At 40.2% G+C, this 288,358-nt stretch overlaps 8 protein-coding genes and 1 pseudogene across 19 annotated transcripts; 4 read left to right on the top strand and 5 right to left on the bottom strand.

Moving 5' to 3' along the window:
• Nucleotides 1-37,061: 37,061 nt before the first annotated feature.
• On the bottom strand, nucleotides 37,062-119,340 carry LOC121528350 (serine-rich coiled-coil domain-containing protein 2-like). Of its 5 annotated transcripts, XM_041815777.1 has the most exons (16): nucleotides 118,926-119,340; nucleotides 86,268-87,507; nucleotides 85,982-86,149; nucleotides 85,682-85,858; nucleotides 85,212-85,285; nucleotides 82,828-83,001; nucleotides 73,310-73,400; nucleotides 70,413-70,497; nucleotides 69,498-69,593; nucleotides 68,876-68,990; nucleotides 67,312-67,392; nucleotides 67,090-67,176; nucleotides 66,582-66,710; nucleotides 65,667-65,772; nucleotides 60,337-60,376; nucleotides 43,474-43,665 (listed from the first exon to the last, which is right to left on the bottom strand). In XM_041815777.1, exons 2-16 carry the CDS (start codon nucleotides 87,463-87,465, stop codon nucleotides 43,620-43,622), a joined length of 2,667 nt encoding a protein of 888 aa, XP_041671711.1. In that variant the 5' UTR covers nucleotides 87,466-87,507; nucleotides 118,926-119,340; the 3' UTR covers nucleotides 43,474-43,619. The 5 variants fall into 5 exon arrangements, with proteins under 5 accessions (XP_041671709.1, XP_041671706.1, XP_041671707.1 ...); XM_041815776.1 differs by lacking the exon at nucleotides 60,337-60,376 and having other exon boundaries at nucleotides 43,425-43,665; XM_041815775.1 differs by lacking the exons at nucleotides 60,337-60,376; nucleotides 65,667-65,772 and having other exon boundaries at nucleotides 37,062-43,665; nucleotides 66,582-66,707.
• On the top strand, nucleotides 56,999-60,021 carry LOC121528127 (annotated as a pseudogene).
• A 10,175-nt stretch (nucleotides 119,341-129,515) lies between the features above and the next one.
• LOC121528037 (microfibril-associated glycoprotein 4-like) lies at nucleotides 129,516-132,426 on the top strand (the record flags this gene model as incomplete). Its single annotated transcript, XM_041815143.1, has 6 exons — nucleotides 129,516-129,548; nucleotides 129,953-130,102; nucleotides 131,148-131,186; nucleotides 131,434-131,530; nucleotides 131,660-131,827; nucleotides 131,995-132,426. Coding segments are annotated over 6 exons (741 nt in total), but the record flags the coding sequence as incomplete, so codon positions are not given.
• A 20,806-nt stretch (nucleotides 132,427-153,232) lies between these two features.
• On the bottom strand, nucleotides 153,233-158,225 carry LOC121528227 (arf-GAP domain and FG repeat-containing protein 2-like). 7 transcript variants are annotated; one of them, XM_041815550.1, is made up of 6 exons: nucleotides 158,101-158,225; nucleotides 157,971-158,032; nucleotides 157,792-157,890; nucleotides 157,575-157,659; nucleotides 156,787-157,433; nucleotides 153,233-153,368 (listed from the first exon to the last, which is right to left on the bottom strand). In XM_041815550.1, the coding sequence occupies exons 1-5, from the start codon at nucleotides 158,115-158,117 to the stop codon at nucleotides 156,791-156,793; spliced, it is 906 nt and encodes a 301-aa protein (XP_041671484.1). In that variant the 5' UTR covers nucleotides 158,118-158,225; the 3' UTR covers nucleotides 153,233-153,368; nucleotides 156,787-156,790. The 7 variants fall into 7 exon arrangements, with proteins under 7 accessions (XP_041671484.1, XP_041671479.1, XP_041671478.1 ...); XM_041815549.1 differs by lacking the exon at nucleotides 153,233-153,368 and adding an exon at nucleotides 156,648-156,711 and having other exon boundaries at nucleotides 158,101-158,224; XM_041815545.1 differs by lacking the exon at nucleotides 156,787-157,433 and having other exon boundaries at nucleotides 153,233-154,070; nucleotides 157,489-157,659; nucleotides 157,974-158,032.
• On the bottom strand, nucleotides 156,648-175,596 carry LOC121528229. 2 transcript variants are annotated; one of them, XM_041815554.1, is made up of 4 exons: nucleotides 175,439-175,596; nucleotides 175,307-175,368; nucleotides 174,237-175,106; nucleotides 156,648-156,786 (listed from the first exon to the last, which is right to left on the bottom strand). In XM_041815554.1, exons 1-3 carry the CDS (start codon nucleotides 175,453-175,455, stop codon nucleotides 174,241-174,243), a joined length of 945 nt encoding a protein of 314 aa, XP_041671488.1. In that variant the 5' UTR covers nucleotides 175,456-175,596; the 3' UTR covers nucleotides 156,648-156,786; nucleotides 174,237-174,240. The 2 variants fall into 2 exon arrangements, with proteins under 2 accessions (XP_041671488.1, XP_041671487.1); XM_041815553.1 differs by lacking the exon at nucleotides 156,648-156,786 and adding an exon at nucleotides 174,102-174,163.
• On the top strand, nucleotides 162,095-163,584 carry LOC121528228 (protein transport protein SEC31-like). Its single transcript, XM_041815552.1, has 4 exons — nucleotides 162,095-162,251; nucleotides 162,325-162,386; nucleotides 162,577-163,449; nucleotides 163,518-163,584. Exons 1-3 carry the CDS (start codon nucleotides 162,229-162,231, stop codon nucleotides 163,443-163,445), a joined length of 954 nt encoding a protein of 317 aa, XP_041671486.1. The 5' UTR covers nucleotides 162,095-162,228; the 3' UTR covers nucleotides 163,446-163,449; nucleotides 163,518-163,584.
• A 4,348-nt stretch (nucleotides 175,597-179,944) lies between the features above and the next one.
• On the bottom strand, nucleotides 179,945-190,715 carry LOC121528038 (stonustoxin subunit beta-like). Its single transcript, XM_041815144.1, has 4 exons — nucleotides 190,694-190,715; nucleotides 190,146-190,238; nucleotides 184,721-186,166; nucleotides 179,945-180,489 (listed from the first exon to the last, which is right to left on the bottom strand). The coding sequence occupies exons 1-4, from the start codon at nucleotides 190,713-190,715 to the stop codon at nucleotides 179,945-179,947; spliced, it is 2,106 nt and encodes a 701-aa protein (XP_041671078.1).
• A 360-nt stretch (nucleotides 190,716-191,075) lies between these two features.
• LOC121528039 (neoverrucotoxin subunit beta-like) lies at nucleotides 191,076-213,041 on the bottom strand. Its single transcript, XM_041815145.1, has 6 exons — nucleotides 213,004-213,041; nucleotides 208,630-208,729; nucleotides 203,566-205,020; nucleotides 203,071-203,343; nucleotides 192,234-193,117; nucleotides 191,076-191,186 (listed from the first exon to the last, which is right to left on the bottom strand). The coding sequence occupies exons 2-6, from the start codon at nucleotides 208,718-208,720 to the stop codon at nucleotides 191,076-191,078; spliced, it is 2,814 nt and encodes a 937-aa protein (XP_041671079.1). The 5' UTR covers nucleotides 208,721-208,729; nucleotides 213,004-213,041.
• A 50,551-nt stretch (nucleotides 213,042-263,592) lies between these two features.
• Nucleotides 263,593-267,372, top strand: LOC121528230 (microfibril-associated glycoprotein 4-like). Its single transcript, XM_041815555.1, has 6 exons — nucleotides 263,593-263,614; nucleotides 264,879-265,018; nucleotides 266,097-266,135; nucleotides 266,383-266,479; nucleotides 266,609-266,773; nucleotides 266,941-267,372. Exons 1-6 carry the CDS (start codon nucleotides 263,593-263,595, stop codon nucleotides 267,192-267,194), a joined length of 717 nt encoding a protein of 238 aa, XP_041671489.1. The 3' UTR covers nucleotides 267,195-267,372.
• The last annotated feature ends 20,986 nt before the right edge of the window (nucleotides 267,373-288,358 follow it).

A 288,358-nucleotide genomic window follows, 5' to 3' on the forward strand; every position in this document is an offset into this window, starting at 1 on the left:
CTTCAGGTGCTCCATCTGTTAGCAAACATGATTCAAAGCTGCAAAACTTTACTCTGCAAAGAATAAACAGCATGACCAACGTCAGACACAGCACAGAAACATGATTCAAAGCTGCAAAACTTTACTCTGCAAAGAATAAACAGCATGACCAACGTCAGACACAGCACAGAAACATGATTCAAAGCTGCAAAACTTTACTCTGCAAAGAATAAACAGCATGACCAACGTCAGACACAGCAGGGAAAATGAGATCTTATTCATTGGGTCAGTGGTAGTCAACATGAGGCTCCAGAGCCACATGAGGCTCTTTTATGACTTCATTTGAAACATTATTCACATTTTTGACACTTTTATCCTGCTTTTTGCAGTTTTTTCCCCTTCTTTATTCCTTTTTTACCACTTTTTGCCCATTTAAGCTTTTGCAGTTAAATGCCACTCTTTCCCATTTTGCCTATTTGATGCATTTTGCCCATTTTCCCACCTTTATGCTGAATTTTACTTTCTCCTCATTTTTGCCACTTTTCCCTCAGTGTTTTCCCTTTTTTGCCTATTTTTGCCTCTTCTCACCCATTTATGTTGCCTTTTGCAATTAAATGCCACTTTTTGCAGATTTTCCCACCTTTATCCTGAATTTTGCCCATTTTTTGCTACCTTTTTTTCCACTTTTAGCCCATTTTTGCCACCTGGAACTCATTTTTTACCAAATCTCACCTGCTTTTGCCATTTCTGCCCTTTTTGCCACTTTTTTGTCCCCATTTTTGCCTCTACCATTTGTCACTTTTCACCAATATTTGACAACTTTTATCCTGTTTTTTTTTTCCATTTTTTTGCACGTTTTTGCCTATTTTTGCCACTTTTCACCCATTTAAGCTGCCTGTTGCAGTTATATTCCATTTAATTCTCATTTTTTCCACCATTTTCTGATTTTTGCCCATTTTAGTCCCTTTAATTCATTTTTGCCATGTTTTTGCCACTTGTGGGCCATTTCTGCCACCTGTAACTCATTTTTTTGCCACTTCTTACCCATTTTTGCCACTTTTCCCTCAGTGTTTTCCCTTTTTTGCCTATTTTTGACACTTCTCACCCATTTATGCTGCCTTTTGCAATTAAATGCCACTCTTTGGTGATTTTCCCACCTTTATCCTGACTTTTGCCCATTTTTTGCTCCAGATTTCCACTTTTAGCCCATTTTTGTCAGCTGTAACTCATTTTTACCACATCTCACCCATTTTTGACTCTTTCTGCCCTTTTTGACACTTTTTTCTCCCCATTCTTGCCACTTCTTTTTGTCACTTTACGCCCATTTTTGACACTTTTATCATAGTTTTTTTATATATATTTTTTGCCCCTTTTTGCCTATTTTTGCCAGTTCTCACACATTTTTGTAACTATTTTTTGTTTTTACCACATCTGATTTTTCCCACCTTTTTCTTATTTTTGCCTATTTCTGACAACTTTTTGCCACCTATAACTTATTTTTGTTCACTTCCCACCCATTTTTGCCATACCCAGCCCTTTTTCGCCACCCTTCTCCCAGTGTCTGCTGCTTTTTGACCACTTTTGCCCCCTTTAACTTATTTTAATTGCCACTTTTCACCACTCAGATTGTGGCTCCTGCAAATGTATAGTTCAACCATTCGACTCTTTGGTTGAGCAGGGATGAGGTACACTGGTCTGGGTATTGCAGCCATGAAAGGATGAACACTGGGATTAAAAAACATGAAGCTGATTTTGTCTTGATTCTGCAGAGTCCAGATGTTTGAGTCTGACTGAGACCTACAGACTCAGAGCTGTGACTGCAGTCAGAGGTGAGAGGTGAAAGAAAAAGGAGCCTTGTTTATCAGCTTCAGCCATTTCTAACTTTTTTTTTTTTAGATAGCCTTGGAAAAATAAGTCTCAGAGCTCCAACCCTTTCATTTCTACCTTGAAACTGATATTTATGTTAAAGTAGAATCCTCTAAATCTCTGTTGAATCGGCGGAGAAGAAAAAGATCTCAGTGCACTTATTAAATCTTTTTGAACATGAAGTTATTCTACTTTTTTTCCAAATGTCTCCTACAGAGTCCTCTGAGACTCTGAGAGAAATTCAAAAGTGGATTCTTACAGACAGAGAGACCGTACTGATGAGTAAACCGTCCTCACTGCTCTGCTGGAAGTCCACCAAAGCTTCGGGGCCATTTGGGGCCGCTTCAGTCCCCCTGGATCTCCTCTGAACTGCGCTGGCATTGGTAAAAACTGGGCTCTTGAACAGAAAAGGCTGAATATTTCATCTCTAATGTTCTTGTTTTTGTTTTTTTCCAGGTCTCCTCACCTCCTGTGGTTCCTGGAAGAGGAGCAGATGAAGTCTTTGATGAAGATGATTGGCTCTAAAAGGGCTAAAGTATCCCATCAATGAGAGGGTGCAGGATCAGGACCGGCGGACTGCTTTTATGTCTCCTGGTTCAGGACGGGGAGAGAAGAAGGAGCTGGAGTGTTGTTCACCATCGATTACTCTCTGCCTTTAACAGTTGTGGGAATAAAAAAGCCTCCTGATGGGCTTGAGCTGGAGGAAAGGACAGAAATCTGTCAGAGCAGCTTCTGTTTGAGGGTCCTTTATCCCTCAGGCATCATTAGAGATATTTTTGTCCATTTAGGCAAATTTGTCCTCTTTCTCTGCTCACCATTTTGGCTGTGTTCGTGCATATGGTCCAACTTTTGTAACAAAGTTTTGTGAGTGCACTTTTTCATCCCTGGTAATACGCTGAGAGACTGTTGGCGGTTTTTGGGCCCATGGGGTACCCGAGGATGTGGCTGGTGGCCCCCTTACTCGGCCCCAAAGGTATTGCTATTTTTTCCACAGATTATTTCACACACCCCTGGTGATATGAAGGACATCCAGAGCATGCCCAGGATTGTGTCAATCTTCCTTCCCATCCCACAGTGCCGTCAGGTGGCCTACACATCCACGCCTTACTGCAGCCTCTATTAAAGGCCCTAACATGCTATAAAGTTCTGCACAGTACTGTGTATTTTTTATTTGGGTTTTCCACTTTTTTGTCTCGTGTTACTCCCTACAGCTTAAACCAACTATCACACAAAGATGGAACAAACTGCAAGCTTCACTACTGTCGGTCAAATGTGATAAATGAGAGAAACCTAGAGTCATGAATCCAGGACTTAATGTTCTCTTTTACAGACAAACTGAGCTTGCACCAAACCCTGACCTCTGTGAACCCTTACATCCCTGCTGCCTTGTGTTTCTATGCCTCCACAAGGAATAATCATCCAGACAGTGAAAGTACACAGTGGGTCAAGGAGAAGGACTGGGGTTTCTGACCTTTGACCTCCAAGGTATAACCAGTTTATCCCTGAGTCAAAGATACTTGTGCAAAGTTTGAAGAAATCTGTCACAGTTATCTTGAGATATCCTGTTACAGGAATGGTCCAAATGGAGAGAAAGAGCAAAAAAAATAATAATTATGCTAAAACAATCATGCAAATCTATGCAAAAAAAGAAAAACTAGATACACAGTGCCTTTAAAACATGTTTTACCCTTAATTAATTTTATAAATCAGTCACAGTTAATAAAATTTGAATTTTCTGACAAATAAAACAAAAAGCAATAAAATAAAAAATAAATGAGTCAAAATAATAAATAAAAATATTAAAATATAAAATGGAAAAAAATTAAATAAATATATGAAAATAAAAACAAATTAAAATATATATTATTTATCAAAATAAAAAAACAAGTAAAATATAATAATATATATTAATTTATGATAATATAAATTAAAAATGAAATTAAAAACTAAATTAAATTAATAAGGAAAAATAATAAATAAAAAATTATGATATAAAATGAAAAATAAATAAAATAAATAAAAATAAAATAAATATATAAATAAAAATAAATATATATTACTTTATTAAAATATAAAATAAAAATCAATTATCATAATATAAAATATAAAATAAATAAAATAAAAATAAACAAAGTAAAATAAAATAAAATAATATAAAATAAATAAAAAAACATGTAGTTACTGCATAAATATATTTAATCCCTTTAAGGACACTTGGGGTTACCTGAGTGATACCATTACACCCTTAAAGCAAAAAACACTCCATAAAACTTAGAGAAAACCTTCTTGAAAAGTCCAAGTCAGAGGATGAATACGAAAATATATCAAATTCTCTGAACATCCCCCAGAGTTCAGCTAAATCCATGATGAAGAAATGAAGGAATATGTCACATGTGTAAATCTGCCTAGATCAGACCGTCCTCACAAACTGAGCAGGCGTGCAAGAAGGAGACTAGTGAGAGAGGACACCAAGACACCTATGACTACTCTGAAGGAGCTCCAAGCTTCAGCAGCTGAGATGGAGAGACTCTGCAGACAACAACTGTTGGCCGGGTTCTTCACCAGTCAGAGCTTTAGAGAAAGACACTGTTGGAGAAAACTCAGATTCAATCTGGACTAGAGTTCACCAGAAGGACTGTGGGAGACTCCATGGTCAAGAGGAAGAAAGTTCTTTGAAAGGAACAAAGTTCAAACCCACCATCCCCACTGTGGAGCACGCTGGTGGCAGCATCATGCTGTGGGGATGCTTGAGAAGGGCTGAGCCCTGTGCAATCTGACAGAGCTTGAGGAGTTTTGCAAAGAGGAATAGAGTAAAATTGCAGTGCTTTGTTAATGCATTTGATTATTTTGGAATGACTGATGAATACCAGCAGGAATCACCTCAACATTCCTGCTAACTGCAGCTGTAGCAGATATGACTGATTTTTTATATCTGTGTAAATTGTTTCTCTTTATACGGCGTTGTTTGAATGACTTGTTCCATAATTACTGTGAGGGAATAAAACCCCTAGAATAAAGCCACTCTCAACATTTAAAGGCTGTAAACCCTCACCAGTCAGAACAAAGAATAAAGGATGAAGCAGACTCCTCTCCATCGCAGCTCTTTGAGGATTTGAAGCCAAAGCTGGAGTGAAAAACCAAGTTTGGATCCAAAGCTTTTTAAAGCGCTTTTCAGCTCATTACAGAGATTTTCCTCCCACATGCTCAGCGATGAAAACACCTGACGGATAAAACTGTGAGGGGGCCACCAAAGAGCTGTTCACTTCAGAGAGACCAGGAATATTCAAACGTGGGCCTTTTCACAATGTCACCGACGGGAGAGATATCACAGAGGGGGGCGGCGTGGAGAAACCTCGGGCCGGAGACGTTACACAAAGTTGCCTGTCTTCAAACAGCCAGTGACGGCGGCGAGTTTCCTCTAACAACACTCGACGGCTGCCTCTTATCTCATAATGAGAGAGGGAATAAAAGAAAGCAGACACTTCTATCCTCCAGGCGTCTCTATTATTTTGCATCGCAGCTCTTCAAGCTGTTCAGCAGGCATTTTGTCCACTCAGGGGACCCTTACTCATCGTTTTAGCCGTCTTAACACCTTGTTTATTTGTGTAGTTGAGGGTCAAACTTTTGATGAAGTAAATTTCAGTTTTTGCAGCCAAGACAAAAAAATTTTTGCAGAGCAAAGTGGCTGATAATTCCCAGAATCCCACATCCACTCTCGCCGCTTTCCCAGATAATTTAGAGAAGTTGGAGAGCGAGGCTGGCTGCACGCCATCACATCACCACACACGGAGCAGGCCTGAGGAGCCTGTTAGACTCCATGTGATAATTAGCCTTTAAAAGACACTCGTCTCTTCATCCAGCTTCACTGAAACAAGGGGCCTGAGGGGGACGCCTCAGTTATCGCTCTACAAAGACAGTCGTTCTGAAAGTTATAGGATGTCTACAGTCACATGATCCCAGTGAAGAAGGATGAGGGTAGAAGGAGGGCAGCTGTTAGGAATCAGTGGGAATGGAGGAAACTGGTGTGAAGGGGATCCATGTCACTAATGACTCAGTCGTGCAGACTCCTACTACAGATGAAAGGAGACCAGAGTCTAGCTAAGACGCTAGCTGAGCCACTTTAACAGCTTTTCTCCCTCGTTTTGGTATCCTTTCCCTTCTTCCATTGTTTTCTCATTTAATCCATATTTAAAAGCAAATTAAATTTTAAATTTAACATAGGGCGGGGCGATATATCGAGTATACTCGATGTAGCCCACTTCTGTCATGCATGATGTATAAAATGTCAATATCGCGAACATCGAGTATAAATTATGTGGAAGTTTTGACATGTAAGCGTGGATTTCTCGTTAGAGTTTCACTTCTCCCATTGTCCCTGAACGTATCTCTCACAGCAGAGCGCTCACTCTCTTCATTCCGCCCATCCAGAAAACTCCTCTGCACATGCAGGTTTTTGTATCAGTGGCGACAGAAGCAGGGAGAGGAAGGTAAACAGAGCAGTGTGGCGAGTTAGCGGGGAGTTAGCTGAGTTTTGAGCCAGACAACGAGAAACAGCGCTGGATCTGCAGCGTTGAGTAGTCGTTCAACTTTGAAAAGGAAGAGGTCGAACTCACTTCTGAATGATTTATGATCCAAATTCACGTAAAACCGAGCATAGACATAATATGCGACAGGAGATTGGCTGGCCGGACGCCGGCATCACCGTCATGTTGCCAGAGGCAAGTCACTACGTCATTCAATACAGCAGACAAGGACTGTGCATGTTTTCAGAATAAAAAGCTCAAACGACGAGCTTACATGGATCTTAATGAGTCATTTAATCAATGATCCATGTTAAAATAATAATAAATAGATAAATAAATAATAATATAAAATAATAACTGACAGTGAAATGTAAGTGTATATAAAGAAGTCGGAAATCATTTTCGTGCAGACGGTCCATTTTGGCAGAAGTGGTCCGGCACAATAAACACTGAACCGGGAGTACTTCGTATACGCGTGGAAAAGGCCTTGTTGGGCAAGTTATGGGGATAAAAAGCTCAAACAATCAGATTATATTGTATTATATTTAGTGTTAAATGATTAAAATTTTTAATCAGATTAATCACAGGGTTGCTGTGGATTAATTTAGATTAATCATGATTAAATGTCATTCATTTTTAATCTAAATTAATCGCGTTTTATTTTGCGTAAGCAAGCAGACTCAAGAAATAAGGGAGAACATATGCCAGGGCTATTCAAAGCAGTAAGCAGCTGGTAATGTCAAATTTAGAAACAATACAGATCAATTTGATGAAAAATATTCACTTTGATTCATGGTCTCTCTTTTAAATTTGGCGTTCTGTGAGGGTGGTTTGTCGCAAGCTTGGCGATGCGTTGCCTGCTAGCAGAATCCCAGATGGACGTATGCTGCACGTTAATGTGGTATTTTAAGCTGGAAGTGCTTCGTTGAAAAGAAAACTCCTTCCTGCAGAATGTGCAGAATGCTTTATGTCGGTCGACTGCTCCATCTTGGTTTGTTGTCCTCAGATTTCCCATCGAGAGGGCCAACGTCCTGTTTAGCATCTTCCATATGGAGTTGGTTGGTCACTACTGGATCAACGGCCCATTTGTGCGGCGGCATGCTGGACGGTAACCCTACTTGGACAAACTGCCAAAAATGCGTTGCCAAAGACGTCTCAGGGATTTTGGGTCATTCGTACTGTAGATGGGTTGTGTTAAAATTTTTAATCAGATTAATCATGATGATGGATTGATCTGCATCAACGCTTTAATTTTGACAGCCCTAATATAAATTGAAAAAAAATACCTATACATATATGAAACTGTATTAAATATAAATCATTTTATTTTAAATCATGGAGTACATATTTTCAGTTAACTGAGAAAATACAAGAAAGCGTATTCTGCTTTAATGTTTGACTGTCAGTTATTATTTTAGCATGGATCATTTATTATAAATGACTCATTAAAATCCATGCAATCTCGTCGTTTGAGCTTTTTATTCTGAAAACGTGCACAGTACTTGTCGACTGTACTGAATGAGGTTGCGACTTGCCTCTGGCAGCATGGCGGCAATGCTGGCGTCAGGCCAGCCAATCTCCCGTGACATATCACATCTGTGGTCAGTTATACGTGATTTTGGATCATAAATCAATTTAGTAAAATTAATTTAACGTTATCGCTGTGCTTGTTAGTCTGAAAACTCGCATGTTTTTCGTCTTGTTGTATTTCCTTACTTGGCGTGACTTCCAGTATTATTATCCGTGGCGATTTTCCTGCTTCCGGTGTGGAGTGGAGGTCCTCTGATGCATCCAGGTACTCTTGCTTTAATGGACAGAATGTGACAAAGACTCCTCAATGGCACAAGTCCGAGAGTGGACAAAATGCCTCAAGTTTTGTGGTATTACATTGATTTTCACTGGCATAAACCATTAGTCAGTTATAGTCAGCCCTCATCTTGTTTTCTTACAGTGGTTAGGAGGGATTCTAAGATTTTCAGTTTTATATAATACAGTTTTTGTGAGCTGGTGGCCCACCGTGTAGAGAAGGTGCCCTCTATTATATCTGCCCCTGCCCCTCAAACATCCTGGGTTCACCACTGTTCACATACTGTGCATTTACTTCTGAGCTGTTACACATTCTAAGTGTTTGATAAGGAGTAGTTTCAGGTCAAATAGTGGAGTCCCTCAGGTTCCTTTATGTCCACCTGAGGTTTCAGCTTCCCTTTCTCACCCTGCAGTTCAACTTTTCCTCTCTACAGCAGAAGCCTTCTGAAAAGTGAAGTTCAGAGTTAAATGTAGAAATAAATTCAGACTTCATTCTAGTATCAAACACTTTAGAAGGCATTTCATAAGAGCTACAGCTCCCTGTAGGTCTTCTGGGTACTTCAGTGTTGGTGTCATCATCGCAGTGTGAAGGAATTCCTTTGGCTGTGGTATCAAAAATAAAAAACACACAGCTGTCAGGGTGAAATCACAGACACAGCAGGTTTAAAAAAACCAACCACAGAGCCAGAGTGACCTCAAACACGGGGAGTCTGTCTCTGGTTTGGATGAAGAATGCTTCACATGTCAGAGTCCTTCACTGCTGAATAACTCAAACTCTTCATCGTGACTCGACCCGAACCGCTGCAATCAAGAAATCCTGACACCTCGACCTGAAGCTAGGCCCTCATCTCTGCCGGAGTCTCTCTGACCTCCACCTGCAGAGACTAAAAACATGCACACAAGCTCTCTTTCTCTCCTTCTCTACATCTCTTTACTGAGCGTGAATCACTGAAAGTCTCTCCACACACTGAGAAATGGACCCTGATAAACCCAGAGAATGGACCCTGATAAACCCAGAGAATGGACCCTGATAAACCCAGAGAATGGCCCCTGATAAACCCAGAGAATGGACCCTGATAAACCCAGAGAATGGACCCTGATAAACCCAGAGAATGACCCCTGATAAACCTAGAGAATGGACCCTGATAAACCCAGAGAATGGACCCTGATAAACCCAGAGAATGGACCCTGATAAACCCAGAGAATGACCCCTGATAAACCCAGAGAATGGACCCTGATAAACCCAGAGAATGGACCCTGATAAACCCAGAGAATGACCCCTGATAAACCCAGAGAATGGACCCTGATAAACCCAGAGAATGGACCCTGATAAACCCAGAGAATGGACCCTGATAAACCCAAAGAAAGGACCCTGATAAACCCAGAGAATGGACCCTGATAAACCCAGAGAATGACCCCTGATAAACCCAGAGAATGGACCCTGATAAACCCAGAGAATGACCCCTGATAAACCCAGAGAATGACCCCTGATAAACCCAGAGAATGACCCCTGATAAACCCAGAGAATGGACCCTGATAAACCCAGAGAATGGACCCTGATAAACCCAGAGAATGACCCCTGATAAACCCAGAGAATGGACCCTGATAAACCCAGAGAATGGACCCTGATAAACCCAGAGAATGACCCCTGATAAACCCAGAGAATGGACCCTGATAAACCCAGAGAATGACCCCTGATAAACCCAGAGAATGACCCCTGATAAACCCAGAGAATGGACCCTGATAAACCCAGAGAATGACCCCTGATAAACCCAGAGAATGGACCCTGATAAACCCAAAGAAAGGACCCTGATAAACCCAGAGAATGACCCCTGATAAACCCAGAGAATGACCCCTGATAAACCCAGAGAATGGACCCTGATAAACCCAGAGAATGGACCCTGATAAACCCAGAGAATGACCCCTGATAAACCCAGAGAATGGACCCTGATAAACCCAGAGAATGGACCCTGATAAACCCAGAGAATGGACCCTGATAAACCCAGAGAATGACCCCTGATAAACCCAGAGAATGACCCCTGATAAACCCAGAGAATGACCCCTGATAAACCCAGAGAATGGACCCTGATAAACCCAGAGACTGACCCCTGATAAACCCAGAGAATGACCCCTGATAAACCCAGAGAATGGACCCTGATAAACCCAGAGAATGACCCCTGATAAACCCAGAGAATGACCCCTGATAAACCCAGAGAATGGACCCTGATAAACCCAGAGACTGACCCCTGATAAACCCAGAGAATGACCCCTGATAAACCCAGAGAATGGACCCTGATAAACCCAGAGAATGACCCCTGATAAACCCAGAGAATGACCCCTGATAAACCCAGAGAATGACCCCTGATAAACCCAGAGAATGGACCCTGATAAACCCAGAGAATGGTTTTGTTTTGTTTTATTTGCATTTTTTTTACAAGTTTTTGCCCATATTTGTAATTTTTCCTTCTTTTAAACCATTTTTTCACATTTTTTCCACTTTAAACCCATTAATACTTCTTTGCATTCATTTTTAGGGATTTTTTGCTACTTCCTAAAAGGAACCCTGCATGATCAGACAAGTTCGTCTTGTTGGATAGATATTTGTGTGTCTCAAATGTATATTAAACTAAAAAACTCACTAAATATCCCACATATCTGCATTTTGAGTACATTTCAGCTCATAAACTCACCAGGAGACCGCCATGTTTTCATCCGCGTCATGGAGTATGACGTCACGGTTCCGCAGCGCTCCTCTCCATAGTAACTGTCTTTCAGACGGTTTTCTGCAGCTGTTGCTGCCATGAGTTTGCTGCGTGTTGGTTTTGTCTCCCTGCTGTCAAAGCTCTGTCATTCCTACAAAGTTTTACCTCAGTAAACCTCCGTCAAGTGACTGAATTCAGTGTATAGTGGAAGCGTGCCGGGAGCTTTTCAAAATAAAAGTATTATGTACATAGAACGGAGTCCCTCCAGAGAAATGCTAAAGTGGACTTTTACTCTGAAAGGCACAAACCAGAAGTGCTTTCATATTGTGTTTATATTTACCTGAACCGTGTGGACACAAAGAGCCTCATAAAGAAGAGAAGTTCAGGGAACAACTTTATTAAACAGACGCATTTTAGCTCGTGGCCTTCATCTGGTTCATCAAGAAACAGATTTCAAACATTTTCTACCCATGTGGGCGTACATATTTGCTACAACAAGGTAAATATGGCTCTGTATTGATCATTTTCCTGTGTAGATGGACAGATAACTGCTCATGGTGCAAATATAATATAGAAGAGACCTCTAATTTTAGAATTCTCCGTGCGTGAGACGTGCTGCGTTTCTGAGATGCAGCGCTAACACTGGCTGCCAGTCTGAAACAGAGTAGTGCAGAGCATCACTGCAGAACTGGGACGTCACGGCGCCAGGGCGGACCAAACGGGACCAAAACATGGCGGTTTCCTGGTGAGTTTATAAACTCTTATGACTCAAAATGCAGATATCTAGAGAGCTTTTAGTTTAATATACATTTGAGACATACAAATATCCATCCAACAAGATGAACTTGTCTGATCGTGCAGGGTTCCTTTTATATACCTTAACCCATCTCGCCATTTTTTGCAACTTTTACACCATTTTTGAAGCTTTCACTTCAATCTAAAATGAGCAGAACAGTAGCATCATCTCTGTTTCTCATGGTTGATAGAACATTTTCTCGTCAGTAGTGCTGTCAAAAGATTAACATTTTAAATCACAGTTAATCTCAGAATTTCTGTAGTTAAGTTAAATCATTTTTAATGGATCCGAGATCATGAATCTACTATTTGTGACTCTAATGTTGGTCTTTTTTTTCAGTACCTCTAGTCAACATACTGAAGACAGTGTGTGTTTTATTTTGAAGGGGATCAATCTTTCCTTTTTTTTGTTCAAAGCTGAAAAAGTTTTAAAAATGACTTCTATTTGCTATTCAAGCAGCAAACGTTGGTATCCTGAGAGTAAAACACCTGTGCTGATGTCTTTAGAGGTTTATGTTCACAAACAAAAAGCATAAAGGTGGTAATTTGTATAATTTAGAGCCCAGCTTCATGCAGGATTAATGAGGCTAAAAAGGACAACAGAAGTCTGAGCTCTCATCACAAAGGAGCAGAAATAGCCCTCAGCTTTCAAAGATAAAACTCTGCTCCTCTCAAAGGATGGAGACAAACTTTAAAACAAAAAGCCTCCTTATAGGAGCCGCTGTTCCCGTCATGTCCTATCAGTAAAACACAGATTCATGTCTGCTATCACTCATAGAGCAGCGAAGGATGATGAATCCTGCTCCACACAGAGGTGAGAGCACATCTGTTGTTGTTTTTTCACTGTAAATTCTCAGAGAAACCCTCGGAGGAGAGACGGGACACTTAAACATACACACATTTATCACCCGAGCTGTGGCTGCGACATGGACAAACAAGACGTCGGCTATAAATTGTGACAAGGCGCTGTAAGTGCAAAGACACATAAAGGACAGCAGAGAGAGGAGACGGGAACAGGGAGGCTGTTACAGGACTCATAAAGCCGGGGGAAAGTCAGAAACACGATAAAGAGAGGAGACAGAGGCTGGGGTTCCTATCAGATTCAGGATGTTCTCCTAGACCAATCTGCAGCAGCATGACGCCACTTTTATTCCAGTTTACTCAGAGAAAAAAGGTGTTCTAAAGCTACACAGGGCGGTAAGATGCACGCTCAAAAGTCCTGCTAGACTAAAGCGAATGCATCATTTATCTGCATGTCTTTATAACAACTAACACCAGAATACCTTGGCTGAAGGCTGTGGTTATTCTACTGGCAAGAATTTCAAACTACAACCCCAGTTCCAGAAAAGCTGGGACACAGTGTAGAATGTAAAGAAAAACAGAAGTCAGTCTGTTTCTGATGCTCCTGGTTCTACAGCTTGCTTTAACAGCTAAATCTGATGCTCCTTTACCACCACCAGGAAATGCACACACCATACACCATTGAACTTGACTTTTCAACATCTGGTTGATCATTATTGCACATTATATGGAATTGTCAGCAGTTTAAAAGAAGAAAAACACAAAAACAGATTTGTTTTTCATGGCTTTTATGAGTAGAAATGTTGTTATTGCTCATGAAGTTTTGATTTGACATTTGAAATGTGAACCTATACATGTTTAGAACAATCAGCAGTCATTTTTGGAGTCTAGGACTCTGGGTGTGCAAAAGATAACTATATACATAGGCCACAATTAGTGCAAATAAAGGTGGAAAAATGCATTCTCAACATTCTCAGAAACATGTTATTGCACATGACAGACACGCACAAATGCCACTATCTAACACTATTTTTGAAAACCAATCACCACTCTCACTCGCTCTCCTTTTACTCTCTTCCTTCACTCTCCTTTCTCACTCGTGTTCTGCCAAAGCTGCCCTTTTATCCGGTGCTGTTCGACATTACCGTAATATATAGTATACCACACATCATATATTGCCAGAAAGCACAGACTCTCAGCTCTCTGTCAGCGTTGGAAATTTTTAGATTGAGCAAACTTTCGAGGAGTTACAGTGTTGAGAATCCGTGTAGCGTTCTCACGATAATTCTGTTTTTTTTTTGCTATGAACGCCCACGTCATATGGTTGCGAGTACCGTAATGAACCATATATGTGCGCATGCCCACAATTCTCAGCCTTCCAATGCTGTTGGAATTTTTTTGATCGGACAAACTTTGACAGAGTTACAGTAATAATACTGCAGACATATAAAAGACAGCGCCGGCTCAGCAGGTAAAGGGTTAAATTTTGTAAAAAGGTGGTAAAAATTGGTTAGAAGTGATTAAAAAATGGGCAAATTGGGCAAACAAAGTGAGCTGGAATTAGCAAGAAGGTGGCAAAAATGGGTTGAAAGTGTCAAAAAGGTGACAAAAGAGGTTACAAGTGGCAGAAAAGTGGCAAAAAGTGGGGTTTCTTAGGTGCCCCGCAGGATCCCCAAGGCACACCTAGACTTACCTCAAGGCACCATTTGAGAACCTCTGCTCTACTGAAGCTTGGAGCTTCTTCAGAGTAGTCATAGGTGTCTTGGTGTCCTCTCTCACTAGTCTCCTTCTTGCACGCCCACTCAGTTTGTGAGGACGGTCTGATCTAGGCAGATTTACACTCGTGACATATTCCTTCATTTCTTCATGATGGATTTAGCTGAACTCTGGGGGATGTTCAGAGACCTGGAGATGTTTCTGACTCCATCGCCTGACTTGGACTTTTCAAGAAGCTTTTCTCTGAGTGTTCTTTTGTCTTCATGGTGTAATGGTAGCCATGAATACTGATAAAACTGAGTTGCGTTTCTCTTCAAACACTCAAAGTTGAAATCATCATGATGATTTAAGTGTTTGGTAAGTTTCATGACTCCTGATGTCCTTGACAGATGCAGAGGAGCTACCTTCTCACAGCGTCACAGAGTGGAGAGAAATCCCCAAATCTGAAGCTCTTTTCTTACCTGCAGCTGAAAAAACAAAGCGGCAGTTTAAAGTCTGACACACGAGACGAGTTAGAGACCAGCTCACCGATCAAGGCGTGAGACTCAAACACAGACTTTGTCTTCTGGAGGACGCCTGAAAGCAGCGGGGAGGAAACGAGGCGGCACTTTTGGAGACTCCCTGACGAATTAAAAATCACTCAACTCCTCAAACGGCGGAGAAGTTTGTCAAACACATTAAAGCCTCCTCGATTCACTCCTTCACTCAGGTGGAGAGAGTCTGAGCGAACATGGCGGGGAGTGAATTATGCCATAGCATCGGCATGCTGTACAGATTTATGAGGACGAGCGTTTCTCTCCAGGAGGCTGAGCAGCTGAATCACGCTCCCAGCTTTCATCCCTTTTGGATGTAAACGGAGCCGGCTGAAGGACGTGTAAAGCCTCAGGCGGAGCAGCACATGGGAGAAAGTTGGAGAAGGAGCGTGAGGAAGATGATAATGTCTATTGTGTAGGCGCCATAGTACTGGGAGTAAAGTCAGCGTAGAGCAGAGTTTCACAAAGTTTTCCTGCCTGTGGCGCTTCACTGAGGATAAATTCATATCAAATATGTTTGAAAGCTGCTTAATTTCTCCCTGGAGGCTCGGCAGAGCTGAGAATTTCAGATTTCTCCTAAACTCCGCTCTGTTTCAGGAGGAGAGCCTCGCTAACGAGGCATCAGTGAACAACTCCATTTCATATAAGAGAGCTGGAGAGCATGAGCTGACAGTTATACGACAGTGTTAATCAGACTCTGACAAAATGTGACTGGATGAAGACATTTCCAAAAAAGCTGGGACGTTTGGTGGCATGTCAATGAAAAAAAATTTTTTTTTTAATTTCACTGTTTCCACTTTACACAAATTTTGTCAAATTTGAACCCATTTTCATCATTTTTCTTACCATTTTAACAATTAAACACCTATTTTAGCCCATTTTTAACGCTTTTTTCTTCTGATTTTGCCACTTCAGCCTAATGTTGCCTCTGTTGACCAATTATTGCCACTTTTAACCCCATTTTACCACTTTATACGCCCAATTTTTCCCATTTTAACCACATTTCACTACCTGATATGCCCATTTTTGCCAGTTTAACCAATTTCTGCCTTTTTTCTTTCTCAGTTAACACTTTTTTGACAGTTTATATCAATTTTTCATCCCATTGCACTAAATTTCCACCCATTTTTGCCTATTTAAAGCATTTTCAGCCACTTCTTAAATCCCTTTTACTGCTATTTATGCCCATTATTGGCACTTTATACCAATTTTGCTCAATTTCAACACAGTTTTGCTGCTTACATCCCATTTTTGTCCATTTTAAACCCTTTCCACCACCTTTTTCTGCCTGTTTTTGCCACTGATCTGCAGCCACTTCTAAACCAGATCTCGCCACTTTCCACCTATTGTTGCCTCTTTTGATCTGATATTGACACTATGAACCACTTTTGACACCTATTTTTAGTCATTTCAATCATTTTTTAACCACATTTCATTATCTCATATGCATATTTTTGCCAGTTTAACCAATTTCTGCCAAAGTCTGCCTATTTTTCTGCCTTAGTTAACCCTTTTTTGCAAGTTTATATCAATTTTCATCCCATATTATCAAATTCCCACCAATTTTCACTTTAAAGCCATTGCAGACACTTCTTTATCCCTTTTTACCATTATTTATGTCCATTTTGCCTTTTTATGATTTTTGATTTTTTTTTTTTTTTTTTTTTTTTGCACTTTATTGCCACTTCCTACCAATTTTAACCAGTGTTCACACATTTTTAACCCATTGTAATTCTTTTTTTTCTAACAAAAGTGATTTAAATTTTTAAGAAGGCTCTTTACTACACCAATGGTTAAACAAGATATTTATGTCTTTGATTAGAGCGGTTATTTTTCAGCTTAAATGTAAAGTATAGATACTGCAGCTTAACTTTATAGTGGACCATGGTTTTGCTGACCTCCATGGTCCCCAGTTTTGCTGGGTCCCAGAAAGCTCTCCCCTTCATCCCCCCTCATGGACGGCCTTGTCTCCACATGACTATTCTAGAACATTCATGGCTGTGTTGATCCACCTTCAGGTCCAGGGGGGTCCTGGTCTCCAGCTTCTTTATTTTGGGGGTCGCAGGCTGAAAAGGTTGAGAACCGCTGAAATACAGCACCACGACCAGACGTCTGAAGTTAAAACTGAGAAACTTTCTAAAGTACACAACTCTCTTGTCTACAACATGCTCCAAAAATGTTGGGACAGGAGAATGTTTACCACCTTGTTAGAGACTCTAAATCAGGGGTGTCAAACTCAAGGCCCGGGGGCCAAATCTGGCCCGTGGCACAGTTATACCCGGCCCTCCAGGTCATATTATATTTTATTATAACTGGCCCACTGATCTGCAGATTTCCTCCAGTTTATAAACCTAACCCTGATGATTTAAAATATCCTTTCTCTATCAAAAAAAAGTAAAAAAAAAAAATAAAAATTAGTTAAAAAGTCAGAAACGTGGGAAAATAAATCTGTTTTAATTTCATATTCTTGATTTTGCATCTCACAGTTATCACACATGGTGATGGTTTTGACTTTTTATTTCATGTGTCGACCTTTTCAATTCACATTTTTGACTTTTCATCTTATTTTTTATCTTATTTTATCATATTTTTTATTTAAATCAGGTTTGAATTTTTAAGTCATATTTTGACCCCTAAACTCAAGAATTTGATTTACTTTTCTCACGTTTGACCTCTTAAGCTCCTTGAATATAAATATTAATAATGATAATATAAATTAACTCATTGAGGGCCATTGACGGATATGTACGTCAAAGTGTTTTTTCGGCAGCTGGCACAAGGGGGCACTCTCACGCTCCCTGTGAGTAATTTTGGGGCTTCTGGGATATGTAGTCTGAACACGGAAGAGACGGTAGATCAAAGCCACAGAGGTCAGAGGTGGAGACCCTGGGGTCAAAGAGCACAGTTTTTGCCACTTTATGCTTTTTTTTTTTTTGCCAATTTTATCAAAAATTTTTGTCACTTCTATCCCACCTTTCACCAATTTTAACCACATTTCATTATTTGATATGCTAATTTTTACCAGTTTACCCCATTTCTGCCCATTTTTCTGTCTTATTTAACCCTTTTCGCCCATTTATAGCAATTTTTCATCCCATTTCACCAAATTTTCCAACCATTTTTGCCAATTAAAGTCATTTCAGACACTTTTTGACTCCCCATACCACTGTCTATGCCAATTTTCGCCACTTTAACCATATTTTGCCACTTTTTGCTCTTTTTTTTGCCAATTTTTTATCACATTTTTGCCTCTTCTTACCAATTTCTGCTACTTTTAAAATCCACTTTACCACCTTTTCCATCGTTTTTTTGCCACTATTATGCTTCTCTAGCCATTTTTAACCCATTTTATTTCTGTTTTTAACAAAGGGTTTGAACCATTTATAAGAAGGCTATCGACCTCACTCATGAATAAAGAAATAAACTTGCGTCTTTGGTAAGAGTGGTTATTTTCAGGTTAAAGCTCTCCCCTTTATCCCCCCTTATAGACGGCCGTGATTCTAGATTGTTCCTGGCTGTTCATCCACCTTCAGGTACAGAGGGGTCCCCGGTCTCTGGCACCTTTATTGTGGGGGGGGGGTCACAGACTGAAAAGGTGCATGATAAAACACTTTCAGTGTGTCTGACACCCACTACTGTGAAAACAATCAAAAACAGGGTTAAAGGTCTGAATACACCTGAGATAAGAAGCCTTCATGCAAACAAATTAATATTTAATTTACAGCCAGAGGAGAAGCACACAACCACAACAAATAAAGCAGAGTCTAGTTTTCTATTAGAGCCGGTTCATGGTGATAAATCCAGCAGTTAATCTGCTTTCTCAGAGTAAATAATGTCACCCAGCGTTGGGTTAAATCTCTCTGCTTCCTGAAACCTTTCACTAACTGGAGAAAAATGGAGGCTGTTCTGTTGTTTATGTATCGTTGAGGAGTGTGGGGTCAGAGGACGGCGCTGATTTAACAACGTCTCAACATTATTTATGAAGCTGAGCTGAGAGTGGCCTTTTCTCTCTCCAACGGTGCTGCTGGGAGAAAAAATATCACCTCATAATTAGCTCAGAGTTTAGTCTCTTATTCTACTGCTGCTAAAAACACTGACAGGCATGTAAACCAGTCCTACCTGCACACAGACATGCAGACAGGTGTTCTTCACAGCGTCCTTCATTTATTTAACCCTTATTCAGCCAGGAGACCTGACCAAGAATGGCAGCAATCCATCGCTTTAACAACCAATCATAGTCTAGTCTAGTCAATAGATGTTAACAGCAGTTAAACAGGGGCAGTCAGAAAGTTCCGATTCAAGAGATTTCACCAAAAATGTCAAACTTTCAGAGACACCATCAGTCTGCAGACTGATGTTTCTGAACATGGCTATGTAAAAATGAGACGGCCTCAGGTTCCTTCTGTAGCATCCATCAGTCTTTCTGCTCTTCCATGCTAATAAAAATCAGTGCAGACTCATTTGCACCAGCATTTATACTCACTTTTAGTGGTGAACTGTAGGTTCACCACTAAATGGCGGCCATTTTTAATGGACACTGATGATTGTAAGTCATGTTTGTGACCACAAGGTGGCAGACAAAGTGACCACGATTGAGGCTAACAGGTCTAACCTCCAATTTCCATATACAGCGTGCGTCACAGAATGCCAGCGAATTGTACTGCGGAGCACTTCGCTCCCTCTCTAGTCTATCAGAGCATTTCTGTTGCCGGCGCTACAGACCGGCAGCGGCGCGTGCCTGGAGCACCACTTCGCTCCTCTTCGTTTCAGATACGCTGCAGGTCTATTTTCAGCGCCGGCCGCTGCCAAACCTCGTAAATTCACTGTCGTTCAGAAAGCACCAACCATGGAAGTCACAAGCGTTGAACATGCAGTACTTTCAAAATAAAAACACAAAGCACGGACTCCCGATCGTAAATCATCACTATATCAACATTACGCCAGAGGTCAGTGGGTCACAGAGCTACAACGACGCCATTGACAAGGAAAAGTTAACTTTTGGGGATATTTAGCCAAAGAATTTTACATAAAACCACAGATCCTTTAAGCAAACATGAACCTTTTAACTTCCTGATGCACTCACTCAATGGAGGAAGCAATAATATCATGGACTTATACTGGAAAGGATGATAAATTAACCCCAAAAGGTCAAATAGTCCACTGCTGACATGCTATTCCTGCATGAACTCGTAGTTCCCCTGTGATCTTTTCCTGCTGATCAAGTCTGGGCACCGCGGCGCTGCGCTCTAGACTCGCCTCCAGTGGGCGAGGTCACTCACCTATAGGTCGGCGCTTCGATGCGCAGCGCATTCGTTCTATGTGGAAATTGTGGGTAAGTGAAGCAAAATAAAGAGTAAAGGTGCAGGTTCACCAAAACTTAACATCCTCATATGGACACTGGGACGTAGGAGGCTAAGGTTTCCAGCATTTGATCACTTTTGATCCCACGTGTGTGGATGTTTTTCAACCCTAGCCTGATCTGAGTCTAAGGAGATTCCCTGCAGCCATTTAAAAACACACATAAACTCTCACAAACATCTTCAGCTGCTCTGAAACACAGATGGTCTTCAGCAGAGGTCTGCACAAACGGAGTAGAAACATGAAGGCCTTTTTGTATTTTCATTCAGAGGCTGCTCACGGCGTGTGCGTTTGACATCAGTATCAGCACTCAGGGCGCTCCATGGCTCGCCTCAGCTCTTCTGCAATGCTAAGCAGCATCAGTCAGGTACGTCTGCCGCCGTGCACAGAGACGCTTCACCTCTAGCACGCCGTGTGAGCGCCGTGCTAAGAGCCAGAACATGTCTGCCCTGCAGAAACACGCCATTAAAAATTCACTCCACATCATGAGAGAGAGCCTTTCCTCTCGTCTTTCATGTAGATGATTCTCTCTCTCTCTCTCCTCCGGGCCTGGCTTTCTCCACTGTTTTGGATGAAAACACTACTTGGCTCTCGTTTCATGATGCTGTGCTTTTGGATGCATAAAGGAAACACAAAATGGGCACTCAGCATGTTAATGACTGAATCTGGAGGGTTAGGTAACTTCTGGAGAGGCGGCATAATCTGCAGCACCCAAAGAGCACTGAAGTTTGAGCAAAAACTCCTCCACATGTGTCTCCGAGGGCTGGATCATACGCAACAATAGAAAACACAAGTAGAGCTGCAAAAAAGAGTAAATGGTACATTTTAGTGGAGCAACACAAGAGTCAAAGAGAGAGCAACACGTCCAAAAATGCTGGGATTCATCAAAAATTAATACGGCTGTCAAAACACAATCTTCAGAGAACAATGCGAGCCTCTTCAGCCAGTTAGAGGAGAAAAATCTGCACCACACAGACATGGCTGACTCTGTGTTTGACCACTGTGGAGATGAGTTGACTGCATCAATAGAAATTCTCCACAGTTAGGAGCCATCATGTCTGCAAACACTTCTACACAAATGTGAGCAAGTTGTGGAGCAAACACAAGATGATCCTTTTGAAAACAAAGACAGTACATGTCTGACAGGAGATGCAAATATAGACAACGATTCTGCAGGAAAACTCCCTCTGCTGTGACTGTGGGGAGGATTTTAAAAGAATATCCTGTTTAATTTGTCCTCCACAGCAGCAGGTGATGCTACAGTACATCTGAATACTTCATAATGATAAACATTATTTTTTAAAAATAAAAACCTCTAAATGCACTGTTCCACATTATTAAGCAGGCCACAGGTTTCAGCAATATGGGAAAGAAAAAGGATCTCTGCTGTCAAATAGTGTAATGCCTTGGACAAGGAATGAAAACATGAGATATTTCATGAAAAATTAATCGTGATCATCGTACTGTGAAGACATTAGTGGCTGATTCAGAGCACAGACGGGTTTGTGCAGATAAAGGAATAATGAGGAAGGTTTCTGACAGACAAATTCATCAGATTAAGAGAGCAGCTGCTAAAATGTCATTACAAAGCAGCAAACAGGTATTTGAAGCTGCTGGTGCCTCTGGAGTCCCACCAACCTCAAGGTGTAGGATCCTCCAGAGGCTTGCAATCGTGTATAAACCTACTATTCAGCCCCCACTATCCAATGCTCACAAGCAGAAACGGTTGCAGTGGGCCCAGAAATACATGAAGACTCATTTTCAAACAGTCTTGTTGACTGATGAGTGCCGTGCAACCCTGGATGGTCCAGATGGAGGAGCAGTGGATGGTTGGTGGATGGCCACCATGTCCCAACAAGACTGTGACATCAGCAAGGAGGGGGCAGAGTCATGTTCTGGGCTGGATTCATGAGGAGAGAGCTGGTAGGCCCCTTTAGGGTCCCTGAAGGTGTGAAAATGACCTCGGCAAAGTATCTAGAGTTTCTGACTGACCACTTTCTTCCATGGTACAAAAAGAAGAACCGTGCCTTCTGTAGCAAAATGATCTTCATGCATGACAATGCTCCATCTCATGCTGCAGAGAATCCCTCTGTGTCATTGGCTGCTATGGGCATAAAAGGAGAGAAACTCATGGTGTGGCCCCCATCCTCCCCTGACCTTTAACCCTGCTGAGAACCTTTGGAGCATCCTCAAACTAAAGATCTATGAGGGTGGGAGGCAGTTCACATCAAAACAGCAGCTCTGGGAGGATATTCTGACATCCTGCAAAGAAATTCAAGCAGAAACTCTCCAAAAACTCACAAGTTCAATGGATGAAGAATAGTGAAGGTGATATCAGAGAAGGGCTCCTATGTTAACATGAACTTGGCCTGTTCAGATGTTTTTGATTGAAATAGCTTTGATTTCAGTAAATATGACCTCCTAATGCTGCAAATTCAAAAAAAATGACCATTTTCAGTTCTTTACAACCTATAAAATCTTTGAAAACTCTGTTTTGCATAATAATGTGGAACAGTGAATTTTGAGGTTTTTATTTTTTTAAAATAACAGTTATCATTATAAGTTTGTTCAGAAACATTTGAATTCTGCTCTAACAGCTGATGACTGGAAAAATACTCTGACTGTCATTTACATTAATATTTAGGAAAATAAGAGAAAAATGTAATTTGCTTAATAATGTGGAAAACGGTGTACAGTTGCAGTCAAAACCATTCACTCCTGAGCTGAATCCCTGAACAGCTCAAATATGCAAAACCAGAGCTGTTTGGAGCTCACCTGGCACGTTTGACTGCATGTTAGAAATATGGCAACATTTAAAGCAGGGGTTCTCAACCTTGGGGTCTGAATCCCATTGGGGGTCGCGAGACACTGAGAGGGGGTCCCAGATTCCCTAAAAGAAACGAAGAATATTTTTTAAATTACACTGTTGCCACTTTACACCAATCTTAACCCATTTTTTGCACTTAAATCCCATTTTTGTCCATTTTAAACCCATTCCAGTACTTTTTCTGCCTGTTTTTGCCACTTCTAACCAACTCTTGCCACTTAAGATTAAAGCTGCCTCTGCTGATCCATTATTGCTACTATTAAATACCCCATTTCCCTATCTGATAGGCCCTTTTTTGCTAGTTTAACCAATTTCTGCAAATACAGTATCTGCCTATGTTCTCTTTCTTAGTTAACACTTTTTTTTGCCAGTTTATATCAATTTTTTTTTGATTCAATTGAATTTTTTCACCAAATTTACACACATTTTTGCCAATTTAAAGCCATTTCAGACATTTTTGAGCTCCCTTTTACCACAATTGTGGTAAAACAATTATGTCCATTTTTTTTCCATTTTAACTCATTTTTGCCATTTTAATGTAATTGTAGCCACTTCTAATCCATTTGTGCTACTTTTAAAATCCAATTTCACCACATTTCCACCTATTTTTTTGCTATTTTTAAAATATTTTAATTTTTTTTTTTTCCAACAAAAGGGATTTACATTCTTAAGAAGGCTATTTACCACACAAATGATTAAAATGATATTTATTTCCTGGATAAGAGTGGTTATTTTATCAGGTTAGATATAAACTATGGCTATCACAGCTTACCTTTATAATGGACCAGGATTTTACTGGCCCCCAGTTTGGCTGGTCCCCAGAAAGCTCTCCCATTTACCCCCCTTATTAGTGGCCTTGTCTGCAGATGACTATCTTAAAAGTGCATGGCCGTGTTGACCCACCCTCAGGTCCAGTGGGGGTCCCCGGTCTCTGGCACCTTTATTTTGGGGGTCGTGGGCTGAAAAGTTTGAGAACCGCTGGTTTAAAGGTCCAGAAGGTAAAGAGAAGAGATCATTGCCCTTCAGAAACAAGAAACAGGTTACAGAGAGATAGAAAAGGCCCTGAACTTTGTGGTTCATCATCATGAAAACTGGTCCTAAATGTCTCCTGGGGTGCAGATTGAATAAAAGACCACAGAGGAAGAAGGGTGGGGTTACTGAAGCCTGATTGGTTGGTCCTCAGGGAAAACTAGGAAGTAGTAAAGCCTCTAATTTCCTCATCCAGACTTTGAACCAGGTCATGAAGTTTTCTTTGAACTTTCCCTCCAGTTTCTGTTCATTAGAGTCCGGCAGTAAGAAACCTTCATGTGACTCATCCTGATCAGAACTACAGCGAACACACACTCCTCTCTGTGTGTACACACACACCTGCTGGTACCTAGAAATCCCAGCGAGCTCTGCAGACTGATGCATGCATCCTTTTTCCCAGAAAGTAAGGAGGATCCCAGAGAGCAGGCCGGGTTTAAACAGGCTTAACAGCAGCAGCTTCAGGAACATTTCAAACAGAGAGGATCTGATGTAACCGCCGCTCATCGACACATAATCCACAGCCGTGATCCAAACAAGACGGCGGCCTTGAAGACGCTTTCCTGCCTTACATAAAGGGCTTCTCCTCCGCTGTTTTATTGGGTAAGTATTTGCAGTGATTTGAGAGAGGATTGGTCAGAGGCGGAGGAGCGGCTCTGTGGTTGGATGATCAAAAACGAGGAGGCTTAGAGCAGGATGAAGGAGATCAGAGGTGATTTCTGCAGAAAGCAACGGCAAATAAAGCCGAGAGGTCGAGGAACAAAAAGACTGAGAGAGAAGGGGAGGAAAGATTCATAATGAGAGCAGAAATAAACACAAAGAAAGGTCAGCCAGAGGATTTCAGCGAGTTCAAACTGGAGATCCTAATGCAAAATATCATCAGACTGCATTTACCCCTTTACTTTTACACACCGCAGGGGCCGGATTCTGGACTTAGGTCTGACCTGAGAGCCTACCAGGGTCACACAACCTTGAACTGTCAACCTCATCTTCACCAGTAATAAAACATGAAAAACAACAGCACTGATGCCTAATCATTAGGACATCCAAAAAAGTCAAAACCAGAAGTTTAAAGGCTCAAGATCTGAGATAAAATGTCCAACTTAGTAAAAGGTCAGAACACGATATGAAAAATAAAAAAATCATGTTTTAAGTAGAAATTTAAATCACGAGTTTGAAGGTCAAAATTATTGTGAGTCTGATAGGTCAAAATAAGGGATAAAAAAGCCAAAGTTAGGGGTTGAAAATGTTGAAATATGAGCTAAAATTCAAAACAGTGAGTTAAAAAGATTAAAAATAGGACTTAGATTTAAAGTTGTGAGTCCGCAATGTCAAAATATGACATACAAAGTATAAATTATGGATTTAAAATGTCAAAATATGAGAAAAAAATAAAATATCAAGTTTAAAAATCAAATTATGGGATTAAAAGCCAAAGTTAGGGGTTGAAAATGTCAAAATGTGAGCTAAAATTCAAAATATGAGTTAAAAGATTTTTAAAAATGACTTAAATTTAAAATTGTGAGTCCAAAATGTCAAAATATGATATAAAAAGTATAAATTATCAAAATATGAGAAAAAAAAAGAATTCTTGTGATTAAAAATATAATCTGACCATTAATTCAGTTAAAACCCTGCATGCATAATAATGCCTTGCTTTCCTTGTTGATTCATTAATTTTTCATGTATTTCACTGCACTCTTATTAATGAACATGTTTAACCGTTGATGGGTTTGTTAGTCTGAAGGTTGGAGGAAGACTCTGAGGACGCTCTCACCTCCTGACAAACAAACCCAACTCTCCCACTTAAACACGGAGTGATAATCTGATCAACAGATGGAGGATTAACGCTCACAGTTTACCTCAGGATATCAGAGCGGTGTATGCGTGCGTGATCGTGTGTTTGTGTGTGAACCGGCAGTGGATTGACCTCCTAAATCCCATTATTTGCAGCAGCAGCAGATAAAGAACAGCGGATTATCCCTTTAGTGTAACAACAACACAAAGCAGCCAGCGATTAGCGCAGCGATAGCGCCTCATGTTAAACACCGTGTCACCGCCAGCCGAGGAGTGTCTCCGTCAGTTTCCATCATAGTTTACTCAGCAGGAGCCGCAGGTGTGTCAGGGCCCAGTTATACTAGACTACCTGGACCGCCCAGGCACCTTTGACCCCCAGAGTCCTTCAGAGTATCTAAAAATAATCACATATGGTCTTTGTCAGATTTTTGCTGTTCTGATGCTCCAAATGTTTTCTGTCGGTGAAAGTTCTGGACTGCAGGGAGACCAGTTCAGGACTCGGACTCTTCTCCTGTGAAGCCATGCTGTTGTGATGGATGTGGTCTGTGGTTTAGCAGAGAGATGTTGTCTGGATGGGAGCACATGTTGTTCTAAAAGCTCTCTCTACTTCTCAGCATTGATAGTTCCTTTCCAGATGTTAGAGCTGCCCACGCCATAGGCACTAATGCAACCCCATACCATCAGAGATGCAGGCTTTAGACCTGAGCCAGGAGAACAAGCTGGATGCTCCAAATCCTCTTTAGTCCACAGGACACGGCGTCTGTGGTTTCCTCTGACCACAGAACAGTTTTCCATGTTAAATGAGCTTTGGTCCAGAGAAGATGGCGGGGTTTCTGGATCCTGTTCACATACGGCTTCTTCTTTTTGCATGATTCAGTACACTATCATGCCTGTGGCCCCTGAGGGCTCCAAGAGCCCCTGTAACCAAAACTGACCTTCAGCCTTGTTCCAAAAAGCTGGGACAAGGGCACAGCGTCCCAACTTTTTTTTGAATTGTGGTTCTAATCATGAAACTGAGATTATTTCTCAACCATAATTAGGTTGTTAAAAATCCAAGTCAACATCGTGATACCTGATATTTTCTCCAATTTTGTTAGAAAAAAATCCAAATTCCTCACATCTCTGGCTGGAGGAGGAAATACCTTTTCAAACATTTTTGTATTAATGAAGCCCTGATGGCTGAAGGACTGAACAACCACGGGACGTCCCACCCCTCCTGGACAAAGGTTTCCTTTTTAAGCTGTGAGAGTGTCTGAAGTGCAGCAGGGCGGCAAAAACAAAGATGGCAGCCATAAAAATCAGCAGCAGAGCCTCTTAAATCTGTCACTCCGTTTTACAGCCATGGAGACTTTTATGATAGCGCTGATGGAAAGACAGGAGAAGAAGATTGGCTCCATGATTGACTGCAGCACCGTTACACTCACAATAACACACACAGGAGAGACTCTGGGCTCCAGCCTTCATCACGCCATCAGAGGTCGTTACAGGAAGGATCAAGAAAACCAGATTCAAGACGAGGCTCAGACTCAGTCCTGGACTCTGTCTGTGACCCAAGCTGGGAATCAATGTTTCAAATGGGATCTGACTGAGAAACCCTCTCTCTGACAGCAAGGCCGCCCATGAAGGGGGCTAAAGGGGGCTTTCTGGGGCCCAGGTTCACTGAGATGGCATCAAGAAAAATCAGGGTTTATCAGGGGCCATCCTCTGGGTTTATCAGGGGCCATCCTCTGGGTTTATCAGGGGCCATCCTCTGGGTTTATCAGGGTCCATCCTCTGGGTTTATCAGAGCCCATTCTCTGGGTTTATCAGGGTCCATTGTCTGGGTTTATCAGGGCCCATTCTCTGCATTTATCAGGGTCCATTGTCTGGGTTTATCAGGGGCCATCCTCTGGGTTTATCAGGGGCCATCCTCTGGGTTTATCAGGGCCCATTCTCTGCATTTATCAGGGTCCATCCTCTGGGTTTATCAGGGGCCATCCTCTGGGTTTATCAGGGGCCATCCTCTGGGTTTATCTGGGCCCATTCTCTGCATTTATCAGGGTCCATCCTCTGGGTTTACCAGGGCCCATTCTCTGCGTTTATCAGGGTCCATCCTCTGGGTTTATCAGGGGCCATCCTCTGGGTTTATCAGGGTCCATCCTCTGGGTTTATCAGAGCCCATTCTCTGGGTTTATCAGGGTCCATTGTCTGGGTTTATCAGGGCCCATTCTCTGCATTTATCAGGGTCCATCCTCTGGGTTTATCAGGGCCCATTCTCTGCATTTATCAGGGTCCATTGTCTGGGTTTATCAGGGCCCATTCTCTGCGTTTATCAGGGTCCATCCTCTGGGTTTACCAGGGCCCATTCTCTGCGTTTATCAGGGTCCATCCTCTGGGTTTACCAGGGCCCATTCTCTGCGTTTATCAGGGTCCATCCTCTGCATTTATCAGGGTCCATCCTCTGGGTTTATCAGGGCCCATTCTCTGCATTTATCAGGGTCCATTGTCTGGGTTTACCAGGGCCCATTCTCTGCGTTTATCAGGGTCCATCCTCTGGGTTTACCAGGGCCCATTCTCTGCGTTTATCAGGGCCCATTCTCTGCATTTATCAGGGTCCATCCTCTGGGTTTACCAGGGCCCATTCTCTGCGTTTATCAGGGGCCATACTAGGGCCCATTCTCTGCGTTTATCAGGGGCCATTCTCTGTGTTTTATCAGGGTCCATCCTATGGGTTTTTCAGGGGCCATGCTAGGGGCCATTCTCTGGGTTTATCAGGGGTCCAGACAATCCTTTGAGCAGCCCTGGTTGACAGGATGTTGATGTTTTGTCCTCACATCTCCACCATAAATTCAGAGTCTTTGACTTGTAATGGAACAACACTAATGTCCTATATCAGGGAGGTATACGGGGCAGTGATCTGGTTTCTCCCCAGTATACATCCTGATATTTGGACACACTTGACTCTCAGAAACATAAACCCTCTGATAGAGAACATCTTGTGAATCAGCGTGAGCTCCTGCAGCCAATCAGACTTTTTATTTCTGCGACCATCACCTCTGAGCAGCAAACAGCAGAAAATGAAAGTTTAACTCCTCCATCAGCAGCAGAAAATCAATCTGAAGCACACGGAGGGAAACGTGCGGCGTGTTCTCATCATCTGTGAACACACGCCGTTTTGATTCTCCAACAACAACAATAAGAGGAGCACAGAGCAGCGACCGCAGCCATCTAAATGTAAATCTCATGTAAATCATCGACGGTGTGCTCACGTTCTAAAGGACGTGTCGTCTCAGCAGAGCGTCACCAAAACACAAAAACACAATCATAAAAACACAGCAGAGAGAGAGACAGAGGAGAGGACGATCAAGGCTGAGATCACATGAAGAGGCTTCACTCACACATGATCAAAACAACATACATGTGGATTCAGTCCTCAATCTCTGAGTGAATTTGATCAAAACTATCAGGATATCTTTGTATACCAACGAGAGTTTCATCAGGGAATTTGTGATTTGGGGACTTCATTTATAATTTTTTGGGAATTTATTTTTTTGAATTTTTTGGAGAGGAATGTCTTAAATCTAGAATTTCTAGAAAATTTTTGGATGTTTGGGGAAATTTTCTGCCAATTTCTAGGGATTCTGGAGAAATCATCAGTCTGTGATGGGAAATCTTGGGGGAAATTGCTTTAAAAATTTGTATAAATTTCGTAAACAATGCCATGAGATGTTTATATGTTTTGGAGGGTTTCATTTTAGGTTTGTTTTTTTTTTTTGTTTTTTTTTTTTGGATATTAAGGATTTTTCTGTAAATATTCAGGAAAAGGGGAAATAATGTAAAAAGGGTTTCTCATTTTGGGGAATAAGATTTTTTTTGAATAACTTTTTGGGAGGAACTTTCCTCTTAAATTTTAGGAATTTTCATGGAAGTTTGGGAACAGTTTCTTCATTTTGCAGGAGCAGTGTTGTTTAATCTTCAAGAATTTCAATGGAATTTTCAGGAAATTTGTTTGGGGAATTTTCTGCCATTTTCATTGAAATTTGTTTGGATGTTTGGGGAACTTGGGGGGAAATTTTGAGGCATTTTGATAACAGTTTTTGAATGTGTATTATTAATTTAGGGGAATTTGATTTGTGATTTTTGGGCATCGTCATTAACATCTGAAAAAAAGTCTTTCTTGTTTTTAGAGAATTTGTTTGGAGGATGAGTGTCCTTGAATTTTCAAGAATTTTCCTGGAAATTTCAGGGAATTTGTTTGACTATTTGGAGGAATTCTCTGCCATTTTTATGGAATTTTAAGGAATTTAGACTGATTTTTTATTTTATTTTTTTTAATTGGCTTGTGAAGGCTTCAGGATAAAGTTTCACTGAAACATTTGAGGAATATTGTCCAATCAAAAGCACAGGTATCAGCTGACATCAGCTGATGCTGATCTCAGTCATAGGTGATCAGAGCGACCTTCATCATTTAAGCAGAAATGAGCATGATGAAGAGGAGGAGGAGACATGTAGAGAGGATGATGAGAGGCAGAAACCCTCCATGCAGCGCTGCAGAGCTGTTATTAGAGTGTTTCGTTCTGATTTAAAGGCAGCACAGACTCTCAGTAACAGAGCTGCTGAGCTCAGTTCATTAAAAGCACATTGAATGTTCATCATGGTCTGTTCTAGAAGGTTTATCTGACCTCTGATGGACAACAGCTGCTCGTCCTCATCATTAAAAACACATTTACCCATCAGGCAGCAGGAGCAGGCCGCCGTGATGATTGGTGAGCAGATTTCTGCTGGTTCTAGTAAAAACAGAGATTATTTTAATAGAATCATCTGGAAACAGCTGACCAGGCGGAGGATTTAAAGCAGTTTAAGCTGTTTGAGGAGAAGCAGGCCGAGGTAATAATGGGACAGGGTCTGTCCGCCCCATAAAATGGCGAAGGATTAGTCACAAACAAAAACTCTTTCTCCAAGAAGCCCTCGCCATCTCTGAGCGACGAAGGAGAGATCAGTCCATGTAGGAGGAAACCAATAAAAGAGATTTAAAGATGAGATGCAGATGTTTCAAACTTGAGCAGAAAGTTTCGTTTCTAAAACTTGACTCTTTGTGGAGGTATGTGAGGGGCGGAGCATCCCCCACGGACACACACATGGACCATTCAGCACACACACAGGTACCAGCTAGTCTGCAACGTCCAAACCCTCATTTAAACAAACAGCTGAGAGGATGTACACGACCACAGAGCACCACTGAGCCTGGGACACCTCAGCCTCAGAGACACGGGTCACATGACCTCCAGCCCAACAGAGCACCACTGAGCCTGGGACACCTCAGCCTCAGAGACACGGGTCACATGACCTCCAGCCCAACAGAGCACCACTGAGCCTGGGACACTTCAGCTTCAGAGACATGGGTCACATGACCTCCAGCCCAACAGAGCACCACTGAGCCTGGGACACTTCAGCCTCAGAGACATGGGTCACATGACCTCCAGCCCAACAGAGCACCACTGAGCCTGGGACACTTCAGCCTCAGAGACATGGGTCACATGACCTCCAGCCCAGCTTACAGCCTGAAACACCTACCTTCAGTTGTCTTCTTCTCTAATTCATCCTCCTGCTGCTCCGACTCATGGTGAAGGCCTCAGAGATGTCTTCTTGGTCCAGGTTCTGGTTCTGAGTTTAGTGACAGTAGTTCCAGGTTCCTGGTCTGAGAGCCGCCAGTTATGATCCTTAAAGGCTGCAGGTGTGAGATGTGTCACCCATGTGACAGGAAGTGGGTTAGTTTAGATGAAGTCCAGATTTTGCTCCCTGACTCCAGGATGACGGGCTGAGGACAGGACGGGCTTCTAGTTCAGAAACGAGGAGAGTTTGGGACTCCTTCTCAGAATAGTCCCATTAATGTAGACCAGAGCAGGGTTCAGGTCCTCCAGAGTCCTCTTTCTGAAGGACCTGCACTAACCTGGGCAGGTGATCATGGAAGTCTCAGTAATAGTGCTGAGAGTGATCTGGTCTTATGGTGGATCTGTCCTGCTCCTGGTGTCCTCTCCTCCAACTGACTCAGGGGGCCCAATCCCAATGTCCACACTCACTCACTGACTTTGAGGAGCACTCCCACTAAGTCCATGAGGGCTTAGGGCTGATTTATCTTAGTTTAAAGCTCTGCAAGATGCTGACTGTCAAAAAAAAAACAAAAACAAAAACAAAAGAAAAAAGAAAAAACAAAAACAAAGGGCTGTCCCATTCCTGTTTCTCTCACTTCAAGCCCTTGCAGCCTCATGCACTCAATCACTTTCCAGGTGCAGTCAGTTAGGTCAATGAGGGCTCAGCGCTCAGGGTTTAGGGAGGAGTTTGAGATTCAGCCAGGGTCTCAGATCCTCCAGACTGTTCTGAGTCTCTCTAGTCCAGAATCTTTAGTCCACACTGGAAACCTGTCTGTAAATTTTAGGTTTAAATTCTATGTTGGAGCCAGACCACATCCTGTTAGCTGACTGATGCTAGCTGTTAGCTGACATCATGGTGTGTTTAATGTCCAGTCAGTAAAATGACGCTCTGGTGAAGGTAAGGTCACATGATACGTTCAAATGTCATGTGAAAAATAGCAAAATTAAGTTATGATGAGAAATCAGTGTCTCAGCTCTGACAGCTGAGACACTGATGATAGGAAGGACATGACACGACACACTTGTATTTATAATAATAATAATAATAATGATAATAATAATGATGATAATAATAATAATAATAATAATAATAATGATAAAAAAAAATAAAAAAAAAAATAATAATAATAGTAAAAATAATACTACTACAACTAATAATAATAATAATAACAAACAACAGCAACAACAACAACAATAATAATAATAATAATAATAATAAAAATAATAATAATAATAATAATAATAATAGTAAAAAAAATACTACTACTACTACTACTACTAATAATAATAATAATAACAAACAACAGCAACAACAACAACAACAACAATAATAATAATAATAATAATAATAATAATAATGATAATAATAATAATAATAATAGTAAAAATAATACTACTACAACTACTACTACTAATAATAATAACAAACAACAGCAACAACAACAGCAACAACAATAATAATAATAATAATAATAATGATGATGATAATAACAATAATAATAATAATGATAAAAATAATAATAATAATAATAATAATAATAGTAAAAATAATACTACTACAACTACTACTAATAATAATAATAACAAACAACAGCAACAACAACAACAACAACCACAATAATAATAATAATAATAATAATAATAATAATAATAATTGTAAAATAATAATAATAATAATAAATAATAACAATAATTGTGAAAAACAGAGTTTAAACTATAAGCCTTAAATTTATTTTTATATTCCAAGTAAAAAAAAATAGTTATTATAATAATTAAGGGATAAAGGTGAATTCTAAAAGAAAGTCAAAAATATGAAATACAAATATGAGAAAAACTCAAATTAATATTGAAGGGTTGTAAGTATGAAAAACATGTAAATTTAAGCCAATTAATTCAAAAATTAGTTTAAAAGTTAATTTCTATGATAAACATAAAAATCAGAGAGAGTAGAAAGATAACTTTCAAAATGAGAAGTCAACTTTAAAAATTAGTTTAAATAATGTGATTTTTAAAAAAAACTTTCTTTGATATTTTAATCACCATTGCTTGGTTTTTAGATTTATACTTTTATTTTTCTTCATTGGCCAGCTTGGGCCTCTGTTTCAGTAGTTCAGCTGTAGTCTGGTCTTATAAACCTTTCAAATGTGTCTCTCCTGCTGTTTCCTCTTTCTGACTGAAGCTTCTGATTGGTTGACCTTTAGCCGTCACCTCCTCTGATGTGTGGAGACGTTTGCTCCTGTCACATCTGAGGCACCGTCTCAATCTTCATCGTCACCGTCATCATCGTCAGCTTGGCCTTCAGCGCCAAACGGAGCGGCATCTCTGCTGACGATCAGTCGTGATGAGTTCAGGGTGTCAGCGGGAAGATGGGGACATTTCTCAGGGTGATGGGGCCATCAGGAGCTGACATCAGACACCAGGAGAGGACGGAGAGCTCAAAGTAAACATTTTTATTTTCTCCCACTTATTTAGGATACGTAGGGTCTGAGAAGTTAAAACATCTGCCTTGTTGATGAACAGGAATGTCTTGGAAATTTTCCTTTCTAAAAACCCAAATAAATTCCATAAAATAAAAAAAAAATACTGAAAATTTATTTGAAAATTCTTTAACACAATTTTCCCCTGGAAAGTGCCCAAATATTTCTTTAGATAATCTTCAAATCTTTCAGTGAAACTTCCTCATAAATCCAAATATTCAAATAAAAATGTCTCCCAAAATTTTATGCAAATTCCTGAAAAACTTCAGGCAAATTTCAAAAGGGCAATCCTGGCCCCAAATTCCCAATCCAGTTCCCCAAAATATTATACTTACATGAAAATACAAAAAAAAAAAAAAAAAAAAAGGAAATTGAAATAAATTTAAAGCAATGAAACTCTAAAATATACGAACATATCCTCTAAATTTCCATAAAATTACTAAATAACTTCCAAGCAAATTCCCTAAAATATCCAAACAGCAAATTATCCCAGCATTTCAAGCAAATACCTTAAACTTAAATGAACATTTTGGACACTTAACTCGTCGATTTTAATACCAGAAATGATTACTGAATGTCAGAAAGCCAACGTGTAATGTCCTCATACGTGGACGCAGGGTCTTAGGAGATTTAAAGATTTAAAGAAGAATAACAAACATCAGTCAGACGCACAAATCCAGTCCTGTTGAAGTTTATCTTTAATTTCAGCTTCTCAGTGACATCTCAGCCAATGAGAGAAGAGGACAAGAATACCAACCAATCAGGCGAGGAGGGAGGGGCTGATGTTACACATGTGACAGATAAAATAAACACAGATATAAAGGTGTGATATTCTTACATGTATGCGCCACACAGACGTGTTTAAACATTGATTATCAGAGCGACAGAGCTAATATCAGACTGATAAGGATCTGTGCTAACCAATCAGATCAGGGCTTAAGTTCTTAACCAATCGCATCGAAGATTACACGCAAGACAGCAACGCTGCATTCACATCACAGGAGAGCAGGTTTAAAAGGAGTTAGCAGCATCAGAGGAGACTTTCAGGCAGATTTATCTCTTTAAAATAACAAAAACAACATTCTGAGTAGAACGAGAGCATCTGGCACTGATGCAGTCCAGCATTTCCATCATCCTGAGTGCAGCAACGACGCGCTGGCCTCAGCACCCGGAAGACGAAGAGACCACTTTGGAGCAACTGAACCAGCTAGTTTGGATGAAAATGACAATAAAATCACCTGAAAATTATTCATTTTTTGTCAATAAAGACAGAGGGATGCAGCAGAAACTTTAGGATAAAGTCAGTGCCCTTTAACCCTCAGGCATCACTTTAATTTAACTTCCAAAGTTAACCTTCCAAAAATCTGCTATAAAAACTTAACAGATTAATATCTTTTCTGCTTTTTTTGCATAAATCTCTTAAACAACTTCAGCGGTGCTCAAAACTACCAAACATTCAATCAGTCTGAGGACCTTTAGTGCATAAAAGGCCCCATTAAAACCCATTCTGACTGTCATTAAAGCATTATACATGTGTTTTATTGTTTCTGGGTGTCTGTCCGGCCTTTGACCTTAAAATGTATCATTTTCAGTACTCTCCACCCAGTGGCATCATTTTGACCATATTTGGCAGATGGAGAATAAACATGCTATTTCTCCTAGATGGCGCTGTCCCATTTGACCCCCTCCCTCTCCCTTTCCCTCAGTCATCACCAGGGACATTTTTGTGCATTTGGGCAAATGTTTCCTCTTCCTCTGCTCACCATTTGGGCTGTGTTCGTGCATGTGGTCTAATTTTTGCAACAGAGTTTCTTTTTTGGCATATTATTCAAATGTCAGTTGCTCTAACAGGTCAGGGGAACACTGTGATACACATTTACTCCCCTTTAAAGCCATTAAGGACAAAAATGTCCATTTCCAAAAATCTGCTATAAAAACTGAACAGATTCATATATTTTTCTGCTTTTTTTGCATAAATCTCTTAAACAACTGCAGCTGTGCTCAAAACTACCAAACATCCAATCATTTTGAGGATTTTAACCCTTTAAATGCTAGTTTGATTACTTAAAGTCAGTGTTTTTATGAAAAAAAGCGAAAAAAATGTGATATCTTCTTTAAACCAAATGTTGGATGGCATTATTTCTAAGTCCAGCTTGGACATGTCAAACATTAGCCAGAATATTTAGTTTGATGCTTTTTTGGTTTTTGTGTAGCATCTGATTTAGAATTTACCACCCTTTCAAGTCATTAAGGACCCCCCCCCCCGCCAAAAACAGCAATAAAATACTATAAATTAATATTTTTTCAGCTTTTTTTGGGTCAAATCTTTTCATCAATTTCAGTTCTAATCAAAACACAAATCGACTGAAAAATTTTACCCAAAAAAGCTGAAAAAATATTTATGTATCCTAATTTTATTGCTGTTTTTGGAAGAGGACATTTTTGTCCTTAATGGCTTGAAAGGGTACTAAATTCTAAAATCAGATGCTACACAAAAAAACAAGAATGCATCAAAGTCAATATTTTGGTTAATCACATACCCAAGCTGGATTTAGAAATAACCAGCCATCCAACATTTGGTTAAAGGAAGATTTCACATTTTTTCCACTTTTATGTCATAAAAACAACATTGACTTTAAGTAATCAAACTAGCATTTAAAGGGTTAAAATCCTCAAAATGATTGGATGTTTGGTAGTTTTGAGCACAGCTGAAGTTGTTTAAGAGATTTATGCAAAAAAAAAAAAAAAGCAGAAAAAACATAAATCTGTAAAGTTTCCATAGCAGATTTTTGGAAGTGGACATTTTTGTCCTTAATGGCTTTAAAGGGGAGTAAATTTGTTTCACAGTGTTCCCCTGACCTGTAAGAGCAATTGAAATTGTAATTCAAAAATTTGCCTTGAAAAGAAACTTTGCTACAAAAATTAAACTACATGCACTAACACAGCCCAAATGGTGAGCAGAGGAAGAGGAAACATTTGCCCAAATGGACAAAAATGTCCCTGGTGATGACTGAGGGAAAGGGAGAGGGAGGGGGTCAAATGGGACAGCGCCATCTAGGAGAAATAGCATGTTTTTTCTCCATCTGCCAAATATGGTCAAAATGATGCCACTGGTTGGAGAGTACTGAAAATGATACATTTTAAGGTCAAAGGCCAGACAGACACCCAGAAACAATAAAACACATGTATAATGCTTTAATGACAGTCAGAATGGGTTTTAATGGGGCCTTTTATGCACTAAAGGTCCTCAGAGGGAGTATTTGTCACTGCACAAAAAATATCAATGCTTGAAAATAAATGTTGCTGCTAATCAATGACACATCCCAGGCTGTAATAATCCAAAACCAAAAAAAATCTGAAACTTTTATAAACTCTTAAAAAAATTCAAGAATATTTTTTATCAATATTTAGGTCAGATTTAGCTGAAAAAATGAGCTCCATGAAAGCAGAAAAAATATAAATGTATCATTTTTGTTAATAGCGACAGTATGAGGTGTGCATGTTATGTGCTAAAGCTCCTCAATATTTGAACGGCCCCAGAGGGTTAAAGGATTTTATGCTTCATCGTCTCATTAAAGTACTGGTCAGTACTGATCCTAAAATGCTTTTATGCTCATTTTTTAGCTTTATTTTCTTTGATTTTATATTTTAGACAACATATTAGCTGATTTTTATGATCCCTCATTGTGGAGTCTGCTTCCACAGGTCCATGGATGTAAAGATGAGATAATTTCTCATAAAATCATCAATGACAATGATTGATCGGTTGTTTATTTAGTTGTAATGGAGCAGAGAGACACTGTTCTGCAAACAGATGAGTACATGCATGCTAATTCTTGTTTGCATCTAAACCCTGATGGATATTTAATTCTGCTCTGATTGCAACCGAACCAACCGATGGATGCAGATTTAACATCAGCGATGTGTTTGATTTATGTTCATTCTTCTCCTATCGGACATGAACGCAGCGTCACTGCAGCCGTTTGAAACAACCGAGAAAAAGCCTCCAAATTCATCAACAGAAAAACAAAAGTCACTTTTAAAGACAGGTAAAGTCTTTAACAGCCGAGCTGAAGCAGCTCTGCCTCTTTCTTCTTAAAGTGCATTTTTTAAAGACGCTTTACAAGCAACAGTTCAGATTAATACGGACATGAATATTCATAATTACAGCAGTTTATACAGTCTTCAACATAAATAAGAGTTAGCGCTGCAGCAAACACTGAGATCTTCAGAGTTATTGCACAAAAATAAATTCAATAAAACGGCAGGATGCTTTTAGATCATCTTCAAGTTTTCATCATAAAACAAAACAAAATAAATAGAAATATTCCCCACAGCAGCACAGGAACAGGATGGATATCAGTGTAGATATGAGTTTCAGCTGAAATATATCAGATATCTGTTTAAATAGGATACAGTGTTTGAAATATCGTCCACAACGAAGCAGCGTGAGGGGAAACTTTTAGAGTTCATCGATCTGAAGAGTCACAAAATCCTCCCGATACTGAAGAAAAAAAAAAGGCATGAAGATAAAAAATACTGACATTAAGGAGCGTCACACAGCTGCAGGAAGCAGAGCGGCTTCATGGATCGATAAGTTTAAAGTTTTTGTGTTTTGAGCAGCAGGAACAGCAGCAGCAGCTGCTTTTTAAAGATCATCCTCATAGCTGTGGTTTTTTCCTGCATGGACTGTTTCTTTGATAATGTCAGATTTGCCGTTATTGTCCTCAACAGTCCGCTTTATTCTGTAATGTCTTTTTTACATCTTATGGTATTAGCATTTCTATAAAAGAAATGTCTGCTAACCTCGAGCCTTTTGGAGTCCTAGTCTGAGTTTTCCCGCTACAGTCATCTACAGACAGGAAAAAGAATGTTTTCTATGTTTTTAAGGACTAACGTTTGTTTCCTTAGTCATCCTCAAACCTTAAAGTGTCCAAAAGGACTAAAATTTCTTGTCCGAAAAGCTAAAATTAATCTGTAAATATCGGCAAAAATCCAATACCGTGCATCCCTAGTAGATCCTGTGTGCCTTCTGTGTTTGCACACTGCCCTGCAGTCTCATGCCCTTATATGGGCATGAAAGAGGGCCAGTCTGTGTGCTAATTAGCCTCAGCTAAAGCCTGATTTATGCTTCTGTGTTGCGCCGATGGCGTAGCTACACATAGCCCTCTGTGTCGACGCAGACCCCTACGGCGTAGCCTGACGCGCACCTCCAAAAAATTCTAACTACGCGTCACTGCGCGGACCGCAAGGGCTGTGATTGGTCCGCTCAAAACGTCATGCAGTTGCTTTTTCTGGTCTTTCTTCCTGTTATTACGCACATATCGAAATGTTACATCATCGGTTACGTTTGCAGAGTTCACGTTAACTGAATATTCTCAGTCACTGAGGGATTTTTTTGAAGGATGACTGAGAATTTTGAAGGCTGTCCGTCATTTTGAAGGGCTGGAATGATGAGGATGAGCGTGCATTTCAGCGCACACACGCAGACAGATGCACCTTTTCCATTTAGCACACATGGACTATCAAGGAGGTTATTAAATCTATTAAAAATCTAGTAGCCAGTGGGCTCTCTCACTGACCTCGACATCATAGATTAATGAAAGTGCGTCGGTCTTGGTGCTGACAGCACTGAGAGGCTGCTGCAGCCTGCAGGTGTCTCAGTACACAGGTCGGCATGCAGAGAGTTAAGGCCTTTGCCCAATGAGCCTGTTTCATGTTGCTCTAATCATGTCTGCACACTGATGCCGATTCATTTCCAGTTTTTTTCATAAAAGGTTCGATTTTATGCGAAATTTCGTATGTGTCCAAGGCGATCGATGATTCAGAACAGTTCCCGCTGCTTCCACCTCGCTTGCTCACCACTGAACCCTCACTTTAAACACCAAAGTTTGCTCATTTATCATGTAGATTTCAACCATGGAAATATAACAGAGAGATGGGTGAACGATGATTCAGATCAGCGCATGTTGCTTTATTCTCTCTCGCTCGCTCATCCCCACCCAACCCTCCTCTCTCTCTCTCTGAAACCTCACTTTAACACCGTAGTTTCCATTTCAGTCATGGAAATCTAACAGATAAAGGCAAACGTTTGTAACCCTTGTTCTCCATCTCTCCAGCTTGTCTCAGCGCTGTGACGCATGAGTGTGTGCTGTATGAAGCTCTCTGTCAGGATGGATCCAGCGGGATTTTAAAGGAGTGACGGACAACAAAAAAGTCCAGCGCAACCTCCGGTTTGTGCTTATGTGCAAACAACATGTGATATCGACTACTGGTTGTAATCACACACCCAAGCATCCACTCTCATTAAAACAGACATCCAGTTCAGCGGAGAGCGACACAGCCGCTTGGATGTGACCCCTCTGAAACCACACACACACACAGCCACACCCCCCTAGCGTCATGGCGGTGAATTGCAGAGCGATGCGTTCCCTTGACACGTACGTACGCCGTGGACACAACGCAGAAGAATAAATCAAGCTTAATGAGGGCATGGCGTTCATCAGTTTGAGATTCCAGGAGAGAACAACTCAGTAGATCTTGAACATCTCATGCATCTGAGAGAGGGTTTTCTCAGGAACAAATACAATAAAATCTAAAAATAATATTAGGGAAGTACTAGCAGAGGCATTTTAACACATTTTTATCTACTAGTTTGGGACAAAGAGCCAACAGGAAGAGCGGAACATCTGCTGCTGCTGTTTGTAAAGTTTAGTGTCTTATTTGTTTGTGTGATTTTTGATAGCAGAACCTTTAAATGTCAGTTTCTTACACATTCTGTAGAACAAAAAGCCGTTAAAAGTGTGAACTATCAGATATATTAGGAGTATTTTGCATATATTCTCTGCACGGGGCTGAGACTGCGTGTCTGATTTAAAACCTACAGGATGGTGAGGATTATTTTTGCATATTTTCTTGCATACACAGTTACTGTTTTAAAAGCAGGCAGCTCTGCAGAGCCGAGGAGCTCCGATATATAAATGAGATAATGTTTCAGATGTCGGAGTGTTTTGTGCGATTGTAAATGTCAGAGGATTCGTTTTACCGTTTCAGCCGCTCTCTTCTCTGAGCCGCAGAACGAGGAAATGTTAATGTGGCGACGGAGCCTCCAGATCCTGAAAATATCACTCTAACGCTGGGATTCAGAATGTCTAAATCTTAAAAATGTCAGCGAGTAAAGAAAGGAAAACTCTCCCCCTGACGTTTTAAAGTGAGGAGATGATTCTTCTGTGCATACATCGACTGAAAACGGAGTGTTTTTAAGTTACAGGCCTCGTTATGCTTCAAACAGACAGACTGGGACAACGTGTCTCTAGTTTCTAAGTAAGTCTGGTATTTTTCTCTCTGCATGTTTCAGTCCTTTTCATCACTGTTTTCTGTCTTTTTAGTCACATCATGATAGCAAAAAGAGCATGATTGCAGACCAGTCTCTCTTTGAAAAAAAAAAAAAAATCTGCACAAAAACCAAACAGATGAGTCCTTATATGGACCAGATTCTCATGCCGTGCATAATCCTGTGACGTCAGGCTCAGATAGTGAGGATTTCATGTTCTTATCATGTCATGTTGTAAACTTTTTTTGGTTGTTTAACATATAAATGATGAGGTTCTGACTCCTGTTCTGAGATCAGACCATGTTTCATGTGTAAAAACGTGTAATAACCCATCAGCTACCATCAGAGCTAAGCTAATGTGCACGTTATGACTGCAGCACATCAGGGTTGTCCAGACTTTAGCTGATAAATGCAGTAAAAACTGCAACTTTTCCACCATAAATGCAGGAAAACTGATGTATAAAGAAGTTGGTTTGAAGCATACAGAGCCCTTAACTTTCATAAAGTCTGCAGACAAAACTTTGAGAAGCTTTTGGGAGCTCACAAAGTCACTGATGGAAAAAAACAACACAAAATCTTAGAAATTAAGACGCTTGTTTTGTCATATTCAAAGTCCACCGACGGTTAAGTGGCTTTAAAAGCTTGGATGGGGATTTAAAGGAAGAAGAGCGGCTGAATTCTGGTAAAACACACAGAAAAAAAAGGGGTCATAACAAAGATGGGAGGCTGGAGGAGAAGGCTGACCCTTCAATTGACACAACGGTCTGGGTTTATCTTGAAACGTTCCATCTTTAAAGGCAAAAAGAAATGTTTCTGGATGCGGCTGCAGCTTAATACGAGAAAAAGACACCAAAATGTGAGTAATAGATGGACAGTGCAAAGATTAAAAGTCATTTTTCCGACCTGGAGACCGGGTGTTTTTGCAGAGCAGCAGGTTTCAGACGAGGAAGGATTGATCCGGTGTTGGGGGGGTTTAGGGGTCATAGTTGGAAACAGTTCTCCCCTAGAGAGGAAGACTTGGGAAGGACGAAGGCTGGAAGAGTGGCATGAGTTTCCAAACGGTCACATTTCTCCAGGTGAGATGTTGTAAAGGAGGTGAGGCACACAGAAATCCTAACACAGTGAATGAGCTGAAACACGGTGATCTCACTGGAGGGAAGATTCCACACATCTGCAGAAAAACACACCAACCAGCAAGCTTCCAGAGCGATTTTTCTGCACATTTGCATTCCAGCTTTTAACTTTAACTGGACATAAATACATACAGCACTGACTGTACCATAACAGCAACCTTTAAAGGCATCGGGGGGATAGGGAAAGAAGATAGAGCCATCATTTTCAGGAAGGTACCACTCTCATTTCCACCAAGCAAACTCCTAAATTTGCACATTATTGATACTCAATTACTGAAATATTATTTGAAATGCAAATTTACTTTTGTGTTAACCTGCAGATTTTTTTGTAGCTGACAATTGAGCTGCTGGGGAGATTTCATGGAGTAAAAACGTGAAAGATGCAATTAACCTAAATTAACCTCAAAGAATATATTTTACCCTCTTCATGAGTGTTTGAATCAAACTTCGGAGAACATCAGCTTTTCAGGTGAGTTTAAAAACCCTAAAACTTGTTTTTAAAGATGTTAGAAACAATCACAGGGTCACCAAAGTTATTAGAAAGCAAAAAGGAGCTTAAAATACTAAATTTATGCTAGAAAATGTTAAATATCTATGCGAGATTACGAAGTGCAAAAACAGGACAAAACGAGGAGCAAAAAAGATGAAAAATTAGAGGCAAATTGTGCACAAAAACCTGGTTTTTACTCAATGATATCTCCCATAACTTGCCTTTTATAATCAGTACCAAATAAGTAAAAATCATCTTTTTTAATTACCGTTATTATGTACTCACGCTGATCTATCAGCGTGTTTGTGAAGTCGATTTTGAGGAGATTTTTGCAGCTGTAAAATAAAGTATCACTGAGATTTCATTGGAATTGTCAGTGCTGAAAATAAAACAATAAATAAGTTAGTTACGAGTCTTTAAACCTCTCTGATTTTCTCTCGTGTTTCCATCCTCCATGTTTCAGTGACTCTTCGGCTTCGGGAGGCGGGACAAGTTTAAGGCGGACGTTTTGACTTTAACTCCAGCTGTGCCGTTACTCTCTGAGTCGTTGCTGAGCTGCCTGACCGCCTTCGTCTTCGACGGCGGGGAGGCAGCAGAGCCAGAGCCTGAGGCGTGAGAGAAGAGGCGGAGCTTGGAGGGCTGGGGGAGCTGCAGGGATCGGTTGAAGGTTCCTTTTCTCTCCTTCGTATCGGATTTCTCCTCCTTTGTCGCCATCTTCTCGTCATCTCTTCCTTCCTTTGCGGCGGTAGAGGTGGTGCTGGGGTGGGTGGAGTTTGAGTTAGCTGGAGGCGGAGCTTGTGGGGGCGTTGGGGCTAAGCAGCGGTCTGTCAGTGGTTTCTGGTCGTCCTGGCTGGAGGAGTGAAGTATCTGTGGCTGGAACAGAAGAGGGATACAAAAACATGACTTAACCTAAAGTGACAACAGATTTCTACAAGGTCAATGAAATAAAAATATGTCAAATGAATAGTTTCATAAATATTCACCCCCTTTAAAGTGACTGACCTAACTCAGTTGGAGCTATTAGTCTCATTAAAGACACCTGTGTCTGGAAGGTCCAGTCACTGGTTAATCAGTATTCATGGCTACTATTACACCATGAAGACAAAGGAACACTTAGAGAAAAGGTTCTTGAAAAGTCTAAGTCAGGGGATAGAGACAGAAACATTTCCAAGTCTCTGAACATCCCCCAGAGTTCAGTTAAATCCATCATGAAGAAATGAAGGAATATGTGACATGCTCACAACACTGAGTGAGCGTGCAAAAAGGAGACTAGAGAGAGAGTCCACCAAGACACCTATGACTACTCTGAAGGAGTTCTAAGCTTCAGCAGCTGAGATGGAGAGACTCTGCAGACAACAACTGTTGGCCGGGTTCTTCAGCAGTCAGAGCTTTATGGGAGAGTGGCAAAGAGAAAGACACTGTTGAAGAAAACTCAGATTCAGTCTGGACTAGAGTTCACCAGAAGGACTGAGGGAGACTCCATGGTCAAGAGGAAGAAAGTTCTTTGAAAAGAGGGAAAGTTCCCCACTGTGGAGCACGGTGGTGGCAGCATCATGCTGTGGGGATGCTTCTCAGCAGCTGGCCCAAGTAAGCTTTTAAAGGTAGAGGGTAAAATCTTATTTGGTCTGTTGTTTTACGTTCCCCAGCTCTAGTACTGTTACAAACTCTAAATGTCGTTTCAGTCAGTAGACAGTTTCGGTTGTTCTCATTCCAGACTGTTTGAAAAATTTGACCCCAAGAGGTTCACTAAAAGATGAAGACAAAATGACATCCATGTTAGGAGAACAGAGAATCGTCTGCCATAGCCTGAGGGACAACCAGTCTCTTCCCAACAAACACACTGAATTTTATTTGTTTATTCTATTTAATTTATTTTTAATTTCTATTATTGTTTTTAAATTTAATTTTTATTTTTATTATTTTTTCTTTTTTTAATTTCTATATTTTTTATTATTTTTTCTTTTACTTTTTAAAATTAATTTGTATTTGTATCATTTTTTTTCTTTTTCTAAATTTATTTTTATGATTGTTTTTTCTTTTTTTTAATTTATCTTTATTTTTATTATTTTTTTCTTTTTTAAAATTTATTATTATTTCTATTATAATTTTTACTTTTTCTTTTTGTAAATTTATTTTTATTTTCATTATTTTTGTCTTATTGTTTTATCTAATAAAACACATTTATTTTATTATACATAGATTTTTTGTGGAATTATTCAATATGCAAATGTATATTATGTGTAAATATTTAATGCAATTTTACTTTTGTACACTGCTTTGGCAGTTACTGATCTGTTTATGCCAATAAAGTAAATTGAAAGTGAAGTGATTAAATAAGTCCAAGTCACAACAAGACTAAATAATAGGTGAAGTATACTGTAAGAATAAAAGTTCTTCCTATCAGGGGAACCCTTACATGTTTATAATTGACCATAGATTAATTTGATTTAATATATATCTATATTTCCAGGATTATTTGAAAGGGTTGCTTTAATGATGTCAGATCAGTCTATAATCATCATTAGCATGCTAATATATGATAATAACTGATAGTATTGTGATTGAGCAGCTCTGACTCTAACACAAAGATCATTTCCAGCTTTGTTTCTGCCTGAAAAGACTCCTATCTCCTTTGTTCCATATTTGATGAGCTGATGGAGGTGAGGAGACAAAGTTTCTCAGACAGAGATAAAAAATGTGATTTATTCTCTCTGATGACTGCTGGTCATTTTAGATACCGCCGCTTTGATCGACCTGGGTGTGTGTTTTAATCAGCGTGTGTTTTTGCTTTGATGCAAACATAAAAATAGCCTCAATTTTTCAAAGAGATTCTCCTTTCAACAAATGTCCTCACTCTTCAAAATGTCTTTAGTCTCCATCTTCTATGATTGAGTTTTTACCTGCTGAACACCTGGACTAAACCGTCCTCTAACACGTACAGGTCACCAAAACTTCTTTTTTTATTCTCCTTTCAACAAGTTCTTTGGACTTTTACTTTCTTAAGATTTTTAGGGGCGCCTGCCTTTATTTTTGATTGGACAGCTAAAGAGAGAAAAGACCGATTCAGAGAGACACAGCACCAAATGAGCTCCAGGACCAGGATTCAAACCTGCAACCAGTTCATCAATAACCTGTCTCTCTAAGTGAGCACCCACCGTTCTACCTGAGCGACACCTGTGCATTTACAGCTTTCATTTTCACAATAAACAGCACCAAAGTACGGATGTTAGAAAAAGACATACAGTCATATTTTCAACGTAAGGCTGCTGCAAGCCGACAAAGACAGACAGACAGACAGCATGTCATGCTATATCTATAAAGGATGGGAATCCAGCCACTTCCTGTGGGGAACCAAACGGTTTCTTCTTCTCTACAGAAAGTTGATTAAAAACATCCCAGAAAATCCTGATGGTGGTGGTCGGTCCAGGACTCTGGAACCACTTTGGCTCGAGGAATCTTAAGGAGACTTGTTGGTGTGGCACTCAGTCCAAAATCAAAAAATGCTCCGTCTAAAGCAGGGGTGTCAAACTCAGTCACAGAAGGGGCCAGATTCTGGACTTAGGTCTAACTGGAGAGCCTACCAGGGTCAACACAACCTTCAACTGTCAACCTTATTTTCACCTGTAATGCAACTGATGCTAAATCATTTGGAAATTCAAAAAAAGTAAAAACCATAAGTGTAAAGGCTCAAAATCTGAGATGAAAAGTCCAACTTATTAGTTCAAAAGGTCAGAAAGTTGAAATCCTGAGTTTAAAGGTCAAAATTTGACTTAAAATTTTAAATTGTGAGTCTAATGGTTCAAAATATGGGATTAAAAAGCCAAAGTCAGGGGTTGAAAATGTCAAATATGAGCTAAAATTTACAATAATTAGTTAAAAGGATTAAAAATATGACTTAAATTTAAAATTGTGAGTATAAAATGTCAAAATATGATATACAAAAAGTATAAATTATGGATTAAAAATGTCAAAATATAAGCAAAAAATTCAAAATAATGACTTAAAATGTTTTGAAATATTACTTAAATTAAAAATTGTTAGTCTCAAAACATGATATAAAAAGTAAAAATTATGAATTGAAAATATCAAAATATAAGCAAAAAATTTAAATCATGAGTTTTAAAGTCAAAATATGGGATTAAAAAGTCAAAGTTAGGGGTTGTAGATGTCTAAATATGATACAAAATTTAAAATAATGAGTGGAGAACGTAAGAATATGACTTGAAATTTAAAACCGTGAATCTCAAAAGATAAAATATGGTATATAAAGTACAAATTTTGAGTTGAAAAGGTCAAAGTATAAAATGAAAAGTCAAAATCATAAGTTGGAGTCTTAATCTTAAACTGCAAAATTGAAAATATGAAATAAAAACACAAATTAATTTCTTTACCCACATTCTTGACTTTTAATCTAATTTTTCTTAACCTTAACTTTTTCAGATTTTATGGTTTAACATAGAAATTTTAAATAACTGAGGTTAAGTTTACATTTTTATACTGGAGGAAATCTGCAGACCTCATACTGGTGGGCCAGGTAGAACACAAATATGATTCGATCTTGTGGGCCGGATATAACTGTTCCACGGGCCGGATTTGGCCCCCGGCCTTGAGTTTGACACCCCTGCTCTGAATCATTAAACTGATAAATAAAGCATCAAACACCTGACTGGAATTTCAGGTCTAAAATTTCTTCTCACTAATTAAATTGCATGAAAATCTAAAATCTAATAAAGGTGCCTCTGTCTTTCCTCATCTTTGATCTAGTCCAGATTTATATTTTCCATGAATATAAATCAGGAATCACAGAGTTCATCTGTAATTACTTTCTATCTCTGCCTGGAATTTTTACTGAATTCTGACTAACTCGGATGTGATTACTTTCATGACTTTTAGATGTCTTTGCTTGTTAAACTCAAATGTTCATGCTGTTGGTGGATTTCCTTCAATTCTTTGATAAAGTCTGACCATATTTGCTCTTCTTATTCTTTCATTTCCTCATGAGTTTTGATTAGATGGGACTTTTTTGCTCCATGCAGGCGAGGGTGGAGATCCATGCCTTTGCTCGTCCGTATCGGTGATTCTTGTGGCTGCAATGCTTTAGGGATTTCTGCAAAAGTACCCTCAGACTGGAGGTCAAAGGTCAGAGTAATAGAGCTTATGGCACTGTGAGCATGCTTCTAACATTTCTTCAAAACAGGGGTGTCAAATTCAATCACAGCAGGGGCCGGATTCTTGATTTAGGTCTAACCTGAGATCCTAACAGGGTCAAAATTTAGCCATAATCTATTAACCTCATTTTCACCAGTAATAAAATCTGAAAAAAAAAACAGCACTGATGATAAATAAAAAAAGGAAAAACAATACGTTTAAAGACTCAAATCTGAGATAAAAAGTCCAATTACTAGTTCAAAAGATCAGAACATGATATTAAAAATGGAAAAGTAATGTTTTTAAAGAGCAAATACATGAGGAGAAAGTTGAAATCATAAGTTTGAAAGGTCAAAGTATAAGATCAAATTTGAAATCATGAGTTTAAAGTCAAAATATTAGTTTCAATTTTTAATTTGTGAGTCTGATAGATCAAAACATGGGATTAACCCTCGGCCCCTTGTAATTTTTATCTCCATCTGTCCTTGTTTGTCCTGAAAACGGACATGCAGAAAGGTGATAATAAAATAATCATTTTTCAGCATTTTTTTTTTTTACTTTCACTGCTTCAAATCTCTTCAACAACTTCAACCCTGACCACTAAAAAAAGAAAAAAAAAATTAAAAATTCAATGATACACACTTTTTATGCCAGTTGTTGTACACCATGTCACTGCTATTTTTTATGGTAAAAAACACAAAAACACCATGATTCCCATAGAAAATGATCTAGAAAAAAAATCTTTTTTTCAATAAATAGTCTGGGCCATGCCAATGATGAATAGTAAAACTGATTTTGATGCACTGAAATTTTTTCTGTAGTGCTGAATGCCATATTTTAGCTACATCCACCCTTGTTTGTCTGAAAACGGACATGCAGATAGGTGATAATAAAATACTCATTTTTCAACTTTTTTTTAAAACTTTCACTGCTTCAGATCTCTTCAACAACTTCAACCCTGACTACTGAAAAAAAAAAAAATTAAAAATTCAATGTTACACCCTTTTTATGCCACTTATTGTACACTATGCCTATGACTTGGATTCGTCCATGCTAAACAGATGAGTCCATCAGTGCGTAAAACACGCCAGTTTTACCCTCCTTTTCTCGCGCCTCCTCCTCTACCAAATGAATCAGTTCATTTAGTTCTGATTATGTTTAGCGGGTGAAATAGCGCTCCAAACTCTCTGAGTGCATGGAAGGAAAACCATGTCTGCGCTGCTGAAAGGGTTAAAATGGTGCGCTGCACTATCCGCTGGATCACTGTTTTATGGTGAAATTTAGATCCCTGGTGATCGACTGACTGCAAAAAAATGGGTGCTATAAGTTGTTTTGGTGCCCTCGACACACAGTCAAAAAACATGTTTTTAATGGAAGTCTGTGTGTCCGATTTCAGACGAACAAGGATGGATGTAGCTATTTCGAGTCATGGACGTTCTATGGGTGACATGGTTTTCATTTTTTTATTTCTTTTTAATATGAAGAAAAATAATAACTTTGGCCAAATTTGATGCCTCAATCTATAAAAATGTGACTATTAACTAAAAAAAGATGATAAAAATGATGAATGTCCTCAAAACAGACATAGAAGGGAATGTCAAATGTCAAAATATGAGCTAGAATTCAAAATGATGACTTTAAAAGTTGAAAATATGACTCACATTTAAAATTGGGAGTCTAAAAGGTCAAAATATGATACAAAAATAATAAATCATTAATCTAAAATGTCAAAATGAGGAAAATTTTGAAATCAGGAATTTAAAAGTCAAACCATGGGATTAAAAAGCCAAAAATTAGGAGTTGAAAATGTCAAAATATGAGCTAGAATAGAAAATGATGACTTTAAAAGTTGAAAATATGACTTTAATTTAAAATTGGGAGTCTAAAAGGTCAAAATATGATACAAAAATAATAAATCATTAATCTAAAATGTCAAAATGTAAGACAAAAACTGAAATCAGGAGTTTAAAAGTGAAAACATGGGATTAAAAAACCAAAATAAGAAGTTGAGAAGTTCAAAATGTGACTTAAAGTTTAAAATTGGGAATCTAAAAGATAAAATTGTGGAATATTAAGTCCAAATTCTGAGTTGAAAAGGTCAAAATATGAAATGAAGTGTTAAAATCATAAGTTTGAGTTGTAATCTTGACATGCAAAATTGAAAATATGAAATAAAAACATAAATTAATTTCTTTCCCAACATTCTTGACTTTTTTAATGAAATCTTTCTTACACTTTACTCTTTCAGATTTTTATGGCTTAACAACTTTATACCGGAGGAAATCTGCAGACCTCATACTGGTGGGCCAGTTATAATACAAATATGATGTGCTCTAGCGGGCCGGATATAATCGTTCCGTGGGCTGGATTTGGCCCCCAGGCCTTGAGTTTGACTCCCCTGCATGTACCAAACACAAAAACAGAAACTTTTAGACCAGACAACTCTGGATTTTTGATGCTAAAGAGTGGAAGTTTGACACTGAGAGTTATTTTCCTCCTGCAGTCTCTGCTGGGGCAAACATGCATTTTTTAACCATAAACCTTCAAACTCTAGTTTCAGTTAAAGGAAACTACAGCATTAACAAAAACTAAACAGTGAAATAAATCTTTTTCTTCAGCTAAGAGCTGACGTGTTCGGATCAGAGAAACCAACCGCTGCTCGTCTTTTCCCGCTCAGAGCAAACAAAGGATTTTTAAACAGAAAGCAGATGTTCGGGGGGATCTGTCACTGTTTTATTGATCCTGTCAGCTTCTCCGCTCCTCTCCCACTGATGCTGAGTTTGTTTCATGAAACACAAAGCATCTCTGCAGCTCCAAAACTCTTTCATGCTTCTAAAGACAAAACAAAACAATCCCGACTCCTTCTGAAGACAGTTTGCTCTCATCCAAAGTCATCTGGATTAAATTTATTAAAGCAACAACGAATCAACAAACCTGCAGAAGCAAAGATTTTCTCCTCCGCTGGCTGAAAACCAAAACTAAAATTGAGTTTTTACTCCAAAAACAAGCCGTGATTTTCCTTCAAGGCTGAAATAAGAGATGTGTTTCTGCAGACTTGATGTCTCTGCAGGACTGTTGTGATGTTTTATACATGAATGAGTCTTTGCAGAGACTACGAATGCAGCATTCTGTCCACCAAATTTGAAATTGTTTTCTTACAGCGGCTCTTTTTATGCTGAGGTTCAGGTTCTGCTGTGGCCTTTCTGACTTTACCATCAATGCTTTCTTATTTCTAAGGCTTTTCTTAGTCTGTGTAGAACCGAGTCAACAGGATTTTTTCAAAAAATAAAGTACAAAAGTTTCTGGCTTTCCTTCTCTCCATAAAATCTGAGAAAATCAAGCAAAGATATGTCATTTAAAAAGCAGAAAGAGACCTATGAAATCTGTTTCCAGGTCCAGGCTTTTTGCTTTCTTTTAACCTAAGATTTTTATGATTTCTAACTATGGCAGAAAATATTTAAACTCCTGATAAATAAAAGATTAATCTTTCAGTCAAAGACAGAGCGGTGAAAACAGAGAAATCATGTGCATGCATAAACCTGAATATTATTCCAAATTAATCAGATTAAAACTGTGTGCTTCACATAGAAACAGGAAGCAGCAAAAAATATAATATTATCAAATTAAACATTTAACCTACAGCACACTGTAAAAACAGCAGCAACAATTGTGGACAACAAACAGCAGCACAGGGCATTAAACTGAAGGTTTAAAATAAAAGTCTAACACTGTAAAAAGTAAACAAATAGGAAAAATGTTGACAAAAAACTCTTCAAATAAGTAATAAAAAACACAAATTCAACTAAACAGGATATATCTAGGGCACTGGTCAACAACTGGCGGCCCGAGGGCCATATCAGGCCGCCCAAAGCTTCCTATCCGGCCCCAAGGAGGTCATTAAATTTAGAAAAGATGTTGAGATTTTCAGGGTATCTTTAGGCTGCGGCGAATAAATCCACCCAAAAAATGATTGAAATTGAAATTATTTGAGAAGGACTTGAAATCTGATCTGTTTTTACAAAAATTCAGACAGGTGGAAATGTTGCAAAAACAGCTAGATAAAGTGGTGAAAATGTCTGAAAACTCTCAAAATGGGTTGTAGAGTGGCACAAAGGGGCAAACATTGGCAGGAAAAGTGGTGAAAAGAGGTTAAAATGTAGTAAAAATGGGGTACAGGGCAAAAAAGGGGCAAAAAGTATCAAAAATGTGTTTGAAAGGAGCAATAACCGTGCAAAAAAAGTAATGAAAAACATTAAAATACAGAATAAAATGAGAAAAATAGATTAAAAGAGTTGAACAAAGGGGATAAAACATGGAGGAAAAGCGGTAAAAAGGGATTAAAGAATTGAAAATTTTGGTTTAAGAGGCAAAAAGTATAAAAAGTGAGTAAAAGAAGAGAAAATATAGCAAAGTGAAAAAAATCAGGGTTTAAAAATGGCACATTTTTAAATGGATTAATAGTGGCAACAAAGTGGCAGAAATGGCCAAATGAAGCAGTGAAAAAGGGCTCAAAAGTGTAAAAAATGAGTTAATACTGGTGCTAAATTACCATTGGGGAAGGCCCATTCCCTGAGGTTTAAAAGAAAACATTACAATAATATGTTTATTAGGCCAAAATATGAACTTTTTATTTTTGTTTATTTGAAAGTCTGGCCCACAGAGTCTCTGTCAAGACTAAATCTGGCCCTGGTGCAAATGTACTTGATGACCCTTGATCTAGGGGCTACTGCAGCAGGAAGCAACAAATGTGAAGTTTTCAAAATAAAAGTGGACATAAAAATGCAAAATCTACATTTCCTGATGTGCATTTTCACAATAAAGCACTCCACCAAAACAACTACAGACTTTTATTGTGAAGGATCTGTCAGATGTACCACGTTTATTTAACTGAGCTTTAGCAGCAGCCACCGTGTTTACAGCAAAGACTGTAGAAAGAATCTGACAAACCCTGTGTGATGTCAGCCGTCTGCTTACAATAGGCGGACTCAAACAGCTCCTGAAGCCGATCTGCGGAGGCTTCTGTACTGAAATCGCGGTCTCAACTCTGCATCAACCTAACGGCCCGCCCACTAACTTGACTTCCTGTCAGCTAGCTAGAATTCTGGTTGACAGAAACGTAGCTTCTGCCTGTCGAGCTATCTGTCAATCAAATGAGACGCACCAATCAGTGCCCAGTGAGGTTTTTCCGAAATTTAATCTAAACCATTGTGGTACAAAAAAATTCACCCCCCGTACAGTGAGAGCACATGAAGCCAACAGCTAATGAGACATGTTTGTTTTTTTTAACAAAGCTGTTTATTTCTAGTGTAGAAACGGCTTTGTGTTCCTGCAGCCAGCCTCAAGTGGACACTTGCTGTATTGCTACGTTTTGCACTTCCACATTGGCTTCATTTTTCAGGACCAGAGGTTCCCGCTTGTTTGCAGTCAGCCTCACTCTCTTCTCCCATCTTGGTTTACACCAGAACCCGCTTCCCTGAATCATCACGGACTTAAAACAAGCGAGTGATGAGATATAACACCTTTAAAACGTGGTATTCAAGCATAATACGAGTCGCTGCAGCTCGTACTAAAGCCACAGACAGGTCGACAGAGTACGCTCGCTTCGTGTTGCTGTTATTACAGACATTAACCTTAGAGAGGAGAGAGCTCACCTTTACCTCACTACTGAGCTCCACATTAATCACATGGACAAAAAATGTTTGGGAGTTGCTGAGCTAGCAGTGACATCATGTGTGCACGTGGTGCATTCATGGCTCAGAGAAAACACTGGAATCCGGATCGGTGCCATCATATAAACGTTACAGAACTACAGACCTGGATCAGATCTGGTCCATGTCTAATTTACATAGTTGACAGGTTGGGTTTAACGATCCCACATGGATGGGATGAGATTATATGCATGCCTTTGTATCCTTGTACCTTTCCTCCCAGTTTGCAAGTTCCTATTTGTGCTTGGGTCATGAGTTCTGAGTTCTGTTTGGTTAATAGGTCGTCATCAAAACACGGAAGCTGTTTGCAGTCTTTTCTAAATGCAGCAACACAGAAGAGAACATCTTAAAAGCCCAGTCTTTGAGCTTAAACCCCATTTAGACTTCAATATTGACCCATCAAATCCTGCAGTCTTATTAAACTATCAATGCCTCAGAAAGTCCACCAGGAGGTGACATTGGGTGATTTCTGTGTTTCTGATATGAAATCATCTGGAGTTTCTCTGTGGACCAGAACTGATTTTTCGCTGGTGAACACTGACATCTGGTGGTAGTTGGTGGTGTAACAGCCTGTCTGTGTCCTGCAGGGACTTTTCCAATGTTCCAGAGTGTGTCTGAATCCATGAATAATTCATGACAGGATGGACGGATTAAAACGAGAGAGAGAGACAGAGCGAGAGAGGGGGGAGGACAAGGAGAGATAACAAATAGAGTAAAGAGGGGAACGTGTCACAGAGGAAGGATAGAAGAAGAGTGTCCTCAGGTGTACTCCAGGAGGATTCACCGTCTTGGATGGAGGGGATCACTCGACTGCCAAATCTTTTCTTCTTCTCTGACAAAGACGTTCAGGACGTCCCGCAGTAAACACAAACTCCGTTAGCACACAAAGACCCCTTCTCCTGTTTACAGCCTCCCATTGGCTGCCTCTGGGGCTCATTAGTTCACTAATTACCCTCCACCTAAATATAACCTGATTAGTGATACACCCTAGAATCCAAACACTACAATTATAAAGGTCTCTGATTTGAGGCTGTGCAGATGTACATGTCATGTTGCCTGCATGTATCTTTAATTATTTGGGTGCTCTCTTTAAGCATAAAGCCACAGAAATATCATCACATTCAATTTAAGTGATGATAAACTTTAATATACACTTACATAACATCATATTTGTTCCTCTGGGCATTCTATATAAGACTGTGGCTGCATGATTTAGCCAAGATTATTCTGATCAGAACTTACATAATGATTAATCACAGGGGACTTCGTTTTTATTGCTTATTTCTTATTTTGAAAATCCTGCTATTGACCTTTTGCAAGGGCCACACCGGGGCAAACATTCAGGCCTACAGCGACCCCTACTGGCTGGTCAGATATGCCAGCTTTTGTGCATTATTTAGTTCATTTCGGTGACTGAAGTGAGAGATTTATTCTTTGCAGTGCTTTTACTTTTTCTTTTTGTGTGGTGCTTTACTTCCTGTTTGGAAAAGTAAACTTAAGTAAGCTGGTACTGACCTGAACTGAGCTAAAGCAGCCTTTTTAAACCATGAAACCCTCCTAGGGTAACCTGACACGCCAGATGGATTTGTTTCACGCAACCATCTGGGAAAGCTTCAATAGGAAACGTCTGAGAAAAGGCAGAGGATTTGAAAAAACTCAGAGTGTGATTGGATGAACGTTTTGTCTGTCACATCTCTACGGGCCAATCAGCGCAACAAAACACATAACGTAGCTGCTATCAAGCTACGCGTGTGCAGCTAGTGAGGAATAACGTGAAACATGGCGGCTCTAGACATGTAAGTACTCGACTTTTGTCATTTTTGAAAAGAAAACCACTCACTGCTGTTCTTTGTTCTTCTTTTAACAAAGAAATGTTGTCAAGTTCTGATAAAGCATGGATGCTTCAGCAGCATCCACGCTAATCTCTTCCTCCATAACTGCACCAGCGACCCAATACTGGGTCACGACTCTGCTGCGCCCGAAAGTACTGCCCCTTGTCGCTGATCGGTCCTGTCCCTTTCTAACTGGGCCCAAGCGGTTCACATGGGAGCTATGCAAGATGGATTCACCAGTGAAAAACAAGGAAACCACATATCCATCTGCTTTGCAAGACTCTGCCTCCGCCACCTCTCCCCTGTGATAATCCAAATCTTCCACCTCTAGGGCGCCGACTCTTGCCTGCTGCGTCCACTCGAATTATCCGGCCATCAATTCTCTTTTCGTTCATTCCTGACATGGCGTCTTTTGCGTCATCAGTTTTATCTTATTTACCAAAAACCACATCCCGGTCTCTTTGTCTCTGATCACATCCACTTTTTCAGTGGTTCCATATTTGCCGAAGGCTGTCGCCAGGGTGTCCTCGCTGGTCTCGAAATTCAGGCCTCCAATGAACAATTTACCTTCATATTTTTTGCTTCATAGATAGAGAACCAAATTGTCAAAACCTTGGTTTGCTATCAAAACAACTTTAAAACTCTCTTTATGCTGCTCACATCCTAACTGTAATAACTAAGCAGTACTTTCAGACAAACTAACTCTAAAAGAGAAAGATCTGTGAGTAACAAAGTATAAAAATATATTTCTGGTCAGGTACGTCCACATTTTACTTTCTTATTCCCTTCTTTCTAAATATTCTTACTATGCAAGGTCAGATTGTCCAGACCTGTTCCAGGACCATGCCCCATCTCTCCAGGTTTTCTCCCAGCTGACCCCTCCCCTGATGACTGGTCCAGCCTACCGGGTCCTGGGCATCCAGTGTGCTGTAAGCTGGATCAGGCTCTATCCAGCAGTCGACCCTTCTCATCCTCACTCACCTGAGCATGCCAGCATCAGACCCACCTCATCTTGTCAGCAATACCCAAAAATGTGCTGAAGAGAAATCATCACAAAGGAGTCCAGCCTGCACCTCAGTCAGCATCCAGGCCTCACAAGAGCACAGCAAGACTTGGAGCACCAAGGACTAAAAGACTTTGACTCACATCTAAATGCCCAGACACCGGAATCGCCACACAGCCGCAGTAACAGCAGTTGCTAACACAGCTGAAAGGGGGGGTCAGCATCCCTTGCCTCCAGATCCTCAGGGTTTGCACCCCAGCGCCTTGAAACTACATATAAACTAGGAATGATAGATCCATGTAGGGGGTGTACTCCGTTAGACGAGCTGTAGGTCATATGAAGGTGGCACAACCTCCGTCCCTGCACTTACTCTTACTCACTCAAGTGCCATGGAGGAACCGAGTAGTTGCAACCTGCTGCAACCTTCTCTTTTTAAGCTTTCTTCCCGTCTGATCATTCTGATCCCTGACCGGTTCCACTGACATTTTGAACTCTCTCTAACGAGCTCTGAAATCATGCAGTACATCAGCGGCATCAGCGGCGTAACCAATGGAGGGAAAACGACCCTCACCAACAGACTGATCAAAAACCTGCCCAACTGTTGTGTAGTCCATCAGGATGACTTCTTCAAGCCCTAAGATCAGATTAAAGTTGGTGAAGATGACTTTAAGCAGTATGATGTCATCAATGCTCTGGACATGGACGCCATGATGAATACAATCTACGGATGGTTGGATAACCCGGTGAAGTTTGAGGAATCTCATGGTGTTAATAACACCCTGTACACTGAGATCGCCCCAAAGTCTGACACTAAGGAGGAGGAGGCTCACATCCTTATTGTGGAAGGCTTTCTGCTTTACACCTACGAACCTTTGATCCACATGCTGAACCAACGTTACTTTATTTCCATCCCATATGAAGAATGCAAAAAGAGGAGGTGCTCTAGGAAGGCCACATCCACCCGGCCTGTTTGATCGCCACGTCTGGCCCATGTATTTGAAACACAAGAACAATCCTCATCCTCCTCACCCTCCTGAGGGCTTGCCTCAGGAGGGTGAGGAGGAAGTCCCTGCACAGCAAATGTTGATTGGTTGGGAGAATGTTGCCGGTGGTCGTCGACCGGTTCTCACCTGTTCTAGCTCTACCTGACTCAGCAAGCTCTTTCCAAAACTATGTTAACATCTCTGCTGCTTTAGCTCCATCCACACTCATCTCTTCACCAGCCACCACTCTTTACAGGTTTGCAGTCACTTCAACTAAACCACACCTGTAGCTACCACCTTTCTACATAAATGGTGCTGATTGGTCGGTCTGTTTCTGACCAGGAACAAGCGTATCTGCTTGAAGCTTTGCAAGATGGATCCACCTGATGACAGATGTGGAATCTGGACAGTCCACCGGCATTGCTGGGTTATAAAACTGCATTAAATCTTAAGATTTTATAATCTGATGACTATTTGGCTATTCAAAATCATGCCCCATCATCGGTTATTTTTTCACCATTGTCTTTTGGTTCTACAAGTTCCCTCCTAGATGTCATATTTGTCAAACCAGCAGTCAAAAACTGAACTAATTATTTTGACATTAATCTGTAAACTAAATAGAGCCTATGTGAAAGAGTTTGCCTGTAATATTTGATAAATTTTCCCCTCTGAACACACCTCATTTTAAATAAACGCTTCTTTAATTCCTGATACTATTTATAATTAAAATTTAAAAAAAAAAAACAAAAAAAAAAACAAAACAAAAAAAACCACCAGAGCCAGAAAAACCAGCTCTGAGTTGAGTTTTATTTCAGTACACCTTCATAAGCCTGGCTCCCATTTCCAAGAACATTCATAAAGATTTTATTTTACTTCTCAGATGTTTTTAGTCTCTAATCTGCAGCTGAAGATCCAGAAAACACCTGACGGTGAGTCCATCAAGGACGTCTTGTTAACAGATAACCCAAACTCCCACAATCCTTGGCGCTGTCTGGACATGACATGATTTCCCTGAAGACACTGCCGCTTCTCCTGGTCGTGTCCTGAGTGATGTCATCCCCATAGAGCGACACTGGAGCGAGGAGCAGCTCATCTAATTCAACATTTAAGAGCCATTTAGAGAGATAATTTTAGCTCTGCCTACTAGCCTCTGGACCTGACTTTACCCAGCTCACTTCTCTGTGAAGGAGACGGTGTGACCTGTTCTCCAGGGAGCAGTGAATCATGGGAAAAAGGCTATAGAGCTGCTCTGTAGGGGGAAGTTTGTTTAATCGCTCTACTTACCACTGCTTTATGTTTGGAAGTAAATGCTTTTTGTTGTGGGTTTATATCCTGCTACACATCAGCTCCTTGGAAGGGGTTAAATCTATCTGGTTTGTTATGAATTTTATAATTCAGGTGTTAAAAGCCTGGGCAGGAAGTAACCAAAGAGAAGGCAACATAAAGGTCAGCTGGTGTTTTTAAAGACCTCTACAGTAAGTACATTAAATCAGTGGTTCTCAACCTTTTCCATCAACCCCCCCCCCCCCAAAAAAAGGTGCTAAAGACCAGGGACCCCACTGTACCTGAAGGTGGCTGAGCACAGCCATGTACATTCAAGGATAGCCATGTGGAGACAAAGCTGTCCATAAGGAGGGATAAAGGGGGAGGAAGAACTGGGGGCCCATGGAGGTCAGCAAAATCATGGTCCATTGTGAAGTTAAGCTGTGATAACCACAGTTTATATTTGACCTGAGTAATAACCACTCTTATTAAAGACATTAATATCATGATTTATTCATTTGTGTCGTAAATAGCCTTCTTTAAAAAATTACTTCTGTTAAAAACATAACTAAAATGGGTTAAAATTGGTTAATAATGGCAAAAGATTTTGGAAAAGTGATGAAATTGGATATTTAAAGAGCTTAAATGATTTTAAAGTGGCAAAAATTAGACAAAACAGGCAAAAATAACCAAAAATGGGTTAAAGTGGCAAAAACAGGCACAAAAAGTGGTAAAAGAGGATTAAACAGTGGCTGAAATGGCTTTAAAGTGCAAAAAATGTGTTGGAAATTAGGTGGAATAGGATAAAAAAATGATATAAACTGGCAAAAATGGATTAACTGTGGTGAAAATGGGCAAAAAGGGGTGTAAAAAGTGGTTGATATAGACAATAATGGGTCAACAGAGGGAACAATAGGCAGAATGTGGCAGGAATTGGTTAAGAAGTGGCAAAAATAGGACAAAAAAGTGAGGGAAAGAGTTTAAAGTGGACAAACATGGGTTTTAAGAGGCAAAAATGTGCTAAAAATGGGCAAAATTGGTGTTAAAAAGTGATGTAAAAGGATTAACATTTGGTGAAACTGGTGTAAAAGCAAAAAGTGAAATAAAAAAAAAAAAAATTCTTAGATTTTTAAAATCATCTGGTGACCCCCTCGCAGAGAGTCGCCCAAGGGGGTCCTGACCCCAAGGTTGAGAACCACTGCATTAAATTACAAAATCTTCAAGAGATGGATTTAAAACTCAGAACAAAAACTGAGCGTCAAGTCAGAAAAAAGTCTGAAAGCTCAGATTAAAAAGGAAATTCTGACTTTTGATTTTCCTCTAAGAAGTCTGACTTTGTCACAATTTGCAAAAATCATCTCTAAAAGAAATAAAAGTTAGCATTATAATTTTAGTCTCAGAAGTCTGAATGCTGTGAAAACCAGAATATTTCTCAACTGAATCCATAAAAGGTGGCTCAAAAAGGAGTGAATATAAGACTTAGTCCAACCAACATAGCCGTGACGTTTCTTAAAGAGATAGATCAGCCAAAATAACCAAGCTTGCTGGAATGAAAACAGGAAAAAAGAGGAGTAGAAATGGAGGAAGATAGAAAGTGGGTACCGTACCACGCTGTGTCACTGAAGTAAAGCACGAGTTTTTCCACTCCTGGGCGAAAGCAGTGGGGGTAAAAACACACAGAGGACAGACGGAGCAGTGTTAGAGGGAAAATAAACAAAATTAGACACACTCACACACTCAGACGAGTGAACTAGGGAATCATAATATTTTTTAATACCATGTGATTTTAATAAAGGAGGCAACAGCTTTTAATTTAATGGCTGACACTAGGACAAAGAGCTGTAGCTTTGAAAAGCAACAGATTTTCAGACATTTTTAAACCAATAGCTCTGCTAAAAGACGGGGAGAACACTTGAAATTGCACATAAGCATCAGCAATCTTTCAATACCAAAGTTTTTGTACAATTTATACATTATGCAGGTGTTTTTCTGCAGTTTTTTGCTCATCATAAAAAAGAAATTACCCAATACTGGGTGTGTAGGACTTTTAAAATCAGTGCCATGGTATCAAAAAGGTATTGGTATCATTGGAGAAAAGATGCAAGGAGAGGATGCACAAGAGGATAAATGTTTAGCCAGAAATGCTCGAATATATCAACAAATAGGAAAACATTTTTTAGCAAACATTGAAAAAAGACTAAAGAAGACATCAGGAAGCAGAGATGGGAGCTAAAGAAGTCTCAGTGAACTCTGTGAACTCAAGCTTGTTTCTGAAGTTTCTCCACTAATGTTCACTCACATCAATAAGTTAGAATAACCTTCAACACGGCACAGAGACGTCTAATTCAAAGCTCCTGATTCAGAGCAGTTTTGTCTCTGCCGAGTATAATGATAATGATAATATTAATTTAGTTCATGTAGAGGCTCCAGGCTTCATTTAAAACAGCCCTGACCCAGGAAACCCTGCTGTTTTCTTGAAGTGTCTTTGAATATCTGGAAGAAATCACAGCTGCTTTTACCTCCTCTAACACACAGATATGTCTAAATATGAGTCTCACATTTTAATTTCCTTTTTAGCTAGAAACTGAAAAACTGAATCCTTACACTTATTGCACGTTGTAGAAATGTATTTTTGAGCACCAACGTTTAGGAAAACTACTTTTATACAAGGCTACTTAACATTTCCTTAACAGCTGCAGAAACTAAATCTTCTTGTCAGATAAAGTTCAAATAAAATCATCCTGAAGTTAGACTTTAAATATTGACGTTACAATACACTGCAATGCAATGCAATCAAAACTCACCACTCATATGGACAAATGACTAACTGCAACTGTTGTGTTGTGTCAATGCATGGTGGTGAAACTGTGACTTTGTTTACTACAACATGGTTCAAAGGTGTTTTTAGGTGTCTGCAAGATCGAATCGTATATTCACATCACAATGAAGCAGTATTTGTCATTGTGTTGCCCAAACCAAAAGGGTTTTTTTTTTTTTTTTGAAGATGACTTCAAGTCACAGCGGAGAACTACAGGTCGGGGCAGGAAGTGATTTCTGCATACAGGAGGGCATTCAGAATGCCACAGTTAGTCATTTTTGATAGCTGCTCTAACCATCTATATGGCCAACTATCCATCTATTTAGCCATCTATCTAGCCATCTCACTAGCCATCTATCTAGCCATCTCACTAGCCATCTATCTAGCATCTACAAAGCCATTAAACTAGCCATCTCACTAGTCATCTCACTAGCCATCTCTCCAGCCATCTATAAAGCCATCTAACTAGCCATCTCTCTAGCCATCTCACTAGCCATCTATCTGACCATCTAGCCATCTAACTACACACGTGGACAAAATTGTTGGTACCCCTCTGTTAATGAAAGAAAAACCCACAATGGTCACAGAAATAACTTGAATCTGACAAAAGAGATAATAAATAAAAATTTGATGAAAATCAACCAATGAAAATCAGACATTGCTTTTGAACTGTGGTTCAACAGAATTATTTTAAAAAACAAACTAATGTAACAGGCCTGGACAAAAATGATGGTACCCCTAGAAAAGACTGAAAATAATGTGACCATAGGGACATGTTCAACCAAGGTGTGTCCTCTAATTAGCATCACAGGTGTCTACAAACTTGTAATCAGTCAGTCGGCCTATTTAAAGGGTGATAAGTAGTCACTGTGCTGTTTGGTGACATGGTGTGTAACACACTAAACATGGACCAGAGGAAGCCAAGGAGAGAGTTGTCACAGGAGATTAGAAAGAAAATTATAGACAAGCATGTTAAAGGTAAAGGCTATACGACCATCTCCAAGCAGCTTGATGTTCCTGTGACTACAGTTGCACATATTCAGAAATTTAAGATCCATGGGACTGTAGCCAACCTCCCTGGACGTGGCCGCAGGAGGAAAACTGATGACACATGGAAGAAACGGATAATACGAATGGTAACAAAAGAGCCCAGAACAACCTCCAAAGACATTAAAGGTGGACTCCAAGGTCAAGGTACATCAGTGTCAGATCGCACCATCCGTCGTTGTTTGAGCCAAAGTGGACTTCATGGGAGACGACCAAGGAGGACACCACTGTTGAAAACAAATCATAAAAAAGCCAGACTGGAATTTGCCAAAATGCATGTTGACAAGCCACAAAGCTTCTGGGAGAATGTCCTATGGACAGACCAGACAAAACTGGAACTTTTTGGCAAGGCACATCAGCTCTATGTTCACAGACGCAAAAATGAAGCATACCAAGAACAGAACACTGTCCCTACTGTGAAACATGGAGGAGGCTCTGTTATGTTCTGGGGCTGCTTTGCTGCATCTGGCACAGGGTGTCTTGAATCTGTGCAGGGTACAATGAAATCTCAAGACTATCAAGGAATTCTAGAGAGAAATGTGCTGCCAAGTGTCAGAAAGCTTGGTCTCAGTCGCAGGTCATGGGTCTTGCAACAGAATAATGACCCAAAACAAATAGCTAAAAACACCCAAGAACAGCTAAGAGCAAAACACTGGACTATTCTGAAGTGGCCTTCTATGAGCCCTGATCTAAATCCTACTGAACATCTGTGGAAGGAGCTGAAACATGGCGTCTGGAGAAGGCACCCTTCAAACCTGAGACAACTGGAGCAGTTTGCTCATGAGGAGTGGGCCAGAATACCTGCTGAGAGGAGCAGAAGTCTCACTGAAAGTTACAGAAAACATTTGATTGCAGTGATTGCCTCAAAAGGTTGTGCAACAAAATATTAAGTCAAGGGTACCATCATTTTTGTCCAGGCCTGTTTCATGAGTTTGTCTTTTAAAATAAATCTGTTGAACCACAGTTCAAAAGCAATGTCTGATTTTCACTGGTTAATTTTCATTGAATTTTTATTTATTATCACTTTTGTCAGATTCAAGTTATTTCTGTGACCATTGTGGGTTTTTCTTTCATCAACAGAGGGGTACCAACAATTTTGCCAACATGTGTAGTCATCTATATAGCCATCTAGCCGTCTATCTAGCCATTTATCTAGCCATCTCTCTAGTCATCTATCTAGTCATCTCTCTAGTCATCTATCTAGTCATCTATATAGCCATCTCTCTAGTCATCTATCTAGTCATCTATATAGCCATCTCTCTAGTCATCTATCTAGTCATCTATATAGCCATCTCTCTAGTCATCTATCTAGCCATCTCTCTAGTCATCTATCTAGCCATCTCTCTAGTCATCTATCTAGTCATCTATATAGCCATCTCTCTAGTCATCTATCTAGTCATCTATATAGCCATCTCTCTAGTCATCTATATAGTCATCTATATAGCCATCTCTCTAGTCATCTATCTAGCCATCTCTCTAGTCATCTATCTAGTCATCTCTCTAGTCATCTATCTAGCCATCTCTCTAGTCATCTATCTAGCCATCTCTCTAGTCATCTATCTAGCCATCTCTCTAGTCATCTATCTAGCCATCTCTCTAGTCATCTATCTAGTCATCTATATAGCCATCTCTCTAGTCATCTATCTAGTCATCTATATAGCCATCTCTCTAGTCATCTATCTAGTCATCTATATAGCCATCTCTCTAGTCATCTATCTAGTCATCTATATAGCCATCTCTCTAGTCATCTATCTAGCCATCTCTCTAGTCATCTATCTAGCCATCTCTCTAGTCATCTATCTAGCCATCTCTCTAGTCATCTATCTAGCCATCTCTCTAGTCATCTATCTAGTCATCTATATAGCCATCTCTCTAGTCATCTATCTAGTCATCTATATAGCCATCTCTCTAGTCATCTATCTAGCCATCTCTCTAGTCATCTATCTAGCCATCTCTCTAGTCATCTATCTAGCCATCTCTCTAGTCATCTATCTAGCCATCTCTCTAGTCATCTATCTAGCCATCTCTCTAGTCATCTATCAAGCCATCTATCTAGCCATCTCATTAGCCATCTATCCAGACATTTATCTGGCCATCTGTCTAGCCATCTCTCTGGCCATTCATCTAGCCATTTCTCTTGCCATATATCTAGCCATCTCTTTAGCCATTTATCTAGTCGTCTATATAGCCATCTCTCTAGTCATATATCAAGCCATCTATCAAGCTATCTCATTAGCCATCTATTCAGACATTTATCTGGCCATCTATCTAGTCATCTATCTAGCCATCTATCTAGCCATCTATCTAGCCATCTCTCTGGCCATTCATCTAGCCATTTCTCGAGTCATTTATCTAGCCATCTCTCTAGTCATCTCTTTAGCCATCTAGCCATCAATCTAGCCATTTTTCTAGCATCTATCTAGCCATCTAGCCATCTCTCTAGTCATCTATCAAGCCATCTCACTGGCCATCTCTCTAGCCATCTCACTAGCCATCTCTCTAGCCATCCCACTAGACATCTATCTAACATTTCTCTAGCCATTAATCTAGCTATCCATCTAGTCATCTATCTAGGCATTTATCTAGCTATCAATCAGGCCATCTTTCTGGACAATCAGTCACCTACCTACCACCTATCAATAAAACATTTAATTCGGTACAAAAATGGCTTTAAAATTGAAAAAGGCTAAGGCACAAGACTGTGTGCATATTTCTCTATGAGACTGTAGGAACTCTGTGTCCCACAATCCATTGCAGTGTTCCATTGTTCATTGTTCAGGATAGGTTTTTTAAGCTAAGGAGTTACCTAATGGAAAAATTACTAATGCTATAATGCTAGGAACATTTGCACAATGTAGTGTTGATGCTGCTTTTCTGAAAAATAATCAAACTTCTAGTCTTCAGATTGATCAATGACAGAGGGTTGGTTTATGGTTTGGACATTTAAACATCGAATCCAACATAAAACTGACTGCGATGAGGATGATATGAAGACGGTCTGCAGAAATGGGTGTTAAATTAGAGGGTATGTTTGATGATAGGGCGATGGTTTTGGGAGGTTATATGACTCACTTTTTCTAGCGAGGTGGGAGGGGATGCTGGGCTTCGGCCTCGCCCTGTAAGGCCTGGAGCGCTGATACTGCCAGGGAGGAGAGAGGAAAGGAACGGGAGGAAAAGCCTGAGGAGGAAAAAAACGAAAGGACGGAGGGGTGAAAGGGAGGAGACAGAGGAGGATAGGAAGCTGATTCAAAACGTCTAGTCAGGAAAAGAAAGAGGTGGTGGTGATGAAGAAGTCTTCTTGGATGAGAAAAAAGAACAAAAGGGAAGCTAAAACTAAAATTACACACAAAAAGCAGTAAAGAAGAAGAAGCAACTCTGCAGAACTACATTTTCCAGAATCCCTTAGAGATAGAATTAGTAAACAGCCAGCAAATGAGCTCTATAAATAAGGCACTTCTGAATCGGTGCAGAAGAAGAATGAATATGGATAAAGAAGAGTTCAGAAGTAAGATGTTTAAAAAGAAAAACTTCATTTTTTTGTTCACAAAAAAGAGAGAAGTTATTATCAAAGGCGCTATTGGCATGGGACCTCTGATTATTTGTAAAGTACCCCTGACTTCATTTACAGACATTTCTAAGGGAAGACATGGAAGTGCTGCATGGCTGCCGCAATGAAAATGCACAGGGAATTTTTACAATTTTACAAGCTATCCATGACCAATAAACTAGTGAAGAATGTCCCCTAACTCTTCCATTCCTCATCGAGCTGGCATCTGCCACCTGTGCCAATCTGCAGCTGATCAGACAGAAGAGAAGAAGTCAAGCATCCCTCCTGCTGTTCGTACTGGTTAGGATTAATTTGTAAATATTGCTGCATCAGATATCAGCCTATATCCGATATCATGCATCCCTAGAATTGTTAAAAACAAAAAGATTCCCAACCCTAGAATCAAACATTATGTCCAGTGTGTTTTTGTGAGCTCTCACTGTTTGCTCTCTCCACGGCGTCTGAGAGGCCACGCTCTCCCTCTCCGTCACGCTCGTCTGCGTGTGTCGGTCCATCCTCCCTGAAGTCTCCTGACAGTGACACCTGGTGGTTGATTTGGGAACAGTCTGCTAACAGACACAGAAAATGCATCAATATAGATTAACAATTCTTAGGCAATTTAAAACAACAAAGAAAAAAGATCAACACTGTCTACATAATTTTTATTGTCATTTTTATTAGTGCATATCCATCCAAGGAATTGATCATAGGTGAAATAAGCTTTCTCAGAATTATATGTTTGCACAATTCAATGAATGCATGCAAGGAAAAATGGTTATCTTCTTTCATTCCTGCAGCAGTAAACCCGGGAAATAAAAATGTCCCCTTAATAGCAGCATTCATTAAAAACATATGTTTAGCTCTTGTGTATCGTATATATGCGTATATATCTTATATATCTTAATCCTATAATAATCCCACAGTTATCAAACAGAGACAGACACAGACCAGCTGCTTCGTGAGCTGTGCGATGGTTCGGTCTCTGCTCCTCAGCTCCTCTCTCAGCTGCTGCACCTCCTGCAGGAGCGTCTGCACCTACAAATATGCAAAGAGACAAGTTAGAATGGAAAAACAGGACTTGTAAATATATGTAAATGACAGTAGAAGAAGAGGGAGAGGAAAATAACATGTAGGTTGCTGATTTGTGAATAAAGGTGTAAAGGTGCTCACCTGAGTGTCTGAGCTGTGTGACGAGTCGTTCTCAGGACTCAGCGTTTCCGTGGTTAGAGTGTCATCGTCTGCGTCCTCCTCCTGAACGACACAGCACATGCGTTACATACTCATCGAGTATTCAGGTTTACTCAAACATTTCTACATTTATCAATCTACCAGCCTTTATCAATGCAGCATGTGATTAGATGTATTAACAATATCAACAAACAAGAGAAGTACACACTGGGAGTAACCAATTTCCACCCATTTTTGCTGCCTTTGCCTTTACATTTGCCCCTTCAAGTTTACTTTCCCATTTTTTGGCCAATTGTTGCCTAATTTTGCCATTTCTACTAGCCACTTTTAACCATTTCAGTTATGGACCCGATTCCTTTTTTTTTCAATCAACCAATTTTTGCTACTTTTCTCCCATTTTTGCCACTTCGTTTTAACTACTTTTAATCCATGTTTTCTGCTTTTTGTCTTTATTTTCTGCTTTTTAGGCACTTTAGCCCATTTTTGCTGCATTTGGAACTTTTTTGCCCCGATAAGCACACTTTGCGACTTTTTTTTGCTAATTATTGCCTTATTTTCTTTTTTCTTTTTGCATTTTCAAACATTATAGTTTTTTTAACCCTATATTTCCACTATTAACCAACTTATGCTGTTTTTCTCCCATTTTGCCACTTCTTTTTACTACTTTTAATCCATGTTTTGCTGCGTTTTGCCTCTGTTTTCTGCCTTTTTTTGCCACTTTTAACCCCTTTTTGCTGCTTTTCACTGATTTATGCCAATCTTTTGGTACTTTCCTGCCAAAATTAATCCTTTTTTGGAAATGTTTGTATTGTCATCGCCAAATGTGGTCATTTTTGTAAATTTTTTATGAGACTTTTAAGCCATTTATTTGGTTTAATGCCTGTTCGTGCCACTATAAACCCAATTTTGTCCTATTCTTTTGCCACTATTTATCTTATTTTGCCACTTTTTTGCCAATTCCCAGGCCAATTCTGACCATTTTTGCCCTTTTACATCATTTTTTGTAGTTCTTTGTCCTTTTCACCACTTAAATTCCATTTGTGTCACCTCAGCCATTTTTGCTAACTTTAACCTAATTCTGCCTCTTTTCGTCCATTCAAGCCCTTTTTTCCTTACTAATGTAACCCTATTTTGCAACTTTTAACTCTTTTTTGCTGCTTTTTGCCAATTTATGCCACTTAAATTTGCAACTTTTAACCCAGTTCTGCTTTTTGGTGCCCCTTTGTGCTATATTCTGCAATTTTTACCTTATTTCTCCAATTTTTATCTCATTAAGGCAACTTTTTTGCAACTTCTTTTTGCCATTTTAACCTAAATTTGACCCTTTTTGTAATTTCTGACATTTTATACATTTTTCTCCAGACATTTAAACATGGAGCTCTGTGGGGATTTCCTTCCTGCAGGCAGCTTCCAGTGGATGAAAGAAGAACTGCAGATTTCTTAACTTCTACATCTGCTTTATGCCACTTGGTGCTACTGGCCATAGTTTTACATGCAGCTAAATGAACACTTTTTTAAATCATTAGTATCTGCTTTCAGCATTTACCTGGAGCAGTAACCTCTGCAGGTACTCCAGCTGGGATCTGACGGCTGAGCAGTCCTCGGCCAGTTCCTCCACATCCAGACCAAAACCAGGAGAACCAGGAGACAGAGAGGGAGACCTGAAATGTAAATGTCGATATAAGTAAAGATCAACAAGATCAACACCTGATTCAGTACCACAGCAATACGCGTAGGAGTCGTAGGCATCAGCACTGTTTTAAATAATCATGAGTTTCATCAAACTCTTATTTTTAAAAATATATTCCAGTGTTCACATATTACCAAGCTTGAGTCACATAAAAAACAGTTATTGAAAATTTGTTCGCCATGAAACATGAAGTAGTTTTTTCAGTCGAAAAACACTAGTAGAGCCATGAATCCTAGCAGAGTGGATTAAAATGTGTCCTGTTTCATGGTGAACAAAAACTCACCATGGCTATATTGTCGATTTTGTCACCTTTTTAAAACTGCCAGTGCGTTCAAGTCAGCTTAAGCTCAAGTCACATAAGAAACATAGTACTTGAATTTTTTAGGCATGAAACAGGAAGTCGTTTTTTAAGTCTTAGAACACTGGTAGAGCCATGAACCCTGACTATTCTGTCGATACTGAAGGTATCTTAACTCACCTGGGAGGACAGAGCTCCAGTATCAGATCTCCATCCCTGGTCAAGTCCATCCTCTTGTTCCCGGGATCCTCGGTCAGCTTGTAGCACTGGAAGTCACTGAAGGAAACCACAGAAACATTCTGCTCAGGGTGGAAAGAGCTCAAAGAGCTCTTAAATCTCTGAAGCTGGACCTGAGATGTGTGTATTTATTGATTTGTATGCTGAATTGAGACCTAACCTTGGTTAGACAACTTTCTGCACCATATAAAGCTGCTAAAGAAATGGCAGCTTGGCCAGCTTGGAGTTCTTCCTGGGGCGTATTGTTTCACAAAGCTCTCACCAGCATTTAAAAGCCTGTTTAATATCTGCTGAAGTTCATCTCCCCTTTTCTCTTTTATTGTCCCTGTTCTCCTTCCTCTCTAGCCTCAGGCACTGAATCAAACAGCATTTACACCAGCTAACTGGCTTCTTTTGAGCTGTAGGATGTTGTGTGAACCACAGCCTGCCGCTAAAGTTACACAGTGCTGAAAGCAGGCAACCAGGGCACTCTGTGGAAACAGGACAGACACCATTCTCCAAAGTGATTACACTGTCAGACTGACTTTGAAGCTGTTGTTTTAAGGAGGAAAAGTTACTGTGGGCCCATTTTTGAACGTTCACCAACCCTTTATCAGCATCAGTCAATATTTGTGAATGAAGTCAAACTTCTTGTTTCTTGGATTACTTCTTAGACTTTTATGCCAACATAAATTAAAACTGTTGCTAACTCCACGACAGCACATTTGTGAAGATGAACGACAAACACAGAATCTGATCTTTTCTTACACTTATCTCATTTTCTTTACTTGTTGGAGTATCCTCAGCTCACCTGTGAACCTGACAGTGACTCTGCAGGTGAATCCAGGACAGACCTGGGGAAAAAAAGCCTTTACTCACGTTTCAGTGTCATTGTGGACGTCCTGAGTTCCCCAGCAGAGCTGTCTCCTCCTCCACTGAGCCATGTGGGAAATCCCATCTCCATCTGGAGAGATAAACATGGCGATCAGAAATGACAAAGAGCTCATTAAGAGAGGAAAAAGATCATTAAGACAGGAGGCTTCATCTGCTACACCAGCCAGACTTCATGAACTTAACATAAGGTCTTTAAAGTCCATAAAACAGACGTTAAGATCACATTAAAAAACCTGACTTTACTAAAATGTAACTATCATAGCTCTGAATAAGAAACAACACCTAACTGGAGCCAAACAAACTAACTACTGTACTAACTACCAGGGTCTAAATGATGACCCCCTTTAGAACCACCAGGATCTAAATGATGACCCCCCTTTAGAACCACCAGGGTCTAAATGATGACCCCCTTTAGAACCACCAGGGTCTAAATGATGACCCCACTTAGAACCACCAGGGTCTAAATGATGACCCCCTTTAGAACTACCAGGGTCTAAATGATGATCCCCTTTAGAACTAACTGGTCCTAATGATGACCCCCTTTAGAACTACCAGGGTCTAAATGATGACCCCCTTTAGAACCACCAGGGTCTAAATGATGACCCCCCTTAGAACCACCAGGGTCTAAATGATGACCCCCCTTAGAACTACCAGGGTCTAAATGATGACCCCCTTTAGAACTACCAGGGTCTAAATGATGACCCCCTTTAGAACTACCAGGATCGAAATGATGACCCCCTTTAGAACTACCAGGGTCTAAAGATGATCCCCTTTAGAACTAACCGGTCCTAATGATGACCCCTTTAGAACTACCAGGGTCTAAACAATGAACTCCTTTGGAACTACCAGGGTCTAAATGATGACCCTCTTTAGAATTTCCAGGGTCCTAATGATGACCCCCTTTAGAACTACCAGGGTCTAAATGATGATCCCCTTTAGAACCAACCGGTCCTAATGATGACCCCTTTAGAACTACCAGGGTCTAAATGATGACCCCCCTTTAGAACTACCAGGGTCTAAATGATGACCCCCTTTAGAACTACCAGGGTCTAAATGATGACCCCCTTTATAACTACCAGGGTCTAAATGATGATCCCCTTTAGAACCAACCGGTCCTAATGATGACCCCTTTAGAACTACCAGGGTCTAAATGATGACCCCCCTTTATAACTACCTGGGTCTAAATGATGACCCTCTTTAGAATTTCCAGGGTCCTAATGATGACCCCCTTTATAACTACCAGGGTCTAAATGATGATCCCCTTTAGAACCAACCGGTCCTAATGATGACCCCTTTAGAACTACCAGGGTCTAAATGATGACCCCCCTTTAGAACTACCAGGGTCTAAATGATGACCCCCTTTAGAACTACCAGGGTCTAAATGATGACCCCCTTTATAACTACCAGGGTCTAAATGATGATCCCCTTTAGAACCAACCGATCCTAATGATGACCCCTTTAGAACTACCAGGGTCTAAATGATGCCCCCCCTTTAGAACTACCAAGGTCTAAATGATGCCCCCCCTTTAGAACTACCAAGGTCTAAATGATGCCCCCCCTTTAGAACTACCAAGGTCTAAATGATGCCCCCCCTTTAGAACTACCAGGGTCTAAATGATGACCCCCCTTTAGAACTACCAGGGTCTAAATGATGATCCCCTTTAGAACTACCCGGTCCTAATGATGACCCCTTTAGATCTACCAGGGTCTCAATGATGACCCCTCTGATGCTAATAGTTGTGTCTCCTTGTTGCAGGATAACAGCCTGCAATAGTTTGTTGTAGTTTTGGTCTCTGAGCTGGGATTCTTCAGAAGACGAGTCGTTCTTCTTTTACCAATCTCCCAAGTTCCTCCAGATCTGATGGTCTTCTGGCATGGATTTGGTCTTCAGTTCAGATTTTTAAGGGGAGTCAAGTCAGGCCAGTCATTATGGTTTATGATGGCCTTCTGGAAGTAGCCATGGATGTTTTGGGTTGTTGTGGTGTGGAAGATAAAGTGATGACCCAGATCCAGGACAGCTGCTGACTGCTTGAGGTTTTCTTTCTAAATCTCCACGTCTACTTCTTTCTCCATGGTTCCTTCCACCTTTACCAGATTCAGAGTTCCAGACTCACTGAAGCATCCATACAGCATAATCCTCCCACCGCCGTGTTTCCCTGTGGGTACGGTGTTCTTTGGGTTATAATCCTCTCCCTTCTTTCTCCAAACATCACCAACGTCTCTATGGCCAAAGAGCTCCAGTTTGGTCTCATCTGACCAAAGGACACGCTTCCAGGATCAGGAGCTTTCTCCCAGTGGTCCTTAGCAGACTTCAGTCTGCTCTGAAAGGATTTGTTCTGCAGGAGTGGACTTATCTTGGTCCGTTCCTGTGTAGGGCTCTGGTGATGGTCTTCTTTGACTTGTCTAAGTCCTTCACCAGAGTCTCGGCAGTTGTTCTGGGCTCTTTAGACACCTCTCACTAGTTTTCTTTCCAGAGTCTCTGAAATCTTCCTCTTCCTCCCTCTGCCAGGCTTGTTCTGGATTGTGTGGCTCTCTTCATCATGGGTAATGGTTGTTAACGAACATGTCTGCTCATATTTTCTGTTAATTATCAGATTATTATCAGAGAAATACTTGGCTAAGTCAAAGTAAAGTTATCAACTGTCTCAATTCGTCGTTACATCCCTCCAGTGTAACTTGACTGTGCAAGATCTGCCCACTTTTCCTTGCAAAATTATTTCCTGTACTCTGCCATATCAACAATTATTCTTCTGACATAGAATTAGAAATAGACGCAAGCCCTCAAACATTAAGTCATACAAAGGCCTGCCACCTTCTGTAATTCTGGTAGATTTTGAGGATTTACAGTCATTCTGACACCCCTACAACGATAGCAAGCCTACCGCTGTGCAGAGAGCCATCTTCAGGGACGTCAGCATCCAGCATGAGGTCATCATCATCCAGATCACATGACTCCAGGTTATTTAAAATGTCCTGAAGAGACAGAAAGAGAAACATGCATGCTTTTACTTGTTTCATACGTAGTTCATATCCTTTCTGCATTCATTAACAGGTAAACATCCTTTATAGTTCAGTATTGAGTTTCTTTCAGTCCATTTAAAGGAGAATTTGGGTTTCAAGTGGAAGGCAGATTTTCAGCCACACAAAGGACAGAGAAGACTCAATAAAAAAGTGAAAGTACTGAATCTGAATAACTATGCACGCTATTTCTAATTTTCTACAAGGTGAGACGCAGAAAGTTTGGATTTTTTCGTCCGTACTGAAATAAAATAAAATCCCTGAACGTGCTCCAACAGAAAAGACCAAAAATCCAAACTAATTTATTTCTTCTGTTTGAGACACTGCAGCATGAAGGACGGCGATTAAAAACCCCATCATGTATGAGAGACTGCTCCGTCTGCTGATCAATGATGGAAGATTGAGTTTTTGTTCTCCGTGATGAAAAAGAAAGGTTTGACTAGGACGCAGAATTAAAACTGAGGAAGAATAGAGGAAAACAAAATTTTTATTATGTGTCTGTGTGGGTTATTAAAAATGTTATTTCAGGTAGAAATGTGAGGTTGCCTCTCTGAATGTCCCTCTGCTGAAGTTGTGTTTTATTTATGTTTTTCTTTATAATGTTTGTAGGTGAAAATACCTTTTACGTTAATATTTATTATTATTTTAAGTTTGTGCTCCAAAAATCAGATTCCTAGCAGCCCTGGAGACTAAGGATGTCCCATCATTCTGGGGATTGTTTTAAGTGTGGAAGAACAGAAATCTTTCCTGGGATGAAAAGGGTTTTTGTTTTAATGTCTTATAATCTAAGTGTTCATTAGGGCTGGGCAAGTAATTGCAATGAGATTAAATCGCAATATGGCATGCTGCAATTTACAAATTGCAGACATTGCAATATTGCTTTAACTTAAAATGTGTCAGAATACCAGTTTAATTCATTTCTTTTTTGCAGCAGAAGAGATTTCATGCACATTTTGTAAACATTCAAGCATCAGTGTTTGTTTTTCTTGATTAGAATGAGCAACATAAAAACAATAATCCCCATTCAATGAAGCAATTGATGTCAAAATTGCAATATGAGCAATAGTTATTGCAATTAGATTTTTTATTGCAGTTAGAATTGGTGTCAGCTGGCTTATAGCCAGCTGACACCAATTACTGCCTCCCAGTTCCCACAGCCAATCACAGCTCTTTCTCTCAACACAGCGAGCATTTAAAGATGACGTACTGCTCACTAATCCCTGCTTGCATCAATGCTGATGCATCATGCTGTTGACAAAGCTTCACCTCCTCCACCCCAGCCTCCTCCTTTATAGACTAAGGCTTCACTCCCTCCACCCCAGCCTCCTCCTTTATAGACTAAGGCTTCACTCCCTCCACCCCAGCCTCCTCCTTTATAGACTAAGGCTTCACTCCCTCCACCCCAGCCTCCTCCTTTATAGACTAAAGCTGCACCTCCTCCACCCCAGCCTCCTCCTTTATAGACTAAAGCATCACCTCCTCCACCCCAGCCTCCTCCTTTATAGACTAAAGCTTCACCTCCTCCACCCCAGCCTCCTCCTTTATAGACTAAAGCTTCACCTCCTCCACCCCAGCCTCCTCCTTTATAGACTAAGGCTTCACTCCCTCCACCCCAGCCTCCTCCTTTATAGACTAAGGCTTCACTCCCTCCACCCCAGCCTCCTCCTTTATAGACTAAAGCTGCACCTCCTCCACCCCAGCCTCCTCCTTTATAGACTAAAGCATCACCTCCTCCACCCCAGCCTCCTCCTTTATAGACTAAAGCTTCACCTCCTCCACCCCAGCCTCCTCCTTTATAGACTAAAGCATCACCTCCTCCACCCCAGCCTCCTCCTTTATAGACTAAAGCTTCACCTCCTCCACCCCAGCCTCCTCCTTTATAGACTAAAGCTTCACCTCCTCCACCCCAGCCTCCTCCTTTATAGACTAAAGCTTCACCTCTTCCACCCCAGCCTCCTCCTTTATAGACTAAAGCTTCACCTCCTCCACCCCAGCCTCCTCCTTTATAGACTAAAGCATCACCTCCTCCACCCCAGCCTCCTCCTTTATAGACTAAAGCATCACCTCCTCCACCCCAGCCTCCTCCTTTATAGACTAAAGCTTCACCTCCTCCACCCCAGCCTCCTCCTTTATAGACTAAATCTTCACCCCCTCCACCCCAGCCTCCTCCTTTATAGACTAAAGCTTCACCTGACTAACCCAGGAAGAATCTCTGGAGCAGAGCTTTCATTGACAAGTAAAATTGAAAATCCACTTTGCAATAAAATGGTGAAATGTATGATGAGAGTGTTCCTGGCTAAATGTACGTTGTAATGTTGAATGATTTATTGCTTGAATTTGTTAAAAAATACAAAAGATGAAGAACCTAAAAATAATCACATATCAAATTGCAATACTAGGGGGAAAAAACACAGTTCAATAATTTTTGCAAATCGTTCAGCCTTAGTGTTCATATACAGAAAATTACTGATGCCATTTCTTATTACAGTGACATACACTATATAGACAAAAGTATTTGGACAGACCTGTCAGTTGTTGAATTCAGGTGCTGCAAGGATCAGTATGGTCCCTGTCCCCTTAGACCACCTGAGGGATGGTTCACGTTTTTGGGACAATGGCATGTCTGGAGCCCTGGTCTACCTAGCTAAATGCTAAACCCAATCAGAGCACATGGCATAGAGGTCAATGCTAAATCTGATTTATGCTTCTGCATCAAAGCTACGTCCTAGCATACGCTGTAGATCCACGTAGCCCTGAACCCTCTGCAGAGGGTCAGCATCTACCATACAGCTCAGAGGATGACAGGGGCTCAGCACTTAAAGCCTGGTCTCCTGAGGCCAGCAGGTTTGAGCTTTTACTGATCAAAGGAGTCAGCATTAAAGCTTAAGTGTTCTCAGATCCAGGCCTGGGTGCATAATGTGAGACCCCTATAGCAGTGGTTCTAAAATGGTGTATCAAGGCACACTAGTGTGCCCTGAGGCAAGTCTAGGTCTGCCTTGGGGATCTGGATGGGCCCCTGAAAAACCCCAGAGATGGTACCCTCTCCAGATGTGATTTATTGATGATGTCACTTATGTGTGTTGGATCAGTAGCATTGGTGCTAGCATCCTGGCTAACAGTTACCTCATTTGGTAAACTATTATTGAGCTGAAATTGGTGTTGAAATTATTAATTCATGCTACTTTTAACCAAGTTAACCAATTTTTCTACCTATTATGCCAGTTATTTTGCTGCATTTTTTGTAATTTTGCAACTTTTTTAAATACTTTTTTCCACATTCAACCCATTTTTGCCACCTTTTTGCTGGTTTTGCCTACTTTTGCTGTTATTTGGACATGTATGTTACCTATTTTGCCACCTTTTTGCCACTTTCAACCCATTTTTGCTACCCTCTTGCCAATTTCTGCTCACTTTGTTTGGCCATGTTTTGCCCAATTTTGACCATTTTTTCAATCACTTTTAACCCATTTTAACCACCTTTTTAAAATATTTAACCCTTTTTGGCCACTTGTAAAACATTGTTTGCCACCTTTTTGACACTTTCAACATTTTTTTTCCATTTTCAACCCATTTTTTGTCCCCTTATGCCAATTGTTACCCATTTTTGACTCTGTCTTGTCACTTTTTGCCCCATTTTTGCCATGTTTTTTTAATCACTTTGAACCAAATTTTACCACCTTTTGCCCACTTTTGCCACCCCCAGTTGGCCCCTTCATCCCCCCTTTTGGGCCACATTGACTGATTTTGGCCTAATCTTAGGTGTGCCTTGGGCGAAAACAGTTCGAAAGCCATTGCCCTAGAGTTCACAGGCCATATAGCCTTGAAACAGAGTTAGAAATGGGACGTCCCTTCAACTTCAGGAAATGAAAATTTAAATAAACAGTTGTGATGACAAAACCAGACTGCAAGTGATTTTTTATTGGGGTGTTCAAAATTAAAGGACCACCATGGATTGGGGTCATAACTTTAAAATCTTGCCAATGATTTACAAGGCATTCTGGGAGATTTTCCATAAAACTTGACTTGCAATGCCTCTGGAAAATCTCTGTTTAATGATGGATGAAGCCTGAGAACTCCACCCTTCTGCTCTATTCCTACGAGTATCAGGACAGCCTCCCTATAGACGTGAACGAGCGAAGAATAAGAGCAGAGCTCCAAATAGAGTAAGGATGGACTGGAATTAAGCCTAAATGTGACAGGGACTGGTCTAGTTAGAGAAACAGCCCACTATTTGTATAAACAAACCCCCCCCCAAAAAAAAACATAGATCACTAACCAGAGCAAGACTTGGTTTTGTATGTGAGCAGACTGAAAACAAGTCAGAGAGATTTAGAAAATCTTTGGAAATTTAAATCGAACCACTTAAAAAAAACAGACAGATATTAGTCCCTGCACAGAAACCTGAGAGGAAACGAAATGTTCAACCTGAGTAGCTGCTGCATTTAAACACAAACGTGTAGAAACAGTCCCTGAAGGATGAAAGCAGCCATCCACAGCAGCACATCACCTCCTAATCTCTCTCTGCCTGCTCCCACCTCCTCTCTATTCCTAGTCCTATCTTAACTGCTTCTCCAGCACCTTCCTCCTTTTACTCCTTATTCTTACAGGACATATAACTAAAATAACATGCAATGATAAAACTCCTGATCTAACTTAGTCAGGCTAATACTGACCCCTGCTGGTCATTTACAAATCAAATTCAAGGGCCAACAGTTTAGTCTTCACACATCAGTTCAGAGCTCGTTAACGTCCTCGTTAACATCATTAAGGCTCAGAGCTCGTTAGAGCCCATCACTCTGCTCGTTAACACACAGGGCGCATTAAGAGAAGCAGGGAGCTCGTTAAAAACACAGAGGCGTCACTCACAGAGTGTCAAATGTCCTGAACAGCAGACTACAGGATTTATGTTCATAATGTAACACTGACAGCTAAATCCCCAAACCTCAGCTGAATTTTCTGCTATGTTGTCATGTTTAAAAAAGTAATTCAGCGGTTCTCAACCCTGGGGTCGGGACCCATCTGGGGTCGCGAGACACTGAGAGGGGGTCCCCAGATGCCTTTAAGAAACTACAAATATTTCTTAAATTACACTGTTGCCACTTTACACCAATTTTGCTAAGTTTTAACCTGTTTTAATCACTTTTTCCCACCAATGTTTGCCAATTTTAACACATTTTTGATACTTAAAACCCATTTTTCCAATTTCAAACCCTTTTCAACACTTTTTTTCTACCTGTTTTTGCCACTTCTAAACCAAGTCTTGCCACTTTACACCTTTTGTTGCCTCTGTTGACCCATTATTGCCTCTGTTAACCACTTATTACCACATTTTATGCCCATTTCAACCACATTTCACTATTTGCTCATTTTTACCAGTTCAACCCATTTCTGCCCATTTTTCTGTCTCAGTTAACCCTTTTTGCCATTTTATATTAATTTTTCATCCCATTTCACCAAATTTTCCACCCATTTTGCCCATTTAAAGTCAATTCAGCCTCTTATTTCCCCATACCACTATCTGTTAAAAATCTCAAATCCTCAGTCCTACTGAGACAATCATGGCAGAGCGGGGAGGAGGAGCCTCAAGAGGTTATTTAAGAGATGGGTGTGGTTATCGGCCTCCCTTTGTCCTTGAGCCTGCTCTGTCCATGCTGTCACAGCACTTAAGTAAGTTTGTTTGTTGAATTAATCCACTTTTTCCTTTGTTTACCAAATAAGTGCATCCTTTTAATTATGTTTGTCACTTTCACCAAAGGTAGAAGTTTGTTTGACCTCTGAAACCACAAAGAATACCTAGAGATTTAAAATTGTTTGTCTGCTTTAAAGGACACATATGAGTGAGTACATTTCCTACCTAAGTTTAAAGAGAATAATCTATTTTGACACAGTGCACTAATTTATGTTTGTTTAGCAGGAAGCTGAAGCAATTCCTCACTCCTTGTGTAACATATTGGATGCATAAATTAATATAAGTTGATCCCTGTTAGCTTTAATTTAATCGTGATATGTGCGTGGCAATGTTTTGATTTGATATATCTGTTTTGTACAGAAAATCATCCATCCAGCCATCCATCCATTCATCCATCCTTTCATCTTCAATAAATGGTTAATCTGATTTCTGGATCCATGTGTTTAAATGTGCACCCCACCTAGAGGTTCGGTGAGCTAGCATCAGTTGAAATTCAGTCGGCCTCCACTAATTCAATTTAGTGACAGTTTTTATACTATCTATGCCCATTTGTGCCACTTTAACCAATTCTGCCACTTTTTGCTTTTTTGCCAATTTTATCATATTTTTGCCACTTCTAGCCAATTTCTGCTACTTTTAAAATCCAATTTCACCACCATTTTTTGCCATAATTAACCCATTTTATTTCTGTTTTTAACAAAAAAGATTTGAACCCGTTTTTAAGAAGGATATCTACCACACAAATTAATAAAAAAATATACTTGCTTCTTTGATAAGAGTGGTTATTTTTCAGGTTAAAGCTCTCCCCTTTATCCCCCTTAATGGGCGGCCTCGTCTGCCCATGATTCTTGAATGTTCATGGCTGTGTTCAACCACCTTCAGGTACAGTGGGGGTCCCCGGTCTCTTGCTCCCTTATTTTTTGGGTCCTGGGCTGAAAAGGTTGCGAACCACTGCAGTAATTAAACAAGTGTTTCATAAAAATGATCCAAATGCAGCCCTGCTAGTTACCAAAGAAAATTAGCACATTAGAGATCTTGGTTTAAGTGGACTAGCTGTCTTATTAGTAATGTAGAGACTTTCTGGATAAATGTCATCGGATTAAAAATGTTTCATTTAAAAACATCTGAAAGGTTCTGATCTATAAAAATGCCTTTAAATTTCATTCTGTAGTCCATACAGGAGGGGTGGTTTATATTCATCAGTATTCTGAGAGGTGTTGTTCCAAACGTGTCCTCCTGGCCGTGCATAAACTCCTCTGCCGGCCTCTTTCCTTTAAATCCTGTGGCATCCGAGACCGTCACAGCACAGAACAAGGAAGACTTTCTGTCCTGCCAGGGAACGGGTCAACGAGTGTGACTACTGAGAACCTATTCCATCACATGGGCTCACTTTGACCTTCACTCTGCACCACCTGTCATCGAGCAGAGACACTGCAGCAGGCAGAGATGTAATTCACAGATCAGACACATGAGGGAGCCAGAGAGTTATATTCAGAATAAACAGGACTGAATCAGAGAGTGAAATGAGGATGAAGACATCAGAACCCTTAAACTTCCTCATGTTAAACATGCATGACAGAGACGTTGGTTTGATTAGTGATTATTTAGTCTCAGACCTTTAAGATCAGGGATCACAGCAGGGGATGGATTTGGACTTTAGGTCCAACCAGGAGGGCCTAACAAGGTCTGCCAACCTCATTTAATAATGGGGGAAAACTGATGATCAATTATTGTGAGATTCAGAAAGTCAAAATGGTGAGTTTAAAGGCTCAAATCTGAGCTAAAACATCAAACTTATAAGTTCAAAAGGTCAAATCATGATATCAAAAGTCAAAAAATCCATCCATCCATCTCTATACCACTTATCCCATTGGGGGTCGTGGGGGGCTGGAGCCTATCCCAGCTGTCACAGGGCGAGAGGCGGGGTACACCCTGGACTGGTCGCCAGTCAATCACAGGGCTGACGTATATAGACAGACAACCGGACACGCTCACACTCACACCTATGGGCAATTTAGAGTCCCCAATTAACCTAACGAGCATGTTTTTGGTGGTTGGAGGAAACTGGAATACCCAGAGAGAACCCATGCATGCATGAGGAGAACATGCAAACTCCACACAGAAAGGCGTTGACCGGGAAGCGAACCAGGGACCTTCTTGGTGTGAGGCAACAGCGCTAACCCCTGTGCCGCCATGCAACCAAAAAAAAAAAGGAACTCAAAAATCATGAGAGTAGAAAGTCAAAATATGAAATAAGATTTGAAATTATGGATGAAAAAAAAATCTAAATTTTAAATTAAATTTAAAAATCATGAGTTTTAGAGGTAAAAATATGACATGAGATTTGAAATTATGAGTGAAAAAAGGTCAAAATCTTAAATATGATTGAAAATCATGAGATAGAAGTGTCAACATTTTAAATTACATTTAAAAATCACGAGTTTTAAGATAAACATAAGAGATTGAATTTGAAATCATGAGTCTTAAAGGTTAAAATAAAAAAAAAATTAAAATCATGAATTTTAAAGGTCAAAATATGAGATAAAATTTGAAATTATCAGTCTGAAAGGTCAAAATCTTTTAAAAAAAAGTGAAAATCATGAGTTTTAAAGGTAAAAACATAAAATAAACTTTGTACTCAAGAATCTGAAAAGTAAAATAATGAAATCAAATTTGACATCTTGAGTTTAAGTCATTATTGTGAGATGCAAGATCAAAAATACGAAATGAAAAACAAATTATTTTCCTTAATTTTTATCTTTTTATCCTCTTACTTTTTATTGTACTTTACTTCTTTCATTATTAAGCATTAAGAAGGATATTTTGAATAATCAAGGTTAAATTTACATTGTTTATACTGGAGGGAATCTGCAGACCTCATACTGTGGGCTGGTTATAATAAAAATATATGATTTTATTGGACCAGTATAACTGTACCACGGGCCAGTTTTGGCCCCTGGGCCTCCAGTTTGACACCCCTGGTTTAGATGTTTCATTTAAAATAATATTTAATTTTAACATCTGATCAGAATCACAATAAGAGGAATGAAATATAAGTTTTATTTGTGGCTTAAATTGGAGGATTTCACCTGCCGTGGGATTCTATTGTGCCCTTTTTTTTTTTTTTTTTTTTAAATGTGGTTCAAGTCATGGAGGTGAGACTCAGACATCTTAACGTTTTAGTGTGTGAGATGGAGGTGCTTTTATTTTGGAGGATTAAGATTGTATCACCCCAGTTTTGATAATTACAGCTCTGCAGAGACACCTCGAGTTCAAACTGGTTTAAAAAATGCTCAACCAGTGCCAAATCCACTCTGACGTTTACCGTCCCTCTGTTCAACCTGTTTCTGCACGTTTGATGAGCGGTTAGTTCTTTTCAGGAAACAAACGTCAGCTCTCACATGACTGGATCTTTTCTGTGAGAAACAGGGTTTTTATTTACTGGAGAAAGGAGGACAGGAGTTAATATTCCAACAGCGTCCTCTCCGGCCTACTTCAGGAAAGTTCTTTGGCTTCAGACGGACAGAATCGGGTCGTGTGACAGCAGACGGTTTGTTTCCAGGCTCCAAAGCACAACAGGAGGGTTCGAACTCCACAGAGAGCCTCTAAGACTTACTTTATTAAACCCACACAATGAAATATAGGAGATCTGGTTTACTTTAACCGCCATCAGCCTCCCTGCTCAGAACTTACGATGCTGTTGAGGTCCGAGTCGAAGCTCCCGATGTGATGGGTGGTGTTGCTGTTGGAATTGATGGAGGCGGTCGTGACGGCGCCCCCCAGTGGCTCCAGGCCCTCCTCGTCCCACATGTAGGTTCCCCCTGACCCACAGCTGTCTGAGGGGGAGAGGTCGAGAGACGACCCACCCTACAGGAGGAGAGAGAGGACAGGGAAGATTTTAGATATGTTGTCATGGAAGTGTTCAGTGCCTGAGCACAGCATCGAGCACTCACACTGGTCAAAACCCTCAATTCTCGATCTCTATTAAACCGACAAACTGAAGCTCCTTTGGCTTCTTATGAATCTGAGAGGCTCTGATTTAAAACATTCATTAGTGAAACAGCTTTGTCAGGTTTTAATGGACGCTCAGAGTAAAGGCGTCCGTCCAGCTTCAGGATCGTTAAATCAGTTTGGTTAGAAACAGAGTCTAGACCGTGAGAATGGTGGGAATGATGTGTCCTTCGCTTCAACTCTCCAGGGTGGAGCTCAAATTTAAAAATGTGACACCTTTAAATCATGACTCAGCTACCATTACTGCTCAGAGATTTAATGATATAACATGCTGGCAAACTGAGAAGCCACGCTTGGGTGGAGCAAACCAAACACAAAAGAAGTTCCTCTAATGATAAATCATTGTTGTTAGGCTGAAAGTAGGAACTTTTCACATTGTTTTAAGTTATTTTGAATCTGGTATGAGGCCGTGGACAAGACGCTCTACTTTCTACAAAGTAAAATGACCAAATTTGAATCTGACATTACAGAAAGGAGCCGTACACAGATAAACATTTTTGTTAGCGAGCGAGATATAGATGATAATGTTGTTTTAAAAGCACTTTTAACCCTTAGGGAGAATTATAACAAGAGCCACACTCAAGCTGTTAAGCACAAAAAAATTCACTTTTTATACGGTAGCTATAAAAAATATTATACATTAATATTTTTAATGTTTTCATCAAGCTACTTTTCACCTACAACTGACCTGATTATTGATATCAATTATTCATTGATTTTTATAGATTTTAACACTTTGAATGCCAGTTTTCAGTCAAAATGCCAACATGTTTTTGATGATTAAACAGTAAAAAATTATTTTTTATTATTGATAATTTTTTCACACTATATGCAAAGTACATTCTTTTGTGTTGAATCATTACATCCTGGGATATGTCACCGATTAGCAGCAACAATGATTTTTCTGCATTATTATTTTTTGTGCAATGACACATACTCCCTCTCAAGCTGCTTAGTGCAATAAATGCACTTTTCATACGCAAGCAATAAAAAATATTACACATAAATATTCTGTTCTACTTTCACTAAGCTATTTTTATTTCAGCCACAACTGACCTGATTATTGATATCAAATATTTATTCATTTTTAAAGATTTAAGCCTTTGAATGCCAGTTTTCTGTCATGATGCCACCATATTTTGTTGATTATTAAACAGAAAAATAACTATTTCATCATGCAAGTATGCATGTTCTCCTCAAGCCTGGCCTGTCCTGTTCTCTGTATTTGCAGGCCAGAGCATGATTTAAACCTGACATTTTTAATAAATTAGCTGTTATACTTAAGTTTGAACCACGTTTAAAAGTTGATTTAATGAAAGAAATCAGATCATGTTTATGGCAATCAGAACAGTGAGGATGAGGAGCAAACAAACATTAGTGTGCACTGAGCAGCTTCACTCCCTCATTATGTCAGAAACTTACAGTCCATTTGAAGAAAACTGAAATAATTTTAAGTAAATATACTGCTTGGAGTCTAGATTTAAAAAGACTTGTTGATTCAGTTACTAGTGAATCAGGGCAGCAGATCTCGTACTCATACGGTCTGCACCGAAGGAAGACAAAAGAAGACAAAAACAGAGAAACATTCAAAAACTTAGACCATTTTAAATGTTGTTGTGATGTCTGACAGGATGTCTTTGACGCTTCTGGAGCCCAATCTGCCCCGGCTGGGGTGGGCATCCTGGCCTGAACTAGCTACAGGCCAAGATCCAATCAGGCCAGTCTGGGGCTTGGGCAGAGAGTCTAACTTTTAATGCGGAGCTCCAGCTGTGCCATGTTTCTTACTTTTCCTGCAGAGCTGAAATGCTCTTTATATCTGGTGGCTTAGCAGATTAAAAAAGTTAAACCTCTTCAGGGGTTCTTTCTGTAATGTCAGACACCAAGAAGGAAGATATGAGCGAGTCACAATAAAACTTCAGTGGACATAATTTGACTGTTTAAGGATCATATTGCAGACATTTTGAGCTGGTTTCTCTGCTGCAGGTTAAAAATCTACAGTAATTAAATATCTTTTCATATCTTACAGTATTTCTAATATATTTGAGTAGGAAAGGGAAAGATCCTACCTGTTCATGGTAGTCCGGCTGACTGGTCCTTCTCCGATGAGAAAGTCTGGTGAGTCGGTGTTCGCCTCGTTCACCTGGGAACCGAGAAAGAGTTAGTGTTTTATCTCTTGTTCATTTAAAGTCTCTTCTAACCTGTACATTAACCTAAAAATGGGTTCCTGGATCTAGATGGGAGCAGATGCTTATATCTAATTTTATTTTGTTTTTTTTCTTCCATTCTTCAACTGTGGTAAAGTTAGAGTTACAAATGCACCTTTAATGCACTCTTTGACAGAAGGATTACACTTTAAATACATTATTCAAATCAATAATAATGCTCCTTTTGTTTCACCATTCAAATAAAATGCCACATCATGTATGAACATCAGCAGCTCAAATTTTTTGTGAAATGTTTCATTTATTTCAACATTTTATCCTGTTTATCTCAAAGACTCTTCCTAACCACATCACTGATCTTAATCCAAACTCACCATTCAGTCTCATCCCTGTCCAGTCCTCACCGTCGTCCAGGAAGCACAGTCCCGTTGACTTGGCGACTCCATTCACCGCTGATTTGTCATCATCAAACCTGGCACACGATTGGTCAAGACCTGAGTCATCTTCATCATTTTTGGAGGAGAGAAGCAGGATGCCCACTCCTCCGTTTCCTACAAACATGAAGAGAGATGTATTTGGTTTGCAGCCATCATCAAGTTCACAGTTTTGACCCTCACAGCCTCCATAGCTGTCTAACAGTCTCGCATGCGTTTTTGTATTCTGTCTTTTCTTACCCAGGTTGTCAAAGTCGTCCATGTACTCCTGACTCGTGTCGTTTCGATCTAAAGAGGAGCTGGACGACAAGGACATGTCCTCCAACGTCTCCCCCACAATCGACACCTCTCCCTGGGACACCAGCTCTGAGGAGAAGCCTTTAGTCTCTGGAGCCTCTGGGGCACTTTCTGATAGGAGGCAAAGATTCAGACATCAACAAACACGAAGAGAGAGCATGGAAGACACGCACCAAACATGCCAAGATCAGGACTTCAGGCCTAAACAAAATATCTGATAGGAACTCACCTGGACTGGGTTCTGAAGTGGATGGTGATTGGATCTGGCTCTGGCTCAGTTCCTGGTCATCTCTTTGCTCATTGGCTGCCGTCACCCTGAGTGGGCGGGACTGCTTGATGAGTGACGGGCGTGATAGCTTATAGCTTATACCGCTGGGCTTGGAGGCGGGGCCATGGCTGAGTAGGAGAGGCTTCTTTAAGGCAGAGGGTGGCAGCAAGGAGGGCATTCTGACTCCAGCATTCACAGCAGAACCTTTGCCTTTGACTCCGCCTCCTCTGGCGCCCCCTGCCGATGGAGCCTGGTTGGTGAGGGGGGACTTAGCCGAGCTGTGGGAGAGGGAGGAGGAGGAGGAGGTGGAGGAGAGGGTGAGGTTAGGGGAGGGCTGGCGCCTAAACTGGGTGAGGCTACGCGAACGAAGGCGATCGCTCTCTGTGAGCTGGACAGGTGGCGCCGAGCCCAGGCTGTCGCTGGAGTGCGAGCGGTTGGCGGGAGTCTTCTTCTGGAGGGGGGAGCCAGAGCGAGAGCCGAGGCCTGATGCTGACCTGGTAGCAGCAGGGCGTGTAAAAGTCAGCGGCTGTCTCAGAGCGCCGTTCTGCGCCCCCTTACGTGGTTTAGAACCATTAAAACTGTACTGAGTCTGTTTGGTGCCATTCATCTGCCCCAGAGCAGCTCGGCTCGGTTTGGAACCAGCAGGTCCGGTTTTAGAGACCTGGGCTGGTGGTGATGCTGTCACAGGATGGACAGAGCCACGCCCCTTTCCTGCAGAAGTGGTGGTTAGCTTTTTAACGTCACTTTGAGATGAAACAGGTGATGTCTGCTGCCGTTGGGAATAATACTGATGGACATTATTAACGGAGCGATTCTGCCCGACGTTCCCGCCTTTTCCTCGTCTACCTTCGTGCTCGCCATTCTCCAGAGTCTCGTTCTCTTTCCTCCATTTCATGGAAAAGGACGAGGGCACCCTGAGGAAGCCGTTTTGCTTTAAAGAAGCAGGCGGTGCGGTCAAACCGCCGTTGACCCCCGCTGGGCCAGGGTGGTGGTAGAACCCGTTGGTGAGGCGGGTGCTGGTGAAGCTGTTCGCAGTCGGAGGCGGTCCTATCTGGGCGCCGTTAGAGGGGGAGTCCAATTTGGGCCGCGAGCCAAACTTTGGAAGGCGTGAAACCATGGTGGGCATGGTGGGAGGGTTGTCAAGAGGAGGGGCTGACATCAGACCCCGCCACCTTCACCATGGGTCACTCAGCAGGACTAGCTGGAGAAGTAGAGGAAAAACAGACCAGGATTTAGAGTTCTAGAGTTCTCAATCAACAACCTGGATGACCAAGTAGTCCAAAATTTAGATAAGTTCTTATTTTAGAGCAAATCTTCAGCAGAAACATGACAGCATTTTAGTCAAATGCAGTGTTTTATCCGTGAAAAGATAAAACAAAACAAGACTTGCGTACCAGAAATATTTATTATTCTGTTTACAATAATCCATCCTTAGTCTCTGTACAACGTCAGGCTACCATTGCATTTATATTCTCTAATTACAAGGAAGGAAGTCAATTTGAGTTTTTTTTTCTTCAAACCAAAAATGCATTTTACATTTTCCATTAAAGAATTCTCATTTTTTAATGGTCTGTCATTCAAAGCATACCAAAACTTCAAAAAAAAAAAAAAAAAAAAAAAAAAAAATTCTAAACAAGCTAATTCGTTGAAATGGGCCATAAGTGAGGTAGGAATCCAAGAAAAAAAATTTCAAGTAAACTTTTGTGCAATGTCTCTCGATTGTGCAAAAACACTGTAATCAATGAGATACCTTAACAGTTGATACAAGCAAAAAATTACAGCCAATAAAGCTGATATTAACAGTTGATATTGGCCAATATTTATAGCCAATAAAGCTGATATTAACAGTTCATATAGACCAATATTTACAGCCAATAAAGCTGATATTAACAGTTGATATTGGCCAATATTTACAGCCAATAAAGCTGATACTAACAGTTCATATAGACCAACATTTATAGCCCATAACGCTGATATTAACAGTTGATATTGGCAATATTCACAACCAATAAAGCTGATATTAACAGTTGATAAAGGCCAATATTTACAGCCAATAAAGCTGATATTAACAGTTCATATAGACCAATATTTACAGCCAATAAAGCTGATATTAACAGTTCACACAGGCCAATATTTACAGCCAATAAAGCTAATATGAACAGCTGATAAAGGCCAATATTTACAGCCAATAAAGCTGATATTAACAGCTGATAAAGGCCAATATTTCTAGCCAATAAAGCTGATATTAACAGTTGATTAAGGCCAACATTTACAGCCAATAAAGCTGATATTAACAGCTGATAAAGGCCAATATTCAGAGCCAATAAAGCTGATATTAACAGTTCACATAGGCCAATATTTACAGCCAATAAAGCTAATATGAACAGCTGATAAAGGCCAATATTTACAGCCAATAAAGCTGATATTAACAGCTGATAAAGGCCAATATTTCTAGCCAATAAAGCTGATATTAACAGTTGATTAAGGCCAACATTTACAGCCAATAAAGCTGATATTAACAGCTGATAAAGGCCAATATTCAGAGCCAATAAAGCTGATATTAACAGCTGATAAAGGCCAATATTCAGAGCCAATAAAGCTGATATTAACAGTTGATAAAGGCCAATATTCAGAGCCAATAAAGCTGATATTAACAGTTCACATAAGCCAATATTTACAGCTAATAAAGCTAATATGAACAGCTGATAAAGGCCAATATTTACAGCCAATAAAGCTGATATTAACAGTTCATATAGACCAATATTTACAGCCAATAAAGCTGATATTAATAGTTCACATAGGCCAATATTTACAGCTAATAAAGCTGATATTAACGGCTGATAAAGGCCAATATTTACAGCCAATAAAGCTGATGTTAACAGTTGACAAAGGCCAATATTCAGAGCCAATAAAGCTGATATATTAATAGTTCACATAGGCCAATATTTACAGCCAATAAAGTTGATATTAACAGTTCATATAGACCAATATTTACAGCCAATAAAGCTGATATTAATAGTTCACATAGGCCAATATTTACAGCTAATAAAGTTGATATTAACAGTTGATTTTGGCCAATATTCACAGCCAATAAAGCTGATATTAACAGCTGATAAAGGCCAATATTTACAGCCAATAAAGTTGATATTAACAGCTGATAAAGGCCAATATTTACAGCTAATAAAGCTGATATTAACGGTTGATAAAGGCCAATATTTACAGCCAATAAAGCTGATATTAACAGCTGATAAAGGCCAATATTTACAGCTAATAAAGCTGATATTACCAGATCATATAGACCAATATTTACAGCCAATAAAGCTGATATTAACAGTTGATAAAGGCCAATATTAACAGCCAATAAAGCTGATATAAACCGTTCATATAGGACAATATTAACAGCCAATAAAGCTGATATAAACCGTTCATATAGGCGAATATTAACAGCCAATAAAGCTGATATTAACAGCTGATACAGGCTTACATTTACAGATGATGTAAGATGATATTTACAGCCAATATATGATAGAGGCTGAAATTTACAGCTATTGTAGATTTTTATTTTCAGCCAATTAAGGATGATATTCACAACCATGGTTTCTTTTGTAAATATTGACAGAAATTCTTTTATCATGAGAAACAGAGATCACACAGATAATACTGTGTTTGACCCCAGTTTTTTAAAGACATTATTTTATGTTCTTATGTCAACATCTAAGAAGACTTTCTCATGTAATCAGTTACCTGATCTTTGTGCATTTCTCTCCGTGTTTCCACTGTTTTTCTGCCACCATAGCTGCTATGATATAAGCATGATGTCTACTTAAAACAGTCCGGTGATTTTTACTGTTCTGGTATGATAAAGCCTGGTCAAAGTTGTGTCATTCAAACCTTATGCAGAAATTACATAATATATCTCGGGGTAATTATTTCTGGTGACGTGTCCTGACAGCAAAGGAAAAAGTAAGACTCCACCCTAAACCAGGCTTCTAACTACCCGGCGCTCTCAGAGCCCTGCAAGCCTGAAACAAGCCAGCCTTGTTTCCACCTGCTGCAGGGTTTGAATCCTGCCTCACCTCTGATGGTGTGTGTGGGTGTGTGTGCGTGTGTGTGTGTGTGTAGCAGGTTTCACACTTGCAGGATGTGCTGGGTGTGTCTGCGTAACGTTTGATTGCTATCTTGTCTTTTTGTGAAGCAGCTGATTCTTTTATAAAGGGTGTGGCGAGTGTGTGTGTGTTTGTGTGTATTACTAACCACGCTGTGAACACACACGTGAACTGGTTAAACACCGGTGTGTCTCACTGTTTCTTTCAACGCCCCCAGCACGCCACCACTGATTATTTTATCACTCAGCACGCCATTGACTATAATTTGATCATCTTTGTAAGATTATATCAACAACCTTTGTCTGAGTTTATCTTTGAAGGCGACAGAGGAACTTTTCTTAATTTGAGGAGACTTTGGATAGACAAAGACCAACAAAGAAATGTGGATTAAAGGGTTAAAATCCCAGCCAGGGCATGATCAGAATCCAGTGTGTGCCCTAGGGCAAGGTAACGCCATGAACACCTGCCTGTTTATTCTAAATGCACAAATACTGAGTTTAAAAGTCAGCCATGTTTTAATGTTTCTCTGTTAGTCACTGCCTATAATATTGAACATTAAAGTCGGCACCACCAGGTGAGGAGGGTTTGGAGGTCTTCTCCCAAACATTTTCACCATGATAAAATAATGATTTAGTCATGAGTCTTCTGTATTTTTAGAGCCCGAGCACACCCTATGGGATTTTGTTTGTCCAAAGAATTCAGGCAATCTGAGGCCCGTTTTTGGGCCTCAATATATGTAAAAAGTCCAGTTTTTTGTCTCAAAAAATCATTTCAGGTTTGTTAAATCGCTTTGCGTGTGCTAAATTAATATATTTACATTTTCTCCTCCCAGCACACGCACAATTACGTGTAAATGCCCCATATTGCATATTCATTGCAGCAAACGTACTAACTGGATGCAGACGTGCTAATTTGCACCTTTGAAAGATGCAACCCTTAGTGCACACTATTAGTACATCAGTTTGTACATTTTTTTGTGTGTGCAATGAGTTTGCACACGTTTTAATACACTCAAACCCTTAAGGCCGGCTCAGACTACATGAACACAGCCAGATTTACGCCCGACTGGGACGTGGCAGCTCGTCGTCAAAACTCGGGCATGATTTTGAGAGTCGGGAACAACTAACGGTCTTGTAGTGTGACATAATTAACGACGCATCCAAGATGCCCCACATCCACGATTCTACAAGACTAGCATATCAGAATTTTTCGTACATCGTCGTCTAGTTTGACACCCTGACCTGACGGCAATGACGTGAATCCTGACGTCACACAACAGAACATTCGTTCCTTATCTTTGCATCATCATTTACAAGATTTACCACTTTTATCCCATTTTATTCCCTAAAACTGTGTAAATTTTATTTTATTTCATTTACGTTATCACATGCATACCTTAAGTTCTATCTGAAGGACAGTCAGTCCATATTGTCCTCCTCTAGATACATCCATACTTATCCATACTCCAGTGGATTATTGTTTCTTATTTTCCTTTTTATGAGCAGAAGACCGCTACAATCACACAGAGCGCTTCTGTTGCAGAGTGATTGACACTCTTTGGCCCGCCCCCCCGTCAACCTGTGAACTCGTACTCAGTCGCGGAGACAGGGGTGACGTCAGCATACGGTGAGCAGTCGGGATCACTCTTGTAGTGTGGCCAGGCTGTCAGCCAAGACGGGACAAGATTTTGGTCACGTTGTCTGACATGGTGCCGTCGTGAACGACCAAAAAATTGTGTAGTCTGAGCCGGCCTTTAGTAGATCCAGCCCCAAGTGTCCTATTCTCCCGCTCACTTACGTTTACATAAATGCTGTTGCGCCGTGAATGTCTGAAGCTGTCACCTCTCCCTCCCGCTTTCTGTTGTGAAGACAATACCCGCCTTACTTGACCTTTAACTGGCTCTATGTTTTAGGTGACTGATCCAACCAACAAAAGCTACACATATTAGTCAATCAGTTGCAGAGTAGGACGTGAGGGACAAAAATACGGAACAAATGGCATCTAGTATTGACTCAAAACGGGCCGCTGCATTTAAATGCAGCAGCAGCTGTCAAATTTCATGCATTCAGGGGAAACACTGATTTCATTTCAAAGGAAGGCAGTTGCACAATGAATATGGCATATATGAGAAGGCTTTTATTTTGAAAGTCCACATAAGCTTGCCTTGTTACTGCGCCAGATATATTGTGGGGTTTCCAGCTATCCCTCTAAGGTATATTTCCACCTACACAGTCCATTGTATAAATCTTTATTGAGCTCATATTTTTGGTACATATAGCCTGATTGAATTTAGTATCTTTTTGTATACCTTTTAATTTTATTTATAGTATTTACTTTAATGGTGGGAAAATAAAGCTTACAAATAGCAAAGGTCATAAAAAATGAATTTAACATTAAACTTTCTGAATTTATTTATCATAAAATATATCTATTTTGGTTCTTTCCATCTTAAAAATAAAAAATAAAAAACATGTTTGTTTTTGACAGAGGAACTGTGGTCATTATACCACATACCTCATATCTCTTCAGAACAAATAACCCACCTTAAAACAAGATCACATCTCTGCTTGGCCCTGACGTCTGAGCACATGCTGGTGAGAGAAAATGAGAAAACAGCCTGCCTTGTCATTGTCCGCCCCGGGCCACCGTACCTTCATCACAAGCTCTCCTGGAGGTCTGACTTGGAACAGCTGATGTGGTTATCTCCCTCAGCAGTGGCAGAGAGTGCTGATGACTAACTTGTGATCTCAGAGAGGATTTTAAGAAATGATCATCCTCACGTCTGCAGGGCTTCACAGACGCAGCTTCAGGTCAGATGTACGAGGACAAATTATCAAACAACCATCGTTTTCATCTCTGACGTGGAGATTATCCAAGACTTATGTAAAGCACAGAGACCCAGCAGCACAATCTTACAGTAACTTTGACTACGGAGCAAACCATGAAAGCAGAAACTCTTTCTGCACCTCCCTCCTCTCTTTGCCTGCATCTTGTTTTCTGATATTTTTAAGTTAAGCACTTTGCAGACCAGATGTAAAACTTGATATTTCATTAAGGTTGTTTATATTGCTCCTTCATGTTCCAGCTCTTTATAGGAAGATAAACCCATTAAGTGTTTCCAATAAAAGCTGCTGCTCTGAGCTGACTCATAACTTCCCCTCTGCTGTGTCACCGTCACAGACTGAGACACAGAAACAAAAACACTCATCACGACTAAATCCTGCAGATAGGGACTATAAAGGGAGGACGAAACATGGAAATAACAGAAGATTTTATGTTTAAGGTGGAAAAACAGAACAGAAAGCATTACCGAGCGCTCTGCAGACTCTGCAGATAACAGACTGTTTATAATGATCTGGGTATAAAGTTTAAGCGATGTCACTTCCTGTTGAACTTATGAGCTGGAGGATCAGGGTCAGCTGGGTCAAAGTGTCGTCATGTGACCACTGACAGGTAAACTTCAATAAGTCATCTCAGGTCTCAGAGGAGTCCTTTAACAACACTAACATTAGCGTGGTGTGAACATCTAAGAACATTCATTTTGATATGAACTAAAACTGTGGCCTTTCTAATTAGACGACAAAGTCTTAAAGGTCTTTAAAAATGAGGGTTTCAGGACAGTTTCAGCATTTTTCTAGCATTATAATCCCTCACACTAGAACACAGGTGTCAAACACAAGGCCTGCGGGCCAAATCCGGCCCACCAGCAGGTCTCATCAGGCCTGCAGGACCTTCTGGGGGCCAGCAAAGTCCTGGTCCATTGTAAAGTTAAGCTGTGATATCTTATATTTAACCTGAATAATAACCACTCTTATCAAAGAAATACATTTTAATTCATTTGTGTAGTAAGTAGCCCTCTTTTAAAAATGTGAATTCTTTTGTTATAAACGGATATAATGCATTAAAAATAGATAAAATGGGTTAAAAATGGGCAAAATGGTGGGAAAGGTGGTGAAATTACATTTTAAAAGTAGCAGACATGGGTTAGAATTGCCAAAAATTACAAACAAGTGGCATAAAATAACCCAAAAAAATGGCAAAAATGGGTTAAAGTGGCAAAACGGGCATATTAAGTGGTAAAAGGGGATTCAAAAGTGGCTGAAATGGCAATAAAGTGGCAAAAATAGGTGGAAATTTGGTAAAATGGGATGAAAATTGATATAAACTGACAAGAAAGGGTAAGCTGAGGCAGATAAAGTTAGAAACTTGCAAAAATGGGCATATCAAATTTTGAAATGTGCCTAAGAAATGGTAAAAAGGGATTAAAAATGGCAATAACGTGCTAACAGAGCCAACAGTAGGCAGAGAGTAGCAAGATTTTGTTTAGAAGTGGCAAAAACAGGCAGAAGAAAGTGGTGGAAAGGCTTTAGAATGGACAAAAAATGGGCTTGAAGTTGAAAAATGTGTTAAAATTGGCATAATTGGTGGGAAAAAGTGATAAAAAATGAGTTAAAATTAGGCAAAAGTAGCGTATATTGGAAACAGTGTCATTAAAAATGTTCTAGTTTTTTTAAGGTATCTGAAGAGCCCCTCTCAGTGTCTCGTGACCCCCAATGGGGTCCCGACCCCAACATTGAGAACCCCTGGTTTAGCTAAGGATGGTTGTTTGTGAACAGAGACAAAAACAGCTAATACTGATGTTAATCTGATGAATCTCTAGTGTTTTATTGTTCAGCAAACATTTCTTCATGTTCTGCTGTTTAATGCATTTATTCTTTTTTTGCAAAAAGTTTCAACTGAACAGAAATGTGGATTTAAAAGTAGTCATAATTGTCATTGAACAAAACAACAACAAATTCCACCAAAAAAGGTGAACGCTAAAGAGATGAAGATAAACTAATTTAGAATGCACTGGTATGAAGAGGGAAATCAAATATTAAGTGTGGCCTGGCTAAAAGCCTCAAGCTTGAGGACAACTAAAGATTTCAAAACAAAAACCAATAAAAAGAAACTACATCATTTAAAGATCTCAATGCTATGAAGAAAAGGAGGAACTAAAACCATATAGCATGTCCCAGAGAGGCTAATTTTCTGCTTTAACAAGCCCATTTAAAGCTCTCTGTCTTTGGCTGCAGGCCAGGAAGTCCATCTGAACTGATGCACGAGAGGGTGTCACCTTTACTCATTTATTTAATGGAAAAGAAAACACTAAACTGATTAGTGAAGGCTGTAAAGACGGTCTGAGGGCTGCAAGAACAAGAGGATGGTGAAGATTAGATGTGCATTCTTTAGCATTTGTAATGAATATCTGCATCTGTGGTTCCAGAGGTAGAAACCCAGTTTATTTACTCTGTAGTGGATTAGATCATGACCAATAAAGTCCTAACCTTCAAAGGTAGACTCAGCAGGAGCGACCTGTTGGTTCACTCATTTAGAGGTCACAAGTTTGTGTGATACCAACCCTGTCTGAAGAAAAACGTGGTTTAAGGAAAAGAAGAACCTACCCCTGATCCTGGAGCGTCACAGCGACGTCTCTGATTGGCGGAGCTTCCAACCAACTGACTCTGTGTCTAGATTTACTGCTAGCCTCTCCGTCCAGAGATCCTGGGTTGCTGCTTACGTGTCCTGACCTTGGCCCCGTGTTATCGGCTGATGTAATCAATAAAGGCCCTCATGATGAGCTCAGACTGTTCTGTGCTTACGAGTCACTTTCACTAATGGATTCACGGCTGGGCAGCCAGGAAACAGAGCGGCGCGGCTTCAACTCCACTCAGCAGCTGCAACAACCACAGGAATATTAGCATTTCCTGTCTGCAGCTGCTGAAGTCCACTCCGTGATTTTATTCCTCAAACATCAGATACAGACCTCTCCGCATCGTCAGTGAGCCATAAATCTGGGTTATTCATTAGCTCTGGTAGCACTTAAAGCTGAGTTCACGTTATTGATGGGCTAACAGACTGACAGATATGAAGCCATAACCGTGTGGCTGCCTGCCAGCTGCTAAATTTAGCTCCTTAGACTCTGCAGCGCTGAGGACTGGAAATAATCCAAACCTGACAGGAAGAAAATCCACTTAAAAACATGGAGAGTCAGTGGAACTGCATATAACAGGTTGTGTTTCCACACGTGATTACCGATCAGCTTCATACTTTGGCCTAATACATCTGAAACATTACCACAGCTTTCCTGACATTCAGACCGTATGCAGGAGTGTCTACGCAGGTTCTGATGGACTCAACGTTTTCATACACAACACAAGTCTACTGTAGAATTTTCTATTCAATGCAAATATTTGCAGAATAAAAGGAGAAACTCCAGCTAAACCGTGGCGATGGGTCGCGTAGCGCAGACGTTGTTTATGTAAATTACAGGTAAAATGGACGTCTGAAACAGGGGAGCAACTTCCTGATTTATGGCAACAACATAAGTGTTTAAACCACGAGCCCCTTAAAAATACCACAACCAGCTGGCAGAGAGACTCAACTCACAACCACAATGGATGTAGCAGGTAGCAAACAGCTAACCATATCTACCTAGTTTACTCATCAGTGGGTGTAGCTGTAGGCTAACAGCAAGACACAGTCAACTTTCTTACGAATCAACTGATGTAGAAGGTAGCTAACAGCTAGCCAAACTTAGCATGTTTACTCACCAACTGATGTAGCAGGTAGCTAACATCTAGCCAAACTTAGCATGTTTACTCACCAACTGATGTAGCAGGTAGCTAACAGCTAGCCAAACTTAGCATGTTTACTCACCAACTGATGTAGCAGGTAGCTAACAGCTAGCCAAACTTAGCATGTTTACTCACCAACTGATGTAGCAGGTAGCTAACAGCTAGCCAAACTTAGCATGTTTACTCACCAACTGATGTAGCAGGTAGCTAACAGCTAGCCAAACTTAGCATGTTTACTCACCAACTGACGTAGCAGGTAGCTAACATCTAGTCACTTTACTCGGAGGTAGCTAGCAGCTTAAAGCGTTCTTAAATTTTTCAATCATTAGTGTTTTTAATCTTAAATGAGGCCGTTTGGACTTGATTTGGAACATGAGATGTAACAGAACAAAGAAATGGAGGTAAAATAAAAGCACATCATAGTTTTTAGTGCGCCTTCTTTTTTCCAGGCACACATGCCAAACCCACTGAAAACTGCTTCAGGACCCACTTTTGGGTCCCGACCCACCAGTTTGGAATCAAGCCTCTATATGAGTTTTACGGAAATCAAACTTGTTCCTCAAAAATAACAATGCCTATAGTTTAGGAGTCAGCGTGCAGACATGACTGACACAACATGAGACTGCATTTCTTTCTAAAGGTGTGGGGATTCAAGACAAAAACAACCTGAATGTGCAAAGGCCGTCACTGTTCTCCTACTGATGTCTTCACAAACAGATGTTTGCTAAAGGGGCGGCATGTTGTGGAGTTTGCATGCTCCTTATGTGAACGCATGGTTCCATCTGGATACTACAGGCTCCTCCCACAGGCTCGTTATGTAAATTAGTGACTGATTCTATATTGTCCTTAGGAATGAGTGAGTGGTGACCAGTCCATGGTGTAAACCACCTCTAACCCAGTAACAGCTGGGATCGGCTCCAGCTCCTCTGACCCCTAATAGGATAAGTGGTGTAGATAACGGACGGATAATATCAGACAGTACCAAAATATCAACCACCCTATATCTGACCAAAAACCCCTGATCTACAGCCCTCATTTCCTTCTCGTCCCTGACCCCCTTCTCCTTCATTTAACTCCTAGTCTCCAACAACCCCCCCATCCCCCTGTCTTTTAACCTCTTGTTATTCATAAATCTTCCTCCTCCTCCTCCTCCTCTTTGTCTGCTGTACATCCATTAAGTCACAGACTGTGTCCTGGACGTCTTCACGCTCCAGTTCACTGCTCACTGAGCTGAGAGGAACCAACAACTGTCTGCCAAAAAGCCACAAAAGGTCAACTAAACATCCTCATGTTCACTTATATCATTATCAGTGAGAGGATTTCTATATTTCTACCTCAAACAGCTGATCTGACACCAGAATATTCAACTTTGATTTGATCCTTGTACAGAAACTTCAGCTTATTGATACAGTCAATGCTAAAATAACAGAGATGGAATCATTTTAAAGTCCTGATAATAAAAAAGCAGCCGCATGTCTTTAATGCTGACCCCCTTCCTTCCTACCAGGGTTTCATTCCAGCCCTCTTTGTCCCCTCGCAGAAACAGCTCGAGTCTCTCAGGTGAGTCCCTCCCCAGTCAGAGGGCTCAGTTTTCATTCACACCCTCAGACTGAGAAAAGGCTCAAAGCTGCCAGACCAGAACCCACAGATGGACCAGAGACACAGCAGATGGCCAGCGCGGCCCCCGCTGTGAGGAGAACACTGGACACCGTTTATCCTCCAGGACGGAGGGCGAGGAAGTTCTGCAGCTTTTAGGTCAAAGTAGTGCAGCCCCACCGGCAGCAGGCGGATCATTCTCATAATAAATCAATGATAAAGAATCAATAGAAAACTGATCGACTGGCTGCTCCGACTCAGACACACCACAGAGAAAAAGCTATCTAGTGTCTTCTTATCACACATTCTGGGCTCACAGAGATCCATTTAAAGAACAGCTTTATGCAAATTTTCAAACTATTAAAATAACAGACTGAAAATTAGACTTAAGATATTTAACCCTCTGACACCAACGATGACACAGATTATTAAAACTTGAATCATTTTTGAAGCATAGATCATAGTCGGTTTGTTTCCTCTTGTAGCCAGCCGTTTTGCCGTTATAACGATGCTCTCCATGCTTTAGTAGCCCTAATAGAAGCTCTTCTAGTGAGCCTGGACCTTTGGTGACTTTCGAGAGTCTGTAGAGGTTAAATCCACACCAGTAAAATCTGATACTGAATGTCTTTTTATCCAGTAGCTAATGCTATCCCCACTGTATCCCACAATGCTTTGTGACAGGCTGTAACAATGGCTGTGTCTGAATCACTCCCTATTCTCTATTCCAGTGATACTCAATGTGCGGCTCTTCTGTGATTATTTATGGCTCTTTTATGTCTAATTTTAAATATTATTCCCCAAAAACCTCAAAAAAGGGAAACATTTTTGCCATTCTCACCATTTTTGCCACTTTTCACCCGTTTAAGCTACCTTTTGCCATTAAACACCCTTTTTTTTCCTATTTATAGTAGGGATGCACGATATTGGATTTTTGCAGATGTCCGATATGCCGATACTTACAGATTCATTTTAGCCGATACCGATATCGATACCGATATTTTGATTCCCTTTTCGGACAAAAAATGTCAGTCCTTTTGGACCCTTTAAGGTTCAAGGATGACCAAGGAAACAATTTTTAGTCCTTAAAAAAAACACTTTCAAGTTGAAAGAATGAGGATAAATAAAGAAAGAGACCTCAACTGACACAGGTCTGTTGATTCAGACTAAAACTCCACTAATTCATTAGTATGTAAGGACAAAATTTACAGTCGATATATGCTGAAATACACAGGCAAAATATCGGATATAAATATCGGCAGAAATTTTGATATCTGGCAATACCGATATTTGCCTTTTTAAGCTATCATCTGCTGATACTGATACCAGACCGATAATATCATCCATCCCTAATTTTTGCACTTTCTTTTTGCCACTTTTATCCCATTTTTTTGCCCTCCTCTTTAACCATTTTTTGCCACTTTTTGCCCATTTAAGCTGCCTTTTGCCAGTTCATACCACTTGTTTCCTTTTTTTTGTTTTTTTTTTCCCATTTTAGTCACCTTCCACTCCTTTTTGTTGCCACAATTTGCCACTATTGGACCATTTCTTGCCACCTGTAACCCATTTCTGCCCTTTTTCACTCAATTTTGTTGCTTTTTGACCATTTTTGCCACCTTTAACTTATTTTCCTTGCTACTTCAAGTCATTTTTTCCACTTTTCACCTCTTAGATTGTGGCCCTTACGAATGTATTTTTCAACAGTTTGGCTCTGTGGTTGAGCAGGGTTGGGTACTGCTCTGTATGGTGACTACACCATTTTGGAGAGGTGTCAGAATTCTGACTGAGCATTGTTGTTTTTAATCCATAATTTATACTTTATATATCATTTTTTGATATTTTAGACGCACAATTTTAAATCTAAGTCATATTTTTAATCTTTTTAACTCATTAATTTGGATTTTAGCTCATTTTTTTGACATTTTCAACCCCTAACTTTGGCTTTTCAATCCCGTATTTTGACCTTTTAGACTTAGAATTTAAAATTTTAAGTCATATTTTGACCTTTAAACTTATGGTTTTAACTTTCTACTCATGCATTTGTTCTTCAAAACATTTTTCTATTTTTAATATCATGATCTGATCTTTGGAACTAATAAGTTGGACTTTTTCTCTCAGATTTTGAGCCTTTAAACGTATCATTTCTACTTTTTTGGATTTTCAAATGATTTGGCATCAGTGCTGTTTTTTTCATGTTTTATTACCTGTTAAAAATGATGTTTAAGGTTGTTGACCCTGGTGGGCTCTCAGGTTAGACCTAAGTCCAGAATCCGGCCCCTGCTGTGACTGAGTTTGACCCCCCTGCCTTAAAGCATCTCAGTACAGTAACAGCAGCTGTAAGCCCTATGGTTTTTAAACAAATAATTCTATTCTATTCATATTCCTTCATATTATTGCACGAGTCAGTGCTGGAGAAAAAGATCAGACTTTCACTGAAATATACAAGTCCTTATCAACATGTGCTGAAGAAAGCCTTGAGCTAAAAGACCCAGGCAGAGTGAGTTATGGAGGATATTCTTAGATTGTTGACTAGCAGCAGCATCAGAGGGCAGCTGAATGCACGTTGGACTCCTCCTGCTCCCTCTCAGATATGAAGAGAACTCTAAAACCAGTTTAAAGGCCACGTATGACACAACGGCACACGTGAGGGCACGCTGGATTCTTATCAGATTTTGATAACATGGAGGGGAAAGAAAAAGAGTCTTGAGTGAAAAACATACTCAGATAGGGTCAGTGAAATGGAAAATTCACTTTAAAACGTCTGCCATACCCTGAACCGACCGCCTCTATTAACTCCACAAAGCAAGGCATTCTGGGTAGAAAGGTGGAGTTTTCTGCTGTTAGCTGCTCTGATCCCTTCGCCCTCGATCATCCTTCCTCTCCTCGCTCCATCCTGCCCTTGTTTTCCTCCTCTCATCGTCTCGGTCTCTACCTGAACGTCACCAGAGGACGGAGATATTCTTGGCAGAGGGCAGAGTAACACAACCTCCTCCTCCTCCTCTTCTTCTGTTCTCCTCCCGTCTTCATTACAGCGCTTCTCCCATCCCTTAAACGCTGCATTTTAAGGCTAGAATACGAATGTGAGATTCTCTGGTATCCTGTTACATCAAATATCTTGTGTATTTTGTTCAGATTTAAGCTTTATCAAAGTATTTAAAGAGCAAACAGGCTGGAAACAGTCCTTGGATAAAGCCTCGACTGCTAGCTTTGATATAAATATGAATGAAGAGATTAAAGATTAACCATCAGGCTCTAGAGTGAGTCAAACATCTAACGTTATCATTATAAACTCTTCCATTCTCCAGCTGTCATCTTCATCACCATGAAGTGAAATTTATCCCTCCAGGTCTCCATCCAGTCCTGTTTTTGACTCCCCTCTCTGCGTCTTTCTAAATAGAGCCTCCACATTTAGCCGCGGTGTGTTTGTATAATTCATGGCTGTCGGTTGGACGCTGGGTGTGTTTGGGCGTCCAGCAGACTGAGCATGTCGTGTGGACGAAGAGGAAACCTGATCCACGCAGAGCGACAGACTGCAGGTTTCCTGATGTCAGGATGCTAACCGTTAGCTTTCACATGTGAGCCACACAGAGAAGGAAATGACCTCCTGTGACACGAGAGAGAGCGTGTCTGATATCATCTTATTGGTCATTTATGACAGTGAACTATTGTTCATTAACAAGTGGTTATAACAGGCAATTAGGTAAAAAAAAATCATTAAATCTGTACCATCCTTTTGAAAATATCCAGTTGTCCAAGTTTTAACAAATTGAAAAAAAAAAAAAACAGCAAAACAAAATCTGATTGTTCTGCTGTCTTGAAACATGACTGGAATGTGTTCATGAATACAACATCTGGAACTCCATGGTTTTATTAAACAGCCCTGATTGGTTCCTAGTAAACACAGTTTCATCATCATTCACACTAGGATTAGGCCGGAACCAAAGTTTACCACTGTTCACTGACTAATTGGCAGTGAAGGGACTATGCATCCCACAATCCTTTGCAATGACGTCATTTCAATTTATTAGATTATGAATTCATTGACGTGGTTCTGTTGGCTTCATCAGGCCGTGACCTCCAGCTCTCACTGGAACGGTTTGCAACCAAGTGTGAAGCGGCTGGGATGAGAATCAGCACCTCCAAATCTGAGGCCATGGTCCTCAGTCGGAAAAGGGTGGAATTCCCTCTCCAGGTTGGGAATGAGATCCTGCCCCAAGTGGAGGAGTTCAAGTATCTCAGGGTCTTGTTCACGAGTGAGGGAAGAATGGAACAGGAGATTGACAGCCAGATCGGTGCGGCGTCAGCAGTGATGCGGTCTCTGCATCGGTCGGTTGTGGTGAAGAAAGAGCTGAGTTGAAAGGCGAAGCTCTCGATTTACCAGTCGATCTACGTTCCCACCCTCACCTATGGCCATGAACTGTGGGTAGTGACCGAAAGAACGAGATCACAGATACAGGCAGCTGAAATGAGTTTCCTTCGCAGGGTGTCTGGGCTCTCCCTTAGAGATAGGGTGAGAAGCTCAGCCATCCGGGAGAGACTCGGAGTACAGCCGCTGCTCCTCAAAGTTGAGAGGAGCCAGATGAGGTGGCTCGGGCATCTGGTCCAGATGCCTCCTGCACGCCTCCCTGGTGAGGTGTTCCGGGCAGGTCCCACTGGGAGGAGGCCCCGGGGAAGACCCAGGACATGCTAGAGAGACTATGTCTCTCGGCTGGCCTGGGAACGCCTCAGGATCCCCCGGGAAGAGCTGGACAAAGTGGCCACGAGAGGGAAGTCTGGGCTTCCCTGCTTAGGCGACCTCAGATAAGTGGGAGAAGATGGCTGGATGGATGAATTTATTGAGATTGACCCAGTTTGACTATCCACACCCAGGTCTGATTACTGCCAGACCTGTAGAATCCAGAAATCCCTGAAATAGAACCTGTCTGACAAAGAGAAGGAGGCTAAAAGATCTCAGAAATTTAAGAAGTCACTGACATCTATCAGTCTGAAAGGGTTACAGAGACATTTCTAAGGCTTTAGGACTCCAGTGAGCCATTACCCACAAATGGAGAAAACTGAACCGTGGTGAACCTCCCCAGGAGTGGCTGTCCTACCAACATGACTCTAACAGCACATGGACGACTCATCCAGGAGGTCCCAGAAGAACCCAGAACAACATCTAAAGACCTGCAGGCCTCACTGACTCAGTTAAGGTCAGAGTTCATGATTCAACAATCAGAAAGAGACGGGGGAACAATGGCATCATGGGAGAGTTCCAAGGCCAAAACCACTGTTGACAAAAAAGAACACAAAGGCTCGTCTCACATTTGACTAAAAACATCCTGATGATCCCTAAAGCCTGATTTATGCTTCTGCATTACGCTGATGTCGTCATTGACCATTCGAAGTTCTGCATCCAGGGAACGCGTCGCTCTGCAATTCACCACTATGCCGCTAGGGGTGTGTGGCTGTGTGTGTGTGTGGTTTCAGAGGGGTCACATCCGAATCCTTGTTTATCACTTATGATTTAACACTCGCACCGCTCCACAAAAACTTTAAAAATGGCAGTGTTGCAGGAAGAAAGACCAGAAAAAGCTACTGCCAAAAATGAAGTTTTGAGTGGACCAATCACAGCCCTAATCCTAGTTAGGATTTCTTGGAGGTGCGCGTCAGGCTAAGGTCCTGGGGTCCGCGCCGACACAGAGGGCTACGTGTAGCTACGCCATCAATGCAACGCAGAAGCATAAATCAGGCCTAAGACTTCTGGGAACTAAGGTACTGACTGGGACTGACCAGACTAAGGTTTTGGAAGGTGTGTGTCCCGTTCCATCTGGAGTCAAACTAACACAGTATTTCATCAGCAGAGGTGGTAGTGTGATGACCAGGACCTGGATCAATGAATTCTGCTCTCTCTCAGAAATTCCTGAAGGAGACTGTCCAGCCATTAAGCTGAAGCACACTTGGGTTATGGTGCAGGACCATAATCCCAAACACACCAGCAAGTCCTCCTCTGAATGGACTAAAAACTAAATGAAGATTTTGGAGTGGTCTGGTCAAATCTGGACTTAGATCTGACTGAGAGGCTGTGGCATGGCCTAAACAGGAAGTTCATGCTGGAAGACCCTCCAGTGCAGCTAAAGTCAAACAATTCTGCAAAGAAGAGTGGGACAACATTCCTCCACAGTGATGAGAAAGACTCATGACAGTTATCACACATGCACAATTTCGTAACTTAGATAACAGGGTTTTTGACTAAAATTTGACCTAAATCCAACTGAAAATCATAAAATGCAAAGACTGCAGGTCCAATTTGAAAACTTCTAACTCTTACTTCCACTGCACAGATTATCACGGCTTACAGAGTTTCATTCAGCTGCCACACAAACTATCTGAGAGTGTCAGGAATAACTGCATGGGCAATCTTCAGTTCAACTGGACTACTAATGGGAGCTGCTTTTTTTGCAGCTCGTTTATCTTGCTAGACATTTTTCTCCTCAACGATAAATCTTGTGACGTTTCAGATCTTGTAGGACGAGATCTCGTCTCACCTGTACTCTTCATGCTGCTTATGCAGATGCCTTAAGTTGTCAGCAAAGCTGACACCGATGTATCCAGGACATCTCTAGAATTTCCTTCTATTTGCCAGTGACTTTCCATGACATTCCTTGTCTGTAACAGCAGCACGGCACTACAGCATGCTGGTGACGTCTGTAAGGTAACACACAGACATGAAGTCAAAGCTTTGGGCTGTTGATGACACACGCAGCATGAATGCCTCGTCTTGTTGGGCAGTAAACCAACCAGCAAACACACTCCCTCCTCTCTGAATGAACAGCAGCATGCCTGAATGAGCCTCGCCCACACGCTAACACACAGACTACAGTCTGATGTGAGGAGTCACTGCTCACCTAACACACTGGGAACGACACACTCTGAACGGTGTGTTAACTGTGTGGCGGATTCTTTCACTCCTACAGACCGCTGAGAAAGATCCTGAATGTCTCCTGATCTCTACGCATGCACATTAACGCTGGCTAATCTTTACAAGACAGGGATTTAAATTTCCAAACCTGATTTAAAAACACAGGTTTAACCTCCTCAGACCCTGCATGCACGTATGAGGACATTACCTCAAGGCCTTCTGACAACATAAGTGCAATTTTCTACTAGTAGAATTTTGGAGAAAATTTTCTGCACTGTCCACTGAAGTTAAAGATATTCATTCGAAATACGGGGAGAATTTGCCATCAAATTTTCAGGAAATGTCATAGTGAATTTTGTGAATATGTCTTGGAACATGTCCAGAATTTTCATGGAAAATTTTGGATATTTCTTTGGAAGTTTTTTTGCATTGAAACTTTTGAATATTTGCATGAAATTTTGGATTTTTGGGGGGGATGTAAAGAGGATTGTTTGTGTAAATTCAGGAAATGTATCTGTATTTTAGGGGAAATTTTATTTGACTTATCTGGGGAAACTTTGCGTCAAAACTTTAATGTATGTTCATGGAAACCTGTGACGTTAATTTTTTTTTTTAATTTGAGGAATTTGATAGGGAACTGGTATATATCTTGGAACATTTCCAGAATTTTCATGGAAAATTTTGGATATTCTTGTATATTTTCGAGAGCTTCTTTGGAAGTGTTTCTGCATTGAAACTTTTGAAAATTTGCATGAAAAATGAGCTGCTTTTATGGGATATACAGAGAATTGTTTGAGGATTGTTATTTTGTGTAAATTCAGGAAATGTATTTGTATTTTTGGGGAAATTTTATTTGATTTATCTGGGAAAACTTTGCATCAAAACTTTTAGGTATGTTCATGGAAACTTGGGACATAATTTTTTTAATTGGGGGAATTTGATTGTGAATTGGAAAACTAAGTGTCCTTTAATATTTCTAGAATTTAATGGAATTTTCAGGGAATTAGTTGGCATATTTGGGGGAATTTTCCATCAATTTCCATGGAATTTTCAGGGAATTAGTTGGCATATTTGGGGGAATTTTCTTTGAGAATTTTCCAGGAATGTAAATAGAATGGTATAATAATAATGTATTTTCAGAACTTTTCACAGATATTTTAGGGAAGTTTCTTTGGAATTTTAGGAATTTTTTGGATGATTTTGGACTTTATTTGCGGTCAAATTAATTCCGGTTAAAAGTCAAGGCTGAGCTTTCAAACTTAAGAGGTCCAAATGATCCCCTTTTAGTGGGAGAAAATAAAAATGCATTCCACACAAAAGCTCGGGTCTCAGGAGGTTCAGGGTTTGCAAACTTTTACAACTTCAGTCCAAGGTTAAAGAGGGAATGTGAAAATTCAAAATCTGCAGGTTCACTTTGAAGAAAAATGCAGAAATCTGCAGATATAGCTTGTAAAGTAAATTATCATTGGTATTGGCAGGTTTTAAAAAATATGTTGATATTTACAGCAGATATTCTAACAATAAATATCATAAATGTCAGCTGTAAATATTAGCCATAAAAACAAATTAGTCATTGGAGTTTTAAGCTGAACAACAGGCTTTTGTGAGCTTTTTCTTTATCATCATTCTTCACATTTTAAAGTCTGGTTAAGGACTGAAATTTGTTCATTAATACTTTAATTTTAAGAACTGAAGTTGTAGGTCTGAACTACAGTTAAATATCAGTATCAGCTTATATTATTTTGTAAATATCAGATATTTACATCCCGTTTTTAAGTTTTAGCAAATGTACTCCTTGATAAGGACTTCAGTTTTCTTGCATTGCTAAAAATCTTCATGCACAAGTTTGTGTGAATTCCTCGCCTCATGTCGAGCTCGTCAGTTAGGGGTTGCACATGTCGCCTCGGGGTCGTTTGGAGCCCTTTAGTGCCGGTACCCTCCCCCTCTCATTGCCCCTCTGGTTTCATAGCAACTTGGCACGGACAACATCCCTGTTGTGCAGGGAGCTGTGGACCTCCACTCACTCCACCGTCACCCCTTCTCCTCCTCCACCATCATTAATCCGCCACAAAGCAGCTCTTTCTCTCTGCTGCTATGCACGAAACTCCTCGCAAACAAGCAAACTCCGTCCTGCTAATCCTGCTCGCTCCATCCAGGAAACTTAGACCTGAAAATCCTGCAGGTTTTAACCTACCTAAGACCCTGTTTTTAAAACACAACTTAACATGAATGTGGCTAATTCGATGAAAATCCAGAGAAAAATTCAGAAACTTTAAGTCTGAAAAGAGAAAAGTTCAACTCTGTTTTGCTGCTTATTCTGTGGCCTTCAGCCGGACACGTGCAGGACTGGAACCCTGCTGAGGGGAGGTGGACCTGAACAGGTTCACAGAGCCTTTTCATGGCATGGCATCCATGTCGGGGGTGCATGGTATAGAATTTTTGAGCCAATACCAATCACATTATATGCACAACTTTTTTTTTTTTATCATTGTGAACACCAAGTCTCTCCTGCACCATAAATGTCTAGTTATGAAAATGAATTCTCATAAACAGAAGGTGTGCAGGATGGCTTCCTGCAGAGAAAATCATGACAAAGTGCTTAAATTTAAAAGAAACTCAAACTTTGGTCATTTGATAACACTTAAAGGTATAAGGAATGAGGATAACAGAGAAACAAACATCAGGTGAGGTGAGTCTGTTGATTCTGCTTTAAACTCTGCAAACGTATCTGTGCATTCTACTGATATATCAGGTGTGAATATCTGCAGAAATGTTCATATTAGAGCTGTTCTGATTCTGATACCAGGATCAGAAAGGGTTAGGGTATCAGCAAGTACACGAGTTTATGCACCAATCAGATACCGTTTGGTTTAGCTTTATATGTTGCTTTGTTAAGCCATGCTAACTGTTAGCGCTATAAACCGGAAATCAATCCTTCTTCACTGCCGGAAAACACTGCATGTATGAGCTACCGTTTTTAGAGCAGTGAAGAAGAACCAAAGGAGCCACTGCAGCAGCAAAGAATGGAGGCTGTGACAGTTTTTCTCTGAATGTGATCGCTAAAACGCCTTCCAGACCGGCGCTGTGATACACCACAGGAGGTGACACAGTGTATCAAAAGGTAAATAACTTTTGAACCATAAATCGCTGCCTCTTACTGGTTTTTCCTCTTGAAGCTAGCCGTTGTGTCGTCCCATTGATGTTATTGATGCTTTTGAATCTTTCTGGCAGCATTTCCAGCAAGCCTGGAACTCGTGTGACTTTTGGGGACTTTAATGATCAAATCCACACCAGTAAACCCGATACTGAACGTCTTTTTATCCATTGTAATCCAATTTAGATCATTTTTATTATTCTTATTTTAATATTTAACAGTAAAACTCAATAATCAGCAGGAAATCAACTTCAGGGTCACAGAGATGCTGTACATTATGACTCTATTTGTTGAGTCAGATACAGGTCTAAAATAATTTACTAGTCTGCACAGTCAGTCCAGAAAGTTCACACTGGTATCAGATCAGTACTCGGTATCAGTGGATGCCCAACACCTTGGTACTGGAATCAGTACTGGGAAGGAAAAAACGGTAGAGCCTGAACGATATGGGATTTTTGGGGCCGTTGCCGATAGTTGGGGCTAAAAAAAAAAAGCTGATATCTGATACATCGGCCAATATCCAATATATCGTCCGATATATGAAATAAGAACATTGATATACACAGGATATATACTGTACATGAACAGAAATTCTTAAATTATATTATCTTTGTTTATTTCACAAAGACGCAACTTAGACAATGTTAAAACGCTGTATAATAGTCTTTTATTAGATAATGGTGGACAAGTGAATTAACAGTGTTGTTTATTCTCTACTCCTGCGTCTCTACTCCTCTAAGCAGTAGAGATGCAACTGGTCGACTACAACTCCCACAATGCTTTGCATGTCAACAAATATGGCTTCCCACTGAAGAAAGTCAAAGTACATGATCAAAAATGGATCAAAAATGGATAAAAAGACACTTATTATCGGATGTAACGCTGTGAATTTAATCTCCAAAGACCCCGAAAAGTCACCAAAGTTCCAGGCTCGCTACAATGGCGTCCTTTAGAGCTACAGAGACATCGATGGTCAGCTTTCAGAGGGAAAAAAAGAGTCTGTTTCTATGACTTATGGTTAAAAAATTATCAACGTTTTTATAAACTGTGTGTTGTATAGGACAACTCTGTCCTCAGAGACTCCGGAAAGTCAGCCAAGTTCTGGACTCACTAGAAAAAACAACTTTCAGTTCAAACGTTACCCAGTGATTTTTAAAGGGATGTGCCTGCCGCACGAATCCATGCCACGTGAGCTCTAAGGGTTAATATATACATACTGTCCGATGTTGATTAATCTGTGATACACTATAATCAGCCCACCGATCAATCATTCGGGCTCTAAAAAACGGTATTAGAAAATATCTAGTTCATATCTGCCATTACTGTTATCATGCTGATAACACTGTGCATCCCTAGTTTCCACCAGGGTTTCACTGCACCATCATTACCGGTATATGCAGATAGAGAAAGCTGAGTTTAAAATGCATGATGGCATGTTCGTACAGCTGAAAAATGCTTCATCAAACCTCTTAAAGTCAGACTAACTTGCATGTAAACACCTGAATCAGGAAGAGCTCCAAAGTAGCTAGCCTAGAGTGGACATTTCCACCTATCATAGAGGCATGCTCCTGTTCATAGAGCAATTCTGCTGTTATCATATCAGTATTACTGAGAGCTGTCCACCAGTCTGTGGTCTGAGTGACATGTCAGGGGTTTTCAGGAATGGTGAATATTAATAAAGCAACATGCAGTCTGTCTGAGGTTATGAAAATAAAACCAAAACCTTAAGACGGTTACATAATCGACAGCAGAGAGGATGGGTGTTTCCAGGAAGCCTCTCACCCCTAACATCCTCCTCAGCCGGGATGATCTGATCAGAGAGAGGAAACACTTCAGACAGTCGCCGCCCAGACAGAGAGATCGGAAGATCCACCAAACATTTCCTGCCACCAAAACCATCAACAGAGAATCAGAGAGAAAAGACGCATCAATTATCACTCTGATTTCAGCCTCAGCAACTCAAGAAACAATTCAAGCTTTACCTCTGTGGCCTCTTCCTGCAGCAGATCTTCATGCATAAAACAATAACTGCATCTCTCTCTCTTCTGTTAAGGCAAATAAATGAAATTTCACACAAACAGAGTGCATTTTGAGGCAGTATTCACCTCAGTGAGAGGACAAAGAAGGAGAGCAAACAGAGTCATAAAGACGAGGAGAGAGGGTAAACAAAGAGGGAGAGTCAGCTCAGAGAGGACAGAGTGAATCAGCAGCAGAGAGAGTTTCAGTGGTGGAGAAGGTCAGTAATTTATGTCATTAAAACAAAGAGTCAGCAGAGAGAGAGCCTCCATCATTAGCCAGGAAGCTAACTGATGATTCTGCTTCTAACCACTGACCCGCAGAGATTAATGACGCCTGAAGACACGCAGTTGTTTTAATATTTCATGTTTGTTTGACCTTCATGCTTGTCCTCCAACACTGGGTGAAAACAGACGGCCCTCTCAGGAAGTAATTTATCTTTAAATATTCATGTTTGCTGCAGGAGAACATGCACAATTTTGTTTTTGGAGGAAGAGCTGGAGGAAGCATGTGACTTTGTAAGAAACAGAAGAAAATAAAAGTGAAATCCCCTCTCTGAGTGCAGAAGTAATACAAATTATTAATCAACAAGGTGTTTTTTTCTCAAGAACAATCTGGAGACATTCATTTTTGATCAGATGGACCTAAACTGTGCTTCCCTCTGCACCATTACTCACCCTGCATGTCGACTGTAGTCTCATTAATACAGAACAGAGCAAGAAAACATGATAACAGTCCAGAATATAATGGTAATGCATGTAATCCTTACACCATAGTTTCATCTGAAACTCGAGCAGCTTTAGTGAACAGCTCAACAGGGAGACGAGTTCAAGCTAGGGCTGGGAAATTAATCCAAAATTAGATCAAATCACAAAACGACCTGCTGCAATTTTCAAATCAGAAGGTGCATTATTTCTTTGTCCTGAAATTTGTGTCAAAGTATCGGTTTGAAGTTTTCTGCAGCAGAGATGTTACACATGACATATCCTGCAAACATCCAGGTGCCATTTTTCAAGAGAGTCAACAAAAAAATCCTTCCTTCTTCATTTTTACACCGTTTTCTTATTAAACATGAAAATGACAAAAACCCATCAATGCAACTACTCATCAAATTTGCAATTCGTCAGAATTATTAGATATTTTTAGAGAATTGTTCAGCACTTGTTTAGGAATAAAAGAAAGTTAACCCTTTGCCTACTGAGCCAGCGCCGGTGCTGTGTTTTGTATGTCCGGAGTATTATTACCATAACTGTCAAATTTTGTCCCATCAGAAAAATTCCAACGGCGTTGGAAAGCTGAGAATTGTGGGCATGCACACATATATGGTTCATTACGGTACTCGCAAAAATATGATGTGGGCATTCATAGCAAAACACCAGAATTACTGTGAGACCGCTACACGGATTCTCAACACTGTAACCCTTCGAAAGTTTGCTAAAACTTAATTCCAACACTGACAGAGAGCTGAGAATCTGTGCTTTTTGACAATATATGATGTGTGGTATATATATTACGGTAATGTCGAACAGCACCGCGAAAACGGCAGCTTTCGCAGAAGACGAGTGAGAAAGGAGAGTGAAGGAAGAGAGTAAAAGGAGAGCGAGCGAGAGTGGTGTTTTGTTTTCTAAAAATAGCGTTAGATAGTGGCATTTGTGCGTGTCTGTCATGTGCAATAACAACATGTTACTGAGAATGTTGAGAATGCATTTTTCCACCTTTATTTGCACTAATTGTGGCCTATGTATATAGTTATCTTTGCACTGTGTATTGCACATCCAGAGTCCTGGACTCAAAAATGACTGCTGATTGTTCTAAACATGTATAGGTTCACATTTCAAATGTCAAATCAAAACTTCATGAGCAATAACAAAATTTCTTCTCATAAAAGCCATGAAAAACAAATCTGTTTTTGTGTTTTTCTTCTTTTAAACTGCTGACAATTCCAAATAATGAGCAATAATCATTAACCAGATGTTGAAAAGTCAAGTTCAAGTACTCCTGGGAAAAGGGTCCAAAGCTCTCAGACTTAGGGCATTTCCTGACTATTTTACAGCCAGAATAACAAAATATGTCCAAATCACCATTTTTAGACTCAGTAGGTAAAGGGTTAAGGAATAACTGCATATTTTGGGGGGAAAATTTGCATCTTTCAGCCCGAGTGTATGCCAAAGATGTGAAAAGAAGAACAATGCAGCCCAATGACATCACTACCCAGAATGCAATGCACAAAATGGCAGCCTCCATGGGGAACTATTTTTTAAATTCTCCTCAAAATATACACCACATTCCACATTATTATGCAAATGACATTTTTCTCTGATTTTCCTAAATATTAATGCAAATGACAGTCAAGAGTATTCTTCAAGTCATCAGCTGGTAGAAGAACAGCGGCGGTGCTGCATGAACCACGTCAAGGTCAGACAACTTTTTTCTTTACAAATCTAACCTGAGACTAGGGATGCACGATTGGACTTTTGCCGATATCCAATATGCTGATATTTACAGATTCATTTTAGCCGATACCGATATTTAAATATGCTTTTTGTACAAGAAATTTCTGTCCTTTTTGACACACTTTAAGGTTCGAGGATGACCAAGGAAACAAACTTTAGTCGTTAAAAATCACTTCAAAGTTTAAAGAATGAGAATAAATAAAGACAAAGACCTCAACTGACACAGATCTGTTGGTTCAGCCTAAAACTCCATTAATTGATCAGTATATATAGACAATATTTACAGTCAATGTATGCTGAAATACACAGGCAAAATATCGGATGTAAATATCGGCAGAAATTTTGATATCTGCCGATATCGATACCAGACCGATAATATCGTGCATCCCTACCTGAGATGTCAGGCTTCAATCAGTGGGTCATGCAGCAGTGAACTTTACCCTCTACGTCTGCTGCCTGTGGTGGAAGACACTCAGCTACTTCAGGCATAACCCTTTTCATAAAGCGGCTGTTTACAGACGAAAAATGTGCAAAATAAGGCACCATTCTGCAGCATGTATGTCCACAAACCTGAGAGAAGAGTGGACATCCTTTCTGGACTAGTGGCGTTTACCGCTGGCTTGTTGAGGACGTTCAGCTGGGCAGAAGTAATCAACAGTCATGTGAGAGGAATTTCAAAATAAAAGCATAGCTTAAAGGTGACGATGTAGATCTATTCTTGCATCTATTGAACTTGTGAGTTTTTGGAGAGTTCCTGCTTGATTTTGGTTATGCCAGGTTTGCAGGTGACCCCACGTCACAGCAGAGAACTCCAGATTTCTGCACAGAAACATGCTACCAGAATGCCAAAGATCTGTGACTGTTCCAACTGTTCACACCGTAAAAAAGAAACAATGTTGAGCTACTTTTAAGTCCTGGAAGTAGCGAAACATTCAGGATAAAAATGTGTCTATAAAATGTGTCTTTAACTCCATATTTTAGCTGATACTGTACTAAAGTCCCCATTGCATGTCTCCTAAACCCTAATTATAAAGCTGCATTATGTCATAATGTTTTGATGACATGCCTTTTGTTGTCAGCTGAAGCGTTTTCCTCATTTCAGCCGCGGCTCAGGCAGCCGGAGGCTGAATGATGTGTTATAAAATGCATCAGGGCGGAAACATCAGAAACAGAGCCGCAGATAGGGAAGACCTGGACCGGAGCCGGGCTGTAATGGACTGAAACAAAGATCAGTCACTGTGGTCCCTCAGGACCCAGATCCTGTTCTATCAGAGACCACGCTGCAGGAGGAACCACACCTGAAGGACTAGCTTAACACCTAGATCCACGATACAAAGGGACTCAAATCTTTAAGAGAATTAATCAAAAGTTTGGATCCAAACAGGCAAAGACCACTAAAGAGAAGCAGCGCTTTGGTTGTAAGAGTCCTAATTGGACTTAATCTGCTGTAATCCCTGGAAAGAAGCTAACCTGGGATTATAACAAAGAATTTAAGAATGGGATTATAGAGGTGTGAGGAACGTCCACGCACTGAAATGGTTGTTAGCATTGTTAGCATTCTTCAGTGTGAGTCTCTCTCTGTCAGACGGGACACTTTAACTCCACCATCGTTCTTACATAAGAATCCTCACAGTGGAAGCACAACAACATGGGAAGTCATGGCCCATAGCACTGCTGTTCTATTGTTTCACAGCTCAAATGTGTCCCATTCCTTCACAAGTACCAAACTATTCTGATTCAGACACTCAAAAAGACTCCACTCATTGTTTCTAGTCTCCTCATTTCAGTGTTTTTGAGTTTTATGTTGTCAGTTGCACTAAAGATAAGACATTTAAATTAGGGGTGCACCGACTGCAATTTTCTGGCCGATCACCGATCTTTAAAAAGCCTGACCTGCCGATTCCGATTTTGGCCGATACCGTTTTTTTTTTAATAACTGACAGCATACACCTTCAACGTTCCAATCTTATTTTATTGAAAAACATTGAACAATACCCATGAAACAATACAAACTTGTTGTTTTAACTGCACGAGGTAGTTCTCTCAAATAGAAATGAAAAGTTTAGAGCACTGCTGTCCAAACTACTAAATCACATCTGTCCCTTTAGTCTTTCATTTTTCACATTTTAGTAGGTAAAGGTACATAGGAAACCGATCTTATCTAAGTATCGGCCAATCACCGATCCCCCAAAATTAAGGAAATCGGCACCGATTCCGATTTTGGCCGATCGATCGGTGCACCCCTAATTTAAAGATAGGGATGCACAATATTATCGGTCTGGTATCAGTATCGGCAGATATTAGCAAAAAAAAAAAAAAAAGCCAAATATCGGTAACGGCAGATATCAAAATTTTTGCCGGTATTTACATCCGATATTTGGGGTATGCATATCAGCATACATAAACTGTAAAATTTTGCCATATATACTAATAAATTAGTGGAGTTTTAGTCTGAACCAACAGACCTTTCTAAGTTGAGATCTTTTTCTTTATTCATTCTCATTCTTTAAACTTAAAGTTTGTGTCTTTTTTATCATCAAACCTAAAATTATGTTCAAAGGACTAAAGTCTTAGTTACGTAAAACATATTCAAATATCGGTATCAATATCGGTATCAGCTAAAATGAATCTACAAATATCGGCATATCAGATATCGGCAAAAATTCAATATCATGCATCGCTATTTAAATACTTTAGTCAAGGTTTTATAATGCACATTTTAGTGCAAAAGTTTAGCAAGCTGAAGTTGCATTATGTTTTATATCAAGAGCTTCAAAAAGGAAGCTACAGTCTTATAATTGTTATGGGCTGAACCGGGGTAAATAGATAATGCCAGAAAATAAAGAAAACAGGACTGGTTTTTAGTGTTGGAAACACAAGCTGGGAGAGCTCACCTGCACGCCGTGGTCGTCAGGGCCTCCGGCCTACACGCGTTGCGTGGTTCGGCGCGCCCAAGCTTTCTTTCAGTTCAGTTTTAGTTCGATTGGGTAACAACTCAAAAACAGTGACTGGTTCATTCAAGTCCGTGGGAATTGGTTAGCTGTAGAGTCCGAGTTGGCGTCTTCTTCTCAGTGGCAGCGTTCCCCTCCACCTGAGTCTTGTGACGTCATTTAAAGGTGACACAGTCGCAGCTTCGAGCGCACTGCTGTCATGGTGCATTCAAGACGGTCGGGCATTCCAACACAGCTTAACCTGTTGGTTATTTCCCACATGAAAACCAGTCCAAAAAAATTTACAAAGAGAAAAGAAAAGAACAGGAGAGGAACTCTATCATGCTTATTCCTAACATCATGTCTTGTTGCTTCTAAAAACTTAAATGTCTGCAGACAAAAGTTTGACTTTTTGAGATAACAGAGTGGAAAAGTTGAAAACCCAACCGCTCGGTTTTCAGATCCGTTTCTTGTAAATTTTTGACTTTACAATTTTGGATATGTATGATTTTAAAAACCTGGCATTTTGGGGATTTTAATGTCAAAATTTAAGATTTTTAAACACTGATATTAACTTCTGCCAAGGGTTAGTTTGTTCATTTGTTAGCAACATAACTCAAAAAGCTGCGGACAGATTTTGATGACATTTTTAGGAAATGTCAGTAATGGCATAAGGAAGAACTGATTAGATTTTGGGAGTGATCCAGATCACCGTCTGGATCCAGGAATGTTTTTAAAGGATTCTGTACTATTGGGAGATAGGGCTGATGGTGGAGGTCTGCGCTCTCTGAGTTTTTCTGGTTTGATTTTTTTTTCCTGTAAATTTACAATTTTTAAAACTCTTGAATCTCAGGTTGTTTTCTTATAAATTTTCACTTGTTTAATCTTGAAAATGTCTATTTATTCCCAAAAATTTCCTCATTTTTGCCCAATCTGTTGGGGTGGCCCTAATACACCATTGCACATTCTAGTCAGGATTTTTAAAATATATTTAACCTATATGTACATTACAGAGCAGAAAAGAGTCCCAGACCCTCCACCCCTCCCGAGCCACCGCAATAGATGCAGAGTACAGCTGGACGATTTAGAAAAATAATCTGGAACACCCCCCCCCCCCCCCCCACCACCAAGTATTGCAATCCTGATGTGATTATTCCATAACTTTCTTTTTTTCCTAAACAAGGGCTGAACAATTCTTTACAAGTGTCTAAGTCTGATGATTTCGACTCGTATAAATAATAATAATAATAAATTTATTTATGAAACGCTTTCAGTCAAAGTGCTGTATAGAGATAAAATCAACTTGACAATAAAAAACATCAGAGAATCCACAAACATGTACAAACATACTGAAACAATAAAAAGGACATCAGTAAAACAAACAAGACTCATACTCAACAGTAAACAAGTGGGTCTTCAGCTTTGCGTTAAATATGTCAGTGGAAGATGTCTGCCTGATTTCAACAGGTAGACTGTTCCACAATGTCGAAGAAAAAGCCCAGAAGCCCAGTCCCCTGGGAATGCCAAACACCAGTAGGGACATACTGTACTGCAGATTGGGTATGAATTATTGCATTTAAGGGTTTTTTGCCATTCCTATGTTACATTTTTTTAAAAGTACAAAAATGAAGAAGGTAGAATTTTTTTGTGAGCTATTCTAAACAAAATGGCACCTGAATGATTGCATGACGTGTCATGCATAACATCTCTGCTGCAAAAAAAAAAAAAAAAAAAAAAAGTTTAAAACTGCTATTTTGACACAAATTTCAGGTCAAAGAAAATAAATATTGAAGCTTTTGAAAATTGCAGCAGGTCATATTGCGATTTAATCTGATTTTCGATGAATTGCCCAGCTCTACTGCAGAGAGGAAAGCAAGCATGTGACGCTGCACACCACAGCATAACACAGTTAGGACAGGTGTGTTGTTTAATTACAGTCCCTCTTACTGACCTGGCATGGCTGCAGCGTTTAGGGTCACTTTTGTCGAACAACAGCAACTGTTTCAAGACATCATTGTCTGAGCACAGAACTTCTTAGAAAGCAAAAAAAATGTTTTTAACGGATTGTTTTCATGTAGATGTGAGGAGGAATAATGCTCATACTTGTAACCTAACAGGTGCTGTCAGATGGGGCCCCCTTAGGGGGGGTTCCTACTGTCATTGCAAGATTTGTACTTTTTGAGCCACTGGGGGTTGAACGTTTTTCAGCGGCACCAAGCAAATGCCTGCCTTCCCTGCTGCCTTTCTTTATATAGTTCAGATAGAATATAGTATATAAAATGTAGTTTAAGATAGTATTATTATGACCTACATTTACCCGAAAAATATGATGCTTTAAGACTGTACCATTTCTGTCAGACTTTAAAAATTTGATTAAACACATTTGAATTGTCCTAGTAAAGAAAGTATTTGCTCAGGGTTGTACTGGATCGATCACAAACATTAACGGTGAGTCATTTTCAACAGTGTCATTTTGTCCCATGACTTTCCATTAATAGTATGCTTTTGGGTTGGTAGGATCGTTACATGGTAATTAATATATTATGACGACGGATTATAAAGCAGCTTCTTATTATACTGGTGTATATCAGGGTGTATTTGAATGGTTTTCATGAACGTTTAGCTGAAGGAAGGCTCCCATTGCCGTGGTGTGGTCTGAATGAGTTTACCGTCACTTGTCATTAAAACAGCCGTTAATGGACGTTACGGCATTAGAAAATGCCCCTGTTTCACCTGTAAGGTGATAATGGAGGACGTATGTGGTTCAAAGAGTATATATTTATTATTTTTTAATGCTACGTGGTTGTGCTAAAGTGACGAAATCCTGTCGGTGTGTGACTGAAACTCACCTGCCGGGTAGACGAAGCATCAGACGTCAAAACGCGGAAATGTCGCCGTGAAGGTGGTTGAATGAGAGCTGCTAGGTGTTAAACTGGAGACGTTTAATTAAATCCAAACACAAAGAGTCCGATAAAAAACCACACGAGGCGATAAGAGTCCCGTCAAAGGCGATAAAATCCACCGGGAGGGAGCCGAGAGGACAGCGGGGCAGAGCCGTCCTCGCTGCGGTGTTGTCGCTGCTTCTCTCCGGCCTAAACACCTCCGAACACTACGGGGTCTCCCGTTCACATCTATGATCTCCAGGGGTTCACGGTTAGCTGCAGCGGTTAACGGATCAGGAGAAATGTGGGGTTATTCAGGTAAATCCGTGTGCTGTCCATGAGCAGAGGGCTGAGGCTGACTGCTGCTGCACGAGCTGCTGAATCATCCGCACACCTACACGCACGCAAACACACACGTGCGTGCACGCGGACAGCGCTTGCGCGAGGCACAGCTGACACTGACGTCATCTTCCAACTGTAAACATAACCCTTTCTTTACCAAAACAACTCCCTTTAAAAATAACGTTTAATCACTTTAAAAAGGCCTTATCTGGTTACGTGTGTGATTAAAGTTCGTCCTTCAGTAAAATATTATTTTAAATGTATTTACAAAAGAAATAAAAGTCTAAATGATGAGTTTGAAGGCTAAAAATCCGAGATAAAAAGTCAAACTTATAAGATCAAAAGGTCAGAACATGAAATTAACAGTCAAAAAAAGTTTTTAAAAGGGAATTACACGAGATAAATTCAAAATCATGAGTTTTAAAGGTCAAAATAATACATCTAAGCTTCAGAATATAAAAGTAAAAAAGTCAAAATCATGAGTTTTAAATGTGCTATAAAGAGATTAAATTGGAAATCCAAAGTTTCTCAGTCAAATATGAGAAAAAATTGTAAATCATGGGTTTTACCAGTCAAAATATGAGACAAAATTCAGAAATGATACATTTTCAAATTCAAAATATTAGATAAATTGTCAAAATCATGAGTTTTTAAGTCAAATATACGAGATAAAATTCAAAATGATGAGTTCTAAAGATCAAAATACAAGATACAACTGGAAGTCACGAGTTTCTCAGTCAAAATAGGAGATAAAATTCAAAATAATAAGTTTTAAAGGTCAAATTCTGAGATAAAACTGGAAATCATGAGTTTTATCAGTAAAACTATGATTAAGAATTTCAAAATCATAGTTTGAAGGGTCACAGTATGAGATAAAATCAGGGTTTTATCCATGAAAATGTGAAATAAAATTCAAAGTAATACATTTTAAAATTTCAAATATCGGATAAAAAGTCAAAATCATAAGTTTTAAAGGTCAAAATACAGGAATTTGGTAAGTTTTAGAGGTCAAAATTTGAGAATATATTTAAAATCACGAGTTTAAAAGGTGAAAACATGACAGAATTTAAAATTGTGAATCTTAAAGGTCTAAATATGACATTAAATAGTAATATAGTAATATATATTGATGATGTATTTCATAGTAATAATTATTTCTTCTCTTTTCTTTTTTACAGTTTTATGACTTCAGGATACTTTGAATTACTGAGATTTACATTTTTACACTGAAGAACTCTGCAGACCTTTTACTGGTGGGCCAGTTACAACAGGAGTATTCATGGTCTTGTGGGCCGGGTATAACTGTACCATGGACCGGATTTGGGCCCCGGGCCTTGAGTTTGACACCCCTCCTCTATGTGCCTCTGATGAGTTATATAACCTTCCTCATGACACCTTCAACACACCCGGGCTCTGTTCATGCACGAGTGGTGGCGATGCTTAACGGCCTACCAGGAAGGCTACTGGCCAAAAACGCCACAGAGGAGTGACTCACAATAATCCTCTAATGGAAGAAGTCTGGCACCACCAGGACTCCTCTAAGACCTGCTCACCAGAGGAAGGGGGGACCAAGAACCTGGTGGTCAATCTGACTGATCTCCACACTCCAAAAAATAATAAAATGTGGCCTCTTTATTCACTTTTACACACACAAACACACACACAGTCCTGAAAAAGAACTACTGTTCTAAAACACATGGAACATTTACAAGAACACAGACCTTTTTCCCCTCAAAGGAAAATTATGGGGGCAGGAAACAGACCAAACACTCCTCATAGCACACATTTCTGTCATTTTTTCTACAGCACCGCCCCCTAGTGTCAAAGAAGTGACTAACAGGTCACACTGGGCGTTCTCAGTAAATGTGAATAAATCAGACTGAAAGTTTGGTGATAAATTATTGTCTTTTTGTTGCGTTGCTGCCTCCATTTTCTAAAATTCTTGAGAAATTATTTGTAAACAAACTTGATGTTTTTATTGATAAATATGATTTAGTGAAGTTTGTAGAAAACAGAGCAGCAGCTGTAGATAATGAACAGGACAGAGAAGCTGTGTTTATTGATGTACACCAGCGGTTTTCTACGTGTGAGGCGGGCCTCCCCTAGGGGGCGCCACAGAACTCCAGGGGAGGCGCAGAACCATCAACCAGAAAAAAAAAGGGATTTGCTCTGCTAACTTCTGCATGGAGCAAAATGAATAGACTGATAGCAACTTAAAGGCAGTCATACTGAACATGTGATTATTAGTGGCTCTTTTATGTCCTCATTATATATTTATATATAATGATATAAAAGTATAATTAATATAATTTATAATATAATTTATATTTATTTTATATATATATTTTTCCCTCAGAAAACCTTTAAAAAAGGGAAACATTTTTTTGCCCTTTTATACCATTTTTTGACACTTTTCATCCAGTTAAGCTACCTTTGGCCATTAAATCCCACTTCTTTCCTACTTTTTGCCCTCTGCAGTCACGCCATCCGTGTTTCGTATAAACGCAGTCACACCATAACCCGACACGCCAGATGGATGTGTTTTACACATCCATCTGTGAAAGCTTCTATAGGAAACATTTGAGAAAAGGCAGAGGCTTTGAAAAAAACTCTGAGTGTGACTGGATGAATGTTCTGTCTGTCACATCTCTACGGGCCAATCAGGGCAACAAAACACGTGACGTAGCCACTATTGAGCTGCGCGTGCGCAGCTACTGAAGAATAACGCGAAACATGGCGACTATAGACATGTCAGTACTCGACTTTTGTTGTTTTTGAAAAGAAAACAACTCACTGCTGTTCTTCGTTCTTCTTTTAACCAAGAAATGTCGTCAAGTTCTGATAAAACTGGCGCTTTAGCAGCATCCACGCTAATCTCTTCCTCCATAACTGCACCAGCTCTTGCTGCTGCTTGTTTACGTCACGTCTCTGCTGCGCCTGAAAGTACCGCCCAGATGGGAGCTTTGCAAGATGGATTCGCCAGTGAGAAACAAGGAAACGGGCGTATCCATCTGCTTTGCAAGGTTAGTCACACCATCCAGGCTTTAAAGTTTGTTGCACACGTAGACAAAATTTTAAGGGGCTGTGTCTCTGATGCATTCAGTGGCATCCTGGAAATTCAGGTTCTCTGGCAAATCCATGAATGGAAATCAAATCCTTTCTGTCTTTTCACCATTTTTCCCACTTTTAACCCATTTAACCAACCTTTTGCCTTTGAAAACCACTGTTTTCCTACTTTTTGCCACTTTTGACACTTTTTTGTGACTTTAAACCCATTTTTTTACCACTTCTATCCCATTTTTGCCCCTTTTTACCCTTTCTCATTTTCACCCATTTAAGCTCTCTTTTGCCATTGAATACCACTTTTTCCTAGTTTTTGCCCATTGTAGTCAATTTTCACTCTTTTTTGCCAGGGTTTGGCCACTTTGGACCATTTTATGCCAACTGTAACTCATTTTTTTCTCACTTCTCACCCATTTTTGCTACTTTCTGACCCTTTTTCCATTTTTCCCCCACACTTTTTGCACCTTTTTACCCATTTTGGCTGCTTTTTCACCATTTTTGCCACCTTTAAATTATTTCTATTGCTACTTCAAGCTGTGTTTTCCACTTTTCACCTCTTAGATTGTGGCTCTTGCAAAGGTATTTTTCAACTATTTGGCTCTTTGGTTGAGCAGGGTTGAGAAACACTGGTATAAAGCATTAAAAAGAAGAAAAGACTGTAACAAACTGGGATTTTGACACATTTCAGGTTAAAGAAATATCGCACTGTCTGCGATTTGAATATTGCCGCACGCCATATTGCAATTTAATCTAATTTGCCATTAATTGCCCAGCTCTAGTATATATGTTATATGTCCGGCCCAATTTTTGAGTTTTGTGTAAAATTATGTCAATTTTGGCTTTTTTCTTCTGTTTTTTTGTGTTGTTCCACTGCACATAAAGGAAATAAACACATGTATACCAGAAACATTTGTAACTGCAACAATCACTGGGAGAAATGGTGTATTTTCTGGAAAAATTCCAGGGGTGCCAATACTTTCATCCATGACTGTAAGTGTGCATGTAGTATGTGTCTATGTGCACCTAACTACACACTTAATTAATACCAAAACACTTAACTGGAACTGAACAGTGTTTGAGTCCAGGCAGGAGTCCAAGCCCTCCTTCTCCCGTTTATCACATTGATCATTCCTCCTGGTCTAGTAAACATCTGCCTTCTCAGGAACTTCCTCAAGGCTGGAGCCTCACGTAGCCAAAGGCCATGTGACCGTCAGCCCACTGTAATATACTTATATGCAAACATATGCCAGCTGGGCTGGAAGAGGGTGTGTTACTGATGATGCTGCAAACAGAGGGGATATTGTTCTTCTGGCTGGATGTTTTCTCAGGGCTGAGGTGTTGGTCAAGATGCCTGTGGACGGTTGGCACATGCACCACAAGGCTCAGGAAGATATACATTCACAGGCAGGTAGCAACAAACTGCAATACGTCTCATTGAATATAATCATTCAGTGAGACATATCTATTCTATATGTTAAACAACAGCTAATCTAGTTTGACCATGACATGTCTGACTACCACTACCTGCCTTAGCTACAGCTCTAAAGAAACTACTACCATCCTCTACCACTTTCTCTGTCTTACAAACAGGACCTACAGTCCCACACACTTTAGACCAGTGTTACTCAACCCTGCTCAACCAAGGAGCCAAGTTGTTGAAAAATACCTTTGCAAGAGCCACAATGTAAGCACTGAAAAGTGCATAAAAGTCTCCTGTCACCTCAAAAACTGCTGTATCTGCACAGCACGAGCCCATTTAATCCTCTGAACTGTAGCAGATGTGCAGATATGAAGAACGAAGGTGCTGGCATCTTAAAAAGTGATGTTAATCATCCATGGATGAAGTCACTTTTCACTCATATTTTTTGCCACCTGTAACTTATCTTTTGTAACTTGCTACTTTCTGACTCTTCTTCCACTTTTTCTCCCCATTTTGTCTCTTTCCATCCTTTTTTGCTGCGTTACTCAACCCTGCTCTGGCAAAGAGCCAAATTGTTGAAAAATACTTTTGCAAGAGCCTCAATATAAGTGGTGAAAAGTGGCAAAAACAGCTTAAGTAGCAAAAAAAATACATCAAAGGTGGCAAAAATGGTCAAAAAGCAGCAAAAATGTGTGAAAAGGGGTGAAAATGGGGAGAAAAGTCAAAGACGGGTCAGAAAGTAGTAAAAATGGGTGAGAAGTGACCAAAAAAAATGAGTTACAGTTGGCAAAAAATGGTCCAAAATTGGCAAAAACATTAAAAATTTTTAAAAATTGGTAGAAATTGACTACTGTAGGCAAAAAGCAGTCAAGAGTGGCAAAAATTGTCAAAAACAGAAAGAGAAACATCAAAAACAAGTGGTCTTTACTGGAAAAAGGTACCTTAAAAGAGCAACAAATTGTGAAAAAGAGCAAGAATGGGATAAAAGTGGCAAAAATGGGCAAAGAAATAGGAAACAGCTGCTATTTAATAGCAAAAGGTAGCTTAAATGGGTGAAAAGTGGCAAAAATGGGGGGGGATGGATAAAAGTGGCAAAAATTGGGAATAAAAAGCTAAGTTTTTGCCAGGTCAAAACAAAAACAATCTTTGCTCAGGTCATAACCCCAGTGGTTGCAATGGTAGCTTCTTCTTCTTTCTCCTCCTTCGTGGGGTTGTAAACCAGCTATGTGCATACCGCCACCTGCTGTTTCAGACTGAGTAAATACATAAGTGCGCCCTGGCACAGTTCGATGTTGCGAGTGTGACAGCATGCCAGGAGGGAGGGGGAAGGGGAAGAATCGTGCCGCGGCGCGGTTTGAAACAACTGGGCCTAATGTGAAAGCGCCCTAATACCTCTGTAGTTGAGGGGAATCCTGGGGTCGTTTTCAAAGATTCTGAGATGTGTTTAATGACAGTCTTAAGCCACCGTGTTGGAATAATGCTGTTATCAACACGGAACTGAAATAAGTCGGGTAATATACTGAACAGCCTTGGTGACTCCAGTACTTCCTATGAAATGTCATCAAACCCAGTAGTCTTCTTCAGTTTACATTTTTCTATAACACTTTTCACCTCTTTTTACCATCTGCTGAAAACTTAGCGTTCATAAACCTATTGGTGTTGTTTATATCAGATAACATTTCAAATTCTTTTCTGTCTTTTAGAGAAATTATTTCATTCAGAAATGCATCATTAAATGAATCATTGCACCCAGAAAATAAATGTGAAAGATCATTTTCCCACTTATCCCCACTGATGGGCAGTAACGCGTTAGAAGTAACGTGTTACCGTAATCCGATTACTTTTTTCAAGTAACGAGTAAAGTAAGGGATTACAATTGCAAAAATACTGTAACTTTACCACAAGCAGGCTGCGTTACTAAACCGTGATTTCGTTTTGTGAGACTGTCTCATGAGTCGCGCGTGACAATGACGTATGAGTGGCGCGACGTCAGTGGTAAACAACAGAAACATGTAGTGATCAACAAAAGACAACATGGAGCGCAGGAGAGAGCAGGAACATGCAGCGTTTAATGCTTGGAAGTACCGACATTACTTTGAGTTTGACTAGGTAAAAGATGACAAAAACATTACCGTACGCTGAACACTCTGCATGGAAAGAAAAATTCCACCTCAAATCTGAGCATAGCACCTAGCAACCCCGCACAGGAATGTGAAACTCACTGAAAAACCCCCGGAGACCCCCTCTGACATGACCGCTGCGGCTACCACATCCAATTCCGAGGGCCCCTCTCCTGCTAAACAGGTGAAAATAGACTTAAGGGCGACAGGACTTAGTGGCGCTGAACTGAAGAGGCTCGTCGCTGGCTATATTGTCGAAGACATGTTGCTCATTTCCACTGTAGACTCTGAATCATTCTGACGCATCGTAGAAAAAATACCGACCAAAAGCGTTGTCAAGCTGACGCAGAGAAAGTCATTTGCAACATACCTTGAGAGAAAATACGACATAATGGACGTTAATTTGAAGGCTGCACTCAGAGATGTAGACTTTGTTTCCAACACTGCTGACATCTGGACGGTAAATTATAAAAGTTTTGTGGGTGTAACAGTTCACTGGATTAATCCCACTTTACAGCGCAACAAGGCCGCCCTAGCATGTAAGAGAATCAGAGGCAGGCATTGATTTATAGTCTATTCAGGTTGTGCATCATGTTTTTGAAAAGTAACTAAGTAAAGTAATTAGTAAAGTAACTAATTACATTTCAAAATAACTAATTAGTAAAGTAACTGGATTACTTTCTTGGAGAAGTAATCACTAATCAGTAACTAATCACTATTTCCAAGTAACTTGACCAACACTGCTGATCCCACACAGTTTCTAAAACAGATGTACTTTGCTCATTCTCAAACTTTATTTCTGTGGGAATCCCCTCGACTTTCTGGGCCCAGTCTGTTAATGTCACTGCAGAACTGTTGAGGACTGAGTTTAAAATCGTTCAACATGTAATGAAAGACCTCTGTTATATTGAGCTTATATTATATTGTGGCTTCTTTCTTCTCTTTGTGTCGCGTGGTATGGCCTCCTCTATCCGTCATAACGTTACAAAAACGTGAAAATAACTTTTGCTCACAATGAGTCCATATTTTCTCTATTTCAGCTTTCTAAACTGAGACTGAAGGCAATGTCTCACTGACACACTGCAACACCACACATGTGCAGTCTCTCTTCTCCTACGATTACAGGGCCATGTTCTCTTTCTTGATATTATTAGATATGCTACAGGGAGGTACGTGAATGTTTACCATGACTGAATACAAACAGGATTCAGGATTCATTTATGCTGAGGTCTTTATGTGTTTGGATGGGTAAACAGGTCTGTCATGTGTGGTTATTAAGTTTTCTTCTTTATGACATTTTGGAAACTGCCAAGAGGAAATGACCTAAATGCAGCTGTTGTCACACGAAGTTTGTCAAGGGAGGGATCGACAGAAGAGAGTATAAATGAACTCACAGAATCTCAGACTTCAAGCTTCGATCAGAAGTCACGAAGACTCCAGAAGACTCCAGAAGACTCACGAAGACTCCAGAAGACTCACGAAGACTCAGGTGAGCTGCAGAACTCTATAAGGTGAGAGCAAACACAGAGATGGAGGTAGAGGGGAGAAAAGCATTAATGATGGAGATTCAGGCTCTTTCTCTGAGATTGGATGAGACGCTTTCTGCTCCTTTTCATTTAGCACTACTTCATGGTTCTCTTCTGACTATACTGGGTTAGGGAGCTAGGGAGTAAAAACACCAGTATTTTAGTGATGGGAACGTCTGCTCCTTCCAGTCCCTAACAACTTTGTGTGCAGTACCATGTTGGTTTTATTAGGGTAAGTGTACCCATTAAGCCCACCAAAATCTAAGTTCACATATTTTTCATAGATACTAAGATGGTTTATTAACATGATCATTAGTTAAAATGAAGGATTATTCTCTCATTTGAAAGTACATTTATTCACTTATGCATATGTTAAAGAACAGATTAAAGAAATTAAATCAAAAGTCTGGCATGGGCTTAATTGGTACTGAAGTACCGTTTAAGCCCACAACCACATTTACTGACAGAAATATAAAAATGTATTATATACACATATTCATACATATTATGCATGTTAAACACAATGTATATTTTTGAACTTGGATTTAATGTTTGGCTTGTAACAATGGACCACCTCAAACATGACTAAGTAGGCCTAAAACTAATTTTCACTGGCTTCACTATTTAACATTTCATTGAACATTTTATTCAATATTGACAAAATTAAAAAATGTGTTTGTTTTTAAAAGTATTAAATAACATTACAGTGCATCAACAATATCTTACTGAACTTGGATTTAATGTTTGGTTTACAACAATGATAATTTTAGGACAGTTGCTGTAATTCTTCCATTTTGTTGGCATTTTTCTCACTGTTAACAAATTATTATGCAAATTATACTGACATAACAATTCTTCTGGGCAGTGTGTGATCTGTGATGTACTCGTGTTAATGAAGTTAGTATGACAACATCCAACACAGGATTACAGTGAAAAGCTATCAAAAATGTCATTATTTCCTATTGAAACACATAAGATGGGCTTAAATGGTTCTACAGTGACTACCAGAGAAATAAAGATATTTTCTCACCAAAATGAAACAAATGTATAAAGAAATGCCTGTAGCCTAAATATGCTGTAAAACTTGCTATCACAGTTATCGCTCTTCTGCCAAACTTTCTGAATTATCGAGGAGTTCTTGTTCAAAGTTAGCTTACACTAGCTGTTTTTTGGGTCACTGTACCATTTAAGCCCACCTTGGAAAAAACACATTTTTTGAAAATATTTCACCCACCCAAACCCTTTTATGTGTCTTAATTTGAAGCAGAATCCTTCAGCAGTGTATCTATCAGTAGGGCTACATGTACTGACTAGTTATTAGCTCACTACGCTAGCTAGCATGACTCATCTCTTCACATAAAACTAAATGGTAAGAAATGACAAAAAACTACTTGTTTATACACAAAAAACAAATCAATAATCTCTCAAATTACATAATATGAATGTATTTACCAAGTCAGTGGCTGAAAATAGTTGAAAAGAGGTTTTTCTGAGGGGTCCCAAAACACCAAAGTCTTGAGGCGACTTTATCTGAGCCTCCTTGAGACTGCACAAATGTAGGCGGGCCTTATTCAGTATCCACAAATGTGATTGGTGTAAAACAAAAACTGACATATAATTAAGAAATTGTGTGATTGGACAAAATAATGTAAAGCATTAGAAAGGCCCCTCTTTTTAAAAAAAATTGACTTCAAAGTTGTAAATGGGCTTAAATGGTGCCTGGGCTTAATGGGTACACTAACCCTAAATCAACTAAACACCACGGTGTTTAAGCTGAGACTGGTTACTGCTTGGGTGTGCCTGTGGCATAGCAGTTCACAGAACAGACAACCATTGTTTTCTATCATGTCATTAAGGTTAACAAAAGGAGGGAAAAAGCTCTCTGGAGTCGGCCTCCATGATTCATAAAAGAGTCGGTACATAGAGATGGATCGATCATGAACTAAACATTACTACTCTCTCAGTGATCTGCTCAGCAACAAGAACCGGCTCCTTCTGCTCCCTAACTGCTCTTTATTTGGGATCACTTTGGGCCTTTGGCCGACTCAGACTCATCACTGCTTTCTCTTCTACAGTCTGATCTTCATCAGCTCACTTCAGCAAAGACTCCACCATGAAGGTAGGTAGAGAGCTAACTGTTAGAGGCTGTTTGAGGATGATAGTACTGTAATATAAAACATAAATGTCTGAATAATTCTCTCCTTTGTTATATTCATGTAGAACCAAACATGTAGAGCTGCTGTCAGTGTGTTTGTTGGACTCTGTTGGTCTTTCTGGGTTCTTTAAATTGATCTGCAGACCAATACAAACTTTAAAGATTAAAACTTTAATGTGATTCTGGAAACTTTATAGATGTTTGTTTTTTCTCTGTCCTGTCTCAGATAAACCAAAGATATATTTTTCTGTGTTTTCTTATTGACAGACCAGCAGGGTTTTGTGTTACCTTGACTGGTTGGACTGCTGAGTTCCTGCAGTCTTCCTCAGAAAATGACTGTAAAATAAAATTGTGAGCCTTTATTCCAGCTGGTTCCAGTCCTCGTCTGTCTCCTGGCTCCTCAGCTCATCAGCTGTTATCCCTTACTGCCGTTGGACTGCAGTCAGATCCATAAAGATAAGAGCCGACCCAGCGGAGTGTACACCATCTACCCCATCGGAGCCACGTCTGCTGCCCAGGTAAGCCTCAGCCTCTCTGGGCTGCAGGTTAGAGCGGTGGTTCCTAGTCTTTAATCTTACTGACCAGAAGCAGACAGAGCCGTGAACCCTTCTGAAATCTATGGTGCACCTTTAAGGGGGTCTCAGACCCCAGGGTGGGAACAAGTGGGTTACAGAAGAGCAATGCTGAGATTGAGTTGGCACTAGGGGACACACCTCACCCAAAGAGGGAAACCAGGGGACCCCCAGGGAGCCAGACCTGGGGTAGGGGGATAGGGGACTAGAGGGATACATGCAGCCACCAAACCTGTGGGCCTACTACCTGCAGGGTCCAGCTCTAGATCCAGAACCCCACTCCTGGAGAAAGGCTGGACACTGTCGTACTCTGGAGTTGCTCAGGGTGAGGGGTGCCAGATGGGTGTGGGGATTCTCACAAGCCCCCGGCTGGTAGCCTCTATGTTGGACTTTTCCCCGGTGGACCAGAGGGTCATCTCGTAGCAACTGCAGGTTTCAGAGGACAAGACTCTGACTGTTGTTGGTGCTCATGCACCAGCTTGAAGTACCCAGCCTTCTTGGAGTCTCACAGTGGGGTCCTGCAAGGGTGCCGCCTGGAGACTCCATCGTCCTTCTAACAGTCTTCAATGCCCATGTGGGAAATGATGGAGACACCTGGAGGGAGTGATTGAGGGGAACAGCCTGCCTAATCTGAACCCAAGTGGTGCTTTGGCATTGGACCTCTGTGTTAGTCATGGTCTGTCCAGAACAAACACCATGTTCTAACATAGGGATGCTCAGAAGTGGACCTGGGACCCTAAGCCATCATCTAGGACTGTTGATAGTCTAGGGTACCAGGACACTAACTGAATATTTAACATTATTCAATATCTAACATGTTCATGAAAAATGGAACAATATTATCCTCTCTCTCCAATGGCTACATGTAGTTTAACAGCTTAGGGGGGCATCGTCTGTTTATTTACAGATAATTGAACACCAGTGGAAACCAGGCGGCAGACCCCAGCAGTACTGATCAGTGTGTTGATCCTAACTGTGCTTGTGTTTCCAGGTGTACTGTGACATGGACTCAGAGGGAGGAGGATGGACGGTGAGTGTCAGCTCAATCCTTCACACTTTAATCCAAGCTCTAATGAGCATTATGAAAGAGCAGTCAGATTCCCTAATCACCACTGCTCTCCTTTCATATCCTCTCACTCCCACCTTTCCTTGACCCTGAGACGTTTTTCACCAAGGTTAAGGAGAAGTGGAGAGGAAAGGACTCAGGAGGTCATTTTTTGGACTTTCTGAACAGACCCCTTGTCTTTTAGCTAACTAACCTCCATCCTGTCCTCCAGGTGTTCCAGAGGAGGATGGATGGCTCGGTGAACTTCTACAGACCCTGGGATCAGTATAAGATGGGCTTTGGGAGCGCTGCTGGAGAGTACTGGCTCGGTAAGACAGAAAAACCAGGAAGTCCAGAGATGATTGATGACGCTGACATATCAAACTAGGACGTTTAGAATCTGACCTAATGAAGGGGAACTCATCCTCTCCTTCATGTTTCTGTGTTTGATTTCTCAGGTCTTGAAAATATTTTCCACCTGACTCTGAGGAGGAAGTTCGAGCTGCTGGTGGACATGGAGGACTTTGATGGAAACACGGCGTCTGCTCGTTACACCTCCTTCTCCATCGACTCTGAGACAGACGGATACACCCTGCATGTTTCTGGATTCAAGGATGGAGGCGCCGGTGAGTCAGAAGTTCTCTTTGGTTTCAGGACGACCTGTGAGGACGTCTGTTCTTGTTTTTATAGTAATGAAGGAGAAGATGTGTTTACTGTTGGTGACTCTGATGGTTTGTTTGGTCTTCATGTCTGCAGTAATGTCTAAAATCCTGATGTTCTGGTGTTTCTCTAGGAGACTCTCTGACCGGTCACAATGGAATGAAGTTCTCCACCTTTGACAAAGACCAGGACAAGTTGTCTGGCAACTGTGCCAAAACATACTTGGGGGCGTTCTGGTATAATCGCTGTCATAACACCAATCCAAACGGGGTTTATCGCTGGGGGGCTGATGGCACTCTTTATGCTGTAGGAGTGGAGTGGAAACAATGGAAAAGCCATGACTACTCTCTGAAGAGATTCAGCATGAAGATCCGTCCTGTTCAGTAGACCACCAGGACCAATCAGCTGATCATCAACATGATCTCTTTAGATGGTAAACACCAGCCTCTCTGATCATGTAGAAGGAGCTCCACAAGGAGACCAGAAGGTTTTCTAAATCCAGTCTGGTTGAGCTCTGAACACCTGTTGGTTCTTACCTGATGAGAATAAATGAGCAGAAACTGTCCATCTCTCTCCTGTCCTGATTCTTTAAGAGCAAAAAACTCAGAATGAACCCAGAATCAGCAACAACACTCTGATGTCTTTATCTAAGCTCAGAACAACACACACAGCTGGAAACCTCACTGAAATTCAATTGTTAGAGCTGGTTGGAGAAGGGTTAGGGTTAGGGTTTTTTTTTTTACCTCCTCTACATCTGACAGCTAAATATCAGACTTTTACTCCTTTACATCTCTAGAGACCCTCTCATTACTCACTACTTTTTTAAGTCAGCTTAAGTCATTTGGCACCAAAAAAAGTGCCTTATTTTAAAATTTAGATGAAGCCAGTGGACTTCCTGTTGGGATCTGGGAATGGGTCCAGGAGGCTTTTGTGTAGGTCTGATGATGACACACATGCACACCAAAAATCATAAGCCTAGGTTGAATGGTGTGCTGGGGCTGAATATTTAAAGAGAACATTTTAAAAATCAGAGGCAGAAATGTTCAAATTGCCAGAAGGGGGCGCTGTGACAGAGTAATGATATTGATGTATGAATGTATTCAGGATCAATGTGTGATCATTCCTGTGAAGTTTGGTGATGATTGACAGAAGCATAAAAAAGGTATAATGCATTATTTATTAAATTTCACAGCAAGAAATATACAAGAAAAAGTAGTTTAAGTTTGGGCTCTGGTCACAGCGCCACCCTGTGGAGAAAACTCACAGTTCCTACAACTTTACATCTCCAGGTTGTCTAGAATGAGCAACAAAAATCTGGAGTCAGTCAGATAAAACCCCTCAGACCAGTCTGTTAAAATATGAAACTTGTGAATCACCCAAAACATCAAAATTTGACCTTTAGCTGTTTGTAGTGCACTTCCTGTACATTTTAGAGGACGGCCCTCAGAGACTTTTCTTTTCATCTAATCATGGCACACATGTGTACTGATTTTCATTCACGTAGCTCTTACCCAGTCCCCTATCTCATGTTTGGGGATCCTGCTTGATGGACTTTCATGATTCTGACAAAACACCAAAATCTCCACTGGAGGACAGTTTTCTGTAATTCCATAATTCATCTCTGTTGAAGATGAGGTTGACAGTTTCTGGTTCAGAGTTGACCCTGTTAGGCTCTCAGGTTAGACCTAGATCCAGAACCCAGCCCTTGTTGGGACTGAGTTTGAACACTGATTATGGAATCAAAATACATTTTTGCTGTAACAAAAATGAGAAAAAACAAGATAAAGTCATAATAGTCACTGCTGTCTCCTCTGGTTCAGTCCAGGTTAAAGAGCCACTCCTGCAGCAAAGACTGGCCTGTAAAAAGTCAGGGCTTTTAGACAGCCTGCATGTGTGCCATGACTCATTTTTCCATGTGTGGTTCTGGACCATGACAGACAGGAACATGATAAATGGACAGCCGTATTAACTTTGATGTAGCACAGATGCATGTCCACATCAGTAGAATATGTCTAAAGCAGTGTTACTCAACCCTGCTCAAGCAAAGAACCAAATTATTGAAAAATAACTTCGCAAGAGCCACAATCTACGTTAGGGGTTGTCAACCTTTTCAGCCCGTGACCCCCAAAATAAAGGTGTCAGAGACCGGGGACCCCCACTGTACCTGAAGTCGGTTGAACACAGCCATGAACTTTTTAGAATAGTGATGTGGAGACAAGGCCGCACATTGGGGGGGGCAGCTAAACTGGGGGCCAGCAAAACCCTGGTCCATTGTAAAGTTCAGCTGTGGTATTTTATATTTAACCTGAATAATAACCACTCTGATCAAAGACACAAATATCTAGACGTGGCTAAAAAAAATAACCAAAAATGGCAAACTTTGGTTAATGTGGCAAAAAACTGGCATATTAAGTGGTAAAAAGGAATTAAAAAGTGGCTGAAATGGCGTTAAAGTAGCAAAAATAGGCAGAAATTTGGTGAAATGGGATGAAAAATTAATATAAACTGGCAAAAAGAAAAGGGTTAGCTGAGGCAGAAATAGTCAGAAATGGGTTAAACTGGCAAAAATGGGCATATCAAAGTATGAAATGTGGCGTAAAAAGTGGTAAAAGAGGTTAATAGTGGCAGTAATGGGTCAAGAGGCAACAATAGGCAGAGTGTCAAGATTTGGGTTCGAAGTGGCAACAACAGGCAGAAAAAAAGTGGTGGAAAGGGTTAAAAATGGACCAAAAAATGGGTTTTAAGTGGTAAAAGTCTGTTAAAGTTGGCAAAATTGCTGTGAAGTGGCAACAGTGTCGATTAAAAAATATTCCTAGTTTTTTAAAGGCATCTGGAGACCCCCTTTCAGTGTCTTGCGACCCCCAGTGAGGTCCCAACCCCAACGTTGAGAACCCCTGATCTAAGTGGTGAAAAGTGGCAAAAAGGGGTGAAAGTGGATGAAAAAGAAAAAAGTAGGCATAAAATGGCAAAAAAAAGGGGTTTAAAGAGACAATAAAGATACAGGTGGCACAAACAATCAAAAAGCAACAAAAACAGCAATAAATGAGTGAGAAGTGACAAAGGCAGAAAACAAGCAGCAAAAAGGTAGGACAGATGGGCAACAATGGGGAAAAGTGGTTTTCAAAGGCAAAAGGCAGATTAAATGTGTGAAAAGTGGGAAATAATGGCAAACAAGGGGGAAACATTGCAAATAACAAAAAGCAGGATGAAAGACGCTAAAACTGGTGAAATGGGGCAAAAATTAGCAAAAAGTGGCAAAATGAAATGGCAAAAGTGGGCTCAATGCTGTAAAAATTGATTATAATTGGGAAAAAATGGAAAAAGGGACAAAAATGGGTAAAAGGGGCTTAAAATTACATTAATAGGGTGTAAAGATGGAAAGAAAAAGTGGCAAAAAAGGACAGAAAGTGGCAAAAATGGGTGAGAAATGACTATAACGGGCAAAAAGAAGAAAGAGTGGAAAAAATGGAAGGAAAGTGGCAATAAAAGGGGAAAAACAGCAAAAAGCAGGATAAAAGAGACTAAAACTGGTGACATGGGGCAAAATGAGCAAAAAGTGGCAAATTGAAGTGGTGAAAGTGGGCTTAAAGCTGTGAAAATGGATTATAAGTCTGATCAGAGCCAGTGCTGGACCATCTCACTCCTGAATGTGGAGACAAAGATGTGTTGTAGCTTCATGGCAGAGGCTTTTTAGTGTAGACAGGAATGGTTTAATAGACACTACAGGGCAGAGAGCAGGGATCTTAGGTTAGGTAGAGAATGGGGATCTACACTTGCCTTTTTAGAGGGTGACATTTTCAACTCCTTAATTTTGCTTTTAACCCCTTACTTTGACTTTTTACCTCATGATTTCCAATTTTTCTCATATTTTCACATTTTTAATTCATATTCTTTACTTTTTATGTCACATTTTGACGTTTCAGACTGACAATTTTAAGTCATATTTTTTTACTTTTTAATTCATTACTTTCAATTTCAGCTCATATTTTGACATTTAAAACCCCTAACTTTGGATTTTTAATCCCATATTTTGACCTATTAGATTCACAATTTAAAATGTATGTCATATTTTGTCTTTCTAGATCCACAGTTTTAAATTTTCTTATGTTTTCCACTTATTATTTAAAATTTTATGTCATATTTTACAGTTTTGGACTCACAATTTTAAATTGCAGTCATATTTGTTGACCTTTAAAGTCATTATTTTGAATTTTTAAATAAGATATTCCTTTATTAGTCCCACAAGGGGGAATTCCAAAAGCTCTTTTTTGACATTTTAAATTCATAATATTACTTTCTATATCATATTTTGACATTTTAGACTCACAATATTAAGTTCAAGTCGTATTTTTTTTTAACTTTTAAACTCATTATTTTGAATTTTAGCTCATATTTTGACATATACAACCCCTTTGGTTTTTTAATCCCATATTTTGACCTATTAGACTCACAGTTTAAAATTTTAATTCATATTTTGACCTCACATTTGCCTTCAAATGTCTTTATACATTTGCTCTTTAAACATTTTTCTTCTATTTTTGATAGTGTATTTTAGAACTGTGTTCTGACCTTTGAAACTAATAATTTGGACTTTTAATCTCAGATTTTGAGCCTTTATAGTTATCATTGGGAGGTTTGTTCAGTGAAATCTAAATTATGCTCTAAAAGTTGATGACTTGAAATTATATCGTCATTTCCACCAACTATTTAGGATAACCAGAGAAAAATATCAGTTGCATAATAATGTGGTGTATTTAGACTTGTCATCATATCCTGTTATTTTATGTCTTCCTTCCTTTGTCTCCATTCTCCAAACTTGGCCTGTGGGACATTCATGCTCAGAACAGCAGCAGTGAACCAGATAAATACACTGCCTGGCAAAAAACAGACGCCACCTATAAAAGGTCACACACTCTAATATTTGGTTGGACCGCCTTTAGCTTTGATTACAGCACGCATTCGCTGTGGCGTTGTTTGGATAAGCTTCTGCAATGTCACAAGATTTCTTTCCATCCAGTGTTGCATTAATTTTAATATTGATGATGGGAGAGTCTGACCACTGTGCAAAGCCTTCTCCAGCACATCCCAAAGATTCTCAGTGGGGTTAAGGTCTGGACTCTGTGGTGGCCAATCCATGTGTGAAAATGATGTCTCATGCTCCCTGAACCACTCTTTCACTATTTGAGCCCGATGAATCCTGGCATTGTCATCTTGGAATATGCCCGTGCCATTAGGGAAGAAGAAATCCATTGATGGAATAACCTGGTCATTCAGTATATTCAGGTAGTCAGCTGACCTCATTCTCTGGGCACATAATGTTGCTGAACCTAGACCTGACCAACTGCAGCAACCCCAGATCATAGCCCCGCCCCCACAGGCTTGTACAGTAGGCACTAGGCATGATGGGAGCATCACTTCACCTGCCTCTCTTCTTACCCTGACGCTCCCATCACTCTGGAACAGGGTCAATCTGGACTCATCAGACCACATGACCTTCTTCCATTCCTCCAGAGTCCAATCTTTATGCTCCCTACCAAACTGAAGCCTTTCTTGCATGCCGATGATTTGACCCTTCTTAAACAGACTAACTTCATTTCATTGTAATAATTAATATGTCCAGTAACTCAGTTTAGAGGCCAACAGATCAGTGGTTTGTCCTAGTTCTTCTCATTGGCTGTAACGTGTGCTACACTGATACTCTCAATCAAATGTTTGTGCCTCCTTTATCATTACTTACTAGACTTAATATTTTTTTTAAATTTTCGTTTCAGAAACAAAAACAAGTAAACAGACAATTTTTTCACTGTTATATTATATGAAAGAATGATAGACGGTTCCTACAGGACAGTCTACCAGCCGAGCAGCAGCAGAGGTGGAAAAGTTCCAGTTTCCATATACAGCTGGCGCACCGCAGAACGCCAGCTAATCGTACTGTGGAACACATCGCTCCCTCTCTTGGCAGAACATTTCCACAGCCGGCGCTCCAGACCGGCAGCGGTGTGTGCCTGGACCTACACTCCACTCCACCTCGTTTCAGATACGCTGCAGCTCTATTTCGAGAAGGACCCAACTGCAGTCAAGATGGCCAATATGGGCGTCGCTATACATCCAATCCATGTCGGAAGTCCCAAGCGGAAGTTTCTTCTTGGTGTTGGACTCAGCTGTCAGTGTTTGTCAGTCTTTTTCGCGCCTAAGCCTAACCCTTGGTGCTGGATGTCAAATATATCACCCCTGCCAATCACAACAGAAGCCATATGTTCTCAGCAACATTTATTAAACGAAAACAAAACACATGAGGCATAGGGAACAGACAACATGCAAGATTTGACAATTAGGAAACACACTGTGCTGAAAAGATGTTAAAAAAGTGGCAAAAAAAAGGTTAAAAGTGGCAAAAAAAAAAAGGGATAAAGTGGAAAATATGGGTAAAGTAAGGGAAAAAGTGGCAATAATGGGTGTAAAAAATGGTGAAGAGTGGGAAAAAAATGGATTTAAAGTCACCAAACGTGTTAAAGGTTGGCTAAAGGTGGCTTAAATGGGTCAAAAGAGTCAAACATTGGTTTGAATTAGCTGGAAATTGGCTGTAAGTGGCAAAAATGTGTGGTAAAATTGATAAAAAGCAGTTAAAAAGTGGGAACTGTTGATTATAAGTTGCAACAATTGGTGTAAATATGTGGTGAAATTACATCAGAGTGGCAAAAAACAGGTTGAGATAAAAAAATGGGGAAAAATCAAAGTCACCAAAGATGGGTAAAAGGTGGTTAATATAGGTGTGAAGTAGTCAGAAAATAGCTAAAAGTGGCAAAAAATAGGTGGTGAAAATGGTGAAACACAGTTTAAATGTGGCAACCATTAGTTAACTAAAAATTGGTTGGAACAAGTGGTGGAAAAATAGGTCAAAAGTGACCAAAATGGGAAAAAGCAGATATAAATTTGCTTATAGTTGTCAGAAAACTGCTTAAAGCTACAAAAATGGGTGGTAAAAATGGTGAAAAGTAGTTAGTTCCAGCAATTGGCATAAACACGTGCTGAAAAGATGTTAAAAGGTGGCGAAACAGGTTAGAAGTGGCAGAAAAAAAGGAAAGAGCAGAAAATATGGGTAATGTGAGGGAAAAGGTGGCAATACTGGGTGTAAAATAATGGTGTTGAGTGGAAAAGAACTGGAATAAATTGTTTTAAAGTCACCAAAATGGGTTAAAAGTTGAAAAAAATTGGCTAAAAGCGGCTTAAATGGGTCAAAAGTGACAAACATGGGTTAGTGTCAAAAATTGCTCAACTTTTTCACATTTTTGAGTCAAGTAATTTTATTTCAAGTCAACAGAAGAGGATACCTTAAAAATGTGGAGAAAACAAAAGCTGCCATCTAAAGTAAAAAAAAAAGAAAATTAAATAAGTTGTAATGCATGCAGTCTGTAAATCTGAACAATTTTAAACCATTCAACAGGTTTGAGAATTTCAATTTTCAGTATTTTTGGTTAGAATTAGTTCATTTGAACACCAAATCCTCAAGACTACAGATTCTACCATTTGAATATTAAACAATGGACAAATTAATACAATATTTCAGTGATTATCAAGGTTAGATTTAATTTTATCTTAAACCGGTCAATAATTAGTGCTGAAATCTGAAAGCTTTTTTCAGTTACATTCTTTAAAAGGACAAACTGGCAAAAATATTTCCAATTGTTTCTGAGTGATCTGTAGAGGTTTGTTGGGATGCATGATATCATCGTCTGATATCAGCCTCAGCAGATAGAAATTTTGACTTCTGCTGGTATTTGCCTTTTTTTAGTTACAGCTGATATTTTGGCTGTGAATATCAGCATATACTGACCGTAAATTTTGTCCATATAAACTAAAAAAAATAGTGGTTTTAGGTTTGTAAAACATTTAAATATTGGTATCCATACTGCTATCAGCTAGAATCAATCTGAAAACATCACCATATCAGATATCAGCAAAAATCCACTATCATGCATCCCAAGATGTTTACTAAAGTAATCTCATTTCTGCTATTCTACAAAGCATAGTTAAGTTAAACTGCATGTACCAAGAGATGGTTGGATTAAAACTGTAGCTGCTGGTAAAGCTACCACAATCAGATCATTTTTAACTAAAGTTAGATTTATTAAATTACAGCTAACATTTTTAATCCAACAATCTCTGCTGCTGTCACAGTCAGCGGGCAACAGGAGACAATAACTGTAGTGTAGGTCCTGTAGCCATTTACACCACAGTTATTAACTACTCAGGATTATTGGTCAACACCAGAATTTACAAGACAGAAACAACTTTATATGACAAATTCAAAACTTCAACTACAAAAATATTAGTGACTCAATGATTAACAGAGAATGTTAAATTGAGGAAATGTCATTATGAAATTGTGACAAGGAAACAAGGCAGTAGGACTAAAATGGAAAAAAAAATTAGAATCTAATAGGAAAGAAAATAATCAAGATAGTAAAACTCTAGACTCCGTAGAACAAACTATATTATGATAAATTTTCCCAAATCCGTCAGCCCTAGATTGTTACCAAATTATTCAATTGCGAGTTGTTCCCAAAATTTTGACTGCCATTTAACATGGGATTTTAAAATCTGTCATCTTGTGTGTTTATAAAAAGAATAAATGATTGTGTATTATAACAAAAACCATATTGTGTAGATAACACTAGGGCTGAACAACTCTGAAAATATAACCAAATTAAAATATCTATTTTGACTTGTACTGAAAATTTGATATGATTTTTGTACTGAAGGGAAAAATCATTTTAATGTCAAAATATATGTATAAAAAATACAAACAGATTTTTGCTAATTATTCTAGAAAACCTGAAACATGAATGCTTGCATGATGTTGTGTATTAACATTGTATTTTGACACATTCACCTTAAATAAAAATTTGCACCTTTTGCAATTTCATAACTGCAGTGGGCCAGACTGTGATTTCATCTAAATTCTGCCCAACAACCAACTAAAAATCCAGTAAAAAAACAAAACAAAAACAAAATGTAGGGTTAATGAAAATAAACGATAAATCCAAACAAAAATGGGCCTAACATTTTGAACAAAATTAGTAATTAAATCCTGTTGTTTTGCCCCTACTTCAGGGATAATGTGGTTAACTGTTAAAGACATGAGTCTTTACTGTACAAGTGTGAGACTTCTTTCCAACACTGAAAAGTCTGAAGACATTTGTTCAGGCAGACGTAGAGATAGAGTAGTAGCAGAAATCCAGCACACTGGTGAGCTAGCACGTTATATAGATATAATCCGATAAGATGACACTGCTACGCAAGGCCAAGCAAACACGACATGCTGCGTTTCACTGTGTGCACACTGAAAGTGAACCCATGTGGTGGAATTCACTCATTGCTTGTAAACTGAAAGTAGCATTGTGTTTTAAAGGCAGCTGATATGACAGCTGGGCTAATAAATTTGTTAAGCACTGTATATTTGTCTCAGAGACCATCCAGCATCATGAAGTGCTTTAATGCGGACTCTTTCATCTTCAGTCAGCTCTCCACGTTTTACCATTTTGAACAGGAATGAGGAATTTCAAACTGAACTCACCCAAATTTGAGCCGGCTCACTGGGCTTCTCTGAGAAGTCAGAAATGAATCAAGCATAACATTCAACCGCTAAAACTCATTTTTCTGTTCAGGAATGACAGTAAATAACTATAATTTGACATATGAATCAAGAAATAACAATGTGCTTTACCATTTTTTCAGTTTTTTTGTAAATCAGTAAATTTAAAAATTCATGGATAACAATAATAATTCTATTTTAGCATTAAAAATATCATTTGGGTTAAAGAGCTTCTACATATTGGTGTATTAACCATTGCAGAAACATAAACAATGATTTTGGTAATTATCAATGCTGTTAATTTAGGGCAGCTGTGGCATAAACCTTACTTTGGTTAGGGTTAGAGTGGTCTAATACATTTGTTAAGCACTGTATATAAGAAACTGGTGCTAACTACTGAGGACATGGAAGGCTGTGAGGTAAAGGCCAACCTTTCCTGGATCAGGAAGAGCTTCCTAGGAGCTCTTCCAAAGGGGAGGGCCAAAACCTTCAGCCATTGACGTAGATGGCCCTCCCGCCTCCTTGACCCCCCGGCCGAGGAAGCTGGGGGCCATTTTAGTAGAAGGCCCTCCGGCCTCCATGGCCCCCCCGGCCAAGGAAGCTGGGGACCATTTTAGTAGAAGGCCCTCCAGACTCCATGGCCCCTGGCCATTGTTGTAATGGCCCCCAGCTTCCTCGGCAGAAGCTGCTGGTGAGGTGGTGGATGTGGCACCCCGTGCCGTCCAGTCCAGGCTGCAACAGGAGGACCGAGACCCCATTGCTGCTGCCTGTAGAGCCTCTGACCACATCCAGCAGAGAGGTCAGGGCTACACCTGTACGTCGAGCTGCTGAGGAGCGCTTTAACAATCACTCGAGGCAACACAGGCCTGAGATCAATATCAGCAACAATGTGGCTTCCAGATGCCAGGAAAAGGCCAGAGATGGAATTAAACAGAAATGGAATGTTGGAAATGGGATGTCTGTAATGGAATGCTGTCAGACCATCACACAACCTGAACAGTGCAGAGCACAGACCCCAGGGAGGTCTTCACCAGGACGCATAGTTACTGGCCTCAGATTCGCCAACTCCTGGCCTATCACATGATCACCGGTGGACTTGTCAGACACACAAAACACAAAGGCATTGTGGGGCTGCAGTTTCAACTAAACTTCCTCACTCAAATCCAATAATGCTAACAAAACCTTAAAGTCAGACAAGTTTTGATCTACACCAACACTGACTAGCAAGGCCAGTAAAGCCTTTATCTAACCATCTTGCTGCTTTGAAAACGGCAGGTGCAGGTGGCATCTGGTCATCCCACAGGCTCAGAATCCCGAAACCTTATAAAGGTGTACCTAACAAACCCCTGAGCCGGTAGGACAACCAGACACTACCCACAGATGCTGCATGCAAAGGACACAAGATGCTACTCTAACAACCTGTCATCTCTGCTAATACACAGCAGTAATCCTGAGTCTATGCTCACTGGGAGCAGGCACATCCCACCTGTGAAAATTTGAGTTCCTGTGCACGGTGAAAAGATCCACCTCTGGCAAAGATGTGATCAGCCACAACCTGGTAGTCTCATTCACATTCAGGGCCAGAATCAGAGAACCATGCACACTAATCAGTCAGCCATCTGTCTGCAGGTTGTCCTGAGGAGTCTTCTCAAACCCAAATCCCCATGCCTGGTGTCCACAAGGCCTGCCAGGCTTAAGGGAGAGTCCTGCGTCTCAGCATACAGCAACCACAGAACCATGATGCACCGAGAGCCCAGGGGTTTGTGTAAAAGGTACACAATTATGCGGTTTCAGGATTCTGAGCTGTCAGGACACCAAGGCGTTTTCTGCAGTCACAGTACGCCGAGACTCAAGACTCTACACCTCAAGCCTCACTGGCCCTGTAAAGCACCATGCACAGGGACAATGGGCGTGACAAGACCCTCCAGGATAACCCAGACAGACAGCTAACGATCAGTGCACATGCTTCTCTCACCCCAACCCTGAATGTAAATGAAAACTAACCAGGAAGCAGATGATCACAAGTCTGTCTGAGATGTTTCTTTCACTATGAACAGGAAGTTAGCCTTCCACAGGTGGACAGCTCTGCTCCAGCCTTCACCCGAGTGTCCAAAGCATAAATCTAAACACCTGACTACACAACCACTAAGTTATCTGCTAACCTTTCACTCGGGTGATCTACCACATACGACAGCAAACTCCCCTATATTTAAATACTGCATTAGCTATGGCCACTCACTGACCAGCACAGAAACCAACAACATAAAAGCCCTCTGGTTCATAACCAGCAGGCTATCCATCCCTTCCAGAACTGCAGCCCAAAACTTCACACAACCATCAACTCACTATCAAGCAAACCAAGAGGAGAGGCAAGTCCTGCCCAGAAATGCCTCTCCTCCCAACACCCTAGACTAGGAACTCTGTAGGCCAGTAAAGCCTTTATCTAACCATCTTGCTGCTTTGAAAACGGCAGGTGCAGGTGGCATCTGGTCATCCCACAGGCTCAGAATCCCGAAACCTTATAAAGGTGTACCTAACAAACCCCTGAGCCGGTAGGACAACCAGACACTACCCACAGATGCTGCATGCAAAGGACACAAGATGCTACTCTAACAGTCCGGTACTTATGTGCCAACACTACACCCTGGGAAAAGACAACCTGCCCTTAGTAAGGATCCTATCACCTTACCTGTGACACGACTGAAACAGCTGACTACACCTGTCCCACTGGATCACACAAGATCCCAACAAACAAACATCCCACCTGTGAAAATTTGAGTTCCAGCACACAGTGAGAAGACCCACCTCTGGCAATGATGTGATCAACCACAACCTGGTAGTCTCATTCACATTCAGGGCCAGAATCAGAGAACCATGCACACTAATCAGTCAGCCATCTGTCTGCAGGTTGTCCTGAGGAGTCTTCTCAAACCCAAATCCCCATGCCTGGTGTCCACAAGGCCTGCCAGGCTTAAGGGAGAGTCCTGCGTCTCAGCATACAGCAATCACAGAACCATGATGCACCGAGAGCTCAGGGGTTTGTGTAAAAGGTACACAATTATGCGGTTTCGGGATTCTGAGCTGTCAGGACACCAAGGCGTTTTCTGCAGTCACAGTACGCCGAGACTCAAGACTCTACACCTCAAGCCTCACTGGCCCTGTAAAGCACCATGCACAGGGACAATGGGCGTGACAAGACCCTCCAGGATAACCCACAGACAGACAGCTAACGATCAGTGCACATGCTTCTCTCACCCCAACCCTGAATGTAAATGAAAACTAACCAGGAAGCAGATGATCACAAGTCAGTCTGAGATGTTTCTTTCACTGTGAACAGGAAGTCAGCCTTCCACACCTAAACACCTGACTACACAACCACTAAGTTGCAGTCAAACCTACCTGTGGCCACTCAACGACCAACACAAATCAAACATCACATCATCCAACACGTTTGTGTCTTGAGGTTTTGACAGTGCCGTGGAGAACCACGCCACAGGTCGAGTCAGGGCAAAAATGACGGCAGGAACTCTACGCCCTGGCTCAGACCACCGCCGGCGTCTACAGTTGCAGCTGCCCAGGCTGTGAAACAGGCTGAGGACACAGACAGGAAGCAGCTGATGGAGCCTCGGGTGTGTGCTGCCTCCTGTGATCGCCGCGCTCACACAGCGGCGCGAGGTACAGGCGTAGTCCTGGCCTCTAAGCTGAATATGGTCGAAGGCTCAACAGGCAGCACTAATTTTTGGTCCCGGCCATCCTGTTGCAGCCTGGACGGGCCCTACTGATGGTGCCACACCCACCAAATTTCCACTTCAACCTCACCAGCAGCTTCTGTAATTTTTTTTTTTATAAAATTTCATTTTTATACAGGGTTTTATTATTATTATTATTATTAATTGATTAAAGTAATACATTTTTAGGTTATTAGAGAGAAGACTTAATTTTATGTACTCTGTAATGTTAGGTATTAAAATTTGTAAAAACTGAGAGCCTTTTGTGAGCTAAGGAACCATGTGGACTGAATGAGTGTCTAGTTTTCTTATTTGGGTGGCCTACATGGGGGAAGGTTTTCTGTCTCTGTGGGATATTAGAGGTCAGTAAGTGGGTGAAAATTGGTCTCAGATATTCTTTTACTGAGACATAACTTAAACACTCTTTGCTTAACACTTAAAATTTAAAGGGCTGAACAAGCCTGCATGCCCAGTTTATGCTGCCATTTTTAATGCTGCTTTTTCTAAGTGCACACAGTTACTGCAACAGTACATGTGGCCTGCTGGGAAACCAGAGTGGACGTCTGGCCTTGTTAAAAAGAGGGAACCATGCCCTCCTAGTCCAAGCAGTCTCTCCATCGACATTCATGCAGGAGGCAGGGCCAGACTGGTTTCCTTTATGTCTTGTTTTTTTGAGTGTAGTGTTATCAAAGAAGGACTACACATCCAGAGGACGCTTACTGATCTGAGTGTGTCAACATCGTAGATCACCACTCCATCCTCTTCAAAAGAACCTAATAAGGGGAAAATAATCATTTTAGAATAAAGAAAACATTTCAGTATTATTACCAATATCTTGAAGTTAAATGTAACTACTAACCTGATATTTCATCAAGGTTCTTCATTGTCACATGAAGTCCATCACACATCAGCAGAGTGCTAAAAAAAAGAAAAAACAGGATCAGAGTATCTCAAATATACCTGCAGATGTTTAGCATTTAATTTCATACATTTAAGTAAGTTTTAATGATAGTTTGACAGTTTCCAGCTGCACCTTCTTTGCTAAAAATAAGAAACTGCACAGCTTATTGCAAGCAACTGATTTATTTTACACCAACATTAATCAAGTTTCATTAACGATTTTAGCTTTGCACAATCATGACTGAGACAACAGTGTGTTAAAAGTCTGAGTTGTCAGCAGTAGTGAGAGCCCATGCATGGCTAACTTGGGCTGTACTAGGGCTGAACGATTTAGGAAAATAATCTAATTGCTATTTTTTTACCCAATAATGTGATTTAAAACGCAATTATTTCCAGAGTTCAACATCTCATGTATTTTCCCAACAAAAGCAAACAATAATTCATTGCAAACATCTGATCTTCACCTGGTGGCCCAGGAGGACGAGGGCCATATCAGACCCCCCAAAGCTTCCTGTCCGGCCCCATAGAAGGTCATTAAAGTCAGAAAAGGGGGAATCCACCCCAAACAATGAATATTGAAATAGTTTTAGAATGACTCAAAATCTGATCTGTTTTACAGAAATTCCCTTGTCAGCCATTATTAGTAAATATTTAAAAAATGGGTTAAGACGGGCAGAAATGTTGCAAAAATGGCCAGATTAAGTATTAAAAAGGGGTTAGAGAGTGGCAATAATGGACAATAAGCATCAAAATTGGCTGTTGAGTGGCACAAAGGGACACAAATTGGCAAGAAAAGTGAGGAGATGAGCTTGAACTGTGGCAAAAATGGTAAAAGCAGAAAAGGGGGACAAAAGTATTCCAAAAAATGGTATAAAAGTGGCAAAAAAAGGGTGCAAAAAGTAATGAAAAGGGTTCAAAAGTGGCAGAAATAAATGAAAAGTGACAAAAAATGGATAATTTGGCCCCTGCTGTGGTTGAGTTTGACACCCCTGATCTAAGGCTAGACTTGTTTTAAATGAGCTTTGCCAGGAAGTTAACTTCAGGAGGGATATAAGCAGCTGCATAGTTGTAGATATAACATGCTTACATAGGGCATAATTTACATTTAGCTTTAGAGAGTGGGGGCTCATCAAGGATTACACTATTTATTTATCAAGCAGACAGCGTCACAGCTTAGTGCACTAACAGAGCACATACAGTGTGAAAGTCAGTCCCAGCTCTTACCATCATTCGTTCTGTCGCCTGTATGTGGGCGAGGAGGGGAATGTTTTCCAGACCTCAGCTTGGACAAAGACCTCTCCACCATCCTTGGTGTCTCTTCCTCTGAGTTGAAGGATCAAATGGCATGGGAAGTTCAGGGCTCCAGTTCTGGAACTCCAGGAAAGCATTTAAGGATAATTCCCAAAATGTGACACCGTGATGAGAAGGAATGCAGCGCTGCAGGGAACTCTGGACAGCATGAACGCATGTCAAGGTCGTTTTCAAGTCACTTCTTTTCAAGGTTGTTGCTTTTCCTCATTCATGTGTTCACAGGTTTAAAGGGCAGTCTCCCTCTCTGTGTCAGTGGTCTCAACTCTGCAAAACACAAAACAACTGATTCATTCATCTCTCACTAGAACAGAGTGAAGGATTGATGCACATGGAACCTCTATTTTTTTTCTTCCTAGTATAAAGAAAAAGTACATTTCTAAAATTTAATTGCTCATTTTTACAAATCAGTCCCAACAACACAAAATAAAAAGATACAAGTAAAAAAGTCTGCATAACTTTTTATGTAACAGATAGAAAATTGCCATTTATTCTGTTCTTACCTTGGATTTCAGAGGGGTCATCACTTCTCTGCAACAACACAGAAGTGGTTCACTCTGTCCTTGACATGCCACGGTGATGTCCATCCTGCAGAAGCAACAAGAGGGTACAGAGCTGTTAACCAGAACATCAGCAGACTACCATTCATACAAGACTAATGCATGGATCAGCCTTGAGCACTGATCATCAACTCGTGGGCCAGGGGTCAAACTAGGCCCCCCAAATCTTCCCAAAGGAGGAAAAGAAGATTTTAAGAGTATCCTTTGGCTTTAAATGTCTGCAGCTGTTAAATCCACCCCCAAAAACAATTAATACTCAAACAGTTTTAGAATGACTTAACATTTGATCTGTTCTACAGAAATGTACTGTCATAATTAGTCAATATTTAAAAATAGGGTTAAATTTGACAGAAGTGCTGCTAAAATGACCAGATAAAGTGGTGAAAAGAGGTTAAAATGTGGCAAAAAATGGATAAAGAGGGGAAAAGGGGGTATAAAGTGTCATAAATTGGTTACAAATGACAAAAATAGTTCAGAAAGTAATACAAAAGAGGTTTAAAGAGGCAAATAGATGAAAAGTGGCAAAAATGGATAAAAGAGTGGCACAAAGGGGATAAAACATGCAGTAAAAGTGGTTTAAATGTGTTAAAGAATGGCAAAAATTGGGTTAAGGAAGCAAAAGGGGCAAAAGTATCAAAAACAGCCTGGCAAGCTAGTGAAAAGGTGTTTAAGAGTGGCACACAAGGAAAATAATAGGCAAGAAATTTGCAAGGAGTTAAAGAGTGGCAAAATGGGTGAAAATTGGCAAAATTGGTTAAAAGTTGCAACTATTGTTGAAAAAATGTAATGAAAAGAGGTTAAAAAGTGGCAAAATTGGTGAAAGGGGAAAAGGGGCAAAACGTATCAAATTGGTGACAAATGACAAAAATAGTGATGAAAATGGTTAAAAATGGGCAAAAATAGAAGAAAATTGGCTTAAGGAAATAAAAAAGGCAAAAGGTATCAAAAATAAGTTAAAAATGGCAAAAACTATCAAAAATAGCATGGTAAATCAGTGAAAAGCTGTTCAAGAGTGGCACATAAGGGAAATAATTGGCAGGAAAGTTGCAAAAGGGGGTTAAAGAGTGGCAAAAATGTGAGAAAAATGGCCAAAATTGTTTTTTAAGTTGCAACTATTGTTGAAAGAACTCAATGAAAAGAGGTTAAAAAGTGGCAAAAATGGATAAGAGTGGCACAAAGGGGATAAAACATGCAGGGAAAGTGGTTTAAAGAGGTTAAAGAACAGCTAATATTGAGTTAAAAAGCAAAAAGGGGTTAAAATGAGTAAATACTGGTGTTAAATCACAGCTGTGAAGGCCCCATTCTCTGGGATTTTCAGGGATCCAGCCAATGCAGTGGGCAGGACTGTCTCTATGTGGCCTGCTGCATTATAGATAACAGAGATAGATCTCACTGGTAATAACTAATAATGTTCTGTGTTTTGATAGAAATACTAATAAAATAATATTTCAATCAGACCAAAATATTCATTTAATTTTTGTGTATTTGAAAGTCCGGCCCCCAGAGTTTCTGCTGAGAATAAATGTGGCCCCTGTGCAGATAGATTGATGACCTCTGACCTAAAGCAACATCAATATACAATCTGAAATCTAATGTAGCACAATACCATCTGTAAACAACAACAACCACTAATATAAACTCATTTTACCTGAAGTTCAGGTACTTGGACATCTTTAGCCCCCATGTGTTAGTGAGGCTGTAATCAGTTCTGGTCCCTGCAGGGCAATTATGCTCATCCCAGCAACATGGAGGAGGTCCAAAGGTCCTAAAATATTAAAAAGCATTTTTGCATGCTAAAAATCAGCCATAACCACACAAAAATACAAATAAAAATCTGCGTAACTTTGTATGTCATCGATAGAAAATGCAACTTTCCTGTTCTTACCATGAAATGCAGAGGGATCATCACTTCTCTGCAACACAACAGTGGTTCACTGTGTCCTGGACATGCCATGGTGATCTCCATCCTGCAGAAGCAAAATAAGGATTACCTTCAATAAAGATAGTCTTACAAAGAGTTTTAATTCAGGATGCTCCCTGGCATCCATTACCCCATTTGGCTAAACGCCCATTCAACCTGCATTTAACCAACTAGTCTAAAAAGCAGAAAATACTGAGAAAACAGTCAAATTCCTCACAGGGTCATTGTGTGAGCGGGTTTGATGTGAGCCTGATATCGGCCCAATCCTGATGTCCACACTCACACACTCACTGACTTTGAGGCAGGCTCCCTCTAAGCCTGTGAAGCAGCGTTACTCAGCCCTGTCATCCTGAGAGACTGAACCGTTTTCAGAGCTCAAACCCAGCCTGATAACAAAGGTCAGGTTTTTAAGAGATTCAATGATTAATCTTTGAATTACTTCAGGACATTTTGCCCATTAAACATTGGACACACAGGTAAAACAGGGAGACAGGATCAGGAAAAGCTCCAAGGGCCAGACTTGAACCAGGCCTTCCTGCTCGAAAGCAGGCTGACTCAAGTCCTAGTAGGCCCCAGTTTAACTATCCAGTTATCAGGATCGCCAGCATAGATGTTTCAGTGTTAGTGGATCACTAAGAGCACAGAGACGCTTTATTCCTACACTAGAACTTAAATGAGAACATAACATGTTTGAAACTGAAGAGCCGACGGCACAGCGAGCTAGCACAAGCTAACCGCCAGTATTTAGCACCCACCCGTCCGACAGGAAACAGCCCAACTCTGGGTCGCTCTCCAGCCAAAGGCTCCCAAATCCGGCTCCTCATGTGCCCACAAGCCAGTAAAAGACAGCTTAGCTGCGTTTGTTATTTGAGAACCAGTTCTTATCTGCTCCTTAAGCTCTCTCTCACAGGTGGATCCACCATGGCTGCCTCAAACAGATCGCCCTGTGTTGGCAGCGGTATAAATACACACCGCCCCCCGCCGTTCTCCACGTGAAGCACAGCCGGACTGGCTGTGACGTCACTCAGCTGCCCCTCCTACTGAGGTCACTTTCAGCGCTTTTATTCTGGGCTGTGATGAGGAAATGTGATGAAAATGCAAATGATAAGATTGTTCTATAATTTAATTTATGAGTCAGAAAATGCAGAAATATTTAGAAAATTATAAAGCATTTCTGATAATGCCTATTAATGCTAAAATTAGATATTCCATTTAAATATAATATAATATGATATGATATAATATAATATAATATAATATGATACAATATAATATAATATAATATAATATAATATAATATAATATAATACAATATAATATAATATGATACAATATAATATAATATAATATAATATAATATAATATAATATAATACAATATAATATAATATGATACAATATAATATAATATAATATAATATAATATAATATAATATCATATAAAATGATATAATATAATATAATATAATATAATATAATACAATATAATATAATATGATACAATATAATATAATATAATATAATATAATATAATATAATATAATACAAAAGTTAATATATTATTATACAAAATGATATAATGTAACACAATATAATACAATATAATATAATATAAAATAATATAATATAATATAATATAATATAAAATGATCTAATATAATATGATATAATATAATATAATATAATATAAAATGATATAATATAATATAATATAATATGATATAATATAAAATGATATAATATAATATGATATAATATAATATAATATAATATAACATAATATAATATAATATAATATAATATAATATAATATAATATAATATAATATAAAATGATATAATATAATATGATATAATATAATATAATATAATATAAAATGATATAATATAATATAATATAATATAATATAATATAATATAATATAATATGATAAAATATAAGAGCTTTTCTAAGATTTTGGAAAATTTTGGAAGTAAAGATACGGGCCTGTAATTGGTGAACTGGTGTTTGTCTCCTGCCTTGTACAAGGGGATAACTTTAGCAACCTCTATTTTACTTGGAAAAATGAAGGTCTTGAAAGACAAATTAAATAGATATGTTAGTGGATCAATGATGCCACCCATTACGGTTTCACCAGGGTCATATCAATATTGTTACAATCTTTAGATGTTTTATTTTTACGTTTTGTAATGATTTCTATTATTTCCCTTCTTTCTACGGCTCTTAAAAACATCGAGCTCCCATTTTCTTCTTCCTGAACCCACGTCCAACCTCCATCTCCCGTTTGTGATCATTATACAATAAGTATTATATGGTTATATGGCAAAAATGTGTTAAATTTTGTGGCAAAAAATGATTAAAACAGGTTAAAATTTGGCAAAGTTGGTGTAAAGGGGCAACAGAGGAATTAAAAAATATATTTTGTTTTCTTTAGGGAAACTGGAGACCCCCTCTCAGTGTCTCAAGACCCCCAAGGGGGTCCTGACCCCAAGGTTGAGAACCACTGCCATAGAGCATACACACTTTAAAATGAAGTATATACTGACTTCTATAGAGAATATAAAATAGGGTTATAACGTCTTCTTCTGCCTCTAATATCTACTTAACTGTACGTGTAACATCTAGGACCACCTATTTATGAATCATGATACTGTCTATAATTTGTGCATTCATTTCTTTAAAAATGCATTTATCATATGTTCATGGTCTCACACGAGTGCGTTTATCCCAGAAATCCCAGGTTCCCTCGTATACCTGTGAGGCGGTCTTGCCTCTGGCCGTATGACAGCAGCAGTCAAACAGCCAAAGAGGCGTCTACGTATATTATGTCAATGCTCTCAGGATGGAAGCCATTTCCTGAGAGGGGTGGAGTCAGGGGCGGAGTCAGACAGCTCATTAACATTTGAAGCCACAGCAGCAGCTGAGCAGGACTGAAACAGAGGGGTTTACAGACATGCAGGAATCACTACTGGAGTGATGTTAAAAACAAACTCCAGGCATGTTTTAGGAACCTCTGAGATCGATATAAACTTCTCTTAACGGGTCAAGTATGTGACCTTTAAGCAAAAAGACAAAGATATACAAATAAGGACACTTTCTTTTGAATCAATATGAACATGCTATGTGATAACTGTTGTTTTTAACTACAAAGTCATCCATCATGAAGTACTGACAGACATTTTTAACCTCACTGTTCCAGGCTACAGCACCAACATCCCTCAGACTTCTACTGTCCTGGACCATCATCCAGTAGCACAAACCCTGATAGTAATGGAGCATCCAGGGACTGAAGGAGAGCCATGAAGGTTAAATTAGAGAGTGGCCCGTAAACCTCAAACTGTAAAAAGGAGACAACCCAAGTATTTTAAAGTCAGTTTTTTTATTTGAACTTCCAGACAATCCACAAAGCCTCTCACCAACCAGCAGAGACAAAGGTAAGGTCAGCCATGATAAACCCCTGGTTTTTAATAAAGCTGTACCATTAGAGGGGTTTTACCTCCTCAGGGTTTCTTCCCTCCTTTGACTGGAGCCTTGGGTGCAGCTGCAGGCTGCTCTGGCCTCTGGACCACCTCGTAGTAGATCACCTGTGGTTCACCCTGCTCTGGGACGTAGCTCAGGTGAGCCACTGCTTCTCTGGCTCTCAGGTAGCCGTTTCTGGACTGGACGATGTAGGACGAAGACGGCACCAGGGACACCTCCTCGCTCTCGGCCTCCTGCTTCACCCCTTTAGCAGAGACGTCCTCAGAGCTCCAGACGCCGAGGACGGGGAAAGAACGAGACGGCATCCAGCCGCTGGGGCTGAAGGAGGACAATCCTGCAGGATGCTGGGGCCAGGACAGTGGGGTTTCATCTTCATGGAAACTGGAGCTGGGGGGAGCCACGAAGTAGTAAACAGGAAACTCCAGGCCGGACGATGCAGGAGCAGCCTGAACGGGCCGGTCCAAGCTGGAGGGTGCAGCCGAGTCTCCAGCAGAAACAATGGGGCTGTAGGGGTCAAGGTTCACACCCACGCTGGAGGTCAGAGAGGGCTGTGCAAAGCTGGGGATGTTGAATCTGTGGGCTGCAGGGTTCAGACCCACGCTGGCACCTCCAGTAGGCTGTGCAGAACTAGAGCTGATGGGTCTGTAGGCTCCCACACTGGAGCTCCCAGCTGCACCAACACCAGGATGGGACAACCTCACACCATGACCGGGGAAACCTGAACTCACAGGACGAGCCGCAGGACTTCTGAAGGGCCTTCTAGAGCTGGATGCGAAGCTCGGCTGGTAGCTGAGACTGGGAGCTCCAGAACTAGAGGGGGCCTGGTTTGCAGTGGGGGCCTGTTGTGGGGCTGCTGCAGGCTGCTGGATGGCAGAGGCTTCGTTCTGCAGCGCCGGCACAGGAGGACGAGAGAGGCCTGATCGAGGAGAGGCTCCACTGGAGCTCCAGGCAGAGTCTGGATCAGAGAAGGGTATCAGGATTAGATAAAACTGGATGCACTAAAAACATGATTTTACAGTCTCATTTAGACTTTTAGGGCCTTCAAATGCTACTACATTGAGGGCATTTCTATCACTTGCATGATTATTTCTACCGCTGAAACTTGCATCTTCTCATCCACAAATTGGACCACATTAACTGCGTTTCATTTGAGGATCTGAAAGTTAAACTCACCGTCTTTGCTTGCAGGAAAAGCAGCTGCAGCGCTGAGAAACAGCAGACAGATCCAGGAAACACTGAAGAAGGAGTACAGTTAGATCTTCCAAACAGAGAAACTGGTCAGAATAAAATGTGAGTGGAGAATGAGTCTCACCTGTGCAGCATGGTGACTCAGCTTCTCCTTCCTCTGCAGCTGCTGGATGATCAGAGACTGGAGCTCAGTGTGAAAAGCTGCTGCTCTCTCCTCTGCTCTTATTCTGCTGCTCCTAATCAGCTGATTACCCACACCTGGAGGACATCAGAGGTGGACACACCTGAGGACACACCTGAGGACACACCTGAGGACACATGTGGAGCAGACGAGTCAGATCAGCTCTGCTGACTGATGATGTCAGAGAGTGAGAAGTTGAAGGTTTAACAGCAGGAACATGCAGGAAATAAGAATAAAAACTTTGACTACGATGTAAAAACTTTTAATGGACTAAAAGGTTTGAGTTCCCAGATAAAATTTCATTCATAATATCAAAAAAGTTGGGGCACTGTCCAAAATGTAAATAAAAACAGGATGGAATGATTGTCAAATCTCATAAATCAATGTTTTATTCACTCTTTTTACCCATTTTTAACACATTTACCCCTTTTCACCAGTTTTCCTGAAGGTTTTTGAACCTTTAAAACCTATTTCTTCAACTTTAAACCTGGTTTGGGACTTGAAACCTCTTTTGATCATTTTTCCGGACTGCTTTTTACCACTTTAAATCAATTTATTACATTTTAAACCCAATTTTGTTGCTTTTAAACCACTTTTTACACTTCAAACCCATTTCACCATGTGCTCAGATGGTTTTTGACACTTTTAACTCATTTTTGACTTTTTAAACCCATTATTGCCATGTCTTAACCCCTTTTTTTCAGTTTTTCTTATGTCTTTGGACACTTTTGAAACCATTTCTGCTACTTTTAACCCATTTTTTCCACTTGAATCCCATTTTCACCATGTGATCTAATGGTTGTCGACACTTTTAACCAATTTTTAAATGCATATCTTCTACTTGAAACCTTTTCTCACCAGTTCTGTTGGTTCTTGAGACTTTGTACCCTTTTTTTTGCAACTATTAACCCAATTTTTATGTTTTTGACACCTTTGAAACCATCTCTGCCATTATTAACCCATTTTTGTCACTTGGAACCCTTTTCAGTTTTTCTGTTGGTTCCTGACACTTATCCTGTTTGGCAACTATTGACCTCTTGTTGCTAGTTTATGTTTTTGGACACCTTTAAAACCATTTCTGTCACTCTTAACCCATTTTCAACATGTGATCTGATGGTTTTTGACACCTTCAGTCACATTTTTAACCCACTTCTCACTTTAAACCCATATTTCTCCTATATATACACACACACACACACACACACACACACACACAGGTCCAAGTAGTCTTCATAAATGGACAACAGCACTTGCAGGACATTGAGCCTACTATGGTCCAAGAGTCCAGTCAGACACGGCTCAAGTGTTAAAGGGTTAACCCATCTGACTTTTTTTGGATGCCTTAAACCTCATCCCCCCCCAGTATAAACCACTTAATTCAGCCATTTTGAATTCTAACCCAGTTACCTATAAAAGCCCATTTTTACCAGTTTACTCTCAGGGATCCAGTTTGCCCAGATCATAACACCGAAGTCTGCCATTAATAGTTCAGTGTGCCCCGTCACATTTTCAAAGACTCTGCATTTTGCAAAAGCAGTTTTACTAAAACAAGTTGTTGCTTTGACAGAAGTGGGTTTTACTTATCACAGATCAACTTCATTGGACCACGATTTTCCCGACCTCCATGGACCCCAGAAAGATCTACCCCCTTGGTACCAGTATGGAGCCCTGTGAGACCCACCATGGTAGAGACTGAGGTTTTTACCGTCACCAAGGCTGACTGAAACTTTCAGGCAGTTAAGACCTAATCCACTCCAGAGTAGCTCGTCTAAGTCCAACCCAGTACTCCAGATAAGCGGTCTACAGGGATCTACAAGCACAAGAACCACTGAATCAAGAATAAATGATCCTCCAAAATTACTCATGAGCCATAAAGAAGCTAAGCTACTGAAGTATTGACCTGCAAAAAAAAGTCTTAAACTGAGGTAGCTTTTAAAATGTTTATTAGCATTTTTAACACCAGAGTGACGTTTGTCAGCAGTAGTTCAACCTGCAGAGACAAAGGTAAGGTCAGCCATGATAAACCCCTGGTTTTTAATAAAGTTGTACCATCAGAGGGGTTTACCTCCTCAGGGTTTCTTCCCTCCTTTGACTGGAGCCTTGGGTGCAGCTGCAGGCTGCTCTGGCCTCTGGACCACCTCGTAGTAGATCACCTGTGGTTCACCCTGCTCTGGGACGTAGCTCAGGTGAGCCACTGCTTCTCTGGCTCTCAGGTAGCCGTTTCTGGACTGGACGATGTAGGACGAAGACGGCACCAGGGACACCTCCTCGCTCTCGGCCTCCTGCTTCACCCCTTTAGCAGAGACGTCCTCAGAGCTCCAGACGCCGAGGACGGGGAAAGAACGAGACGGCATCCAGCCGCTGGGGCTGAAGGAGGACAATCCTGCAGGATGCTGGGGCCAGGACAGTGGGGTTTCATCTTCATGGAAACTGGAGCTGGGGGGAGCCACGAAGTAGTAAACAGGAAACTCCAGGCCGGACGATGCAGGAGCAGCCTGAACGGGCCGGTCCAAGCTGGAGGGTGCAGCCGAGTCTCCAGCAGAAACAATGGGGCTGTAGGGGTCAAGGTTCACACCCACGCTGGAGGTCAGAGAGGGCTGTGCAAAGCTGGGGATGTTGAATCTGTGGGCTGCAGGGTTCAGACCCACGCTGGCACCTCCAGTAGGCTGTGCAGAACTAGAGCTGATGGGTCTGTAGGCTCCCACACTTGAGCTCCCAGCTGCACCAACACCAGGATGGGACAACCTCACACCATGACCAGGGAAACCTGAACTCACAAGACGTCTGAGGGGCCCTCCAGAGCTAGATCCAGAACTGGGCTGGTAGCTGAGACTGGGAGCTCCAGAACCAGAAGGGGCCTGTTGTGGGGCTGCTGCAGGCTGCTGGACCGCAGAGAAACCAGAGCGAGGAGAGGCGCCACTGGAGCGCCAGGCAGAGTCTGGATCAGAATGAGGATCATGTTAGAGTTTAGACAAAAGTCCCTGTCCTAGATGCTTTTAGATGGCGTTGCATTTATCATCTTTGATCATTTTGCAAGTTGAAAATCCTGTATTTGAGTTTTAAAGCTCACCAGAGGCTGCAGGAGCATCATCACTGGCGAGCACAGGAGTGACGGGTGGAGCTCGAACAACAGGAAACCTGCTGTAATCAATGCTCCCACCAGGCTGATCTACAGATAAAAATAAAGTCAAAACATCTTCTAAAGTCGTGTTTGAGAAGATCCTTTAATCATTTAGGTTTGACACGTACCACCTTCAGTCAGAGGGAGAGCAGCTCCAGCACCAAAAACCAGGAAGCAGATCCAAGAAACACTGCAAAAGACAAAACTCTGTAAGAAACTGCAACAAACACAAGCAGACATGATCAAACTGGCACTGACCTGAGGAAACCCATCATGAAGCGTCAACAGAAGCCCACAGTCCAGCTCCAGCAGGGAAACTCTCTGATAGAAGCTGTAACAGAAGCTGTGTGCCGTACCTGAGCTGCATGCTGTCTTCTTATATCTGCTGCACATGCTCAGTGAGCTCATCAAGCTGGTTAACATCACCTGGAGCCAATCACAGCCGAGCTCCGAAGCTGCAGGTGAGAGGAAATGAGGCCTGCTGTCCTCTAGTAGAGGGGTCAGGTTTCCTCACATGCTGCATTCTCTCAAGCAGTGATACTCAACCTGTGGCTCTGGAGCCACGTGTGGCTCTTTAATGTCTTAAATTGGAATACTATTCCCCCAGAAAACATTAACAACAAAACTTTGACCTCAGAATTATCCATGCCAGTCACATGAACCATTTGATTCCCCACACTTACACAGTAGGCTTTAATGATATGTTCTGTCTGTAAATTTCCATTGCCCTCATTTATCAGGAACCATTCTCTGGGTTTATCAGGGTCCATTCTCTGGGTTTATCAGGAACTATTCTCTGGGTTTATCAGGAACCATTCTCTGGGTTTATCAGGAACTATTCTCTGGGTTTATCAGGGTCCATTCTCTGGGTTTATCAGGAACTATTCTCTGGGTTTATCAGGAACCATTCTCTGGGTTTATCAGGAACCATTCTCTGGGTTTATCAGGAACTATTCTCTGGGTTTATCAGGGTCCATTCTCTGGGTTTATCAGGAACCATTCTCTGGGTTTATCAGGAACTATTCTCTGGGTTTATCAGGGTCCATTCTCTGGGTTTATCAGGATCCATTCTCTGGGTTTATCAGGGTCCATTCTCTGGGTTTATCAGGGTCCATTCTCTGGGTTTATCAGGGTCCATTCTCTGGGTTTATCAGGAACTATTCTCTGGGTTTATCAGGAACCATTCTCTGGGTTTATCAGGAACTATTCTCTGGGTTTATCAGGGTCCATTCTCTGGGTTTATCAGGAACTATTCTCTGGGTTTATCAGGAACCATTCTCTGGGTTTATCAGGAACCATTCTCTGGGTTTATCAGGAACTATTCTCTGGGTTTATCAGGGTCCATTCTCTGGGTTTATCAGGAACCATTCTCTGGGTTTATCAGGAACTATTCTCTGGGTTTATCAGGGTCCATTCTCTGGGTTTATCAGGATCCATTCTCTGGGTTTATCAGGGTCCATTCTCTGGGTTTATCAGGAACTATTCTCTGGGTTTATCAGGAACTATTCTCTGGGTTTGTCAGGGTCCATTCTCTGGGTTTATCAGGAACCATTCTCTGGGTTTATCAGGGTCCATTCTCTGGGTTTATCAGGAACTATTCTCTGGGTTTATCAGGAACTATTCTCTGGGTTTGTCAGGGTCCATTCTCTGGGTTTATCAGGAACCATTCTCTGGGTTTATCAGGGTCCATTCTCTGGGTTTATCAGGAACTATTCTCTGGGTTTGTCAGGAACCATTCTCTGGGTTTATCAGGAACCATTCTCTGGGTTTATCAGGGTCCATTCTCTGGGTTTATCAGGAACCATTCTCTGGGTTTATCAGGGTCCATTCTCTGGGTTTATCAGGAACTATTCTCTGGGTTTGTCAGGAACCATTCTCTGGGTTTATCAGGAACCATTCTCTGGGTTTATCAGGGTCCATTCTCTGGGTTTATCAGGGTCCATTCTCTGGGTTTATCAGGGTCCATTCTCTGGGTTTATCAGGAACCATTCTCTGGGTTTATCAGGAACTATTCTCTGGGTTTATCAGGGTCCATTCTCTGGGTTTATCAGGAACTATTCTCTGGGTTTATCAGGGTCCATTCTCTGGGTTTATCAGGGTCCATTCTCTGGGTTTATCAGGAACCATTCTCTGGGTTTATCAGGGTCCATTCTCTGGGTTTATCAGGGTCCATTCTCTGGGTTTATCAGGAACCATTCTCTGGGTTTATCAGGGTCCATTCTCTGGGTTTATCAGGGTCCATTCTCTGGGTTTATCAGGAACCATTCTCTGGGTTTATCAGGAACTATTCTCTGGGTTTGTCAGGAACCATTCTCTGGGTTTATCAGGGTCCATTCTCTGGGTTTATCAGGGTCCATTCTCTGGTTTTGTCAGGAACCATTCTCTGGGTTTATCAGGAACCATTCTCTGGGTCTATCAGGAAACATTCTCTGGGTTTATCAGGAACTATTCTCTGGGTTTATCAGGAACCATTCTCTGGGTCTATCAGGAACCATTCTCTGGGTTTATCAGGAACTATTCTCTGGGTTTATCAGGGTCCATTCTCTGGGTTTATCAGGAACCATTATCTGGGTTTATCAGGAACTATTCTCTGGGTTTATCAGGGTCCATTCTCTGGGTTTATCAGGAACTATTCTCTGGGTTTATCAGGAACCATTCTCTGGGTTTATCAGGAACTATTCTCTGGGTTTATCAGGGTCCATTCTCTGGGTTTATCAGGAACTATTCTCTGGGTTTGTCAGGGTCCATTCTCTGGGTTTATCAGGAACTATTCTCTGGGTTTATCAGGAACCATTCTCTGGGTTTATCAGGAACCATTCTCTGGGTTTATCAGGGTCCATTCTCTGGGTTTATCAGGGTCCATTCTCTGGGTTTATCAGGGTCCATTCTCTGGGTTTATCAGGAACCATTCTCTGGGTTTATCAGGAACCATTCTCTGGGTTTATCAGGGTCCATTCTCTGGGTTTATCAGGGTCCATTCTCTGGGTTTATCAGGGTCCATTCTCTGGGTTTATCAGGGTCCATTCTCTGGGTTTATCAGGAACCATTCTCTGGGTTTATCAGGGTCCATTCTCTGGGTTTATCAGGATCCATTCTCTGGGTTTATCAGGGTCCATTCTCTGGGTTTATCAGGGTCCATTCTCTGGGTTTATCAGGGTCCATTCTCTGGGTTTATCAGGAACCATTCTCTGGGTTTATCAGGAACCATTCTCTGGGTTTATCAGGGTCCATTCTCTGGGTTTATCAGGGTCCATTCTCTGGGTTTATCAGGAACCATTCTCTGGGTTTATCAGGAACTATTCTCTGGGTTTGTCAGGGTCCATTCTCTGGGTTTATCAGGAACCATTCTCTGGGTTTATCAGGGTCCATTCTCTGGGTTTATCAGGAACTATTCTCTGGGTTTATCAGGAACCATTCTCTGGGTTTGTCAGGAACTATTCTCTGGGTTTATCAGGGTCCATTCTCTGGGTTTATCAGGGTCCATTCTCTGGGTTTATCAGGGTCCATTCTCTGGGTTTATCAGGGTCCATTCTCTGGGTTTATCAGGGTCCATTCTCTGGGTTTGTCAGGAACCATTCTCTGGGTTTGTCAGGAACTATTCTCTGGGTTTATCAGGGTCCATTCTCTGGGTTTATCAGGGTCCATTCTCTGGGTTTATCAGGGTCCATTCTCTGGGTTTATCAGGGTCCATTCTCTGGGTTTATCAGGGTCCATTCTCTGGGTTTGTCAGGAACCATTCTCTGGGTTTATCAGGGTCCATTCTCTGGGTTTATCAGGGTCCATTCTCTGGGTTTATCAGGGTCCATTCTCTGGGTTTATCAGGGTCCATTCTCTGGGTTTATCAGGGTCCATTCTCTGGGTTTATCAGGGTCCATTCTCTGGGTTTGTCAGGAACCATTCTCTGGGTTTATCAGGGTCCATTCTCTGGGTTTATCAGGGTCCATTCTCTGGGTTTATCAGGGTCCATTCTCTGGGTTTATCAGGGTCCATTCTCTGGGTTTATCAGGGTCCATTCTCTGGGTTTGTCAGGAACCATTCTCTGGGTTTATCAGGGGCCCTGCCTGATCACAGTCATACAGGTGAGAGGAAACAAGTTGATTTTGAAAATAAAATATTCTCTGTCCATTTTGGGCTAAATTCTCGCTCTTTCTAATGTCTAAATGAATAAATAACCAGTCAGCAGAGCTGATCTGACTCGTCCCCTCCACCTCTGTCCTCAGGTGTGTCCACAGACAGCTCTGATGTCCTCCAGGTGTGGGTAATGAACTGATTAGGAGCAGCAGAATAAGAGCAGAGAGCAGCAGCCCTTCAGACAGAGCTCCAGTCTCTGATCATCCAGTCGTCTGCAGAGGAAGGAGAAGAGTCACAGCTAACGGCCCAGTCAACATGCTGCACAGCCTCACTTTAAGGTACTTTAGTTTCTCACAAGCTGTTGATACTAGTGAATTTCACTGTTTTAGAGCTGACTGTTTTCTCTCTCAGGGTTTCCTGGATCTGTCTGCTGTTTCTCAACACTGCAGCTGCTTTTCCTGCAAGCAAAGAGGGTGAGCTTTCAAATTTTACTGAGATTCAGTCCAAATTAAAAAAAAAAAAATTAAGATGTTATTGTTGCCTTTAATCATGCAAAACCTGATAAAGCAGTGAGATGTATGTGTTACTTTAAAGCATCTAGGACAAAGACTTTCCAAGAAGGACTTTTGTCTAAACTCTAACATGACCCTCATTCTGATCCAGACTCTGCCTGGCGCTCCAGTGGCGCCTCTCCTCGCTCTGGTTTCTCTGCGGTCCAGCAGCCTGCAGCAGCCCCACAACAGGCCCCCTCTAGTTCTGGAGCTCCCAGTCTCAGCTACCAGCCCAGTTCTGGATCTAGCTCTGGAGGGCCCCTCAGACGTCTTGTGAGTTCAGGTTTCCCCGGTCATGGTGTGAGGTTGTCCCATCCTGGTGTTGGTGCAGCTGGGAGCTCCAGTGTGGGAGCCTACAGACCCATCAGCTCTAGTTCTGCACCGCCTACTGGAGGTGCCAGCGCGGGTCTGAACCCTGCAGCCCACAGATTCAACATCCCCAGCTTTGCACAGCCCTCTCTGACCTCCAGCGTGGGTGTGAACCTTGACCCCTACAGCCCCATTGTTTCTGCTGGAGACTCGGCTGCACCCTCCAGCTTGGACCGGCCCGTTCAGGCTGCTCCTGCATCGTCCGGCCTGGAGTTTCCTGTTTACTACTTCGTGGCTCCCCCCAGCTCCAGTTTCCATGAAGATGAAACCCCACTGTCCTGGCCCCAGCATCCTGCAGGATTGTCCTCCTTCAGCCCCAGCGGCTGGATGCCGTCTCGTTCTTTCCCCGTCCTCGGCGTCTGGAGCTCTGAGGACGTCTCTGCTAAAGGGGTGAAGCAGGAGGCCGAGAGCGAGGAGGTGTCCCTGGTGCCGTCTTCGTCCTACATCGTCCAGTCCAGAAACGGCTACCTGAGAGCCAGAGAAGCAGTGGCTCACCTGAGCTACGTCCCAGAGCAGGGTGAACCACAGGTGATCTACTACGAGGTGGTCCAGAGGCCAGAGCAGCCTGCAGCTGCACCCAAGGCTCCAGTCAAAGGAGGGAAGAAACCCTGAGGAGGTAAAACCTGAAGCTTTTGAAACACTTGGTTTGAATTTTGCTTTGACTAACTTTTCTTTGTTTTGCAGGCCTCTGCTTTGAATTTCAGCTTTCATGCAACTTCAGAACTCAATAAATTGTTACTAAAAAATGTCATGCATCGCTGTTAATCTTTCAGTGTCTTTTCTTTTTCACTAATCACCTGCAACTGGGAATCTATCATACTCGGGTCTGTTAAAGCTCTATTTTAACTCTTTACTTCAGCTTCAGTGCCTATTAAACTTCACTGTTAAGGTTTTTGCACACCAGTTGCAGTTTTTGGGAGCATGTAGTGAGTCAGTGCAAGTTTGCCTTGTCGGCATGCCCAGAAAAATCAAAATGCATGTGTACCACAGGTTATTCTTAGGGATGCACGATAGTATCAGCAGATAGCAAAATTTCTGCTCTTTTCTTTGTTCGCTCTCTCCTCCTCCATACTCTGTCATAGTGACACAGTTTAAACTTTAAAAAATTCAGTTTCATTTGAATGCTATCTTCTAACTTTTCCCATTTCTGCCCCTTTTCACTTTTTTTGTTTTTGTTTTTTCTGTGTTCACCCATTTAAGCTACCTTTTCCCATTCAATACAATTGTTTCCTCTTGTTTTGCCCATTTTAGTCACTTTGTTCCTGACACTTTTGGACCATTTTTGCTTTTTTTTTTTGGCCACTTTTGTCCAATTAAGCTACCTGTTGCCATTAAATACCACTTGTTTCCTACTTTTTTTGCCTTAAGTCATTTAATACTTTTTTTTTTCCTGGTTTTTGCCCATTTTAGCCACTTCTTGTTGCCACTTATCCCATTTTTGTCACTTTTCACAATTTTTTTTTATCCATGTCAGCCACCTGTTGCCATTGAATACCACTTGCTTCCTCTGTTTTTGCTCTTTTTTGCTACTATATCCTATTTATGCCACTTTTCACCCATTTCAGCTACCTTTTGCTACTACATACCACTTGTTTCTACGGTGGCATATTGCATCTACTTGAAAAAAGAAAAAAAAAATCCTGTTTTTTACGACAACTCTCATAAAAACAGGAAAATCAAACATTTAAAAAAATCCTTTTTATTTATGTAACAAAAACAGGATTTTTATTTTCAAGTGAATGCAATAGCCACCGTCTGTTTCCTATTTTTGCCACTCTTCACTGCTTTTTGCCCATTTAAGCCCCCCCACTCCCCTTTTTGCTGCTTTTTGACCATTTTTGCCACCTTTAACTTATTGTTATTGCTACTTTAAGCTATTTTTGCTACACTGCTTAGATTGTGGCTCTTGCAAAGGTATTTTTCAACAATATGGTTCAAGGTTAAGTAACACTGATGTGAACAATGTCTCCACCATCTTTAACACAATCTCACACACCTTTAGACTCAAGAGGCTACTCTGTCAATAAGGCAGTGCTCAGTTTTTTTTCTTTACTGAATTCTATATTTTGAGCAATGATTTCACATCCTTCACAACTCAGGTATTGCACTCTTCAGCTTTTATGCTATTTTCAGCTATTTTTCCACTAGTTTCCAGCTCTTTTCATGCTATTTTAAGCTATTTCTATGCTTTTTCAGCCATTGAATGTAATTTTTTGGCCATTTTTAGGCTATATTAGGCTATTTTCAGCTATTTTTTAAAATCTTTTTTAGCTATTGAATGTCATTTATGGCTACTTTTATGCCATTTTATGCTATTTCCAGCTATTTTGTACTTTTTGGCTATTTTCAGCAGTTTTCCCACAATTGAGCAATCAGCATCTCCACGAAATTTCAGCAGAAATTGCAATTTTAATCTAGTTGCATCCGATATTTTGGATATCAGCATATATTAACGATAAAATTTGACCATATAACCTAATTAGTGGAGTTTTAGGCAGGACCAACAGAAAATGGATGTTGAGACCTTTTTCTGTATTTACATTCTTTAAACTTAAGTGTTTTAAGAAAAAGTTTTTCATCCTCAAGCCCTAAATTATGTTCTAAGGACTAAAGTTTTGGTTATGTCAAACATATTTAAATATCAGTATCGGCTAAAATGAATCTGTAAATATTGGCAAAAATTAATATCATGCATCCCGAGTTATTTTCTGTAGTCTAAAACAAGATTTACACGTTTTCTAAATGCAACTCAAATTTACGAGCGTCCTTGAAAGCACCACCTGCAGAGAGAAACGTTAGCAGAGAGAAAGTTTACTGCAGGATGATTACAGAGCCTGGATTAGAGATAAAGGTGAGATAAAAACTGCAGTTAGACTTTGAAAACTGTTTTGATAAGTTCCCTATTGATTTAGAGATGATAGTCACTAAAGTGGAGCTGGCAGTGAAGCTCGTTTTCTTGTGGGAGAGTCATCGGCAGAAAATGGCGGGAGTTCATCTGGATTTCCTGGTGAGTTAGCTGCTTCAGCTAGCTTATGTGTACGTATGTTTCAAAGTAAAACATGTTATGCCGTTATTCATTTCGTTCAAAAGGGTAAAAAGTTAAAAACCAACTGGGAAATTGTGTATAAAATAAAGTGACTACATTTAAATAAAGTTTCGCCACTACTGTGTTTTTGTGTAACTGCCGCCTAGCGGCTAAGTGCTTAGCGCGTTGCTATGCTACTATTCTTCCTGGTGGTTAGAGCTGATAGAGGTGCAGTAAGGACGTGTAAACCAGGTTAAAATGTAAATCTGTTATATTTGAGTGACTTGTGGGAAAAACTAAGACACTCTCTCATATCTAAGAAAAGTGAAGCCCCCCCAAAGACCCAGTTAGGAAAAGTAAACATCAGTTTTAACTGTTTTCACTGACAAAATCCCGACATAAGAGGCCTACAGACACTGTTCTTAACAAAAGATCTGAGAAGTAGCCATTATTACTACAGCATTTTAGAAATACACTCAACAAAATAATAATAATAATAAAGAAGAAAAATGTTAACTTTAGTAATTTTTTTTTTACTTAAACAGTCTTAAATTTCCTGAACCTAAAATGTGTACTTCTAATGTTATAAAGTTGAAAATCCACTGTATTTTAATGTTTGGTGTATTATACATTTTTGCCTTTACACGGTTAAATTTAGGATTTTTAAACTTTTTAAAAATCTAGTTTCTACTGTTAAAGTTTAAGAGTTTATAAACTTGAATTTACACCTTATAAACTCAGAAATTCTGAGGTTGTTTCCTTGTAAATATCTGACTTTATAATCCTAAGATTTTATTTTTTACCCCCAAATTTGCACTTTTTACAGATCCTCTTGATTTTTTTTTTTTAATCTGTAGGGTCGACCCTGATATGACTCCATACATTAGGTTTCTAATCACTACTTTTCATTACTTTGTTGCACTATTTTTTGTCATCGGTAACCATTTGTTGATAATTTTGCCCCTTTCTCTCGTCTGTTACCGATTTTGGCCACATTTAACCTCTTTTCACCACTTTTTCTGCCAATTTCTGTCTCTTAATGCCACTCCACAACCCATTTTACCACCTATCACCAGTTTTTTCTACTCTCTAACCCACTGATCGTCAACTGGTGGCCCCAAAGCTTCCTGTCCGGCCTCCTGAAAGATCATTGAATTCAGAAAAGGAGGAAAAGAAGATGTTGGGCTTTTAAGAGTATCTCTTAGCTTTAAATGTCTGCAGCTGTTAAATCCACCCCACAAAAAATTTAATATTGTAGTGTAGAATGACTTAACATTTGATCTGTTTTACATTAATTTACTGTCATAATTAGTAAGTTTTTAAAAAAGGGTTAAGGTTGGCAGAAGTGCTGCAAAAATAACCAGATAAAGTGGTGAAAAGGGTTAGGTCAGGGGTCATCAAGTACATCCCCACAAGGGCCAGATTTAGTCCGGACAGAGACTCTGGGGGCCGACTTTCACATAATCAAAAATTACATACATATTTTGTTCTGATTGAAATATTATTGTAGTAGTATTTGTATTTTCTTTCAAAATGCAGGACATTTTTAGTCATTACCAGTGAGATCCATCCCTATTATCTATAATTCAGCAGGCCTGACTACAGGACTGCCTGGGCCCCTGAAAATCCCAGAGAATGTGATTTAGAACCAGCATTAACCCATTTTTGACATTTTTAACCCCTTTATGATTCTTTTTGCCTCTTTAACTTAATTTATGCAAGATTTTAACCCCTTTTTAACCACTTTTCCTGCTTGTGTTATCCCTTTTGTGCAACTCCTTTATCCATTTTTGCCATTCTCTTCTATTTTTGCCACTTTTTAACCACTTTTCATTGCATTTTTTCTTTAACAATTTTTTGCAACTTTTGAACCAATTTTTGCCATTCTTTAACCCATTTCAACCACTCTTCCCACGTGTTTTATCCCCTTTATGCCACTCTTTTATGTATTTTTGCCACTTTTTAACTCTTTTCTTTACTTTGTTGCACTTTTTTGTTATTTGTTACCAATTCTTGATATTTTTTGCCCCTTTTGTCCTCTTTTACAATTTTTCGTCATGTGTTAACCCCTTTTTATTACTTTTTTAAACAATTTTTTTGTCATTTGTAACCATTTCTTGATACTTTTTGCCCCTTTTATCCTCTATTACCAATTTTGGCCACATTTTCACCTCTTTTCACAACTTTTTCTGCCAATTTTTTGTCCCTTTATGCCACTCCACAACCCATTTTTGCCACTCTCTAACCCTTTTCACCACTTTATCTGGTCATTTTTGCAGCACTTCTGCCAACCTTTACCCTTTTTCTTTTTTACTAATAATGACAGTAAATTTCTGTAAAAACAGATCAAATGTTAAATCATTCTAAAACTATTCAAGTATTTGTTGTTTGTGGCATGGATTTAACAGCTGCAGACATTTAAAGCAGAAGGATACTCTTAAAACCTTCTTTTCCTCCTTTTCTGAATTTAATGATCTCTCGGGGGTCGGACAGGAAGCGTTGGTGGGCTTGATATGGCCCCTGGGCTGGCAGTTGATGATCAGTGGGTTAGAGAGTAGCAAAAATTGGTGATAGGTGGCAGAATGGGTTGTGTAGTGGCACAAGGGGACAGAAATTGGCAGAAAAGTGGTTAAAAGTGGCTAAAATTGGTAACAGATGAGAAGAAGGGGCAAAAAATATCAAGAAATGGTCACAAATGACAAAAAATAGTGCAAGAAAGTAATGAAAAGGAGTTAAAAAGTGGTAAAAATAGAAGAAAAGTGGCAAAAATTGATAAGAGTGGCACAAAGGGGATTAAACACATGGGAAAAGTGATTGAAATGGGTTAAAAAATGGCAAAAATTGGTTTAAACTTGCAAAAATTGTTGAAAAAAAAAGCAATGAATAGAGGTTAAAAAGTGGCAAAAATAGAAGAAAATGGCAAAAATGGATAACAGCGACACAAAGGGGATAACACAAGCAGGGAAGTGGTTCAAAAGGGGTTAAAATCTTGCAGAAATTCAGTTAGAGAGGCAAAAAATATCAAAAAGGGGTTAAAAGTGTCAAAAATGGGTTAATGCTGGTGCTAAATCACATTCTCTGGGGTTTTCAGCCAGTCCTGTAGTCAGGCCTGCTGAATTATAGATAATAGGGATAGATCTCACTGGTAATTAGGGCTGCAACTGATGATTATTTTTTATGTCGACTAATCTATCAATAAATTTTCAGATGAGTTTTTACCGGCCGGTATTTGATTTTACCGATATCAAAGACAATAATACGATTAGTCGACACTTGAATTTCGATGTCGACTCATTTTTATAGTCGACACAAACGATTATGGGGACTAATCCATGCAGCCCTACTGGTAATGGCTAAAAATGTCCTGCATTTTGAAAGAAAATACAAATACTACTACAATAATATTTCAATCAGACCAAAATATTTCCGTCATTTTTGATTATGTGAAAGTCGGCCCCCAGAGTTTCTGCCGGGACTAAATCTGGCCCTTGTGCAGATGTACTTGATGACCTTTGAGCTAGAGTAAAATATACGGACTTTTGAACTGTGGGATAATTGCTCTGCACTCTTGTGTGTAGGCTGTTTTGTTAGAGGAACGATTCAGCCACCGTCTGGGTCCATGTGGCGAGGAGGTGCTGTGGTTTCCTCTGGATGCTGATCTTTGGATGCTGTGCCGTTCCAAGGGGTGGTAGGATGCACATCACATGGAAACTTACTGAGGAACTCCCAATTTTATTTGCACTTTAATTTTTCTGAGATCTCAGTAGATGTTTTGTTTTTTGGCTAAAAAGCTATAACAAAGACTGAAACACATTTTGAGGAACAAAGAGTATAAATATTCTACCAACTTTAAGGGTAACTAATAGGGTTAAAGGACAATTTTCTGTGTACTTACAAAACAACTGGAAACCATTTTTGAAGGACAATTATCAAAGCGTGAGACATTTAAAGAGGTCAAATTTCATTTAAAAAAAGGGGGTTATTTATTGTATAAGTGATCAACCTTACTGGTTGTTTATTTTGTTTTTTTCTGAGTATACATTTAGGTTTTTACTTAGGAAGGGACAGTTCCTTAATTAAGAACACAACTGTTATTCTTAAACAAATTCTGCTTTACAAATGTTGTTCTGTAACTACAAACGTCAGTGTCTTGTGTGTTTTGTGTGGACTGGGGGTCCTTACAGAGCTGGTTATTACCAATCTCCTTAACAATCGAGTGCATTAGAAACTCTGAAAGCAGACAAATTCTTTTACTTCCGTGGTAGAGGTGAACTTAGAGAACCTCAGATACTAAAACCTATGACCTTTGATCCAGAATCACTTACCTTACTAAGTTTAATCCCCTCCCCCTGTATTGAGGAGTTAAACATGTTCCTAAAAAGTTGGAGCAGAGGGGTACAAAATAATCCAGCTGTGCATGGCCCAAGTTGTATTAATCTTATAACGTAGTGTTGGAAAAAGATGTGCAGCCCAACACTCTCTAAATGTGCTATGAGCATCAGTGTTCGCTCAAAGTAATTATTAGTTTCACTCCAACAGTTATTGGTTGCATTGCTTGTCATGCAGTGGTTGGATGCAGTGCTAAACCTCACATCTCTTTTTCTGAAGTCAGCATCTCTACATGCATGAAAACCGTTCCAGTGTCTGAGTTCCAACACATGCAAACCTCGTTCTCCTCAATGAGATACTGATGAGGTGATCACCTGAACCAGATCAAAAACACTCCTGTGGTCATCACTATCCTGTAACACACAGGTGTCAAACTCGAGGCCCGGGGGCCAAATCTGGCCCGCAAGATCATATTTGTTTTCTACCTGGCCCACCAGTATGAGGTCTGTAGATTTCCTCCAGTATAACAATGTAAACTTAACCTTGATGATTTAAAATTTGCTTTTTAAGCCATAAAAATCTGAAAAAGTAAAGAGTAAGAAAGATTTCATAAAAAGTCAAAAATGTGGGTAAAGAAATAAATTTGTGTTTTTATTTCATATTTTCAATTTTGCATCTAAAGATAACAACTCAAACTTATGATTTTGACTTTTCTACCTTTTCTACTCATAACCTGGACTTTGTATGTCACATTTTTATCTTTTAGATTCAGTTTTCAAATTTAAAGTCATATTTTGACCTTTTTAACTCCTTACTTTTTAATCCCATATTGACTTTTAAAAACATGATTTCAATTTTTTTCTCATTTTTTGGCCTTTTAAATGACTTATTTTAACTTTTTATATCATGTTTTGACCTTTCACATTCTCAATTTTGAAATGAAGTCATATTTTAAACCTTATAAGTCATCATTTTGAATTCTAGCTCATATTTTGACATTTTCAACTCCTAATTTTTGACCTTTTACACTCTCAATTTTGACCTATCAGACTCACAATTTAGAATTTCATTTTTTATTTTTAAAGACATATTTTGACCTTTAAACTTATGATTTTAGGTTTCTTCTCGTATATTTGCTCTTTCAAACATTATTTTTTAATATCTATTCTATACTATTAATATCTATATTCTATTTTTTCCCACTTAAATGGGAAAGCAGCAAAGAGTAGCAAAAATTTGGGAAAAAATTGGCAAAAGGCAGCTTAAATGGGTGATAAGTGGCAAAAATTGCAATAAAACAGAATAAAAGAGTCAAAAACTGGGGAAAAGGAGCAAAACCTGGGTAATAGTGGCAAAAAGAAGTGGCTAAGTGGGCTTAAAGCAGTAAAAAATGATTAAAAGAGGCTAAAAATTGCAAACTTGGGGAAATGGAAATATACAGACAAAAAAATCTTGGACCAGGAGGGGAGCAGTAGACGGGGGTGAGTGCTGATGCTGATCCAACACGAGTGGTTCATTATCATCTTTAAATGGGAGGGCTCAGCCTTTTCTGTGGACTGGCTCCTCTGCAAAGCTGAGTCCAGATTTCATGTCTGTCCTCTTATGAAGCCTCGGGTTGATACGCTCGTTCCTGGTCAGAGAACGAGCTGACCAATCAGCGTCATAGCTGAGACGACTGCCGACGACATCTGGTGAAGAGATGATGGTGGATACAGCCACAGACAGAAGCTTCAACAACCCCAGCCTTTATTTGAGGGACGATTCAGCTTCAAACGGAGCGAGGAGAGAGACGGTCAGCTGGAACCACTCAGAGAAAACACAGCGAGCTCTGATTTCATTTACAGCAGTGCTGGGTCGCTCTCTCCTCAGAAGTGATTATGCCTATGGCAGACACTCGAGCGAGCGAGCGTTCAGGAGGATGAAGTTCGTCACTGGTTTTCCTGCCCACTAAAAAAACTCCACATGGTTAAGAGTAACCAAGAAGGCAGAAAAGGAGCTCAATCAGACAGTTTCTACCAAAGAAGATGCTCGTTTATGTCCTTTAGACCAGTGATTCTCAAACTTTTCAGCCCGCGACCACCAAAATAAAGATGCCAGGGACCGGGAACCCCTACTGACGAACACAGCCATGACCAATTAAGAACAGTCATGTGGAGACAAGGCCGTCCATAAGGAGGGATAAATGGGAGAGCTTTCTAGGGCCCAGCTGAACTGGGGGCCCATGGAGGTCAGCAAAACCATGGTATATTATAAAGTTAAGCTGTGATAACCATATTTTATACTTAACCTGAATAACAACAACTCTTACCATATAAACAAATATCTTTTCTATTCATTTGTTTAATGAATAGCCTTCTTAAAATGTAAATCCATTTTGTTAAAAACAGAATTAAATGGGTTAAAAAAATGGCAAACATGGCAGAAAACGTGGTGAAATATGATTTCGAAAGTAGCAGAAATGGGTCATAAATGGCAAAAAATAGATAAAAGTGGCAAGAAATATGCAAAAAAAATGGTTAAAATGGCACAAATGGTTGTAAATAATAATATCTTGAATTTATATAGCGCCTTTCAAGAAACTCCAAGGACGCTTTACAGGAACACAGACATGGACAAACTATGTGAGGGTAGGATGAGTAGGATGAGTGTAAGGGGCAAACTAAGTGGACATAGGTGGGCATTTGGTGAAAATGGATGAAAAATTGATATAAATTGGTAAAAAAAAGAAAAAGGGGGGGTTAACTAAGACAGAAAAATAGGCAGAAATTGGAGAAACTGGCAAAAATTGTCATTAAATGGTGAAATGTGGGTAAAATGTGAAAAAATGGGCATAAAAATCGATGAATAGAGGTGATACTGGGTCAACAGAGGCAACGGTAGGTGGAAAGTGGCAAGAATTGGTTAAGAATTGGAAAAAAGGCAGAAAAAAGTGATGGAAAGGTTTTAAATTGGACTAAAATGGGTTCAAGTGGCAAAAATGTTTTAAAACTGGCAGGAAAAGTAAGGAAAACAGGTTTAATTTAAAAAGTATTTTGTTTTTTTTGTCTTGTGACCCCCAAGGGGGTCCCAACCCCAATGCTGAGAACCACTGCTTTAGAGTTGGTGGGCTGGCATCATACCAGCAGCAGTGAACGCAGTTTCAACATCCAGAAGAACGCCAGGAAGCATCCTACACCACATAGGACAGGGACAACCTCACAACTAAGACTTCTACAGTTCCTAAAAAAGTGATTTTCTTTGATCTCAATGATGCGGTCAACTATTTTGGCACGAGGGACTTCTGCAGAACTGTTTAAGTGGAAAACCTACGACAATATCAATACCAAGAATAGAGATGTATTCAGCCAAAGCTGGGGGTTAGACAAGGCTGCAGCTTCAGCCCAACCCATCAATGAACCGGCTAAGACCCTGCAGCTCCTGGTATCCTCCTGTAGACGCTGAAGAGCTCCTCTCAAACTACACAAGGACTAAAACAGCACCTGGGTCTTTAAACTTTCTCCAACACAGGGCTACGACAGTCAATCTAACCCAGCGTTACTCAACCCTGCTCAACCAAAGAGCCACATTGAAAAAGACTCTAAATGGTCAAAAGTGGCAAAAACTGAGTTGAAGTGGCAATGAAAATTAGTGAGGTGACAAAAGCAGCAAAAAAAAAAAGGGGCAAAATAGAAATACAATGGAGAAAACTGGGTGAAGTGTGGCAAAAGTGGGTGCAAAGTCAAAAAAAAAAATTTGAGTTACATGTGGTTTTAAGGTTCGAAGAATCAACATCCCACTAAAAAACTACTTCAGTCCTGTTTTAGGGTCTAATCCTTCTGTGAAGAGCTTCTGGTTTACTTTAGAGTCAGGCTACACTGATGCAGGTGGTTCAGGCTACAGCAACAGGATCTTACAAGAGAAGACTGCGAACAGGGTCAGATTTTAAGAACTTTTATTGACATTCAAGTGGAATGAAGGCAGGACTCAAAGCTGATCCCTGCAAAACAGAAGTAGATGTTAGCTACAGAAAAAAAAAAATCATTAAGTGTTTTAAAAGCCTGAAGTTTTACCTCCTCAGGGTTTCTTCCCTCCTTTGACTGGAGCCTTGGGTGCAGCTGCAGGCTGCTCTGGCCTCTGGACCACCTCGTAGTAGATCACCTGTGGTTCACCCTGCTCTGGGACGTAGCTCAGGTGAGCCACTGCTTCTCTGGCTCTCAGGTAGCCGTTTCTGGACTGGACGATGTAGGACGAAGACGGCACCAGGGACACCTCCTCGCTCTCGGCCTCCTGCTTCACCCCTTTAGCAGAGACGTCCTCAGAGCTCCAGACGCCGAGGACGGGGAAAGAACGAGACGGCATCCAGCCGCTGGGGCTGAAGGAGAATCCTGCAGGATGCTGGGGCCAGGACAGTGGGGTTTCATCTTCATGGAAACTGGAGCTGGGGGGAGCCACGAAGTAGTAAACAGGAAACTCCAGGCCGGACGATGCAGGAGCAGCCTGAACGGGCCGGTCCAAGCTGGAGGGTGCAGCCGAGTCTCCAGCAGAAACAATGGGGCTGTAGGGGTCAAGGTTCACACCCACGCTGGAGGTCAGAGAGGGCTGTGCAAAGCTGGGGATGTTGAATCTGTGGGCTGCAGGGTTCAGACCCACGCTGGCACCTCCAGTAGGCTGTGCAGAACTAGAGCTGATGGGTCTGTAGGCTCCCACACTGGAGCTCCCAGCTGCACCAACACCAGGATGGGACAACCTCACACCATGACCGGGGAAACCTGAACTCACAGGACGTCTGAGGGGCCCTCCAGAGCTGGATCCAGAACTGGGCTGGTATCTGAGACTGGGAGCTCCAGAACTAGAGGGGGCCTGTTGTGGGGCTGCTGCAGGCTGCTGGACCGCAGAGAAACCAGAGCGAGGAGAGGCTCCACTGGAGCGCCAGGCAGAGTCTGGATCAGAATGAGGATCATGTTAGACTAAAACCTCAGCAGCCATTACAAGTCACTGTTAGTGTCCCCTAGAAAGCATTGCATTCAGCATCTTTAGACTAGAAATTAGATTTTCTAAGTACTTGTCAAGGTTGAGACTAGATAAACCCAGGACATGTTGTTGAACTTTGAATCTTGATATTCTAAATTAGAACACGTACCACCTTCAGTCAGAGGGAGAGCAGCTCCAGCACCAAAAACCAGGAAGCAGATCCAAGAAACACTGCAAAAGACAAAAAACCCTGTAAGAGACTGCCACAAACATAAGCAGATATGATCAAACTGGCACTGACCTGAGGAAACCCATCATGAAGAGTCAACAGAAGCCCACAGTCCAGCTCCAGCAGGGAAACTCGTTGATAGAAGCTGTAACAGAAGCTGTGTGCCGTACCTGAGCTGCATGCTGTCTTCTTATATCTGCTGCACATGCTCAGTGAGCTCGTCAAGCTGGTTAACATCACCTGGAGCCAATCACAATCACAGCTGAGCTCTGAAGCTGCAGGTGAGAGGAAACGAGGCCTGCTGTCCTCTAGTAGAGGGGTCAGGTTTCCTCACATGCTGCATTCTCTCAAGCAGTGATACTCAACCTGTGGTTCTGGAGCCACATGTGGCTCTTCTGTGATGATTTGTGGCTCTTTAACACAGTGTTACTCACAAGGTGATGAACCAAAGAGCCAAATTGTTGAAAAATACCTTAGAGCCACAATCTAAATGGTGAAAAGAGGCAAAAACAGCTTGAAGTAGCAATAAAAATAAGTCACAGAGCAGCAAAAATGAGTGAAAATAGAGGGAAAAGTGGAAAAATGATCGGAAGTAACAAAAATGGGTGAGAAGTGACAAAAAATGAGTTACAGGTGGCAAAAATGGTCCAAAAGTGGCAACAAAAATGAGAGAAAAGTGACAAAAATGGGCAAAAAAGCAGTCAAGATTGGAAAAAAGGACAAAAAACAGGAAACAAGTGGTATTTAATGGCAATAGATAGCTTAAATTGGCAAAAAGTGGCAATAAAATGGTAAAAAAGGGGAAAAATGGGATAAAAGTGGCAAAAAGAAGTTGCAAAAACAGGCAAAAAAGAAATCAGGTGGTATTAATGGCAAAAGGTAGCTTAAATGGTCAAAAAGTTGCAAAAAAAAATGGTGAAAAGGGCAAAAATTGGATAAATGGGACAAACAAATAATAACTAGTTCACCTTCTAAATATATTCAGCGAATGCCAGCCTAGTCCAGTTAGCTTCTGTTTGCTTACAAAGACAGTAGCATGCTAACATCTTTAAGTTTGCTAACAGTCACAGGTGCTAATGCTAATGTTTCACACTGCTGAGTGACTGGCCTATCCTAGCTGGCCACAGCAAATTAAAACAATAGTAAGAAATAAAAATTTAAGATTTGCACGAGTCACCCCTAAAATACACCAGATACGTGTTCGGTCTGTCTCCACTCTGGCACGGTAACGGAGCAGATAGGTTTTAGTTTTAGTCAATAAGAGAGCTTCCACCAGCTCCGCTGCTCTGCATCTCTCCTCCAGCAGAGCTCCGGCAGTCCGGAGCCCTCCGCAGCAGATACGTTGGACTTCTATTTCTGCCGGACGCCGGAGCCCTGCACAGAAATTCAGCACGGAGCTAATCGAACAGGCAGGAAATGTCGTCGAAACCAAAGTAAAATATCCGCTTAAGTTTCAGAATAAACAATAGTGTGGGTGCTCAGCATCCCCACTAAATACTCCGTGTTGACGCCAGATGACTGTATTTCCTTTCACTACGTAGACAAAAAGTCTACTGACCCATAGTAGAGGCAGAAAATCTACATGAAATGACAAAACAGAGAAAAATTCAGGCAAGTTCATCCTGCAGTTCAGAACAGTGGCTTCACGTGTGTTTATTATGTTTTATGGAACTTCAGTAGTTTCTACTCGCACGGCCAGGTGTGATTCTGTAAGAACCATCAAACTCCTCGGTCTCCCGAGTCTAGCAGTCCAGCGGTGCTGCTCCGTGCTGCACTGCAAACGCTGGCAGTGGGAGCGCAGCCATGCTGGAGCGGAGACGTATCTGGTGTATTTTAGGGGTCAGAGTCGAGTCCAAGTCAAGTGTCAAGTCAGTGATCTGCCTGACTTAAGTGCGACTCGACTCACTATCCTGGAGTTGACATCTGTATCTTTTTCGCCACTTATTATGGTAACCAATAAACCAGGGGTGCCAAACTCAAGGCCCGGGGACCAAATCCGGGCCATGCTACAGTTAGACCCATCATGATCATTTCATTTTTATCATAACCGGCCCAGTGGTATGAGGTCTGCAGATTTCCTCCAGTATAAAAATGTGAACTTAACTTAACCTTTTTGTTTCACAATTTTACATTCAAAGTCATATTTTGACATTTTTAACTGAGTATTTCAAAATTTATCTCACATTTTGATATCCCAACTCCTAACTTTGAGTTTTCATCCCATATGTTTGCTTTTCAGAATGAAAATGTATAATTTCAACACATATTTTGACCTGTAAAAACTCATTCAAATTTTTTATTTTATATTTTGACCTTTTAAACTTGTAATGTGAATTTTCACCAGTATCTAAATGCTGATTGTTGATATTTTCAGATTACCAACAAAGGACAAGAAACAGGAAGGGAATGACCGGAAAACTGCAGTTTATTAAATCAGTAAAGTCACAAAAGTCAATTCTCCATGATCAAATATACAAAAAAGAACAAAGGCTGTACATACCACCAATGATTATTATTAATAATAATAATAATAATAATAATACACATGAAGGAATTAAACCTGCTTTGCTCTAACAAACAAAAATAAATCCCATGCATCATTTCAAAGTTCATAAATCCACCCATGGACAAAATATATTAGACAAAACAATCATGTTTCAATGATACTACACCAATCAAAATCCTTTTTTTTCTGCATTTTTTTAAATCAACCCAATGGCAGCATTTACACACAAAATAATCACTTTTTAATGATCCCAAACCACCCAGACTTTTTGTACCCACAACTATCTAAATCAATCAAAAGACACAAATAAATACACTTCCTTTGTCCCAACACCACTGCCCAAATTAAACGACAGGAACTTTATGCCAAATTTCAAACTAATTATTACTCAAGCAAGTAATGGTTAACCCTCTAGTATCATCTCAAGACTGTCAGACTGCAGATTGCAGCTCTCAGATGCACCCCCACCCTTGTAGACCACCACTGTGAGACCCTGCATCTATCAGAACAGAAATACACACAAAACTCAGATTAAACTTCTGGTTAGGGTTAAGGTAATGGTTAGTATACCAAAAGTTTAAATCAAAACATTTAACAAAGCTGAGTTAACAGTCTACTAACAGGAAAAAAGCTTTTCCCCATAAAATTACTCTCACACAGCTAATGTTGCTATGCTAGCTAAAGCTGCGTTATGTAAGTTATGTACAGGGGCATCTCAAACATCGGGATATCATGTCAAAGTTCATCTTTACTTCATAAAGTTACACTTCCATTTATTATAGATTCATTTGATTCAAAGTGAAAAATGTTTGACTTTTTTTGTTTTAATCTTGATGATTACTGCTTACAGCTCACGATGATTTAAAATCCACTACCTCTAAATTTAGAATAGAAAAGTACAGTTTGCAAATGTTTCCTGAGGTCACAGCTGAAAGGCCAGGCTGTTCTCAGAGGCTGTATCAGAGCAGATTCATGAAAGCTGACGGAAGGGAAAGAAGCCTCACGAGGACTAGACTGAGACTGGAGCCAGTGAATAAAGAACCACCACACAGAAGGGTCCAGGAGATGGACTACAAGTGTGGTGTTCTTGGTGTGGAGCCAATCCTGAACCACAGATGCCATCAGAGTCTCATCTGGACTAAAGAGAAAAAGGCCTGGACCGTTGTGGTCTCAGGGCTCCAAAGTCCTGTTTTCAGATGAAGCTAGATTTAGTATTTCATTTTTAAATAATTTTTTAGAGTCTGGAGGAGGATCAGAGAGGCCCAAAATCCTTCAGGACTTAAAGTCCAGTGTCCAGTCTCCACAGTCTGATGGTTTGGGGTCCATGTCATCTGCTGCTGTTGGTCCTCTGGTCTTTATCAAGTCCAGAGTCCATGCTGTCAGCCGTCTACCAAGAGATTTTAGAGCCCTCCATGCTCCCAGAAGCTTCATGAAGATAACCATGACGATGTTATTCCAGTGTTTGATTTTGACCTGACCCCCATAGAAGACCTCTGGAAGATGAGAGACCCCAGACTCAACAATCCAGACCAGCTGAAGGTTGCTATCAGAGCAACCTGGGCTTCATAACCCCCAGCAGGACCACGGACTGATCAGCTCCATGACATGAGCAGAGATGCAGGAACTTGTGTAAAAGGAGCTCAGACCACACACTGACAGCATTAATGAGCAGAATTCTCCAGAAGGTCAGCATTTCTGTATTATACGAACATCCTTTTGGGGGGAGACTGTTTTGTGATATTCTAATATTTAGGAAAAAGTTGATTTTTTTGACCTGTAAGCCATAATCATTCAGATTAAAACAAAAGCAGTCAGGAATATTTCACTTTGAAATGATAAATCTAGATCCATCTGCTTTGCAAGGTTAGGGGGCTACCAAAAATCACAGTCCTGGTTTTGTTAAAGATTAGGGTGGAAATGGATTTTTGATGTTAGTTGTGATGCAGCTTTTGATATCAAATTTAGGACATCTTTTCCGCTTTTCTCCAATACAGAAATCTTAAAAATCCACCAGCTGCATTAAATGTATTGTTTGGAAAATCCGTCATCTTTTTTTTGTTTTTGATCCAGGTTTATTCTAGAGTTATGTAGTTGGAATTCCCGGAAACAGAGAAGGCCGGGTAAACTGGCTCAGAGAAAGGGGTGCTAAAGGTGTAGAGGTAATGGACTGCTGGACCATCAACAGCATAAAAAGACAGCTTGCCAGAAGCCCAGTCAAGATACACCCCCACATGACTGAGATCAGGTAGAGGGGAAGAAAGCATGCTCTTCCCATGGTTGTTGTTTGCACTGATAACTGCTTTTTTAGTGTATTTGTATTCCAAACACCAGGACATGGTGTTCTTACCGAGCTCAGCCTCATCTTTGCCTGTCCTGACCATATCTTTGTAGCAAACACCTACTGCCAAGTCCTCGCTTTCTGGCTTGAAGCAAACCTCCCAGTAACAGCACTTGTTCAGCCCCTCTCTACACATAATCTGAGGAAGAACATCGAATCTCTGAGGCAGGTCAGGATAAAACTGAGCTGGTCCATATGTCACCTTCCCATTCCCCACGTTCTGATCCACAGTGAGATTCTCGTTTGCTGTGTCCGGGTCCAGAGTGAGATCAGTGAAGTCTGGTGGAGGAGTGAAAATAGAGGCATGATTACAGTTCAGCTTTGGAATATTTTGAATACACTCTAAACTGAGAAGTTCAAACACATGTATGAAATCAAAGCTAAGACCCATGACAATAAAGCTTTTAAAACTAGGTGAAAATAATAATACAATGCATTCTGTTCTTTCAATGATCAGTAACTGTGTTGTAGTCAAGACCACACTATCCCAGACCGAGACATGCCTGAGACCAGAGTGCGCCAAAACTAAGATGAGACCAAGACTTTATTGGGGCCAAGACCGAGATGTTCATTTAGATTTGTCACATGAATGAGGCATAAAATAAGTGTTCAGAGGTATTTCTGACTAGAAATAAGATGAACTGAATTGTTAATTTCTGAGTTTTTCAATTGCCGTCTGATAGAGATGTTCCGATTACTATACCAGAAATAAGTCCGATTGCTTTTAAAACAGGTACTAGTGTCAGCGAGAACACCCGTTCATGCACTGATTGATAGAATTTGTTTTTTATGTTTTCCATTATTTAACCACACTAAAGAGCGACTACTTTTAGAGCAGTGATGAAGAACCAAATGAACCACTGCACAGCAAAGTTTGCAGTCTGTGTGACATTTTTTCCTGACTGTTTAAAAAATCTCCAGACCAGCTCTGTCGTATATGACAAGAAAAGACATGGTTTATTATCAATAAATCGTTGTCCCTTACTAGTTTTTTTTTTTTTTTTTGTTATTTTTGATAAACACTGGTCTATTATTATAGAGTATAGTCTTTATGATAATATTAATGATTAACACTAGTAATGCACGATAACTATTTTTCTGAACCAATACCAATAACCGATAATTTCCTAGTCCTGATGGCCGATAACCGATAATAACAGATATATTTTTTCAATTGTTGATTTAACAAAAGAAGTTTATTTGATGTGTTTATGCACATCTGGGGGTAAGAAGGGGTTAATATGTAGTGAGCAAAGATATTTATAACTCATTCTAAGTATTATCACTCATGTTTTTCAAAAAACAAAGAACCATTCTGACTTTATAGCTGTCATTATAGTTCACTTTTCTTAGTTAAACATTTGTGTACCAAGTACAACATACACAAACAACTGACAGACGGTTTCCCCCCATAAAACCAAACGATAACAGGCTGTTATGTTTAATAAATGGAGGTATTTGGGGGTCTGTTTTTTTTTTTTTTTTTTTTTTGCTTATGCCAGGATTAAAGTAAGCTGATGTTTGACATTAAGATTAAAAATATGCACTGACATAAGTCATAGCAGAGATAGGTTAAGAATGTAAAGTCCACAGAGGTTTGTGGCTAACTTCAGTTCATAACATGGATCAGACTGAATGAAACCACGTCAAACAGAGCAGGCAGGTACACGTCTATGAAAAGTAGCGATGGATCAGGAGACTGTCAGACTGATTTTGTTATAACTTTGGGCCTTTTGGCTCTGGCAAGCTTTCTGCAGTTTTCAATGCCTGCTAATGCCTGCGGCTGAGGCTAGTGGCTGCTGTGATTTTTAAGATCCGTCGAGGACTTCTTTCTACTCCTTGGGACCTTTACAGGGCAAATTCTACACACACGGTCGTGTTATCCTCCCCGTAAATACTGAACAACGCCATCGTGTTGTTAGCATTTTAGCACAGAGGCTGCTACTTTCTCTTCTTTGGTGCTTTAATAGCAGGTCGTGTACTGCGGCGCCACCTGCTGTTTCGGAATGTTTAGTCTCCTGAGAAAGAAAGCAAACGCCAGCACTGCCGTGCTGACAAAATTATATGTTATCGGGGTCGTCATAATGATATCGTACCGATAAGAATGACGTAATAATTTCTTGTTATCGCCCGATAACTATTGGCCTGTTAGTTATCGTGCACCCCTAATTAACACTGGTCTATTATAATAGAGTATAGACTTTATTATAATATTGTGATGTGAATGAACACTGGGACTGATTGACTGAGCTGGCACAGGTGTGCCTGATTGCAGGGAGGAGGAGAGACTCTGGGTTGTAGAGAAAAGGCTAGTGGGTCCAGGCATTCGTTGTTGGAGCACCCATCGCGGCGGTTCGGCACTCTACGGGCGGGAGGGTGTCGTTCGTAGCTGTTTAGGGCTGCCGGCGACGAAGAACGTTAGAGCAGGGGGTAGCTGTTCCAGTGTGAGGAGGGGAGGTTTGATGCCTCCTGTAGACAGTCAGGGCTGGGTGTAGAGAGTGCTGTGGCCGCCATCGCTCCTCGCCTTGAGCCTCCGTCCACGCTGTCCAGCGAAGCCACTTCCCCGGGGAGTTGGACGGCGTTCTAAGCGAAGACCCCGGGGGGGGGTCTCGCCGACTGGGCGAGCTAAGTATTTCTAAACATTTTATATTGTAGCTTTATGTGTGTGTGGGGCAAAATGCTATCGATCATAGGTAGGTTAAAAGTCTAATGGGGGAACACACTGTGACCTGTGCAGAGCAGCTGGAGGGTTTTTACCTTTTACCTTGTCTTTATTTATAATATTAATGATTAACACTGGTCTATTATAATATAGTCTTTATTTATAATATTAATGATTAACACTGGTCTATTATAATATAGTCTTTATTACAATATTAATGATTAACACTGGTCTATTATAATATAGTCTTTATTATAATATTAATGATTAACACTGGTCTATTATAATATAGTCTTTATTATAATATTAATGATTAACACTGGTCTATTATAATATAGTCTTTATTATAATATTAATGATTAACACTGGTCTATTATAATATAGTCTTTATTATAATATTAATGATTAACACTGGTCTATTATAATATAGTCTTTATTATAATATTAATGATTAACACTGGTCTATTATAATATAGTCTTTATTATAATATTAATGATTAACACTGGTCTATTATAATATAGTCTTTATTTATAATATTAATGATTAACACTGGTCTATTATAATATAGTCTTTATTTATAATATTAATGATTAACACTGGTCTATTATAATATAGTCTTTATTATAATATTAATGATTAACACTGGTCTATTATAATATAGTCTTTATTTATAATATTAATGATTAACACTGGTCTATTATAATATAGTCTTTATTTATAATATTAATGATTAACACTGGTCTATTATAATATAGTCTTTATTATAATATTAATGATGAACACTGGTCTATTATAATATAGTCTTTATTTATAATATTAATGATTAACACTGGTCTATTATAATATAGTCTTTATTATAATATTAATGATGAACACTGGTCTATTATGATAGAGTATAGTCTAATAGTCAGGGTGGACATTTTTGGCTAATGTTAGCGTTTTTCGAACACATGGTGGACCTTCAGTAACCTGCATGATTCAGTTAGTAAGGTGTCTGCGTACTGATTCACAAACATATTTAGAATTTCTGAAAAGTTTTATAGTAACTGATAGTTCACCATGACAGAGTGGACATGTTAAGCTTGACATCATCCAACAACACAGATAATATGATGAAAGTTAGAAACTATAAGTGTAAATAGTTTCTCTGGAGCTAGCCACTGATTCAGTCTCAACTGAAGGAAGGTCAAATGGTGGTAGTAAAGCCACTGATAACACCAGAGGGGTTCTTAAAGGCACCGTTACCCCATAATAATAGGGTGGACAGCAATTTCAGGGACACATGTAAAGTATTCAGTATGAGTATGAAAATAGAATAACATTGATCAAAATTACTGGTTTTATCAAATGACTTGTTGTGGATAATTAAACCCTGTAAAAAAATAATCTAGTTTCATTTAACCACTTTTTACACACACTGTAGTTAGCAGAGCTGTGTGAGGGAGATGCCAAAACACGTACATCTAATGAAAAAAAAAAACATTTTAAAATAAAGAAAACATATTTCAAGAGACTTTTCATTGTACTGACATGTGTAAATGTTTGGTCATTTATAAGAAGACCTCAGAGTTTCATTATTCTGTTATATTTTCATGATAACAGTGATTCTGATGACGACACCAAAAGGCACTTTACAGAGGTATTGACTCTGGTCTATTATAACACCAGCACTAACCCCTTAACCACTGTGCAGCCCAAGTTTACAACCAGAAGACCAAATTTGCTGCATTCACATGAAGTCAAACCACCAGCAACAAGAGAGAACTTAAAATAAAGTGTTGAATAGTATGTTTTCGTCTGTTTCATTTATCCATTATCTTTTATCATATAGTGAAAAAAGTACTTACAGGGGATGAAATCTCCTCTACATGTCACGAACCCCAAGTCAAGCTTTGAAGGCACTGCTTTCAGGATGCTTTCTTTGTACCTGTAGATGTATGCTCCTTCATGGTTCTCATCTGCTACAGCTGTTATCAGGAGGAGGATGTTGTCAGGAAAACTGTTTTTGTTAAACTGCTTGGCCATTCTCCTCATCTTTCTAACCACTGTTTCTGAATTGTACCAGGGGTCCTCTTCTGGGTTTTCTTCTTCAGCTGAATCCAAGAAGTTGGCCATTGCCTCAAGGCCAGGGTCAGGCAGGGATGTGAAAACATAGCACATGGCCTCATCTTTACCTGACTCAAGAACCGCTTTTCCTACAGCAAATTGATCTGGGACGATCTTGATGTCATGTTTGACTGTCTTCATGTCAGCCAAGCAGGACATGATGACATTGATTTCTCTCTCTTTACCGTCCATCCACTTGCTGAGACGTTCACGGCTGAAGGGGGACTTTTCTCTGTCTTCAAACATTTGCTTTGCTGACGTTTCATCTTCTTCACCTCCACGTATGAGGGGCAGTTTCTTTGCAACCATCATCTTGATTTTAGACGTATACAAGTCACTCAGTTTTTGGAAACGGTGTAACTTCTCTTGAATTGGTGGAAAGCGCTTAACGTCTTCATCATCCAGAGCGTCGTTAACCCTCATTCCTACTTGTGTCAAATCTTCCAGGGCGTCCTCCACCTCCTTTAAGAGTTCCTGACTGATCTCACACTGCAGCTGGGTAGCACTGGAATCCAGATCCTTCAGTGGCAACAGCCAGACCCTCTGAGGACCAGAGTTCTCTCCCTTTGGTCCTATCAGCTTTGGAAGTTCTGCATACGCCATCACTGCCTCTTCAAATGTGCTAGGGTTGCGTTCAAGAACCAGGTCTCCATAGAATTTGCAGGAGAATTTATCAGTCAGACCCTTGTTTTCATTAAGTATCTTGAGATTAGCCTGGCCATCAATTTTGATTGAAGGGATCTTCTTAATCACAGCTTTCATATTGCCCTGGATGTCTTGTTTGGTGCTGCTGTCAAGCTTTTCACTGTCAAACACAAAGAAAGCATTCGCCCCGTAGAGGATGCCTGTTACGATGTGTGTTGCAGTGCCCTTCTGAGTAACTTCTGTCTGCTCTGCATTTATGGTCCCCAAGTCAGCCAGAGACAGCTCTTTGAAGTGGGTGGTAGCCTTGTACTGCAAGGTCAACCGGCTCTGACTGTTGGATTGCTTTGTATCATGCAGATAATGGGCAGATCCTCCAACTTTGATCAGTCCGCTCAAAAAGCTGGCCTTCAGGGAAGCGTTGATATCCATCATCGAGCACTTGGACTTGACTGAGTCAGAGGTAGAGACATCAAAGGAACTGGTGGGCTGAGGAGTTTCAACCGTATTCTCCTCAAGAGTTTTAATATCCCACAGCGTCAGACCTAGAGGAATGAGAAAACATCAGTCACTGGATGAAGAAAGTAGACTACGAATACATACTGGCTTCAAAAGCAGTATGGGAGGTAGATCCTTCAGCTATCAGTCCCAAGCAGGATCCAGGAGGCAGACATCCTTTTAACCCTGTAAGGCAATGGTGAAAAATTTCCTTTCAATAAAGGTTATACAATGAAGGCTGGTGTAGTCCTGGACCAGACTTTAGTTATGCTACAAAAGGCTTACACTGCCAAAGGACTAACCACCCATCATTCTTCATCCTTTGCATTTCAATTGAGTTAGCAATCATTTGTTACAGTTTTCATTTGTTACTGAAAGAAAAATCCCCAATTTCATTTCTCTTCTATATTACTAGGGATGTAACACAATTTGTATTTGTCTCCAATTGTCATAGTTTGGGTGAATACATCAAACTATTAAAGTGTGTGTGTGTGTGTGTGTGGGGGGGGGGGCAGTATTTATCTGTCAATCCAGGTGGCAGTGATGTTCATATTTGCTAACCGATATATATAAGAACAGAGGAAGAAGCATTCAAATCACTGTTCTGCTTGACAGACTCTATTTCACAAAAATGCATTTTTCTCAGCTTTCTAGAAAACAAGTGGTCTTTTTGGTGAAACTAGCCTGTATTCAACTTCAGATAAATCAAGAACGGAACAAGGTGCAAACAAATGTTTTCTTTTTCCATGATGAAGTAGAGAGTTTCTTCTTTCATTTGAGATTTTCTTTGTTTTCAGAGTCATAGTACAAAATATTCTGTGGGTCTTGAAAGATGACTCAAAATGGCCAAAAACGCTGGCACAAGCCACTTTCCATTGTAAAAAAGAGCTGGCACTCATTGAGTTAATGACAACGGTGTCACTGCACACTTCATAAAGCATAAATATGACCAATTGCTCTAAAATGCACGTATTTAGATTTGCATTTTTGATGTATTCATTTTTAATGTTTCAAATCAGGAGATATTAGTCTGTTTATGTGTTGCTTTTTATGTTGTATATTTAGGGTCCGAGGACCCCTTCTAGCAGGAGCTAGAAGGAGGGCAAGGACCCTATTGTTATTCGTCCGTTTCTTTCTTCTTCTTCTTCTTCTTATTCCACAGCCTCTTTAAACCTTAATTTGACCCCCTCAGCATGCTCAAAAACTCACCAAAATTGGCACACACCTCAGATTCGGCAAAAAAATTTGATAAAATGAAAAAAAAAAAAAAAAAAAAAAAAAAAAAAAACATGCCAAAATGTGCTCTCTAGCGCCACCTAGGCACACTAAAACGGCCCTCACGGCCAGTAGGAATGTCATAGAGAGATCAAACCAACGTTGAAACGCTCGTCTCATCGAGACCCACAAATCACGCACTGACACCCCTAACCTATCTCAAACAGGAAGCCGGCAATTTGCCTTTCAAAATAAAAAATTTCCAGGAAAAAGGGCTCCAAACAAAATGTAAAGGCCCCGAGACCATAAATCGAATCAGCTTGAACGGCGCAGAGAAGACACGCTAGGCCTTGCTGATCAAAAGTTCTGATGGATTTTGTTGTTTCTCAAACGGTTTCCGAATGACAAGCCCTCAAAGTTGGTCAACCCCAAAGAAGCCCTCCCTGCTGCTCCCATTCAAATGAATGGGGTGAGAAAAAATCTGATCCACATAAGCTGTGGCAGTTGGGCCTCTACACAAAAATCCAAAGGTCCTACAGCTTTAAAAACGACATGGATGGATTCCTGATGACATTTACTGCAAAAATATCTTTTTGTACAGAGATTTGGTCAAAATTGTGGCATCTGTGAGGTGAGATTCAAAAAGATTTCGGTCAATTTCACTCCTGATCAAGAGAGCAGTTAGTGATGATGTCATCCACTGATTGACAGATGAAAGCACCCGGAATGCAGGCATTAGTTACCATGGCAACCAGGGGAAGCCCCTTAATGAGCTCTGATCACGCACACACACACACGGAGCTGTTCCAGTAAAGCAGCCCATTTAAACAATGCTGTAACGGGATGGTTGGTACTGTGGGTGGCTTCTCATCCACATACAGTCCCCCATAAAGTCTTTGGCGACGTCAGTCACCAAAGACAGCCACACATATATCCCATATGAAGTGAATGGGAGAGATGGTGCATTTGTGTGTGTGTTAGCGCGCAAAGCGCGCATGAGTGTGTGTTTGTGTGTCTTACAGATGCAGGTTTTTTGAACATTACAATAAGCTTACCGTGCAGCTGGTCATGTGACTCACCGAAGGCGGGAAAATGGAATGTCTAATACCCACCCATTATAAAGTCTGAGGCTCCTGACAGAGCTGCAGGGACACACCTCAGTCTAACTTTGAGCAGGTCAAAGGGTCAAAGAGGGATGAAACCCTCAAAGTGGAGGTCAAACGGGCATGAGGGACGTGCGACACACCGAGGACCCGTCCAATGCTGCTTGCAGCTTTAATTTATTCTATTTTCCTCTATTTTTTCTCATGTTTAATTCATCACAAGCTGTACAAACTATCACTGATAGTTCTAAATGACAGTAGATGGAACAAACTATAAGCTGTACCAATGTTAGGTTAAGAATTAATTATGATAAACTAGACCTGCAAGCAGTACTGGAGGGCCCTCACACCCCAGTGTATGTTGGGGTGTGTCACAACCACAGGTATGGGAATAACTGAGTGTAAGCAACCCGTGATGTGTGCTGCAACAGAGCTTAGAAATCATGTCGTCCTCTCTAGGACTGATCAGGGGTCCTCAACGTTGGGACTGGGACCCCATTGAGGGTCACGAGACACTAAGATGGGGTCTCCAGAAAACTAAGAATATTTTTAAAACTAGAAAAGCACTCGGAGAGCACAGACCTCCGCCATTAGCCCTGTCTCCCAATAGTGAAGAATCCTTTCAGAAATTCCTGGATCCATCCCCATGTGCCCCCCACCACGGCATTTGCTGATTACTCGGAAACACAGTGAGGCAAAGCATTGGCTTCGCTAAGGGTGCCAACAGATGCACCCATGGTGTCACCGGACAACTGGAAGTCATGTCAGAGTGTGAATATTCCTCTATTCCTCCCAGCATTGTGAATATTCTCGCTACAATTTGCTGTCTTTCTCTCTGTTACTCTCCAACTCGTCTCCTGGACCAGGCGAACATCTTTCAAACTCTATAAACTCCCAAACTTTGAATAGAAACACACCCAAAAGCTGCTGCTGGGATTGAAGTTACTCATGTCCCCCATCTCCTGGTGTAAAGTGGTAACAGTGCAGACGTCTGCATTTAGCCCTATCTCCCAATAGTACAGAATCCTTTAAAAAATTCCTGGATCCAGACGGTGATCTAGATCAGTCCCAAAATCGAATCAGTTCTTCCTTATGCCATTTCTAACATTTCCTAAAAAAATTTAATCAAAATCCGTCCACAACTTTTTGAGTTATGTTGCTAACAAACGAACAAACAAACTAACAAACAAACCAAGTAACAAATGAACGAACCCACCCGATCACATAACCTCCTCCACATAACACAAAGAGACATTTGTACCAATGTTTCCAGTAACAAGATGAGAACCTTATTTCACTCATTGTGAGCTGAGTAAGTGACTTTATTATTTCATTTTCTGAATCAATTAATCGACCCATAAATTTATACATAATCTGTCTTAGTACAGCGTGAAATGTGGACACATTATTGGTAAAAAAACATGTGACTAGCACTCGTCCATCTAGGTAATTTCAGAAATATTCTAAATGCGTCATTATAAGCTATCTGTAACTTTTTCATTTTTGCTTTACTGTGCTTTAACAAAAGGATTTACATTTTTAAGAGGGCGACTTACTACACAAATGAATTCAAAAGACATTTGTTTCTGTAATCAGAGTAGTTATTATTCAGCTAAAATGTAAAATATAAAATACCACAGCTTAACTTTACAGTGGACCATGATTTTGCTGACCTCCATTTGGCTGGGCCCCAGAAAACTCCCCTTACCTGGGATGATATTATCGCTGCGGGCATCATACAGCATCCCCAGGGTGAACGGACGGCCGAGAGCTGCAACCTCCATGACCTCTGAGTCAATTTCTACAACCAATGGAGAAATGTTAGTGAAGTGAGCACCATACCTTCATAACCAGGCAAGATGGGCACAATTTTACAATGACATTTAGCAAACACTTTTGTCCAAAATGACATATGTTTTAGATTAAATACAACAGGAAAGAAATTGATAACGGTGATTGTTAATATTAACAGTCTGGTGAATGACCAATTGAAAATTTGTCCTGTTGTTTTCAGGGTTGAGCCTGCAGTGAATCAGACCAGATCTTATGAGTGTTTTTATGGTAAGAAAATAACATAAAATACACCTTCTACAGTTATTCCGGTCTTAATGACTTCTTAAGAGATTTCAAAGTTGGAGTAAAATCAGAGTCTTGCTAAAGTTGTTGAGCTGCAAATCATATCTCTGCTGTATCTCGTAAATAGGAGCAAAAGGAGTCATATCAAATCTTAGAAGAGCCTGAATTTCCATCATTAACCTTTTTCCTCCTCTACCTCCATCCCTAAGGTTCATACTCACCTGACAGAGTTTTGTAGCTAAGCCGAGTCTTCTGTGAGTCTGTGATCGAAGCTAAAAGTCTGAGAGTCTGTGAGTTTATTTATACTCTCTCCTGCGGCCTCCTTCCACCTTAGCGTGACAACAGCTGGTAAATACCATTCTGTGAAATAGATGATACTTCCTCTTGGCAGGATTCAAACATTTCTGCAGAAAAAAATCTAAAAACAACCACAGCATGACAGACATGCCTATCCATCCAATGACATCAACACCCTGGCCTGAAGTTGTTGTGAATAGTGATTGAGACATTCATGCACCACTCTAATAAATCTGTATTAACATGCATTGTTCCATCTGCGGGTTCAGTGCGAGTCTCTGGGGGGAGGGCCAGGGTACTGTTCATTAGTTTGATAGCAGAGAGGAAGAAACTGTTCTTGTGGCAGTAGGTTTTGGTCCTGATGGACCTCAACGTCCTGCCAGAAGAGAGGGCCTCAAAAAGTCCTTGTACAGGGTGAGAGGGGTCGGCTGCAGTTTTACCGGCACGCCTCAGAGTCCTAGAGGCGTACAGGTCATGGAGAGATGACAGGCTGCAGCAGTCACCCTCTCTGCAGAGTGGATGATACGCTGTAGTCTGTTCCTGTGCCTCAGCTGCAGCGTACCAGACTGTAGCTGGGCTTCCAATACACTTGGAAATGTGCAAAATCTAAATAGCACAATGAAAAACTGGTAATGGAAACACTTTAATTTTAAAAAACCTCTAAAATATCGATAAAAAGTTTTTACGCTTTCATGAGGAGGTTTTGCAGGCGTTTTGATATAGAAATATATTGCAAAAGTGTAATGGAAACACTTTTTCCGCATATATAAAAGTCACGGGACGCGACGTACAGTGTCACATGACCACTCCGAGACAACATGGCGCGGTACGTGTGGGCAGAAGAGGAGCCGAGACTTTTCTTAACATTATACTTATACCTGTTAACGTGACTTTTGCCATACATACGGGCAGTAGTCGAGTTGTAAAAAAAAATCAGGGGGGATGGTCAGGGCTGTAGCCAGGGTTTCAAAATAAGTGAGGTCCAGAATGTACCCCCCCCCAAAATACATATACATATATATATATATATGTGTGTGTGTATATATATACACTGCCATATTTTTGCTGCTTTTTGACCATTTTCTCATGTTTGCCCATTTTAGTCACTTTTACACTTATTTTTTTGCTGCTTTTTGACCTTTTTTCTCCCATTTTGCCCATTTAAATCACTTTTGCACTGATTTTTTGCCATGTTTTTGCTGATTTTTGACCTTTTTTCTCCCAATTTTGCCCATTTAAGTTACTTTTATACTCTTTTTTTTGCTGTTTTTCCTGCTTTTAGACCTTTTCCTCTCATTTTTGCCCATTTAAGTTACCTTAAAGCACGATTGTACTTATCAAAATTTAAGTAAAATCGCTTTTATTTTGTGAAAAACCGTAATGGAAACCCAGCTTGTGATGCATAAAGTAAGGATGGACTCACGGTGTAGAGGGATGCCATCGTCTTTGAAACCTTAGTGTCTCTGTTCGGGTCGTACATAGCAAGCACTGGTGGTGAAGATAGGGCTTTCTTCAACGTTTCAAATGCTCTAGCCTGATCTGTCTCCCAGACCCAGCAATTTTTCTTTGACAGGAGGTTGCAGAGGGGCTTGTCTTTCTCCGCCAGCTGTGGAGTAAACTTTCCAAGCTGGTTGACCATTCCAAGAAAACTCCTCACCTCGCTCACGTTTGAAGGCTCCTTCAACTCCATGATAGCCTCCGTTTTCCTTGGGTCAGGGCGGATACCAGCAGCTGAGATAACGTGGCCCAGGAAGACCACCTCACTTTTGGAGAGTTCACATTTGCTCATGTTCAGTGTAATACCTGCTTTTTCCAAGCTTTTGAGAACTGCGTGTAGTCGAGCATCATGCTCTTCCTGGTCACGCCCCCACACCAGAAGATCATCGATGTGGCAAACCACGCCGTCCAGTCCTTCAGTAACCTCAGCCATCATGCACTGGAAGTGTTCAGGTGCTGAGGCTATACCGAAAGGTAAACGGTTAAAGTGGAACCTCCCAAAGAGCGTGATAAACGTTGTGTTCTTTGCAGACTCCTCAGAAAGTGGAATTTGCCAGAAGCCCATATTGGCATCAAGTTTGCTGAACAGTTTTGCTCCTGCAAGTGTCCCAAGGCTTTGTTCAACTGATGGCGGGATGAACTTTTCACGGCATACGTACTGGTTTATTCCTGTGAGGTCCACGCACAAACAAACCTTTTTGCTGTCCTTCTTAGGTGCAACCACCATGCCTGCGCACCAGTCTGTCGGCCCACTCACTCGACTGATGACACCCAGACTTTCCATCTGCTGGAGCTCCTCTTTGACTTTCCCTATTAATGGCAAAGGAATTCTCCTGGGGGTTTTCAAGGAGAATGGCACAGCATCTGGTTGAAGCTTAATGGTGTATGGTTGTTTTACCTCCCCCAGAACACTGCATAGCTTGGGGTAGCTGATCTTTAAGCTCTCTAGATCTATGCTTTCCACACGTTTGAGTAAGCCAAGGGCTATAATGGCAGGTAACCCCAGCAAAGGTGTTCCCAGATTTTTCACCACATATACATTTTCTATGGTCTGTTTCGATCCAGTACTCAGTTGTAGTCTGGCAAACCCTGACACATCCTGTGGGACCCTCCCTGGACCAAGCAGTGGTTTCACTGCTCTCTGTAGAACTGGCTTTTGTGTTTCTAGGAAAATGTTGTTTAAGTCTTTCTTTGATATAACTGTGACATCTGCACCGGTGTCCAGTTTAAAGGTTATGTTTTTGTCACATATTTTTATTAATGCAGTCCAAGCATTAAAGAAAGAAGAAAGCTCCATTTTCCTCTTCTATACCATGCACAGCTTTACCTGTTAGGTACACTCTCTGGTAGTGACCTTTTTTTCCACAGGAACAGCACTTAGCATCTTTAGCAGGGCACTCATGTTTTGGGTGGGGTAAGCCTCTACATTTGTAGCACTGAGAGCTTTTTGTGTTCTTGCTTAGAAAGCTATGTGGCTTTGCTCCAGCTCCTTTTGCTTTGTTAAATTTCATCTTTTCTTTGTTGTCTGCTTTTAAACACTCTGTCAACAACACCTATATCTATCTTTCTAACACCACTGACTTCACTCCTCAGTGTGTCTTGTTGCTTTTTGATTTCCTCTGATTGTCTTGCCATGTTTATAGCCTTTTCCAGGTCAAGGTCTTTTTCCATTTGCATGCGTTCTGAGAGTCTTGTGTCGGCTAGACCGACCACTATCCTGTCCCTTACTAGCTCATCATGTAGCATTCCGTAGTTGCAGTGTTCGGCTAATGCAAACAGGGCAGTAACAAAAGCGTCGACGGTCTCGTTAGCTTCTTGTTTTCGCATATTAAACCTTGCACATTCATACACGACGTTCTTTTTCACTATGAAGAAAGACTGGAAGCCATCCCTCACTGTGGTGTACTGACGCTGGTCCGCAGCACTTAGCTTTAGGCCTCTCAAAACATGGTCAGCTTCGTCACCCATACAGTAAATTAAAGTGTTCACCTGGTTCTCCTCAGAGCTTGCAGTTAGATTGCTTGCTTGACGAAAGCGTTCCAATCTCCAGATCCATTTTGTCCACTCGTAAGGCTTGGAGAAATCAAAGGGCTCCGGTGGCTTAATGCTAAATGTAGCAGCGTTCGTGTTAGCCTTCCTGCTAACTCCTTCTCCACTCTGCTCGTCTCCGTTGTCACTCATAATGCTCACCGTTCTCTCTCCTTCTTATTTCTTGTTGACTGTGAACATGTCTGACTCGGTTTATTAGACTCCCCCTGAAACCATGGATACACGTCAACAAACTCTCATAGGTGTCTCACAACGACTCCTAGTGGACAGTGTGCATAACTCTTTTTTTCTTCTGTTATTTTCTAACAGTAAAATAACAGTAACACCACAGCAGGTACCCAGGAAATGGAAATGACATGAGTGATGTCAACATAAGAAGTGATGTTACAAACCGAACCTGGTGCAGGGGTTGGCAACCTGCAACTCCAGAGCCGCATGTGGCTCTTTCCCTCTCCTAAGTGTCTCTTTGCAGATCTACCTTAACAATAAAAACAAAGGAAACTTTCTTTTGTTAAACATCTATTTTTTGATACTATAGTTGGGAATACTTTATCTGTAAAATGTGCAGCTTTTTTCGTTCACTTTAACAAAAAAAAGCGCAGGGGCTCAACAGATCACTAGGTGTACTGGTGAATGCAGTTGCAATAAAATTAGTCAATCCCTATTGCAAATCTGGTTTATGGTGAAAAATTACAGACTTTCAGCTGTTTTCAATGAATAAATCAAACAATAGGAATTGAAATAGTTCAACACAACTAATGCTTGAAGTTGTTTCCCCAAATTCAGCTGAAAATGCAATTTATGACTTCTCTAGCCTCAAAATGATTCAACTATATGACAAAAGGGCAAACCAAACCACTTGCTGTCATGCAGCTGAGTAGGAACCTAATCTCTTGCCAGGTTTTAAAACAGGTATGAAGGCAGAAATGTTGACTCTGGCCAAGTTTAAGATCAACAAAAGTACCATGAGCATTCACTGACAGTTTAAAATACTTCCTGGTATCATGGTGACTTCTTAATTCTTTGAAACGAGTCTGTAGGCCTGTAGATTTGGTGTTGCACAGTATTTGTATAACTTTTATACAGTATGTTATGGTCACTCCTTTGGATAAATTACTGTTATAAAACCATGATTGTTTGGGGGCCATGGTTCAGCACACATAGTCTTAACTATTAAAGAAGGGGAAAAAAGAATACAAATATGACACTAGAGCTGCAGGCAGCGCTGGAGGGCCCTTGCATTCCGATGCACTTCAGGGTGTGTCACAACTGCTGGAGTGTGGGAATAGTTGGTTGTTAGCAGACCCAGGCAGTGGGTTGCAGAGCTTAAAAGGTAAAGTACAGAAAGAGTAATGAAGATATGACCCATTTGTGTCACTTCCTGTCACCAGTGGGGCTAGGATTTATTTTTTAGATGTAGGCGAGTTCAGTGTGACACTGTCGTCTTGCCAGAGAATTTGTAAAACATAGGCTGTGTCTGAGATCACTCTCTATTCACTATAGAGTGAAAACGCTATTTTGTAGTGGTGACTGAATTCTGAGTGAGCATTGTTATTCACTATACACCATGTTCCACATTATTACGTAAATCTAGATCTTTAGCTTGAGGATGCTCCAAAGGTCCTCAACAGGGTTGAGGTCAGGGGAGGATGGGGGCCACACCATGAGTTTCTCTCCTTTTATGCCCATAGCAGACAATGACACAGAGGGATTCTTTGCAACATGAGATGGTGCATCGTCATGCATGAAGATAATTTTGCTGTAGAAGGCATTGTTCTTCTTTTTGTACCATGGAAGAAAGTGGTCAGTCAGAAACTCTATATACTTTGCCAAGGTCATTTTCACACCTTCAGGGACCCTAAAGGGGCCTACCAGCTCTATCCTCATGTATCAGAACCTGACTCCGCCCCCTCCTTGCTGACATCACAGCCTTGTTGGGACATGGTGGCCATCCACCAACCATCCACTACTCCTCCATCTGGACCATCCAGGGTTGCACGGCACTCATCAGTCAACAAGACTGTTTGAAAATGAGTCTTAAGGTATTTCTGGGCCCACTGCAACCATTTCTGCTTGTGAGCATTGGTTAGGGGGAGCTGAATAGTAGCTTTATACATGACTGCAAGCCTCTGGAGGATCCTACACCTTGAGGTTGGTGGGACTCCAGAGGCACCAGCAGCTTCAAATACCTGTTTGCTGCTTTGTAATGGTAAATGGCAAACAAAAACTCCCCAGGGCCACGCCTTTTTAGATAAAATTTTGACCCTAGCATATGTGTAATATCAACTCCTTGGGAACTGCCTGAGCAGATTTCAGCGTGATTTGGCCAACCATGGAGGTACCAGAATGTGAAATTCAGGAGAAGTGACTTTCTCTTGCCAGAGGGTGGCGCTGCACAATTTTTCAAAATTTAAAAATATCAATGTGTTCTAGCCTGGACTGTTATCAGGCACATGAAGTTTGGCTAAGATACGATGATGTATTCTGCTGTGACAAAGAAATGATATTGATGCATGGATGTATACAGGGCCAATGCTTGATTATTCTTGTGAAGTTTAGTGTTGATTGAAATAACACCAAAAAGTTAGAGGGCAATATTGGTGTAATTTCTCAGCAATAAATAGACAAAAACAAACTTTAACTTTGGGCACCGATAACGGCCCGGTCCTATGGTGAAAACTCACAGTTTAGCACAACTTTGAATCTCTAGTTTGAGTAACAAAATAGACAACCAACAGAAAAAACTGATTTGTATAGTACGGCATAACATACACAGCACACAGCACCTCTTCTGCCTCTCAGCTGTAGAAAGCTGGGATTCCACTTTAGGATGTTATAACAGAATACACAGTGATTTGGCCACGGATTTGGGAAAAGAGAAAGAATGGTTTGACTAAAAGTTTGACCAAAATATCACTTATTTTGGACAAGAACTGGACCAAAATGCTGTTTCCTGTTTAGTGAGTTTAGAGTAAACTCATAAATGTTTGAAATGACTAAAAAGTGACTAAAACTATTTAATATCATAACCTTAACACTAAAAGTAATACAAAAAAACTGCTTTCAAATGAACACTGTTCTAAATGATCAATAACTGTTTTAAGAGAAAAACTGCTGAAGACAGTAAATGGCTGAAACTCGGAAGGAAAGATCAGATGAGGACAAAAATTTATCTGGAAGTTAGAAATATCATTGATCAGTATAAATGAAGATGCACAGTTTATTGGGTTAGATTTCAGTTCACATTCAAACACCACTTACCTGTGTTTTCTTATCCTGATATATTCATCCATTCTAAGACCGGTAACATGTAAGATTTGAACTTGAAAGTAGTATGGCATACATTTCTTGGTCTTCTTGAACACAATGATGTACAACACTTCAAAACGGTTGCTATGAAAGGGTTTGAGATAAAAGAAACTGCCACAAAGGCGTGCCACAAAATGGTCTGTTCATTCAACGGTGGAAACACATCTGCAAAACATGGGAAACGCTCACAATCACAGGTGTACAGTTGTGTCACATGCACTTCTCAGAGGTGAGGCATTAGCAGCTAGGTAGCACTAATTATTCATGCAAATTAAACCCAAGCTTCTCTTCGACCACGTCTTTATGCCAGCAATATATATTTGTTACAGTCATAACCATCGGTAATGGGCAGTACTCCCTGCATGGTTTGCCTCAGTCATTTGACATCGCATGACATGAGATGATGGCTGTTTGAAAGAAAAACTGCAGCAGGCCCCGTCTGCCATGTCACAACCAGATGTCCACCAAGTACCGACGTGGTACAAAGGTACAAAGGCCCATTCACTGCTGCTTGTAGCCCTAGTTACATTTTAATTCTTTGTGGCCTCAGAAAAATGATGAGCCTGAAGAAGAAAATGCCTGCCAACAAATTCTTTCTGTTACCTGTACCATCTCTTTTGTTTTGAGGAAATATGTCTGAAAAGTATCACCTGCCAAGTCACAGAAATGCTACAGTCACATAAAGTTTCAGAACAGACTGTGAAGGGGAATTTTCCAGGAAGAGATCGAGACAAAAACCCTGCTGAAATGCTGGAGTCCTGCCATGTTTAGAACAGATATGTGAAGGGGAATTCTCCAGGAAGAAACAGAGAGAAAAACCCTGGCTAGATGGAAGACTCTCCTCAGTGCCTGCAATACACAAGATAGCCCACTTGGCTTTTTATATATACTGCATACTGTAAACAAGGCTGCCATTATTAAAAGTTGTGCACTCCCCTCCAACAGTACTGGAACAGTGAGGCCTATTCCTTTATTTTTGCTATTGACCTAAAATATTTGGATTTGACATGAAAAGATGACTATTCAACAAGAGATCAACATTTCAGCTTTTATTTCAAGGTATTTATATCTAACCTTGCAAAGCAGATGGATTCACCTGTTTCTGTGTTTCTCACTGGTTAATCCATCTTACAGAGCTCCCGTCTGAACCGTTTGGGCCTGGTCAGAAAGTGACAGGACCAATCAGCGACGAGGGGCAGTACTTTCGGGCGCGGCAGAGTCGTGATATAAACAAGCAGCAACAAGAGGCCAGTGCAATTATGGTGGGAGACATTAGCGTGGATGCTGCTAAAGCGCCAGTTTTTCAGAACTTGATGATATTTCTTCGTTAAAAGAAGAACAAAGAACAGCAGTGAGTTGTTTTCTTTCCAAAAATGACAAAAGTCGTGTACTTACATGTCTACAGTCGCCATGGTTTGCGTTATGCAGTTCTCTATGGAGTTTACTCTTCGGTAGCAGTGCACGCGCACCTCGGTAGCGGCTACGATGTCAAGTGTTTGTTGCTCTGATTGGCCTGTAAAGATGTGACTGACAGAACTTTCATCCAATTACCCTCCAAGTTTTCTTTCAAAGGCTCTTCCCTTTCCCAAATACTATCAGTGACTGCGTTTACATGGACTTGAGTATCCCAGTTATGAGTCATATCCCGGTTTTTATCATATTCGGGATACTGTGTTTACATGAGCACAGAGAAACCCGGTTATTCATATCTCTGTATATATGAGAGAAAGTAGTATCCTGGTTTCTGATCACTGAATCATATCTGTGCAGATAGTTGTGATGTTATTTAACAGCATCAGAAAGTTTGAAATTTGAGAAAAATTAGATGGTTATTTTGGATTTAAAACAGTTAAATGCCAGCATTACGCTGCAGTAATGGTACCCACCTCATTCCAACAACGGGAGAAAACAAAACTAATCTCGTTTAAAGAACGCTTAATCTGCAGAAAAAAAGAGACTGAGAGGATGGTAAGGAGTGAAAGGGAGATCTCAAATGAGTAAGCGCTCATGGCGTTAGCGGTCATTCTCTGTCTCTACAGTAAAGTACGCTCACGTTTCGCTCATGGCTGAAAATTTAAACTGTTCACGTTTTATCTAAATATGAGCGCGTTTTGATCACAGACTGATCCTCTGCAGACACTGACGCTCAGCTGTCACTCTCTCTGGGCAGAGCGGATCAGCTGATCCTCCGCCGCCCAGACAGACGCAGTATTTACAGTATCTGAAGTTAAACTAAGTTCAATCAAAGTTGTGCCTGCGCACGTAGTCTACAGCAGCCAGAAAACAGGATACTGCGTCTACATGGCACAGTGTCCTGTTTTCTTTTGGAGTTCTCAGGTAGCAAAACTTGGTAGCAAAACTTGGTTTCTCAAAACCGGGATACAGTAATATCCCAGTTTCTGCAGGCGTATACATGCACAAAGAGAAACCGGGATACTCAAAAAACCCAACAGAAAATGGGATACTAAAGTCCATGTAAACGCAGTCAATGAGCAGTTTACCAGATGGATGTGTGAATCAAATCCATCTGGCGTGTCAGGTTAATTTACATCTGGATCTGATACACAACTTAGAACAGGGGTGTCAAACTCAAGGCCCAGGGGCCAAAACTGGCCCATGGTGCAGTTATACCCGGCCCACCAGATCATATGATATTTTTATTAGAACTGGTCCACCAGTAAGAGGTCTGCAGATTTACTCCAGTATAAAAATGTAAACTTTCCCTTGATGATTTATAATGCCCTTGTTAAGTCATAAAAATTATAAAAAGCAAACAGTAAATATAATTTGATAAAAAGTCAGGAACAAAGGAGATATTTCTGTATATCTTCAATTTTGCATCTGACATGACTAAAAGTTATGGTTTTGACCGTTTATTTCATATTTTAACCTTTTCAACTCCTAACGTTTTCTCTTTTTCTCTCATATGTTAACCTTTTAGATTGATTATTTTACATTTTAAATCCTATTTTTGACCTTTAAAAGTCAAGATTTTTACTCCTAACTTTGACTTTTATCTCAGTTTTTTTTACCTTTAAAACTCATGATTTTAAGTTATTTCATATTTTGACTTTTAAACTCATGAATTTGAAATTTTATCTCATATTTTGACATTTTAAACTCACAATTTCAATGTTTATCTCACATTTTGATTGTTAAATATCATGATTTTGATTTTTTTCTGTTTTGCAAACATTTCAACTCTTAACTTTCACTTTTATCTCATATTTTGATTGTTAAATATCATGATTTTGAATTTGATTTTAGTTTTGCTGACCATTTCAACTCCTAACTTTGACTTTTATTTCAATTTGTACTCTTAAAACTCATGATTTTGAATTTTATTCATATTTTGACTTTTAAAACTCATGAATTTGAAATTTTATCTCATGTTTTGACCTTTAAAACTTGTGATTTTGACTTTTAGGGCATTTTTTGAATGTTTAATATCACGGTTTCAGTATTCTATCTCATATTTTGCCTTTTCAAACATTATTGTAACCTTAGATGTCATATTTTTACCTTTAAAACTTCTAAGTTTGACATTTTATCTCAGATTTTGAGTTTTTAACTCATCATTTTGACCTTACAACCTCAAACTCATTTAGGTTGACTCTCAATGGTTAAATCTTGACCCTGTTAGGCCCTCAGGTTAGACCCAAATTCAGAATCTGGCCCCTGCTGTGATTGAGTTTCACACCCCTGACTTAGAAGATAGCACCTTTTGTTTGAAGTCACCCAGTTTTCATGTGAGCAACAGTACTGGAACATGTGACTGGCAGGTGTGTTTTGTTGCTCAGACGTGTCCCATTACATTGATTATTTAAACTGTAAATAGCGCTGAATGTCTACACTCAGTATCAGGTTTGGGTTTTGCCTATGCAGACTGCATTAGTGCTGTAACCAACATGAAAACCAGAGAGCTGTCTATGGGTGAAAAAAAAAGGCAACTGTGAGGCTGAGAGAAGATCAGAGCCATTGCACAAACATCAGCCATAGCCAGAACAACCATAAGGAATGTCCTGAAGAAGAAAAAAAACACTTTAATATTTTCTGCTACAGACTATGATAAGAAACAACATACCCAGGAAAACTGCCATTTATTTAGTTGATGGATTCACAAAACACAAAACTCCATAATCCAATACATAAAAACAGCAGAGGCTAAAACTGCCTGAGACAGTGTTAAAATAATAAGATAATAAAAAAACATGCACCTTAGACCCTCAGAAACATTAATGACTCAATAAAAATGATTAGAACTTGGTAAAATAAGTCACATTAAATCTTTCATCAGTTCACAAATTAACCCGTCGACAACATAGAATTAAAAAATAGTCACACTGAAATCATCCCAAAACAACTCAATAATTCTGTTGCAATACTTTTCTGAATAACTCAATGACAAAATCAAAGTAACAAACACAAAAATCACACTTTAATAATCACCAAAACTCAATAACTGTCCTGATACATTTCTGAATAACTCAATGACAAAATCAAAGTAACAAACACCAAAATCACACTTTAATAATCCCCAAAAACTCAATAACTGTCCTGATACATTTCTGAATAACTTCTTTTTCTCAAAACCATCAAACTACTTTGAAAAAATCTGTTAACATGGAAAAATGATGTTTTATTTCTAATGAATGATTACGCAGTCGAATAAAGGTCAATCCTCTAGTAGCACTTCAGTTTTCTATTGGAAAGTCCTTTAAGGATAAAAATGGCTGCTTCCAAAAACATTCATAAAGATGTCATTTAACAGGCACAGATGGCCTGGCATGAGTGCGCCCCTAGTGGCGAGGCCTCGCTTGCATGTCCCTCCCCCACTCTCATCCCTGTTTCTGATTCTATCCACTGTCCTCCTCTATCATTAAAGGAATAAAAAGCCAAAGAAGAGGCTTAAATGATGGGAGCTGAGTGACTCTTTGGAAAATTACTGTCCTGGTAATGTTAAAGATGAGCAAGAAAATTAATTTGGATGCATGTTGGGATTTTATGCAGCGTCTGATTCAAATTGAACTCCAGTGTGTTCTTATTATGTCAGATGGAATACAGACGTTTAAAACACACCTGATTTGTTGTTTAAAAAAGTGCTCATCTTCTTTTGTTTTTGGGACTTTAGTAGTTTACCATTACTACACTGCGTTCCCCGATAGAAAAGGCGGGGTAAACTGCCTCTGAGAAAGTGGTACTAAAGGTGTGGTGGTGGTGTAGTGCATCATTTTGGAACTGATAAAAAGACAGAGTTCCAGCAGCAAAGTCAAGATACACCCCCACCAGTGTGAGAAAACAGGGATAATACTTGAGCTGTTTCTGTTCATTATTGTGCCATGCAGTGACTTCAACTCTTGATTCAGTGGTCTTCCATTCCAAACACCAGGACATGGCGTTCGCACCGAGCTTGGCATCATCTCCTTCCCCTTTCCTGGGGATCCCTTTGTAGCAAACACCTACTGAAGTGTTTTCCATACCAGGGTGCACGCCCACCTCCCAGTAACAGCACCCAGTCAGCCCCTCCTTACACAAAATCTGAGGAAGATCATCAAATCTCTGAGGCAGGTCCCGATACATCTGAGCTGGTCCATATCTAGCCTCACTGCGTTCCACCCTCTGATCCACAGTGAGATTCTGGTTTGCTGTGTCCGGGTCCAGGGTGACATCAATGAAGTCTGGTGGAGGAGTAAAAAAAGGGCATGATTCAGCTTTGGAATATTTTAAACACATTTTAAACTGAGAATGTGGTAAAGTTCTAACACATAAATGATATCAAAGCTAAGTGCCATGACCTGAAGCAGCAAATAAATGTGTGAAATTAAACTAGGGTTGATAAGGAGGACATATGTAGGGAAGACTGTTTAGTTATTTCTCAAATAGTTGGAAAAAGTACTCACACATGGCGAAGTCTCCTCTGTTGTTTACATCAGCCAAATCACGCTTTTCAGGCTCTGGTTTCAGGATGCCTTCTTTGAGCCTGTAGATGGTTGCTCCTTTGTGGTTCTCATCTGCTATAGATGTTATCAGAAGGATGCTGTAGTTGTCAGGAAACTGCACACTCTTAAAAAACCTGGCCATACTCCTCATCCTTCTAACCACTGTTTCTGAATAGTACCAGGGGTCCTCTTCTGCATTTTCTTTTTCAGCTGAATCCAAGAAGTCGGCTATTGCCTCAAGGCCAGAGTCAGGGCTGTGCAGAGATGTGAAAACATAACACAGGGCCTCCTGACTACCAGCCTTGAGAACCGCTTTTTCAACAGCAGATTGATTTGGGACAACTTTGATCTCTGGTTTGGCTCCCTTCATGATGGCCAGGCAGAACTTGATGACATTGATTTCTTTCTCCTTACCGTCCATCCACTTGCTGAGACGTTCATGACTGAAGGGGGACTTTGCTCTGTCTTCCAACATTTGCTTTACTGATTTCTCATCTTCTTCACCTTCACGTATGAGGGGCAGTTTCTCTGCAAACACCCTCTTGATGTCAGACACATATGAATCACACAGGTTTTGGAAACGGTGTAACTTCCCTTGAATTGGTGGAAAGCGCTTAACATCTTCATCATCCATAGCCTCATTAACCCTCATTCCTACTTGTGTCAAATCTTCCAGGGCGTCCTGCACCTCCCTTAAGAGTTCCTGACTGATCTCACACTGCAGCTGGGCAGCACTGGACTCCAGATCCTTCAGTGGCAACAGCCAGACCTTCTGAGGAATGCAGTTCTCTTTCTTTTCTCTTATCAGCTTTGGAAGTTCTGCATATGTATTCACTGCCTCTTCAAATGTTGTAGGGTTGCTTTCAAGAGTAAGGTCTCCATAGAATTTGCAGGAGAATTTATTAGTCAGTTTCTTTTCTTCATCAGTCAGCTTGATGTCAACCTTGCCCCCAACGTCGAAAGAGGGTATCTTCTTTATCACAGCTTCCATACTGCCCTGGATCTCCTGTGTGGTGCTGCTGTCAAGCTTCTCACTGTCAAACACAAAGAAAGCATTTGCCCCGTAGAGGATGCCTGCGACGACATGTGTTGCAAAGCCCTTCTTGATACGTTCTATCTGCTCTTTATTCAGGGTTCCCAAGTCAGCCAGAGACAGCTGTTTGAAGCAGGTGGTAACATTGTACTGACAGATCACCCGACTCTGATTCTTGAACTTCTTTGTATTGTTCAGATAATGGGCAGACCCTTCAACCTTAACCAATCCGCTCATAAAGCTGGCCTCCAGAGAGGCGTTGATATCCATCAGAGAGGACTTGGACTCGATTGAGTCAGATGCAGAGACTTTAAAGGAACTGGTGGAGTGAGGAGTTTCAACTGTATTCTCTTCAAGATCTTTACTATGCCACAGTGTCAGACCTAGAGGAACGAGAAAACATCAGTCACTGGATGAAGAAAGACTAGTAGCCATACAATCTCCAGGAGTATGTGGGCAGAGAGCTAGAGCCTCCTTTGAACCCATCTACCAGTCACAGTCTCATAGATCTCATACAGTTGCAAGAAAAAGCATGTGAACCCTTTGGGATATCTTGGATTTCTGCATAAATTGGTCATCAAATGTGTTCTGATCTTCATCTAAGTCATAACAATAGACAAACACAGTCTGCTTAAACTAATACTGCACAAAAAATGATATGTTTTCATGTTTTTATTGAACAAAACATTTAAACATTCACAGTGCAGGGTGGAAAAAGTATGTGAACCCCTAGGCTAATGACTTCTCCAAGAGGTAATTGGAGCCAGGAGTCAGCCAACCTGGAGTCCAATCAATGTGATGAGATTGGATGTGTTGGTTAAAGCTGCCCTGCCCTATAAAAAACACGCACCAGTTTTGAGTTTGCTGTTCTCAAGAAGCATTGCCTGATGTGAACCATGCCTGGCACAAAAGAGCTCTCAGAAGACCTACGATCAAGAATTGTTGACTTGCATGAAGCTGGAAAGGGTTACAAAAGTATCTCTAAAAGCCTTGATGTTCATGTGTCCACAGTAAGACAGACTGTCTACAAATGGAGAAAGTTCAGCACTGTTACTACTCCCCCTAGGCGTGGTCGTCCTGTAAAGATGACTGCAAGAGCACAGCGCAGAATGCTCAATGAGGTGAAGAAGAATCCTAGAGTGTCGGCTAAAGACTTACAGAAGTCTCTGGCACATGCTAACATTTGTGTTGACAAATCTACAATAAGTAAAACATTAAACAAGAATGGAGCTCATGGGAGGACACCACGGAGGAAGCCACTGCTCTCCAAAAAACATTGCTGCACGTTTGAAGTTTGCAAAAGAGCATCTGGATGTTCCACAGCACTACTGGCAAAATATTCTGTAGACAGATGAAACCAAAATTGAGTTGTTTGGAAGGAACAGACAGCACTGTGTGTGGAGAAAAAAGCGCAGCACACCAACATCAAAACCTCATCCCAACTGTGAAATATGGTGGAGGGGCCATCATGGTTTGGGGCTGCTTTGCTGCCTCAGGGCCTGGACGGATTGCTGTCATTGACGGAAAAATGAATTCTCAATTTTATCAAGACATTTTGAAGGAAAAGTTAAGACCATCTGTCCACCAACCGACGCTCAACAGAGGATGGGTGACGCAACAGGACAACAAACCAAAGCATAGAAGTAAATCAACAACAGAATGGCTTCAATAGAAGAAAATACGCCTTCTGGAGTGGTCCAGTCAGAGTCCTGACCTCAGCCCAATTGAGATGCTGTGGCATGACCTCAAGAGAGCGATGCACACCAGACAACCCAATAATATTGCTGAACTGAAACAGTTTTGTAAAGAGTCAAGTCTCAGCTTGCTCCCTTTGTCTCAGTCATCAGGTGTAAGGTGGTCATAACACTCTTTCTTCAGTCTTGGCATTATGACAATTTCAGACGTTTGACATTGTGGTAAGTGCTCTCTTATACAAGTTTGTTCTTCAGTGACGCGACCAGTGGGAGTCACTGTTGTGTGTCAGCACATTAAATCCCTTCATTCTTCAAATTTGAACACAAGTGTACTGAAGGGGATTGATTTGATTTGGTTGTTCAAAATCTGGACATGACAGCATAATTAGCAACCATTTTATACCCTAGGACCTCACACAGCACAGAACAGTGCTGCAGGCGCACTCCTTTGTAAATTGCTTGGTAACACAAGTTTTAGACTCTATCTTGTTTTTACCTGTGAAAGCTTTGTGTTGTGCCTTTCCAAATATATTTTTCATGCATTTTTAGTTCTTTCAGAACATTTTCTAGAGGGCCTGGAACTTGGCTGACTTTCTGGGGTCTCTGACGACAGTGTTGTTTTATACAACAAGAAGTGACACAGTTTAGAAAAACGTTAATAACTTTTAAACCATTAGTCATAGACATTTCCTCTTCTGAAAGTTGACCATTTTGCCCTTTGTTTGCTACCCTCGATGTCTCCGTAGCCCTTAAGGATGCCGTTTGAGGGAGCTCGGAACTTCAGTGACTGTTTAGGGTCTTGAAAGATTAAATCCACGATGTTAGAACTGATGAGTCTTTTTGTTCATTTCTAATCCATTTCAGACCATTTACTTTGGTTTTCTTCGTAGGGTAGCGCCATATTTGTTGAGGCCAATGTTTACATGCAGTGCATTGTGGGTAGGGCTGTCCTCTAGTAGCAAGATGTTGCGTCTCTACTGCTTAAAGGAATGGGACAACTGAATCTAACTGCAAAAAAGCACCTGGACTTTTTTGTATACATATACTGTTTAACAGCATTATTTTTCTCAGTAACAGGTAATCTAACTAATTACTATTTCCATCATTACAACGCCGTTATCGTTACCAACAATTAAATGTGGTGCCTATAAACTAAAGCTACTCATTGAAGCTCTGGCCATCCGACTTGGCTCTCAGCCACAGGAGCTGCAAAACTGTTTATGTTTTTCTTTGGTGAGGGAGGATGGAGGGACGAGACAACTGCATAAGTGATGATGATTGGCTAAGGTAGAGTAAGCTTTCATGGTAAGCCAATCAGAGGCAGTGTTCAGTTTACACACAAACCACACACACACACAGCAGCCCAGACACCCAAACTATCAGAGGTAAGCTGCATCAATGGCGAGTTTGGAGGGAAAGTTGGCATTTTCAAAGTGAAAGTACAGACACTACTTTATTCTTCTTGAGGTAAAAGGCAAGAATGTACATGTGAAGTGTCCATTATGTCCCGGAGCGAAGTGTTTGTCCACGTCTGTTGTTAGCAACTCTGATCTAATGAAGCATTTCTCAACGGCACACGCTTCTACAAAACTAGTGGACAAAAACAACGTAGTTGACACTGTTGATGATGATAGCAGTGTGGCTAGCGTGAGATCTGCTAACAAAGAAGAACACAGAGCCACGCCGTCCAAGCAGCTAAAGCTGGATTTTTCTGTTCCAGCTTCACAAAAACTTGTGACACAGACTGAACTGAAATGGAAAAGTTCTGTGCAAGTACCTGCCTATGCAGTTCTACTCTATGCAACTGGCTAGTTACTTTCCCTTGTAACTAGTTACTTTTATACGGGATTAATTCAGTTACTAACTCAGTTTTTGAGAGAAGTAACTAGTAACTGTAACTAATTACTTTTTAAAAGTAGCATGCCCAACACTGTTTATCAGTAAAAATCTTCAAGTTTCAAATTTTGTTTCTTTTAATTTTGTTTTTAGAGTCCTATAACTCTTTCAAAAATCAAGTGACATTACTGTAGTAGATATATTCTTAAAGCCCTGAAAGAAAAGATGTGTAGAGCTTGACTGTGGTTGATGTTATAAGCTTTTAAAGACAAATAGTCCAACATGATGGTGAAAAAATAGCTGTGAGCTCTAAGGTTTAATATAAAGTACTGTTTAGCCTGCTTAAGAGGAGAAAAACTAGATTGATTTGGGAATTTTAGTTTATGGGATCACAGGTATATAGAGATTACATTTTTGGCTTATAGAAATGAAATCAATTGAGCAGTTCAGATGAAGACTTACCTGTAATCAGCTCATCTTTGCGAGCATCGTAGAGCATCCCCATGGTGAAAGGACGACCGAGGGCAGCAAAATTAATGTTCTCTGAGTCCATTTCTACAACCTGTGGAGAAATGTAAAACTGAGTGAGAACAATGCCTCCAGTGCTATATTTACTTCTCATAGACAAAACAGGAACAATTTAAAAACATTTCAAGATTATATTATTGTGTGTAAATGATCCTATTTTTCCAGTTTATAAACAAAACAAGTCAAATCATTGATCCCAAGGCGTTCCCAGAGCAGACAGGATATACTGTATAATCCTTCCAGTACATTCTGAGTCATCCCGGAGGTCTCTTCCCTGCTGGACTTGCCTGAAAGACCTCCAAGGGAGGCGCCGAGGAGGCATCCTGATCAAATGCCTGAACCATCTCAGCTGGCTCGTTTTAATGCGAAGGAGCAGCAGTGCCACTTTTAGTTTCCTCTGGATGTCTGAACTCCTCATCTTATCTCTCAGGCTGAGCCCAGACACCCTCTGGAGAAAACTCATTTCTGCCACTTGTATCTGAAGAGGTACAGTGCTTAACACATTTATTAGACCACCTGTCATATCTGTCTCAGAGACCATCCAGCACCATGAAGTGCTTTAATGCGGACTCTTTCATTTTCAGTCAGCTCTCCACGTTTTACCATTTTGAACAGGAATGAGGAATTTCAAACTGAATTCACCCAATTTGAGCCGGCTCACTGGGCTTCCCTGAGAAGTCAGAAATGAATCAAGAATAACATTCAACCAATGAAACTCATTTTTCTGTTCAGGAATGCAAGTAAATAACTATAATTTGACATATTCATCAAGAAATATTAATGTTCTTTACTATTTTTTTAGTTTTTTTGTAAATCAGTAAATTTGAAAATTCATTGATATCAACAATAATTCTATTTTAGCATTAAAAATATCATTTGGGTTAAAGAGCATTAGGGGGGCATTATCTGATTCTGAGGGGAACTGTGGACAGGCCAGGGGCACGTATTTTTGTAAAAAAAAAAAAAAAGGCCTGAAAAAGTGTATGTTGCATAATATGTGACCTTTAAGATGGTCCTGATGTGTGTAATCAGTGTTAATTTTGGCAGCTACAGAGTAATTCACAAATCATCAGATCATGTTCAGTCATACTTTTAGTGAATTAACACGAGTATGTTCACAAGTGTGTGGTACGTTTGAAAAACATTCACTGCAGTCGAGGGCTGTCACGATATCAGATTTTCACATCGTGATTATCGTGGGTAGAAAATGTCACAATAACGATATTATCAAGATTTCAATTAAAAAATTAAATAACAATGGGACAATTAATCAAATTTATCTTTAACTTTATGTTGTGTTCTCTCTTTTAGCAGATGAATTACACTCAACATACCTGTCTAAGGAGGCACTGCAGCTGCTGTGTCATTGCAGAGGGTCAGTGTTTGTGTGTGAGGAGGAAGGGGGAGTATGGGCTGAGATTGGTGCCACCAGAAACTGAATTTGAATAGCATGATTTTACTTTGAATTTAATGTTTTGAAACTGAATTGTTTTGCTTTGAAATTGTATTTCATTCACTTGAGCATTCAACTCTACATATTCCTTAAATTCAAAAATCAAAAATTCAAATTCAGTTAATTCAATTCAATTTCAGTTTAGCGTGGCACATGTTTACGTCATGCACTTCAGTGAGGAAGAGTAATCGAGCACAGATAGTTCTCAACTGAGCGGGACTGCCAAAAATACAAATAGAAGAAGAACTGAGCGGAGCTGGTGTCTTTTCCGCTTTGTTTTAAGACCAGGGACGCAATAATCAGGTTTGTGTTACGATTAAAATTATTCATATTTATCATCATTTACAGGAAGAAGAACGCAATGTAAGTCCTCACATTACTGTAGCTATTGGAGCTAGCTACTAATATGGTTCAGCATAGATAAAGTCAATATGACAGGGATAGCTGGCTTACAGTATTTTCCTCCAGTGCATACAATGTCTAGATTGAAGAACAAGCCGGCTGGGGGAGGGTGGTGGAAATTGTTCCTCTCAAACAGCCAAGTTACCTTAACGACATTTAAAATAGTTATTTTGCTACTCTGTGCTCCCTGTATGAATGAGGCTTTTAAATAATGACGGAGCATAACGAGTGAGGAGCGCCCCGCCAGAGGAAACTGTTCGGTAGTTTATTGATCACGGAGAGAAAACTTGGATGAAGTTAAGTAAAGTGCCCAGATGGTCAGAAAAAATCCTTCTCAGGTATAATCGGTCACTGATGTACAACCCTGCGCTGTCAGCCATTCCCCCTGTTCATGCTTACCTGTTCAGTAACAGGTGCACTGCAGCTGTCAGACAGCCTGTCTGTCCCGTTTCCTTTCGTGCAAAAATTTTTACTATTTTAAATGGCATTAAGGTAACTTGGCTGTTTGAGAGGAACAATTTCCACCACCCTCCCCCAGCTGGCTTCTTCTTCAATCTAGCTAGGCATTACATGCACTGGAGGAAAATATTATAAGCCAGCTATCCCTGTCATATTGACTTTATCCATGCTGAACCATATTAGTAGCTAGCTCCAATAGCTACAGTAATGTTAGGACTTACATTGCGTTTTTCGTCCTGTAAACGATGATAAATATGAATGATTTTAAATTTAATACAAACCTGATTATTGCGTCCCTGGTCTTAAAACAAAGCCGAAAAGACGCCAGCTTCGCTCAGTTGAGGACTATCTGTGCTCAATTACTCTTCCTCACGGAAGTGGATGATGTAAACATGTGCCACGCTGAAGTGAAATTGAATTGTAGAACTGAATTTGAATTGAGTGAACTGAAATTGAATTGTTTATTTTTGAGTGTAAGGAATATATATAGTTGAATGCTCAAGTGAATAAAATTCAATTTCAAAGCAAAAAAAAAAAAAAAATCAGTTTCAAAGCAAATAAATTCAGTTTCAAAACATTAAATTCAAATTCAATATCATTATTCAAATTCAGTTTCTGGTGGCACCAATCTCGGCCCATAGGGGAGGGGTTGTTGGGGTGCTACAGGAGGGAGACAAAGCAGGGCGGAAGAAAACGGGGCAGATGTAGCAAACAAACTGTGTTCAAGTGGCACTGGATCATTTACACAGTATTATCATATGCACATTTTTAGCACGATATTGAAATTTTATTTTTTAATACCACGATTATTGTCAATATCGGTAAAATTGCGACAGCCCTACTGCAGTCAGAGGTTCTGGAGCCTCTCCACTCTTTGCTGATTATCAGTAACTGCTATTTAACTGACTAAAATGACAACTTTTACTCTGATGGAGATTAAGATTGAAGCCAATAAAGAAGACGTGAAAACCCACTGCAGCCAGATGACATTGCAACCATGAATGCTTGGCACAAAAATGGCATCCTATAAGTGAATCTATATTTTTATTTCATCCAAAATCATAGAGACCTGGTGTGATTTTTCGTACAACATACATGGTAAACACACAGATGTTCATTCAATAAAGTGAACTTGTCTGAGCATGCAGGGCTCTTTTCTAGAGAATTAAGGCCCATTGTTAGCTGTGATGGTTTAACTTTCCTGTTCTCTCCCAGGTCTGTCATGCATCAGTCGGTCAAAGCTCTGTGAAATTCTGTTGATTTAATAATGCCAGTATTAGTCCAATGATAACCCATGTAGAAGCTGAAGGAGCAGGCATTCCCATCACTAGAAAACTCAGGTTTCTACTCAGAATAAATCAGATCAATATAAGTAGGGCTATCAAGATTTATCGCATCAATGACAGTCAACTACAAATCTCAGTTAGTGGACTGAAGTATTTTAATCGCTCTTAATCCCTATTTTGTCTCTTTCAGGCCTCCATCCATCCAGTAATATCAATGTTTTACTGTCCTCCTATTTCCTTTTAATCCATAACATGCTCTTTCTTCTATGGTTAACTTTACATCAGATCCTCAGCATATCTATAAAAGCAGGTCTGTATCGGACAGGAAGTCAGATACCCTTCAGTTTAAGACAGTCAAACAATCAAAAAATGGCACAATAACTATTTTAAATGCAAAATAAGATCATTTTTAAATGCGATGAATAAGGTGTGATTAATTGTGATTAACTTCAAATTTTGTGTGATTAACTGTGATTCAAGTTTGTAATCTTTTGACAGCCCTTGTGAGAGAAATTTGTTTTGGCAGTGATGTCTCAGGTTTTTCTGAAGTTGTCTGCTCCCAGATTTCAGTCAAAATGAGTCTGAATGAGTTCAGGAACAAATTGGTGCTAAATGAAAGACTAAAAGAGTCCTATCTAATCTCAGAAACAGACTTTCCATCATTCATGCTTTTCCTCTCCTGTCTCCATCTCTAAAGTGAGCACTCACCTGATGAAGTTTTGTTGCTCTGCTGATTGGTCCGTGATTCTTGGTGACTTCTGATGGAGGCTGAAAGTCTGATCACCTGTGAGTTTATTTATACTCTCTCCTGCCATCTCCCACAACACACCTTAGCGTGACAACAGCTGAATGTGTTACAACAGACATTTTCACCTGGCAGTTTAGAAATAAAGCCAAGAGCAAAGAAATGACTGCAACATGACAGACATGTTGATCAATGAAAAAACACCAACGAAACCACCAAAGAACATTAAGATTACTCAGTCATGGGAACGCATCTGATAACTGAACCTAGAATTTATAAAGATAAAGATAATAAAGAAAGAAAGAATAAAGAAATATCTAAACTGAAAGATAATTCTCTCTCAATGATGTGGTTCTAAACTTAGTTTTTTTCAGTTTTTAGTCATCACAGATCTATTTTTGTTAGTTTTAGTCTAGGTTTTGTCATTGGAAAAAAAGCTTGCAACGAATAGCTTTAATCATAGTTTTAGTCGACAAAATTAATACTGGTGACCCATTACTGCTATTGTGAAACCTTTTTACACCCAGTTTTTCCCATTTTAACCACATTTGATATGCCCTGTTTTGCTAGTTTAACCAATTTCTGCCAATATCTGCTTATTTTTTCTTTTTTAGTTAACCCTTTTTTGCCAGTTTATATCAATTTCCCATCCCATTTCACCACATTTCTACCCATTTTTGCCAATTTAAAGCCATTTCAGCCACATTTTAACTTCCTTTTACCTCTATCTACTATCCTGCAGGATAGTTTCACAGCTTTAATAGCTCGCTACGACTGTGGGAAATATTACACCATGACAGTTAATGCCCATGGCAATTCTGATGATCATGCTTGGCAGCCAACAGCATGGTAGATTATGCAATATGTGGCAATGATAACAGAAAAGGGTTCACTGGCACGCATCTGAGACCTGTACTGACAGCTTTTAATGTGGTTCTGATTTATGACATTTAAAAACTTGGAGAAGTTGGCGACTTGTACTCACCGCATCCATGTAGAGGGGTTCCCATCCAGACCACCTTACCTGATGGTGGCAACTTTGAAATGTCGTTTCCAGCTCAGCTCCTACAGTAAAGTCTAAAATTCAGTGTTTACAAGCAGGAGTTACACTCATGCTAAGAGCAAAAAAAAAAAAAAAATGCCCCATTGAAACCCATTCAAACTGTAATTTTTTTATTTCACCTCCATTAAAGCATCATACATGCATTTTATTTCTTCTGTGTCAATCTAGGCTTTAGCCTCGGATTTGGTCGTTTTTACTACTCTCCACCAGATGGCGACATTTTAGCCATATTCAGTGTGTGGAGTAAAAACATTCTAAACATACAAAAAAAAAAAAAGCATAAAAACCAGTGTTGCTGCTAATTATTGTTACACCCCATTTTATCTCATATTTTGAACTTTGGAGTCACAATTTGGAATTTTATCTTCTATTTTGACCTTTTAAACTCTTGATTTTGTATTTTATCTCATATCTAGACCTTTAAACTCATGATTTTAACCCTATTTCATATATTTGCCTTTTAAAACCTCCTTTTGACTTTTAATGTTGTGTTTTGACCTTTAGGACTTATAAAGTTGACGTTTTATCTCAGGTTTTAAACCTTTAACTCATTTATTTATTTAGCATTTATTTGACATGGACACAGTAACACTGATGCTGTGGTATTTAATCATTTTGACTTTCTTTTAATGTGGTTCTGATTTATGACATTTAAAAAGACTTGTACTCACCGCATCCATGTAGAGGGGTTCCCATCCAGACCACCTTACCTGATGGTGGCAACTTTGAAATGTCGTTTCCAGCTCAGCTCCTACAGTAAAGTCTAAAATTCAGTGTTTACAAGCAGGAGTTACACTCATCAAAAAAAACTCCATTAAAGCATCATACATGCATTTTATTTCTTCTGTGTCAATCTAGGCTCATTCTAAACATACAAAAAAAAAAAGCATAAAACCAGTGTTGCTGCTAATTATTGTTACACCACAATTTGGAATTTTATCTTCTATTTTGACCTTTTAAACTCTTGATTTTGTATTTTATCTCATATCTAGACCTTTAAACTCATGATTTTAACCCTATTTCATATATTTGCCTTTTAAAACCTCCTTTTGACTTTTAATGTTGTGTTTTGACCTTTAGGACTTATAAAGTTGACGTTTTATCTCAGGTTTTAAACCTTTAACTCATTTATTTATTTAGCATTTATTTGACATGGACACAGTAACACTGATGCTGTGGTATTTAATCATTTTGACTTTCTTTTTTTTTTTTTTTTAGAAATCTTAAAATCCTTTATCATCTCTGTTTAATTTCCCATAATTCATTACCTGTGAAAACACAGTTGACAGTTTTCAGTTAAATCTTGACCCTGTTCGGCCCTCAGATTAGACCTGAATTCAGATTTCTGCAGCTGTGGTTGAGTTTGACACCCCTGCCTGAGGGTTTAGAGGCGTGTTTTTGTTGTTTTTCTTTATTTGGCGCCCTCTACAGGCTGAGTTGTCCTCTGTTTGTGTGTTTGACTGTGGAGTTTCAGCTTTTGTGGGTTTATTAACTAATAAAAGGCAGTTTTCCTGACCAAACTGGCTGTGTGTTGTTGTTTTTTTTAGCTCAAAATGTCAAAATTAAGTTTACACACAAGAATGATCTTTGTCATGAGCTTACCAGTCTAGCTTTGTCAACACTGCCCAGTTCATCGTGACTTTGATCGGATTTCCTTCAGACCGGGTACAAATAATAAACGGCTTGTTAGTAAATTGAAAATGAATTGTATAATTGCACCAGTTTAATCAAACAGGGTAAAATTGTGCTTTGCAGTAAAAACTCTTAGTTCTTCTGTCTTATTGGAGCGTGATATTCTTTTATTTTTATGCCCTGTGCATTTCTGGGTAACAGTTGAACCCAATCCAGTAATGGCCAAACAGGCATTCATGTGATTTATACTGAGCGTCTTCATCTCTCCTCTCCTCCATAAAGCCCAGATCAGTGGAGGCTGCAGGGATGGTTGTTCTTCTAGAACTTTGTTTCCTCTCCTCCAGGATCTCTGGAGCTCAGAGAGACCATCAGGTTCTTAGTCTCCTCTTTCACTAAGGCCCTTCTATAATTTGGATATATTTGGGAAATATTTTGAGAAATCAGTGTAAGGCTCTTCTTTAGCTGAATGATCCGGATCTCTGAAATGAGCTGCAATTCCCGTCACCAGTCTTCTGACCGGCCTTGGCATCTATTTGAGATGACGCTCCGTAGAGTTAGGTGGAGGAGGGATAAGGGTAAGGGTCAGTTTTCTTTTTGCAATTTTTTGCTCCTTTCTGACACTTCTCACCCATTTAAGCTGCCTTTTGCAATAAAATGCCACTTTTTGACCATTTCCCCACCTTTTTTTCTGATTTTTCCCATTTTGGTCACCATTCACTAATTTTTTGCCACTTTTAACTCATTATTTGGTCACTTGCCAAGACTCCACAGTAACTGTATATCATCACAGGCCTGTTCCATTGCCTCCAATAAATTTTCCCTGGTGTCGGGCTGTCGGTCATAGATCTGGTCGTCTTTCAATTCTACAAAGAGGAAAATGCACTTACAAACATATACAGCCAGTAAAAATAGTATTGTAATGAGCATTAAAGTACTTACGGTACAGTATTCTGTATGTCAAATGTTGTACAACAAGAAACAATGACCTGTTCTCTTCTCTGGATGTCCTGATGATGCTGGCCAAAGGGAATCTGCTCAGATTGGGTTGGACTCTTTGTCCTGCTTCTCTCTTTGTCATCCCATGAACAAGGACATGGTGTACGATAGTTACCCGAATTTCATCAGTGATGATTTTTCTTGGTCTTCCTCAGCCTCTTCCTCCTTGTCCACCACCTCTCATAGGAACTCCTCTGCCTCTCTGTTTGTTTCTGTCCATTGTTGATGGAGGTGCATGTGCCACTTGTGCACTCTGAACTGACTTTTATCCTGCTCAGTTGGTCTGATCACATCATTAGAAACATGTGTGTTCAGTTTTGAGTTGCTGTGTGTAAAAGATGACAACTGTGTTGGAGTTGTGTTCACATTTTGCTGCCAGTGTTTACAATTTTGCAACACAAGTGTATCACAGTGTGAAATGTGTTGAGAATGTGGTTAAGGTTTTGCAAAAAAACGCAAATGAGTTTTGCAAATTGAGTCCAAGTACCTTAACAGTGTTTAAGTTTGGGCCAAAAGAGTGTTTGAGTCGAAAAATGAGTTTAGGCCACTGAGAATTTACAGCAGTAGTACAGTAAAAGCTGGTTTACAGTAGAAGCTGGTCGACAGTAGAAGCTGGTCTAAAGTAGAAGCTGGTTTACAGTAGAAGCTGGTCTACAGTAGAAGCTGGTTTACAGTAGAAGCTGGTTTACAGTAGAAGCTGGTTTACAGTAGAAGCTGGTTTACAGCAGAAGCTGGTTTACAGCAGAAGCTGGTTTCCAGTAGAAGCTGGTTTACAGTAGAAGCTGGTTGACAGTAGAAGCTGGTTTACAGTAGAAGCTTGTCTACAGTAGAAGCTGGTTGACAGTAGAAGCTGGTTTACAGTAGAAGCTTGTCTACAGTAGAAGCTGGTTTCCAGTAGAAGCTGGTTTACAGTAGAAGCTGGTTGACAGTAGAAGCTGGTTTACAGTAGAAGCTTGTCTACAGTAGAAGCTGGTTTCCAGTAGAAGCTGGTTTACAGTAGAAGCTGGTTGACAGTAGAAGCTGGTTTCCAGTAGAAGCTGGTCTACAGTAGAAGCTGGTTTCCAGTAGAAGCTGGTTTACAGTAGAAGCTGGTTTACAGCAGAAGCTTGTCTACAGTAGAAGCTGGTTTCCAGTAGAAACTGGTTTACAGTAGAAGCTGGTTTCCAGTAGAAGCTGGTTTACAGTAGAAGCTGGTTTACAGCAGAAGCTTGTCTACAGTAGAAGCTGGTTTCCAGTAGAAGCTGGTTGACAGTAGAAGCTGGTTTCCAGTAGAAGCTGGTCTACAGTAGAAGCTGGTTGACAGTAGAAGCTGGTTTCCAGTAGAAGCTGGTTTACAGTAGAAGCTGGTCTACAGTAGAAGCTGGTTTACAGTAGAAGCTGGTTTACAGTAGAAGCTGGTTTCCAGTAGAAGCTGGTCAACAGTAGAAGCTGGTTTACAGTAGAAGCTGGTTTCCAGTAGAAGCTGGTCAACAGTAGAAGCTGGTTTACAGTAGAAGCTGGTTTCCAGTAGAAGCTGGTCAACAGTAGAAGCTGGTTTCCAGTAGAAGCTGGTCAACAGTAGAAGCTGGTCAACAGTAGAAGCTGGTTTACAGTAGAAGCTGGTTTCCAGTAGAAGCTGGTCAACAGTAGAAGCTGGTTTCCAGTAGAAGCTGGTCAACAGTAGAAGCTGGTTTACAGTAGAAGCTGGTTTCCAGTAGAAGCTGGTCAACAGTAGAAGCTGGTTTCCAGTAGAAGCTTGTCTACAGTAGAAGCTGGTTTCCAGTAGAAGCTGGTCAACAGTAGAAGCTGGTTTCCAGTAGAAGCTTGTCTACAGTAGAAGCTGGTTTCCAGTAGAAGCTTGTCTACAGTAGAAGCTGGTTTACAGTAGAAGCTGGTTGACAGTAGAAGCTGGTTTCCAGTAGAAGCTGGTCAACAGTAGAAGCTGGTCAACAGTAGAAGCTTGTCTACAGTAGAAGCTGGTTTCCAGTAGAAGCTTGTCTACAGTAGAAGCTGGTTTCCAGTAGAAGCTGGTTGACAGTAGAAGCTGGTTTACAGTAGAAGCTGGTCGACAGGAGAAGCTGGTTTCCAGTAGAAGCTGGTTTACAGTAGAAGCTGGTCTGGTTTCCAGTAGAAGCTGGTTTACAGTAGAAGCTGGTCGACAGGAGAAGCTGGTTTACAGTAGAAGCTGGTTTCCAGTAGAAGCTGGTCAACAGTAGAAGCTGGTTTCCAGTAGAAGCTGGTTTACAGTAGAAGCTGGTCAACAGTAGAAGCTGGTTTCCAGTAGAAGCTGGTTTACAGTAGAAGCTGGTCAACAGTAGAAGCTGGTTTCCAGTAGAAGCTGGTCAACAGTAGAAGCTGGTTTCCAGTAGAAGTTGGTCAACAGTAGAAGCTGGTTTCCAGTAGAAGTTGGTCAACAGTAGAAGCTGGTTTACAGTAGAAGCTGGTCAACAGTAGAAGCTGGTTTACAGTAGAAGCTGGTTGACAGTAGAAGCTGGTTTCCAGTAGAAGCTGGTCAACAGTAGAAGCTGGTTTCCAGTAGAAGCTTGTCTACAGTAGAAGCTGGTTTCCAGTAGAAGCTGGTCAACAGTAGAAGCTGGTTTCCAGTAGAAGCTGGTTTACAGTAGAAGCTGGTTTCCAGTAGAAGCTGGTCAACAGTAGAAGCTGGTCAACAGTAGAAGCTGGTTTACAGCAGAAGCTGGTTTACAGTAGAAGCTGGTTTCCAGTAGAAGCTGGTTTACAGTAGAAGCTTGTCTACAGTAGAAGCTGGTTTCCAGTAGAAGCTGGTTTACAGTAGAAGCTGGTTGACAGTAGAAGCTGGTTTCCAGTAGAAGCTGGTTTACAGTAGAAGCTGGTTTACAGTAGAAGCTGGTTTACAGTAGAAGCTTGTCTACAGTAGAAGCTGGTTTCCAGTAGAAGCTGGTTGACAGTAGAAGCTGGTTTACAGTAGAAGCTGGTCGACAGGAGAAGCTGGTTTCCAGTAGAAGCTGGTTTACAGTAGAAGCTGGTCGACAGGAGAAGCTGGTTTACAGTAGAAGCTGGTTTCCAGTAGAAGCTGGTCAACAGTAGAAGCTGGTTTCCAGTAGAAGCTGGTTTACAGTAGAAGCTGGTCAACAGTAGAAGCTGGTTTCCAGTAGAAGCTGGTCTACAGTAGAAGCTGGTTGACAGTAGAAGCTGGTTTCCAGTAGAAGCTGGTCAACAGTAGAAGTTGGTCAACAGTAGAAGCTGGTTTCCAGTAGAAGTTGGTCAACAGTAGAAGCTGGTTTACAGTAGAAGCTGGTCAACAGTAGAAGCTGGTTTCCAGTAGAAGCTGGTCAACAGTAGAAGCTGGTTTCCAGTAGAAGTTGGTCAACAGTAGAAGCTGGTTTCCAGTAGAAGTTGGTCAACAGTAGAAGCTGGTTTACAGTAGAAGCTGGTTTCCAGTAGAAGTTGGTCAACAGTAGAAGCTGGTTTACAGTAGAAGCTGGTTGACAGTAGAAGCTGGTTTCCAGTAGAAGCTGGTCTACAGTAGAAGCTGGTTGACAGTAGAAGCTGGTTTCCAGTAGAAGCTGGTCAACAGTAGAAGCTGGTCTACAGTAGAAGCTGGTTTCCAGTAGAAACTGGTTTACAGTAGAAGCTGGTTTCCAGTAGAAGCTGGTCAACAGTAGAAGCACAGTAGAAGCTTGTCTACAGTAGAAGCTGGTTTCCAGTAGAATCTGGTTTACAGTAGAAGCTGGTTTCCAGTAGAAGCTGGTCAACAGTAGAAGCTGGTTTACAGTAGAAGCTGGTTTCCAGTAGAAGCTGGTCTACAGTAGAAGCTGGTTGACAGTAGAAGCTGGTTTACAGTAGAAGCTGGTTTCCAGTAGAAGCTGGTCAACAGTAGAAGCTGGTTTACAGTAGAAGCTGGTTTCCAGTAGAAGCTGGTCTACAGTAGAAGCTGGTTGACAGTAGAAGCTGGTCAACAGTAGAAGCTGGTTGACAGTAGAAGCTGGTTTCCAGTAGAAGCTGGTCAACAGTAGAAGCTGGTCAACAGTAGAAGCTGGTCTAAAGTAGAAGCTGGTTTACAGTAGAAGCTGGTCTAAAGTAGAAGCTGGTTTACAGTAGAAGCTGGTCTACAGTAGAAGCTGGTTTACAGTAGAAGCTGGTTTACAGCAGAAGCTGGTTTCCAGTAGAAGCTGGTCTACAGTAGAAGCTGGTTTCCAGTAGAAGCTGGTTTACAGCAGAAGCTTGTCTACAGTAGAAGCTGGTTTCCAGTAGAAGCTGGTTGACAGTAGAAGCTGGTTTCCAGTAGAAGCTGGTCTACAGTAGAAGCTGGTTGACAGTAGAAGCTGGTTTCCAGTAGAAGCTGGTTTACAGTAGAAGCTGGTCTACAGTAGAAGCTGGTTTACAGTAGAAGCTGGTTTCCAGTAGAAGCTGGTCAACAGTAGAAGCTGGTTTCCAGTAGAAGCTGGTCAACAGTAGAAGCTGGTTTACAGTAGAAGCTGGTTTCCAGTAGAAGCTGGTCAACAGTAGAAGCTGGTTTCCAGTAGAAGCTTGTCTACAGTAGAAGCTGGTTTACAGTAGAAGCTGGTTTCCAGTAGAAGCTTGTCTACAGTAGAAGCTGGTTTACAGTAGAAGCTGGTTTCCAGTAGAAGCTGGTCAACAGTAGAAGCTGGTTTACAGTAGAAGCTGGTTTCCAGTAGAAGCTTGTCTACAGTAGAAGCTGGTCAACAGTAGAAGCTGGTTTACAGTAGAAGCTGGTTTCCAGTAGAAGCTGGTCAACAGTAGAAGCTGGTTTACAGTAGAAGCTGGTTTCCAGTAGAAGCTGGTCAACAGTAGAAGCTGGTTTACAGTAGAAGCTGGTTTCCAGTAGAAGCTGGTCAACAGTAGAAGCTGGTTTCCAGTAGAAGCTGGTCAACAGTAGAAGCTGGTTTACAGTAGAAGCTGGTTTCCAGTAGAAGCTGGTCAACAGTAGAAGCTGGTTTCCAGTAGAAGCTTGTCTACAGTAGAAGCTGGTTTCCAGTAGAAGCTGGTCAACAGTAGAAGCTGGTTTCCAGTAGAAGCTTGTCTACAGTAGAAGCTGGTTTCCAGTAGAAGCTTGTCTACAGTAGAAGCTGGTTTACAGTAGAAGCTGGTTGACAGTAGAAGCTGGTTTCCAGTAGAAGCTGGTCGACAGGAGAAGCTGGTTTACAGTAGAAGCTGGTTTCCAGTAGAAGCTGGTTTACAGTAGAAGCTGGTCGACAGGAGAAGCTGGTTTCCAGTAGAAGCTGGTTTACAGTAGAAGCTGGTTGATAGGAGAAGCTGGTTTACAGTAGAAGCTGGTTTCCAGTAGAAGCTGGTCAACAGTAGAAGCTGGTTTCCAGTAGAAGCTGGTTTACAGTAGAAGCTGGTCAACAGTAGAAGCTGGTTTCCAGTAGAAGCTGGTCTACAGTAGAAGCTGGTTGACAGTAGAAGCTGGTTTCCAGTAGAAGCTGGTCAACAGTAGAAGCTGGTTTCCAGTAGAAGTTGGTCAACAGTAGAAGCTGGTTTCCAGTAGAAGTTGGTCAACAGTAGAAGCTGGTTTACAGTAGAAGCTGGTTGACAGTAGAAGCTGGTTTCCAGTAGAAGCTGGTCTACAGTAGAAGCTGGTTGACAGTAGAAGCTGGTTTCCAGTAGAAGCTGGTCAACAGTAGAAGCTGGTCTACAGTAGAAGCTGGTTTCCAGTAGAAACTGGTTTACAGTAGAAGCTGGTTTCCAGTAGAAGCTGGTCAACAGTAGAAGCTGGTTTACAGTAGAAGCTGGTTTCCAGTAGAAGCTGGTCTACAGTAGAAGCTGGTTGACAGTAGAAGCTGGTTTCCAGTAGAAGCTGGTCAACAGTAGAAGCTGGTCAACAGTAGAAGCTGGTCAACAGTAGAAGCTGGTCAACAGTAGAAGCTGGTTTCCAGTAGAAGCTGGTCAACAGTAGAAGCTGGTCTACAGTAGAAGCTGGTTGACAGTAGAAGCTGGTCAACAGTAGAAGCTGGTTTACAGTAGAAGCTGGTTGACAGTAGAAGCTGGTTTCCAGTAGAAGTTGGTCAACAGTAGAAGCTGGTCTACAGTAGAAGCTGGTTTACAGTAGAAGCTGGTCGACAGTAGAAGCTGGTTTCCAGTAGAAGCTGGTTTCCAGTAGAAGCTGGTCGACAGTAGAAGCTGGTCGACAGTAGAAGCTGGTTTCCAGTAGAAGCTGGTTTACAGTAGAAGCTGGTTTCCAGTAGAAGCTGGTTTACAGTAGAAGCTGGTTTCCAGTAGAAGCTGGTCGACAGTAGAAGCTGGTTTCCAGTAGAAGCTGGTTTACAGTAGAAGCTGGTTTCCAGTAGAAGCTGGTTTCCAGTAGAAGCTGGTCGACAGTAGAAGCTGGTCGACAGTAGAAGCTGGTTTCCAGTAGAAGCTGGTTTCCAGTAGAAGCTGGTCGACAGTAGAAGCTGGTCGACAGTAGAAGCTGGTTTCCAGTAGAAGCTGGTTTACAGTAGAAGCTGGTTTCCAGTAGAAGCTGGTTTCCAGTAGAAGCTGGTCGACAGTAGAAGCTGGTTGACAGTAGAAGCTGGTTTCCAGTAGAAGCTGGTTTACAGTAGAAGCTGGTTTCCAGTAGAAGCTGGTTTACAGTAGAAGCTGGTTTCCAGTAGAAGCTGGTCGACAGTAGAAGCTGGTTTCCAGTAGAAGCTGGTCTACAGTAGAAGCTGGTTTAACCTTTACTGCTGCTGTTGTTGAGGTTTCAGCATGAAGTTCCTTTGTTATGTTGCTAAAGGCAGTCATCCTCAACATGGAGCCACATGAGGCTCGTTTGGGATTATTTGGGGCTCTTTTATGTCTGAGTTTGAAATATTATTCCCCAAAAACCTTTTAAAAAAACCTTTTTGCTCATTTAAGATACCTTTAGCCATTAAATACCACATTTCCCCCCTATTTTTGCCACTTCTTTTTGCCACTTATTGTCCATTTTTGCCCTTTTTCCAATTTTTTTTGCCCATTAAAGATACCTTTTGCCATTAATTACCACCTTTTTTTCCTATTTTTTCTCAATTTTTGCTTTTTTTTTGCATTTTTTGCCACTCATGGTCGAGCTAAGCTACCTTTTGACATTATAAATGCCACTTTTTTCATATTTTTTGTGCATTTTTGCCACTTCTATTTTTTCCACTTATTGACCATTTTGGCCCTTTTACCCATTTAAGCTACCTCTTGCCATTAAATAACTCTTTTTTTGTGGTGTTTTAATTTGTATTCATTGTTTTATTTTGGTAAACTTCCGGTTTCCGGAATCTCGTGCTGGCTGCTAACCTTACTTTGCTCTCCCTGAGGCATCCACCCCTCCCCCCCGGTGCTGTGGAGAGTCCACACCTGCAGCGAATCACTCATTTGACGGGCACTATTTAAGACCGGCTGCAGCTCTCTACAGCGCCTGAGTCTTGCCTACCTTACCTCATGGTAAACTCCAGCTCCAGCCTCACTCTCTCTCGAGATCCTCAGAGAAGTTTCCAGTGCTCTTTTTGATGATTATTATCAGTAATTTCCAGTGCTTATTGTTTGTGGACTCACCTCTAACGTGCCTCTCCTCTTCTTCCAGTGCCTCCAGCCCAGATCACCGCAGCCAGCACCAGCACACTCTCTCACTCACCTGGACTCTTGGAATCCCCCCTCCCTTGCTCACTTACCTGCACAATAAAACTGTCAAAACCTGCTCCTCCGTTTCCGCATTCTGGGTCCAACTACACCACCTCACATAACATTTTTTCCCCTATTTTTTGCCACTTTTATCCCATTTTTGCCCTTTTTCAAATTTTTTTTGCCCTTTTTGCCCATTTAAGCTACCTTTTGCCATTAAATACCACGTTTTCCTTTTTCCCCCATTATTGAAACTTCTTTTTACCACTTTTATCCCATTTTAGCCATTTTTCCTATTTTTGTGCATTTTTGCCACTCTTGACTGCTTTTTGCCCATTCTAGTCACTTTTCACTCATGTTCTGCCACGTTTAATAAAGTTATTTTATTGTATTGTGTTGTTTTTGCCACAGCTGGTCCATTTTCTGCCACCTGTAACTCATTTTTTTTGTCACTTCACACCCAATTTTTGCTACTTGCTGACCCCTTTTCAACTTTATCTCCACATTTCTCCACAAAACTAAGGATTCACGGTGAAACGGTGGTCAGCTGAACAAAGTTGGCTAACATTGTTTATGAACAGTCTTGAAATTCCTTTCTAATATTTTAAACTGTAATGAACCTCCCGCCAATAGAGGGCGGTAGCTTCTGTAAATGGCCGCTGCCTTCCTTAATTCCCATTTACCACCTTTTTTCTGATTTTTGCCCATTTTAGTCACTTTCACTCATTTTTTTGCCACTTTTGGACCATTTTTCCACTTTCTGCCCTTTTCAGCAGCTGTCTCTTCCCATTTTTGTCACTTTTCTCACGGTGTTTTCCACTTTTTGCCTTTTTTTGTCACTTCCCACCCATTTAAGCTGTTGCAATTAAATGCCACCTTTTGTCCATTTTCCCACCTTTTTTCTTATTTTTTTTCCTCCCATTTTTCCCATGGTTTTCAGATTTTTGCCACTTTCTGACAATTTTTTGCCAGCTTTAACTTATTTTATGGTCCCATTTTTGCCACATTTTGCCTTTTTTGCCACTTTTCTCCCAGTGTTTGCTGCATTTTGACCACCTTTGCCACCTTTAACTTTTGTAATTGCCACTTTTCACCACTTAGATTGTGACTCTTGCAAATGTATTTTTCAATTTTGTTTGAGCGGGGCTGAGTAACGCTGCTTCACAGGCTTAGAGGGAGCCTGCCTCAAAGTCAGTGAGTGTGTGAGTGTGGACATCAGGATTGGGCCGATATCAGGCTCACATCAAACCCGCTAACACAATGACCCTGTGAGGAATTTGACTGTTTTCTCAGTATTTTCTGCTTTTTAGACTAGTTGGTTAAATGCAGTTTGAATGGGCGTTTAGCCAAATGGGGTAATGGATGCCAGGGAACATCCTGAATTAAAACTCTTTGTAAGACTATCTTTATTGAAGGTAATCCTTATTTTGCTTCTGCAGGATGGAGATCACCATGGCATGTCCAGGACACAGTGAACCACTGTTGTTGTGTTGCAGAGAAGTGATGATCCCTCTGCATTTCATGGTAAGAACAGGAAAATTGCATTTTCTATTGATGACATACAAAGTTACGCAGATTTTTATTTATTTTCGTGTGGTTCAGGCTGATATTTAGTATGCAAATATGCTTTTTAATATTTTAGGACATTTGGACCTCCTCCATGTTGCTGGGATGAGCATAATTGCCCTGCAGGGACCAGGACTAATGACAGCCTCACTAACACATGGGGGCTAAAGATGTCCAAGTACACTGTAATAAATGATTCTGCAGCCATGTACATTTTATTTAATATGTCTGATAAAATGTATTCATAATAAATGCGTCCTTGATTTTGTGGCAATTGTTTAAGTAACTTTCATACAAAAATTTTTGAGATAATATCTGCTTATTTTGGTTACATTAAATATAATCTTTATGTTTATGTAATTCTAAATCAAGAGAATTTTGAATGAATCCAACTCAATAGAATTAGTCAGTTTTTAATTGACAGGCACTTCCTGTTATTTTGCGCCTTTTTTCTTTGTTTGAATTCACCAAGCTATCATCGGGTCACAAGACAGAAAGTGCAGATGACTGGTTCTCCTTTCCCTCCATGTAACTCATCAATTTAAATTGGTTGACAAAGGTAAGGAAAGTTATTTTATACTGCAATGTTAATGACGACTTTTGAGTGTATGCTACGTTACAAAACAAAACTAGCAATCAAAGTTATATAGAGAGATAGAGACACAGTAGTGACAAAAAGGTAAATTATGCATGTAATGTCAAGACAGTCTAAACCACAAGCTTTTATTTTGAAAGTTACCGATAAATACTTCCGCTAAAAAGTTTTCGATATTCCTTAAGGAAAATACAGACACGCTGCCTCATATAATTGTAGTGGAAAGTAAATGGGTTTATGTTAAGATGATATACTTTTCCGTCGCGTTGTATTGTTCAGGGCTATCACCGCTGTGTAAAATGAGCATCTTATTTTCCAAACGGTGGTCACTGTACTTCCGTTTGCTTGACTTCCTCTTTGTGTCGTCTCCTTACCGAGCAGGTAAAGTATAACCAATTCTCTCTGTCGTTATCATAAACTTTAACCAAAGTTATCTTACAAAAATGTCGGGTCCACATCAACAGTTTAACGTTTAAGAGCTGCAAATACTGTAACTGAAATGTAAATCAAAAATATGAAAGCCGGGAGAAATCGTTCACGCGGGGAGGGACGTGAACAATCAACATGGCGAGCTAGTTTTCTCATTCAGCAGCTAAAGGTAGATAAAATGTGTCGAATAATGCGAGGAGATAAATTGGCAATGCAACGACAGTGTATTGAACCGTACTTTTTCGGCACAGCCGAGCATGACAGCTTTAGGTTTCGTGAACTGACGACTACGCTCCATTAAAAAAACACGAATTTATTACAATCAAGAGCTGTTAGCCCAGAGCTGCTAAATCACGCATTGACTGTGACTGTGAGATTCCTGCAAGCAGTTATCCCGACAAGGTCTCACGCATTACTTTTATTCACTTGCTAAAAAGCATAAAATGCTCCTCTTTATTTCATACTCTCTGGTTTACTGTTTTTCCTCACTTGCTGCTTGCTGACACGTGCTGTCACTAGCAGGCTATACTACAGTTTCCCTCTGTGTTCATTCTATTATTGTTAGTGCAGAGATGTCTTACTTTAAAAAAAAACATGCATGAAGTGAATTTGTGAATGTTGTTAAAAACTTAACTTTTGTCATACATGAAACATGCAGGAAAAAGTAGTCCTAGGAAGTTAACCCACTACATTAAGAATGAATATTTACTCGTGGAAGTTAAGTTTTGATGCGTGAACACTTTTCATAGACTGAGCTGGGTTCTTTCTCTCTCTGCCTTTGCTAGTTGTGATAAAAATATCTATTGATTTTATTATTACTTAATTTTTGTTTACAGATCCTTCTTCCTTGTTGAGTAAAATGCAACATTGATGGTTGAGACTAAAGAAGTCTTATCCTAATTGTAATTTAAAATGAAATGCGATGTCTTGCGTTAAACTCATTGGGCATATTATGAGCATTAGGACAAGAATTTCTACTTATTATCCAGAATACATATTTAGAATAGAACTTGTGTTGAAAAGACAAAGAGAATACTTCTAGAAGAAGTCTGAAAACCCAATTATAACTTTTTACTAGCCCTTCAGTACAAACTAATGAAGCTATAGTACGCATGTAATTGAGAGGGTGATGTTTTTATATTCAAATAAGAGCAAAGGCACATCTCTAATTTTAATTTTTCTGAATTCTCTTCTAGGTGTCTCCAGATGAGATGGCGGTGTAAAATCTGTGGATTCATAGCAACAACAAGGGGTGATCTTCTGACCCATTACAGACTACAGCACAGGACATTTGAAATTGGAAATTCGGTACCTTGTCTTGTTCATGATTGTCCATGCTTCTTTAAAACTTTGAATGCCCTACGCACACATCTTTCAAGATATCATCCAGAAGATGAAACTAGAGGGCCAGGAGTCATCTTCTGTTTTACGTGTTTAATTTGCTCAACTCAGCATCCCACTAAAAAAGAATATTTCCTTCACCTTGGTAATCACCTGAGGAGATATGAAACCGTAGTGTGTGTTTTTGCTGGATGCACTTTTGCCACCAATATATATGTAACATTTTTTTCGCACAAAAGCAGAAAGCACAGATGTCATTCACTTGAAGACTTCAAGCCAGATGTCATTGGTGAACACCAAACTTTATCACATCAAACTGATCATTTAGGTGACAGTGACAATGAGGATACCAGTGGAAATCATCCTGTGGATATATCAAATGAAATTCACCAAAGAATTGGTTCACTTCTCTTGAAGTTGGAAAGTGTGTACAACGTTTCTGGTAAATGTATTGATGATTTGGTGGAGGAGCTTCATTTTGTGTACACAGCATCTGCTCCAGTAATTCGTCAGCTAGTTGATAGAAGTTTAAAAAAGAATAATTGTGTTTTGGAGAAGGACATTGTCAACAAATTAGTAAAAGAACTCTGTAAGTCACACCCTTTAAGCAAAGCACTGGGACTGGATGGGCCTTTTGGCTCTGTGTATAAAAGAAGAAAATACTTCAAGGAGCAGTTTGAATTTGTTGAGCCAGTGGAGTACATCCTTGACTCACAGGAGAATCTCAGCTTTCAATACGTGCCCCTTCTTCAGACTTTGCAAACTATACTTAACAATAAGGATATTGCAAATGAGGTTTTAAAAAAACAACCAAGCTCATCCACTCAGTACATTTCCTTTCAAGATAGGGAATATTTCAAACAAAATCCATTCTTTGCAGTAGAGGAGCCCAGAATTGCCTTAATTCTCTACGTGGATGATTTCGAGGTTTGCAACCCATTAGGAACGTCACGCAAAAAACACAAGATAACAGCCGTTTATTGGATGCTGGCAAATGTACCACCTGGACTGCGCTCTACACTTTGTGCAATAAATTTGGCCATTCTCTGCAAAGCTGCTGATGTGAAAAGGTTTGGCTATGATACTGTATTAGAGCCTCTCTTGAAAGATTTGTCTTACTTGGAGCAAGAGGGAGTTTTCGTTGCCTGTGCTGGAAAGAATATTAGAGGCACAGTATATTGTGTGGCAGCCGACAATCTTGGTGCATACTCTCTTGGTGGACTTGTCGAGAGTTTTACAGGCCCTTACATTTGCAGGTTCTGCTTAGGACATCGCTCTGAATACTCTCAAACGGAGGTTCGCTGCGGAAATTTTCCACCTCGCACAGAGGAAGCCCATCATTTACATCTCAAAACTGCAGAAGAGGATCCCAGCTTGCCACATTGCTACGGGGTCAAGAAGGCTTGCCCACTAACTAATAAGTTGAGTCACTTCAGTTTTGTTCGAGGTTACCCTCCTGACCTTCTCCATGACCTTCTTGAAGGCATCATTCCTGCAGAATTAGCGCATTGTCTGAAAACTTTCATTAAGAACAAATACTTTACATTATCTGAACTTAATAACTTAATCAAGCAGTTTCCTTTTAAGTTTGCAGATGATCTTGACCGTCCCCAGTCAATCCCTGTAAATTTTGCAAGCCGTGGTTCTGTAGGAGGAAATGCTCATGAAAACTGGGCACTCATAAGATTACTGCCACTAATCATTGGCTCAAGGATACCCTCTGATGATCAAGCGTGGCAAATTCTTTTGACTCTTAAGGACATTGTAGAGCTTTCAGTGGCTCCTCAACACTCTCTTGAAAGTGTTGCTTACCTTGACTTGAAAATATCTGAGCATCGTCATAGATTGAAAGAAGTATTCCCTCAGCTGTGTTTGACACCCAAACACCATTTTTTGGAACACTATCCGGCACTCATAAAAGCCTTTGGTCCTCTAGTGGGACTGTGGACGATGCGCTTTGAGGCCAAACATAGGTTCTTCAAACGTGTGGTGAGGTTCTCAAGCAATTTCAAGAATGTCTTGCTCTCACTTTCAACAAAACATCAACTGATGATGGCTTACAATTGGCAAAGAAATATGGCTAAGCCTGCCATGTTTGTCAGTAAAGTGTCATCTTTGCCTTTGGAAGTACTGCATGTTGAAATTCAGGAGTCCATCAAGAAGCAATTTCCTCAGCTAACAAGTGTACAGTTGTCTAACACTGTAACATACCATGGAACAAGATATTCAGCTGGGATGATCTTGCCGTATGGTTTTACAGGAGGGCTTCCAGACTTTGTAGAGATCATACAGATATTGATTTTGGAAAGCGATTTCTATTTTATTGTCAAGAAGCTGAATGCTTGGTACCTGGAGCACTACAGATCTTTTCTGTTGGAAAGCTGTAGGGAAATTATTCTCATTCATCAGCATGGCCTTCAGGATGTCTATCCACTTACAGCTTACAGTCTTGCAGGGAAGCGCGTTGTTACATTGAAACGGTTTGTCTGTTGCACATTTTAGGTGACATCACAAACTGTTGGGTGGTGATGATTTTGCATTGAAACCTGTTTTTAAAAATGGCTGCCCACCAATCACTTGTTCTCAGAGGATCATACTATTTTGGTGCATAATGGTGGAATAACCACAGGATTTCAGAATTTTAAAGATTGTATTTTTCCTCACTAGGCCACGGGACATGGATTCAGCAGTGCTCCGGGTGATCTTTGGACACAGAATAGAGAAACTGACACTTCTGTCTGGAATACCAGAGACTACTGAGGAGCTGAATTTAGCCATCAAACAGCAATTAAGCATCACTGGGGACTTCAGCCTGCAATATTTAGATCCAGATTTTGAGGACTTTTTTACTCTCCACTCCACTGCTCAAATTACACACAGAGCAACAGTAAAGGTCGTGACAATTGAACCAGTTGTTCTTAATTTGTATCCAGTGTCACACAATGAAAGCTACGCTGCAAGTGTCACCTCAGAGCAATCCTTTGATCCACCCTCCACTGCACAGGAGTCCCTTGACTCGTCTGATTCATCAACCCCAAGCACAATCATCTTATCACCAAACCGCAACCAACAGAGAAAGCCATGGCCAACTGAATTCATTGTTCCAGAGTTCTCTGTTGAAACCGAGATAGTTCTTGAAAGAGCCAATGAACTTTACAAAAAAGACAGCACATTGCTGACAACTCCAAACATCAGGTCTGACATACTTGAAAAGCTAGCTCAGTCCATTTATACATACACTGCCTATCCATCATCCCTGCAAGTCCTCTCTGTCGCTGAAGCGCTTATCAAGGCCCACCCATGTCTGAAGGATCCAGGGAGCTCTTCGGGTCTCAGTGGGTGGCAGACTAGCATTAAATATAAAATGAGTAACTATAGAACAAAGCTAAGAGGCTTTGGAATTCCAGATGTTACATGCAATGCGTTGAAGCATAAAAGTCCTGATGACAGGACGTCTGCAAAAAATGTTAAAAAGGCAAGAAGAGCAGAGGTCAACTATCTCCCGCCCTACCCTGCTGGTGAAGATGAGCACAGCTTGGAAAAAATAAGAGAAGAACTAATCACTGAGTTCAAGAAGAAGAATAATGAAAAGATGGTCAGTGACAAAATGAGCAAAACATTTGCCCTCAGGCGACATGAAGTCATCAACCAATGTCCAAGTATTCAAGCCATGAAGGACCGTTGGCCTGCCCTGTTTAATTGTTCCCAGGTGAGTTTACTCTTGTAATTGCTGTTAAGAGACAAGAAGTTAAAATATGAAGACAGTTCAATCGAGTACTCTGTCAAAGCGGCAGAAGCTATTGTATGTGAATATATGAAATGTGTAAGATTTGGTGTGATATCTTTTTCTCTTTTGTTGACTTTTCAGATCAGTGCAGAATTTCAGAGAATCACTACTGTGCCTCTGGAGCCCACATTTATGGCTGCGTTGGACCTTCACACTCCCAAGTTACTCAAGCTGTTTCGAGCCAAAGGTGGAGCACTTGGACAAAGACTGCGAATCATAATGGAACTAATGGAGGTACAATACTTTTCAAAATTAAAAGAAGCTTCATTTATGAGATTCTTAATCACTATTTTTTTTTACAATTCAAGATGGCAAAATCTAGTAAAAATGTGAAATTATGCATCTAGATAATATTTTAGCATTATAGCTTTTTTAAGTTTTGTGGTTATTACATGAATCTCTTGAGTGCTTTGTATTTTAAGTACTGTCACATAGTTAAGGTTTCCCCTGTCATTGTATGTGCCTGGTGGGCCACTTGGCCAATGACAAGCCAAAATATCATTGATTTTTCATTGATTTTAGTGTAATCATTGTTTGCACCTAGCGGTGTCTATGCTGCACTGCTCTGCAAACAACTGCCCTTCAGCTCTGCTTAGACCTCTGTCTCTCTGGCTACCTCCACCTTGTGACACTACATGACTGATGAGCGACAGGACTGCAGTTAACACTGAAACGCAGCCTGCCTTTTCAGAGCCTGTTCACCTGTTATTTACACTGATAGTTTGCTCCAACATTCATTTCATAGAAAATCCTCTGCAGTGTTACAGTTTTTATGTTTCTAGAATTTTCCCTGCTCATCCGTTCTACTGTCTACTGACACTCATAATCTGAGTTGCGATGTATGGCAAAGAATGATGTGTTCAAATGCAGCTAAAGATCCCATGAATCTTTCTTTGAATGGCCACAAATTTTACATTACCCTTAGTTAAAATACATAAGCCACACATGGGTCACTTTTTTGAGCTCATTTAATAAATGTGAAAATGTTGACAGTGTAACATTAATTTCTACATAGACAGAATTTAAAATTTTTTGAAGAAAAATAAAAAATTACATTTATATTCCTGATCCGAAGATCCCAAAGTAGTGTAGAAATGTCAAGTTCTGTTCCTGCAGCATTTTTAATAACTATCTTAACACATGAGGATGTAGTCATGAGGGTATTTTACTGTCAAAAATTCTTACACCCTTAGCCTTAAATAAAAATCAAATCACGACCTGTGAGTATAAAAATTGAAAACCTCCTGGACCATATTTTCTATTTATGAAGCCACAAAGTTTTTGAACTGCAACGTTTCAAATATTCAAAGAATGGTCAATACAGTGGCCAATGTACTTTTTATAGCAAGTTAGGACTATGCTGTAGGTCTTTTCTCTGTATGATTACTGTGTAGTATGTATGGATTTAGCTAACCAAAAATCGTGTTTCTTCCATGAAGAATAAATCACTGAAAATTGATGCATCTCTATCAACTCTAACACCTGGGCCTGGCAAATAATTTTAGGGAAATCCGTATGTTTGATTTTAGGCTCAATTTCAAGACATTAATTACAGTTTTATCACCATGTGTTTGATATTATTGGAAAGGGGGGACTGCCTTAGATTCAGTTAAAACACTTAATAAACACTTAACACAAAGCTTAAAGGGCCATGCAAACCAATTTGTATCTCACCAGTGTACCTTCTTAACAGAATTATGGCACTCGTAAGTGTGTGTGTAGGAATGATAAAGACATCTATGAATGGTTGAAGGAAGGGAAGAAAGGAGAATGGTGCTTAAGGATTCACTCAATGCATTTTAGATCTATTGTGAAGCAGGTAAGGAAAACACTGTCAGAATGTAAAGGCATGATGACCAAAACCCCAAAATTGGACCCAGTGTGTGCAAAAAGTGTCATGTGTTTACATCTACATCTTCAGTGTGTTTTGTTTTCTTTTATGACTTATTAGTTTTTACATTTCTTTGCCAGGATTCTCCACACCCTTCTGTTGAGAGGACCAGAGAGGTTGTCCTTCGGTGCCTGGTAGAATACCTTGGTGAAAGTGGGGAACATCTGATCACAGAATTCAATGTAGGTGAACTTAAATTGCATTTAGATAGATTGACACAGCTGTTTCACAATTTTTTAAACATATTTTTGATTTTTGCCCCACCGTACAGCTTCAGCTGCTTAAAATAAGCAATTTTGCAATGATAGCTCTGGAAACTGATGAATCAGGTTTGGAGATCTGCTAGAGTTTCCATTTCACTAATTTATTAGCATGCAAGAGATTGTTAATGTCAGACATGTTCACACACTTTCTGAAAAGTGCTTGGTTTTGGTGAGAGGCAGCACCTGGATAGAGAGTACAAGAGGCAGAACATGATGCAGAAAGCTGCAGTTGTATGTTGTCATTGTTTTTTTTTTAATTTTCACCACAAATTTTAACAGCCTTTATTTTATGAGAAATCACAGGATTTTCTTGCTTTACTTCTTGCTTTTCAGTGTTCAAAATGTTGCAGTTCACATCAAGCATAGATACACTGTTTTGTAATTTGATGTGTTAGTATCTTTTGATAGTTTAAGACCATGACACTGATTACAGTTTCATGTTACAGGACACAGAGGACTTGGAGGAACTTGAGCAGCTTGTGGTGACGATCACTGTGATCACAAAGGCTGGACATTCCCCAAGTGACAACTCAAAGGAAATTGGAATCGTCATTGAGGGCACGGAAGTTATCACAGGACTTGGAGACATAGCCAGAGCTTGCTGTCTCCTCTTTGGCTTGACCTACACACTGAACCTCAGTTATCCCAGGAAGCTTAAGTACACCTTTGAGGTATTCCAAAAACTTCTAATGGAACTAGAAGCAACAAAGCTGTCAAAGAAAGTCCAGTCCTTCAGGAGCAAACTTCTGGCTTGAAATAAGCCTGGGTCCACAGTGCGAGCTGTTGTGCCACACAATGGTCAGCTCCTGCAGAGCCTGAGAATGATTTGTACTGATCTGGACTCTAAACCACAAACACTATTGAAATAGCATACCAGTGCACTTTTTTGTTTTATGTTATGGCACTAGCACTGCTAGAGGATGTTTCCTAAACTTCAGGCACAATGTTTTCAAGTCACACAGTGTCCTTAAATGGTACTCTTGAGTCCTATTTTCTTTAAAGCATTTGATTTACTTTTTTACAACCTTTTTTGAACCTGATACTTCTGTGTGACTCAATATTCAGCCTCCACAGAGCTTAAGAATAGCACATTTGGAAGTGCCAGATTTGTTAGTGCTTATTACCAAAAATTAAAGTGAAATTGCTGTTGTGATCAGTTCATGGTAAAAATGTTAACTTACTACATATTGAAGGACTTTTGTTGTTCTTTAGGATCAAAATTGATATTATTCATCGTGTTACTAAGGTAAGAGAGCATGAAAACTAATGTGCGTTACTGCTGATGAGTTTCTCAAATGTATTTTTGTTGTCCTCTAGATGGATAATTGCACTAAGAGTAGGAGGAGCTTCAGTCCTTCAGTGTTCTGCTTCTCTAGAGCTTGAGAATTGAGCATTTGAAAGTGCCAGGTTTGAATGTTAGTACCAATTTGGGCATGTAAATGCAATTTCTGTTTTGGTCATCTGTTGTAAAAAAAATTTTCTACATTCCGTTTAATTTATTTATCTTGTGTCACATGCACTTCAGCAAGGTTTTTCTTTTAGACAGGAAACTATTCTTTTAGTTTATACCAGGACCACTGGTCTTCTGGGAGTCTCATTTGAGACAGGCCTTTTTATTTATTTGGAAATTAAAGTTGCGAGAACAGTTTACATAAGTCTTAATGTTTCCTGGAATACTTTGCAATAGACCCTTGCGTTTTGTTTTTTTTAAAGGGTTCAACGGCAGTGTCCTCTGTATGTTAAAGGCTGCTTAAAATGCTGTTCCTTTAATAAAGTCTGATTTAAAGTGTTACTTTTGTCAAGCATTAAATGTCATTGTATCTTACTTAAGTAACATTTATTCTATCTTTTCTGATCGACCAATTCTAATCTCACACTAAAATGTAGGTGATTACACGAATATGTATGTAATTCCCAAGAAATGGATATATTTACATTTTAATTAATTTTATTAAGGAAATTTTAAAAATTGCACTGAATATGAAGATTAGTATTACCCAATTATATATAATTCATATATTGAATTTAATCATTTATATCAGTACCTTTTACTAATTTAGACATTTTTTTAATTGATATCTACTTAATATTTTTGTTTAAATTTGGCTAATTCATTTGCGTGCTTTGTTAGAATCAACATAATTTAAACAGGTAATTCTTAAGCATCTGATTTGATTTACATTAACTCAACTTTTAACATAGTTAGATTTACTTAATAATATTGCGTGCAATCTGTTGCCTCAATTTTATTGAGTAGTTATGGTGTATCTTTTTTTACAGTGTACCTGAACTTCAGGTAAAATGAGTTTATATTAGTGGTTGTTGTTGTTTACAGATGGTATTGTGCTACATTAGATTTCAGATTGTATATTGATGTTGCTTTAGGTCAGAGGTCATCAAGTATATCTGCACAAGGGCCAGATTTATTCTCAGCAGAAACTCTGGGGGCCGGACTTTCAAATACACAAAAATTAAATGAATATTTTGGTCTGATTGAAATATTATTTTATTAGTATTTCTATCAAAACACAGAACATTATTAGTTATTACCAGTGAGATCTATCTCTGTTATCTATAATGCAGCAGGCCACATAGAGATAGTCCTGCCCACAGCATTGGCTGGATCCCTGAAAATCCCAGAGAATGGGGCCTTCACATCTGTGATTTAACACCAGTATTTACTCATTTTAACCCCTTTTTGCTTTTCAACCCAAACTTAGCCGTTCTTTAACACATTTAAACCACTTTCCCTGCATGTTTTAGCCCCTTTGTGCCACTCTTATCCATTTTTTCCACTTTTCTTCTATTTTTGCTACTTTTTAACCTCTTTTCATTGAAATTTTTTAACAATAGTTGCAACTTAAAAAACAATTTTGGCCACTTTTCCACATTTTTTGCCACTCTTTAACCCCCTTTTGCAACTTTCCTGCCAATTATTTCCCATATGTGCCATTCTTGAACACCTTTCCACAAATTTACCAGGCTATTTTTGATACTTTTTGCCACTTTTAACACATTTTTGTACCTTTTGCCCTTTTTTATTTCCTTAACCCAATTTGTGCCACTCTTTTATCCATTTTTGCCAGTTTTCTTCTATTTTTGCCACTCTTTAACTCCCTTTCCCATAAAAATGTCTCTTTACAGCAGAAATAAACATGTTGATGCTTTACTAGAGCTATATCCCAGCTAACCACAGTACAGTGGAGGCAGCCATTGCTAACGGCTTTGAGTACAACTAAACCTCACCTGAAGGGCTTTTGAAAAGTTCAGAGTTCAGTTTTAGTCTGACAAATCCAGATGAGTCTGTGTTCAATGTCAGTCTGTTACTACCCGGGGAGGTTCATAGAGTGTGGGTCTTATCTGGATCTGAACGAGTTAATCAGCCAATCAGACGTCCTCTGGGGCGGGGCATACAGCTGGCCACACCTTGTCCTTAACCATCCTCGGTCTGTCTGGGCTGGGCTCGCCTTCACAAACGCCATCTACGTCCTGGTTCAAAAACCAAACAACACAAATAGAGCAGAAATGTCAGTGATCTGGTTTATTTCTCTTCTTCACATCAGACTTCGTTCTAATTTTCCCTGATCTTCTTGTGTTTAACCATCAACCAAAGAAACACATCAAAATGGCATGAACCGAACTGCCAAGTATTTTAACAATAAATTTTATAAAACAGAAACATGAATTTCTCATCATGAATTACCATATGTCAAAGTATTTTACACAAATAAATGAAATATTTATCTTTTAAACCACTTCATTTCTTTATATCTCCCTTTTAAAAACATTTTCTTGCTAATTGTAATGGATTAAATCATAAAACATGGAAATAAATACAATAATTGTGTTTCTTTTTCTTTTAATGAACTGTGTGAAGCACTTTGAATTGCCTTGTTGCTGAAATGTACAAATAAACTTTCCTTGCCCTAATCACTTCAGATTAGCTTCAAAATGAAAGTTATATCAAAATGAATCATCTTAATGTCACTTAAAACCATTAAAGTGGGCTAATGACACCAAAACAAAGAGATTCATGGAACAAAAATAGGTGAAATGCCCTTTAAGGCTCACTGCACTGTCTGAGCTCAATCAATCAATCAATCAAATATACTTTATTGTCCCACTCAGGTATTGATCCTTTATTATAGACATGTCAGTGTTAATATTACAGTATTGATCCTTTATTATAGACATGTCAGTGTTAATATTACAGTATTGATCCTTTATTATAGACATGTCAGTGTTAATATTACAGTATTGTTTCTATAAATTTGTGCTTTATTCCAGTGAAAGTTGTTGTAGCTGTACTGAGAGTTAAAGCCAGCAGAGGGCGCTACAGCACAGCAGACTGCTGCTATCTTCAGGTCTCATCATGATGCTCACATTCATGAAACCAGCTGACAGCTCTGTTTCTGACCTCTGGTGGATGTTAGAGAGCCTCCTCCTCCTCAGATAACCAAATTATTAGATTTAAAAACTTTTTTGGTGAACCATAAAAAACACATTTGGTGAAATATAAAACCATTCATGCAACACAAACACATTTCACTGCATGCACATAACAGATAAAAGAATAAACAAAAAAATAAAATAGACAAACACACAGGGAAATAGATAAATAAACAGAGAAATGATCTATTTCAGAGTTTATCAACATTGTTGGAAGATTTTCTGATGGTTTCAGTCCTTTAAAAAGGTTGTCTATGAACTAATAATTTTCTCTGCCAAAAATGTACAGAATAAGGCCCCCTAAAGAGACCTGAAACAGGTGAGAAAATCAAGCAAAGCAAATACAATAAGGCTCTCTGGTCAGGGCTCGGGCCTTAACTAGGACTGCAAGCAGCACTGAAGGGCCCTCGCACCCCGGCCCATGTCGGGGTGTGGCGCACTGCCCATGTGTGTGGTAATAAAGGGGTGTTGGCAAACCAGTGCATTGTGCTGCTGATGACAGAGAGACCTCGCTGATCCCCTCGTAGAGTATGTGAGCAGTGAAAATTCACAAAAACACGACATCTTTGATACCTGTAACCCTGTTCTGTTATTACAGATATTAGTGGCTAAGTTCAGAAAGCAGACATTTTTCAGCATTTCCTGGAGTTGGAACATTTTTTAGTGAAAATGAATCATTTCCCACAGTTCTGCGTTACTATTTTCACCTTTGTTGTCTGTATCTCCATGGAATATGAAATGAGTTAATGGCACAGAAAACATGACAGTTACATAGTTGTGTACATCAGTGTTAATTTCATAGACTAAAACTATGACTAAAATTATTTGTCCACAGCCTTTATTTCTATGACAAAAACTAGACTAAAACTAACAAAAAATAGATCTGTGATGACTAAAACTGACAAAAACTAAGTGTAATTTTTCTCAAAATCACTAAAACTAGACCAAAATGTAATGTAGTTTTCGTCAGACATTCAAAATCCGTCATTTTTCTCCACTGGGGCTAAATCTGTCAAAAAGCAATGCATCTGTATCTATTCTGCCTCTCAGCTGTAGAAAGGAGAGACCCCAGGTTTGGCAGAGAACACAATACCATGATTTGGTACCAGATTTAGACGAGAGAATAAATGCTTGGACTAAAAGTAAAGACTAAAATGTGAGGACTTTTATGGACTAAAATTACACTAAAATGTTTTTAGTTTTCATCGACGAAAACTAGACTCAAATGTTTTGAGTTTTTGTCGACTAAAACTAGACTAAAAGGTTTTGAGTTTTGATCGACGAAAACTAGACTAAAATGTTTTGAGATTCTGTCGACTAAAACTAGACTAAAACGTCTGAGATTCTGTCGACTAAAACTAGACTAAAATGTCTGGAGATTCTGTCGACTAAAACTAGACTAAAATGTTTTGAGATTATGTCGACTAAAACTAGACTAAAATGTTTTGAGATTCTGTCGACTAAAACTAGACTAAAACGTCTGAGATTCTGTCGACTAAAACTAGACTAAAATGTCTGGAGATTCTGTCGACTAAAACTAGACTAAAATGTTTTGAGATTCTGTCGACTAAAACTAGACTAAAACGTCTGAGATTCTGTCGACTAAAACTAGACTAAAATGTCTGGAGATTCTGTCGACTAAAACTAGACTAAAATGTTTTGAGATTCTGTCGACTAAAACTAGACTAAAATGTTTTGAGATTATGTCGACTAAAACTAGACTAAAATGTTTTGAGATTATGTCGACTAAAACTAGACTAAAACGTCTGAGATTCTGTCGACTAAAACTAGACTAAAATGTCTGGAGATTCTGTCGACTAAAACTAGACTAAAATGTTTTGAGATTCTGTCGACTAAAACTAGACTAAAACGTCTGAGATTCTGTCGACTAAAACTAGACTAAAATGTCTGGAGATTCTGTCGACTAAAACTAGACTAAAACGTCTGAGATTCTGTCGACTAAAACTAGACTAAAACGTCTGAGATTCTGTCGACTAAAACTAGACTAAAATGTCTGGAGATTCTGTCGACTAAAACTAGACTAAAACATCTGAGATTCTGTCGACTAAAACTAGACTAAAATGTTTTGAGATTCTGTCGACTAAAACTAGACTAAAACGTCTGAGATTCTGTCGACTAAAACTAGACTAAAATGTCTGGAGATTCTGTCGACTAAAACTAGACTAAAACGTCTGGAGATTATGTCGACTAAAACTAGACTAAAACGTCTGAGATTCTGTCGACTAAAACTAGACTAAAATGTCTGGAGATTCTGTCGACTAAAACTAGACTAAAATGTTTTGAGATTATGTCGACTAAAACTAGACTAAAATGTTTTGAGATTATGTCGACTAAAACTAGACTAAAATGTTTTGAGTTTTCGTCAGCAAAGCACATTCCTGACTACGTTTAAGTAAGTACAGGTATGTCTCAAACACTTGGAATATCATGAAAAGTTCAATATAGAATGAAGTATTTCAGCCTTTATTTTTTGAAATGTTGATGATTATGGCTTTTAGATAATGAAAACCCAAACTTCAGTGTCTCAGAAAATTAGAATATTACATAAGATCAATAAAAAAGGATGTTTTAAACAGAAATGTCAGGCTTCTGAAAAGTATGTTCATTTCTATGCCTTCAATACTTGGTTGGGCCTCCTTTTGCATGAATTACTGCATCAATGTGGCGTGGCATAGAGACGATCAGCCTGTGGCACTGCTCAGGTGTAATGGAAGCCCAGGTTGCTTTGATAGCGGCCTTCAGGTCATCTGCATTGTTGGGTCTGGTGTCTCTCATCTTCCATAGATTCTCTATGGGGTTCAGGTCAGAATCACAGTAACACCATGGTCATTGAAGCAGCTTTTGGTACCTTTGGCAGTGTGGGCAGGTGCCAAGTCCTGCTGGAAAATGAAATCAGCATCTCCATGGTGCTTGTGAGCAGAAGGAAGCATGAAGGTCTCTAAAATGTCCTGGTGATCGCTGCGTTGACCGTGGACTTCAGACAACGCAGTGGACCAACACCAGCAGATGCCATGGCAGCCCAGATCATCACTGACTGTGGAAACTTCACACTGGACTTCAAGCAACGTAGATTCTGGTCCTCTCCACTCTTCCTCCAGACTCTGGGACCTGGATTTCCAAATGACATGCAAAACATACTTTCATCTGAGAAGAGGACTTTGGACCACTGAGACCACAACAGTCCAGGTCTTTTTCTCCACAGCCCAGGTAAGACTCTTCTGACGCTGGCTCTGGTTCAGGAGTGGATTGACACCAGGAATGCCACATTTGTAGTCCATGTCTAGGATTGGTCTGTAGTCCATGTCTAGGATTGGTCTGTAGTCCATGTCTAGGATTGGTCTGTGGCTCTTGATGTGCTGATTCCAGCCTCAGTCCACTCCTTGTGGAGCTCCCCCAAATTCTTGAATGGATTTTTCTTGACAATCCTCTCAAGGCTGCCATTCTCCCTCATGCTGGTGCTCCTTTTCCTACCACACTTTTTCTTTCCACTCAACTTTCTATGAATCTGCTTGGACACAGCACTCTGTGAACAAGCAGCTTCTTTAGCAATGACCTTTGACCTTACCCTCCTCTATGTGTAATGAGTCTATATAATATATGGGTTTACCTTTCTGACATGAAGGACAAAAAATATTGAACTTTTTCATATTCTCATTTTTTGAGATGTTCCTGTAATCTTCAGTTATACAATTAGTTGCTATTCCAGCTAATCCTGGCCTCTTATATTCGTCCTTTGAACAATCCCTGATGTGTAAACAACAACCTATGGCACACAGTAGATTTTTCTGGTTTAACATCATGTCAAAGAGTTTGTTCTTCTCTGTCAAATACTTGTTATTGTTCATGCCACTCTCCACATCAGTACTTACATTACTCACGCTCTCTCTACACCTGTGTCTTAACTGCCATTGGTTATTGCCTCTGCATAAATTGAAGCAAACCTGCTCCTCACTTTGTCCAACACAAATTACAGGCTTAATTGTTTTATTCACACATTTCAGATATACAGCTTGATCTACCAACACTGTACTCTTACAAACAAATTTCTTCCATTTTCACATATAAATATGTTAACTCCATTTGTTGTAGTTTGAGATTCTGTGCCTGAAGCTCAATGACCTACATACTTCATTTGTGACTTTTCTATACAATCATTCAATGATGTTAAGGAAATTTCCAATATCCCTTATATTTCTAATGCTTCATAGATGTTCTTTAAAGCTAATTGAAGGTCCCAGGTCACACTGTATGGTCAGCAGTGGAGACTCTAGGTGTCTCTCCTCTTCTCCTGGTTTGATGGTCTAAACTCTCATTCTTGAGTTAGATAAAATGCAGTTTGTTCCTTTAGTCAAGGATTGTTTCCTCACAGCCTGTATGTCTGTGAACCTTAGACAGAGACAGTCTGGCTCCACTGCGGCAGAGTCTGTGGATCATATTTTGAGTTATGATCAAGATTAAGGTTGACTAAAGGCATAAGAGTGTGAACTACTTTGGGCTTCGTTGGAAATCTGGCTTCAACCTCTCACTGTGTTGATGTCTCTGTTTCTCCTCGGCTGAAGCTAAGTAAACAGCTCAACTTCAGTCATCTTGTCTCTCGTGTCTTTCACTCATCTCAGTTTTTGGGGTATTTATGAAATGTTTCTTTATCAAATGAGACATACTGCTCTCCCACCAAGGAGATGAAGTCTTCACTCTGGGTTTCCATATATTTAACAACAGCTAATCTAGTTTGACCATGACATGTCTGACTACCACTAACTGCCTTAGCTACAGCTCTAAAGAAACTATTACCATCCTCTACCACTTTCTCTGTCTTACAAACAGGACCTACAGTCCCACACACTTTAGACCCTTCTACATCTTACTGTACAATGTCTACTTTAAACTTTAACTACCTTGCAACTTCATTATACAATGGTGTAAAGGAAAACAAAGCCTTATTGACATTACTTACACCACAATCTGAATCTACAGCTTTGTTTGCTCTGAACTCTGACACTGTGATGCTTGGACCATCTCTCTTTACTTTGCAGTAGCCATAACAGCTATTGGAACGTAATGTGTACAAACTACTGTCTCATGATCGCTGTTGCGGTTTTCCAAGGAGTTCCACTGGTGCTGCCGCTGCGCCTGTGCAGATAGGTGACTCCATGTTTATTAATCTTTCCTATTAAAATATCTTTGTTGAGCTGTACCAATAATACTTGATGTCTGAGATTATTAGGATTGATGCCAGAATTGATATAATTCTTACATAACCCTTCACACCTTATAGTACTGCAATTACATTCATGGTAACTACACTAAACATCAAATCATTATGGACTTACAATGACTCACCTTTTCAGCCCAAAGTCCTTCAGTCCAACAGTAACCAAATAAGGTACGTCTCTTCTGATGAGAGCTGAAACATAGATGATCATATTTTCTATTTAGTGATATTGACCTATTTGACCTTTTTACATCAAAGCTTTCAACACATTCTACCTCCGTTGTTTACTACAGTTGCCCATAAAATGGCTGCTGCGTATCCATACAACAGTACGTGACGTAATTACACATCCCTATCCTGAACAGCATCCTGAGCATAGACATAATGTACATAGACGCCGCATTGGCCAGTGGCATTCCTGGGCAAGCTGCCTCACTCCTGTGCTGCGTGGGTCTGCACTAAAAGGTGCACAGAAGGGACAAGATCATGTGGAATAACATTTCATGGGTAAGTTGAACAGATTTTTTCGTCGTATTTGGCTAGGATAACACGTTCAGAGTTAATTTCCCAAACGTTGTTGTTTAGTGGATTAATATCCACGGTTAAGCTAGCTTTTTAACAATGTTTTGCCTAATGGTTATTTTGTTTACAGGAGGGAAGGATGACTTGATCACTATCAGTAAAAGAAGATTCAATGTAAAACGTGTCATAGATAAAGAAGAAAGTATCCAAAAAAAAATGTAACTGTTTATATACAGATTCTTATTATTATAAATACACATGTACATACAGTGCTTAACAAATGTATTAGACCAGCTTTCATATTAGTCTCAGAGACCATCCAGCATCATGAAGTGCTTTAATGCGGACTCTTTCATTTTCAGTCAGCTCTCCACGTTTTACCATTTTGAACAGGAATGAGGAATTTCAAACTGAATTCACCCAAATTTGAGCCGGCTCACTGGGCTTCTCTGAGAAGTCAGAAATGAATCAAGCATAACATTCAACCACTAAAACTCATTTTTCTGTTCAGGAATGACAGTAAATAACTATAATTTTACATTTTAATCAAGAAATAATAATGTGCTTTACTATTTTTTCAGTTTTTTGTAAATCAGTACATTTGAAAATTCATGGATATGTCAGAATGGGGGGTTTTGTGACACAATTGCAGATGAAGGGTATCTTAAAGTTATCCTAAAAGAATAACCACTAAAATCGCAAGTGATCAGTTGGGAGAGGGGAATAAAACAAACAAACCAAAAGCTCCCACTCACAAATACCTCTTAGAACTAAACCACCACTGCCATGCAGCTGACTAACAAACTGAAACTTCTAGGGAGACTAAGAAGCTCTCTTTAAATAGAATTCAAAGGCCCCAAGGCTCATGTCAAAAGAAAAAACAAAAATTACTGAGTAAGGGTACTCAGCACAGACTCACAACTATATTTGGGTACCAGGTAACTCTAAAAACACAGAGAGATTATCAGATTGTTTCAGAAGATTCTTATTTCCACTCACACAAGAGAAAACCCAGAGAGATGCGCTCAGTATCTCTGAGGGTGAGATAATGAGTCAGCACAGGGCAGTGGAGCCCAGGAGTTTAAGTAAGCTCCCCACACCTAGTCAAATCAAGGCCAATCAGCCACACTCACACCTGGCCCTGCACTTTGTTGATTGTCCCACCTGCCTCACTGAGCAGCAAGAGTTCGTGCCCTCACAGGATAACAATAATAATTCTATTTTAGCATTAAAAATATCATTTGGGTTAAAGAGCTTCTACATATTGGTGTATTAACCATTGCAGAAACATCAAAAATGGTTTTGGTAATTACCAATGCTGTTAATTTAGGGCAGCTGTGGCATAAACCTTACTTTGGTTGGTGGTCTAAAAAATTTGTTAAGCACTGTATATATATATATATATATATATATATACAGACATATATATGTGTGTGTGTGTGTGTGTGTTTGTGTGTGTGTTACTTAACAATAATAATTACTCAAGTAGAAGTAAAAGTAGTAATAAAAATAAGCACTTGAGTAAGAGTAAATAAGTACCTTATTAAAAGACTACTCAAGTAGTGAGTAACTTCATGAGTAACTTCATTTTATGCAATGTATTAAAATATATTGCATTACAACATAGCGTAACTTGCCAAAAATAAAAGAAATAAAAAAAACTTAATACATAAAACAGCAGTCAAATTATGTTTGTTCATCACAATTATGGGATGAAAAAATCAATATAATGAGAAAAAAAAGACTCTTATCTTATTTCTACATGGTAATTTTAATCTCACATACATGAGTTTATACCTTGCAATTCTTATTTTTTAATCACTTTTATTTATTTTATCATGTGTTATTGATTTTTTTGCTCATATTTATGAAATTAATCTCATGAATTGGCCTCATTTCTGACTTTTTCCCTTTTCATTTATTTTTTACTTTTTAGCTCCAATTTATGAATTTTTATCCTGATTATCACTCAGCAAATTTGTCCCAGGTCATAACTATGTTAGCTCTGATCATGACACACACACGATAACAGTCTCCCCTACGACGTATGGTTAAATAATGGCGTGACAAGATTGTGGCAGAGGTGGTTAGACACGTGACGTCATTTATCTCTGACACAGCTGTGTCTTTGCAGTCTGCAGATAAAAACAGAGATTTGAACTGATATGTTTAGCTAACTAGCAGTGCAGTCTTAGCTTGTCTAGCTAACTAGCAGTGCAGTCTTAGCTTGTCTAGCTAACTAGCAGTGCAGTCTTAGCTTGTTTAGCTAACTAGCAGTGCAGTCTTAGCTTGTTTAGCTAACTAGCAGTGCCGTCATTAGCTTGTTTAGCTAACTAGCAGTGCCGTCATTAGCTTGTTTAGCTAACTAGCAGTGCCGTCATTAGCTTGTTTAGCTAACTAGCAGTGCCGTCATTAGCTTGTTTAGCTAACTAGCAGTGCCGTCATTAGCTTGTTTAGCTAACTAGCAGTGCCGTCATTAGCTTGTTAGCTTACTCACCATAACGTGCTGTCTTAGATTTGACGTGCTGTTTTTGGAGCTTGACATTTTCACCGTTGTAGGCAGACACAGCAGGCAGAGCATTATGTGGCTGCTGTTCCTTGTGGTTTGAACAGTAAAGAGTCTGGATGTTGGACCAGGGATGAACATGCTCCTCTGAAGGAGACGCAGGTACATCTTCAGCCATTATCTGGTCTGCGCGTGCGCCGGATGTGTGAGGACGCTGGCGTGTTTGTCGCCGCTTCACAATCCTAAGAAAACTGTCTGCTTTCGCTTAACTTCGATTATTTCTTGTAGTTCTGCTGTTCCTCTGCTGTTGCTAAACCATCCAATCGAGCGCTGATTGATATCAGTTAGCTCTAACTTTGTTACAATGAACCTTGTGTTGTCGTCAGCCGAAGTACTCACCGCCCCACAGCTGTTAGCGTCCTCCGGCTAACCTCTAAGCCCCCTGTCTTAGCAAGTGTCCCACCGGGGCTCCGAATGTGCTTTTCCCCTTCGAATCTTGAGCTTTCTCTCCTGACCACCTGTGGATCTTCCATTAGGTTTTCCCAGCTAGACGCCTGTGAACCGTAATTCCTCTCGGATTAGCTGTTAGCTCGTAGCTACCGATCAGCTGTTAGCACCCTCCGGCTAACCTCTAGCCTCCTGGCTTAGCTAGTGACCCACCGGAGCTCTGACTGTGCTTTTCTCCTTTGAATCTTGAGCATTCTCTCTTGACCACCTGTGGATCTTCCATCAGGATTTCCCGGCTAGACGCCGGTTTAGCTGTTAGCTTGTAGCCGCCGATCAGCTGTTAGCCTCTGTGGGCTAGTGGATAGCTAGCTAGCAGCAGCCTGCTCCCACTGCTTCCTCGCGCAGCTAACATGGTGCTCCTCAAATACTCGCCTCAGTAGCTTCTCAACCTCATCTCTCTCTCCACTCCAGCCTGTCTTACAGACATTAAATCCCTCCGCCTTCTGCGTCGTCCTCGTTATATCCACAGAGCACAGAAACTAAAGTTTGTTTACTCCAGCCACGCCGTCCCCACAGTCCAGTCGGACCGGCGCCCTGCCCACTCTCGACGACGTCATCACAACAAACCACACGTACAGCTCAGTAACCTGAGACCTCCCAGATGCACTAACGTCCCTCCCACTCCCCTCTGCTTATCATCTTCAAACATTTCCACCACATTTATGCTGCAAAATGCCCGGTCCATAAAAAATAAAGCCCACCTCATCCATGACATCATCACAGACAGGAAAGTAGACTTCTTATGTCTGACTGAAACCTGGCAAAGCCCGAACGACTACTTCACACTAAATCAAGCAACCCCACCTGGCTATGTGTTTATCCAAAAACCTCGCACCACTGGTCGCGGTGGGGGGCTGGCCGTGATATATAGAGAAGATTTCCAGGTTAAGGAGCTACCAGCACCCAGCACCTCAGCTCTCGAGTGTCTAATAATCTCTCTCACTGGATCAGCTCCGCTTCAGATCGTCCTCATCTACCAGCCTCCCAAAGCAACTACCACCTTCCTGTCTGACCTGTCTGAGCTCCTCACCTCTGTCTGCTCCAGGTCTTCTTCCATACTTCTCCTTGGAGACTTCAATATCCACGTTGACTCCACCAGCTGCACACTCACCTCCGAATTTCTATCACTACTGGACTGCTTCAACATCACACAGCATGTCCAAGGACCCACCCACTCCAAAGGTCACACACTGGATCTTGTGTGCTCCACTGGTCTCACCCCATTCATTCCACAATGCCTGGACCTAGCCATCTCAGATCACCATGCTGTTTTCTTCTCTATCCCCACCCCCCTCCCCAGACAGCTTACAAAACGCAACATCACTTTCCGTAACCTCAAGTCAATAAGCATCCCAGCCCTCAAGAACATGTTAGCTACCAACCTGACCACTACACACCCTATAACCACAGTTGATGCCCTGGCGAATCACGACAATACAGCACTATCCCTCAGCCTGGATTCTCTCGCCCCTCTGAAGACTCGCTCAGTCTCCTTTACCCACCCAGCCCCCTGGTACACTGCTGAACTCTACTTCATGAAGGCTTCTGGCCGACAGCTGGAGAGACTTTCTAAAAAATCGGGCCTCACCGTCCATCTGGAGGCCTATAAAGAGCATGTGCGCTCCTACAAAGAAGCTCTCTCCAGAGCAAAGTCCAGCTACTACTCATCCCTCATCAGTGACCAGCAAAACCATCCCTGGATGCTCTTCTCCACAATAAATCGCCATCTCCGCCCCATTGACAACCTTCATACCCCAGCCAACTTCGACCGCTGCACTAGGCACCTGCAGTTTTTCCAGGATAAAGTTGCCTCCATCCAGCAGCAACTTTCATCTGGACCTCCACCTCACTTCATTTCACTTCACATCAGGACACCGCTCCTCCGCCTCACTGCCGTCTTTCCCCGTGGACACTCTCCAAGTGGCTGAATGGGTCAAGAAAGCCAAGGCATCCACCTGCTCCCTCGACCCCATGCCCACACCACTGGTGAAAGCATCTCTGTCTGTTCTGTGCCCCATCATGGTAGACATCATCAATACCTCATTATCATCTGGAATTGTCCCCTCATCCTTCAAAACTGCCTCAGTAACCCCCATCATCAAGAAGCCTGGGTCAGACCTAGAGGACCTCTCCAACTATCGACCAATCTCCAACCTTCCCTTAATCAGCAAAATTCTCGAAAAAGCAGTCGCTGCCCAACTCCAGCAACACATGTCCAACCATGAGCTCCATGAACCTCTTCAATCAGGATTTCGCACTCACCACAGCACTGAGACCGCCCTTATCAAAATAACCAATGACCTCCTCACAGCTGCAGATTGTGGACACATCAGCCTCCTCATTCTCCTTGACCTAACCGCTGCCTTCGACACAATATCCCACACCGTCCTCCTTGACCGCCCGTCTCACCATCTTGGCATCACTGATACAGCTCTCTCCTGGTTTCACTCATATCTCTCACAAAGAAAACAGTTTGTTACCATCGGCACCGCTCACTCATCCCCCTCCCCAGTTAACCAGGGCGTACCTCAAGGCTCTGTTCTTGGACCTCTCCTTTTCACCATCTACATGCTTCCCCTTGGACAGATTATTCACAAACACGGTCTCAGCTTTCACTCTTATGCAGATGACACCCAACTCTATCTCAGCACCAAACCATCCATTCAGCTCCCTCCCCACTCCCTGGTAAACTGCCTCCACGACATCAAAGCCTGGATGACCTCTAACCAACTCAAACTCAACAGCAATAAAACAGAGCTCATGGTGGTGGCCCCCAAAGCGCTGCTGCAGAAGGTTGGAGATCTCATGCTCGATGTGGACGGGACCTCCATCTGTCCATCCTCCGAGGTCCGAAACCTGGGCGTCATCCTGGACTCCACCCTCTCCTTCCAGTCCCACATAAAGTCTGTCACCAAATCTGCCTTCTATCATCTCAAGAACATCTCCAGACTCCGACCATCACTCCCTGATTCTGTGGCTGAAACACTCATTCATGCTTTCATAACCTCCCGCCTGGACTACTGTAATGGAGTCCTGTCTGGAGTTCCCAGCAAAACCCTGGACAGGCTTCAGTACATCCAAAACTCTGCAGCTAGAGTTCTCACCCACACTAGACCCTGGCAACACATAACTCCGACCCTCATCCACCTCCACTGGCTCCCTATCAAGTCCCGTATCAACTACAAAGTCCTCCTCCTCACATACAAATCTCTCCATGCTCTGGCTCCCCAGTACCTTTCTGATCTCCTCCATCCATACACACCATCCCGCAACCTTCGATCTTCAGACACCGGCCTACTTTCCATGCCCAAAACCAAACTCCAAACCTATGGAGACAGAGCCTTCAGTGCTGCAGCTCCCACCCTCTGGAACACTCTTCCTGCAGACATTCGTAGAGCTCCATCTCTGGACATTTTCAAAAAACGTCTCAAGCACCACCTGTTCACCACAGCCTACAGTCTTTACTAAACCACCCTTACACTCATCCTACCCCTCACATAGTTTGTCCATGTCTATGTGTTCCTGTAAAGCGTCCTTGGGTTTCTTGAAAGGCGCTATATAAATTCAAGATATTATTATCTCCAACTGTTGATGGTTAAGGGGGCGGGGCCACTCCTCTGTTTACATTCTGGTGTGGAGGATTTTACCTCACGCTGCTGTCAGAGCTCAGCTGAGTGTAAAAAATAATTAATGAAATAAATTATAGACAAGTAAAAGTAGCGACCAGGGCATGGTTAATGTAACGGAGTAGAAGTAAAAAGTACTCTGCTCAATAACTGCTCTCAGAAGTAGGATTTTACAAACAACTACTCAAGTACCTGTAACAGAGTAAATGTAACGCGTTACTACCCTCCTCTGTATATATTTACTATATAGTATAATATCTTCTATCAGTATGTTTGTGTCATTTAAGTTCTAAATAGTAAGAAACAGAGACACACCTCCAGTTGCAGGATATTAATACATGAATTATCTACAGTTGTGGCTCTGATAGTCATTTTAGATCATCTAATTAACAAAAAAATATACCTGTAAACCACCTTATTTACAAATGACTCATTAGCATCACTTAAATGTAAACGTGTGTGTTTTATAATCAGAAAACCCTTCATCCCTCATGTACTTGCATTTGTTTATGGAACGGTCTTGCCTCTGGCAATATGGCGGACACCTAGACGTATAGCAGTGGCGGGCAAACACAGTCAATGAGGCGTCTATGTATATTGTGTCTATGGTCTTGAGGGCATGAAAAAACACTGCACATGCTCTGCGCACAGACAAGTAGCTTAATGTGAATGCGGCCATAGTCTGTCACTAATTCAGATTGTTGTGGCTTTTAAAGCAGCGAACAGACACAAAAACAAGAGTCGGAGACAACGAGTTAACTGCAACCTTAGCTGATATTTTTAATAGGCACGAATACGCAGAGTTACACAGGCACAAATGATGAGAGAGACCCCCATCTATGACCAGGACCAATTTTCAATAATCAGCTCCTCTGCTTAGACCAATGTTATTCCCATCTTGGTCTAATCAGGGCATTCGCTCCCTTTCACATGTAATAAATGAAGATGGTCTAAGGTCTTTTGAAGACCTCAGGAAAGAATATAAATTGCCACCAGCCTCATTTTTCTTTTATTTGCAGCTGAGATCAGTGCTTCAAACTAGTGGGGTTCCATGGAAAGAGGTGCTTCCCACTCACCCTCTCATTCATTTTATGACCACCAAAATTAAAGGTGTGGGTTTTGTGTCCAAGATGTATAAGAAACTTCAGGAAGTTACACGTCCATATATGGGTGTGACAAAGGTCTGGAATTTGGACTTGAAGCAATTGCAAGAACCCATCAACTGGGAAAGAGTTTGGGAAAATGTTGCACTCTCATCTCAAAATTATAACTATCAGATGACTCATTTCAAGTTTATACATAGATTTTATTTAACACCGAGGAAACGCTTTCGATTTCAACTCAGCCCCTCACCATTGTGTAATTTGTGTAACTGTAATGAAGTGGGAACCTATGTACATGTTATGTGGGACTGCCCAGATGTAAAGCACTTCTGGTCTACTGTATCACAAATTTTATCCAATATTAGTGAAACTAATGTTCCTTTTTCACCCAACTTGTTACTCCTGAATGATGATTCTGCATTGAGTTTTAAAAAGTCTGAGAGGAGACTGATTCTTTTAGGTCTGACAGCTGCTAAAAGACTGTTGGTAATGAGGTGGAAACCTCCACATGAGCTTGGGATAAGGCACTGGGCTTTCCTAATGTTGGGCATGATTTCCATTGAGCTCTCCATTGCTCGAATAAACGGTGCTAGGGACGACTTAATAGATACCCTGTCCCGGGCTCTGGAAAACACTAAAGCTCTGTACTCACGGATATAGCAGTAATATCTGTATGCATTTATTGTAAGATTGAGTTATTGACTTATTTATCTACTTATTTATTCACTTATTCATTGATTTATTTATTTTTGTTTAATTCCATTTAGTTGTATTGTGCTTTACGTACATCTGCAATTTAATGTGTAAAACGTGCCGGGGGGGGGGTTGCAGTGAGGAAAATGTGTCTTGTTATTTTGTGTTGATATGTCTACGTGCACCTAACTGCACACTTCTTAATGTTTTCCATACACATACTCCCTGATACCAATCAGATCATTTCTAAATGTTGATGTCCTCCACCCATGTACTTCCTCATTACTATCAAAACATGTCTCAATGTTGATGCTCTCTTCTCACGCACATCCTGGTTACAATCCAAACACTTCTTTGGTATCTAACAAAACATTTTCTGGAACTGAACAGTGTCTGAGTCCAGACATTGTTCCAAGCCCCCCTTCTTCCCATTTATCACACTGATCACTCTTCCTGGTCCAGTAAACACCAACCTCTCAGGACTTTTTCAACATCCTTTCTCAAGGCTTAGAGCCTCACGTGGTCAGAGGTTACTGGAGGACAGTCACGTAGTGTTGAAGTGTAATGACAGTGGTGTGAAAAAGTATTTGCCCCTTTTCTGATTCCTGAGTTTTTTGCATATTTATCACACTTAAATGTTGCAGATCATCAAACCAATTTTTATTTTTCACAAAGACAACCCAAGTAAATAGAAAATGCAATGTTTGAATGATTATCCAATTTTTTAAGGGGGGAAATCCAAACCTATCTGGCCCTGTGTGAAAAAGTAATTGCCCCCTGAATCTAATAGCTTGTTGTTCCATCCTTGGCAGCAATAACTGAAATCAAGTGTTTGCGATAACGGGTGATAAGTGTTTCTCATCGCTGTAGAGGAATTTTGGCCCATTCTTCTTCACAGAATTGCTTTAACTCAGCCATATTAGAGGGTTTTCCAGCATGAACTGCCGTCATACCACAGCATCTCAGTTGGATTTAAGTCCGGACCCTGACTGAGCCACTCCAAAACCTTAATGTAGTTTTTCTTGAGCCATTGAGAGGTGGACTTGCAGGTGTATTTCAGGTCGTTGTCCTGCTGTATAACCCAAGAGTGCTTGAGCTTGAGGCAGCGTTTCCTCTAGACTTTTTTGTTGCCAGTCAAAATGACCGGCAATCCTCAAGAATTCTGGCCATTTAGAACAACTACCGGACATTTGCTTTAACATTATTTTGTTGCATTTACAGCAGCAAAACACATAAATCCGATATTCTGTGATACATTGATACACAAGTCTGCGCTAAACAGGAGAGAGGACACATTTTTATTTCCAGACCTGACCCAAAACCGAGACAGTAGAAACCAAGCCGACAGTAAACCTGAGTAATTATTACCCCGTTATTAAAAACTGGTAGACACGTGATTAGACACTAGAAACGACTGCACTAAGACTTTCTCTTATTTTTTCTTTGTGTAAGTGGTTTAAACTATCAAAATAAAGGCTTTCCTTACACACGGAGTCAGTTACACAATATACGCTCATGTTGAACTCATAAACAATGGTTAGCGTCACATTAGCACCGTTAGCCTGTTAGCTCATTGGCCGCTATGTTCTCTGTAGCTTTCAACACTAAAATACCATTCTCCACCAACAAAAACGAAGCATCCAAACACATAACAACAGTGCCGTGTTAACTGGACACTGCGTTAGAACTCTACATTTAAAAAAAAAAAATGAGTCCTACCGTCAGTTGCTAACATCAGTCCCCACGATGATATCAATAATAAAGCAGTAAATCCAACCATCCTGGTTTATTTGGACTAGTCCCGAAAAGATAAAAGCTCCACAGCAGATCCGGTCCAGTCCTCCTCTCATTGACGGCTTATCCAAGACTACTTCTGCTAATTAGCCGGCGTAGGCCTCTCTCTCTCTGCTGCTGCATCGGTGTTTATGACGCTCAGCTATATACAGTTCCCTTCGTTTCAGCCTCTTCATTACTCACAGTGATGACATACTCAAAATCCCTCCATGCCGCTGATGATATTAAGCCTTTGGTTAACCAGGAAAACCTCACTTAGATTAAAATTCTGCTTTATGCAAAAGCTCTGGTCAAACTTTCCCTGCAGAGTCTCCAGCAGTAATGTGCAGGCGCAGTAGAGAGATAGATTCGCTTTGACGTCATCGTGCATACATAATTAGCCATGTGCTTGCTGTCTGAGGAGATAAACAACCCCAGCACCGCAGCACAGTAGATGTAGTTAGATTAGGCAACTTTCAGTTTATATTAACGCATTCTCACAACATATCTTTACACAAAATATAATATGCAAGTATTCAGTATTTACTTATCTGGTCATTTGCATGTTTTCTGCCGGACATTTTGACCGGTTATATTTTTATCTGCCGGACTTTTGCCCTTTTTACCAGCCAATGACCGGCAATTACCGGCTAACGGAAACTCAGGCTTGAGAGCACATACTGATGGCCAGACGTTGGCCTTCAGGATTTTCTGGTAGACAGCAGAATTCATGGTTCCATCAATCACAGCCAGTGGTCCAGGTCCTGAAGCAGCAAAGCAGCCCAAGACCATCACACTGCCACCACCATGTTTGACTGTTGATGATGTTCTTTTTTATCAAATGCTGTGTTGTTTTTACTCCAGATGTAACGGGACTCAGACCTTCCAAACAGTTCAACTTTTTTCTCATCAGTCCACAGAATATTTCTCAAAAGTCTTGGTGATCATCAGGATGTTTTTTGGAAAATGTGAGATGAGCCTTTGTGCTCTTTTTGGTCAGCAGTGGTTTTGGCCTTGGAACTCTCCAATGGGTGCCGTTGTTGCCCAGTGTCTTTCTGATGGTTGAGTCATGAACTCTGACCTTCACTGAGGCCAGTGAGGCCTGCAGATCTTCTGATGTTGTTCTGGGTTCTTTTGTGACCTACTGGATGAGTCGTGGTTGCACTCTGAGTCATTTTGGTTGGCCGACCACTCCTAGGAAGGTTCGCTACTGTTCCTTGTTTTCTCCAGTTGTGGATAATGGCTCTGACTGTGGTTTGCTGGAGTCCCAAAGCCTTGGAAATGTCTTTGTAACCTTTTCCAGACTGATAGATTCCAATCACTTTTTTTCATTTGTTCTTGAATTTCTTTGGCTCGTGGCATGATGCGTTTCTTTTTGAGATCTTGTAGCCTACTTCATTTTGTCTGACAGTTTCTATTTAAGGGAATTTTTGATTCAGCAAATCTGGCGGTAATCAGGCCTGGGTGTGGCCAGTGAAATTGAACGCAGCTTTCCAAAAACTGTGGTTAATTACAGTTAACTCATGATTTAACAAGGGGGGCAATTACCTTTTCACACAGGGCCAGAGAGAATTGGATTTTTCCCCCCTTTTAAAATTAAATAATCTTTCAAACACTGCATTTTCTATTTACTTGGGTTGTCCTTGTGGAATATAAAAAGTGGTTTGATGATCTGAAACATTTAAAAAAAAAAAAAATTCCCCAAAAAATTCAGGAATCAGAAAGGGGGCAAATATTTTTTCACACCACTGTATACTTAGATTAGTAACAAATCACTTACATTTACAGACATGCCACCTCCCTTCCCTTTCCTGAATGCTATAGAAACATTTGATATAACCTGTTCCAATTCAGACATGTTTTGGGCAAATCGACCGTCTGCGTTTAATATCCTGTTGTTAAAACAACGAGACAGGGTCAACCTATGCTGCCTACTCGCATAGTAAAGGCCTGAACATACTCCAGCGTACTGTGAGCGGGATGGACTCCGCGTGGAATGCACGTAGTCGTCAGAGCTTCCAGTTGAGTGCACTGCCATGTAGTAGTTTCCTGTGAAATTTCTGTGAAATCCTTCATTACCCACAATCCTTTCGCGTTTACATTTTTCTGTCATGGTGTCCTACACTGACGACGAGGAAGAGGAGCTGCTCTGCCTGCTGGCTTTGCAAAGCTATAAAATTAAGAGACGGTGGTATGTATGGCCATTAAATACCACAAGAGACGAGGAAAGGGAGTATGCCATGTTGGTGAAGGACATGCGAAGTACTGATGTGGAAAATCAATTGCAAAATGCAGGTCTGTGTCACAATAAATGTGGGTCGATGTGAAAAATACATGCCGAGCAGTGTTTTGTGTGACACCAGTACGTGGAGCAGAGTCCACGCGATCATAAAATTTGAGCTTTGCACGCATGGGCCTTGCAGACGTCCGCTTTGAGTCCGCGCAGACCTCCGCGGAGTCCATTCTGCGTACGTTCCGCCCGAGTATGTTTGGGCCTTAAGTGTTACAGCCCTGTGGGAACTAAACAGGGAAGCATTTAGCTTTATTTGCCTTCATTTAGTATATCATCAAAGTACTGATCTAAAGCCTCCTGACCAACATCAACAGGCATTAATCAAGTATCCTGAAACATACAATGCTGCTGTCTATGGTGTAACAGCTCATCCTCTGGTGCACCACTAGGTCCTTCACCACCTGCTACATTGGACATCAGTCGTCTTCTCTACAGCTTCCTCCTCTTTCCTACAAAACTCATTCAGCCATTCTTCATTGAACTCTAGATCTTTATAACGTACATTATTCTGTTTCAAATAATGCAGCGCTTGTCTGGCATGCATTGTATCAACAAACTGACACTCATAGTGTCCTTTATACGTTAACTTGCACATTAATTAAACACACAACAAAGACCCTTCCATATTGGAACGAGGCAACAGATTATCTGTCTGCACTGTGTTGGCAGGAACACAAGTAACTGGACCGTGAACTCCATTTTACCCACCTTTGGGCAATGCCAACATTTTCATAAAGGGGATATTCAAGGCTATGAGATGCTGTTCCAAGCTATTCAAACATGACAATTCAGGAGAAACTGAGCCAAGTCTGAAACTGTTAACTACACTTCCAGGTGGAACTTCCCCTTTATTGATCTTAAAATGGCAAGTATAACAAATCCAAATCTGACCTCTAGATGTGTCCAGAAATTTGTATGGCAAAACACATTCCTGACTACGTTTATGTAAATAATCTTCAGTTATACAATTAGTTGTTCTTCCAGCTAATCCTGGCCTCTTATATTCATCCTGTGTACAATGCAGTCCCTGATTTGTCAACAACAACCTATGGCACACACAGCACACAAACTCTGGACCTGATTTTACTTCGTCCAAAAACTGCTCCATGACAAATTCAAACACCTTTGTCTTGATTTGTGGCGTTTGTGGTCTTCTACCTGCTACAACACCATTCCTATGGTCTGCATCTCCACCATACTTTATTTTAATGGTTGCATTTCAGCGCTGCTCGCACATATCCTTATATCCATTTCAATTCCTTGCTTGTACAATAGATTTTTCTGGTATAACATCATGTCAAAGGCAAGGCAAGGCAAGTTTATTTGTATAGCACATTTCAGCAACGAGGCAATTCAAAGTGCTTCACACAGGTCATTAAAATACATTGACAAAGGGAAAAAGAAACACAATGAAAACATTTTAAACAAAGCATGTAAAAGGGGATTAGAAACAGTAAAAAGTTTTGTAAAACAGCAAAAAAAAAAAAAAAAAGCTACAGTGCAGAGTTGGAGCAAAAATGGAAAATTTGAAAGGTAAAAAGTTTTTTAGTCAAAGGCAGCAGTGAACAGGTGAGTCTTCAACCTTAATTTAAAAGAAGTTAAACACTCAGCAGACCTGTGTTCCAGATATACGGAGCATAGTAACTGAACGCTGATCCTCCATGTTTGGTACTGACTTTAGGGACATAGAGCAGACCTGTACCAGACGACCTGAGTGGTCTGGATGGTTCATACTGGACTAGAAGGTCTCTGATGTATTTTGGGCCTAAACCATTCAGAGCTTTATAAGCTAACAGGAGGATCTTAAAGTCTATTCTCTGAGAGACAGGGAGCCAGTGTAGAGACCTCAGGACAGGACTGATGTGGTCCACTCTCTTGGTCTTAGTGAGGACTCGAGCAGCAGCGTTCTGGATCAGCTGCAGCTGCCTGTTAGACTACTGTTACAGTAGTCAACTCGACTGAAGATAAATGCATGGACCAGTTTTTCAAGGTCCTGCTGTGACATTAGTCCTTTAATCCTAGAAGTATTCTTGAGGTGATAATAAGCTGACTTTGTAAATTGTTTTTATGTGGCTTTTGAAATTTAGGTCTGAATCCATGACAACACCCAGATTTCTGGCCTGGTCTGAGGTTTTTAACTGAAGTGACTGGAGCTGCATGCTGATTTTAAGGGATTCCTCCTTGGATCCAAAAACAACTACCTCAGTTTTTTTCTCTGTTTAACTGAAGAAAATTTTTGCACATCCATTTGGTAATTTCTTCCACGCATTTACCCAGTGCTTGTATGGGGCTATAGTCACCTGGGGACATTGAAATGTAGAGCTGTGTGTCATCTGCATGGTTATGGTAACTTATTTTGTTGTTTTCTATGATCTGAGTAAGTGGAAGCATGCAAAAAACAGAATAGGCCCCAGGATGGAGCCTTGAGGGACTCCACATGTAATTTTGGTCTGCTCAGATTTAAAGTTACCTATTGACACAAAATAATCCCTGCCCTTTAAGTAGGATGCAAACCAATCAAGAACTGTGCCAGACAGTCCCACCCAGTTTTCCAGTCGTTCAAGTAGTATATTGTGGTCGACTATGTCAAAAGCAGCACTGAGGTCCAATAACACTAAGACTGAAGTTCTGCCATGATCTGTGTTTAAGCGAATGTCATTAAACACCTTGACCAGAGCGGTCTCAGTGCTGTGATGTGGTCTAAAACCTGACTGGAAGACATTAAAGCAGTTGTTCAGTGTTAGAAAGTAATTAAGCTGTTAAGCAAAGAGTTTGTTCTTGTCTGTCAAATACTTGTTATTGTTCATGCCACTCTCCACATCAGTACTTACATTACTCACGCTCTCTCTACACCTGTGTCTTAACTGCCACTGGTTATTGCTTCTGCATAAATCGAAGCAAACCTGCTCCTCACTTTGTCCAACACAAATTACAGGCTTAATTGTTTTATTCACACATTGCAGATATATAGCTTGGTCTACCAACACTGTACTCTTACAAACAAATTTCTTCCATTCTCCATTTTCACATATAAATATGTTAACTCCATTTGCTGTAGTTTGAGATTATATGCCTGAAGCACAATGACCTACATACTTCATTTGTGACTCTTCTATATAATCATTCAATGAGACATACTGCTCTCCCACCAAGGAGATGAAGTCTTCACTCTGGGTTTCCATATATTTAACAACAGCTAATCTAATTTGACCATGACATGTCTGACTACCACTAACTGCCTTAGCTACAGCTCTAAAGAAACTATTACCATCCTCTACCACTTTCTCTGTCTTACAAACAGGACCTGAAGTCCAACACACTTTAGACTCTTCTACAAAGAGTTCTTGCAACTTCATTATACAACGGTGTAAAGAAAACAAAGCCTTACTGACATTACTAACACCACAATCTGAATCTACAGCTTTGTTTGCTCTGAACTCTGACACTGTGATGCTTGGAACCATCTGTCTTTACTTTGCAGTAGCCATAACATTTGGGCGTAATGTGTGCAACCAACTGTCTCATGATCGCTGTTGTGGTTTTCCAAAGAAATTGCTTGGTTTGTGTTGTAGCCAGAAATACTGCATTAAAACACGAGTCAGGAGTCAGAACGAGTTGACAACAGCTTATTTCTGCAACTATATTCAAACCAACAACCACGAAAATATGTAAATATATTTACTCCCAGACAATCTGCTGCTGCTTGAATCTCTAAATCAGTTGCCCAGCTGCCAACATGATGCATTTTTGATTTACTCAGATATTCAGCCACACTAGAGTGCAGGTATATCTGAAAAAAAGAGAATATCATGAAAAAGTTCAATATTTTTTGTCACTCATTTCAGAAAGGTAAACCCATATATTATATCGACTTATTACACATAGAGTGAAGTATTTCAAGCCTTTATTTCTTGAAATGTTGATGATTATGGCTTACAGATAATGAAAACCCAAGAACAGAGAATAAAGGTTTGGATTCAGTGGCGTGGAGTGTTGTAGCCAGAAATACTACATTAAAAGACGAGTCAGGAGTCAGAACGAGTTGAATGCACGTTTATTGCAATCAGGACAATGGTAGACAAGAGAGACCTGATCCTCTCTGATCGTAAGCTTTTTATATCTCTGAGCCTACAGTCATGGACCAAAGTATTGGCACCCCTGGAATTTTTCCAGAAAATACACCATTTCGCCCAGAAATTGTTGCAATTACAAATGTTTTTGGTGTACACATGTTGATTTCATTAATGTGCATTGGAACAACACGAAAAAAAAAACAAGAAAAAAGACAAATTGACAGAATTTTACACAAAACTCAAAAAATGGGCCGGACAAAATGATTGTTCCCCTTTTGAAACTGTGGGTAAATCATTTTATTTCCAGCATGTGATGCTCATTTAAACTCACATGTGGCAGTAACAGGTGCTGGCAATCTAGAAATCACACCTGAAGCCAGTTAGAATGTCTAAAAGTTGACTCAGCCTTTGTGTTGTGTGTCTGTGTGTGTCACACCAAGCATGGAGAAGAGGAAGAAGAGCCCAGAATTGTCTGAGGACTTAAGAAACAAAATTGTGGAAAAATATGAACAATCTCAAGGTTAAAGACCATCTCCAGAGATCTAGAAATTCCTTTGTCCACTGTATGTAATATAATCAAGAAGTTTATAACCATGGAGCTGTGGCTAATCTCCCTGGACGTGGACAGAAGAGAAAAACTGACAAAAGAATGCAACGCAGGATAGTTGGAATGGTGGATAAACATCCTCAGTCAACTTCCACACAAATTCAGGCTGTCCTGCAGACTCAGGGTGCAAAAGTGTCAGCTGGGACCATACGTGGTCATCTGAATGAGATGAAGCGCTATGGCAGGAGACCGAGGAGAACCCCACTGCTGACAAAGAGACATAAAAAAGCCAGACTGGAGTTTGCAAAAATGGACCTGAGTAAGCCTCAATCCTTCTGGGAGAACATTTTGTAGACAGATGAGACTAAGGTAGAGCTTTTTGGAAAAGCACGTCATTCTACTGTTTACAGAAAACAGAATGAGGCCTACAAAGAAAAGAACACAGTACCTACAGTCAAACATGGTGGAGCTTCAAGGATGTTTTGGGGTTGTTTTGCTGCCTCTGGCACTGGGTGCCCTGACTGTGTGCAAAGAATCATGAAATCTGCAGACTATCAAAAGATTTTGGGCCACAATGTAGGGCCTAGTGTCAGAAAGCTGGGTCTGGGTCAGAGGTCATGGGTGTTCCAGCAGGACAATGACACCAAACATACCTCAAAAAGCACCAAGAAATGGTTGGAGACAAAGCTGGAGAGTTCTGAAGTGGCCAGCAATGAGTCCAGATCTAAATCCCATTGAACACCTATGGAGAGATCTCAGAACTGCTGTTGAAGAAGCACCCTTCAAATCTGAGAGACCTGGAGCAGTTTGGAGAAGAAGAGTGGTCCAAAATTCAGTTGGGAGGTGTAAGAAGCTTGTTGATGGTTAGAGACAACCAAATATTAAGTTGAGGGTGCCAATAATTTTGTCCAGCCCATTTTTTGAGTTTTGTGTAGAATTGTTCTGATACAGTCCTAAAGTTACTCCTGATGAGGCAGGAAGGCAAAAAATAATTTCCAACCCTGTCATTCATACATGCATGCATAAAAAAAATAATTATAGCTATCAAAGAATCACATGAACATCATGATTCCTTTAAGTATGTCAGTGTGTGTCGTCATTGTCTGACCCCCAAAGCTGTAAACCTAGGAGAAACACTGGAGGTAGAGGGGAGAAAGCATTAATGAGGGAGGTTCAGGCTCTTTTCCTGAGATTGGATGAGACGCTTTCTGCTCCTTTTCATTTAGCACTACTTCATGGTTAAATCAGTCAGATTTAGTTTTGGTTTAACTAAATCAAAGTTGGTGTGAAAAGGTGAGGAGACCGCTGCATAAACATGGTTCTCTTCTGACTATACTGGGTGAGGGAACTAGGGAGTAAAAACACCAGTATTTTAGTGATGGGAACGTCTGCTCCTTCCAGTCCCTAACAACTTTGTGTGCAGTACCATGTTGGTTTTATTAAATCAACCAAACACCACGGTGTTTTAACCTGAGACTGGTTTACTGCTTGGCTGTGCCTGTGGCACAGCAGTTCAGAGAACAGACAACCATGTTTTTCTATCATGGCATTAAGGTTAACAAAAGGAGGGAAAAAAGCTTTCTGGAGTCGGCCTCCATGATTCATAAAAGAGTCGGTACATAGAGATGGACCGATCATGAACCAAACATTACTACTCTCTCAGTGATCTGCTCAGCAACAAGAACCGGCTCCTTCTGCTCCATATTGGTTTTTTTACGCTTGCACACTGAGTCCAAGTGTGTCTCATTTATTGTTTACTTTGCAGTATGCAAAAAAATCCTTGAAGTACATTACATTCACCAATGAAAAAATCATTTAGACCTCTTGTCTTGTAACTGCATATGAAACTGATCTTGAAATTACAAGCTAAGCTAGCTAAGAACCTTAGTTATCGTACGATTACAGGGCCATGTTCTCTTTCTTGACATTATTAGATATGCTACAGGGAGGTACGTGAATGTTTACCATGACTGAATAAAATTGGTATTCAGGATTCATTTATGCTGAGGTCTTTATATGTTTGGATGGGTAAACAGGTCTGTCATGTGTGGTTGTTATTAGGTTTTCTGCTTTATGACATTTTGGAAACTGCCAAGAGGAAATGACCTAAATGCAGCTGTTGTCACACGAAGGTGTGTCAAGGGAGGGATTGACAGAAGAGAGTATAAATGAACTCACAGAATCTCAGACTTCAAGCTTCGATCAGAAGTCACGAAGACTCACGAAGACTCACGAAGATTCACGAAGACTCACAAAGCCTCAGGTGAGCTGCAGAACTCCATCAGGTGAGGACAAACAGAGATGGAGGTAGAGGGGAGAAAAGCATTAATGATGGAGATTCAGGCTCTTTTTCTCAGATTGGATGAGACGCTTTCTGCTCCTTTTCATTTAGCACTACTTCATGGTTAAATCAGTCAGATTTAGTATTGGTTTAACTAAATCTAAGTTGGTGTGAAAAGGTGAGGAGACCACTGCATAAACATGGTTCTCTTCTGACTATACTGGGTTAGGGAACCAGAAAGTAAAAACACCAGTATTTTAGTGATGGGAACGTCTGCTCCTTCCAGTCCCTAACAACTTTGTGTGCAGTACCATGTTGGTTTTATTAAATCAACCAAACACCACGGTGTTTTAACCTGAGACTGGTTACTGCTTGGGTATGCCTGTGGCACAGCAGTTCAGAGAACAGAAAATTGTTATTTTCTGTCTTGGCCTTAAGGTTAACAAAAGGAGGGAAAAAGCTCTCTGGAGTCGGCCTCCATGATTCATAAAAGAGTCGGTACATAGAGATGGATCGATCATGAACTAAACATTACTACTCTCTCAGTGATCTGCTCAGCAACAAGAACCGGCTCCTTCTGCTCCCTAACTGCTCTTTATTTGGGATCACTTTGGGCCTTTGGCCGACTCAGACTCATCACTGCTTTCTCTTCTACAGTCTGATCTTCATCAGCTCACTTCAGCACATACTCCACCATGAAGGTAGGTAGAGAGCTAACTGTTAGAGGCTGTTTTAGGATGATAGTACTGTAATATAAAACATAAATGTCTGAATAATTCTCTCCTTTGTTATATTCATGTAGAACCAAACATGTAGAGCTGCTGTCAGTGTGTTTGTTGGACTCTGTTGGTCTTTCTGGGATCTTTAAATAGATCTGCAGACCAACACAAACTTTAAAGATTAAAACTTTAATGTGATTCTGGGAACTTTATAGATGTTTGTTTTTTCTCTGTCCTGTCTCAGATAAACCAAAGATATATTTTTCTGTGTTTTCTTATTGACAGACCAGCAGGGTTTTGTGTTACCTTGACTGGTTGGACTGCTGAGTTCCTGCAGTCTTCCTCAGAAAATGACTGTAAAATAAAAATGTGAGCCTTTATTCCAGCTGGTTCCAGTCCTCCTCTGTCTCCTGGCTCCTCAGCTCATCAGCTGTTATCCCTTACTGCCGTTGGACTGCAGTCAGATCCATAAAGATAAGAGCCGACCCAGTGGAGTGTACACCATCTACCCCATCGGAGCCACATCTGCTGCCCAGGTAAGCCTCAGCCTCTCTGGGCTGCAGGTTAGAGCGGTGGTTCCCAGTCTTTAATCTTTCTGACCAGAAGCAGACAGAGCCGTGAACCCTTCTGAAATCTATGGTGCACCTTTAAGGGGGTCTCAGACCCCAGGGTGGGAACAAGTGGGTTACAGAAGAGCAATGCTGAGATTGAGTTGGCACTAGGGGACACACCTCACCCAAAGAGGGAAACCAGGGGACCCCCAGGGAGCCAGACCTGGGGTAGGGGGGATGGGGGACTAGAGGGATTCATGCACCTGTGGGCCTACAACCTGCAGGGTCCAGCTCTAGATCCAGAACCCCACTCCTGGAGAAAGGCTGGACACTGTCGTACTCTGGAGTTGCTCAGGGTGAGGGGTGCCGGATGGGTGTGGGGATTCTCACAAGCCCCCGGCTGGTAGCCTCTATGTTGGACTTTTCCCCGGTGGACCAGAGGGTCATCTCGTAGCAACTGCAGGTTTCAGAGGACAAGACTCTGACTGTTGTTGGTGCTCATGCACCAGCTTGAAGTACCCAGCCTTCTTGGAGTCTCACAGTGGGGTCCTGCAAGGGTGCCACTTGGAGAATCCATCGTCCTTCTAACAGTCTTCAATGCCCATGTGGGAAATGATGGAGACACCTGGAGGGAGTGATTGAGGGGAACAGCCTGCCTAATCTGAACCCAAGTGGTGCTCTGGCATTGGACCTCTGTGTTAGTCATGGTCTGTCCAGAACAAACACCATGTTCTAACATAGGGATGCTCAGAAGTGGACCTGGGACCCTAAGCCATCATCTCGGGCTGTTGATGGTCTAGGGTACCAGGCCACCAACTGAATATTTAACATTATTCAATATCTAACATGTTCATGAAAAATGGAACAATATTATCCTCTCTCTCCAATGGCTACATGTAGTTTAACAGCTTTTTATCCATCTGTAAAAAGTGCACCTCTTTGCTCTGGACCCTAGGGGGCATCGTCTGATTATTTACAGATAATTGAACACCAGTGGAAACCAGGCGGCAGACCCCAGCAGTACTGATCAGTGTGTTGATCCTAACTGTGCTTGTGTTTCCAGGTGTACTGTGACATGGACTCAGAGGGAGGAGGATGGACGGTGAGTGTCAGCTCAATCCTTCACACTTTAATCCAAGCTCTAATGAGCATTATGAAAGAGCAGTCAGATTCCCTAATCACCACTGCTCTCCTTTCATATCCTCTCACTCCCACCTTTCCTTGACCCTGAGACGTTTTTCACCAAGGTTAAGGAGAAGTGGAGAGGAAAGGACTCAGGAGGTCATTTTTTGGACTTTCTGAACAGACCCCTTGTCTTTTAGCTAGCTAACCTCCATCCTGTCCTCCAGGTGTTCCAGAGGAGGATGGATGGCTCGGTGAACTTCTACAGACCCTGGGATCAGTATAAGATGGGCTTTGGGAGCGCTGCTGGAGAGTACTGGCTCGGTAAGACAGAAAAACCAGGAAGTCCAGAGATGATTGATGACGCTGACATATCAAACTAGGACGTTTAGAATCTGACCTAATGAAGGGGAACTCATCCTCTCCTTCATGTTTCTGTGTTTGATTTCTCAGGTCTTGAAAATATTTTCCATCTGACTCTGAGGAGGAAGTTCGAGCTGCTGGTGGACATGGAGGACTTTGATGGAAACACGGCGTCTGCTCGTTACACCTCCTTCTCCATCGGCCCTGAGAAATACGGATACACCCTGCATGTTTCTGGATTCAAGGATGGAGGCGGTGAGTCAGAAGTTCTCTTTGGTTTCAGGACGACCTGTGAGGATGTCTGTTCTTGTTTTTATAGTAATGAAGGAGAAGATGTGTTTACTGTTGGTGACTCTGATGGTTTGTTTGGTCTTCATGTCTGCAGTAATGTCTAAAATCCTGATGTTCTGGTGTTTCTCTAGGAGATGGTCTGGTCTATCACAATGGAATGAAGTTCTCCACCTTTGACAAAGACCAGGACAAGTTGTCTGGCAACTGTGCCAAAAAACACTTGGGGGCGTTCTGGTATAACGACTGTCATATCACCAATCCAAACGGGGTTTATCGCTGGGGGGCCGATAACACTCTTTATGCTGTAGGAGTGGAGTGGAAACATTGGAAAGGCCATGACTACTCCCTGAAGAGCATCAGCATGAAGATCCGTCCTGTTCAGTAGACCACCAGGACCAATCAGCTGATCATCAACATGATCTCTTTAGATGGTAAACACCAGCCTCTCTGATCATGTAGAAGGAGCTCCACAAGGAGACCAGAAGGTTTTCTAAATCCAGTCTGGTTGAGCTCTGAACACCTGTTGGTTCTTACCTGATGAGAATAAATGAGCAGAAACTGTCCATCTCTCTCCTGTCCTGATTCTTTAAGAGCAAAAAACTCAGAATGAACCCAGAATCAGCAACAACACTCTGATGTCTTTATCTAAGCTCAGAACAACACACACAGCTGGAAACCTCACTGCACCAACATTTACACACAAACACAGACACAACAGAAACCTCAGACACACCCCATAAAAATGTCTCTTTACAGCAGAAATAAACATGTTGATGCTTTACTAGAGCTATATCCCAGCTAACCACAGTACAGTGGAGGCAGCCATTGCTAACGGCTTTGAGTACAACTAAACCTCACCTGAAGGGCTTTTGAAAAGTTCAGAGTTCAGTTTTAGTCTGACAAATCCAGATGAGTCTGTGTTCAATGTCAGTCTGTTACTACCCGGGGAGGTTCATAGAGTGTGGGTCTTATCTGGATCTGAACGAGTCAATCAGCCAATCAGACGTCCTCTGGGGCGGGGCATACAGCTGGCACCGGGCTCGCCTTCACAAACGCCATCTACGTCCTGGTTCAAAAACCAAACAACACAAATAGAGCAGAAATGTCAGTGATCTGGTTTATTTCTCTTCTTCACATCAGACTTCGTTCTAATTTTCCCTGATCTTCTTGTGTTTAACCATCAACCAAAGAAACACATCAAAATGGCATGAACCGAACTGCCAAGAATTTTAACAATAAACTTTATAAAACAGAAACATGAATTTCTCATCATGAATTACCAAATGTCAAAGTATTTTACACCAATAAATGAAATATTTATCTTTTAAACCACTTCATTTCTTTACACCTCCCTTTTAAAAACATTTTCTTACTAATTGTAATGGATTAAATCATAAAACATGGAAATAAATAAAATAATTGTGTTTCTTTTTCCCTTTGTCAATGTATTTTAATGAACTGTGAAGCACTTTGAATTGCCTTGTTGCTGAAATGTGCTAAACAAATAAACTTGCCTTGCCCTAATCACTTCAGATTAGCTTCAAAATGAATTTTATACCAAAATGAATCATTTTAATGTCACTTAAAACCATTAAAGTGGGCTAATGACACCAAAACAAAGAGATTCATGGAACAAAAATAGGTGAAATGCCCTTTAAGGCTCACTGCACTGTCTGAGCTCAATCAATCAATCAAATATACTTTATTGTCCCACTCAGGGAAATTTGTCCTGGACTCAGGAGCTGCTCCATAGATGCCCCCACAGCCACAACGACACATCATCAGGCACAACAATACCAGCAAACAAATAACAATACTATACAAAATGAATGCATTCTAAAAATTCATTATAATAAAAACACTATACATATTGCACAATCTTCAGCCTCAAGAAGCATTGTTTAGGAGTTTGATGGAGGTTGGAACAAATGAATTCTTGAAACGGTTAAGTTTGCAGTGAGGGACGCTGTATCGTCTTCTCGAGGGTAGGAGGTCATATTCTGAGTGGAGAACGGGATGAATCGGTCACTATCCTCTGAGCTTGCCTAAGAACGGTTTGTTCATAAATAGACTGCAGGGCCGGATACTCGCTCTTCCCCATCACCTTCATGGCCGTGTGCACCAGACGAGCCAGTTTAGTTTTTAGTTTTGTAGTAAGGTTGCCATACCAAGATGACATCCTATATCTGACTAAGCTCTCTATTACTGCCTGGTAAAATAAAACCATGATGCTTTTGTCCACCCCAAATGCTCTCAGTCTGTACAGAAAATACATTCTTTGTTGTAAACGAGTACACAGACTTTCAGCATGCACATTCCAGCTCAAAGTGTCATCTAAAAAAACCCAAGATACTTGTATGAGCTGACCTGCTCAGTGGGTGAGTCATGTATGATGACAGGGCTGTGGTCCCCTACCGATCTAGGGTCTAGGACCATCTCCTTAGTTTTATTAACATTTAAAATCACACCATTGCACAAACTTTCCTATTTCAGAGAAATAGGCTGAGGGACCAATATCAAAACTTTGTGAACTGTCCAGAGTGCTACAGTCCTTGGTCAGTGACCAGGTGAGAGGCTACCTGGCATCAAATTCCATTCTGTCTTCTTTTCAGTCAGGTTTTTGAAAAGAACAGCACTACCACTGCTGCAATGAAAGCAGTGAATGATGTCTTAGAGCACTGATCATCAACTGGTGGCCCGCGGGGCATACCGGGCCCCCCCAGAGCTTCCTTCCGGCCCCCTAAAAGATCACTGAATTGAGAAAAGGAGGGAAAGAAGATGTTGTGGTTTTAAGAGTATCCTTTGGCTTTAAATGTCTGCAGCTGTTGAATCCACCCAAAAACAATGAATATCCACAGAGTTTTAGAATGACTCAACATTTGATCTGTTTTACAGAAATTTACTGTCATAATTAGTAAGTTTTTCAAAAAAGAGTTAAGGTTGGCAGAGGTGCTGCAAAAATGACCAGATAAAGTGGTGAAAAGGGTTAGAGAGAAGCAAAAATGGGTGATAGGTGGCCAAATGGGTCATGGAGAGACAAAAAAAGGCAGATAATGTGGTGAAAAGATGTTAAAATGTGGCCAAAACTGGTAAAAGATAAGAAAAAAGGTATCAAAAATGGTTACAAATGACAAAAAATAGTGCAACAAAGTAATGAAAAGTGTCAAAAATAGAAGAAAATGGCAAAAATGGATAAGAGTGGCACAAAGGGGATTAAACATCTTTTTACATCCCTGGTTTTGGATCGTGGCTCTCTATAAAGTATTTTAAGACAATAAGGCTCTTTGGTAGGATACGGTTGAGTTCCCCTGGTCTAGACTGTCTTCAGACAGAGAAATATCAGTGGCAGGCAGAAATAAACTTTAGTTTGATTTAGACAGCATGGACAGCCTGAAAGAAGTGAAACTACACATTTTTAGATACACTGGCCAAAAACAAAGTGGCCACCTATAAAAGGTCACACACTCTAATATTTGGTTGGACCGCCTTTAGCTTTGATTACAGCACGCATTCGCTGTGGCATTGTTTGGATAAGCTTCTGCAATGTCACAAGATTTCTTTCCATCCAGTGTTGCATTAATTTTAATATTGATGATGGGAGAGTCTGACCACTGCGCAAAGCCTTCTCCAGCACATCCCAAAGATTCTCAGTGGGGTTAAGGTCTGGACTCTGTGGTGGCCAATCCATGTGTGAAAATGATGTCTCATGCTCCCTGAACCACTCTTTCACTATTTGAGCCCGATGAATCCTGGCATTGTCATCTTGGAATATGGCCGTGCCATTAGGGAAGAAGAAATCCATTGATGGAATAACCTGGTCATTCAGTGTATTCAGGTAGTCAGCTGACCTCAGTCTGTTTAAGAAGGGTTGCTGCAGTTGGTCAGGTCTAGGTTCAGCAACATTATGTGCCCAGAGAATGAGGTCAGCTGACTACCTGAATACAAAAATATAATATATATAAAAAATAAAAATATAATTGTTTAATTTTATGGCAATTTGGATTTTTAAAAATTTCAGTAAAAAGTGAAATGAACACTTCAGTTCCAAAAAGTTCAAATTTTCTGGCTGTAATTTGTGTTTTCAGGCTTTAAGGGGTTGAAAAGTGGCATAAGCAGTTAAAGTGGCTAAAAGCAGTAAAAAGGGGTAAGCAGCAAATATTAAGAAAGAAAAAAGTGAAAAATGGTAAAAGGTAGGGATGTCCGATATTATTGGCCTCCCAATATTATCGGCCGATAATAGCATAAAAATGTATTATCGGAAATTATTGGATTTTCATTTAAAAACATAAATAAATTAATTCTTTCAAAAAACTTTTACCCTGAGTTTAGATCAGCCAACATTTTTACTCCTTTGTTTACGATTACTAGTGCTACTCTAGTCTGGACTGAAGCTGTTTGCCTTCAATGTTTTTGTTGTAGTTTTGCCATTTGTGAAGAAGTCAAAACTAAGTATTTTGCCCTAGTTGTAGTGGCCGGGTATTGTCAGGATTATCTCAGGAGAGCATGATCCAAGCTGTTGTTTGAAGCATGTAAAAAAATAAGAAAAAAAGAAGCATTTGTCTTTTATAATAAATATGGCAGTGCCATGTTGGCACTTTTCTCAATGACTTAAGTTGAAGTTGTTTCTCATTTTTGCACAGGGAAATCAAACGTTTGCATTTGAAAGCCTTGTTGTTACATTTATGAATGCATCCAGTGGGGCATCACAATAAAGTGACTAAATTAGGCATAATGTGTTCATTTCACAACAGGGTATATGTGATGTTGTTACCTTACATTAGTTTTGGTGGAAAAAAACCCGCATATTATCGGTATCGGGAATTAAGAGTTGGACAATATCGGTTACCGGTTATCAGTAAAAAAGCCAATATCGGACATCCCTAGTAAAAAGCTGTTAAAAATGGGCACAAATTGGTCAAAAGAAGCAAAAGTGGGATCAACATGGCAGCCTGTGCTTTAAGAAAGGAAAACTGTGGTAAAATGGGTAGAAAATAAAGTCCATTTGTTGTGTTGCTGGGGGATCAATAAAGTCCAGTAAATATTTAGAATCCTAAAGTACACAGTCTCAGGACTAGCAGTGAGTCAATCATCTGTTAATGTTTAATAAGGTCAAATTTAATGTCAATGCATTGTGGACCCTATAAAAGTCTGGACTGTAGATCTTCATCAGATCCCTCTGACAGAAGCATCACCATGAAGGTAAGAATGTTAGAACTTTACAGCAGGGCTGTCAGACTCAATCACAGCAGGGACCGGATTCTGGATTCAGGTCTAACCTGAGGGCCTAACAGGGTCAACATTTAACCAGAAACTGTCAAACTCATTTCACCAGTGATAAAATATGAAACAAAACCTAGCACTGATGATAAATGATTTTGACATTTAAAAAGTTAAAAAGATCAGTTTAAAGGCTCACAATCTGAGAAAGTACATTTATTAGTTCAAAAAGGTCAAAACATGAAACTGAAAAATAATGTTTTTTAAAGGCAAATATATTTCAATCAGGAGAGACCAGTGACTGATTTAAAGAGAACATTTTATTTTACATGTGAGATAATGAATAAATATTAACATAGATGTGATATTGAATTATTGTCAGTCTCTTTGGCACTTGAACTCCACATGGACATAGCGTGATCGAAGGGTGTCTGCCCTGAGCGGCGGAAAGATCTATCCCCTCGTGGAGTCCAGACACTGGTGGTGATGGCTGAACAAGTCATCTTAGTCCATAGTTGATGGACTTGTAGACTTGGCGGTGCTGGGGAGGTGGAGGGTCGCTCGGAACCACGCCATGAATGAACTGATGGAGGAGAAAGCCAGATTATAAAGGGGCGGCAGAGATTTGATAGGCCAACAGTGAGGAAGAGGATAGGTGTGACCAGGTGATGTGAACAGCTGATTATGATGTGACAGAGCAGAAGGAGGGAGTGCATGAAATAGTGCAGGTAGAAGCTACTAAACCTGCATGGAGAATATGGTCTTCCTGACTGAACTTACGCTATAATCTTCATCAGAAAGAAAGTCAAAATCATGAGTTTAAAAGGTCAAAATACGAAATATATTTTAATCATGGAATTAAAAGTCAAAATATGTCTCAGAATTTTAAATTGTGAGTCTAAAAGGTCAAACTCTGGGATTATGAAGTCAAAGTTTGGAGTTGAAAATATGAGGTGAGATAGAAAAAAAAGGTTTAAAAATGTCAAAATATCACTTAAAAATCAGAATTATCAATCTTAAAACTCAAAATATTATATGAGAAGTCAGAATCATGAGTTGAAACGCTCAAAGTATGAAATAAAAAGTCAAAATCCTGAGTTTGAGTCCTGATTGTATGATGCTAAATTGAAAATGTGAATTTTCCACATTCCTGACTTCTTATCTAAATATTTTTACTCCTGACTTTTTCAGATTTTATGACTTAACAAGGAAATCTTAAATCATCAGGATAAGTTCACATTTTTATACTTGAGGAAATCTGCAGACCTCAGACTGATGGGACAGTTAGAACAGGAATATCAGATCATCTTTAGGGCCGGATTTAACTGTTCTACGGTCCGGATTTGGCCCCCGGGCCTTGAGTTTGACACCCGTGTCCTGTAGTATCATAGATCAGAAACAGGTCCAGGAACGTTCACAGTCCAGGATTTTATGAAGGTTCATGTTTCATTGGAGCCGCTGACTACAGCTCTCTCTGCTTTCTACAACCAACTTCATATTGTCAGAAATACTCCTCCTGTGGCTGTCATTTCTAAAACCTATGGGCTATTTTTCTCTTCATTTTCCTCTCACTTGTTTTCCCTCCATGATGGCGTTAGCCGAGGCTGGAGACGTTCTGGTTTCTAGTTGTCTGTCCGTCTGTCCATCCGTATGTTTGAGCCCTTCATGATCATCAAATCTCTAAAACATTCTCATTATTTTCAGCTCATTTTCTAAAAATCACACTCTCTGATTTTTCTCTTCATATCAAACTTTCCGTGTGCTCCAAACATTTTTTGCTCTTAGATTTGTTGATGAAGCCACCAATAGTAAAAAGGTAGAGGATGGACCAATCATGTTAGCTCTGCCTGTTGTTGCTATGCTGATCTCACCAGGAAAGTCCCAACATTCTATCACACACACACACAAACACACACACACACCCACACACACACACACACACAAACACACACACACACACACACACAAACACACCCACCCACACACACACACACACACACCCACACACACACACACCCACCCAAACCTACGTGTATTCGTGAAATGTCAGGACATGTGACAAAAATGTGAAAAATGGGTACACACCTTTCCTGGGGTCTCAGAGGCCTGGGAATCATTGGGTTTCTTCCCAGTGCTCCCAGGAACACACTCATCTATTGAGATTTAGCCTAGAGCTATATTTTGGTCAGGCCTGAATTTAATGCGACTTGTGAGGACATTGTCAGGTTTACATGACTTATGAGGACCACAACATAACACACAGTAAATTTCATGTTTAGGTGAATTGTGAAGCCCATGGATACACACAGTTTTCAAGTATATGTGACTTATAAAGACCTAGTGATTGTAGGGTCTGTACATTTTTTTTCTCCTGTAATAAGAGTTTAAAATATATGTATAACATACACAGATGTACAATAGTCATGCTCACTAGTCAGGTAACCTAAAACACCACAGTAAAACTGAGCTGTATAGAGAATTTAAAGACAACATAGCTAAAAAAAATGTGGAAGGTCTTCTTTGTAACTCTTGCTGTAGTGCATTTCTGATTTTTTTTTTAGTGAATGTTCGTGAATAGAAACATTTAACACTTTGTACCTTTCTCACGTTTTTATTTATAGCAAAATAAGGACATTATGCCAAGAACAAGCATAACAGAGTGCAGTAGACTAGGGATGTCTAAACTGAACCAAAAAAAGTCTGTTAAGAATCTTTCTACAAAAAAAGCAACAAGCATAAAGCTTGTACAAAACAGGTTGTTTAGTTAACCTATCTGTCTGAAGTTGGTATTCACATAACATTAACAGTATTGCAAGATACTATCTATGAGATGTGTCCCACTGAACTCTGATTCCATTGGGTTTCCAAACAGTTAAAGAATCCGACTCCACAACTTGTGGATAAGAACAGCAAAATGAATGCAGAAAACTTGGAAAATAAATGTGGAAGTAACAAATGATTCAAAAAAATATTGCTGTTGCGGCTTCTGTAAAGTTGAACTATTTCTATTGCTTGTTGAAACTGAGATCAGAATTAGAACCTCATAACTAGGGATGCACAATATTAGACTTTTCCCAATATATGATATCCCTACTAATACCCCTGCAAAACTGACAGACTGACTAGATTCCATGTCTGTCATCAGCGGATCCATCTTGCAAAATTCCCATTGTGTCCAGTCTCAGAACCAACCAGACCAACCATCATCATTTGAGCAGAACAAGAAGTAGATCACCCTGAAACACCAGATACTCTGTCATATATATCCATTACATGGATATATTTCATAGTCATCTAGGAAACCTATCATACAGAGGGCAGGGCAAAGAATCTGCTCAGGATCTGCTCAAACTATTTTTTTGCTTCATCTATTTTGGAGCTAATGATGCTACCAGCTTACTGTACAACTCACACACCCCTCCTTACATCGCAAAGTCATACCGAAGCAGGTCAACTAAAGAGCAGAAACATCTTTTTTGACATAATAAGCTTTTCAGTGTGGCTCTTTGCTCTTGTTTTAAGAAAGAAATGTCTTCCAGTTGTAATAAAACTACTGCTGTGGCTAAATCTAAGCCAATCAATACACCATTTCCCACTGTACCGCAGACCCACACTACAACCCCCCAGTTTACAGTACAACTAAACCCCACCCATAGCTACCACCTTGTTGTTCTCAAATGGCACTTATTGGTTAATACAGTTTTTGGTTCTGCACAAATGTGGATTGGAGATTTTCATGATGGGTTTGGCTGAGGAGAGAGATGGAGTCTGGCAAATCCATCAGCTTTGCAAGGTTGGGAAGTAGCTATGGATGAGGATAAGTTTAAAGGCAAGCAGTCACAAATTGCCAACCACTCTTTAAAGCTATATTACAGCACTGGTTTTTGTCAGATCTGGACCACAGTTTCTCATTACAAGAAGAGCACAGAACAGTAACCCGAATTGCTTCGGTATCAGTTTGTGATATTTTTGGGCGGGGTTTAGTTATACTGTAAGCCGGTATCCAATGGCTAGCAATTAGTTTGCACATAGTTAAAGCAGCAGTTTTATCATAACGTCCACATTTATTTATTAGAAGATGAGAAAATAATTGCATTGAAGGCTTTTCTTGGTGGAAAAGACATTTTTGCTCACTTCCCTCAGGGGGCTGAACATACTGACTATGTCAAATGCTTAGTCACTTTGATTGGCCCGTAATGATAAGACAGACAGAACACTTTTCCAGCCACCCCTCCAAGATTTTTTCAAAGCTTCTTTCCTTCCAAGATACTTTTAATGGCTATAGTTTGCATTTCATAGTCCTATTTATTCATCTTCCTTTTCAACGCTATGATTCTGTTGTAAATGTAGTATTTGATGGCAGCCCAGTCTCTGTCTTTCAAAACTTCCGATTCTGCCTGGAGGCAGGAGTCACATTCCTTTTTACCTGGTACTTTGCAACTCGTTATGAAATGCAACATGTGCCGCTCAACAGCCTTTACTTCGTCACCTGTCCACTTGCTTTTCTTCTTCCCAGCTGTCATAAATGGAAAAAGAGAGAATATTTTAACAACAGAACAGTAGCTCTATTAATGTGAAAAATGCAGGAAAAGAAAATATTCTAGAGAATGTGAATACAGAATCCACATTAACCTCTTTTTCCACTTGAGCCCTTTGAGGAAGCTTGGGATGTGCTCTCTTGAAGTGTTGTGTCCTGCTGGGAATCTGGAAGGGTAGATGAGAATATGTAATATCCTGTAAACATTTACATACTGCCACCCCTGACATGAAAAATGCTTTTCATCACAAGCATAATCACTTTAAACATTTAATATTTCGCAGTCATATATTTTACCATGTTCTGGTTGAGTGTTGTTGTTTTCGTCATCCAGTGAGATTGTAGCAGAGGTGCTGTCCATTTTGTCTGGAGTGGTTGAGTCAAGCACAAAGCCGTGGTCCCCTGGAGCCTCAGTTCTTGAGCCTTTGAAAAGTAACAATTAAATATGAGCATTTATGAAACAGGTTTGTTTTCTGTTTTGTTAGCATTGTAAGCATGTTTAATGTCAGGCATTATGTAATTCTACATCAGACACAAATATTTTACATGTAAACATAATCTGATAACAAATTCATAAACGTAGATTTAATCATCAAAATGAAATTGTTTAAAATTCACTTACTAGATAACTTGCCTATCTTTTTGAAACTTAAGTGCATTACATTACTTTTAATAAAAAAAGTACATTTTCAGGTTGCCAAGTTAGCCTGCTCTTAATTTGAAGAAGTAATTGTGCTTTTTCCTATGACTTCCACCTTCTAACTGGCTGTATATCCAAAGTAGACTATATATCCTCAGTGTATCAGGAGAAAGGACTATCTTTCTATACTTTACTGTATCTAAGTGAGTTATTTCTCACCTTTTGCTCCTCTTCTCCATTCTTATCTTATGTCTCCCATCATTCACTTATTTCTTTTTTTCTTTCTGCTGCCTAGACCCGTTGTCTTCAACCTGTCCATCTTCTATCAATGTTTCCAGATCTGTCAGAACCATACGGTGTCTCCCATCCTATTTCATTTAAGTAGTGTTGTTTCCTAAGCCCATCTTTCAAAATCATAAGGTACCTATTAATTTTTTCCTGTCTCAAATCTTTTTTTGTTTTTTTTTTTAATTGTTTGAATTATACTTTAATGCAGTTTTATTTATCGTTATATCGGTTAATCTGAACAAACACGGGTCTTTAATTTGGTCAACTTTACTGTAGCATCACAGCGTTTGATCCCAGCTGTAAAATATAAAACTATGAATATAATCTCAGCACATTAGTGAAATTTTTACATGAAATACTGTTAAAAAAAACAAAAAACCAAAAACAAAACTATTTTCCCAGGAGTATCACAGGAATATCAGCGTATTTACAAAATACTTTAGTAGCCATAAAATGACTTGTCTATAAATTCACTCAAGCAAAAAGTATTTCCTTTCAAGTTTACTCTGAATACTGAAAAGCTACTCAACAGTTGTACAGAAAAGATTTTCCGTATTGGCAATAACACAAGAATATGAATCTCCAAGGTTGTTAAGGTAAAGTCCCACCTTTATAATGATGTGGGATGTGATGTTAAATAATTCTCTCACTTTGTATTACTGACAATCATGACAGTCAAAGCTAAATGACTGACCAGTTTTATTTCACTGACAGAGAGCTAGAATCTCCTCATTTTGAACTTTAGTTTTTGTTTTTTACTTAGTAATTGAGGCTTTTAAATTGTAATCACAATTATTCAGAAGTTAAAGTAAAGACTGATTACAAAATATACTCCAAAATGTACAAGTATCCAAAAAGATACTCAATGACAGTAATATGAGTAAATGCAATTGTTACTGTAAAGTCAGGATACCTGTGAGCTGATGTTGGTCTGCAACGGTTTCTTCGCTGGAATCATCATCGCTTGTGTCCACCTCATCTTGTTGGATTAAAAACAGGAGAAATTATCTTAAAGGCTCAACACACATAAATGTTACAATCGGAGGTTTACAAACTATGTCTCAAACAAAATTTTACCATCTGAATTGATCATAATGTCATCCAGTCCTTTTCCCTGCAGATCAGACAGTTTTCCTTTTTCCATGGCCATCAACAGTTTGCTGACTTTTGCAAGCTGCAATGTGCTCTCTGGAAGCCGGTAGAATTCCCTGTGGACACGAATGTCATGTCCAAGGAAGGTGGCAAGCTGATCCATTTCATTGTCTTTTAGATTTAGTACTGTAGACAAAGTGGCAACTTGTTTTCGCAGTCTCGTTGAGGTGAGTGCCTCTGGGTACTTTGCACCACATTGTTTCGCGTGCGTCGAAAGCAGTCAGAGCCTCTGTAATGGGAAAGGGCGCATGTGCAAACAAGTACACATTTTCTGTGAGGACTTGACATTGATTCCTGCTTTTCACCAGGAGGTTCATGGCAGCAATCATTTCAGGTGTAAGAAGCACAGGTACCATTCTTGACCTTTTACCACGGATCTCAACCCTGTCAAAGTGCTTTGCAAGATTCTTTTCCAACTCAGTAAGGCACATCATAATGTCAGGATTCAACTCTGCTTGGTTCCGGGATGTAAAAGTCTGAAGCTCCATTTTTGAAACTTCTCCTTGTCTTTTCCTATTGAATAGCACCACCTTTGTCAAAGTCACTTTAGCAAGATTGCTGAAGCTTATGTTGCTGGGGTTTTCCTCCAGGTCCTTCATGCACTTAGCACACTCAGTAGAAAGAAACTTGTGCAGCAGCGACACATCTTGTGTAAATGGTAAAACCTGTGGTTTATTCCACTTGGCTTGAGTAAGTGTTCCCAGTGCAGCAGCTGAAATGGACTCGTTCCATTTTTTCTCGTACAGAGTAGCAAATTGCTTGGCTGACTCTGCAACAGCATGTTGATGAGCAATGATGGCATTGCACTGCACAATGCCTGCAACTTTGGCCAAACTGTGTCCCAATTTCAAAGCCAGTGATGGGGTTTTGTATGAGTTGCTTTCCATCTCATAACCGGCAACAGCTCTGACTGCTTGTATTACATAGGGAAAATTACTTGGCATTACAAGGTCTTCTGTACTCTTCAAAGGTGTTATAGCTCTAGCCGTTAGCAATAATCTCCCCATCTCTCTCATTTTTTGGCGAATGTAATCATTCCTTCTCTCCTGTGGTTTCCTGGCACTATACAGTGACTCTCCAAGGCTAAGAATGTCTCTTTCACTTCTTACTACCAAGGAAATGTCATCTTGGTTCATTTCACAGGCAATCTTCCAAACAGCTTCATGAACTTCATCAGGTTTTGGTAAGTCCAGGTGTATTCGTTTTTTCCCAATGGGAGGCTCTCCTTCAACAGGCCTCTGTGGGCAGTATTTTACATGTCTCCAAAGGCAATCTCTTGCATATAGACCTTGACAAAATTTGCAGTGACGATATTGATCAGATGGTCTTGCTGTAGTGGGTCGTCGACAAGCAACCATTTCTCCTGTGCCAGTGCTTGCCACTGTGGCATTATGGTCAAAGTTTCCCCTCTTCTTAAGAAAGCGCAACAGATCTCTTCTTTTGCGAGACCCTTTAACAAAACTAAAAGCTTTCACAACTTCAGGCTCTCGACTGTGGACAGATTCAAGGTGTCTTGCCAATTTAGAAATGGCCTTTTTACAAAACAGACAATATTGCTTCTTGTTGTGCTTGCTTTGTTTTCCGTGTTTGGCAATGGTGTCACATCTATCTTATGTTGTATAATTTCATTTGTGTTTTGACCTTCATTATTGCGTGGCCTCTTCCTTGATGAACTGGGGCCACAGCTCATCATTGAAGAACTTTGACTGCTGCTTTTCAGTGACGAACTAGAACTTGCAGGTGTCTCTGAACTGGTGATCTCCCAACTCTGTGTTATACCACCCTGCAAAGACATGTCCTTAAACAGTTTCTGGGAAACACACGGCTCTGTGACTCCTAGTTCTTCACTATAAACACTTTCATCTGAGGAATTGCCACTTGAGTTGGGAATGTAGTCGATATCCTCATAATCTGTGTGATCTGAGAGTCCATCAGAAGAGGTCTGAAGGGAAAAGGAAAAAAAGCAGCCTAACATTTATTAATGGTAAGGCACTTGTCATCCCAAAATATCGTCACATTGTGCATGGCATGACTTACAGATAAGTTATTAGAAGCATAAAATAAAAAAAACCATCTGAATTGAAAACATAAAATAAATGTCTATTTTTCTAGTTGAATTTGACATGTTCATTACCTGTTCACTTAAGCTTGAAGAGTTTCCATTGTGAGGTCCATCATCATCCATGACATGTTCAACCTTTACAACCAGTATCAAAAATGTAATTAAAATCTAATAAATACACATTTTACCCCAGTTAGATTAAGCTGAAAATGATTAACTGTTTTTCCTAACAACTTAAAATATATTTTCTATCACATAACTACCTAAGCAATTATACTAAAACAATATTACCTAAAACACAACACTTTGTCAGGTGCAATGTGATGTGATAGTGTATGATATAGAGAACAATGCATAGTATAATGTGCAACTGGTGAATAAGATAACTGAGCTAGAATTTGAGATGCAGGGATGTCCTTGAACTTATGTTCTTTAAAATACATACTAAGAGAATTGATTTGAATATACAAAAGCAATGTTTATGTAAAGTTTTTGCTTGAAATTTTATACTCACAGAATCCTTCAACTTCATGGCGAGATTCAAAGTTGTCTGCTTCTCTCTCTTGTATATCATTTTTTTGGCCTCACTATAACGTTCTTCGCACTGAAAATGATGGCGCTTGAGATTCTGCAGGCGGACGTGCTCTTGACTGTCCAAATGAAGAATCATATTAAACAAAACTTGAGTTTTACTTGAAATTAAAACATATTTCCTTACTAAGTTAAAATCCCCAATAAGGGACACAAACTATTTAACAAAAGAAAAGCCGATAATGACAAAAAACAATAGTGGTGGAGGAATGAAAAAAAACAGATATGAACTGAGTGTGAAGCAAAACATGATACCACATTCACCTTACACACGTTGCCTCATATTAAAGTGATTTTAATTTTGAACCATCAATGACAACATTGAAAGTAAATCCCTGCAGGCTATCCAAAATAAATTCTTACCTATATGAAATGACATTACATGGAGGTACAAAGGCATAAATGAAAACAAAATCTGACTGTATGATGTGGTCAAAGGAAGCTTCAAACCACACACTTTTGTTAATTACTCTGTTTTCACAGGAACTGAATTATGGAGTGAAATTTTAAGGGGAAGACAGAAAAAAATAATATATATTAAAAAAAAAAAAAGTAATAAAAAGAAGATCAAGAAAAAATGCGGGACCTAATGAGAAAATGGAAAAAATACTGAGACCCAACTGAGACATGGACTTCATCCCAAATAGACTAAATAAACACATAACTACCTGTTGAAAGGATGAGGTGGATCTCTGGCTCACTCCTGGATCTGGAGAAGGTTCAGTCAGGATCTCATCACTTGGTGTCTGCAACAAAACACAGGAATGGACCATCAGAAATATTCTGTATCACACATCCTGTCTAATTCATCAACTTTTGGGCCTGATTTCTAGTCAAATCTGGACTATTTACACCACAATCTACAGAGTGTGTTAAAACGCTTCAGCGATAGCAACCCAACCATATGAGGACATTGTTAATTACACACACAATACAGCTGTCAGGTCGGACCAAATGAGGACATCATCTCAAACACATTCAAGTCTTTCACAGTCTAAAACAATATGAGGACATGACGCCTGAACACATGTAGAGTCCACGTTCCTGACTTCATACTTCTCCTGATGTTAGCATAAAAAGCTCTAAACACAAACTGGTGTAAATGGATCTACTTCCCCAAAGAACCAATCATGTAAATGTGTCAGAAAAAGCTCCAGAGGACCAGAACATGAGTATTAGGACAAAAATACAGACTATCATGAAGATTAAGAACAATTCCAGGTTATAAAGGCGGGCTAGAGCTAAAAAATGTTCTGGACTAATTATTAGTGCTACAAGATTCACAAACAAGGAACTGTAATATGGATACGGCCGATATTTTAAACAATCTGGTTGTTTTAATACAGTGAAATGGCAAGTATTCATACACTGGACCTAACTGAGACATGGACTTCATCCCAAATAGACTAAATAAACACATAACTACCTGATGAAAGGATGAGGTGGATCTCTGGCTCACTCCTGGATCTGGAGAAGGTTCAGTCAGGATCTCATCACTTGGTGTCTGCAACAAAACACAGGAGGGACCATCAGAAATATTCTGTATCACACATCCTGTCTAATTCATCAACTTTTGGGCCTGATTTCTAGTCAAATCTGGACTATTTACACCACAATCTACAGAGTGTGTTAAAACGCTTCAGCAATAGCAACCCAACCATATGAGGACATTGTTAATTACACACACAATACAGCTGTCAGGTCGGACCAAATGAGGACATCATCTCAAACACATTCAAGTCTTTCACAGTCTAAAACAATATGAGGACATGACGCCTGAACACATGTAGAGTCCATGTTCCTGACTTCATACTTCTCCTGATGTTAGCATAAAAAGCTCTAAACACAAACTGGTGTAAATGGATCTACTTCCCCAAAGAACCAATCATGTAAATGTGTCAGAAAAAGCTCCAGAGGACCAGAACATGAGTATTAGGACAAAAAATACAGACTATCATGAAGATTAAGAACAATTCCAGGTTATAAAGGCGGGCTAGAGCTAAAAATGTTCTGGACTAATTATTAGTGCTACAAGATTCACAAACAAGGAACTGTAATATGGATACGGCCGATATTTTAAACAATCTGGTTGTTTTAATACAGTGAAATGGCAAGTATTCATACACTGGACCTAACTGAGACATGGACTTCATCCCAAATAGACTAAATAAACACATAACTACCTGTTGAAAGGATGAGGTGGATCTCTGGCTCACTCCTGGATCTGGAGAAGGTTCAGTCAGGATCTCATCACTTGGTGTCTGCAACAAAACACAGGAGGGACCATCAGAAATATTCTGTATCACACATCCTGTCTAATTCATCAACTTTTGGGCCTGATTTCTAGTCAAATCTGGACTATTTACACCACAATCTACAGAGTGTGTTAAAACGCTTCAGCAATAGCAACCCAACCATATGAGGAAATTGTTAATTACACACACAATACAGCTGTCAGGTCGGACCAAATGTCATATGAGGACATCATCTCAATCTGTCTTTCACAGTCTAAAACAATATGAGGACATGACGCCTCTGAACACATGTAGAGTCCACGTTCCTGACTTCATACTTCTCCTGATGTTAGCATAAAAAGCTCTAAACACAAACTGGTGTAAATGGATCTACTTCCCCAAAGAACCAATCATGTAAATGTGTCAGAAAAAGCTCCAGAGGACCAGAACATGAGTATTAGGACAAAAAATACAGACTATCATGAAGATTAAGAACAATTCCAGGTTATAAAGGCGGGCTAGAGCTAAAAAATGTTCTGGACTAATTATTAGTGCTACAAGATTCACAAACAAGGAACTGTAATATGGATACGGCCGATATTTTAAACAATCTGGTTGTTTTAATACAGTGAAATGGCAAGTATTCATACACTGGACCTAACTGAGACATGGACTTCATCCCAAATAGACTAAATAAACACATAACTACCTGATGAAAGGATGAGGTGGATCTCTGGCTCACTCCTGGATCTGGAGAAGGTTCAGTCAGGATCTCATCACTTGGTGTCTGCAACAAAACACAGGAGGGACCATCAGAAATATTCTGTATCACACATCCTGTCTAATTCATCAACTTTTGGGCCTGATTTCTAGTCAAATCTGGACTATATCTGCAGCTGATTAGCTATTGATCGGCATACACAGAACACACAGAGGATTTAATAAAAGGGAAACATTTAACAATAATGATAACAAATAACAATCATCTCAAACACATTCAAGTCTTTCACAGTCTAAAACAAGTATTAGAACAGTCTGCAACACATTGTAGAGTAATGTGATTTCCTGACTTCATACTTCTTTGATGTTAGCATAAAAGCTCTAAACACAAACTGGTGAGCAGAGGGTATCTACTTCACCCAAAGAACCAATCATGTAAATGTGGTCAGAAAAAGCTCAGAGGACCAGAACATGAGTATGGACAAAAATACAGACTATCATGAAGATTAAGAACAATTCCAGGAGTAAGGCTGGGTGATTAAAAAATGTTCAAAACTAATTATTAGTGCTACAGATTAACCTACATAAACCTACTGTAATATGATACGTGTTTATTTCAATCTGGTTGTCCCCTTATAATACAGTTAATGCACCATGGAAGCATTCATACACTGGACCTAACTGAGACACTGCCCCATCCCAAATAGACTAAATAAACACATAACTCTCTCTGATTGCACATTAGGAGTGTTTGTATGATACCTATGATCTGGAGACATATACAGTGTTGACCAAACATCATCACTTGGTGTCTGCAACAAAACACAGGAATGGACCATCAAAGATATCTAGTTATGGAGATCAGTGACATCCTGATCAATCAATAAGTGGTGGGCCTGATTTCTAGTCATCTCTGGACTATTTACACCACAATCTTTCATCAGGTCTCTCCTGTAAATACATCCTGTAAATAAACGTCAACTTCTGCCATTGTTTAGTTTGCAGCTGTATGAAGGAAGAATTAATGAACATCAAACTTCCTCGTGCAGATCAGTTGTTTTAGTCGACTCTAAACACAAATAATGACGATATGGATCGTTTAAAGGTGATTTAAAATAAAAATGGCTACTGATGATTACACTATAGCAGAAACACAGAACACCGTTAGGTAGACAAAGAAAGCAGGACAAGTGAGAGACAGGTGAGCTCCTGTGTGCGACTATGGGGGTGTAAGGCAAAAACACCTATAAAACAGCATTAATTAAGCTATGATTAAAATAAGAAACCTCTGTGATAAAGTTTTTTTATAATAGACACAAAAACTTAAATTGTAATCTTTATTATTGAGGAATATGATCATTACAAGGAATGATCATTTTTGTGACTTCTTTCAGATAAAGGTTAATCTTTATAAAAAAAACAACAGTCCGTGGTAGTTTTTGGTGTAATATCCTTGTTGAAGCTTAATTGTAACTCATATCAATGTAACTAATTTCAATTAAAGTTTTTAAGGAAAGAAAATGTGTTTAATCTTATATCTTTATCAAGAGTTCAGACCAGGAAAATTAATCAGAAAATGGCCAGTCAAACTGGAATCAGCCCCACTCTGGCTTAATTACTTTAAGGGCATAAAACTCTTTAAAGAGAATGGCATTTTATAGATTAAGCCACATAATTTTGTTCTGGAAGTACACAAGATTGATGCATTAAACTTTAAAATACACAAAAATTCAGTTTGTTTCAAGATTATACAAATATTTAAAGCACAAACCGAGGCAGGGGCTGGAATAACCATTCATTAACCATGATTATGATTTTTGCCATAATCACCCAGCCCTATATGAGAGCCTTTCTTAAAGATTTTTTTAGTTCATTACTAGGGCCTGACCAATCAATGAGCCAGCTGATTTAATTGGTCAGGCTTCATTATATAAATAACAGTAAAGAAAGGTCTCCATGCTAATTTCTGGCAATAAAAGTATTCTAAAATAGTACTACTTGTAATAGTTCTGCCTTCATATCTTACAAGTGCTTCACTTAAATTTGATGGACCAGAAAGACATATGTTTTTCTTTTTAAAAATCTGCTAATATAGGCTGGATATTTGCATTTTTACTTTCCAATATTTGAGTATTGGCTCAAATAATCCATGTTAGTGGGGCCCTTCTCATTACAGACAGACTGCCTCTTTCCTTCATCTATTATAGGTGTGTTACAGGCTTTCTTCACAAACTGTTACTGCTAATTAATTACAAGCATTATTCCAGCAGGCCAACCTGTTTATCTAAAAATATGGATAGATTCATGAAAATACCCGTTTGCTGCAGTTTTAGTAGCATTGATGCAGTAATCAGAGAGAAACATACTGAGCATACCTTTATAGTTACTGATCCACGTGACTTTGAAACAAGGCTTGTCAGTCCCAGATAAAATGAAGTTGGCAGCCTCAGCCTCAGGGCGAAGTCTGGCTCTTCTTTTTGACATATTCTTTACAGAACCACATGCTCCTCAACCTGGAAACATCTACATGGGAGGAAGACAACAAAATCATCAATATAAATACAAAAAGAAAAATACTTAAAATCAAATGGTATATTCTACCCTAAATCAGAACTCATTTACTACTGAACTCTGTGTAACTGTGGCAGTAACATTATGATCATATCAACCTACCAAACCATCAACAAATCATCTTCAAACATGAATACTGCTGCAAAATCCTTACAAAACTGTTCCATTCTCTAGCATTGCATTTACCTTATAACTAATACAATCAATTTGTGTTAAATGGGAAACATTAATGGTGTTATTTAGGTTCCTGAAAGCATATCTTATGCTTAAAATAAGTTTGGGCTTTATTTAGGAAAGTCATAAACACCCTAGTGTCAGCCTCTGTCGTTTATGATGAAGAAAAAGTTCATTGACAGAATCCTCCCTGCTTCGAGATAACTAGTTGGCCCTTTAACTACCTTTAACGGAGCTGAACATTGTTAAAAAACAAAAAAAAAACAAGTTATGGGCCTTTTAGATAACAACTTCTCCCTTTCTACTCTCGAAGATGAAGTTAAAGTCATTAATTACAATTTACCATGCACTTTGAGTCTTTCGTGTGTTCTTTGGAATGTTTTGTAGCTAACTGACTGGATGACGTGCCAACTTTACCTCATCAGGTGCCCGTTGTTGAAGCATGCTCACCAAAGAATACTGTGTGAGCCAAGATAGATCTCCGAAGCGCTGAAAGTCCCGGATGTTCCTCTCACAGAGAGCTCCAGTACAGCTCCGTATCCGTTTCAGGGGCTTTACTATCTTGAACTCGTTATTCGACCAATCAGAAGCTGCATAACTGCCTCACCCACCAACCAGAGGCCGTGTTTTTGATATGTGCCTCAGCACTGCCGTCGCATACACTCTGCTTTAAAATAATGTAAACTGTGTGCCTTTCTCGTTCACCGTGTGAAATAATGACCGGCGGAGCGGTGATGTATGAAAAAATATCACATATTTTATACGAAGATCTGTTGGATGCGCTGTTAGCAAACTGACAGCCTGGCTTTTTATGAAGGCTGCTCTCAGCTAATCACTCAGCTGGCTCTTTAAAGGGGCATGGAGGACCCGGAGCTGTTGGACAAGTTAAGCTTTCACCCGGAGTTAGAGAGTTATTTCTGCTTTCTCATAATGGCATCACGACATAAACCACTGAAGAAGAACGTAAATTCATCGCTGACTGCGAGGATGGCAAGTTGTTTTTTCTCAAGAGGGATCAGCTGACTCACCACGAGGGACTTGATCCAACAGTAAGTTGTCTTTATTTATTTTTATTTTACTTCATGTTATGTTATGTTATGCTATGCTATGTTATGATATACACTGCTCAAAAAAATAAAGGGGACACTCAAACAACACCTCCTAGATCTTAATGAATTACATATTGCGGATGAAAATCTTTATTCATTACATAGTGGACTATTTGAGAACAAAACAACAGAAGAATGGTTAATGGAAATCAAAATCTTCATCCCATGGAGGTCTAGATTCAGAATCACACTCAAAATCAAAGTGGAAAATCAGATCACAGGCTGATCCAACTTCTGTGAAGATTCCTGAAGGC

Source organism: Cheilinus undulatus, linkage group 20 (genome assembly GCF_018320785.1).
Source record: "Cheilinus undulatus linkage group 20, ASM1832078v1, whole genome shotgun sequence".
Lineage (NCBI taxonomy): Eukaryota > Metazoa > Chordata > Actinopteri > Labriformes > Labridae > Cheilinus > Cheilinus undulatus.

What these genes read in the sequence shown, in the direction of transcription:
- LOC121528229 (XM_041815554.1), bottom strand. An exon ending in TCTCCCTCTGACTGAAGGTG is followed by an intron (nt 175,107 to 175,306) that starts GTACGTGTTCTA and finishes ATTCTGATCCAG; the next exon opens with ACTCTGCCTGGCGCTCCAGT.
- LOC121528039 (XM_041815145.1), bottom strand. Translation starts at nt 208,720, where the DNA reads ATGGACTCAGAGAACATTAATTTTGCTGCCCTCGGTCGTCCTTTCACC. An exon ending in CAGAGGAGACTTCGCCATGT is followed by an intron (nt 203,344 to 203,565) that starts GTGAGTACTTTT and finishes CTCCTCCACCAG; the next exon opens with ACTTCATTGATGTCACCCTG. An exon ending in AGGAGATGATGCCAAGCTCG is followed by an intron (nt 193,118 to 203,070) that starts GTGCGAACGCCA and finishes TGCCATTAATAG; the next exon opens with GGAAAGTCAAAGAGGAGCTC.
- LOC121528227 (XM_041815544.1), bottom strand. An exon ending in TCTCCCTCTGACTGAAGGTG is followed by an intron (nt 157,891 to 157,970) that starts GTACGTGTCAAA and finishes TTTTATCTGTAG; the next exon opens with ATCAGCCTGGTGGGAGCATT. An exon ending in CAGACGTCTTGTGAGTTCAG is followed by an intron (nt 154,071 to 157,488) that starts GTTTCCCTGGTC and finishes CTGTGAGTTCAG; the next exon opens with GTTTCCCCGGTCATGGTGTG.
- LOC121528038 (XM_041815144.1), bottom strand. Translation starts at nt 190,715, where the DNA reads ATGGAGGTAGAGGAGGAAAAAG. An exon ending in GGAGGTAGAGGAGGAAAAAG is followed by an intron (nt 190,239 to 190,693) that starts GTTAATGATGGA and finishes CATTGGTTGTAG; the next exon opens with AAATTGACTCAGAGGTCATG. An exon ending in CAGCGATAATATCATCCCAG is followed by an intron (nt 186,167 to 190,145) that starts GTAAGGGGAGTT and finishes TCATTCCTCTAG; the next exon opens with GTCTGACGCTGTGGGATATT.
- LOC121528350 (XM_041815772.1), bottom strand. Translation starts at nt 87,465, where the DNA reads ATGTCAGCCCCTCCTCTTGACAACCCTCCCACCATGCCCACCATGGTT. An exon ending in TGCAGAGGTTACTGCTCCAG is followed by an intron (nt 67,393 to 68,875) that starts GTAAATGCTGAA and finishes TGTGTCGTTCAG; the next exon opens with GAGGAGGACGCAGACGATGA. An exon ending in CACAGCTCACGAAGCAGCTG is followed by an intron (nt 66,711 to 67,089) that starts GTCTGTGTCTGT and finishes TGTGTCTGTTAG; the next exon opens with CAGACTGTTCCCAAATCAAC.
- LOC121528228 (XM_041815552.1), top strand. Translation starts at nt 162,229, where the DNA reads ATGCTGCACAGCCTCACTTTAAG. An exon ending in CTGCACAGCCTCACTTTAAG is followed by an intron (nt 162,252 to 162,324) that starts GTACTTTAGTTT and finishes TTTCTCTCTCAG; the next exon opens with GGTTTCCTGGATCTGTCTGC. An exon ending in TTTTCCTGCAAGCAAAGAGG is followed by an intron (nt 162,387 to 162,576) that starts GTGAGCTTTCAA and finishes ATTCTGATCCAG; the next exon opens with ACTCTGCCTGGCGCTCCAGT.
- LOC121528230 (XM_041815555.1), top strand. Translation starts at nt 263,593, where the DNA reads ATGCAGCTGTTGTCACACGAAG. An exon ending in GCAGCTGTTGTCACACGAAG is followed by an intron (nt 263,615 to 264,878) that starts GTGTGTCAAGGG and finishes AGCTGGTTCCAG; the next exon opens with TCCTCCTCTGTCTCCTGGCT. An exon ending in TGCTGGAGAGTACTGGCTCG is followed by an intron (nt 266,480 to 266,608) that starts GTAAGACAGAAA and finishes TTGATTTCTCAG; the next exon opens with GTCTTGAAAATATTTTCCAT.